We start from the raw sequence: 250,667 nt of genomic DNA on the forward strand, positions 1-250,667 counted from the left end.
GCCAATTTAGTGAGATGTGAAAACCAATATTGAAGAGAGTCGAAGCGGGGGGATGAAAATGTGCCCAATCGGTAGCCAATCAATCTGAGTCCATGTGGTCCTCGGCTAAAAGTTTAAATACATATCAAATTAATCAGACTCCATTATACGTGGGGGTATCATTTTTAAGTGGTTATTACAATGAAATAATCAAGATATCTCGTTAAAATTTATTTTGCATATTAATTGATCCTTTTGCACATAATGTTGTAAATTACAGCTTAATATTTATTTATTTTCTTTCAGAAACCCATGGATTGAGGTAACTTGGAGCATGGAGAAGATAAGAGGCTAACAGTGTGATTAAATGTTTTCCTTTGGCAAGGCACTTTCGCTTTAGTGCTGCATCCTGGGGTGCAGTTGTTTGTTGGTTTAAGGCGTATGTGTTAGCATGAGTGTTGGATGAAGGGTTTTTGCATGATTGTGTGCGTTGCTGTGGGTGTAGTTTTTCATGTCGTTGTTTTTACATGTAGTATTGTTCCTTTTTACGGGTGGTGATCAAACCCCCCCCGCCACACGCCCTTGCGGCGGCTTGCGGGGTATTATGTAGATGTAGATGACATCAGTGCTCGCATGTCCTCGGTGAAATCACGACTGATTATAGTCATGATTTTTTAAATTTATTGTATTATACTATTTTTATTTGTTTTATTATATTATTACTGTTTATAGCTCATCATATGACACAGCTGTGATGTGGAAAAGAATTTTCAAACTGGCCACATATCCCTCACAGACAATCTAATAAGTGGAAGACCAACACTCTTGGATGCTGCCGCAAGAGTGGAGAAAGTGGAAGATTTAATCCTATTGGACCGAAGGCCAACCAGCCGAATAATCATGAATGAGGCAGCTATGGCAGTGCGTGGAAAATTATTCACAAAGAACTGCACTTATCAAATATGTCAACATGCTGGGTTCCTAGACCACTGACTCCTTTTCAGAAGCAAACACGACACGACCTGCAATCACAACCATAGCATCAAAGCGGTGCGCCTTTGAAATGTTGCCATATTAACCCTATTTTCCGCATATCGCCTCAAGTGACATTTTTTCTTCCCAGAACTCAAAAAAATATCACTGGATCGAATATGACAAACACAAATGACAACATTCAAGAGATTGAACAATGTTTTTGATGCTATCAACTGAGTTCTACAATGACGGCCTTCGAAAGGTTAAGAAATGCTGGGTTCTGAATTCTGGTTATGTAGATAAGTCTTTGAAATAAAAAAAAATAAAGATAAAGTTTCAATCTCGATTATTTTTTATTAATACTTAAAAGTTCATGATATCCCCCGCACTTTAACCTCCAGACCATGGCAGGCATCCATTGAAACGTCAGTATGAGTTAACACTACTATATGGTGAGAAACCTATTAAGTGTTCCATTGTATCCCCGGATAAACCTTAGATCCTCGATTAAGTGAGCTCTTTCATAATTGAAAGGGATTAATGATTTGATGACTGGAGATGAACAATGGAAAATCAAAGAGTATACCTAAATTGGAACTATTCTCATGAAGCTATTATTATCCTGCCTGTAATTCCCCTCTTATTGAAAAAATGCACCACCAAAACAATCCTTTATTTGAGTTTCCGACAAAACACTAACTCAATCATTCATCAGTATACGAGGTCTCTTCAAAAAGTATCGCGACTTCTGTGTTTTTTCAAAAATTATTTATTTTTTCATGAATATTTATTATGTCCCCTTCAAGGTATGCCCATTGAATATTACACACTTGTGCCAACGTTTTTTCTAATCCTCGAAGCACTTCAAAAAATCATTTTTGTGATCTCGTTCAGTTGCTCCTTCGATGCAGTCTTCATCTCGTCAATCGTAGCATAGCGTAGCGTCGTCCTTTCATGGGCCTCTTCAGTTTCGGGAACAAGAAAAAGTCACTGGGGGCCAGATCTAGGGAATACGGTGGCTGCGGCATCATTAGTGTGTTGTTTTTGGCCAAAAATTCGCGCACAAGTAACGATGTGTGAGCAGGGGCGTTGTCATGGTGCAAAAGCCAATTTTTGTTCTTCCACAAATCCGGGCGTTTGTGTCGGATTGTTAGGCGTAAATTGCGCATAACTTGCCGGTAATATTCCTTATTTTTCATTCTACCCTGTGGCAAGAACTCATGATGCGCCATGCCCCGGCGATCGAAGAATGCTGTTACCAAAACTTTCACATTCGACGGAACTTGGCGCGCTTTTTTCGGTCTTGGCTCGTGCATGAGCTTCCATTGGGATGATTGAGCATTAGTTTCCACGTCATAACCATAAGCCCATGGTTTGTCACCAGTCATGACCCTCTGGAGCAAATTTGGGTCGTCGCGGACAGTCCAACGCGAGTCCATTAGCAATGTTAATGCGTTGCTGTTTTTGGTCGAAATTGAGCAATTTTGGTACGAAATTGAACAATTTTGGTACCCGTGTCATGCCTAAATCATTGGTAAAAGTCGGAAGGCGCGAGCCAATCGATATGTTTCGGTCCTCAGCAACTTCTCTAACGGTGATTCGACGATTGGCCAATACTATTTTCTTCACTTCGTCAATGGTTTTGTCTGTTGCTGTCGTGCTCGTGCGTCCGGCACGATCTTCGTCGTTCACATCTTCTCGGCCCTCTGAGAATATTTTGTATTACCGATAAACGTTGCTTCGATCCAAGGTAGCTTCTGCATATGCCACAGTCAACACTCGGAGTGTGTCCGCACACTTAATTTGGTTTTTTACTCAAAATTTGATACAAATTCTTTGATCCATTTTTTGGAACAGGCAAAATTCGAAGACAAGCCAAAACACGCCCAAGCAAAACAGCTGTCAACAATTAACTGAACGTTCAAAATGTCTGAACTTTTCGGCATAAGTTGGAGACATAGGTACTAACATGACGCCACGAAAGAATGGAAAATCAAATATACTTTACCCGCGAAAATTCAAGAATCGCGATACTTTTTGAACAGACCTCGTATTTAAAAATGACATTTTTGACAAAATGGATTCACGTGAAATTTTTGATCGAATATTTTGAACACCAGACACTCGGCTGGTGAGGAATTCCCTAGTGGCCCATTTTCTCTTACTGCTACCCACAGCACCAAAAATGTTTCGTTACGTCTAACATGAAAAATCACTGCGTGTAATTCACCGGTGCTGGTGCGTCTAATGGTCCAGGAGTAGGGTAATTTTTTGTTCTTTTCCCTGTTTCTTGTGCCAATTACTCTCAACATATGCATTGTCCCTGCCCTCATCTAGGCTCATACTGTTCTTCTCCCATCGCACGGTTGAGTATCCCATGAAATCTAGATGCTGATCATTTTAATAATATTTTAGCCTCATGTCATATCAGACTTATCATGCTGTAATCTTCGAATTTCCTGGGGCTCTTTTTCTTTTGTATAAGTATCAATACCTTTTCCTTGAAGGCTTTAGGCCATTGTCCTTTTTTGTAAGTCTCATCACTGAAATTTGTGGATCCTTTCTGAGGAGAAGGATTTGGATTTGTCGATTCTTTCTTTGAAAGGTGACGGATGGAACAGTTAAAAAGGACGGTTAGGATATCGAATGAAGAAGTGATAGGCATGGCTAGGGGGGATCAGGGAAGGGAAACATTTAAAGAAGACGGGAAAATGGTGCACTACATTTTGTTTGTCGATAGAATACTGACAGGTGAGACAGAAGGAAAAATTCAGGCAGTCAAGATACGGGTAGGTAGAGGATAGGCATATTGAATGGAGATAGAGCGTATCCTGAACGGAAGAACGGTTTATTGTTGCGTGGGGTGTCAGGTTTAGCCATATTAGGTAATTTTAAGAAATATTCAGGGTCTGTCCCAAAAATAAGTGGCCTTTTTCGACCCAAAAGAAGACTACAGATTGGGTGTGCCTCAGGGACCGACAGTGAACAGTAAGTTTTAAGTGGAAGTCCTCGAAATGCTTCGGGAATGAGTACACCGCGTCAGGAAGGAGATCTTTGCCAACTGAAGGCTGCACTACGAAAACACGCCGCCCCGCACTGTCTTCCTCGTAACCTTACACCTGGCCAAGCGCAATGTGGAGATGCAGCTCCAGCCGCTCTACAGCCCCGGTCCGGACTTCTTTTTGTTCTCATGAAAAAAGAGCTTGAAAGGAAACAATTTTGGAACGCTGAATAACACCAAAGAGGTCGTAACGAGGTACCTGAACGAGGTTCCCGTCGATGTCTTCCAGGAGGCGTACCAAAATTGGCAGAAGTGCTGAAATCGGTGTGTCGATGCAAAAGGGGTCTATTTTGAAGAATTATGGTAAATTGTACTTTGATCAGCGATATTTTTTTCCCTAGATTAATTATTCTTATTTTTGGGAAAGACAATGTAGAAGTGTACAGTCGGTGCCACCCCGAAACCTACCATGAAGGGGGAACTACCAAATATTTGATGGAACCTTGCCAATGAAATGCCCCTTGCTCATGGCTTTCTAGTGGAATGTTTTTATGCAACTTTTGTCGGGTCTGAAATTCGTAGTCGAGTCTTTGCTAAGGCGGCTGGCCACGGACCGACGGACTCGGGATCCCAATCATCCTGGACACTATCCCCTCGCGGAGATAACTTAATCACATTAGTGGACTTGAATCAACAAGAACCCTCTCCCAAAATCTACTCCGTTTCTTGTTTACTACGACTCACACCTATTAAACTCAAGTCAAAATTACTTTTAAACCCCACTCGTCCGTTGTTTTGAAGAAAAAACGCAGTGTTCTTTTAAATAAATATTCTAATGACCTGCGGGATTCTTTACTAAATGCTAAAATATTTTCAAAATGATATTATTACGAAAGAACTATTCATTAAATCTATGTTGGCAAGGCGTATTCCACCGAGTCATTTTTTCAAGTTTGGAATTAGAAAAAAATCACTGGGTTTAAGAGTTCATTTCAAAAGTGTGTACATGTTATATTTAATGGGTCTTCCGTTCATAACATGTGAAAAAAATGCGCAACGAAGAACCACTGCCACAACTGGCACGCATCGACAGGTCAAAATTAAACAAATATTACCGAGTTTTGATGTTGAAAAAACTAAGTGAAATAATTTAATGGTCTGATTATCGATGATATATATCTCTGTAAAAATTTCGAGATTGCATCAATAAAAAATCAGGTTAATCCCTTCTCCTTGATCAAAATGATCCTATCATCCCCATTATGAAAAAATTGAACCGCGAGAATACGACTGCGGCAACAGAATGAATGTATCGCAAATGTCATGGCTTCACCTCAATCAGAGAAAGGAAGTACCTCGCTTCGAAACTCCAATTGGTGTCAGCACACACAAGCGGAGCTCAATCCACGATCCCACGAAAAACGAGCGACTCCCGCCCCCAGCCCCACGGAGTGCGGCAGCTCCTCCTCCCTCGTTACCAGCTTACCTCCCTCCTGGCGAGTGAGTTCTCAATCTCGGAGAAAAGCTTGTTCTCGGTTTCATAGATCCCACAGCAAACACGTGCGTTCAAGCTACCGAGGGTTCCTTTTACACTGCTACTTCGTATGGGCTTTACCCCAAGGAACTAAGGACACGGATGTGGCAAATTATTAAGTCGCGCTCGTTGCGTCTGAGCCCACGATGTTAAAGCCAAAGTTTACCTAAATATATAAGTGGATAACTCCATTAAATCCATTGTTGCGGCATTTATCGAAGCTCTTTGAATTTGTCAAAGGAATACCCTTATGTGTTTTAACGTTCACTTTAACCTCGTATATTTAGGATGAATTATGACAACGATCACTTAGTTAAACTTTACGTAAGTTAATTCTTCAGAAAAACTAGTTCCTTAAAATACACTAGAAATTCGCAGGGCAGAAGAACGCCTCGGTAGCTTTACTAAGACGGACGTATCTCGTTTTCCGAACGTTGATTACTACCCGGCGATCATAGCCTCGGTTGCCGTGAGCGAGCAGGCTGCACTCCCGCATACCTCAAAAGGATGGGATTGAGTGCCTTTTGTTTTGATGTGGTGTATAACTGGCCGAAAAAAGAAGCCAGACCGTTTTGATTCGGCGAGAGTGACTCCTTTCTCAGACCCTTCTCTTTTGAAGGTATCGTCCAAGTTTTCCGTCTGAGGGCCGGAGTGTAGGAGGAACAGCAAATGACCCCCGACCCAGGGCCCGAGCATTTAGATGGAGTAGAGGTTTGCCCTCGACCCATCCAATTCTCTCCTTACTCCGTGGACCCTCTCCATTTATCCAGGACCCCATTGCTGGAGAAGGATGGAGATATTGATGATCTGTTGCGCAGGCGTTTCACAAGAAATGGCTACGTCGACCCAGCACCCGATTCCTCGTGGGAGTGAGACTCACCATCTTCGGATCCATTGCATAGTGTCGTCGCGTGAAGCCAAGAGCCTTCGGGGCAACGATCTCATTGGTGAAAACCACCTTAGATATGCTCGCAATTTGGCCATTCAAACATTTGGAAGGCGCCGTTCGAGAAAAATAAGAGCTGCTCCGCTGAGACGGGGGTGTTGAGTATGTGATTTGTGCTCCTCGCTGATCGGTTTTTCTTTCGGTTGGCACCGCCCTCATTCGACCCTTCGCTCAAGGTCCCGAACGTGCGAGCGCATTGGACGTTGCTGGGCCCCTCGTCCCGAGGGCCATTGGATGTTTCATCTTTGGCGGACGAAGAAAGTGAGTTTGCGGACGCACCCGCCAGATAGGAGAAGAGGTGAGAAAGGGAATTAATTAATTCTTACTGAATTTTTAACACTCTTTTTGTATTCAATCGCACGAGGGGCTAGTTAAAAAGTTAAAGTTTCATTAAATCTATAGAAAGAAGGATGTTGAATCTAACCGACATAAAATATCATATTGACCGAACTGGGTTTTAAAGAGATCTCTTCAAATGCGGAAAATTACAGGGGCGATTTTGAAACTAACAAAAAAACCCTTTGTTGGAGGCTTCCGTGGTGTGAAGCTACTGTTGACCTAAGTCTTCCGACATTTTGAGACCGACGCGGGGTAAATCCCGGAGTAATTGGATCTTCAGCAATTTACTCTCCCGGAAAGGCGATATGTTGACTTCGTTTTTGCATTCGCGAGCCCCACAGGTGAAAGGAGTGGGGGGATGGAATTTCGATCTCTCTCCGACCAATGCACAATGGCGGATTTCATTGAAAGGGTAACCGCCATCGAACAAGAAAGATAACTTGGAGAATGGATCCTAGAATCTTGAATTGTGAAGAAGCATACAGTTCTTAAGTGCCAGAGCAGTGTTTGGAAGAGGGGTAAAACCAGAATATCCATTTTCTCACGTGGTTTTTAACTTATATGTAGATTCTATGGTGGATAAACCATTTCGGGGCATGAAAGTAGGTGGGAAAAGTCAGTTAGGTTGGCAGATGTTCAAGCTTTAGTTTACCAGTCAGCTAAGGGGTTACAAGCATTGCTGAGTTGATGCGTAAATCAGCGCAACAGAAACGAGGTGAAAATAATTGTGATCGAAACAAAGGTTTTGCATTTTTCATGAAAGAATGAAAGCCAAGTTGTTCCTCCTCTTCTTTTTCGGTTTCCCACTTACTCGCCTTTTCTTTGGAGCAACAGGTTTAACGCTAAGAAAGCTGAAGTAGTAGCTCATAAAATGGAGCAGGTGGAAAAGTTTACGTATCTCGGAAGTGTTTTGGACAAAAATGGTCAAAGTAGTTGGGACATAAGAAGACGAATTGCGTTATTAGACAAAGAAGCTTTCTCAAGGAGGAGGGAATTGGTGACAGGGATGTTGAGTAAGGGTATTTAGAAAAGGCGCGTTAAAACTTTAATATGGAGCTTAGTTTGGTACGGCGTGGAAACATGGTCAATGAAGTAAGATGAAAGGCTTTTGAAATGAGGGTGTGGAGATAGATGGATAGAGGTCTTTATTTGGGCGAAATTGAGACCAAATGGTCCCTTCTTCCATTTAACCCATAGTGTGGAGAAGGATAGAAAAGGTAAAGTGGACAGAGAACAAAAGAAAAAGTGGGGGGTGGGTGACGGGATTGTTGGGAGAAATCCAAAGACATCAGGAAAGATGGATGCAGGGAATTTTGATTGGCAATGGAGTGTTGGAGACTGTGATACAGGGGAGACTGTTAGGAAAAGGAGGAAAGGACGGGAATAGAATTGGGACGCTGGACGGAATGAAGGGAGGAAAGAAGAATTTAGAGTTTAGCAACCAAGTGATTCCTAAGTAATCATAACATTATAATTCATACTTAAGAAATAAAAATACATATGAATCATGAGCATATGGAAGAAACTCTTTAAGTTAAGACGCTATTAATTTATTTTAAGATATATTGACAAGTTGAACATAATTATCACCCGTGTAAATTCAACATGTTAGATAAAATGCGTCATTAGATTTTACGTTGCAAACCAGGAGCCTGTTTCAGTAATCCTACGATCGTAAAGAAATGGGATAACTCTTTAGGGATTCTATTTCTCTACGATTGACATAATATTGTTCATTGAAACTATGCACGCTTTATATTTTGTAACCACTAAAGAAATGTCAACACCCTGTTGATGTCCGTTCCTTCTATTCAATTAATCAAAATTTACAGAAAACTTAGAATATAATCTGTATAATAAGCTTTTAATTGAATGCGCCACTGAATGGTATTGGGTTTAAGATATCCGTTTCATAATAAAATGACACCTTTATGACGATTTAATGTTTTATTTAAAAAATTATACTGCTTTGAGATATAAAGTATAATTGTGAGAAAGAATTTGTGGAAAGAGTTGCAGTTAGTTTTGACATTGTTCGCCTGTTTATCACAATAATTAACAGAATAGGCGCCAATGCACAAACAAATGTGGCACCACTTGGCTTACACGTCTTCGTGGGCACTTGTTAGCTGGACCACATCTTGAGAATCGCTGCAACGTGTTTGAAACAGTTTAGGCACTTCATATCCATCGTCGATCTCATTCTGAGTATTCTCGGCCATGAAATAGCATTGTGAGTAACACTGCAGGGACGTCTTCTCATCAGAAGCCTCTTCTTCGCTGTCACCAAGTTCTGAAAGAAGAACTCTAGCTTTGAGCACTGAATCACGGCACAAAACTAAGGGACAAAAGTGACACCCGCGCGAGTCGTCGCCGCCTCACCTCTCCAGTCGCAGTCACCGCACCCCGCAGCCACCGGTTGCCGCCCGCCGGCCGCTCCGGCCGCCGGTCCCCCGGCCACCGGGAGCTCGTCCTCCCCGCTGTCACGCTCCATTTCCCAATCAGACGGTGGCGCCGCCGTCGGGCTACCTGCGCACAGCGAAATGGAGGGACGTCACCCCTGAATCCCGTAGCGGGACCGGATCCACATTCATGGTAGCAATTATCAAAAGTTGGGTCTGGCTGTTTTATGGCGCCTAATTCGTTGGGCGGTCAGCCAGTTTGACAAAATGTAAGGAATTGTTTAATTTGAGATATTCAAACTGTGCGAAATTGCATTATCTACACTGAAGTAAATGATTAGAAGCATGCAGTTGAATCGGGGTGTAGAAAAGAATTAAATGTTTTTACATAGCCCGATTAATGTCCATTACTTTTCCTTCACCCTAATAGTATCGACCAGGTTTGTTGCTTGCTCATTTTTATTCTCAGCCATCTTTTTTTCTTTAACTTTCGAGGTTTAATATTTTTCTATTAACTTCTTTGTGACTAGATTAACGTTTATACGTTGTAAAAATTTATCTCCTGATAGCGGCTAATGCAAATGATATTACAATGCATTAAAGCTTCTCTGTGGATCTTGTCACGTCCCATTTATAAATAACTTTCTGAATATGGGATCCACCCAAAGTTTCCTGAAGGAAAATGACGAAAAAAGTACATCAAAAAGTATTTAAAACAAAATGAAGAAAATGGCTTTAACCTAATGGCGATGATTAAATAATAAATTAAGACTGTTCCATTGGCCCACAATACGTTTCTATTATGCTTAACAGAAGTCTAACAGCTACATTTCTTTCCTGTTTCGTTCGATGGTTTTTACCGTAACTAACCTAAAATAAGTTCTAAAATTTGATACCCCGATTGCCCAAACGCCCTATTTGTAGTGATCCCCTTCTTTGACCACTTTTCAGTTACTGCTGTCTCGGTTGGGTGAAGGTATGATGACTACAAAGCATTCGACTACACCTTCGCAGCTGCTCCAGGCATTCGCTCCGGCGAGCGATCCATTTTCAGTATTTCATTGGTTCCATCCATCCATCATATACTTATGGGAAAACTAGTCAAATCGGTATCCTAAGGTTTCCCTTGAGAGTTTTTCAGACGAATTTTATGACTCAAACACCCTTAAACACAAGGGTTGGAACCTCTTCACATATGGTACATATGCTGATTGGAATGTTTTTCGCCTGACTCTGAACCACCCATCGGTATAAGCTATTCTACTTAGGGAATTCATCACTGATCTCGATAGTACATGCTAGGAAATGGTCATCTGATTGCACGAGCCGAACTTCCGGTTCAATATTATTGTTATTAATACACTTATTCACCTTTGAACCTTACGCGCGAAAACTGCATTTCAGAGGTGATATTTAATTCAGTGGATATAAAAACATATTTTTAGGTGAAGAACGCTAAAATATCTTAATGTTTTATTAAAATTAGTCGTGTATTACTATTATTTTGAAAACTATGTTTAAATTATTTATGAAATATTCTTAGCCATCTGCGTGACAATGGGCTCAGCTCTAATGTGGTAATTGGCTAAATTGGGGAAGAAATTGAGTCTTTTAATAATTAATCATCAATTTGAAATGTTCTTTGTAGCGAAAATCTCGGGGGAGAGATTGCATATATTTGGTCAAAAATGGGCAGATGCCTTTGCAGCACTAGGGAAAAAGTGCAAACTATGGTTCATTCATATAAACAGTTCAATTGGATTGGATGAAGATATTCTTTAACGAAAACAGCAAAAATACTCCTCGATGTACCTAACGGAGGCTCACGTGAGTTGTCGGCTGGTGCTTGGCTGAAGTATATCGGATTGACGGCGAGTAATGGTCCAAGGTGCAAGTATTCAACTTCATCCTGCAGCATTCTTTCAAGACTTTCCATCAAATTCGGGAACGTTGGTCTTTCCCTCGGATGCAATTGCCAGCAGCACATCATCATTTGGTAGCTGTTATGAGAGAGAGTAATAGTATTATACGATTATATTTCATGCAATTATATTACGCCAATTTTATTGCCATAAATGTCATCAATGCATTGAGTAACTTTTATTTTGTAAACTAGCGAAATGGAAAAAAAAATGTTCTGCGGAATCCACATTAAAAGTTTGTGAACCAACTAAAGTAGTAGTGGTAGCTTTAGGGGAGGCGACCGAAAGCTGAGGCAATTTGCGCCATAGGGGATGGACGGGAAAGGAGGAAGGGTGGAGAGAAACCCGGCGTCGGCATCAGCCTACTCTTAACGAAAGGCACCAAGGGTTCCGCAGGTTAACCTCCCTTCCCACGGGCGGCGTAATCACTTGAAGTGCTCTCCACGAAGCACCTCAAGTAGGGATCAAGAAACCAATGAAAAAGCTCTGCCGTCTTCAGAATTAGAACCCGGGCCCTCTGGGTGGGAAGCCAGTAAGCCTGCCACCGCTGCATTCCGAACAATCAACTAGATATGGGGCCGTAGCTGCGAATAAAGATCCCTAACCGCCATGTTAAGTATATTCCAATTCTGATTCATTTACAATTCTACGGGGTAGGATTAAAAAATTCGTTGATGAAATGTATGGCTCTCGAAATGTTGAAAATGATTAACTCATCGGGACCGTTTTGTATGTGTGTTCTTAATATTGTTAAACATGGAAAGAGGTTTCCTCATCAGGATAAATTTCCTCTCGAAACGGGGCACATCAAATCGTATTGAGGAAAAATCATTCATGAGAAAGTAATTCGGTGGAGACCGACGGTCCCCGCATTAAAAGTCACTTACCAATTCATTGTTGATACCCCATAATTTCAAATTAGGCTGGTAGAATTACCCTACAGGTTTTAAGGGAGTTTCTTCAGCTAAACCAGACAATTGGCGAACAAGTTTTATTGTTTTCACAAACGTAATTCAAATTCGGACCGATTGTCAACAGGATGGGACTTCTGAATAAAAGATACGAGGGTCATCCGGAAAGTAGTACCCGTTCGTGCCGCATGAAGTGCTGACGACGCGAGTAGCCGCTGGACGAGGTCAGATAGCTTCAGTGGCTTGTCTGCCTTCTCTGAGCCAAGTTGCGTGACGCTAGCATTGCCTGTGTTGTTTCTGTGATTGTTTACAATGTTTAAAAAAATTGAGAACGCCGCCAGTTGTGAAGTGAGGGCAGTGATTAAATTCCTCAATGCAAGAAACGTTCGCCCATGTGATATTCATCGCCAATTAAAGGAGGTGTATGGAGACAATGTAATGGACGAGTCGTCTGTTCGGCGGTGGTGTCGCAACTTCAACATGGGGAGGGGGAACACACACGACGATGAGCGTTCGGGGAGACCGTCTGTCATTACAGACCAACTGGTGAGCTCAGTTGACGAATTCGTGAGGAACGATCGGCGCGTCACAATTGATGACATCTGTGAGCATTTTCCCAATGTTTCTCGAACAATTGTTCATGAAATTGTTAAACACCATCTGCATTATGCAAAAATTTGTGCAAGATGGGTCCCTCGCGTATCTCAATGAGCTGGCGGCGAAGGACTATGCAGCAGGAATACAGAAACTTGTCACACGTTATGACAAATGCCTTAATTTGCTTGGAGATTATGTTGAGAAGTAGTTTAAAGTATCCTCTTTCAAATAAAATTTTTTATGTTTGTTAATATTTACTTTTGTGTCTTTATTTCACGAACGGGTACTACTTTCCGGATGACCCTCGTATATATTTTTTTTGTATTTTTTGATTTGCTAGTTTTGACCCGCATTTTTTGAGGAAAACTTTAATTATGCTAATGAATATTGAATTTATTATATGAAATAATAAAACACATGGAGCGGAGTAAGAAAAGTATTCAGTGCAAATGATGAAGCAGAGTAACAGGAGGAGTTTTATGAAATCGAAAAAAAAAACATTTCAAATGGTTACATTAATGGGAGATCCTATTCTAAATACATGCAAATGCGAGCGTATTGCAATGGGATATTATCAATTTTAATGGAATTGCGTCTGAATATTGTTTTTGTTCCCTTTGATGATAATTTGTCGTTTTTAAATACTGTAATGAAAAATATTTTAGAAACAAAAAACCAAGTAAAGTTTGGTTTGATAACTGAGGGTAAAGTTCACCTCAGAGTGAGATCTATCCTAGAGGTACAACATTCACAGATCACGGAGGAGGGATAGACCCTATCCCTGTACCACCTGCGGTGATAAGGAAAATCTGGTGCTCAAGAGGTCAAACAGCTTTAATGTAGGCGAGTGCTTTACGGGATGGACACGGAATCGAACCCGGGCACTAAGGTCAGTAGCCCAGCCCTCTGCCGGAGCAACTACTGAGTCCTCACACAAGAAACGTATCAACAGCGATATCATTGCCTTTATCCATTTTCTCTTGAAAACCTCGATTTGCAATCTCACTGTCACCTGAAAAATGTAGTGCGGTTGTTCTATGGCAGAATCGCAGACCAATTTACTTTATTCAGGCCTTATTCCCTTTTTCTGCTTATGTCCTTTTTCCAAATCAATGCTTGTTTCACCTTTTTTACGCCATTCTCCAGCTGAATTGCTTAAAGATTTTGATGCACCATATAGCATAATGACCATCCACTTCACGAGGAAGTGTAATTTAAAGGGTGGCGTGAAATAAAATAGGTTTTTTATTTGAATTTATTGAGCCATTGTTAGTATCACTGACAGCGATTATTTTTGTGCTATGCCGGTGATGAGGTGACGAAGGCATTATTTTATAAGGAGGTACCATTTTTCCCAACACATTGAATTTACTTCGCAGAGGACACGTGCCGAGATGTGCTGTCAAACCCAACCTGTGTTGAGATGGTGAGAGCACAAGGTTGCGCAAGATATGGCTACTTCCCTAATTAATGTTAATGTGACTGTATTGATGTTTTAATATCATGCGTAACAGAATTGAGATTTATTATTAAACATATTTAGCATTATTTACATTACTATCAAGGCTATTTGCTATTTATAGTACAGTATGAGTCTGGGTCCGATCATTTGTTTGGATAAATATTAAATTATATTTTACTATTTATACAATGGGAATCACGAAGAAGCAATTAAGTCCTGAAATATAAAATTGAAATTAACACGATCTGAATCATTTGAAAAGAAATCTACGAATGCATGATGGTACAAATGTAAAATTATTGATCACATCTCTTCAATATCATACGTTGAATGTTCAACCGGTGGATGATTCATTTAAAGATTTATTTGAGGCTCAACGAGCATTGCCTAAGGTCAGTTCTCTTCTTCAGTTTCGTAGGCCTTGCCGAATATGAGAGAGTAAGGGAAGGAGAACGTTAAGATCCCGTCACCCTTGACCTTGAAAGCCTAAAGGAGTGTCTATTGCACGTTTCTAAACAAATTGCACACTCCTGAATCATGCTAGATGAAATTTCGCGGAATCGTCGCAGAATCGTGAGCATACTCTATCTATCCTCAATATCTTTCGTGAGGCGGTACAGCGCACTTAGCTATATCGAGGGACTGTAAAATCGAATAAAAACCGGGGCTAGTATTGTGAATTGTGAATAAACATCCTTTGAATGAAAGCATATTAGTATGGTGTTTTTCGGGTTTGAAATATGAAATGAATTCAGGACAGTTTTTTGTTTCCGCAGATCAAAAAGTCTTAGAAATTAGAAGACCTCAAAGCTAGATTTTAAAGGTGAAGGTTCTTTGCGATGAACTCACAGTTCTGATGAGCAGTTGGGTGGCTTCTGCATCCTGTATCCGGAATGTAGAAGTGAATAAAGGCCAGTCAGGGGTACTCCGGGATAAGGCGATGACCCCAGGGTGATCAACTCCCAGAGCAGTACTCCGAAACTCCATACATCTGACTGTGTCGTGTATAAATGGTCACTCAGTGATTCCGGCGCCATCCACTTGACGGGAACTGCAGTGGAAACCGATTATATGTTAGGGAATCCCTATACTCTTCGGAGAAATTAGATCGAAGTTTATCATTTCTCAGTAATCTTATTGTTTGCTTCGAAAATATTGTAAGTTACAAATGCACATCTACAAGAAATCAACAACACTCTTTGCGTTTCCTTTCCGAGTACATAATTCTTGTAAATGTATAAAACCAAACCATATGCTTTATCAGACATCCTAAACTTGTCATTGCCGTATTGTGTAGAGTAAGATTTTAATGGGAAAAATATTTTTATTTTTGAAATATCAATGTTGACCTCCAAAATGACTTTAAAATATTCATCAATAAGGATAAATACTCGTATAAATTCATATTCATTCTCCATTGAAACCAAACAAATTTCGTTTTAAAAATATATCCTAAAATACGATTCTCCAACATATTATTTATAAAAAATACAAATACACCGTGAGCGTGACCTCCCTGCTCTCGCGAGTCGAGGAGTCGATCGCATGGTCGTCACAGGTGGCGCCAACTACTGCACCTTGCTAGAGTATTGCTTGAATATGCGAGAGGGAGGAAGTAATGGGAACACTGTACCAGTTGGAAAACAATATAATGGGAGGACATTTATTTCTAGGCTGGTATAATGGTGATAATTATCACATTAACCAGTGTATTGCGCGTATCTACTCGAGTAATTAATTACTTTATGCTAACCGAAAAAGTGCACATACGTTTGAAAACTACTAGCTTATATATAAGTTGAGCAGAGAAATGTATCGAACCTCTTCCTTTGGACTTCTTGTAGTATGCTTCGTCCTCGTAAACATCCCTGGTCAATCCAAAGTCGGATATTTTGCAAATTCCTTTTTCTGAAAGAAGAACATTTCTGGCGGCCAGGTCACGATGGACGAGCTGAAAATCAACAAACACATCATTAACTAATCTGACATATATTACGGCAAAACCAACGACAGTAATGAAAACCTTCCTCTATTAAACTATTTTCATATATTTATTGACTTAGCTTCCTCTTTGAGAAATAATACGAGATAGATATAATCGAATATTTACGTTTAAATTGCCTACAAATATCGTTACTTATTTAACTTTACTTCAAGTAAACATTTTTGATGAGTGCATCATCAAATTTTACAGCTTTCTTTAATTGACCCAAATGGATAGTCTTAAAAAATATATTCTTCCTCCCGCAACATCTACATCCACGTAATACCCCGCTGGTCGCCGCTAGGGTGTTTGGTGGGGGGTGTAAAGTCACCGGCCATGCATGCACATTGCCCAATAATGACACATCTACACAATTATTAGCGTGATCATGCACTGGAACGAAGTACACACGAAAGAAGGAACTTACACGAAACAATATTCAATAACAGGATACGTATATTCATCAACCCCTCTATATCCTTGTATAATATCCCCACTTTTGACTCACCCTTCGGGGTTTTTCCGTTTTCTGGCATATTGTTCTTATTCTGTTCCGTGGCACCATTCTGTTACTTAATTTTTAAAATATTTATAACACCTTCAGTTCAAGTAAATATGGGTTGAGTTATATGCTAATTCAAAATAATGGTTAATTCATGGAAAGAGAGAAAGTGCTGGAGCGATTTTATGTCAACAAAGGTGTAATCGAATTTTAAATGCATAGGAAACCGTATTTTTATGCAAATAAATGCCTCGAGTCATTAGCCTAGTGATAGCGATTTAGCGCTCGAGAGATATTCACTCACTATCAGAGGAAGGACGAGCTGAAAGGAAAAGGAAACGATGCAAGGGAAAAGCAATCATACAATATGATAAAGAACACTTAAGGCGCGTATAATGGCACACTGTCAAGATGAATAAATGTTTATTAGGCCAACATTGTTCTTTTCTTTCTTCTGGCTGTGGACTTATCGTTCAAAGAGCTATCGTTTTGTGCTCAGTGGCCAAAATAAACTTGTGACGGAGAGAGGCAACATGTGCTGTTCACTACGACTTGGCAAGAAAGACATAGAAATGAGTGCCGAGGAAAGGACGTAGTCAAGAGTTAGGTATGAATATTAGTATAAAATACCTTCATTTCGCTCAGGTACGCCATTCCTTTGCTTATTTGCCACGCAAATGACATAATATGCCTTGGGGTGAGTGAGTCTGCGCTTGAGCCATCGTCATCGTCCATCCAGATGGAGTTGGTCTCTTCGGCATTTGGCTTTGCAATCGGAAGCCGCCTTAACGGCGCTCCATTGAAGCGACTTTTTCGCAAGTAATTTCTGGAAAAAAAGATTTCCAATAATTATGGGCAGTGATAAGAAAATTGGTCGTGGCTTCCCAAAATTAAATTAAGGGAATCCATGTTGAAAGATTGTGTACTTTCCCGCAGACTTTATTAATAAGATACCACGTGTCTCAATGAATCGCGGCATCCTCGGATGTCTCATCATCAAGTGGTGAAACGCGTTGTATCTTATCAATAAAGTCCGTGGGAAAGTACAAAATATGGATTCGCTCACGAACTGAATTCTGAAACCCTAGAGTATACAAAAAAGGTACATCATGAAGACGGAATTGCTATTTCCTCGAAAACCGCCAAATATTTTGAAAAATCAGCGAGGCAAAGAGATGCACCAACACACCCTCTCATTATGAGGGTAAAAAGAAACCTAACATTTCCACCGAAAGGAAAAGAATTTCCCTCTAAGTTTCTTTTTAACTTCGTAATGAAGGAATTCCACAAAGTTAAACCTGAAACTGTTATGTTTACACCCTCTCATGCTAAAACCACATTCTGGAAAAACAGGAGCACATAAAAAAAGAAGCCGCAGGCGAAACAAGAGGAACTATGCATTTGATAAGGATAAGGAAGCCAGACGAGACAATTAGAAAGAAAGAAGAAATAGGAAAAAGGAAGGACGTAAACACAGAGATAGGGAGAGTTGGGTACAAAGAGATAAAAGTAAACTGAGACGGGGAAAAGCAAGGCGTGAGAAGTGTTGTGGAAGACGCTGTGCGAAGATATGGAAAGATTACCGCAGAGATATGGTGAAATTAGTGCGCAGGGCAGAAAGGTGAAAGCACGTCCTCGCGAAATTACCAGTACTTAAAGGTTTAGGAAAATGTGGCAGGAAGAGTGTTCACAGACTACTCGGTAGAATTTACGGGGGAAGAATTTGTTCGGAAGACTTTCAGAGCAGTGTTGGCTCCTGATCCAAAAAAGGGAAAGGTTTTCACACTTGCATGTGAGGACTAAATAATAAAGAATACACAGGAAAAGTAATTTTTTCACAATCCTATTTGTTTCTCGCAATTATAAAGGAAAAAAATTAATGCATTTTGGAGGTGAAAATCTGCATAGCGAATGAAATGTTTAAAAATTGTGATAGGGTTTATCATCACACGTGAGAAAAGAGTACAGCATTTTCTACATATATTCAAACATAATGAATGGACTTTTGGAATTCATCTAAAATTACACTTGTGTTTTACTCTAAATGATGGCTGCAAACTGAGTCAGTCACGCCACTTAATTTAGGTAATTCTGGATGTAATGCCAAATGAGAGTTTGAAACATAAAGCTGGATTTGGAGATCACTTGGTTGAGGTGTTTATCTGCCTGTTGGGATTTTTTGGCACATGGCTACTTCAGCGTTGCAGCGATCAACTTCCAGAGCGAATGAATACGTTCTCTGTAGTAGGAAGAGTTGAATTTGCTGTATAATTGTGGCAGATGAACAATATTGAGAATCATGGCTTCACTTGCGTGGTGGCCTTCATTCGAAAATGTTATTGCGCTTATGTATATTTCAATAAAAGATGAGGGTGAGGCAAACATTGAGAATCAAAACAATTACATCTAATCATCCAATCATTGGGGAACATGATTGCTTATGACACTTGGAGAAGAGGTTTAAATAGCATTCCACGCAGCGTAAATATGCAGTGCATACTTACCGAAGTGACCCGAGCTCAGCGTACTCAATGACCAGCAGAAATGATTTGTTTCTGGGGACTGTGCACGCTCCAATCAAACGAACTATATTGATATGGTTAACACTTTGTAAAAGTTTAAATTCTGATTCCAATGCAGTTCTTTCCATCTCTCCAGCTCCTTCCTTCAATGTCTTCACCGCGACAGTCTGGTGAGGCGTGACGCTGTCTGGCCCTGCAGGATCAAAAGCCAAGAGTTCTTTCGTTATTATCGACTTGTCCAGAGATTTATGCCCAGAAAATTAGAGTGCCACCGCACTTTTGCCGAGACCAAAATATTATTTTGGCAGAAGTGTAGGCATTCATTGAATATGCAAATTGAATTCTGTCAAGGAAATCCGGAGATTTATTTGACATTATCGCCTTACCTTGACTAACGAAATCCCCATCCGTATGGATTTCGACATGTCGCTGAATTCTCGGGGCTGCATGGCCTCGGCATTGTTTTGTGTGTTCATTTCCGTTATTTTGTGGGTCATAAATTTTTATAAACATTTTAAGTCTTGACTTTATCATACATACTATTGATGCACACTAGTAATTTACAATAGTAAGAAATGAATAACGCAAGCGTCAACATAAGTCACATCGATATCTCGGTGGTCCCAGCCACCTTCACAGCTTGCATCAAGAATAAGTTGACGCCATAAAGGAGGTATATATATATATATATATATATATATATATATATATATATATATATATATATATATATATATATATATATATATGTATATATATATGTGTGTGTGTATTAATACATTTATATGTATATGTATGTTAATTAACATGGAAATAGATATAAGGAAAAGGGATAAGCACAAATATAAAGGACAAACGCAGGAGAGGTGGGGAAGGCGGAATCGAGCAGATCACAAGCGCAAAAATATTTCCTTTGAACGGGTCTTGAACACCGGATCTTTCGATTTGCCGGGCCGATTCTCTAACCACTATATGTAGTATAAATGTGGGTCGCGGTAGTCCAGGGGCAGAGCGTTGAACTGCTGAACGGAGGGTCCGGGTTCGATTGTATTGTGTCTATGGTTTTATATGTACAAGTATATATATATATATATGTGTATATATACGAAAAAACATAAACACAGTAATTAACCCCGAAGGTTGGTTTGATAAGTGATGGTAGAGTTCACCCAGTACTGAGCTCGACGGCGTGTGAAATTCACACATCAGGGTTGGGGGAGGGCATTAGAGAATAACTTTTAATTATATATATCCTCATTTTGTTTGCAGGAGGGACACATTTGATGAAACAGTCGTTCGGCCTTGCATGGGAGACTCCAACCGTTTCAGGTTTTTTTACTGCGCTTATCTGGACAAAGCGTGTTATCAGCCCTCTCAAGGGGTCGCTGTGCATGATAGTTTTATCATCTCTCCATCACAAGCCACCAGCAAGCCCTGCCGTTCAGTAACGTATAAACATTTGGTTTTCGGCACGCGTAGAAAAATCACTTTCATTATGGCATTCGAGCTATTGTGGTTAAAATACAGAGCTGCATTTCTGTGCACACTTTCATAGTTTTACAAATTTGATATGACATCATTTGTAAGCATATTGCATGGCGCTTATAAGATTTTAATATTTTTCCTTGCAAATTATTTTGCAGCCATTTTCCATGAACTTTTTGGGATTACCTGGTGGAGCCCTCAACTCGCTTTTGCTGAACACTCGATGATGGTTTTCAGGCGTCAAATCATTGAACTATGTGTATTGGAGCATGCGGAACTTTTTACGGTTTTGCGGCGACGATTCGTCATAAACGCTCACGGAAGTTCACCCGGTCTCGGTCACTAGGGTTTTAAGTGTGATGGGGCAAGGTGAGGGTGAGAGAAAGGTGGAATAGAGGGAGGGGACAGAGGAGGGGAAGGATCCAAAACTTCGAGTCCCTCACGAGCAGGTCGTCGAATAATTTCACACATTGGTCACATGGTCGCGTCATCGCCGATGTGTGAACGCCCCCGTTCGCGTGGGGGTGTCTGCCTCTCCTCTTCCCGATGGGGGAAGGGACTCCCATATCATAAGCAGGTGTGACTCCGTTGTGTGATAGGATCGGCGCAGCTGGGCCGATTGGAGGGAGGCGAACGTTAAAACCGTGGAAGTCAATCCGTGCAACGCGATGAGCCATCTGTTACGCACGCGTTTCAGGAGTCGCCCGTGATGTGCGGCCGGGTTTGTTAGTGATCTGTCTCCACAAAATATATTTCTCACGCAAATTACGGAACCAGCATTGAAGTATGAAAGCAGACTAAGACGAATTAAACCGCAAAAATAGATGTTTTGATAGTTTTATATAGATTATTTTAAAAATTACAAAATTATTATAGCATTAGTTTTGAAATAAATTACGAGCATTTTAAGGGAAGCATTCCCAAATTAAGACAAATTTCTAATGGCTAATTAAAAAATTCTTTATTTGAAGCAAAATCCCTCGACTTGCTTTCGAAGGGTGGCTACCCACCCTTTTTTGATTTCACGCATGAAAATGGGACTAATGATGACAACTGTTGTACGAGGTGTGTACAATAAATAACGGGATTTTGAGTTGTTCGTTCATATAAATGTTATCCCTTACGAGGTACTCCCATTTGACATTATAAACTTGGGCCAATGCTTTTTCCAATCCTCGAAACACTTTTGGAACTCAATCTTTAAATAGCTTTTAGCTCTCTGAGCGATGATTTTTAAGCATATCTAGGCTTGTAATAAACGGCCCCTTAAGTTTCTCTTTATTTATGGGGACATAAAAAAGTCGTTCAAACTATATAGGTACTTTTTGCATTTTTTCCCATTTCTCTTGAATCTTTCCTGGTTCAATTACTCGTTTTGACTCCTGATTCCTTAATAATGAGATCTTCTTTTGATTCTTACTTTCTGATAGATCGTTTAAATTTCTCTGCATTAAAATAATATCACCCTTCCTTTCTAAAACTTTTAACAACCTCACACAATATCTTCCAACCCTCCTCTTTTTCCCAATCAGTTTCCTGCTTTAGATTATTCTTTATCTCCTTGTACTTTCTATTGCTTATGAGTACCATGCCAGAGATCCATGGCTTCCTTGTTCTTTTTTTACTAACCGTTCTCATATTTTCGTTTCTGGATGTCCATACCTGTTTTAAATGCCTCATTTTATCCATCTCCTTGCCCGCACTCATTATTCTAGGATGCTCCTCCCTTATCGCTGCGGTTAATGCTTCTAAATCCCCTAGATTTATTTCACAATTTTAACTTATTGAACATGACATGTCATTAGTACTATAGCATGATCTGAAACGGTTTTCGACCCCGGGAAACTGCGAATTAATCACGCAATTCCTAAATCTGCGCGAAACCATAAAATAGTCTGGTAACTCATTAAAACCCTGGGTATATTACTCGTAAATTTGAAAATTGTGATGCTCGTAATAAGTGATTTTACATTTTTTTCCATCTAGTATTCATATTAGTAGTCCATTGCGTAATGATAATATGCTCAATTATTTTGACGAAGTTGGTTGTTAATGATTTGAGTCCCTCCCTATAGACTACAGTCTTGACGTGGTGGAGAGGTTTGCATGCTATGATGACTCGTAGAGCTTATGATAATTGTACTGTAGGAATAATATTTGCGCCCAGTAGGGCCACGCATGTGACATAGGTCAAAGCATAGGTGCTAAGCGAAAGATTGTCCGCGCGGCGTCTGTTAATCAGGTAGTCGGCTACAAATGCGTCTGGCCCCAGTAGGAAGGTCGTTGGGGGATTGTAGGACATAAAAATACTCCTGAGGAAGGCAACGGGAAACCACTTCAATTAAATGGACCACTGCTACGATAGATATATGTATAAGTTTGAGTTATGGCAGCTACGGGACTCAACCCAATTGGCCGTGTGTCGTTCCTGGCAGCTGGAGAGTCGAGGCTTCTGCGTCATCATCAAATGGAATCATTGCAAAGAGAACGTAACAGCAGCTGCACGCAGAACACGGAGGACGACAGAACTCGTTAGAATGGGGTCTTGGAATGTTAGGACGATGATGAGGACGGGAAAAATTTGATAATATAAAGCAAGAGATTAGAGAATAAATATCGATATTTTAGGGCTGCACGAGATGGCAGGGATAACTGGAATGATAGTTATGGAGTAATGAACAGCAGATGGGTAAAGAGCCGGCGAGGGGTGGCGTTAATATTGAACAAAAAGCTAGGAAGAAGCGTTATAAACATCGAACAGGCAACTGACAGAATATTATCAGCGGAGATAAAAGCTGAACCAAAGAACTTGGCCGCTGTTCAGGTCTATAAGCCTGAAGGAAGTCGATAGGGTGTAGGATCAGTAAGAGGTCATCATTGCGGGTGTTCCTCAAGGGAAAAAATTAATAGTGATGGGGGATTGGAACGTGGTGGTAGGCGAAGGAAGGGATAATAGTGAGGCAGGGACTGCGGTTTAGGAACAAGAAATGAGCGAGGCGAGAAAGCAATAGAGTTTTGGAGGATACTTTGCCAAAACATATGGAGCACCTGGCTCAGGCAACACAAAAGACGTAGTTTAAATGGAAAACGCCATTCGTTGCCGTACAATGTGATGTGAAAAATTGGAGGGAAATGGAGGGCCAGGAGAGCTATCTTCAACCTGTGTATATCTCAGACCACTCGGGTGCGTGTGCCCGTAGGAGAGTCGGGGTGGGCAGTGTTAGAGTCAGGGGTGCCCATTACCACCCGAAATTTTCAACGCATAAGAAAAGGAAATGTTTTAAGAGGTTCGAAAACAATTGGAAATAGGAATTAAAGTGTTAGGACAATTCATAAAATCAGATAAGTTAGCGGACGATCAAGCTTTAGGTAGCCATTTAGCCGAGAAGTTGAAAGCATTGCTAGGTGCATGGTAAGTCAGTGTGATACGCATGGAATGAGAATAAATGAAAAGAAATCAAAGACTATGCAGTGCTCGAGAAAGAAAGAGCTAATTTATATGTTGAAATAGGAGTTCATAAACTGGAGTAGGTGGAACAGGTTACCTCTCTCAGATATGTTTTCGAAAATATGGTCAAAGTACTGGGGACATAAGAAAAAGAATGGGTGAATGGGTCTGAAGGAGTAGGGAATTAATGAAAACAACCGATTTAGACTGCTATAAGTAATAAGAGTTTAAGACATATGCGAAAAATGGCTCGTGAAAACTTTGATTTGGAGTGATGTTTTGCACGGAGGAGAAACATGGACTTGCAACGAAGACGATGGACGTGAATTGGAGACTTTTGAGTGTGGAAAAGGATGGACTAGATGCAGTGGACAGAAAGGAAAATAAACGAGGAAGTGATGGGCATGGTCGGGTCGGAGGAGGTTGTTTTGGGAGAAATCCAAATGAGGCAAGAAACATGGATGCATAGTATTCTGATTGGTGATGGGAGGTTGAAGACTCTAATAGAAGGGAGAATGTGAGGCAAAATGGGCAGGTTTATAATAGGAACGAAATGAAGCGAGGAAGAATTTATGCGGAATCGAAGTTATTTTAATGTTACTTGCCAGGTGATACTTTATTAGGAGAGGCATGGAGAACTATCCTTATACAGTTGAATATTTGCACCCATCCAAAACGCGCCTTAAACGATAGTACCTACATAAAAAATAAATAAATGATTAGTGTATGTGGTTAGCGGCGCCTTTTTCATCTCCGCTTGTATGCTGAGGTGTTACGTTTTTCATCATTCCAGCGCTTAACCTGCCCATTAAGTCTTTTTAAATATGATATTTGAAAATGTTGCGATTTCCAAAGCTTAACCCTAAATGCTCGGGATTTTATCTTCTCTAGTCCAGGGGATTAGCTTGCTTTTTTTTAATATTCGGATAGTAATTAATTTCGAATTTCTGCGATCACATAATTTATAGGATCGAAGACGGTAGGATTATTTTGGAGATCGAGTGTTCACCATTGTTGGCGATCATGGCGTTGGATACATGTTCAACACCTCACTTTTGTCAAACTCTCAAATACGAATACGATATTTGCTTTCCCTAATGCCTTAACGGTTTAACATTAACTCTGCTGAGTGACATTCAAAGATGAATATGAATTTGGCAGTGCTTGGTTCCACAATTTGAATTATAAACTTTTTAGTGAATTCCTGATGTTAATTTCTTTGAATTCGATGAGCGATGCTCTCCTGCCAGCCACCCTATCGCTGATCCCGATCCGAAAAGGAAGATGCGATGGAAGCAGAAACGTCCCTTTCAAACAAAGGGGGTCGAGAGGGATTGGTTACCGCGGGGCGAGCCCGCGAAATTAGCAGTAATGTCATTGCCGAGGTCGGTAGTTAGTTGCAGGTCTCCGAGAACATTTTTTCAAGCAGTGGCCGTGCGCGGCCAGCTATTTGAAGAGGGAAGGAAGGGCGGAAGTGGTGCGGGTCACTCACCATCGTGTGATGTTTTCCTCATCTTCGCCTTGAGCACCAGGCCAAACTCTCCCTCGCCCAGAGAGCCTTCGAGGCGGAGTGCGTGACGCGGCAGCTCCCATCGGGGATCGCCGCCCTGCGGGTTGAAAGGAGCGTTGTAGCGGAGGGAACCACGAGGGGCGGTCGTCGCCCTGATCCCGAGAGAGGGGTCTGTGGGGATCAGCGCAAAGGGGGGAGGAGGGTGCATAGGCACCACCCGGCCCCACGGCCGCTCCCTCGGAATTTCGGCTCGGAGTTCAAATTCGTCGTATGATGAGTAGTTCTTTTGTTCTACACAAATAATTATTTGATGAGTTTTGAGATTGTTTTTTACTGTAGTGTACTACCTTGATCAAAAATTTCCCGGAATTTATTCAGAAAGTTAAAAATACAAGTTTATTCATCTAAATCTATATTGTCCCCTTCAAAGTAATCCCCATCGACTGCAACACACTTATGCCAGCGCTTGATCCAATCCTCGAAACATTTTTTATATTCGGTTTTCGGTATGTCCATCAGTGCTTCCTGCGATTTTTCCATTACTTCCTCTCGGCTGCTAAAACGCGTTCCCCGTAATGGTTTTTTAACTCGATTGAACAGAAAGAAGTCACAGGGAGCCAAATCAGGTGAATTCGGTGGCTGTTGGATGGTATTTGTTGCATTTTTCGTCAAAAAATTACGAATAATGATAGCACTGCGCGACGGTGCGTTATCATGGTGCAAAATCCACGAGTTTTCTGCCCACATTTCTGGTCTCTTTCGGCGAATTGCTTCACGCAAACGTCTCATAACGCCCAAATAATACTCTTTGTTTACTGTCTGGCCTTCTGGCAAAAATTCATGATGCACTACACCGTTGTTGTTAATCCATGAAAACCGTCAGCATTGCCTTCTTTTTTGACTGAAAACGACGTGGTTTTTTTGGTCTCGGCTCATTTGGTGAACGCCATTCACTTGCCTGATGTCTGGATTGCGTGTCGTACTCATAAACCCACGTCTCGTCTCCAGTAATGATCCTTTTGATGAATGTGGGATCGGATTCAGCCTCGCAAATCATGTCTTTTGCGACGTCAACACGGTCTCTTTTTTGCATGAAATTGAGGTCTTTTGGCACCAACTTTGCTGCTACACGACGGAAACCCAAATCATTAACCACAATGTCTTGGGCGGATCCATAGGCAATGTTCAAGTCCTCCGCTATTTCTCTGATGGTTAATTTGCGGTTATTGACCAACATTTCTTTTACTTTATCAATTTTTTCACCGACTTTCGATGTCGATGGTCTGCCACTGCGTTCATCATCTTCGATTGACTCACGACCACTTCTGAACCGCTCGTGCCACTGGTAAACGACCGTTTTTTTTAGAGAATCGTTGCCGAAACACTTTTCCAACATTTCCAACGTCCGTGCGCCACTAAATCCGTTTTTTACGCAAAATTTAATACAAGTTCGTTGTTGCAAATTTAAATCCATTTCTGCAATTGTAAAAAATCGCCAACACACACAGAGATAGATGTACTCTTGGCTACGTAACTTTTGCAAATGTCAAGTTATGACACTAAGATTTAAAGGGAATATCAACAACAGATGTACCAATTTAACAAAAAAACAGAACTCAAATCGGAACGATGGGAGCGCCACACGGTGGTTATTCCGGGAACTTTTTGATCAATGTAGTATAATGTGTATTCTTTATATTGGCTATTAATTTGGGTTTGGGAGCGGAGAGCATATTTAGGAATTCGGCCAAAACTTTAGCAAGGAAATGCCTAGTAAAGAGAGATATTATATTAATGGGATTTACTAATGTGAGACATGACAAAGCAGTAATACATGACGAGTGTTTAATGGTTAATTTGAAGGGAAAGTTTCTATCATGGCGTAAACAGGAGGTTGTTTCAGGTGAATATAAAGAAAGTGCGAACAAAAATCTCAGATTTTGTTCAAACTTTCTGTTATAATTGATTCATATTAAAAAATGAGTCAAATAAAGTGTTGTGTGTATTCATTGTTTCATTTGAAGAATGGTTAGGCATTTTTGAAAACTGTTTGCAAGGCCAAGATGCAAAAAATACGCCAAAATTTATGATGATTATTGTATAATACATGCAATAAACATAATTTAATTAAATGCGAATTAATTTATTATTACTCGAAAAATAGTTAAATGCATTAAACGTAATTTTTAAAACACATTCTCAAATTTTTTTAAATAGCTTAAATTTTTCTTAAAATAGCTTAAATGTTTCTTAAATAGCTTGAATTTTTATTTAGCAAAACACATGATGCGTAGGCCTTGATCTAAAATACATCGAAAATTTGAAGAATAGTTTTCCTTGAAAGGGAATGAAAAAAATGTATTCTGATCTGCGCGCTGAACCCTCGTCGTTGGACACCTACCGTCTAAGATATGCCGTGGGAGAACAGGAAGGAGAGTTTCGATGGTGTCATAAAACATTTGCTTGTTTTGCCTTTTCGCATGATTGCAGTAAGTTTTACATTGAGATACAGAGGAGTTGAGGATTCAAATGTGCTGTTACGAGAACATGATTACTCTAACATAAGGCTTATGTGCCAACTTCAGTCGAACTAAATTTTTCATTTCTATTTTCACCGTAAACTGAAGTTAATTGGGAATTATGAAAACGGACAGAAAACATTATAAACAACCGCAACATATACATTTCCCTACTCTTTCTCTTCCTAACAATCCCCATCCGGACTCTCCGTCCCTCACTCGTACCATGCACAGGTTGCAGATGTCCCCTATCCCACAACCTACTCCTATTTTCTGCAATATATATATACTTGCTTTTTCAAATTTACTCTATCAAACGCCTTTTCAACATTTACAAAACAGGAAAACATATCCTGATTATATTCTATGTTTCTCTCTATTGTTGACATAGTTACTGCTATGGCATCGCGCGTGACTCTCCCCTTCCTTAACCCAGCCTGATCATCCCCTAAGTAATCATTTCCCCTGCTCTCCATCCTCTTGTTGATGATCCTGAGAACCACTTGAGCTACTTGCGAAATCGAACTTATTGTTTTGTAGTCCTCACATTTGGCTGAAATAAACTTTCTTTTTAATAGGAACTAAAACTAATCTGACAGTCCTCCAACCAAATCCCTTCATCATAAATTAGTTCTTATAAAGTCTTCCTCCCACAATTTCCCAAACCTTTGAGTAGTTTCGTAGTAATATTGTCTACTCACACGGCCTTATTTGATTTCATTTCCCTTAGCGCCCTTTATATCTCATCTTCAAGTATGCCTGGACCTAAGCTGTCCTCATGGACGTAATATTCTCTCTTTATATCTAATCTAGCTGGTCTAATTTCTTCACCATATAGTTCCTTTAAATATTTCTTCTATCACTATTGAATCTTGTCTGGCTCAATTAATATTTTTTCTGACTAAGTTTTGATTGTTATACCGGATTTTTATAACTTAATTCCTGACGGTTCGCATTCCCACCTTCCTGTATAGCGCAGCAATTTCACCATGTCTCTGTTAACTTTAAAGATCCTTGTACTGCGTTTTCTACTACACTTTTTCATCGATGTTATGTCAGTTAGTTTATTATTAAACTGTTTATAGTGCTTAGGAAGAAATCTAACTATTTTCTTGCAATCTTTCATTTATTTTCTATTTCATCTTTCTAATCAACTCCTCTGTAATCCATGATTTTATTGTTAATTTTGTATTTATTATTCCTATTGTTTCTTTTGCGGCTTTCCATAACCCTTATTTATATGTTTCCATTTTTCTTCCATAGGACCAAGCTCCCTTTTCTCACCCATCATATTCTGTACAGCCTACTGACACTTCTTCCTTGCCGTTCGCGTTAATGCTTGCACATTCCATTTCCTAAACCGTCTTCCGTGCTTCATCTTTTTGAATCGGGCGGTACATATCATTATTACAAAAAAGTGATATGATTCCTCAACCAATCTCAGGAATCTGTTCGAATGAATCACTTTAATTCTAAATAAGTATGTGCCTAACCATAATATGTTCTTTATGATACTTTCCTGAATCCCCAGGCATGTTTCATAGATACCTACATCTTTTGTGCCGTGTAAACCGCGTGTTCGATATTTTTAGACCCTGTCTCCTCCAGAAATGTATTGATTTTTTCCGCAGTCATTTCTTATTCCCAAACCGTTGTCTTCCGCCTCACTACTATCTCTTCCTTTCCCCACCGTCGTGTTCAATCGCAAACGCTAACAGATGTTTCTCTCCTGGAACACCTGAAGGGATGATGGCCTCTAACTGGTCGTAAACCCTATCAACTTTCCCTCCCTATGATTGCTTGGTGGCATGTAGACCTAAACAATGACCAAGTTCGTCTTTTCCAATTTTATTCTGCTATTTTTTCTTATAGTCTCTTTCTTTATGTTAACTACGTTTTATCTTACATTTTTTCAACATTATTGCTCTCTTCCCCTCCGCTGTACATTACCATACGGCCGTCACTCCAGTAAACCCTGCTATTCTTCCATGCCACCTCGCACACCCCTAACATATCAATATCTCCCCTCTCCATCCACCAACATCCCATATCTCTAATCTAACAGGCACGGCTCCGTTCGTAGTCGCTGCCTCTTTAACTTTGCAAGGATTTCATGTAGCAAGGAAGTCGTGGGGTGACAAGCGTGGAAGCCTTGCCTCTCCCGCTGCCGAGCACGCCACACGACCCATCGGGATTCCCGCATTTGCCAGGACCCATTTTCATTAAAATATCCATACTCAACTTCTTGTGATAAATAATTCAGATCGTTTGTTGTCCTTCCCCAATAGTATTTTGGATGGGACACAGTCACTCAAAGGACAGCTCCACTGGGGCCTTAGCAGTCGCCTCACGGAGGGGCAGACGCTGCGCCGACCACCTTTCGTCTGGCTTCTACTTGTCGACGTATCTGGCAGTGAAGTGACCATACCAGGAGCCAATATCATTACTCCCGCAGGCATAGCTCCAGGGGTCATCGGAACGCACCGGCCCCTTCCACTACGTTAAGTTTGTCGTCCATGGGGAGGGATATACGATACAGGATCGATATTACACCAGCAAGCTTAGACTTAAAAGGAGAATGTACCGTAATGGCCGTGGAATAGATCACAACTCTGTAGAACTGCTAACTGGCTTAGAAATAACCGAACGTATGGAAGAGTTTTTAGGGGATAATTGGTAGCACTTACGAGGGAGAAATTTGGCCGCAAGGTTTTTAAGGTCAATGTTAACTCCAGCCCAAAAAAGGGAAAGGCAGCCGCATGTGAGTACCAACATCAAGGGTGGTATTCAGAGGTCTTCAACATGAGAATATGTGGGATGCCTAATTATCATTCGGAAGGTGAAAACTTTGGTTCAGGCTGGGGGAAGATTCGAGTGAAATAATCGTAATTTTTAAGACAAATAAAAAAACTAGTGTTTTAAAATTGAGATGGAAACAAACGAGCAATCTTACCTTTCAAATTCAAAGCTCGAAAATGGACCGTATATATAGTATGTTCCCAAAAGAAGAAGTTAGGTCCATATAAATGCAAAAAAAGCCTCGCGCGTCCAACCGGTTTACTACGCGGGTATCGCGGGGCCAACTGGTTAGTTAGCGCGCGTATTAAACCCTTATTAACTTGAATCTAGACCCACCGCTTTCATTCCTTAAACCTAAATTGTGCTCTGTGATCTTTTTCCTATATCTCCCTTTGCCTACCGTTACGCTCTCGTCCCCATCACCATGAGGTGTTCCCTTCCCTTCACATTTCTAATTAATGTATTCAATGATCATAGAACAAACCAACTTATTCATTCATGTGACTCTGAAAATGCACCTGTCCCTCAATTTCCTAATCAATACTTAGACCATTTCAAGTCAACATTACTTTCTTCCTCCATGAGTTACTCCGTAATTGTCGCTCCAATCCCCTCTGTCAATTCATCACATCTCAGAGAATCACAATATTTGTGTACTTCCATTTTCCTTTTCTCTCTTGATTACTCTTACCATCGTCCTGAGATTCATTGTCTACATATACTTATACTGCATCCGTCTTGCCCTCTTTATTTCTGCCACTGTACAAAGCCTCCGCGTGAGGATGACGATGAAACGGAGCTTCATCGGCTAAAGCAGCCGGGAAATAGAGAAATCCGGGTTCGAATTCCACTCTAGGATAATGATTTGTCCATTATGAAATGCTTCACACTTTCATGTGCCCACACGTGACTGACTCTGCTAACTTGAGTGCTATGACGTCCTCCATTTCCTTTCAATCAGCATGATACTCTCGTCCGATTGGTCATTCCGTCATTCTCATGTATAGTTTGATCTAGACTGTGTTCAAGTGATCGGAGTGGTTGATTGGTGCAGGAAGCCGCACCGTTACGCACCTCAAGGCCAGAGTGCGGGCGAACGCTGAGCAGAGGCAGTTCCTGGGCGCTCTGGCTCGCTTCGGCGTCCTCCGGTTCGAGGCCTCGGGCCGCCAGTGCCGCCACCGCGGCTGCCGGCGCTGTCTCCGGTCCCCGGGACGACCCCACGCCCAGCCGCCGCGCTGCATGCGTCCCGCTCTCGCCTCCGCGTTTCACCACCCTACGGGCGGAGGGCACCAAATTGAGTCATCAGTTCGACAGCTCTGCATCCACAGAATTTCACTCACTGACACCCTCTTTATCTTTCTCTATTCCTTTTCCATAATATGATTATGGACAAGAGCCAAAGCATCTCCTTAGAAATAAATTAAACAATCTCAGAATGAACGCGTTCACTAATATTATTATGTAATAGTCTACTGCGGCCAAAACACGTCGAGAGTGTAATATCCTGACGCTGAAATAATGTTTGGCATCGTGAAAAATGTGCAATGCTACTTGTTGTGAACGTGGAAGGTGGTATAATTACATACAAAGTATAAGTTGAATTAAAATAGTCGAAGCCGCAGGCGAAGAATCTTTTCCCACCATAAAGAAAGCCTGATTTTGGGAAAAAAATATTTAACTCTCAGTTTTTCACTGCAACAATGAAAGTCAATGGCATAGTTTCAAATTATACCTAACTTATTACCTGGTAAGTATTTACGTTATAGACGGTAACGTTATAAACTGTGTCTCAAGCTACTTAATAAGCATGTTATTTAGTTCCCCATGAGGAGTTAATGTTGAATGCATTGCCACTTCTTTTCAAATTCAAGCTACATTCACATCTAACCCACTTTGCGTTGTCAGAATAAGCACTTTCGTCGGGTCTTAATTAATAATAACTCCCGAAATAAGACAACAAAACTTTAACAGCTCTGTTCAGCTATCACATAAAGTTACAATCTACGTAAAAAAACGAGCGTTACTTTCAGATAATCATTGTTTGCACAAAAAACTTTTAATTTCGTGCCTTTGGTTAATTAAAATGCTCTTAGGGCAAGTGGTCACTTAAAATTTCCTCATTCATCTATCCACAAACGAAACCCCAGCCGGAAAATGATATTACATTTCAATGAATAAACTTATTTTCACCATTAAGTTAATTCAAACTAAAACCAAAAATAAAGGCGATCATATTCCTATGAAGAAGTGGCAATTTAGTGAACTTGGCAATCCTACTCCGACGCTTTGCCTAAGGCACAGGATGTAATGGCGCAAAAGGAAGCATATTTTCCATTACTACGTTTTTCAAAATATAAATATGATTTTATTTCGTAAGCCATACATCTTCCATGCATACAAGTATATTTCTGTGGTGAGGCAAGGGGATTTTCCTGCCAAGTTTCTCCAGGGTCCGCCATGCCTCAGCCTGGCATTTCCCTTGTTGCTTTGCATCAGCTCTACTCAAGCTGTGTGATTTCTTGGATACCAGATCTTCCAGGGAAACCATACCCAGCACAGGGAAAGGAACTGGCTCCCCTACCCTGATGTGTAAATTTCACACGCCGTCGGGCTTAGTTCTGGGTGAACCTACCAAACCGAACTTCGGGGTGATTACTGTGTTTATGGTTTATTAATGGTCTAAAAATGTATATATGTATACATATACAGTTCGTTTTTAGACCATTTATAAACCATAAACACAATAATAGTATATATATATATATTTAAATTTTTTAGAAGAGTGGAACATTCCATAAGATGCCTACCTTCTCCTGGCGAAGAATCCACCGGCCAAAACAATGAAAAACGCGGCCACGACACCGAGCACTAGAGCAACAAAGCAATTTTCTCCGCAGGAATCATGGTATCTATCAAAACTTGCTCTTTGATCAACTGTTCTTCTCTTGTCATCAGCATCGGCTCCTGCGGTAAATGTAAAACGAGTCATTCAAAAATCACAATAAAAATTAACGAGTAAAATTAATAAGGACCAATAGGTTCACCAAAGTCTTCTGAAAACCCTTTTGTGTCCGAGGCAATAGCTAAGGTGAATTGCAGTGGAAGTAGCATCGGGCCAGGTAATGCATTTCAGGTGTTGTTGGTGAAATATTTGCTTGCGATGTGAGAAGGTCCGGGCAAGGTGAGAGCACGGGGTCCGTCAGCGGTGGGTCCGCGAGAACGGGAAAGGGCCTCGGAGGGCGGCCTCGCCGTCGCGTCTCTCCAGTTGGTGGAGAGCCACGGGAGTCGCCCTGCCTCGAGGAGCACCCTGCCTCCCGTGCAGACACCTCGGCCGGCCATTTCTCGTGACCCGGTCGGGATGGCATGCAGGCCAGGCGATTTGCCTGGACGAGCAGTTGCTCGAATTGAACAAATGGAGAGTGTGCGCCAGCCGCACGCATCCCTGCCATCATACATACATAGAGCACTCCCATCTCGCGCGAAAACATCGCGAGTACAATCAGGGTGTATTGATACAACCAGGGCATCGCATATTTCGGAAAGGCGTTTGATATAATGAATTGGGAACTAATGATAAATGTAATGAAGAACATCATCAGAGAAATGGGAAAGATAAAGAGTCATATCCACAACCTGTCCATCTCTCGCCCTGCTCAGGTGCGAGTGGCGGTTGGAGAGTTGGAACGGAATATGTTCAACACTATTGCGATAGGTATGGGATGAAAATAAATGTACACTTAACAAAGTTTATGCATTTCTTGAGAAAGAGAAAGGCTAAGGTTAAGGTCATCATAGGAAGGAGAGACTAGAGGAGGTTGAACAGTTTATGTATCTCGGAACTCTGTCGCTCTCGACAAAGAAGCTTTCACGAGGAGGAAGGAATTGTTGGCGAGGATGGTAAGGATGTGAAGAAAAGGCGCGTGAAAACTTTGATATGGAGCGTGGTTTTGTACGGCACAGAAACGTGGTCACTGAAGCAGGATAATAGGCGTGGATTGGAGGCTTTTGAAATGTGGGTGTGGAGATGAATGGAGAAGGTGAAGATGACAGAAAGCAAAACAAACGAGGAAGCCCGGATGGTGGTGGGGGTCAAGAATGAATTGTGGGGAGAGATCCTTGGGAGACAGGAAAATGGAAGCCGAAAATTCTGATTTGCACAGGGACGTTGACGAACGTGATAGAGGTGAGAATGTTAGGCAAGCGAGGAAGGGGCAGGAATAGGATAGGGATGTTGGACGGAATGAAGGAAGTACGAAGAATTAAAGTCTCATTGCGGTTTTGAATATCAGGTCGTCTTCTATTGGAAGAGTCAAGGGAATTTTCTTGTACCGTTGTGAAGTGTGTGTCCAGCCAAAATCTACCTTAACAGATACATAATAATACTCGTAATAATGTCCGTATATAGTATTGGTGACTGGTAATGTGGAGTGAATTGGATGCAGAGGTGCGTGAGGGTGGAGCGTACCTCTAGGGGGCTCGGAGGTTGACTGGCGATGCTGTGGAGCGGCGGCCGCCTTGGTGCCGACGGGGCCGCACGAGCACTTGCCGAAGTTATCGCAAGAGCACACGCCCGTGGCGCTCCTGATCCCACGGCCCTCCTGCTTCCTGGCGCTGCCGTATACCTCTCCTGCCAAACAATGAAAAATCTCACGTTAGCACAAATACATTCCTAAACATAAAAACATAAATCCCTTGTGTCCTGAGAGTGACATTTTGGCGGTATTCTTCTACAATCAAAATTTCCTCAAGAACCCTTTGGCTTGAAGTAATTATCACTCCTTCCGCATCATTTGGCCAAACATACAAAAGAATAGTGAAAAAGTCGTTGCATAACCCGGAATATTTTACGTAACGAGACGAGAGCTGGAGAAAGAGAAATTGAGCCCGGAGGTCTGATGGAAGAGAGAGTGAAGGAAGGAATGTGTTGGTTTTTCCCGGGGATGGTGAGCTGGTGGAAACGCGGGAGGCCCAGTCCCCTGTTGCAAGGGCAAAGAGCGATAGGAACCTCGCAACATGAGTTTCATAACCAGAATTGCTGTTTTTCTAATGCAGACGCGGGTAGACCACCAACTGATGGGACCAAATGGCCTTTCACGACTCACCCAAAGAGAAGGCTATCTTCCACGCACTCACCCAGTAACATTCACGCAATTCGTAAATGGGAGGGTATCGAAGGTCGTGCTGCCGGCAGTCAACTCGGTGGCGATCGTAGATGATTTCACTCGGATACAAGAAAACCTAGGTGTGGAATGGCAGTCAGCCCCTTGATATCATGATCCAGATCAGTGAAGCCATATTTACGAATGTAATTGAATGAATAAGCCAAATGCTGGGAGTGTTAGCGGACGCGCGTGACTTTTCGAAGTAGGACCCTGCCAGAATACGCGTCTTCAAAATACCCAAGACCAATGTTTTTGCGATAATCCAAGGAATCTCTTCCTATCACTGAACAGGTCCTGAGAATTAAATTTTCGGTTTATATAGCAGTGAAGTGGGCGTGGAATGATTGGTAATAAAAAATTGAATGTAGTCATCAGCCTGGGGATGTTTGTATGCAACCAGCGCTATTTAAAGATAAATGCGCCAAAAATTTGTCGTGCAAGAAAGCAATCTATTCCCGTTTCGATTAAATTAAAGACGAATGAAGAGAGAATTAATCGTCGGAGTAAGGAAGACGGAGGAGAAGTCGACGTTCGAGACGCAGACGCGAAATCTGTCTTTGCAGGAAGAGGAGAGGAACGGGGGCCTTGAGCCCATGACACGAGTTCCGAGCGATATTCTCAGAAAAGACCCGACTCGTAAAAAGATACGTCAATCAGAAATATGTAGTTTTGTGATGATAGTCCGTTCATTAAGGAAAACTACCTGATGCCGTTCGCCTATCACAGCTATTTTCGGGGAACATCCGCGCGATTTGTGATGACGGGGTTAACTGGATATGCCCCAATTTCATACGTGAACCCTAGGGATGGGAAGAAAGGAGACGGGACTTAAAGAGGGGATGTGCGCGAATGCCGTAATCTCCCAAAGCGACATCCCCTTCCTCCTTCCAGCCGGTGTTTACAAAACACTCGCCCCTTCCGACTCCAGTGAACTTTTTACCCAAAAGGCATTTTGCCAAGCCGAAGGCTCTGGGAGACACCACCAGGAAGTTTGTTTGATTTTGTTTTTCTTGCTTGTGAAATACATGAGCTCTTCATTAAATTTCCATTGCTTCTGCTCAGCCTACTTAATCTGTTGGAGGATGTGTGACATGAGGAAAAAGAATTTTCTCTTGTTTGAACTTTTTTTTGACTCGGAAGCATGTGGCGTGGTAAATTTTCCCGCCGCATAATTATCGCCCAAGGTAAAGTTGAGTGGCCCGCGCCGCTACTTGCCGGGAAGGTGAAAGAGGAACAGCTGCCGGTCGGGATGGAAATAGCTTGCTCTTGGGAAGTGACAAGCAGTGACTGATGCAATCCCGTAATAGAGAACGGAATGAAAAAGGCGTGATTGAGTGTCAGGAATTCCCTGTCCGACTGCTGAAGCGGTAGGACGTGCCCCAGCGAGATCCTGCCAAAACTTGTCCAACACACTTGCTACCTGCTCTTCGCCGCATGCTCAATAGTGTTGCTGCTGTGAATAACTGCTTGCTGTTTTGTAGCTGTAGCGATAAGTCTAATATATTTTAATTATATTTTATTCCTTTTGAGTGTTTCGTGCTCAACTGTCTTCGTAACCTCGTGTGTGAAACCTTAACTGTTTGAGTGAGCAGAGAGTTTACCTCACGCGGTGCCTAATGCGTAAGTTATTAAATGTAATCATCGTTTAAAGTTCCGCTTCGCGGTTCATTATTATCAAATTATAAAAAAATATCACATTTGTTTTCCCACCAGTTTACTGCCTTAGGCATGTCTCTAATATCTCTATACAAGTATATTTGAATTAATAGAAAAGCAGCAGATGACAAATTCTTTATATTCCTGGGAGTTTTAGTTAAAAAAATTGTTCGTTAGCTTTTATTTTTTGCGCATAAGCATAATTAAGGATGCTCTTTACGTCTCCTGTAGTCAGTTTTTAAAATTCTGGCGAATGAGCGGCTCTTGGGGCGTGCGTCGCCGTGTTGGAGAGGACGGTGCAGGAGCTCCGATCCAAGATCGAGGGCATGGTGGCTTCTGCCTAGGGAATGGGGCCGGGGTGGAATTTGGAACGGGTCAATGGGGCTGCACCGGTTCGCCCGAATGCTGCACGTGTCTGGGCGATCGCAGACCCACCCCCCGTTCCCCATCTCCCAATAAAGCAGTGTCACCTCTCCGTAGATCGGACAACTGGAGAGACTTTAAACGGGGCATGGGGAAGGTTACGCTGCGGCGGGGATTGGACTCTGCGGAGGTAGTTCCCATCCCCGTCTCCAGCAGGTAACAGGTGCTGTAGTTTGAAAGTACCATCGTATCCGCAGCCCCTACCCCTACTCCCAGACCGCTGCCAAAGCAAAGACATCAGCGTCCGGGGAGGGAGAGGTTTATTATAATAGGTAGCTCTATTGTCCGCCGTATTATGTCCCCTTTACGGCGTGCGGGAGAGGTATGTTGGATCGTAAGTCCTCGTGGTGTATACCAGGGGGCGGGGTGTCTCAGGTGACGCAGGCGATGAAGGCCACTGCACGTGAAGTGAGGTGCTCCAAGCTGCAAAATGGAGCACATATAGGGACGGACAAACGACGCCACCCAACTCGGGTCCGAAAAAATCCTGAATTCTTTCAAGAAATTGAATTCAGAGTTGCGTGGGTCGGGACTCAGTTTGAAGTTTCAATCAATTTGAGAATTTTCTCAATTTTTCCGCGATTTGGCCGTGGTAGCATATTTTGGAGTCAAAACGAAGGGGTAAATGATAGATTGGGTAATTTTTGTCGGCATATTGTAGTGGACTCCATTGACTTGCGACGTGCCCTTGCATCGTGTCGGGAGCCTCTGAATCTTTCGGGAGTATATTATACGAATGAGGCATCGCGGAAGGTAGCGCTTAGGATACATGAGCACACGACGAGAGTTTGGCGTAGCTGGTCGTTCAAGCGTAGGTCTTCTTTTGGGAAAATAGATAATGAGAAAATAATCAAAGACCTTTCATCAAAGACTTTTCATCAAGAAATAGGTTTGTGAAAAAAGACTGCAATGAGTGTCACGGGAATTTTTGAACTGGCTTAATTGCAAGTCATGTGCGTAAATACAAAAATAGAGTGAAATTTAGCGATAAATCTTGACGAAATAGCTTTGTAAACATCCACACAAAAGTTGTTAGACCGAATTAAAAATTGTTACTTTAAATGGGAGTAGCTTAAAAACAAAAGATAGGATATTGAACATATTTTGGTAAGTACACAGTCAGGCATAATCGTTGGAACGGATAGATGGCTCACAGAAAATATAGCAATCAGTGAGGTTTTTCAAAAAAAGTTTCACGACCTACAGAAAGGACAGGCTTAATGGACTTGGTGAAGGGATATTCTTTGCAGTTACTTAACAACTCGGTAGCCAACGTTATCCAACGGACGAAAGTGTCATAGAAAGTGTTTGGTACAACGTAAAGTACTACAACGACAGGAGCCTATTTGTGTGCACATTACAGACCCCCAGTTTTCAATATAGATGTCATACGTAAGCTCGACGATCATCCATCCTCGGCAACAAACAAAGTGACAGTCTATTTAATATCGCTGGTGACACCAACCTTCTGTCAGTCAATTGGGAATCGCACTGAGAAGGAAAATCTGCAAAAAGTATCCTACAGGGGTCGAGTATCCTATCCGCTTTGCAGCGGATAGGATACTCGACCACTGTAGACCTTTTTTAGAAAAGAGTGTAGGCAATTTAGTGGGTCGCTAATATCTGAGGCTAGCGAAGATAAAATCATTAATTAACATATAAAAGAAACGGACAACACTGGCATAGAAATACATTTTACACGCACTTCTCCACTAACGCGTCCTAAATTACAGTCAGACAAAATACGGGCGTCATTCAAAATAAAAAATCTATCTATACTCGTACTAAATTGCAGAAGCCTCATAAATAAAACAGCGCATCTCAAGCACATAATCCAAAGTAATTCTGCCTATACAGTATTAGGCACAGAGAGTTGGATGTGTAATGATATAAACGACGAAGAGATCTTCCCAATAGATTTCACAATTTACCGACACGATAAGTGCACAAGACCCGGAGGAGGAGTTTTCGTGGGAGTGAAAAGTATTTTTGAAAGCAGACAATGTGTATTTTGAAATGATAACATAGAAAGTGTTTGGTGAATCTGAATGCAATCTCATCAATCCATAATTAACTTATGCTCTTTCTATAGACCTCTAGACTCGGATGTTAAAACACTCGATTCCCTCAGTGATCAAATACAACAATTTTTACGTAAAAATAAAAACAGCAACGGCATAATTTGTGGAGACCTCCATGGTATCGATTGGGACAGCGATAGCGTTGAATCTCGGATCCGCCATCTCGAATCTTGTAATTCCTTATCAAAATTGGTTCAAAGAAACTCCCTCCATCAAGCAGTACGCATACCCACCCGTGGAAAGATCATATTGGACCTATTTCTCACGAAGACACCGGAAAGTATTGTGAGTGTATCAATTGACGAGGCTTAAGTGACCAAAAAACCGTTAATATCAACTTCAGAATTGAAATAAAAAAGGTTGTTAAACCAAATATAAAATATCGTAATTACCGAAAAGCAGACTTTGAAACTTTTGCCAGTAGAGGGAATCGCGACCCCAAGTGGTGCAATAAAGGAGTTAGAAAAGCCCTTCGAAAGCAGGGAATGTTACACTCTAGGGTAAAGATCCTCTCACCGATTTGAGCCGCGAAGTGAAAAGTAAGATTAGGATGTTCGCGGATGACACGGTTATTTATCGGGAGATATCTGGGGATGACGATCGTTTAATTCCAGCACAGGTATTAGATTGCATTACTAAATGGTGTTCAAAATGGCGATTGCCATTTAGAATTAATAAATGTTCGATGGTTAATTTCTTTAAAAGATCAACGGGATTTGTTTACAAAATAGCTGGAGTAGACCTAGAAGTAGTTGATACGGTAAAACACCTGGGTGTTACATTCATCAAAGACTTCACTTGGGGGACCAACATACGTAAAGTCTGCGGGCAAGCTTATCAAAAATTGGGATTTATTGGACACATTGTCGGCAGAAGTGACTCCAAAGTCAGGGAACGTTGTTACCACGCCTCAGCTTGAGCTTAATGCGACAGCACAGTCACTGAAGAATAGATGGTGCGGGGAAGCACGTTTGGGAACTGGCGGGGAGAGGGGAGACGAAGTGTGGTGAAGATGGCTCATTTTTTTACATTTGGGTCGGCTGGAATGCATCGGTGTGGATTTGTGGGTGGCGGAGGATTTAGTAGATGTTGGTTGGTTGGATTTCAGTGTCAAAACAATTGGCGGGAGGCCACTCACGCGTGCAGTCCTGGGGGCAGATGCCGATGGACATCTCCTCGAGCTCGTCGCAGGCGCCGTTGGGGCAGGAGGAAGCCTCCGGGCGGCACGTGGCGTAGGTCGGCGAGAGGCGACGGGCGGCGTCCCGCGGAGATTTCCGCCAAGTGCAGGCCCCCGGCGACCCCACGCCGCACGTGGCGACGCACGATGCGGCGAATTGCTTGCTGGCGCACGAGATGTATGTATTACCGCGTCCCTTTCGACCGCAGGTCGCACCACCCAAATCTGCTACCGTGATGTTGATGATGGCGGTCAGGCCTTCGCCTCCGCCGGCCGCCTCCCAACAGATATGGACGACGTGCGAGTCGCCGGGGTGGAGGCGCGCGGCGCTGCGGACGTACACGATGCCCTCGGAAGGGGTGACGGCGAACGGGGACTCTGCTGGAAGGAGCGTGGCGCCGAGGTTGGCTGCCGTGACCTGAGGTTGCGCGATGCGGGCGTAGTTGGTTGCGGCAGCCGACACGTTGGCGTTTGATGGATAGGCCGTCGTAATGTCAGATTTGTTTCCCTTGGTATCTATCCTGCTCTCGGTAGGTGCAGTAGAATTAGCAAACCGATGATTGGAGCCCACCGTGAGGTTCAGACGTATGTTTACCTGAAAATATGGAAATAACGTGATTGAGTGTTTGATGCTCATTTTTGTTTATAGTCCAAAACAAGGTTGTAATTGAGCGATTAAGACGATGGGCATCTTTTCATCCACCTTCTTCCTATTTGGCCGATTTCATGCTTCAAAAGTTTAATCGTAAATATTTGGTGACTCGGAGATAAGCGTCCTTGCCGTGTACTCTGGAACCTTGTGGATTGGATAAGAATAATTTAACTATGTAAATCATCCGAGAATAATAAATGAAACATTTCAATTGATTTTATTAAATTCATATTTTTTCAAATTTGGAAATATGGTGATACAGAATTTAAGATACATGTAAGACGACCATAATTGCATCGATGGGGATCAGTAAGGAGATCATTGATGGAAGAAAATAATTTTCTCTCCCTAAAAGCTGACTGGTACGAGCCTGAACAAATCGTCAGCTGAGGCATATGTCATGATGCAGGATGCTTAAGGAAATTACGTTCTTTCCCACGGCACATTTGAAAATCGTTTAAAATATTTAATGAGTAGAGACAATCAATTTAAAGGATGGTCGATCCAGAGATTCAGTTATTACTATTACGGAATTAAACATTGAACGCATTACTGCTCTGGCGAGAGAAGATCCTCGACTAATTTAAGAGGTTTAAATATCATTGAGTGCCAATCGCACAAAAAAACAGAAAATTGCACACGTGACTTGTTTGTGCGCGGTGGTTTCCGTGACTGCTCTTGCCCTAAAAACAAGACGTCCGCTCTTGGAGTTGATATTACAGGAAGATGGAGAGTTTCTTTCGAAGGCTATCCCTGAAGAGGAAACTTGACTACATAATTTCAATCCAGAGGGCAAGTAATAAAGCAGCTCCCTGTGGAAATCTTCTTGAACCCCAAAGCCAAAAATTTCAATGTGGTGGCCGTAAGTGTGAAAGTAATCCTTACAAATTTTTCTGATAATTGGGGAATGGTGTATCAGCAGTTTGTACCTGTGCACGGAATTTTAAATGAGGCATACTAATGGGATAAAAGTCTCCAAGGCCATACCAATCACAGAATTTGCATCAGGTTGGATGCTTCAATACGAGAATGCACGGGTACACTTCGCTAATACCGTCCCTGAATATCAATGTGAGGTTCACTTTTCATCCTCCCTATGGTCTGGACCTAACCCCATGTGACGTTTCCCTATTCCTCAATGTGGAGAAACACCTCCTTGGGTAGTGCTTTTCACCATCAGGAGCAGCCTGAAGGTTGCTGAGGATATCTTCAAGGACACGACAGAAACTACTTCAAGCATATCTTCAAAGCATTTTGACTGACCAGTGCATTGATTCAAATGAGGGCTACTTTGAGAGGAACCATTAACATTCGGAGGATAAGTGATGGTGTGTTGATAAAAACATATGAATTTTATTTTTGAACAGCCCTCGTGCTTTTGGAAAGAATAAAACAAGCATCAATCGAGTAATTAAAAAAGAACAGAAAAATCAGCGTCTCCAATAGAAGTAAAATATTTGATGATAACGTGGTTTTATGCCCGAACAACAAATGTTTAGTAAATCACAAAGGAAAAACTCGCACTACATAATAGTGTTATCTATTTCGTAGTGTATGCCGGGTATGATAAATATTTCTATAATTGTTCTTGGAAAAAATTACAAAATTATCCATTTTGCAACATAGCTTTGTGGACTTAAATGCATGTTTTTTGTTTTCCAATACGTACTGGAGTCCTTAAAATAAACATTATATCTTCAAAAACTTGTCGTCCATAATGTGATTAAGAGATTTAGCCTATAAAATAATTTGAGATTTGGAAGTAATCCCCCATCTGAATTCTTCGATGCGGTAGTTGCCCAGCCCTGTTTGTCCTAGCTTCTTTTACCAAATTTCGCTGCACTCCGCTGCAGAAGGTCCGACTCTTTTATACATCCTACTTCATGAGAAGGGATTGATCTTTTTATGACTCAGCAAGTAGAGGGACAGGTCCTGGGTTCACACCCCGGGTTATCACTTAGGATAATCCGATTTAAATTTCAAGTGATGATAGCATTACTAACAGGAACAAGTGCGAAAGATAACCGACTCTAGGCTACTAACCTGGTTTGCTCCAAGTTTCCCTCCCTTCAGCGACACGTCCTTCAGGGTAAAACTCGTGCTATAAGATTGATTTGTTAGCTTGGTCTTCTTTGCAAATGTCACTTCTGCCAATCGAGGCACGCGGGAGAAAAACATGAAAATGAAGAAAAAAGAAAATTTTCATGTCGAAATGAGTGAATAACCGACGTGATTCGTTGAAGGATGATAAAAAGGGATGCACACAAAAGCCAAAAGAAATATTTCAATGGGACATTAGATGATTTGTCAATGAATGCAAAATGGTAACAGCTGAAGTTCTAGATACATTTTGGAATGCTGGATGATGGTGGGAACGGAGGAGCGTTGAGCGGAACGATTTAAGCGGCAGGAAGGGATGCGAAGCTCAACGGAAAGGGACAGCGTACTTAACTGTACTCCGTGTAGTTAATCCAGTACTTTTCCGAGTACTTACCGATATATATGGCAGTACTGGAAGGATACACGGAGGCTTTTCTCTCTTCGGTGGAATTGATAACCGCATTACTGCCATCATATTCTAACGGTCCTTGCCTTGGAAGATTTACCTCATATTTCTTAAGAGAAATATTGAATAATTTTCCTTGGTAGTTTTTCTCTTCAATGTCAATTTCATAATTGTTCACTCCTGAAGAATCGGCATCGAGAACCACCAGTAAGCCAGTATTTAAATTTTGACCCTAGAATTAAAATGGGAAAGACATTGAAGCTATAGGATTAAATGGACGAGAAAGAATTAGGATCATGGTCAATTTCAGGAAAAATACCTGAAAATAAATGTAGAAATTTGTAACGACCAGAAAGATAGCAAACTATTGACCCTACAGTCCGTTTAAAGGGTTTAACTTTTACGTGATCTAGGGTATGGTATACGATGATTGTGGGAGCCAGCAAATTAACGACAATGACAAATTCACATTGCCTAGCAAGCAGTGAAACTAGGAAACAGGGGGAGATGTACGATCAGTAAGAATTGCACTCCAAGCACACCTCCGATGAGAACTATTGGAAATAGAAAGGTACAACTGAATCTTTCCCAATTCACATAGCAGATGAAGTGATTGCGACTGTTTTTTCTCATTCATGAGGATTGGTCACCGATTGCTTTCTCGTGGTTGGGACGTAATAATTTCCCAAGATGGTAAACATATAGTTCTCCTAGGCGGACTCGGTGAAAGACTCATATCAAAGTGCATAAGGTTGATCATGTTTCGCGTCGTTCCCATTATGGTTGCCGGAAACAACCGCCCACTTCAGATACTCTCTTTTCATTGCGTTCACCTACGGGTACGACATGGGCATACAAAAACTGTCGCAGCGTTTACAAAAATGCATCGACGGAAATATCAACTATGTACAAAAATATATAATTGATCAATCTTTAAAATGGTGTATATTTCATAGAAAATAAATGTTTTTTTTCCATTTCTTATAAATTGGAGACCTTACTTTTGGGATTACCCTCGTATTTTGATTTGAGATACCATTCCACTCGGGTTTCAGCGCGACTCCATTGCATTGTTCAAGAGGAGAAGTCGGACATAGTTCTTTACTGTCTCTGTATAGTCAAAAATTCTTATTTTCGTGCTCCATGTATGTGTAAAATGAAAATGACTTACCTTTTTCACTTCCGGGTTTATGATGTAATCTTCATGGTCGGTAATTTTGGCACTTGGAGGGCAATCATCTTCATCGATGATGTTAACCGTTAAATTCCTTTGAACGACCCTGGCAGAGCCTTCCATTGAACTTAGGTGACATTCGAGAGTTAAATTCCATGCATTGGTTATCTCTCGATCAAATTGCATTTTTGTGCTAAGTTGCCAATTGCCATCACTGGACTGAGTGATATCGAAAATATCTGTTGGACCTGTAAAAATGATTTGAAGTAATTTTATGAGTAACACAGCGGACCTTTAATGGACGCATATCTCTCTGATTAAGCAAAACTCATTCATCCGTCTGGAATGGGACACCACTTGAGGCTCATAAGACTTGATGTATCTAATATTATCTGGATGCAAAAACATTTTTTTCCAAACAAAGGAAGCTTTTAGAATTGAATTAGAAATATTATGTAATTGTGTTTGTACCTCAATTCTATCAAATATTACTACCGTGTGATTTATTTATCAATTATTTGTGAATAACACGTGTTAATGTCCAGCGATTTTTTTCGATGCCTTCAAAAAAATTAGAACAGAGAGTGGGATGTACATTATAATGTCCACAGTTTTGGCACCTGAACTTGTTTGATTAAAAATGCTAGGAGCCACTTTCAGTGAAGAGGGTGAGTGACGGCTGGAAAGACACAAACTCACATCTACAACACTCGTCAGTTCAAACTAACGACGGTTCTCCGCGTCTATGGAGGCAAGCACAATGAAAGAATGAAATCCTGTGTGGCGCATGGCATCGGAGTTTTCTAAAGTATTTCACTAACAATGGTCAAATGTAACTCAAATGTTTTGATGCCTTATTTTGGAAACAAGTTCAAATCGGAGATAAGTTTATATGTTGAATTTTCTAAGTATAACTGAGGCAGTGTTTTTCAGAAGACTTATGGCAAATTCGGTATCACTGTTATCTTATGAAATATAATCTCAAATAAGGAGACGATTGGCAAATCCAAAACGTTTAAGGGTCATAGGATAGTATTTAGTTTTCCCGAGAGCAATTCCATTAGAGAATAACCGATTGCACATCAATTAGGGAATGACTAGCATTATGATGTTAAGTACATGAATAGGTTTTCTTTTTGTTTCTTTGTTTATTTTTGTTTATCCACATGTAGTTTCAAATGAAAATTCCAAGTAACTGCTTTATAAGAGTGTCGATATATTTGTTATTCTTAATTAACATTCCGTAAAAAGGTTAAGGAGTGGCCAGTTTGTTGCTGTTTAACTAAATACTGCTATCTTCTCCACGAAATCGACGCTTGTATTTTGTTTGAAGTTACGTAAAAAAAGCTTGTTGCAACTGCCAGTCTATAATATACGGCAGGTCACCGCAATTTTCCTCATGGTAAGCATGCCTCGTGTGAATTTACACCTTGACACCCACCGCATGGGTGGGCTACAGTGATTCATATTCGTGTAAATAGACCAAACATCGAGTCCTTCCGAAGGGACATTTGGTGAAGGTTTTCTAAACTTCATCTTCAACTCCCTTGCCCCTAAGTGAAATATCTCCTTAGTTGCTTTGAAGGGAATCAACTAATTTGGATAAACATTGAGGATTCTAAGCAAACGTATTAATATATAAATTTAAATATGACTACATAAAATTGTGACACATTTTTATTCGTTTAAAAACAAAATATATAAAGATTCCGAATTTGAAATGTCTTCTGTTGAGTGTGGTTAAGGTGTCGTTTTTGAAATGTCTTCCCCACGGTTGAGCGTGTTTAAGGTGTCGTGACCGCTTCTATGGCCCACTGACTGCTCCTTGCGATCAGGTTGGCTCACCTTGCTCGATGTCGTATGAGACGGCGTGATGCGGGCAGGTACGTTGAAGGTACGAAGGGCGAAGTTCTCCGAGGGAATCCGAGTACTCATTCTCCTTGATACTGAAGGTAAAGCTGTCCCAAAAGCAAAGTTCCTGAGGAATAAAAGTTAATGACCTGAGTATAAAAAACCATAAGCACCTTATACAACCCGAAGGTCGCTTTGGTAGGTGATGGTAAAGTTCACCCAGTACTAAGCCCGAAGCCGTGTGAAATTCATACAGCAGGATGGGAGGCCAGTGTTTTTCCCGGTACCGATTATGGTTTATTAGGAAGATCTGGTACCTAAAACATCACAAAGCAGCCGAGGGTGCCCTGAGAGGCTTGCTCGGGAATCGAACCCGGGCCCTCCGGTGAGTGGTCCAATGCTCTACCCATGGACTACCGCGGCCCATATGACATGAGGGTGATAATAAAAATTAGCAGCTCGTTCAGTTTGGCATTTTACTCAATTTGCCCGTATATCTTCTTTATGCCTTCTTGTGATGCAGAAGTAATAATCATTTAGGATTTATGACTCTTCCCTATGGTTTAATTTTGCAATGCAAATAATCAACTGTAATTTTGGAGATCAATATTTCGTTGAAGTTTGGTTACCATCTTCCAACACTTGCGACAGCTGAGTTCAAATACAAAGATTAATTTGTGAAATAGATATGGATCCAAGGGTGCAGTGCACAGTTAGGATTTTCGTTTTGCATACATTAATGAAAACTGTTACTTTGTGATACCACGGCATTTCATTTCGACGTTCAACGTTATCAGCACGTCTGGACCTGAAGATGTCAGTCAGCGGTTTAACGACGAAACCTGGGTCGTGTCTGAATCAAATGCTTTGGAATCACAAAGTAATAGTTTTTCATTATAATATGAATATATTCCATGAAATCACAACTGAAACTAGCAAATATATTCGTGTATTAGTTTTTCTCTAATAAGTAACATCTACATCTACTTGATACTCCGCAAGCCGCCGCAAGGGCGCGTGGCGGGGGGTATTAGGGTACCACCCGAAATAAGCTAACACCATAATATCCTCTGGTTCAACCTAAACTTACATACCCTTTTAATTTATATCGATTTTATATCATGCCTCTTAATGACGACCAAAAATAACGTATCCGTTTGATTTTTCTTTCCGGCCCCTTCCCAACTTTTCGAATGGACGCGTCGTTGATTGGAGTGCTAAGAGATGACACACCTCAGGACTGAAGTCTTCGCACGTCGTGTCGTTCGCCATGAGGCCGAGGGTCAGGTTCATGTCGGCAGACGTCGCTCCACCTCCCCACGACGCCCTCACCGTCACCTGCCACTCGCCGCCAGACGCGTCGAGGAAATCTGTGGAGAGAGTCAAACGGCGTCTTCAATCTGATGGGGCTAATCGGCACCTCGCGTCGCGAGTCGAGCGGCTAGGACCCGGTCGTGGGAGGTTGGAATAGCCGCAGGCGAGACCCTTCTCGCCCTGCGGGTGATTCCTAGATTCCTGAACAAAGTGTCTCGCCACAAGTGGCAATCGCCACTTGTTTTTCGAGGAGACATATTCACAACAACACTCCCAACTTGCTACGTGGCACCATAATATTCAACAATATATTAAATAGTTCTTCAACTGCATGTGATTGAATTAGGTACATGCGGCTCTAGAGAAATGCATAAAAATAAGCAGTAATAAGCGCTTTTTCATTCGCGATTTCATCAAACATGGAATATTAGTCAGAATTAATATCATCAGAATAAATTCTCCAAGCACAAAAATAATTAATGGTAAAATAACTCATCTAAAATAACGACAGCACGACCAGCATCGTTACAGGAACTACGAGTCAATTAAAAGAAGATATAGTAGTATATGGCAATGTCCGAAGGATTTCAACTTTAAGTGACTTGGCGGATGAGTATTGACTTTTCCTGAGTGAAGGCTTTAATTTGCCATTAACTAATGGGAATACCTTGGGAAAACCAGCAAAAGTCGCATATTCATGTCAAAAAATTTTCAATACACACTCTAAGTTCTTGGCACGTAACTTAACGGGTATTTATTCATGACGGTGGACACGTAGCAAATTAATTTCATTATGTGGCAAAAAAAGAGATGACATATTAATCTTGGTAAATTTACGTACGGTCCGAATATGATAAAAAATGAGAGGAACGGACGACTACTAACAGCTGCGAGTTCCGAAGTATGGATTAACAGGGTACAATAGGGACATAATTCGTATGGATTGCAGAAAAACACAGGAATTCTACAGTTAATATTTTTTATGACTATGGTTTCACCACTGTGTGGCACCATCGGTCGATAATGCTACGCAGTGGCAAAACAATGGTCATCAATATATATACACATAAATTGTGGAATTGCTAAACTTTTCTGTTATCTATGCAGTGGAGAAATTCCAAGTAACGGCTAAGATGGTGTCACAGGGACGTGGTTGATTGTATTTTCCATAAACAATGCATGAATTTCCACTAAGAAGAATGATAAGGCAGTTTTAAACTCGTGAAAACTTCGAAAACCATTGCTTCACATTTATTTTAATCGTTTTCACGGCCTTTAGTGAATTTACTCCTTTCCATTGCAGTGTTTCACATTTATTCCACCATAAAAAGAGGGAAAATACTCGTGTTCAAATATTCAGGCTTTCATGAGCTACGCCATGTTTCCTTCAAGCGATATGAGATGGCCGCAAAGGACGGTGCACGGGGAAAATATTCAAAGGAGTCTTGTGCTATATTAATCTATGTCATCTGACATTAAATGTATGGCCGCCTTCAAGCAGCTCTTTCCCTTCCGAAAGCGTGTGGAAGTATTTTACACTGAAATACTCGAGTGAATGCAGCTTATATAAAAGACATTTCCAATATTTGAATTATTTACCATAGCTATCCATAAAAAAGTTAATTATAGCCGGCGTAACATTTTGGAAATCTTACATATTTGAAAGAAGAAACCACTTCCTCCAAGTATATGAACACCCGGCCACGTTCTGTAAACCACACTTGGTGATGTACACAGTCTGCAATATCTAAGTTTTCTGGTGCGAAATAAATTTGCGTGGAAAACAAATTTACGGTATTTCTTTTGAAAAGTCTTTGGTAACTAATATTGAGAGACTTTGGATGCTGCATGCTTAGTGTAGCTTAGTCGTCCCGATCCACACTCAAGCAGTAGCTTGCAGGGTACCATAACCTCCGATTGGTCAGTTCCTTAATTAATACCTTAATATGTTAGTTCTGTGCATCGCATTTAAAATTCAGTTTTTCTTTTAAGTTTATGGCTATTATTAGTTATCTTTTTTAACATATAACAGGAAACAGGCATATGACAGATTTTTTGTAAAAAGTCAGTAGAATATTTTAGTTTTCTGGCCAACTTTGACGGATTCTATCTACGAAATTGAAGAATAAAACTTAAAAAGAAAATCGCTTTGCTGTAGTGGCTTGTCAAGTGTGAGAAAGTTCTCCTTCGAAAGTAATTGTAAGAAGTTTGGTTTTCGGCCACATATGCGTATTTGAATCCAGCATCCCGTCCCCGATGAGACACGTCACCCGATCCAGGTGAGTGCGATATCGTGGTGGCGACACGGGGCGCTATCGGAGGGGGAGTAACCGGCCTCACCTCCGACTTCGGCGGCGGCCGCGTCGAGGACGACCTGCCCGCTGGTCGGGTGCACTCTCAGCCAGGGCGTGGGTGAGGTCGGCTGCAAGGCATACGTGGCGCCGGCGCTTGGGGACGCGCGGGCCGTCATCAGCGCTACTCCATCGGGCACCAATCTTCTGGGGAGAACCAGACGCACCGCCGGCATCCGGAAGTAGCCGCCGCCATCGCCGACCGCGTCACCTGCGGGGCGAGGAATATTGGGAATATTTGCGCTTACAGTATTGGCCAAGGGCCTAGAACCATGACGATTTCTCGCTCCCCCACAAGTTTCAAGCTTATTTTCGCACGAGTTAAATTTCTATTAAAGCCACCAAGATACATTTAGCATGCTAATTCCTTTCGTTTACAATTACCATAGTTGCTTAGTTTATTAAGCAGAACGTGCTCTTAAATGGCCATTGATTCGATAAAATTCTATTGGCCCCCATTCTAAGTAAGGGTGGGCATCGGGAAGCGAGAGTCTAGGGCTCGGTCCCTCGTGGAATCAAATTGCCTTTCCTCAGGACGGATTACATGATGGGCGTTTCTCGGATTAAGGACAGATGACGCTACGGCGGGGATAGGTATGCTCGGAGGCATTTTCGTCTCCAAAAGGTACCACGTGCTGTCGGATGAGAGCATCACCGTGCCTGCAGGCCCTCCCCCGCTCCGAGGCATCTACGAAGCCGTCAGTGCGCGGGGAGGGATGAAATTTTCGTTGCACTTAGTCCGAAATGTCCGGTGTATAATGAACGCGCTGGTGCGCGGGATTCAATGAGTGGGATAATTTGGATCGCGGTCCACGTGGTGGCGGGGTTATGTGGTTCCCAAGGTGACTTGGCGGGTGAAGCCGCTGCACGGTTCAACGGGTTGCTCCAAGTCATGCAACGCGGATCCGAAAAACGTCAACGTTCATTCGAAGGTATTGATTCGATGGTAAGGGTGGTAGTTACGCCATCAAGTCAACAATGTGTAGTATCGTCTCGCGGATGGACCGAGGGGATATGGTTTGGAGCCGTACAGAATGATTAAATAATACATTTCATTCGGCGTATTCGTGTTGAATTCATTTATCTTTGTTCTGTGAGGGGCCGATACTAAATGATACCATTACATTCCCGAAGAAATATAAATATGGGATGTAGAACTTGTATATGAAAATACAATGGCAGACATGGTCATAGTAACGAAAAGTTGGAACTCAGAGAATATTGTAGAGAGCGGTTTTTTTTCTGCCGCAGTTACCGACGGGATGTGCTCATTCGCGCGCACCGTGTCTTTGTTTACGGTGCCATTTTTTTAAGTTCGTCTGATTTTGCTATCGCTAAATATGACGGAAGAGATATGTCGAACGAATTCGCATTGTGTTTTACTTAAAACTCGAAAAGAGTTGTGCGGAAACTATTGAAATGATACAGGAGACCTTTGTGAACGAGTGTATAAGATATATGTATATTTAAACACAGATAAGAGGGTGGTACAAACGGTTTAAAGATAGCCGCACGTCTATGACAGTGACCCACATTCTGGCCGACATTCGAGAAAAATAACACCGGAAAACATTGAGCAAGTGCAGCTAGCGACTGAGGAAGATCGCCGTTTGACTGACTGCGGACTATGCAGAAAATGATCGTGAATTTTTAAAAACTTTTGTTTCGATAATTCTAACTGAGAATTTGGGAATGATTAACGGGCGAGCGGCTACTGGATTTTTCACCACGATAATGCGCACGCGTATTCATCGAACCATGTGCAACAGGTTTTGGCAAAACACAAGATTACACAACTTCGCAGGACTCCGTTCGATTCCGACTTAGCCCCATGCCACTTTTACCCGTACCCAGGATTAGCAATTCCACTCAAAGGGCTCGGTTTCCACGGCATTAAGACAATTCAAACGAATGCAACGAGTGCACTAAAGGCCATTCCTAAAACTGGCCTCATGAACTGCTTCATGACGCGGAATTATCGATGAGGGCGCATTGTGCAGCCGACCTACCTCAACCCATTAACCGGTAGAATACCAGTAATGATAGCACATGTATATTATTATCAGTATACATACGTGTATATATATATATATATATATATATATTCATTTTTGAAAGTCTCCCGGATATGAATAATAAAGGAGCGAGATGGTGTTGGCCAGCACAAATATAGATACAAACATACGTAAATATCAGTTCTTCCTATTCGCAGAAGATGGATGTGCCCCCGGATTTTTCGAAATATTTTTTTATGATTATATGAAGGTCCGATGTGTACCAATACAAAAAATCCAATTGAGGGAGCAACAGATATAGGGAGTAACACAAAGAAGGGCACACACGGGCATTCGGAAATATTCAATGGCAAAACCACCTTCTTGGGTGGACATACTATAAGGATCTGCTGTTCCTTCTCTCTACCAAAGTAGGTGGCAAGTTATGTTTTTATCTATATTTATGTCGGCCAACAACATCTCTCTTCTTCAATTGACTAATTATTCACTTTCATGCAAATTTCGTTATATGTATGCATGTATATATATATATATATATATATATATATATATATATATATATATATATCTATAAATATATATATATATCTATAAATATATATATAATATATAACTATATATATATATATATATATATATATATATATATATATATATATATATGGGGGGCGGGGAAAGCATGTCTGCCTGCCTGTGGAAGGTCCCTGCCCTCCTTATATGTATGTATGTGTATATATATATATATATATATATATATATACATTCAAACGCGACACATCCATACACGAAATCCCGCCAAACGGCGAATAAATACTCATATATACAGAAACATATATAAGGAAAAGGGATAGGAACACATATAAAGGACGAACACAATAGAGGTGGGGAAGGCGGAATCGAACGGATCACAAGAGTAAAAATATCTCCTCAACCGGGACTCGAACACCGGATCTTTCCACTTGCCGGGCGGATGCTCTTAACCACTTGAGCTATCGAGGATATGTAATTTACCCTGAGATCCGTGGGTCTTATATGTCGCCAAGCGCCCCGATTCTTTAGCCAAGAGATGGCGTCAGGGGGCTGTTTCACCCACCAAAGGAGAAATAGACAATACACAAGAGGAAAGGAGGGTGGTTAGAATTCATACAACATCATACAGGAAAAGAACAGTGCGTTTCGTGGCACGCATAGCCAGAAGAAAGAGATGAGCCACATTGGCCAAGTACACATTCAAACACGAAATCCCGCCAAACGGCGAATAAATACTCATATATACAGAAACATATATAAGGAAAAGGGATAGGAACACATATAAAGGACGAACACAATAGAGGTGGGGAAGGCGGAATCGAACGGATCACAAGAGTAAAAATATCTCCTCAACCGGGACTTGAACACCGGATCTTTCCACTTGCCGGGCGGATGCTCTTAACCGGATATTTTTACTCTTGTGATCCGTTCGATTCCGCCTTCCCCACCTCTATTGTGTTCGTCCTTTATATGTGTTCCTATCCCTTTTCCTTATATATGTTTCTGTATATATGAGTATATATATATATATATATATATATATATATATATATATATATATATATATATATGCATGCATGCATGCATACACATGTGTATAAGGGGTGCGGGGGTAGAGGAGGTAGCGTGTCTGGCTGTAAACAGAAGGTCGCTGATTCGCGTGACCGGAGAAAATTTTTCAGCTTAGCAAAGTTTTTTAATGGTTTTTCGGAACGAGACAACCGAACAAAAAGATAAAAAAGCACAGTAATGGCATTTTGAAACGAGACACTTAGAAAAACAGACTCCTACTAAAAAAACTACCCTGAAACCCATGGTGAAAGGCAAGCGTCGCTGACCGCGTGGGTCGGCCCGGCATCAGCTGCCATAGCTGCGGGCGAGAGCTAAGTTCATGGTAACGGCCGCAGTACTGCGATGTGGAAGGCATCTTGCTCTATTATATATTTCATATGCAGCCTTGCTTTGCATTCAAATATAGTAGAATGGAGGAATAGGGGTTATATTAAACCTATCCTAGGATTGAAACACTAATGATACGTGTATATATATACATATATATATAATCTCCCGATGAAGACGGAGTAGCATTCCGTCGAAATTATCAAGAAATAACGTGTTAGTGTTCCTTTTTTGTGTTTCCATATTGTTTGTTACTGTGTAATGAAGTATTCGGCACTTTCGTGTTACGTCTACGAAAGCATATATATATAATAATTCCCCTAATTCATGTTCTCTTTCAATGTATATATATATATATATATATATATATATATACTACCTTGATCAAAAATTTCCTGGAATTTATTCAGAAAATTAAAAATACAAGTTTATTCATCTAAATCTATATTGTCCCCTTCAAAGTAATCCCCATCGACTGCAACACACTTATGCCAGCGCTTGATCCAATCCTCGAAACATTTTTTATATTCGGTTTTCGGTATGTCCATCAGTGCTTCCTGCGATTTTTCCATTACTTCCTCTCGGCTGCTAAAACGCGTTCCCCGTAATGGTTTTTTAACTCGATTGAACAGAAAGAAGTCACAGGGAGCCAAATCAGGTGAATTCGGTGGCTGTTGGATGGTATTTGTTGCATTTTTCGTCAAAAAATTACGAATAATGATAGCACTGTGCGACGGTGCGTTATCATGGTGCAAAATCCACGAGTTTTCTGCCCACATTTCTGGTCTCTTTCGGCGAATTGCTTCACGCAAACGTCTCATAACGCCCAAATAATACTCTTTGTTTACTGTCTGGCCTTCTGGCAAAAATTCATGATGCACTACACCGTTGTTGTTAATCCATGAAAACCGTCAGCATTGCCTTCTTTTTTGACTGAAAACGACGTGGTTTTTTTGGTCTCGGCTCATTTGGTGAACGCCATTCACTTGCCTGATGTCTGGATTGCGTGTCGTACTCATAAACCCACGTCTCGTCTCCAGTAATGATCCTTTTGATGAATGTGGGATCGGATTCAGCCTCGCAAATCATGTCTTTTGCGACGTCAACACGGTCTCTTTTTTGCATGAAATTGAGGTCTTTTGGCACCAACTTTGCTGCTACACGACGGAAACCCAAATCATTAACCACAATGTCTTGGGCGGATCCATAGGCAATGTTCAAGTCCTCCGCTATTTCTCTGATGGTTAATTTGCGGTTATTGACCAACATTTCTTTTACTTTATCAATTTTTTCACCGACTTTCGATGTCGATGGTCTGCCACTGCGTTCATCATCTTCGATTGACTCACGACCACTTCTGAACCGCTCGTGCCACTGGTAAACGACCGTTTTTTTTAGAGAATCGTTGCCGAAACACTTTTCCAACATTTCCAACGTCCGTGCGCCACTAAATCCGTTTTTTACGCAAAATTTAATACAAGTTCGTTGTTGCAAATTTAAATCCATTTCTGCAATTGTAAAAAATCGCCAACACACACAGAGATAGATGTACTCTTGGCTACGTAACTTTTGCAAATGTCAAGTTATGACACTAAGATTTAAAGGGAATATCAACAACAGATGTACCAATTTAACAAAAAAAACAGAACTCAAATCGGAACGATGGGAGCGCCACACGGTGGTTATTCCGGGAACTTTTTGATCAAGGTGGTATATATATATATTTATATATATACATAGAAAGAGAACATGAATTAGGGGAAGATAGCTTAGGTCCAGACATACTCGGCGATGAGATAGAAAGGGCATTAAAGGGAGATAAATCAAATAAGGCCATAGGGGTGGACGACATAACTGCGTAACTACTAAAATATTTAGGAAAATGTGGCAGGGAGACTACGGGAATCGTATATGAACTGAATCGTAGCATCTATGGGACAGGAATCTGAGCGAGAGACTTGGTGAGATCAGTGTTATATCCTATTGCGAAAAACTACAGAACGATAAGTTTTATTTCACATGCAGCTAATATGGTTCTTAGGATCATCAATAAAAGGATGGAGAGCAAGGCAAATGATTTCTTAGGGGATGATCAGTTTGAGCTTAGGAAGGGAAGAGATACATGGGATGCCTTTGAAGTAATGAGATTACCAATTGAGAGGGAAATAGAATAAAATCAGGACTTATTTGCCTGTTTCGTAGATTTCGAAAAGGCGTTGGATAGAGTGAATTGGGAAATACTCTTGAGTATATTGAAGAAAATAGGAATAGATTCGTGGGACAGGAGGCTAATTCCAAACCTGTACACGTCTCAGACTGCTGAGGTGCGAGTGGGGAACGGAGAGCCTGGATGGACAATGTTAGACAGGCAGGGTGGCCCATTATGACCGTTACCGTTCAACGTATATGTGGAGGAAATGATTGAGGCATGGGAAGAACTGGAGGTAGAAATGAAAGTCGGAGGGGAATTCGTAAAATCCGTTAGGTTTGCTGATGAACAAGCTCTAGTTTGTCAGTCAGCTTAGGGGTAGCTGGGTGAACTGGAAATTCGGTGTATTAGATAAGGGATGAGGATCAATATCAATATAACAAAGGTTATGCGATATTCCAGAAAGAAAAATGCTAACCTGAACATTGAAATTGGAGGGCAAGATCTAGAGCTGGTAGAACAGTTTACGTATCTCGGAAGTGTTTTGGATCAACTTTGGTTTTGCTGAAAGTAGTAGGGACTTAAGGAGAAGAATTTCGCTAGGCAAAGAAGCTTTCACAAGAAAAAGGGAGTTGATGACAGGGACGCTGAGTAAGGATATTAAGAAAAGCCTCGTCAAAACTTTGACATGTTTCTGTTTTTTTTCGCCAGTGCTATCTTAGTGTGCACATATGTGTATATAAGTATGTATATATATATAAATTACATATATATACACACATACACACATATATATATTTATACATACATGGTCTATTATAAAATTATTACGCATGATTTTCTTATCATTCGGTGACGCGAATATCAATGGCAGCGTGGTGTAACTGGTCAGAAAATGTGTTGTGGGGTCTGCTGTTTTTATCTAGCAATTTTAGGGTGCCTTCCAGGCGAGGCAGACACGTTTCCGATAGTGTATTGATATAGGGTGAGAGTATTTTGAAGAAATTTAAGCATTTGTACAAGTACGATCAATAAATCTATTTTTCCCAGAGAATGCGCATTAGTATATATTCATCCATGTGTGTGTGTATATATACGAGTATATATACATATGTATGTATGTATATAGTATATATATATATGCGTCAATTAAAATATTTGAAGAAAAGATAAAATTGAAGAATGGAGGAATAAACTCGGTGCCTCCAATATTGAGGGATTTTTAGGTAAAAAATATATTTGAGCATTTATATTCATTTTTATGCATACTGAAACCGTGTAATATAGTTAAATTTTGTGTTGCGGTTCTCCATCGTTCTGGAACGACGTTTATTTGGCTGGATTCTTAAGTTTTATTCGTCGTTTTGACAGCTGATGTGTACCTCACGAAAACCTTTTCCGTGAATTTTCTATTCTTTCCATTCTCCACTGGGACATTAGCTTTATCCATCCCTGTTCTTTTAGACTTTTTCTTATCTATTGAACCATCCAAACTCTCCAATTTATGCTCCTCTATTTCTAAATTTATTTTCGAATACGTTGGTTCCAATACTCCCCACTGTCTCTCTCATCTTGCCCACTGCCCGTCGGTATCATACCAAACGGTCTCAATATAAAAATCCCCCTTTCTGATTTACCATTTGGTCTCCATCCACACACATACAACTTTATTTATCAGCAATCACATTGAGTCACAGGTAAAATCTTATCCCATTACCTTTTACCGCTATCTCATCACAAATCTAACCTCCTTTCGCGTGTCAAAATTATCTAGCTCTTCTCCTCAGTCCCCCCTACACTCTGGAAAACCATTTAATCAACATTCAAACATCTAATAAACAGACACGAAGCCATTTGCGAGAACATCGCACTTCATTTCATCTCGCAGAACACTCTTAACTCCTCCAAGGTCCTACCTTAGCAGCTCCACAATATTAGGGGCACGGTGGAAAAAGGCCACTCTCTAGTCTCAATCTCGGACCAATAAAGACGTATTACTATCCCAGCCGGAAACCTCTCCATTGTTTCTCTCATAACCCGACCCTGCCACTAATATCCACTTGCCTCTCCAATATGTGGGCCTCCGGTTTTTCCAATTCGTAAACCCCGGGAAACAATACCCCACCATTATGAGGGTAAAAATAAACTTTCTTTTTCCACAATAAAGATTTAATATTTCACGAGCATGGTTTCGATGCTGCGCATCATTATCAAATAACGTACATCAACATTTTTCAACTTATACAGTCTGGGTCCAAGATGGGAGTAAGGGAGAGGAGAGGGAGTAAGGCAGGGGGAGTAAGGGAGAGGAGAGGGGCTGAGTTGAGTTTAGGAGCAGCAGCCTATTAATGGTCTAGGGGAGGTGCAGGGTGTGCATTGGAAGGTTACCAGCTCAAATTTGTGAAAGTTTATATTAAACATTGTGATTAATTAAATGAAAAACACAATGTAGCACTCCACCGTTCTCAGAAATAGCAGCGGAAAAAAACAAACACATAACTTCACGGCAGAAATTTTTCACACGTAAATGAAAGGATGCAGGTTGAATGCTTTGGAGGAGTTGGAAATTTGGCAATGCCTTCAGTCTGGCAGATTTGAGGTGGTCAATGAAACATTATACCTCTCCCGTCCCCCCCTCCTAAAATTCTTAAAAGACTCCGATATCTTTCCACCCCAACCCTACCCACACCACGGCAGTGATGATCATCGAACATCCCTCAATATTAGATCAAACTATTGTAGACAAACATCCCCCTGATTAAATGAAGGACAGAATGTGTTTGTTTGTTTTCCACTGCTATTTCTAAGAATGGTGGAGTGTTACATTGTGTTCTTCATTTAATGGTCATCTAATTAATTTAAACGTTCACAGATTTGAGCCAGTAACCTTCGAATACATGCCCTCCGCCTCCCTTGGACCACTAATAGGCTGCTGCTCCTAAACTCAACTTACTCCTTCTCCCTTACTCCCCCTACCTTAACCCCTCTCCTCTCCCTTACCTCTTGGAGCCAGGTACACGGGAAAAAAACGCTGGAAAAATATTGATGTATGTTACCTGATGGTTATGCGCAGCATCAAAACCATGGTCGTGAAATATTTAATCATGATGGTGGAAATGAAAAGTTTCTTTTTGCCTTCATAATAAAGGAATTCCATAAAGTTAAACCTGAAAATGTCAGGTTATGAATACCCCACCACTTATCCACAGACCGACCAGAACACTGTGAGCATCCCTTTGGTTGCGTGAGAAGAAAACAACCTCACTGAAAACACTCTACCTTTTTTGCTACATAATCAACCTTGTAAAAATCATCCTCAATGCCTTTTACATTTGTTCAAATCTAAGATGTGGTGCGCATTGGCATTTCCCGTCAAAATTCCCAAAACCTTTCACCATTAACGCTTCCTTCTACAATTTTTATGCTCTTTTAGTCTGGATCAAAAGCACTCCACAATCCGTTGAATCATTCCATAGTATTGCAATATTTAATTATTAGCATTCATTCAATATTTCCACATCAAAACCTCAGGTAAAGTTATTCTACAGCCCCTAATTCCACCAAAAACATCTCGCTACGAATCTCAAACTCTCAAAAAATATCATTAAACAGCACCAGTAGGATTATATAGCAGGTAAAGGGTCGTCCGTTGACGTGTTGAGATAATTAGGCTATGTGGATGAAGCGTTTAACTAACTTAACGATCCGCAGGATCCTAAACCACTGAATTTCGAGAAATATTTTCTACTTCCTAACAAGTCACGGACCAAAGGAAGGACGATCCCCCACCGAAATTATCTCTACCATCCATATTCTGAAACACCCCACTTTTTCCTATAGATGAAAATTAAAAAAAACAGGTTGCTTTATTGTTTCGAGCATAAAGTCCCTAACGGAAATAATATCCGCAATGCCTATCAATTACGGGTAGTTAGAAAGGTTCACGGAATCATCCCCGGGTGTCAACGCTGGCACAATAAGTTTCCCGCGTAGTAATAGGTAACCCTTAATGAGTAAACACGTAAAGCGTCAGTGCCCTGGGAAGAGATCAATGGCGCGGACGCCTCTCTGTTGTTGTTCCTGGGTAGTGATTTGTGAAGATGGAAAAAAATTGAGATTCGAGCGGAGATTAAATACTTCGTAAAAAGGGTACAAAAACAAAGAAAATTCATGCCGACTTCCAAAACATTCAAGGGGACTCCGCTCCTTCGTGTTCAACTGTTGTTAAGTGGAGAAATCAGTTTAACTTTGATCGGGACAGCTTAGATGATGATCCGGGCGGTGGTCGGCCAAAATGTGCCACTACCCCATAAAATATTGCAAAATTGGATTAAATGGTCATGGAGGATCTCCGAATGAAAGTGCGAGAAATCGCTGAAGCTGACGGGATGTCATGTGGACGGGCATATCACACTTAAACAGTGAAATTGGATATGAGAACATCCTCCTTATGGGTGCCGGGACTCTTGTCGTAGGGCGCATCAGAATGGAAATTTCCGAACAATGTTTGACCCGTTTTAAGAGCAACCAACAAGATTTTCCGCGCCAGGCTGTGATCACAGTTGAAACTTGGATCCATCACCATACCCAAGAGACAAAACAGCTGATAAAGCAGTGGAAACATATTGATTCACCACCACCAAAGAAAGCAAAAGCCGTACGGTCGGCCGGAAAGGTAATGACTTCAGTTTTCCGGAATGCGAAAGGAATTCTGCCGATAGATTATCTTCCCACGGGTCAAACAATCACTGGAAAAACACTACGTTAAATTCCTGGACCAACTACAGCAAAAGATATACAAAAAAATGCCAGGTTTGGCAAAGAAGAAAGTCATCTTTCATCAAGACAATTCACGCCCACACACAAGTGTCGTTTTTATGGTGTAAATACGTGAAAAAAATATAGAAATTGTTGCCAAACTCGCCCTATTCGCCTAGTTTCGCTTCATAAGATTTTCATCTCCTTTCTAAGCTTAAAATTTTTCTCGGTGGACGGAGGTGGTGTTAAAACAAAGAACCAATAGCCGAAGTAGAGGGGTAATTTTCAAGCCCTAAGGAATTTAATTTTCGAGATGGGATGAACACATTGGAATATCGCAACCAGGATCAAGTGCATTAGTGTACAGGGAGACTGAATTGAAAATTTAGAAATTTCACTGAGGTCAGTCGTTCATTTCTATTCCATTCCAAGAACTTGTCTAATTACCCTCGTGCATAGTCACTCTTTAATCAAATATCTGTACATTCGGCTTCTAGTCCAAAAAAAAACATCCCGTCGCTTAAATCAGAATTCACCTCTCTGTATACATCCATGCCAAACGGTGGAAGAATAGAATCCCTCAGATGCCGCCTTATCCAACGCCTCCAAACACCGTCCACCTTCCAAATGCAAACCAAAAGAACTCCAGTGAACACGGAAATAGCACTGGTGCACGCCAATATACATGCGGGCCATGAAAAAATGTTCTCTTACGGCAAATTGTAAATACTCTCCTCTTGGTCCGTTATGTGCTACATCTGCCACCGACGGCCAAGAAAACTAAACGCCCTTTACCACTCCATTAAATTATTTCCCCCTTTTGTCTTTAATCTCATCTTATCCGGTATGAATCCTCACTTTTCAGGATATCGACATAAAATTCAAGAATGTAATAATTTAAGTATACAAGAATCCTGGTCGAATTTCTTTCACCATCCGTATAAACCGTCGAGGCGAGAACTCGCAAGATGGCCACTCCGCGCATTTGAACGGTCCGCCATGACACAGCAACGGTCATCTCTCGCGTAACACCGTGCTTATCTCACCCTGTCTCGTTCTAATGTTCATATAAGGTAATACAATCGTCACCATATAACGGAGGATAATTAAGATCCATGAATTGAAGATTTCGGCATGCATTTGACCCCGTTGCACCGATCGGGAGGAAAAATCATAGGAATTAATGCAGGGACTAATTTTGATTAAGAATAAGAGAAATAATAAGTAATGCTAATCTTGACTTTTCGTCTATTACTACGCAATACTCCGCAAGCAACCGCAAGGGCGTGCGGCGGGGTGTGCTGGGTCATCATCCGTACATGCACAATCGCAATAATGCTACCTCTACACACAATTAAACTATCGTAGAGAAATATATAAAAATAAACTAAACGGAATCTTTATTGCTGAGTTTGCGACTCTTGGAGCTGGCTTTCGACACGATAGAATGGTACATGTTTGCACACATCTTAAAAGAAAATGGATTGTCCCGCAGTGATGCCTGCTTCACACATTTAGGGAAATCCATCCGGTGATTACATTTCTTGAAAATTTTAGATTGAGACATCACGAAGAAAGAGGTGAGGTGAATTGTACACATTAAGGGCAATATCACGCTACTGCTATTGACGGGAACAAAGTTTTTTCTTCGCCTCTGTTTTTAGGAACTACTCACTGATCTTCGCTCGGAACAGGTTTTCTGTTTCATCATCAATAGTATCGTGATGAGTAAGGCCTCCGTCCACTGAGGGTAGAGTTGATAGTTTGAAGAATAGACGCGGAAAATTACATTAGAACAAGGGGAAAACACTATATGTAAGCGGAATGACCACCATAAGATGAGTAAAGGAATGATAAAAAATTACATTCAAGATTTAGATTAACTGCAGATGCAAAGAATTTTTTCTTTTGGAGGAAACTGCTACTTCTGGCTAGTGGTAGTCGTAAAATCATTGGCAATCAGTTAATAGTACTTAGACATAACGAAGAAGGGGGAAAGTTAGATTATACTGCTTGGTTATTGAGTTAAATTTTCTAAGGATGACAGACAGGTATGGATGTTGAGAAGTAGCCATAAGAAGGAAATTGGATACGATAGATGAGAGCGCTTTGGGAGAATGATAAAAAGGGAGTGGGTTGGTAAAGCGAGGAACGAAGAAAGGCTTAGAAGGATGGGCAAAGAGGACACGAATGGCATACAAGGAAGAAGCTATTTTAAATGAATTAAGACACAAAGGCATTCACAGAATTCAGGGTAACTTGGAGAGTTGATAAAACCCAAGACTGGGAACAATAACACACGATGATGAAGAGTACACGTATCCAAATGCAATATGCTGCAGGTCTTTATATAGGTAGTATTCAGATGATGATAGTAGCGGTGCCTCTACCTGTCCAATCAGTTTATCTCCGCTAACACTAGTTGCTGCTTGAAATAGCCTTTATATTCGCCTCATGTAATACTTTGTCACATATACTAAGACATGTCTCTCAGGCACAAATGCTCACGAGTACACACTTGTAGAGATTTGGTAAAGAGGCAGAAATTAACATGTGTCATGAATCCATTACGAGAATCGCCTCGAATGTAGACGAAACCTAGCTCTTTGAAATTGTTGCGCATCGTGGCTAGCCGGGAACACGTGGGTGGGCGTAGAAGTGGAGGAGGGAGGGAGGAGGAGGTAGGTCGATTATTTGGGGAAAGACAGAGGCAAATAATGGGACTGATCACTTCTAGCTGTGGCCGTTCAGCCTCGGCTGGTTCATTTGGTATAGACACCGTCAAAAGGCTCTCCACTGCAGCGTGATCGTTTTAATCGTGATATTCCGTTCAGCAAATTAAATAATTTCAAAACAATTACCCTCACACTTCTTCTCACAATAGCCGAGATCTCACTGTCACCTTGTTCGACTTCTAAATACGGTCGAAATTAATTTTTTCGTCGAAGAACGTCTATCCCTCGCGTCCGTATTAAGTTAATACACACGCCATAACCATTTTATACAATATTTATCCATCTTATGAAAACACTTATATCAACTTCTCCATCATAAATTGCACCGGGTTTTAATAATTTCATTGCTAATAAAAATTCGTTCTCGTATTTTTCCGAAATGCTGGTGGGGGTTTTTCGTTGCCATCCCAAAAGTTCGAATGCGATCCGAAGCGCGGACGGTATCCCCACCTGTTTTAACGACCCAAAATAATGGCAACGTGACGATAGGTGACACTCATCGCGACAGCTGTAAGATATAACGAAATCAAAAGCAAACGTCCTCGTTTGTAAAACCTCCATGGTAACTTTGAATGGTAAAATCTATCCCACACATGCAACACTGGCTGAAGGCACTGCGGGAAAAAACAGAACACGGGGTGGAGGAATCACCGGATGAAGTTGATTCCAATCGAATGTTCAAAGACACTGCCACACACGTAGATGACGGGGGCTAGGCGGGGGACGGCGACCGCTCACCCGGCCCACCGGGGCGGGGGGGAGGGCCCCGACCGGCCGTGGCGAACGCGGCAAGGCGGCGAGGCGCACGCGTCGCCGTTCGTCCCCGCCTTGCAGGGAATCCAGCCGTGCCCGAATGGGCCGCGTCCGAAACCGCCGCCCATCGATCGCCCCCGATGACTCACCGCCCACCGACTACCGGCGGTCGATGCGGCGCCCTCACCTGACGACGGCGGCACCCGGAGCGCCAGCAGAACCAGCCCCAGTAGCACCGGCAGCAATGGGCGTCGAAGGATGCGCTGCACGGTGTCGCGGCCCGCCGACATGTCACCGAGGAGTGAGGTGCCAGCGGAGGAGTCGGCGGGAGGGACCGGGGGCGGCGCAGGCGCCGAGGGTGGCGGCGGCGACGGAGTCCTCTCTGGGCGTGCCCCGCTCCGCACACGAATCCGCAGGGGGGGAAAGGGGGTCGGAGAGCGTCGGTCCGCAGCCGCTGGCAGGTATCCTTCTCCGGCGGGAATGAGGGGGGTCGTGGTGGTCCCGTGAGGAAAGGAAGGGGCGCCGTATGATTGGACGACGCGCGGCTCCAGAATCGACTGGACTGCCGGTCGGTGGCAATGGGGAGTAATGAGCAGAGCAGTATCGCCGCTCTTCCCCTCTTCCTCCTGGCAGTCGGCGGGGGTGCCGTGCACACAGAGCCGGTGCGTGTTCCAAGGTGCACGCCGTGCGCAGGGCAAAAAGTTTATGACCACTGGCGAGTCGTCTGCGATGCTTCGCGGAGGTTACACTCTTTGACGACGCGAGTCTTCACGGACGAGTTTTACAAAACCTTCTATTCCCAGTGGACAATAGGGAATATAAGGTCTAACTTCCCCCTTCTTCCTTACAGCCAACCAGTGCTCGTCCACAAACGTGACGTGTCCACATCCCCTTGCAAAGATAAAAACGGAGCGAGTTCCGGAGGGAAATTTGAATTCTGCCACCCTTTGATGCTACGGTTTCCTTGCATTATGCAGGACCGATTCTCTTTCCTCAATTAAAATACCTGGTCCACGCATCAGACATTATAAAAATTAATGAATCCTTCAAGTTATTTCAACTAATAAAGAAATGTCTCGGATGACTATTGACTTTTACGTATCGTGAAACCTTCCTCTAGTTTACATATCATTTCCTTGTTCCATAACTCGTATATACTGTTTGCCTTCATATTCCCCAAAAAGCCTGCTCCCTCTCTCTACTCCATTTACCGAATGTATTCCCTCTATCATTTCACTTCCTGTCAATATTTCCTCTATTACAATATTACATTTTCTTCTCTTTTGAAGGATCTCATTGACTTTAAATGAAGGACTTCTTAACTAATCAAATTAAGCAATTAATCGATTATATGAAATGTGCTAGGGAGAAGAAATACCTATGGCGTTAAGAAGAATGTATTTGTCCCAACTTCAAAAAGACAAACATTAAAAAACATGTTATAACTACAGATCGCTCTGTGTGAGGGCACAAGCGTCGAGGTTTACGGCAGGGATAACCTTCCAAGGGACGGAGAAGAGAGCGGAAGGGTATTTATTGGGAATAATTTGGGTTAAGTTGAATAAGAGGCAGTTGAAACGCTATTTCGGGCTTAAAATTCATCGTAAAGAAGAAGATTCAGAAAAATCAACGGATACGTTGCAGTTCTGTACAAAATTTGGAAATCATAAAACGTGACGCTGCATAGCGATTTGGGAATTGAAATGAAATACAGCGTTGGGATATGACTACATCCTCTGTTTAAATGTAGATAGCAGAAGTGTAGACATGTACACATACTTGTAGATAGCTGACGGCAGGGATTAGACCGGCTGAAAACAAGGAGGAAGAGTGTAGTTCCGAGACAGTGGTACTCATTATCGTCTCATTAATTTATTTAATAAACAGTTTACGAGAAAAAGGAAACAATTAGCCGTGACGTACACATGCACAGAGAAAGAATATGTGTAGCGGTTTGCAGGCGACAATGCTGTACTTGAGTGACTAAAGGACATCACAAGGATACGAGGCACTTTGCGGTAGGGAATAAAGATTAATTATCTGCCTTCAAGCTAGAATACTCATATGTAATTTTGATTCCGGAGTAAGAAAATGTTCTCAGAGTAAGATAAGGAAGGAGCTCCTTAGTTTCTTCCTCCTCTTCCTCGATCAAAGTCGCTGGACAACGAAAATTCGTAAACGTGTATGTTTCTTTTCTTTTTTTAGGTTTTTCTGTGTTTTTCTTTCTGTTCGCTAGTTTTAACTTGATATACATTATTATTATTGTTCATGTCCGTGATAGTTTCACAAATATCATTTATGCACATATATTTATGGATTAATTCTGATATACATATATATGGAATACCCCTCAACTACCGCGACCGATATATATATATATATATATATATATATATATATATATATATATATATATATATATATATATATATATATATATATATATCACTTTTTGAAAGTCTCACGGACGTGAATAATAATGTATAACACTTAGCACTAGTGGACACAGACAAAAACAAAGAAACACACAAAAAAAAGAGACTCACTATTTTTCGAATTTTCGGTGGTCGTGACCACCTTTATCAAGGAAGAGAGGGACAGAACTGGAGGGAATACGAGGGCTGGAACAATGGATGGAAGGGGAAGGTGGGGAGAGAATTCCGAAGGGACGGGTTTGGAGGGGCAGCGTTAGAAGGAAGGGGAAAATCTAGAAGGTGATGGGGGTGGAAGGGGGATGAAAATATAATTGAAGCAGGGTAATTAATGCCTAATATTGATTCCTGGCCAGTTCCAGGACTCCAAGAGCCAGATGAAGGATTGCTCTAATGTTTTCAGTTTCAGAGGAGGATCAGAGGGTGGGAGGGATGCTATGATGGACACACTATAGCATTTATCAAAGGGAGTGTTGTGTTCGGAGGCGTGTTTGGGGATAGGGAGCATATCAATTAAGGAAGAGTTTTTGCATGAGGCTCGGTGGTTGTTGATTCTGATATTGAGGGGTGTGGTGCACTGCCCAATATAATAGGCAGGGCAAAGTTGGTACTTCAGAAGGTACACTACATTGCTAGATGTGCAAGTAGAGGAGGGAATTGGTGGGAGAGAGTTAAAAAGCGGGTGGGAGAGGGATGGGATTTTGGTTTTGAAAATAGGGCATGTTTTGCATCTGGGTTTATTGCATGGCGTTGGAGTGGTTTTAGCACGGGTTGGGGATTTAAGGAGTGGATTGGTTGATTTCAAAAGATCTGATAAGTTGGTGGGGCATTTGAAAGTAAGAAAGGGACATTTGGGAAAAAGGTTCGCGGTTGAATTATGGTTTTTGAGGATAGGGTAGAGGTGTTTTAGGATTTATCGCCGAGATTCTAGGCCAGGGAAGTATGTGGTGCAAATTGAAAGAGGGTGGGCTTCTATATATATGTGAAATAAAAAGCTACAGATAAATACGTTTTCACGCAAAAATATGAAACATAGGTGTTCTGAATACTGGACCATAAAAACTATTCACAAAATCCGTAAACTTTATTCGAAAGTAGTAAAAGTTGTCCTCCATCGACTGCCTCACTAATCTGTAGTCCGAGGGGGTAAGCCAGAACGAGCAATCACCCTTCACTCTAGCGAATATAAAGCATCCGCTCAAATCCTTCGAGAATATTTCCTTCAATGCAGTCATTCGGTCTAAATGCTTGCAAATAAAAGTGGAATATGCGACTTAAAAAACGGAATTCTTTGAAAGAAAATAACGGATAAAAATCTTCCGCGCGTGCTTCTCGCGTCTATTGCTATGACACCCGGCTCTTAATTTCCGGGATACCAAGAACGTCGCGTCAAACAAGTGAACATATTGACGCAAAACATGTTTGCAGAAAGACTTGTTGTGATGTAAATAATTCATTTTATTCTTTAGTTTTGTATTTTTCACCGGAAGAAGTTAAATTAAGGCAACATTATCAAATACGAAACGCTCCTATTTATTTTTCCTTATTATTTGCAGAGGCTCTGAGAATACGGCTTTAAGAAAATTAAATTATCACTTTCTATTGATTATTAAGTGCATTTCATTGGCGTATAACTCACGGAAAACAGATTGGTAAATATTAAAAATTAGATACCGACCCGTGTTCCTTTTAGCTTTGGTACGTGCAAATTTCTTTTCTCAACATGAAAAAAGGAATGTGACTATGCCAGGGAAGAACATCAGATATAAAAATGACATTCAATAATTATTTTGGGAAAAATTCTTATCTTGCGGAAACGAAAGATGCATTTAAATGAAAATAATCATTTATGGAAACGATATTTATTGAAATTCTCGTCATTTCATTTGTAACAAATTACTTGTATTTGATAATGAAGAATTTATGGGAAAATCATTTTAAATGAAGAGTCAGTCTTCTTAAATTCGAAACATGCGACTCCTAAAATAGATTAAAACTCTATTAAATATAATACCGATGAAAACTAATTCAAATTAAGCTCGCCTGAGAAATGCTCGTCGCCTGGAAAGTCATTACACAGGGGCACGTGATTAATCAACAACTACATAATACCCCGCAATCCGCTGCAAAGGCAACTGGCGGGGGGCGTTGGGTCACCGGCCATGCATGCACCACCATTACACTGCTACGCAGATATCAGTGTGCTTATGAACTCGAACAAAAAATATGTAAGAATATTAAAAAACAGAATATATTAAAGTGTCGCGGGAACAATGCTATAAAGAAGGGTCTATTTAAATGCATGCAGGATTTCGACAAATGATAAACATTACCATTACTAATTATCCTCTTAGTGCCCGCGGTCATGTCTCTTTCTATTTCTATTTGTGCGAAGAAAAAAAGACATTTTAAATCCATCCGTTCTACTATCTATCTCCCTGATTCTACGGACGTGATCTGATCTACCACAGTTAGTCGGGGCCTTAGATGTCTTTCACATCCTCAGACCTACCACAATTTACGTAGTATATTTAACCTACGGTTAATTAGCGGCTCCTATCCTATTTTTTCCAATAGTATCGTGACACTACTGCGTTATTGATGCCAACCTTTCACTTAACCACCTGCTCTACGTAGCCCTCGATCTAGTTCTAAAACTAATCCTACCTCGTGAGGATCCCATGCACTCCCAGCGTACTCTACGTGAGACCATACTAACCTAAAATAATAGAACTCTTTAGCCTTCTCATTACATTTCCAAAGTGTCCGTTACATGAATCCTAACTTTTTATTTGCTATTTCGCGAATTTTACCAATGTTTTTTCTCCAGGATGTATCCGATATCATCGTAACACCCAAATATTTCACCGATTCTATGGTTTCCTGTATGCTGTACATGTTTCCGCATTCCGCAGGCTGCAACACTCTTCCTCGAAAACTCAGCGAAACGGATTTCTTCAAATTTAATTTTAGCCCCCACTTCTCTCCACTTTTGTGTCGAATTTGGGTCGTTAGATAATGATTCCCTCTCTTCATGACTTTAAATGCCCCTATATGCTACGGCATCGTCAGCAAAGAGACGAATTTTACTCGGAACCTGAAAATTTATGTCATTAATGCATGAAAGGAACAATAGCGCCCGATTAACGGTTCCTTGTGAACCTCCCGATGAGATGCTTCCTTTGTCGGAGTATACGCCATCAATTGCGACCTTTTGCTCGCTCGCGGCCTGTTAAAAATTGGTGAATCCTGACTATGATACATTTATTTATCCCGTAGCTTCCTAACCATTTTGGATCGTATTCCAATGAGGTAAGGGGCGAGTGACGCCAAACTCCGGAGGAGGAGAGGCCCTCGACTCTATCCGTTATCCTCAAGCCGCAAACGGTGAAGCTGTTGAGGGGCAGTGGGGTGGAGAATGACGTATACCTGCCAGGAGCGAATAAGATCTGCGGAAGGTGGTCTGTCGTAGGCGTTGGCAACCCACGAGGTGTGTTCAGAAAATAACGGGAATTTTTAAATTTCGCGGATTTGGAGAGTCCGGTTGCCAATTTTTTTCATTATTTTGGTATACATGCCCTTAAAATATGATAAAATTTTCAGCTGTATTCATTGTTTACTTTTTCTGTGGCTGCCGATAAGGTCAAACGTGTTTTTATGAGCACGGCGATTTTCATTTGTTAAAAAAATGGATCAAAGAATTTGTATCAAATTTTGCGTAAAAAAGAAATAAGGTTTAACTAAGTGTGTGTAATGTTAACAAAGGCCTATGAACGCCCTGGACGCCCCAGCACATCAACAACCGATGAAAACGCGGAAAAAGTGAAAGAAATGATTATGAATGCTCGCCGAATCACAGCCAGACAAGTCACTGATATCAAGCCGGCGTATCGATTGGCTCATGCCATAAAATATTTTAGAATGTTTTGGGTATGAAACGCGTGACAGCAAAATTTGTTCAAAAATTGTTAAATTTTGAAAAAAAAAAAACAGCGGCGAATGGAAGTTGCTCAGGAGCCACTAAATGAAGTCAATGACGATGCAGAATTCCTGAAACGTGTTATAACAGGTGAAGAAACATGAGTCTACGGATATGACGTCGAAACTAAGGCTTGATACATATTCTTTGTTCCATTTGTTTTAACCAACGAAAATCGCCGAGCTCATAAGAACACCGCTAACCTTAGCGTTTACCACAGACAAAGTAAGCAATAAAAGCAGCTGAAAATTTTATCATACTTCAGCGACATGTATGCCAATACTATAAAAAAAATTTGACAATCGGACTCTCCAAACCCGCGAAATTTAAAAGATCCCGTTATTTTCTGAACACGCCTCGTACATATAAAATTCGGTATAAAGCCTTTCGCTGACATAATAATAGATGGCAACTCCATCGCACGCAGATGACATTTGGGGGGCGCGACACCCATTTAAAACTTTAAAATTATTTTATAAATTATTCAATTTCATTTTATTTATTACATACATTTATTATATCATTTATTGCATAAATTTTAACTTTATTTCATCTGGGAACGCTTGATTTGGTGATATCCTCCCTCCAACTTCCCTCGGTGGCGGCGGCTAGGAACATCTACTCATCTGACCTCGAGTGCACCCTTACCCTACCCCTTTCCACGCCCCCTCGACCTTCACCTCCCCCCAGGATCGCTAGAGCCTGGAAACACGCTGACTGAGCCGCAATAAACCTTGTCTTCTCCCTCATCCCCTGGGAGCTCCAGGGGTGCGGCAGACCCGAGGAAGGCCTGGACGTCTTTTACGATCTCCTGAACGGCGCCATGGTGTCCCGTCGCGACGTGTCTCGAAGAACAGTGCTCTTTGCCATTCACCGGAAACGACTCCCGCTCTAAAAAACAAACTCAAGGCTTGGAAATTATGGAAGCGTCACCACTATCCTCACGCCCGTGCTTCGTTCGTGACCCTTCGACGCCATACGTGTTTTCTCCGTGGTCCTCACCACAAAAACTATATTTAAGGAATAACAGAGGGATTTCTGGACAACTCCGAAAGATTTTGGTCACTAATCAACACCAGACGGAGGTCACGTCGAATCCCAATTTTAGTTTTTTCATGAAGGATGAGTACTTTCTGGGTAGTGACCGTCCCTCAACTTTAAACGACTACTTATGCTTTGACTTCGACCTCACCATTCCCACCTCCCCTCCCCCGCAGCTTCAATCCGTTTGTTCACAATCCCTCTCCTCTATCTCAACCAATCCTCAAGAAGTTCTGAACTATTTAACCGCGATGCCCTCCTCAGAATCTACTGGATTCGACCATATCGGTTCTCTTTTTCTCGACCACACTGCTTCATCACTCTATATTCCGATCTCTATTATTTTCAACAAATCATTCTCCAGTGACACCTTCTATTCTCAATGGAAGACTCCTAATGTAACCGTAATACTAAAATCTGGCCGTCAGTGTTCCGTTCAAAACTGCCGTCCGATCTCCATATTGTCCGTACTTTCAATAGTCTTCGAACGTATCATTCATGATCGTCTTCTTCACTTTACCTTCCCTTACATCTCTTTCCCTATCAGCACGGCTTTTTCTCCGGTAGATCATGCCTCACTAATATCGCCGTTCTACACCGACATATCATATACTCTTTTGAGTTTTACTCTCAATTTGATGCTTGCAATATTGACTTCTCGAAAGCATTTGACTCCCTTAACCACTCCCTGCAGGGCCATAAACTCAAACATTGGTACAACATTCATGGCATTTTCCTTTCTTTAATCCGCAGCTTCCTCAGCTCCCGCAGACAGCGTGTTCTTAATGAAGGCATTTCCTCCTCTTTCTGTACCGAACGGGGTACCACAGGGCAGTGTCCTTGGCCATCTCTTATTTTCATTTTACTTAGACGACATTATTGACTATGTCGTCCGCCTTGGATGCAATATTTTGCTTTACGCAGACGATTTCAAAATTTTCAAACATTGATTGCCAATCTGATGCCGTTTCCCTACAATCTGCTCTTGATTCCGTTTCAAACTCTCGACAGTATTTAAATGCAGGAAAGAATCAAGTTATAAATAATTTTTTTTGCAAAAAGTATTGATTCGAATTTCATGACTGAGAAGAATAAGCGCCCGGAACACAACAGTCAGCAATAACGCTATCTATACATATATAAAAATATATATTTGAGTTGTCAACACGCCCTGTAATTATGTGAGGCAACTATTTTATTCGAAATACAAACCGGTGTTGCCAACGCCTCGTCCGTTGCATGGGGGTGTTTAGTGGCCTGTCTGAGTCGTTGAATATTCACTTCACATTTAGAGATGGCTTCGAGTGGCATTCACCTAGGACAAGTTTGACTATTCGAGCTGGAGCGAACTAATGATTCGGAAATGTTATATCCTCTTCTCTCCCCCAAGACATAAAGCTGTACACATCTCTTTAGGAAAATACATCTTAATGCCCATCGCTGCTACAAAATCTTTGGCTGCAAGAAACTTGGAAACCGAAAAATATGGTAGCCCACTTGGTCATAACCAAATATTTAAAATTTTAAACCATGAAAGATGCATCAAAATGACGTCGGAGGAAAGAAAGTGTTGTTCTTCTTATTCACGCCTGCTAAACAACATGTCGCCGGATTCCATTTCTCAATGATCTAGAACCTACCACGCCAACACCTCCTCATTGCGGTTTTTAAGTTATTCAAAAAAAGTATCCTCATTCAAACATGCATTACAATGGCAAAAGGTCTCCTCGGTACCAGAAAGAATCAATGCTGAAATCAAATAATTATCCATTTCACCAATGGCTATCCAAGACACATCCTGGTGGTGAAATGTAATGAGAAAGTTTAATAAAGGTGTTATTTCCCTCTAGTTAGACCTCATTTGGAATATGCCACAAATATTTGGGATCCTTGGGAGGAAATTTGGCAAAAATAATTAATGAAGTCCAGAGAAAATACGCCAGATTCTTTCAAAGTTGTTATTATAGGAACACAAGGGTGACAGGTCTCTCAGGGGAATTAGGCTGGGGACCACTTGAAGTGCGGAGAGAACAAGCGAGGCTTGGACTTTTAGAAAGGTTCAGAACAAACGAGTTTAACTATGACACTGAAGGAATTCTAATGGCCCCACACTACTTACGTAGATCAGACCACAAAGATAAAATAAGGGAGATAGATTCCAGTACAGATAGTAACAAATACTTATTCTTTCCCCGAACAATCAGAAATCATAATAGTAAGAAACCGAAGTCACTTGAGAAACATTACAAACATTGAATTTACAAGTCGAAACAAAATTAAACATTGCCAAGACATCGGGTGTATTTGTAGGTGCATGTGTATGTTAGTTGGTAGTTTTTGTGATTGCATATGTCGGTTGTAAGGGTTTTATCATGAATGCATACCATTTTTTGTTTGTGGATGGAATAAACTTGCGGCTTTTGCATGCGGTTTATTTTCTTAATAAGTGTGGCGCCTTAACACCCCCCGCCATATGCCCTTGCGGCGGCTTGTGGAGTATTATGCAGATGTAGATACGATGACACGCTTTACTGACTTTGAGCACATACGAGGTCTGTCCATTAAATACGCGAACTGAGGCAATGAAAACTTTATGTTGCAAAATTTAGCTTATGTCGATTTTGTCCCCATTCAAAGTACTCTCCATTCGTTGCTATTCACTTATTACATCATCTTATCCACTGTTTAAAGAACCCTTGGAACTCCTCGGCAGGTAGGCTTTTTAGTTTTCTCGACGTTCTTTGCTTTATTGTGTCCACATCTTCTCAGTGATGGCCATTCCAAAATCTGCGTTTGAGGACTCCTTTAAGATGTGGAAGCACCGCTGGGAGCGTGTGGTTCAATCAAATGGGGACTACTGCGAAGGATGCCACGACCCGGATGACGAACACCACACGCGTGCATGAACGCAGGTAAGATAGTTTTCGGATACTCCTCGTGTATAATACAATCTACCGGTTAAGGTAGATTTTGGATGGAGACAAGGTACCATACAATCTCTTGTCTCTCCCAACAACACACAACCCAGCATCGTAGCCTGCAAGCCCGTCTTCAACTCCACATACTTCCTTTCTATCTTTATTCCGTCCAACATCCCTATCCTATTCCTGCCCCTTCCTCCGTTGCCTAACATTCTCCCCTCTATTACAGTCTTCAACACCCCACTGCCAATTGAATATATATTTGATTTCAAGAAAGAGGAGCTTAGGATAAAATCAAGATAAAATTTCCTGATTCGTAGATTTAGAAAAGGCGTTTGATAGAGTGAATTGGGCAAAACTAATGAGTATATTGCAGAAAATAGGAATCGAATGGAGGGACAGGAGGCTAATCCGCAACCTGGACATGCCTCAGCCTGCTCAGGTGCGGGTGGGGGACGGAGAGTCCGGATGGCGGGTGTTAGGAAGAGGAGTAAGGCAGAGGTGTTCATTATTACCGGTGTTGTTCAACGTATATGTAGTGGAAATAATTTAAGAGACATGGGAAGAACTTGGAGGTAGGAATGATATTCGGTCGGGAATACATAACATAAGTTAGATTTGGGGATGATCAAAATTAAGCGTTTCAGTCAGGCGACCAGTGCGACACATTTGGGACACAAATGTAAATAAATTTTTTTCTGGGAATGTAAAAGCCATCGCAAATGTTGAATGAGGAGGGCACACACCAGAGCAGGTGACCAAGTTCCCCTGTCTTGGAAGTGTGTTGGTCCAAAATAGTCAAAGCAGTGGGGACAAAGTTAATAGTCGCGAAACAACTTCTTTCGAGGAATCTTCAGTAATTGGAAGATTGGAGTACCGTCACCGAAAAATTTACAATAATGTGTCTTCCCTCGCACGATACGCAATCATAACGAAATCAACGCTAATCACTTGCTTTTGTCTTGGAAACATTAATGATTTTAGTCTAATATAACTTTTCCCCATAGTTAAGTCAAAAGCAATCCTCTCTTGATTGATTCACGTAGACATTTTCGTATGCATATTTATGAGTACGCGTGTTTGTGTTTATAAACAAATGAATGTTCATATGGTGCGAGACACTGCGAGAGATGCCGCAACAGTAACTTTTGACGGAGTCATCCGCTAATATGCATGACAATGCAAAAATTTCAGAGTGTAAAAATCATTCGCCTTGACCGGGATTCGAATCCGGATCCCTCGATGTCCGGCCGAGAAAACATTTTCAAAGTTTAAGAGGACGCCTCGATAGATTGACTGACGAAAGCACTCGGCTGGGCATCGAGGGATCCAGGTTTGAATCCCGGTAAAAGCGAATGATTTTCACACTCTGAAATCGTTACATTGAAGTTGATATGGGTGTTAAAACGGGGACTTGACCATATATGAATGGCTAGTAACCTTATAACCTCGACACAAACCATCGTGGCATCTTCTGAGGCTTTGTGTAGCTATATATTTAAGTGTACTTCATACTTTCAATTTGAGGAGCCATTGTAAATAATAGGGAATATAAGGTGCAATAATTAAACGGTGCACACAGGTAGATTATGCGTTAAGATTTCAAAAAAGTGTTCGACAAGGTCCCTCGCGAGAAATTGTTGAACACACTCAAGTTATGTGACTTCAATATGAAAGTGATCAAGCAAATAAAATCCTTCTTAACCATGGAGAAAAAGCAATCGTCGATGGGTTGAAGCTCATTAGAGAAATGCAATTAAGGTGGGAAGGAATATAGGTGACTTACTCTTCTCCAATGGAATGAGAATCAATATTAATAAAACAAAGGTTATGCGATTTCACAGAAAGAAAAAGGCTAAGCTAAACATTAAATAGGACGGAAAAATAGAACAGATAGAACAGTTTACGTAACTCGGAAGTGTTTTGGACCAACACGGTCAAAGTGGTAGGGACGTAAGGAGAAGAATTGACAGGGAGGAGGAAGTTGATGACAGGGGCGTTGAGTAGGGATATTAAGAAAAGAATCGTAAACGCTTTCATATGGAGCGTAGCTACGTACGGTGCGGAAACGTGGTCATTGAAGCAGGAGGATAGATATAGATTGGAGGCTTTTGAGATGTGGGCGTGGAGAAGAATGGAGAAGGTGAAATGGACCGAAAGGAAAACAAATGAGGAAGTACTTGGTATGGTGGGCGAAGAGAGGGGTTTGTTGGGAGAAATCCTATGGAGGCGGGAAAAATGGATGAAGGGCTTATGGACAGTCAGCGGAATGCTGAAAACTGTCACAGAGGGGATAATGTTAGGCGAACGAGGAAAGGGTAGGAACAGGATAGGGATGTTGGACGGGATGTAGGGAGGAAGGAAGTACTCAGAGGTGAAGACGGGCCTGATGTAGAGTAGGTTGCTGGATTGAGTGTTTTGTTGGAAGTAACAAAATATTCATTCGGTAGTTGCGTCAGACCAAAATCCTACCTTAACTGGCAGATTACCTTATAATAAAATAAATCTTTTTGATTTAAACTAGCTACATGTTCTCACTTTAGCATTCTTTAGATTATATGCAGACCAAATGAACGGTTTTACGTAGTTTAAACATTTTGACATAGAAATAATTACGCTATTCCATTTGTTTGCGGCTACTTACTAAGGATATCAACCAGATATTCTGGACTGATGCCAAAAAATGGGGGTCTAGAGTTAAACATAGAAATGCACAGTTATGAAATTTTATAATTAAAGATTGAAAATGGACAGTGCGTCAATTACAAAATAGATGTAATAAAATTAGGCCGCGTTGGTCAGCCAATTACCTGGGGGGGGTAAATCTGGTGCCATACCTTTCATGGCCACACACTGAGCAGAACAACGGTCGCATTAACGGCTACCTCGTCGCGTTACTGCTTTGACCGCTTGCATAGATATAAAAATGGTCCGTTAAATACGTATATAGAAGCTGAGTACATCTTTCGAGGCAATGTATTTAATTAATATCAACACTCGCACGCAAAACGCGAGAGGGTATAAAAGGCATCAAGAAACAGAGGGGCGAGGTCAGCGGAGAAATGACGAAGGCGCTCGAGAGAAGCGACAAGTTGGCCAGTTTGAAATAACCAAAGGCAGCCGAGAAAGCGTTAATTAACCAGGAGGGCTTTGAGGAGAGTGCAATGGTGGCAAAGGTGACGAAATCAAGGAGCGAGAGATGTTAGAAACCCCAAATGTTTAGTCTAGTTACACCAGCGTCCGAAGCACAAAAGGATTGAGAGAAAATGTATATATATATATATATATATATATATATATATATATATATATATATATATATATATATATATATCAAGTATAATATTAGAAAAACAAGAAAAGTGAAGACAAATGGTATGCATTTTATTTACGTCATTTTCTAATGGAACAGATGCTAAGTCGCTAGACATACTTTTAATGGATTTAAACTGCATGAAACTGATTATGCAAAAACCAATAACTTTCAAATTAAAATGAATAATGGAAGACAAAAAGAAGCGAAAAAAATAGACAAGGATCCTATTCCTCAACGGACGTATTCAACTCGACTGTGGCAATTAAGAAAGAACGGAACAACCGGAATGGATTTCAGGAGGACCAGCTCCGTGTTGCGGGCGACATTGCTCTTGGAGAATTCAGAAGACATGGTAGGCAGCATTGAAGCAAAATGGAATGGTTGAATCAAATTTTTTGCAGGGAAGCAATCATTATAAAAAATAAAAGTGTAATATGTGGAAGAGAGGAGATGCAGGCAGGTGGTAGATTAGGAGAGTCAAAAGGAGCACGAAACATTCGTTTTCCTCCACCATTTGATGTAAGGAGAAAGGAAAGATGGAGTTTTACGGAGAGTGCCTCAAGCTAAGAAGTGCCTGATAACGAAGTGATTTATTCTCCAGACGAGTTAGAGTTAGACGTAGAGACATAGGTTCACATGAAGGCATTTGTTCACCCAAAGAAAGTGGGTAGGAAACGAGACCGGGGAAGAGACAGCATTTCGAAACCTTGACTTCGGAGATGGAAAACAAAGAGAGAATGGAGGGATTAAATGAAAAAGGAAAAACGATGCTGAGGAGTAGAGGACGGATCTTTTTCTGTGGTATCCCGATTCCTACTTGAGGCGCTTTGTGGAGAGAACTTTAAGTGAGTTCGACGTCCGTGGGATGGGACATTAAACCGCGGATCCCTTTCCGCCTTTCGTTAGGAGTAGGCTAATGCCCACGCCGGGTTTCTCTCCATCCTTCATCCTTTCCCATGCATCCCTTATGGCGCAAATGGCCTCGGCTGTCCTACGCTTCCCCTGATCACTATAGCTACTAGGAAGAGGATTGGGCATGCACCTTCAGAGACGGCCCGGACTAGAATCGGAGGCTGCACGAGGAAGGCGGGAGAGCAGCTGTGACGGTCATGCAGTCGGCAACTGTCGACGGACTGAAACACTCATTGGATCCCCGTGGTCCGGATGGGAGGACGAAGGTTTCGACTTCGTTGGGATGGCACGTCTTTGCTGACTGATGTCGATCCAAGGGGTTGCGGGGGAAAACTCGGGCGGGCGGTGGGGTGCGGCCGCGCCCCCTTATTACCCCCCCCCCCACTGGTACAACCACTTTACCGCTCGTTGGCTGAGGGAATGGGTACAAATAAATGAGTTGACAAATGCGGGGATTTTTGTGACTAGAATTTTTCCTTTTTATATTCAAATATTATCTTACATTTTACTTACAAAAGTACATAAACTTTCGAAGGTCTTTCTCTTAGTCCTATGTGTGCGCCCGTTCGTTGGCGTGGTGCGGCACAGCGACGGCGGCGGTGGAAGGGCAGCCCCGTCCGCCAATGGCACGGGTCCCACGGGGCCACCGCCGCCCGCGGGGGGACTCGCGCCACCAAGCCGCGGGTCGCGTGCTCCCCGACGACCCGGGAGCCGTCGAACTGTTCCTCCTCATGTCTTTAGGCGCCGTACAATGTCCTAGATGACACCGTCCACCGCACGGCGGGGATCCGATGTCGCAGGCAGTCGAGGCGCGGTGTGCGATTCCGGAGGCGCGCGGCGATCAGTCCGTGGCGTTGGGGTTGGTGTACGAGAAGCCATCGAACTGCAACTGGTCCTCGGCGCAGATGCCCTCATGCTTCTTCGTCGGCGTCAATTTGGCCGGCTCACGGGTGAACGCGGCGTCGAAGTACTGGAGGTCCAGGGGGTGCGCCTGCATAGAATATTTGGGGGGGGGTCAGTTTGGTCTGTTGCGTCACCCCGTGGCGGCTACGGACGAGGGTGTGTGGCGGGGGGTGTTAGGACACCATCCGTAATTAAGAAAGAAAAATAAACAACATTTATTTAAGGCAAGCAATGGATTATGTCTATGCGACGAAAATATTTAGATAGTACTGTCGACATCAAAGAGAAAGTTGAGTGGGTCCAATTCCGTAGTCCAAGAACCCGTAAATGTCTAAATTGTTGTTTTTCATATTACTAAACTCTCAATGAGACACCTTTTTGAATATATAGGAGGATGGGCAACAGGTCCTTGTAGAATAAAATGCCCCATTGAGAAAATTTTGTTGCGCGGGGATCATCCGACAGTCTACTACAATGACTTATATTCTGCTCTCACCTGCGAACCGCTGTAAGTTACTCACAGAAACCAATCAGATCAGATATGTCACATTCCGCAACTTCGTCGATTTCCATGAGGGTGATTATCACCCACTGAATGGCCAAAACAGGAAATCGTTTGCTAGGAGATTGACAATTTAGGAGAGAACCACTCCTCCGACATTATTTACTTGGCCAAGTTCATCATGGAAACATATTTACGAGAATGATTTCGAACTAAATTGGCAGCAAATTACACCGAATGGGAAAGAATAAGTAAGGCACATTTTAGGGCGTGAATATGCAAGACTCTATGTGCCTCTACTTTCAGAAAAATTGTATAAAAGTGGCGGTCACAGTCATTACAGGAAATATTTATTTGTATGAACCCAAGAACTAATTGCTATCATCATTTAATGGCGATCTAAAGGCATGTATTTGAGTAAAAATCCGTGGCGAATGAAATAATCTAGAATCCTCTTGAATAGAATGGTTTGAGGCGTCACATTGTGGAAGTGATTATTACCGGAAGAGAAATACTTAGTTATTCTACATATTCCACCTAGTCATCATCAGGTTTGTAAGTCGAAACCTTGGTCGTGTTTAATAAAATATATGTGGAATAACTAAGTATTTCTTTTCCGATATGAATCCTCTTTCCCGACTATTTGCGAAAATTTGCTCTTCCTAGAATAAACTCGACGCACTGAATCCGTAAATGATCACTTTTCCAACATTAAACGACCAAATAGAGGATCATTTAGTATTCTTATGAGTTAAAAAAATAACTGCTTTACAAACATTTCTTACATATATTGGTAAAATTTGAAATGTTCAGTGTGAATCGTTCGAGGAGCAAGAAAATATAAACTTGCTTTTAAAAGTTCATCAGTCATTAGGACAGTGGTCGGTTACGAACTGAGCACTCAGGTTAGTTATAGAGTGAGAAACTGCTTACTTCGCGGCATCATTGCGCTCACCTATTACCAATGCTTATTTAAACGTGTAGAGTGCCGTAGGAATACGTATTAATCAATATGTTTATGATAACAAGGACGAAGACTACTTCAATTTTCCACCAAATAAAAATGTCTTCACATCCAGTTTCGATGCACTTAATCAGTGAAGCTCTCAATGTACAAGTCCAATATATAAATATACATATACATATATATATATATACATATATATATATACATATATATATATAAACACAGATGTAGATTTTTAAACCATAGAGACACAAAGAAAGGACACTCACAATATGCTGTTTTGACGTTTCGACGGCTCGGCCGTCGTATATATATACATATATATATATATATATATATATATATATATATATATATATATATATATATATATATATATATATATGATTTCGTCGAAGTAACGAGGAAGTGCTGAATAAAAAAACTTGGACTGTGGCAATATAAGAACACATAAAAAGAACACTTACACGTTATTTCTTAAAAATTTCGACGGAATTTAGCTCCGTATTCCTCGGAAGAAACTGAAGTACGAGTTAACAGTAGACGGAGCTAAATTCCGTCGAAATTATTAACAAATAACGTGCGAGTGTTGTTTTATTTATATTAAATGTAGGAGGTGGGGAAACCAAGGTCTCTCCACGTGCTGAGAGGGGTTAGGCAAGTGGGAAAAAGCGAAGCTCTAGGGATGGGAGGAAAAAGCGGGTAAAAGTGGGGGTGGAGGGTTTCTGGAGGAAGAGGGAAAGACGAAGGAATAGGAAGACCAAAGTCGGTTGCGATGAAATGGTCTTTTCTCCTTATTCCCGTATTCCATCGTCCCTTCTCCCCACGGTGTGCGGGGGAGAAGTGGTGGCGGTGTCCTGTGGTGTCGCGCGTGGGGTCCGTTGGCCGATCGGCCTCTTGCAGTTGCAGTTAGTGGGAGGCCTGTGTCTTCCTGCTTCGGGTCGGGACTAGGGCGAATGGCCGGCCCCGAGGTAGGGTCAGTCCGTGTGAGGGGGGGATGGAAGGGGGAAGAAAGGTTCGTCCTCCATTGGGGTAAATCGCGGTCGTTCAACACTTAGTTTTGTTATGCTATGCTTTGGTTTACGATGGGGTGAGGTAGGAATATGGATGGGGTGGATCTAGGTTCCTCGTGGCGACGGGTGAGAGAGAGCTTAATTGAATGTTGTTACAAGTAAAGGGGAGTGAGACTGAAATGAATTTTCATTTAACAACAGGTCGTTTTGGATCTTCTGTTGAAATATTTCTAATTGTTCTAGGGCGTCTATCGGTTTCAATGATGTGTTTCGCGACCATTTAAGATTCCTCTCCTTTCTGTAGGCTATTTCGGTGCTCGTTTTCTCTTGTTTTGTAGTCTCTGCATGTTTGGCCTATGTATTTAGCGGGGCAGGAGTTACACGTCACTTCATGTACTCCACTTTTCCCGATTCTATCCACTTTGTGTTTTGGATTGCTCGATAGTTTGGATGGGTTTAAAGGGGTCTAAAAGGAAACTCTGTTTTTCGTTGGGGAACCTATTGTGGTTTTTTATTCAACAGGTGGCCGATGGACAGGGATCCTGAACCAGCGTTGTGAGTTTCGGGTGGAGGGAGATATTTCCTGGGTTAAAGAAGTTATCCTCTGTAATCCTTTGGTTTTCCTCTTCTTGTGTAATGGGGTGTCTAATAGGTTTATACTGTATCCATTGTTAGTGGCTGTGGTTTTAATGGTTTTTAGGTCTTTTTCGCCGTGGGATTTTTTAAGTTGGATGTTGAGGAGTCCGTGCGGTATCGAGCGGAAGCTGGCTAGTTTGCGTGCGATAGGGTGCGGGGAGCCATGTGGTATGATTTGGTCCGTGGATGTCAATTGAGAATTGCTGTGTTGAGCCCTCACTTCTGATGATTAGATCTAGGGAGTCAATCGAGTTATTCTTTTCTGGTTCCATAGTAAATATTGTGATTTTGTATGCCGAGCTTAAGGAACCAATGGGCATCTAGACATATTCGTTTAATTTTGAGTTCCTGTTTCCATTATTAAAAAAGTTATCACTCACGCCATTACTGGAATATTGGGGGAAGATCTTAAACGAATGTTCTTTAGTTGTAGGATTATGAGATGTATGAAACATTTCACTGGGTACCTCCCCCCCCCCGCCCCTCACGCAGGTTAAAGGAACTGCACGTAGGACGCATGTGCCTTTGTGCGTGGATGGGTCTGTGACTTCTCATGCCCGTAAAACGAGTACAGGTTTGCTTACGGTTGCATTTGATTTTACATGAGGATGGCCGGTTTTTTTTTTATTTCAAGGTTCTCTCTGCAGATGAAACTTGGTAACATTATCTTGATCCTTATATTAGTATACCATGCATCGTATGTTACATATCATAGCATATTATGTTATCCATATTATTATATACGTAGTACGAGCGTAGTTTATTTAATTGCATGTGTGTGGGTTATAAGGGTTTTTTCATGAATGCATACCATGTTTTGTTTATGGATTGTGTAAACTTGTGGCTTTTGTATGTGTTTTTTTCTTTTTCTTATTATGGGTGTTGACCTAGCACCCCCCGCCACACGCCCTTCGGCAGCTTGCGGGGTATTAAGTCGATTTAGATTGAAGAGCCCTCGTGATTATCTATTCACGTGTACATGAATAGTATCTTCTATAATTGATTAAAATTGAACGTCCATTATAGTTCTCCACGCCGTCGTCGCCCCGTCATTTTCATTGGACATGGGTGGACACCAACGCTGTTATCTCAAACTTCACCCAGCATAACTTAATTTAGAAAGTCTTGGATGGCCACGGTGTGGAGCATTGATTTATTTAGTCGACCCCGTGCATCAAAGGCGCATTATTTCCGTAATCACGCCCAGCGTCGTCACTCCCCTCCCTCCCGCTACTTCCCACCAACGCGACCCCCTCTCAGAAAATGGGGCTCGCACCTGCCCCACCCCCCCACATCCCCTCCTCCGCCGCCCCCTCCCCCTCCGCCGCCCGCCTACCTTTTCTGCCCCCCTGCACCTCTTCTCCGCCCCACCCCACGCTGCCCACCCATACCACTCGATTACTCACGCTCAATATCCCTCCCGGCCTGGTTTCATATTTCCACCACCGCTGTCACACAAATGCTTCTATATTATTTTTTTCCCCAAACATTGGAGCATGTCCGTTTCTTGCTACTGATCGGAGGCTCACGAGGAACGATGCGGGTGAACTTTCAGATCGGACATAATTGTGTCCTTGCTCACCAAGAGCGTGGTCCTCGGTCGCACGGAAATGGACATGTCGCCGCAGTGGCGTCGCACCCTGCTTCTCACGACCTCTCCCTCGAGGACGGCAACGTCTGACCGGCTGTTAAAGGGTGCGTGACGCTCATGCTGTGAAAAGGAATCGCCGCCCTAATGCGGTGTTTCTTTGCGAGAAAGTGTTTACACCTGTGTATCCCTTCGGCAGTTCAAATGTTTGAAATCCTGAGCACATGCTTTCGTCGGTTAGACTCCATTTTACGGGCGGAAACGCGGTTTGCGGTGACAGATGCACATCACGAATGGTATCTGTGGATGATGCCGTGCCAATGGAAAATGCCGTTCCCTGAAACACTCCGTTTTGCTCGTCTGGATTGCTGCAACAGTTACTATTGTTGCCACGGATGCGACTGGGAGAAACTGCGGGTTGCCGCTTCAATGAAGGTTTAATCGAATGTCAAAGCAGATCTAATTCCATCGCGGAAACGAAAGAAAAGAATTAATGGAAGATATTATAGATTGTCATCAATTTTATTTTATTTTTTAACATTCTGGCCAAATTAAATATATTTTTAACACTCGCTATACTGTATTTCCTGAAAAATGCCATCTTGCTAATCTAGAATGCTATAGAAGTGGGCATTGTTACCGTTGTTACAAATGAGAGGTTCCGTGACCAAATCAACATACGAGGGCTTGCCAGGAAAGAACTAACGTTTCGACCTAGCATGGCGGTGGCTGGGGCCAGAGCCATCATCTTGGCGTCCAAGCGTCCCTACACTCAGTCCACGCATTCTCCTGTGGTGATGTGCAATATGTGTTTCTTCTACTTGGCTCACTGCGAACTGTTAAATCGTGCGCTGGAATCAAAAACCGCGCGAGTTGCGAAGTGCAATCTGTGATTAGGTTTTTACCAGCAAAGAACCACATACCAATTTAAGTTCAGCGGCAACTTTGTTAAGTGTACGGAGATGGAATAATGAGTGGAGGCGGAGTGAGGCAGTCGTGAATTCAGTTTCAAAATAGCCACAACACCAATGTTCACGCCGAGGACCGCAGTGACAGATGAACTGGCGGTGAAAATCAACGAAAGAATTCGTAAAAATTGACGATTAACGATTACGAATCTCTCGCTGGACGTGGCTTGCAACACGGCGCTTCGACAGTAATCACATGCTGGTGTAAAAAATTGGTTACAAGGCGGCAAATTTCTTCGGAGACGGAATTGAAAAGCTTGTATATCGTTATGATTAACGTCTCAATTTGAATAGCGACTATATAGAAAAATAGTTTAATAATGTTAATTTCAAATGTTTATAATAAAACTTTGCTTTATCTCTTGGTTCATATTTTATTTCAAAACGAAAATTACTTTCTGGACGGCCATCGCTGAAAACTCGTGGAATATTCTATTTAATCGCACATTTTAACAGTTCGCAGTGAGCAAAGTTGAAGAACCATATTCTGCACACCACCACAGGTAGGGTGCGTGGACTGAGTGCAGGGACGTTTAGACACCATGACGGTGGCTCTAGCCGTATTCACCGCGACGCTAGGCCGAAACGTAGGTTACTTTCTTGACGGCCCCCGTAGGTTTTATTTAAGGGAAACGGCCCTAGTGTCATGACGGAAACGAAGAAAACAAGTTTCATGACAAATTTCCACATCCTCTGCTATATTAAGGTGAGGGTCAGAAATACCGTCAGTTCATCTGCTTCGTGATCGTGACTCCAGAGTGAGAGGGCCGGGTTCGCAATTTTTAGGCTCTGCTCGTAGTGCACCTATAATTTACCATATCGCGTTTTTTTCTGCGGTGGTTTATGTCATGTACCGCCAAGAGAAACCATTATATTGTATCTCAATGAAACACTCGAATTTTATACCCCACATCTCCGCAGAAGAATTAGTTTTCTTGAAGGATACCGACCAACCTCTGGGATGACCTTGACCGTTTGCTGCTCCCGCGTGGAATTTGTTTAGGGGGAGCGGGAGACAGGCAGCTGAGGCGATTTGCGCCATCACGGGGGTAGGTGGGGTCATTTGGGTGAGATAGGGCTATCGTGGAATGGTGGGAATGTGCTGAATTGAAACCTGACGTCAACATTATCCTGCTCTGAATAGCGAAAGACGCCAAGTTAGGGTTTTCAGGAAATGGGCGAAGAATGGCGTCGAGAAACCAGGCGCCGGCTTTGCCAGCATTTGATAGCGTATGAATTGTTAAGGTCTAACATGTATCGTCCCAACGTGATTTCCACGTAGCACCCCGAAGTAGGGATCAGGATACCACAGCAAAATTCATCCACCCCCGGGAATCGAACCCAGGCTCTCGGGGTGGTAAGCCAATGTAGTAGCCACCGTATCAACGCGATCCCCTCGCGATCCATAGTATCCTGCACCTCATAATTAAAAGAGTGGTCTTGTTTGCCAAGTTTCGTAAATTTATCAGGTTTATCAACAGTGAATTGATTCACGCCTCTTGTGTGAATGAGTAAATGTATTTGATGAATTGAGTACTTGATTGCGATTGACGACTGAGTGCTTCCGTATTAATTGGACTCAGGTCTTCAGCTGTTCTGGAAAAGCGATTTCAGTTGTGCAATTACTGTCACGTGCACTGCGGAACAGTGCCATTGAACTCAACCACACCAACTGTCTGACATTATCAGGAGCATGAAATGCGCGTGGAACAATACTGTATTGTGACCAATGCTATTGTCCGAGAGAACTACTCGGAAACTGAACAAGATAGAAAAGCTTACTTTTATGGGTTCGGCGAAGGAGGAAGTCCTCGGCGGTGCTGCTGAAAACCTCCACCGGCACGCACCAAGACCAGTTGGTGGCAAATGCGTGCAGGGAATGGTGCGTGCGCACGTGTGCGGGCAGGCAGGTTCTGCGCGAGATTTTGTGCCGTGGTGTCCAAAGAAAATGAAATCCAACGATTTCCACCAAGAGATTAAAACTTCAGATATAATAATTAAAGTTTTAATTTTGTACATTCTATGTTATAATGTTTTTATTTTTTTTGACAAAGTCTATTGTTTTACTATTAAATTGTGTATTAACAAAATGTTTTTCATGTCCCCAATCCATAACTGCGGGTTCTCCTTGGCGTTCTCACCCTCCCCCCCTTCCATCGGGTGGTCATTAGCTCCTCGTGAGAAGGGCCCTCGGATTCGACTCGTGGGGTCAGCCGTTCTCACGGCACGCCAACCGCATTTGGACACCCATCCCCTCTCCCGCCCAATCCACTAGCTGCGGAAACATCCCCCCAGAATGCGGCGCGCGACATCATCATCGAAGTCGATTATGGCGTCAACGTGAAAATCATCAACAGCTGCGTAGAGTGCAGATCGAGGGAAATAGCGGTATAACTCTCTGGGGATTTCTTTTGAGCCGGGGTTCCCCGAGGGTCCGCCTTAAATCGCTGGTGCAAGAGGTTGCGGTCAATCTTTTACGAAGGCAATTCTATCGATTTCTTCGTTGGGGCGCACGGAGGCGTGGGTGTCCGCGGCGAAGAGGAGGCGCGCGCGGGTCGGGGGAGGGCGTGTTTGCCCGCAACAAGCGCGGGGTCAGTCAAAAGGTGTGGCCCAGGGGGTCGGGGGGCGGGTGCTTTGGGTGCGAGAGCGGGGAAGCGAGCGAATGCACCGACGACGCCGGCGACTTGATCGATCCCGAGAGATTTGAGCGCTGTACGTTTTAACCTTCACGTGTGCCTCAATTCAATCTTAACCTTCTATAACGCACTGATTACGGTTATCTAATGAACGCAAAAACTACAGGCAGCCTTAGAGTCACAGCCGATGAATTAAATAACGGGTTTTACCCGTAAAAACTCGTGCTAAGAGATATGAAATGTATGATACAGTCGGCACGAGTAGGATAAACATTTGATCGGACGAGCACAGCCCACTCTTTCCTCACCATTTGTTTCAATTTTGATTAATGTTCAGTGAATTGCTTTGAATATTTCTAAACTCGCAAACAATTGACTTACGTATTCATGTTTCCTGGATTTTTTTCTTTTAATCTGCTTCATGTTGGGTGAAAGCGCTGAGCGTTATCCTCGCCGAATTCATTACGGTTGGCGTGCATGAACGTATCGCACATTGTAAAGTGGAATAAATGCTCTCCAAGAGATTTTCAAAGCATATGAACTTGGAACTGGATGGCAAAATGATTAGTTATGAAGGAATATCATTCATAAATAGGGAAACTACTGAGATCATTCCGAAGGAAATTCGAGTAAGGAAACTTTGAGAAAAATACATGGATTGTGTGCGCTCCCAAGGATATAAGCCGAGTTATTGAGATTAAAATTACAGTCGGAATTAGAATTTAGAAGTAACAATCCAGTCTTCAACCGTCATGAATGAATTTTCATTGAGTTTCAAAAACTTCTCGGACACCGAAAGCAATAGTTTCTTTGATTCTGAGACGGAAACGCGTAGAATTTCGGGGAGACACTTTGTTAATCTGCCGACGTCCTCTGGTTGACCATAACATTTGTGAATGGTCATTGGCGAGTGAAATTTCGGGTCTAGAATTCCATTGGTATAACTTCCGCCAGAAACCAAAGCATAGACTGAGTTCAAATGTCATTTCAGTTACCTCTTTTCTTCCGGGATCTTTAACGGTGAGCAAAAGCTGGCACAATCGGCAAACAGAACTTTTGTTTTAAAAGTAAGGTAGGTGTTTCAAGATATCCATTTATTGAAGTCAATTTCCCTCACAAAAATTGACTTAAGGTTTGAACGCATGAGTATGCGGCGTTCCCGTTACGAACGCGTAACGAGATGAAAGGCTTTACGCTGGTAACTTCCTCACTTGCAACATCTTATCATGGTAATCCAACGGTTTTTGTGGCATGGAATTCATCATCAAAATTCCATGAATTCCTGTCGCTTGAAAATATCTACGAATGATATTCTTGGTGTGTTATTAATTCCTCCATGAACAATTAAAATTTTGAGCGATATGATTCATGCATTCATACGAAGAGAACGACCGCGTCTCTGGTCAAATGGTGACTGGTTACTTCACCACGATAACGCGCCAGCGCATTCATCGAACCTTACGCCGCAACTTTTGGCGAAACACAAGATTGTACAGCTTCGTCAGCCTCCAACAAAGCTCCCTGCGACTTTTGTATACTCCCGAAATTGAAAATGGCGCTCAAAGGAAATCGGTTCTCCGACATTGAGCGACGCGACGCGCGAGCTGAAGGCCATTCCAAAATCTGTGTTCGAAGACTGATATATAGTAAGATGAGGAAGCACCTCTGGAAGCGTGAGTTTCAATCAAATGGGGACTACTTCGAAGGATGCCACGGCCCGGATGACGAAGATTAGCACCAATGCGGAGATATGAACGCAGGTCGGATATTTTTCGGACAGACCTCGTATGTTCATTGCTAAATATAAATAAAATAATTTTGATAACAGTGATATTCAACTCGAAAATATTAAATGAATATGTGCGTTCGAAGTGGATGCAGTGCAAACAAGAGGAAGCCAAAAATAATAAAAGGTTTCCCTTTTGTGTCCGATCAATTGGCGTCAAGCAGGCCCTCTGCGCCCTCGCGGGACTCTAGAAACGAAGGCCGACTCCGAGCACTTTCCCACATTGCATGTCCCCCTCCCTCCCCCTGGCTGCGCCTCACCCATCCACCCACCCACCCCCATCGCTTCCCCCGATTTCACTTTCCGCGAGGTACAACTGTTGTTTCCAACTGTGATTGTGCGCGGGAAAATCAATTCCTTGTTTCGGCGTATTCGGCCCCCCATTTCCCCAGCATTCTCCTTTGGGTGTGCCCCGTTTATGGCAAGCGTGGCTGGAATCATTCCCTCGGGGCCCACCTCAATGATTTCTCTCCATCGAATAATTCGAGTGTTGCTTGTAATCTTAATTCTACTTTTGGCTATTTTTGAACAATGTGACGTTTTCGGTGCTTTCTGAACAACCAATATATTCAACAGATTCAGGCGAGATGTAGTGGAAGTTCGTCATTATGTGGAAACCAAAACGAACACTTTTCCACAGTTCTATTTGTTACGTGCAACGCGTTTCAGTTCATCGAACCGTCTTCAGGTACAAGAAGGTCACCAAAAAGATCATCTTCAGGTCTTGCACCTGAAGATGGTTCGATGAACTGAAACGCATTGTACGTTACAAATGAATCTGTGGAAAAGTGCAAATTTTGTTTTTCTCTTAATTCTGTGCAGAATGGACGGCTCTCTTCTGTATCTACATATATTTTAATTTCGAGAGTCCGCCCTCTGTTCCTTCTTTGCTCAGGGTCATGAAATATCCAACGTGTGTTCGCCGCGAGTGTTGGCCAACGTGATATATGACTTGTCACCGACACGTTCAATAGTACGAGCCCCCAAGGTTTGTTCGGTGAATCACAGTTTCTTTAACGAATTGCAACTAAAATATATTAAAGATGAAATTTTTTTACGTGCACATGAGTTCAACTAATTTGGAAAATTTTTATTTCAATTTGCTCAAATTTAATATTGGGTTGTGGGATCGCATGCTTAATCATATACTAGGCAATCAAGGTAAAAGAAGAAATTATTTACGGAGAAATTGAGGTTTGTCAGTCAGTTACTCAACCGTTCTCATTGATGGTGACAAGCAGAATCGTTAAAAACATCTAAATTCTCAAAAGAGGAATCTGAATTATGTGGTGGTTCACACAAGCTCGCCGCAATTACATACTCAATGTGCAAGTTAACCGTATTAGTGCTGCAATGATTCGTCGCGTGAATTTGATACAACGTACATGCATGTATTTCCTTGAAACCTTGTTTGCATATACTTAATAAGGGGTTTATAGCATCTGACGTGAGAGCCCAGAGCAGTTTTTTCAAGTGGAGAAAACTGCGTTGACTCAAATACCCTTTGACGGAGGAAAGGTCCGAAGATAGGCGTGGTCGGTCGGTGAGTTTCAAAGTCGCCACTCGCGCCGGTCCGAGTATGTCTGGTGGCCGAAACAAGAAAGTATCAATTTACCAAGATAATTTATGGTGTCGTCAGTACAGCGTAGCATTCGTCATCAGCAGAAATCACCCGGAAAAACTAAATAAATATTGGAAAAAATTGTCATTCCATTTAAGTCTGTTAACTTACAATTATATCATTATTACTGTATTCACTAATTGATTGAGTGAATTGAGTGAGGTGTGTGTCAATCTATGGAAACTTAATAGTGGGCTTACGAGGGAGATTAATACAGATTTGTAATACTTGCCTCACCAACGCACCTTCACTAATCCTCCGAATTTTAGTAGCGTTCAAAATAATCCCCACTGAATACAATGCTCTTTTGACAACTTTTTTCTGTCTTCTAGATGTGCTGCAAACTACGCAAATTTTTTGAGAGGTCCTTCAAAATTGCCTCAGAAGCTTCACCATCCCTTCCGACGATTGGAAATACTTTCCGTGGAAATGTTTTCTCACATTATGGATCAAGAAAAAGTAAATTGTAGCTTGGTTTTGGCCATAGAGAGAATGAGGAAAGGTATTTACTTGAATTTTTGCAATATAATTAGCAAAAGGAATTGCGATGTGCAGCCATGCATTATGGCGGTGCAGCATCAAGCCTGTTTCTTTGAAATGCGGGCTTTTCGTAAAGAGACTATAAGGTACGTGACCTTGAAGAATTTTCAATATACGAGGGTGGGCTGAAAAACTAATGCACACATGCTTGTAGACCACAAACAAAATGACCTATAGAAGCATTCCTGGTGGCATGTGGAAGTAACATTCCCCCTGAACACGCATACGCAGGCATGAGGTCGTTACAATAATCCGGTGTATTTTGAGAAGCGGAAGTATGGAGACGTGTTCTAGTGCTATGTCAACGCTATTTAAACAGCGTTCTGTTATTAAATTTTTGCCTTCACCTCATCGTCCGAGGTGTAATGAGTACACCTGAGGCATTTTTGAGTTGAAGAAAAAATAAATATCGCAAGGCGCAAGATCGGAGGAATAAGGAGGGTTTTGTTTGTTTTCGTCTGTGAGACGGTGTGGTGCTCATCGTACATAGATTTTATGGTATCCCAATTGTTCAATAATGAAGCCAACACGTTCCTTGGATATTCCAATATGGTTTGCGATACGCTTTTGAGTGATTCGCTGGTCATTTTGAATCAAATCTTCGACGAGTTTGCGATGTTTATCGTCTGTGGCAGTGATCGAACGTCCGCTGCGTGTTTCATCAACAATTATGGTTTTCCAGGCTCGCAACCACGAAATTTTACCACCCATCGATTTACAGTAAACTTATCAACAGCATCTTCACCATAAAAAGTCTTGAAACGACGATGAACCTCAGTAAGAATCAATTTTCAGCAGTTAAAAATTCGATATTAGCACGCTGTTTAACTCGCGTTGACATAGCACTAGAACACGTCTCCTTAATTCCGCTTCTCGAAATACACTGGATGAATGTAACGACCTCACGTCTGCGCATGCGTGTTCAGGGGGAATGTTACTTCCACACGCCACCAGGAGTGCTTCTATAGGTCATTTTGTTTGCGGTCTACAAGCATGTGTGCATTCGTTTTCAGCCTACCCTCGCATCTCCATGACATGTGTAGGGTCCATTTACGGTTACGTGTGCCGGTATGACATGACGGCACAACCATTCCATGAATATGGATAAGTTATGTGACAATAAATTACCGAGCAGGAGTCACTACTCACCACTTTGATATTTTTTTGGCGAGAGTGATCCTGGGGATATTCAGGCACAGTTCTGTTTGCTCCAAGGATCAATGTGATGTAATTATGTATCATCGTCAGTCGCAACTTTGTGAGGGAATTCCTCATCCACTGCGAATACGCCTGCACCCCAACGTACTGTTGCTCGGCCATGAGCAGTCTCGGAAGCAATCATGCGGCTATCCGTCGTGTGTGCAAATATTCTGCTACAGTCGAGTGGGGGTGACTCCCAATAAATTTTGAAATATATCTCATGGTGCCCATTTTACGATCCTCTCACGCATACGGAAGCAGTAGTGTTAATATTTAACTTCCACACGAGCACTGACTGGACTTCACCTTCTTGAAATGGACTTCCCTTCCACTACATTTTAAAACGTTTTCTAGCTGTGCTACATCTTTCCACAAACCTTTTCATATGCCTCGTCTGGCGATTCGTTTAGGCGTAAGCAATATTAAAATTTTAAAAATGTAACAAAAAGCATTTTTTTCGTCGCGTCTTCCTTTTATTGCATCTGCATTGGACCTAAATCTGGCAAAAGAACATGAAGTAAACCGTGCCACACTCGTACACTAATGCGAGTAACACACACGTTATCCATCTCTCTTGAACAGTATTTACATTTCGACGCATGCGGCCTGGTTTGACTGAATAAATATATAATAAGATCTCCTCATACACTGTCTATGAAATTTCACTAGCCAATGATTCAAGTCCATACAGAAATTTAATTGCCTTGCATCATTTTAGAATTGTTTTATTTGTATCATGCTTGGTGTACGATAAAGCATACGCTGGATATAAATGCAGTCCTTCGGGTGCTCCTATCATGCTTTTCATATATTTGGTCCGCTCATGGCATGCCTCTATGGTATCCTGCTTGCTCCGCTATTCTTATTTCCCTACGAGGCTATAGAAATATGGTTGTCTGGATATCCTATCCCAAAAATTCACTACCGTCGATGTTTTCACAGTTAATTGGAGATCCCACTCCTGAGACTCCATGAAATAAAATCGCCGAGATTGCTCGAAAGAGCCACACATTATATCCCGGACTGAATGGCCGTACAATTGGCGAATAGTCTGACTTGTGTGGTTGCTCTGGACTGAATGCCATTGATGATGGATCAGGTTAAAAAGGAGGTGATCGATTACAGTTACCATTACGATCAACAGTGGGAGGTGCGTGGGGCGCTTATCGCGCCATGGCCTCCGCCCACCCACAACTCCCCGACCCCACTAACCCTCGTCGAGATCGGGTTCCGTCCCAGGCAGAGAGCCCATCGCCGCGGATCCCCATGTGCGTCATGGACGCCCTATCCCCGCTTCGTGCGCGCCGCACATCGATTGCGGGGCTTCCTCATCAGTGACTCGACTCTCCTCCTCCCCCTGGCTCCGCTCGCACGCACCCCCTTGCGAGGCATTTGCGACGACGCGGCGTCGCCCCTGGCCCTCCAACTCACCAGTGCGGGCTTGAAAGGAGGTTCGAGCTCCCTCCGCTCGAGGCGCCACCAGTCAATAGGCCGGAAGAACGGCTGGTGGCAAACGTCACCGTGGACGGAGAGGGGTGCACCCAGCCGACGGTCAGAATCCCTTTGCAGCAGCTGCAAGAAGCAGCGGAATTGAGTCAAAACAATATACCTTTGATTATATTCGTGCGGAAGCCATCGGCTTAGTCCAAGTAAATGCTGGAATTGAAAATTAGCAACAGTATTATTTTCTAAATATTCCAACTTCATTAGTGCATAATTTAAAATACGACAATACTCCAACAAAATTGTACAAAACATTAAAATTAAGCAGAAAAATAATACAAAAATGCCATTAATACCTTTACAGGTATTACCTGGGTGAATTCCATTGAAAAAATATTAAATTTATTATCCAGTGAATTAATTGAAACTAGACTGCATACCATAGCCGAAGACCTAAATTAATTTTGATAAAAATTATATATATATATATATATATATATATATATATATATATATATATATATATATATATATATATTCACTTATTTATTTTTACATGTTTATATTAATGGTTGAATGTCAAACAAAATCTCACGACTTCTATTTTTAGAAAAATCGTTTAAATATATAAATATTTGAGAAAACTCGTTTGTCTGGCAAGGCAATAAAAATATGTAGTCCATCCTGCCGAAATGTTTAACTTTCCCGGTGCAGCATTGCACATAAAAATATAATTTACTTCAACCCTTATGACCCCAAAATATTGATGTAAAATGTCACTAGTATTCTTTAAAGAATTTGTATTAAATTTTATCCTAATCGCTATGTTTCCGGTCATTCTCAGGAAATCATTCTACTTTACCTTATTCTTGACACATTTTTATTTGCAAAGATCCTTGCAAATCCTGAGCAAGCGAGCGAGTGAGTGCGATTCACGAAGGTCTAAAACACCCGAGTGATTGGGAGAACGTGAACATGGGTCTTTCTTTTTGATTTTTTAATTTTGTTTTCAATTAATTTTCTTTCCTGTGTAAGATCAACGGGTCCCTGGCATAGGAGATATCCTTGCAAACCCTGAGTGTGTGCACCAATGTGGTTCACGAGAGTGGCTGTAATTCCTTTACACACCCTAGTGATCGAGTGGTTGTAAATCTGTTTCCTTTATTTGCAATTTTTGTAGCATTGTTTGCGCGTGATTGAGGTACACGAGGGTCACTCTTTCCCAAACACACCCAAGTGACTGAGTGTGTGTTTTCCATTTTCCTCTGACTTGCCACATTGTTTTTACCTACAACCTTGAACAAACCCGGTGCCAATTAAGTTTTAAAAAAATATATTTTTTCGAGAGAAAGGGTAGATAATTTAAACGTGAAAATTAGACGGCAAATATAAGAGCGGGTGTTAAGCGTTTACCTATTCTCTGAGATGTTTTGGGCCAATACGTTCGTAGTAGCAGGGATATTAGAAGGAAAATCAAGTAAGGGGGTTAAAAACGGGCAGTGAAAGCTTTTTTATGGAGTATGGCTTTTTACGGCGCGGAAAGTTGGTCAGTGAAGCACGGCGGTAGTATAGTTTGGAGGTTTTCTAGATGCTGACGTGAAAATGAAATGAAACGGTGAAATGGATGGATGGACTAACAAACGAGGAGTTATCGAGCATGGTTGTGTAGTGAAGGTGGTGCTGGTAGAAACCCAAACAACGCAGGAAAGATAGGTGGAGAACATTTCCACTGGAAGTGGGTTGTTGGAGTCTGTGATGGAAGGCAGGGGCAGCTGTGGGCAGGAAAGGGTCTGGCAATTTAGAGGGAAGGAAGGTATTAAGGTGTTTTCGGAATTGACAAACTCCTATTTATATTTTTAAGGTGTTGGCCGTTGTCTTGATTGTGAGGCTAATAATTCTATAAGTGTTCTGTTTGGGTTTAAGCGGTAGTCGACCAAATAGTGATGTTTGTTTGTTGGTTTAAGACATATGTGTTTGCATGAGTATTGGATGAAGGGATATTTGCATGACTGTGTGCACCGCTGTGGTTGGAGTTTTCCATGTTGTTGTTTTTGCATGTGGTATTGTCCCTTTTCACCGGTGATGACCTAACATCCCCCGCCACACGCCCTTGCGGCGGCTTACGGGGTATTATGTAGATGTAGATGATTATATCATAGGGATACGCCATAAATATAAAAAAATCGGAAAAAAATCCTCCCTTTAACTTTCTTAACCAGTATTAGAGTAGAAATTTGGCAAAAATAATTGGATAAAGTCAAGAGAAAATCCGCCAGATTCGTTAAAAATTGTTATGATAAGAACACAAGTGTGACAGGTCTCTTAGGGGAATTAGGCTGGGAACCACTTGAAGTACGAAGAGATCAAGCAAGACTCAGACTTTTAGAAAGGCTCAGAACAAACGAGTTTAACTATGACACTGACGGAATTATAATGGCCCCACACTACTTAAAGGTTGATCAGACCACAAAGATAAAATAAGGGAGATTGATTCTAACACAGTTAGATACAAATACTCGTTCTTTCTCCGAACAATCAGAAACCATCATAGTAAGAAACCGAAGTCACTTTAGGAATATTAAAAACATTTAATTTACAAGTCTGAACAAAATTAGACATTTCAAGGATATTATGTGTATTTCTAGGTGTCTGTGTATGTTAGTTTGTGGTCTGAGTGTTTGCATGTGTGTGGGTCGTATGTGTTCTTGCATGAGTGTATGCCATATTTTGTTTGCGGATGGTAAAAATTTGTAGCTTTGCATGCGGTTTTTTTTCTTTCTTAATTAAGGGATGGTGTCCTAACACTCCCGCCACACGCCCTTGCGGCGGCTTGCGGGGTATGAAGTAAATGTAGAAATACTTATTGGGTCCATCAGTTGGTTGAACATGCCGCAAATGACCTCGGCTGTCGGTCACCTCCCCAAAGAAACTACAAACACTTGAGCAGACGGCAGAGAGTTAGGTCCTGATGTGGCGACCAGCTGCGACTCACCTTGGAGAGGATATCGCGAGCCTCGGGGGTCAAGAATCGTGGGTAGGAAGGTGTTTGGTTGCAGATGCACCAGAAGAGCTCCTCGTCGTCACAGCCTTGGAAGGGTGATTGCCCCACCAGCATCTCGTAGAGAAGCACGCCGAAAGACCACCAATCAACCGTTTGGTTGTAGCGGTAGCCTTTGATAATCTGTAGGATGGGGCAAGAAATTTCGATAAATGATAAAATATTTTTGTGAAGTTCGGGAAAAATTATCTATACTAACTATCACAGACGTTTTTTCCAGTTTTCTGTTAACGATAAAGTTACATGAATAATTAAAAATTAGGAAATCGCTGGACTATGATAAAATTTGGGAAGTGTTTGAATCGTGGTTTCAAATGGATTGAATTGAGTTTGATTTCTAATTGAGTTTATTATTTAGTGGTATTCTATTGTCGATAATGATTCTTGCGTTTTGAATATCAAAGCGTTAGGTTTATGTACTTTTTTGTTGGTTTGTATAGGTTTTGGCTGGATTTATAGTTTGGAACGGTCATGCACGGGTTTGAACATAAAAAGTATTTAGGACGCGACTGGGATGTTTGCAAATTGGTTTTAGGGGTGGGGTGTGGTCTGCATTAAGTTTTTTTGTATGTCGGTTTGGTTTTTGATCGATTGAGGACGGGTTATTTAAGGGAGTTTTAATGTATGGACTATTTATTTTAAAATGTTTTGAGCATTTTTTTCTTAAGGGCTTGTGAAGAGTTATGTATAGGATTAGTTGTGAGCTGTGCAAAGGTTAGGCAAGAGTATGGTTTGTGTCCAGTTGTCAAGATGTATCTCGATGCATGAGAAATATAATGGCCACATCGTGAAGAAAGGAATATGATTACTTCCATAACTAAGTCGCAGCAATACGCACAAAACAACAATTATAAAATATTTTAATGTGCATCAGGGTCTTTATTTAGTCTTTGCTTTATTTATTATGTTTTTTTGTAAATTGTAGGTTGGACTGATTCTCATAAATATATATAGGTATATGAAATAAAGTGAGCAAAGCGTGACTGAAATAAAAATTGTTATAAATAGAACGTGGGTCGCGGTAGTCCAGGGGGACCCGGGTTCGAGTCCCGGGCAAGCCTCTCCGCGGACGTGCAGCTTCACTCAATCTACATGATTTTTCGGGTACCAGATATTCCAGAAACCATAACCGGCACAGGGAAAGGAACTGGCCCCCCTACCCTGACGTGTGAATTTCACACGCAGTCGGGCTTAGCACTGGGTGAACTCTACCATCACCTACCAAACCGACCTTCGGGTTGATTACTGTCTTCATGGTTTTTTATGCATATAAATGATATCTGTTTCGGTTTCTAACAAATTGAGTCAATAAATAGCCTTTGAATGAAATTTTTAAAATTTTATGGTTTTAAGTGAGGAAAAAAGTAGAATATAATGAATAAATAATGTTGAACATGTCTTTAAATGAGTGAGTGATTTTATTTCATTGAAAACAAAATCTTCCATGATAAACTTCATTGATTAGTGATTATTATACCATTGTAGTTATTAAAATATTGTTTTGCAGGTGATGTGGAGGGCGTGGGAAGTTTGATTGCAAAAGTGAATGGTGAGAGAACGGTGCGTGATTTTGAACGGAATATGAAATTGAAGAGTGCGTGATTACGGACGGAGAGCGGCAATGGACGGAGCGTCGTAGGTGTGGTGCGAACCTAGCCCTTGTGTGATGGGAAAGGTGCGGCTGGCAATCACTGTGTCATTTTATATAAGAGCATTTTGTCTCATATCTGTTCTTCTTGTGTATGCATCGTATGTATGAGCATTGCAAGAGTGACCGTTGACCAGACTTGACCGTTGCCACCAGGACAATTGCCTAATTGCAACGATGAAAATTCTTAATTAGATAAAAGTTGTCAATACAATGCCATTTCTCAATAGTAGTTATATATTTTATTATAAACAAACACAGCTAATAATAACACAGCTTTTGAGGCACAATGAAGTCTTATTATTCATAATATTTTGATAACAGCGGGAAGGGAACATACTCGTAGATTGAGACAATTTATTTTTAGATTTCAAGGTGGTCTTAGACAAGGTCCCTCTCAATCAATTTACACACGAACTGCAATATCCCTCCATAAATGAGAAAGTGACCAACTTATTTAAAGACTTTCCATACACTGCCGTAAATAAAAGGAAGTCAGCGACGGATTAAGAGGAAACGGTAAATTCTACAAGTAAATGTGCTAGGCTACTACTCCCACTCTTCATGGCTCAATTGAATTTTTCAACTCCCACGGCAGCCGAGTTGCTTTACCGAAGTGATGTGGAGAAAGGGTGTTAGCTATCAACACAGAAAGACTCACATCCGACATTATGGTTTCAAAGAAAAATGAATAAGATGTATACAATACCAAAGATATGCTATTGAATATAATAACTCAGAGCACGTCAAATACTCGTGTTTTAGTTTGTATCAAATCTTCCATAGGGCGTGCTCATCCGAAGAATATACGGGTGTCTCGTAGAAAAACATTTCGGCACACTGGTTTCAGGAAACACTCAGGAAAATCTAAGAGAGAGGGGTTACTCTGATTTAGTTAGGCTGCGTTTGGAATTGTCGATAACTACGAGGTCCGTCTTGAAGGTATCCAGCCATGCAATATTCTAACAAAATAACCTACCTAGAACAATGAAGTCTTAGTCCCCTTTGAAGTAATCCCCTTGGGACCTCACAAACTTATTCATACACATCTGCATCTATTTAATACCCCGCAAGCCGCCGCAAGAGCGTGTGGCGGGGGGTGTTAGGACAACACCCGTAATTAACAAAGAAAAAACCGCATGCAAAAGCCACAAATTTATACCATCCGCAAACAAAACATGGCATACACTCATGCAAGAACACATACACCCCACACACATGCAAACACTCAGACAACGAACTAACATACACAGGCACCTAGAAATACACATAATATCCTTGAAATGTCTAATTTTGTTCAGACTTGTAAATTCAATGTTTTCAATATTCATAAAGTGACTTCGGTTTCTTAATATTATGGTTTCTGATTGTTCGGAATCAGAAACCGGTTCGGGTATTCGGTTCTGGAATCTATCTCCCTTATTTTATCTTTGTGCTCTGATCTACCCCTAAGTAGTGTGATTTCTTTAGTGTCATAGTTAAACTCGTTTGTTCTGAACCTTCTAAAAGTCTAAGCCTCGCTTGTTCTCTTCGTACTTCAAGTGGCTCCCAGCCTAAATCCCCTGAGAGACCTGTCACACTTGTGTTCTTATCATAACAATTTTTAACGAATCTGGCGGATTTTCTCTGCACTTTAGTTCTTTTTCCCAAATATTCTCCCAAGGATCCCAAATACTTGCGGCATATTCCAAATGAAGCCTAACTAGAGCAAAATAACACCTCTCTTCAACTTTTCACTACATTTCCCCACCTTATTCCAGCTTCTCCTTCACCGCGAAAAAACAGTCGGCAAAGTCCTTTTCGGTATTGTCATCAGCTAGCTGCCTCGTCGCGTTCTCTTTTATCTCGTCAACCGACTGTTGGGTAGGTTGGGATTTTGTTTCAGGGTCCAGTCGAAGACCCGTAACTCAACCCCAGTGATGACCTTTTTTTGAAAACATGAGTCATCGTTTGCGGCTTGGGGCAATTCCCTTGCAACTGCAGCACGAAATTCTTGGCGTTAAAGAGATCTACTACATCTACTTAATACCCCGCAAGCCGCCGCAAGGGCGTGTGGCGGGGGGTGCTAGGACACCACCCGTAATTTAGAAAAGAAAAAGAAAAAAAAAGAGATAAAAGAGAATGCGACGAGGTAGCTGATGACCATTGCGAAAAACGACTTTGCCTATTGTTTTGAAAAGGGGAGGACACGCTGAGATAAGTGTACGAAGCTCCAAGGGGAGTACTTTGAAGGGATAAATAGGCCCTCTCATTGTTCTAGGTAGGCTATTTTTCTCAAAATATTGCATGGCTGGGTCCTTTCCGAACTGACTTCATATTTGGGATTCTATGAAGAAAACGCTGGAATTGAGGAATAGAATATGGTTAGGAGAATATCCGCAGGATTTTTTTGTGGTTGCTGCAAGAGTAGAGCAACCGTGACGGGTATGCGGAAGAAATCAGGTCGGTAGCCCTTGTATTCACACAGAGAGGAAGCAAGAATTAAGATATGCGGTGCTTAAATAATTCCTCGGTCTCCCCATAAAAACCGGGGTTTCAGTAATCGTGTTCTTTAGCTAGAAAACGCCCGAGATTTCGAGTGAGACTGAATGAATTATGTAGGTGCGAAAATATATCGGCATATTCGACCGCGGGGGTAAACTTAGGGAGCTGGACTCATCAATGATATGTTCAGTTATTCGTTCTTTCCTCATGCAAAACAGAGTCGAACCAAATTATCCGAGGGCGAGAAAAGTTTTCAAATGAGGGTAAAATCGGTGGGCTGTATAAGACGATGAAGGGGGGAAATTCGTTCTCAACATCAACGAAAAGACAGGAAAAGTATGAAACGACCCAGAAAAGATTAAGGAGATGTAACATAAACACGTGTAAGAGTAATTTGGAAAAGAAATCTGGACAGAAAATGTAAGCGCCCACAGAAAATAGAATAGAGAATAGACAGCTTAGGGTCAGACAAACTTGATCACAAGATGGAGAGGGCATTAACGCTGAACTTGAGTTACCTCTATTCCACTTTTCTAATGACAACGGCATATTTAAGCATTGACACGTTTCGTTTAATTTGAAATTTAGTACTTAATTTCAGCTAGCGTTCGATTGGCACAAATTTCAAATTATTTGTTTAGTTAAATGTTAGTTAAATTGTCTAGTTAAATGGTAATGAACAAATGTATACGAATATCGATCACCAGGAATTGATAACATTTACCTTTAAATCCACGACCGTAAACTCTTTTATACTTCATTAAATTAAAGATTTGATGAAGGGGAAATAAGAGTGGGACTCATGCGGCTTTTGCCTAGAAGCATTTTGTGCTCGCGGCGTGTGGGTGCGACTGCGGCGGAAGGGGAGAACCTTTGGTGAAAGAGGGGAAAAGGGAGGGTCAGTTCCGTCCTTCCGGCGACACTGGGTTGGGGAGGTGAGAGGCAATTCGCCGCCCCTCGGAGTTGGCCTGGACGTATATGTCTGCCTCTCTCACCCACACAACTCATGTCGTCTCTTCAAATTTCCTTCGCGTAGGCCTCACTTGTCAGCATGTTCGTCGCTTCGATCTCCCGCGTGCAGCAGTGGAAACAAACCAAAAATGTCCCTAGGCAGGGCGGTTTGCCTCAAAATGTGGCGTAATGAAGTAAATACAATTAAATAAGTAATAAAGTTAAAATAAATAATAAAAAGTAACACAAAACTCACCATCAATTTCACTATTCTACCATATAATAATCTCAATGCACACTTGAAACGAAGAGGGTGTGAACTGATCGCTGTGAATTTGTAAAGTATTATAATTAAAGTAATGGGGTTATTTAAAGTAAATAATTCCAGTACCGTTTGATTCAAATACTCATTCTTTCCCAGACCGATCAGAAATCATAATCGTAAAAAACCAAAGTCACTATAGAAATATAAAAAACAATTAATGTTCAAGTCGAAACGAAATTACACGTTGCAAAGATATCAGGTACATTTGTAGGTGCATGTGTATGTAAGTTGGAAGTTTGTGTGTTTGCGCGTGTGTGGGGTGTAAGTGTTCTTGCGTTAATGCATACCATGTTTTATTGGTGGACTGCATAAATTTGTGGCTTTTGCATGCGTTTTTTTTTCTTTTCTTAATTATGGGTGGCACTCTAACACCCCCCGCCACACGCCCTTGCGGCGGATTGCGGGGTATTAAGTAGATGCAGATGTAGAAATTATCAATCCTCTGCCCAATATTGGTTTTTATAAACTCTTTACCGATATTTTGGTCAACTAGGTGACCATGAACTGGTGTGAGAATTTGACAACGGGGAAGAAAGCAGTCGCGGACGGTTTGTTTGGGTGTGGGGTGGATGGTTCCCGATTCCAAGCGCGGCACGTGCCACACCGCATTCGTCGGGCAGACAGCACGCAATGCCAATATCAGGTTCAACGAACTCTTCACAAACGGCCGTTCAGAAAAAAACAGCCTTTGCAAAACACAATATTGAAACTTCCCATCCACCTCATTACACTCAAAGATTAATCCCTAACTAAGCACACCCCAAATTTTAAACTCGGCGCCACCGAGAGCTTGCACATATGAGGTCTATCCAATAAATCCGCGAAATGTTGCAATCTGGCGGCGCAAGTTGTCTGAGACCCAATGAGCCGTCTGTGCTTGGCGGATCGTGGAGCTGTGCGCATGGTGCCCGTTATGTTAGTTTCTGTTGTCTTTGTTTTTACTGCTTGTCGAAAATGGAAATTGACGAAATCACGGAGCAACGAATCAACATCAAGTTTTTTGGTGAATTGCGGTGGTAAAAGTTATCAAGAAATTACTGAAATGTTGACTGCTGTTTACGGTGATAATGCCCTGAAGAAAACATCCGTTTTCAAGTGGATTAAGCGTTTTATAGATGGCAGGCAAGACGCCACGGATGACGCAAGGCCGGGATGGCATTCAACCACCTGTGTTGTCGACAAAATTGATCGTGTGCGGTCCCATGCCGTTCCCGATCGTCAAAAAACTGTCCGAACGATATCTCATGAACTGAATTTAGGAAAATCAACAGTGCACGCTATTTCAACCGAACATGATGGATTGATCTTCCACCTACCGACAATGCACCTACACATTGGACATTGATTGTTCGTCAATTTATGGCAAAAAATTTAATCACCTAGATCCTTGATCATCCTTCTCATTCGCCAGATCTCGCCCCCTGCCACTTTTTTCTATTCCCAAAATGCAAAAATGTGATGAGGGGACATAACCGGGAAGATAGGGACACAATAACGCAAGGAGCGACGAGACAACTAAAAAGGCTAACGGACTTCCGAGGGTGCTTTAAACAGTGGCGAAGAAGATTGAATGAGTGCATAGCAACGAATGGAGAGTAATTTGAAGGGGGCAAACTCGATGTAGACTAAATTTTGCAAGATAAAGTTTTTATGGCCACAGTCCGCGTATCTATTGGACAGACCTCGTGCATGTGCAAAGAGGCAAAATCATGAACAACGGGAACCGGGAATCATGAGCAGTCCCTTATTTAACTCGGTACCCAAGTTTAAAAGTACACAGGCAACGCAATGCAATAGAATACACATCTCCCCCACTTCCCCTCCCCTCTCCCCCCCCCCCAAGAAACCGATCCCCCGCCACCTCCCCTACCTCCTCTCGCTTGAGCACGTTCACTTGACCATTGGAGTGCTTCGCTTCTCGTGCCTTCCCCCTTCTCAAATTCCCACCCCCATTGATGGTCGCCTAGTCGCCCGAAATTTCGGTGTGTGGGTCTCAAAATTCATTATTGGCTGGGGGATCGGTACTTTTACCAATCTATGCCCACTTCTCTTCACAGTAATAACTTTAATGAAAGTTAAGAACGAAATAAATTAAATCGTAATGCGGTCCCATCAAAAATAATACATTTAATCAAATATTAGGTATAGTTTCATCGTTTCTCGATGAGATATAGTCTTCTAGTGATGACCACTGGAACTCCGCATTGCTAACATAACAATTGATATATTCAAAAAGTATATATGGATAGCGACAGGGTTTATTAATCTAGACGCCCAATGATGTGGCGTAAAATTTTTATGTGACAGCGAAATCCCAATGCTGAGTCTATTTTACTTCCGCTGGTAAAATTGATTCTTCCGTCAAAGTGTCCAGTTACTTTGATTAAAGTGAGAAGAAGAAGAGATTTAAGTTCCCAGTGTTCTTGGGAATACTCGTTAGCACTCCCACATTGGAAATATCGGTAATTGATTTTTTACTTAAAATTAATATTTCTAATAACCATCAGCTGTAATGAGTGTGATCCACTGTCCTCAAACATTTTATTGAGGTCATCACTTTTTACATCGCTGTGCTGTTTTCATTCATTTTTATCATTTATGGATGTATATTCAGCATAAGTTGATCTGGTGTGCCAACTGAAATCATCTCGCATGCGTGCAAAAACTGGAACGCATCGTTTTGAATTAATACATAAAATGTATTCCCTGAAAATATTAGCATCCGAAACACATGCAATATATGTTCCTGCGAATTTGGGGGTGAGATGATACCGGTACTCAAAAGAAACGGGCATACTAAATGCCTTCATGTGAATTGAACTTGTATAAAATATTTTTATAAAGAGTAGCGATATAATGGACGTTTTTTCTCTTGCGCCTTCCCTCTTGGCGGCTCGGCTAATAATTCGGGCGGTCGACTCCTACGTTGTTATTATTATGGCGTACATGTTTTCACGCGTGGAGATAATAATGCCTTACACTGTTATCTTTCTCCGTAAGCAGTAAAACGCTTCTCAACACATACACCGCAGATGTTTTTCCTCTAAAAGTTTGTTGGAATCTGAACCATTTTCTAACGAAAAGGCGAATGGTGCTCTTGAAATTTTCAAACAATTCCTAAAGCCCTTGATAAGAAAATCATATACGTTATCTGGTGGTACAAATAATAGCTTTTCTTTAAATTGTTTCCTTGGTTGCGAAATTTGTGGGTGGCAAACAATCTAACCTCGGAGAATAAGGTTTCTGCCCATATTGACTGCAAGTATCGAGCTTGTTTTTCAGCAGGGGTCGATGTGGCATTATTCTGCATGGAAAATAATCTCGGGAAGAAGTCCACGGGAAAAAATTACATTATAGATGTGTGAGGCAAGATTAAAACGTGTGTAGCCCACTATGCAGATGCCTGGTAAAATATCCCAACGGGAGAGATTGTTAGGGAAAGATTGAAAAGGAAGGATGGGATAAGAGGGGTCCAAAGACTGGCGAATGATGCGAGAAACTGGATATGGGCACAGAGGAGCTGGATAGGGAAGCCGCAGCAGTGCTCGAAAAACTGAAAGCGGACATGGGAGCTATGGTGGTACCGGAGAGTGACATGCAAGGCTGGATGACGTGCGAGAAATGGCACGGCGAAACGAGAAATCGACTCTTCTCCTCCAATTGCGATGTGGTGCGCGAAAGAAGGATGCATTACAAATATAGTTTACTTTTACTCACTCATCAAAATACATGGCAGCCTTAATGAACGCATGTGCATTAAAAATACAAAGAATAAAGCGGGATAATAGCATTCCAGGATTGCCTTCTCGGCGATTTCTTAAACTTATTTAGCAGCCTGGCCAATGAATAACTGACGAAATAATAATTATTGAAATAATGAGTGTGCCAAATTATTGGGGCATATAGCTTTGAAGTATCTGTTAAATTGATTTTGAGTGAAAACCGTAACATTTAGAATAACACAGTTATAACTCTGAAATACAAGGCAATTTTATGGACCACGACTTCCATTTTTTGGATTGGAATGTGTGGAAACCTCTCGGTTGCAAAATCGGAATAGCTCTAAGGGACGATGATTTCTGCGAGTGGCACGCCAACAGTTGTAATTTGATCTGGACGTCATTCTTCTAAGAAATTTACAGGTAGATCCAAGATTTTGCCGACAATACAAATCATACGAACAAAAACGTTTCACGAAACTAAATTTAATGAATTGCAAATGTATGACATAAATATATTGTTATTAAATACTTTTTTATACTCCACTCGTAGGTTTTTTTTGTTATAGATTTGGCTTCCACGCGTTCGAGAACAATACATCTAGCTGTGGAGTACCTGTTAGCTCTGTGCCTTCGAGGGCTTAATTTGCCGGCTTAGAACTACTTTTATAAATAAGGAATCATTTCCACGCCAAATGATTGTTTTCTACCCAAGAAAACATGATTGTCCATAACCATAGTAGTTTCTCGATGACTCCAAGGCTATCTTGATTGCTAGTAGATGACCACGAGTGGCCCAATGTGGGGAATGTCAATGTAATTTTCCAACCAGTTTCACGTAATGAATGTGTAAACTGCCTAGCGTTTCTTGGAAACGATTTTAGTCCATTATATTATTTCAGCAGTGTCCTTCCACTGACAAATGTTCCATATATTTTTCACTGAACGGTAAGGTATTACTTCAATGGAATACTGCGCCATGGCATTACCCCGTGACCTTAAACAAATGCTTGTTTACAAAAAATTATTTACATCATTGGAGCTTGGGTTAGTGAGTGGTGCGGACGAATCGTAATTCCCACGTTGTGCCCTACAGAATCCTGCGCCCCTGTGACAGAATCCTGCGTGCGCTCTTCTATAGCTAAGAGTGGGTGGGGGCAGCTAGACATTCCTCTACCTCGCGATCCGCTCTATCGTGGCTGCATGACAATAAATATGCATTGCTTGCTTAGCTTTCATATGCAAATTATCTCAAACTTCTTTTTTCTCATGATAAGGTAGATTTGGTTCGGATAATAATTTAATATACTAAGATTATTAAAGAGATTGAACGGTAGATTGATGGACGTTTTGGAATTTCATATTCTAACACAAAGTGTGACAGTTTTGACGCGATTGCTACCGAAATTTCACGTAAAGCGTTGATGCCACTCGTACGTCGCTAACTCTACAGCAAATGCGTTCGAATCCAAGGTACTGTGCAAAAATTAAGCTTACTGTCTTCGAACTATTCCGCTTTGCGCATTACGTATGTCAACGCTTAAATTTAGGTGCTGCACTAAGGTGTTACTTGCCATTAAACGTAGTGCCATTCCAGTGAAGAAGAATACATAAATATAATAATATATAAATAAAGCAAAGGTTATGCGATTTTCTAGAAAGAAAAAGGCTAAGCTTAACATTAAAATAGGAGGGCAAAAATCAGAGCAGGTAGAACATTTTACGTATCTCGGTAGTGTTTTGGACCAACACGGTCAAAGTAGTAGGGACGTAAGTAGGAGAAGAGTTGCACTAGGCAAAGAGGCTTTCACAAGGAGGAGGGAGTTGATGACAGGGACGTCCAGTAAGGATGTTAAGAAAAGACTCGTAAAAACTTTGATATGGAGCGTAGCTACGTACGGCGCGGAAACGTGGTCATTGAAGCAGGAGGATAGACGTAGACTGGAGGATTTTGAAATGTGGGTGTGGAGAAGAATGGAGAAGGTGAAAATATATTTCTCTCCAAAAAATATATTTTTTTATCGGTTTTATTTTTTTTAAGGTAATCTACCGGTTAAGGTAGGTTTTTGGATGGACACAACTACGAAGGAAGCACTAATTAAGTAGCTCCAGGGGTGATGTGGTGGAAGTTGAACATAATGAATAACTAATCTTAGCACCTTACCACTTGATATCAAATGGAAAAGTGCTACGATCCGTTATTGATTATGAGGAAATACTAGGTGTGATGGGCGAGGAGAGGGGATCGTTGGGAGAAATCTTATGGAGGCAGGAAATAACGATGAAGGGCGTATTGATCGGCTGTGGGATGTTGAAGACTATGATAGAGGGGAGAATGTTAGGCAAACAAGGCATAGGCAGGAATGGGATAGGGTTGTTTTACGGGGTGAAGGGAGGAAGGAAGCACACAGAGATGAACAGGGACTTGTTGTAGAGTAGGTTGTTGGGTTGTGTTTTATCGGGAGTAACAAAATATTTATTTGGTAGTTGTGTCCATCCAATGCCTAACTAAACCTGTAGATTACCAATAATAATAACGCGAGGGCAATGATAAAGGAAACATTGACAGAGCTGGGGGGCATTGGAAGTCGGTGGGAAATCATTCATTCGATTATATTCATAGGTGATCAAGTTTTAGTTGGCCAGTCAGAAGGAGTGAGAGGCTTGGGAAGAGAATCGAAGTAAACAAAACCTGAGGATTATCTTGTAGTCTTTCTACATTGGAATTTTTCAGGAATATATTTCTCTTTGCATAGTGCTCGTTCTTTCAATTTAAACTGTGCCACTATCGTGAGTTTTGCACATAAGTAATTGCATTCAATTTTTCACAAAGACCACGAAAAAAATTATTTAGTGAATTAATCATCCTGAAGAACTCGGAATGGAAATTAGAGCGAAACTCCGGACGAGGTATGAAGAACTGCAAAGTACATGAATAAAGTTGTTGGAGAATTATGATTGGAGATTATATAATACTTTATGATTTCCTTCATCATTCCTTAATCCCTAATAGTTTCCTTAATCTAGAACCTTTGAACTCAAAATGAAAAGTTGGTTAGAAATTGAAATTGAAACATTTTTATCAATCAAACTTGTGGTTGTCGATGAAAACAATAAACCATTCGCGGTTTTCGCACTACTCTTATTAACCAATTTACTTTAACTAACGCCATACATTCGATTTTGCTCTAACTACTGAGGGTACTTTAGTCCAGTGTGTAGAACGTTGAGCAAGTGATCGGAGGGCCCAGATTCGATTCCCAGGCACGCCTTTGGGCCTCGCCTCCACCGGAGCTGTGTAATTGTTTGGGTATTAGAACTTCCTCGGAAACCATAGACGGCACAAAAAATAAGGAACCGGGCCCCATGTCCTGTTGTGTGTTAATTCAACCCTCTTACAGGGTTCGTCCGGAAAATAAGTGTACTGAGCTCAGGAAAAAAAATTTATTACACTTTTACATATCTTAAGCTAATATTCCTCAAAATAGGACCCTTGTGAGTCGATACACTTGTTCCAGCGGCGTTCCCATTCCTGGAACGCTCCCGCGAAGGCATCATCGGGAACCTCTCGAAGACTCGTCGTCGACCTCTTCTCTGCCCTCCACGAACATCTTGTGCCACCGAAAGATCATGTTTCTGGACATGGCTGACTCCCCGTAAGCCTGGTTAATCATACCGACAGTTTCGGTAGACGATTTCCCAAGCTTTACCGCAAATTTGATGGAATAACGCTGCTCCAAAAACTTCGGCATCGCGTTCCGTGACGTGGGTCGAGCGTGGAGGTTCGCGTTAACAGAGCTCCTCACTACACCACAGCTCAGAGCCGACTACCTTTTTCAGCGTCGCTTGCCAACATACCCCCCTCCAATCGCAGCCCGTCTGAGCGGTGCTGGGCGCGCCTGGAGCGGCGGGAAAAAATCAGTAGTCAGTACACTTATTTTCCGGACGAACCCTGTAGTTGGACTTATTGGAGTACTGTGTGAGTTCTACCCTCACTTATCAAATCATACCTTTGGGTTTATAGCTGTGGCTTTCCAACTATTATAGGGAAATATTCTATTTTCAGTAATCAGTGTTAGACCTATCGTCAAAAAGCTATACTGCCCGGGATTGTAATCCTGAATAATGTATTTTATTACAGTGCCTATATTGATTGTTGTCATAGAGTAGGAATGATTCACAGGGCAAAGGTTAATGCACGGGTCAATTGTTTTGGATGAATTGGAAGCAGGTTCCTTTAGCGACGACGCCAAAAACGGACGGAGTGTCATCGTAGAAACGTTTGAAAGACCGTGAAAATAAAATTTAGAGAGATCAATTGAGATGTCATATTCCTTGCGAAACAAATACACATGTATTAAGAACAAATGCAGACGACAAGCCTAGGAACAATTGTTCTAAGGGGACTATTACTTAATCATTTTTTATCCAACCCTTTCTTAATCGCTCTTCTTATTACGAGCAACTTGTGTGTACCTCATAAAAAGGTCGATGTCACTGAGACACCCAAAAATTTGATTTGCCCTGATGGGTAAAATCCGGATCCATTAATGTGATTATTTATTTTTTATTCCCAAAATTTAGCGATGAATATTTTCTCTCAGCATATTTGATTTTTATCTACAGCAGAAATTATCGTATGCCACCGACCTTTGTCTTTATTTCTTGAAAATCAATCAGTCTATGACACTGTTTTAGCCGTCACCCGGTGGAATTTCTCCACTGCACAGATAACAGAAACAGAGCAATTGCACAATTAATATTTATTGACGACCATGGTTTCATCACTGTGTGGCATCATCTGGTAGGCAACAAAATTATAAAATTAATGGGTTCCAATTGAACGTATCACTTGAAGATGCCACACAGCTTTAAATCCATAGTCGTCAATAAATATCAATCGTGGTATTGCTGTGTTTTGTGTCATCTGTGAAATCACTTGGTCGTTTGCAAATAATCTATGGCTGTCGCTCACGTGGGAACACGGGTCGTGAAAGTACATCAAGGTGAGTAGATGGGGGTAGCTAGGGTAGAGCTCACGCCGTACTAAGCCATGTGTAGGCACAGAGTGTGAATTCACTCATCAGGGTAATAGTGGAGGACAAGAGCCTTATTGTTTGCGGGCCACTTGCTGTTCCCCACGAAGAATCGGTGCCTGGAATAAATCACACGAGCCGAATGAAGTCGGATCCGTGGGAGGTAACTCGGAATATAACCCGGGCCCTCCAGTCAGGCAATGCAGCGCTCTACCCACGTGACCACCACACCTCTAATTTTATATAATACACTGCTTCAAAAATCATCGATCAAAATGCGAAACAATGCACCAAAACAGCCACCTTTCACCCACGAAATTTGATTGCTATATTATTTAGCAATAGTCAATACATTTGTTTCAAGGAATAAAATAAACTTAAAACGTTGCAGCAAGACACATTTCTCCCACGTATTTAACAAGTCTACGACCATTATAGTGATTACACTGTAAGTAAGTTAGAAACAAATAATGTCAGACGCGGAATTTTCCTCCCCATCAGCAGAGTATACTTTTACCTCTGGAGCGATGTAATCCGGCGTTCCGCAGAATGTATCAGCTGTTCTATCCAGGAATATTTGCAGTTTGCACATTCCAAAATCGGCAAGCCGTACATGGCCATGGTAGTCAAGGAGAAGGTTGTCCAACTTAAGGTCCCTGTGTGGCGTGCCCATGGAGTCGAGGGAAAGGAAAAGAAAATTTATTTGTTTTTTGAAAGAAAGAACAAGTGTAGAAGAGAGGTTAGATTTCACAAGGCATCCATTCATGTTTAAAAATAGTAAAGCCACTCAATGAGTAATATTTGGCCGATAGCATTGATTTACTTGATGGCTGTGCACCACAGGCATTAAAAAGGGAAGATCACGGCGCACGGAAGTGCGCCGTGGAGAGCAATGTTTCAGATTGAGAAATGTGCAAGAGCACAATGCTCAATGCAATGTGCACAAGAGCTCAAACAGCGTTGTTTCATTTATAATCCTCTCGTCGATAGGTACAGGTCGGAAATGGTTAACTTTTCTTTCTCGGTGTCCTTCTATCATCGTTTCATTCTTCTAGCTTCTTTGGAGTAGAAAGGAGAAATGCACGCGGAGGAATAAAAAGGGAAGAGAGAGCTTACAGTCATAATGTATTCTACACTGCCATGCGGAAGTGGAGGAAAGTAAAATTTGAAATAACTTCGAGTTGTCCCACTGCTGCTGTTGTTGCTGCGGAAATGTGCGCCTTTTTTCATTCAAAATTATTTCAAATGAAACATATTTTCAGAAAATTAATTAGTCTAGCTACATAATTAGTTGCGCGTTCCAGTTAAAGATTTCATCATTTAGTCGGACGTGTTTTATTATCTATTATCTAACATTATAAAAAATAATGCGTGTGTCGCATTGCATCGGAGAAAATTGTGAATTTTCTCAGCCCCTCAAATGTTCCCCGACCTATATGCTTTACTACTCATTTCATAGAGTACGATTAAACTGGAAAAATCAGGTACGTTAAAAAATTTTGCATGCAAATGCCCAATATGCCCAGAGCAGTAGTAGTATTTAGGGAAGGCGACCGACAGCTGAGGTCATTTGCGCCATTAGAGATGGGCAGGAAAGGAGGAAGGGTGGAGAGAAACCCGGCGTCGGCATTAGCCTACTCTTTACGAAAGGCGCCAAGGGGTCCGCAGCTTAACGTCCGCAGCATAACGCAGGTTATGGGGGGTCAAGGAAACAAGCTGAGGCCGGGCGGATTCTAATAGGGGCAAAAATTAATGGTGTATTGTGGAAGAGAACCGAGGAGTATGTTCTACGTTGACGCCTTTATGCAAGCTACTGAGATGTTGGAAGCCCGGGAGAATTTGATGGAGGCCAAGGATTTGGGTGAATTCATTATGTGTAATTATTTACACTAAATATTTGTCTTTGAGAGTAATCATAAACTTGTATGGGCTTAACCCAATAATGACTGACAGCAGTGGCGGCTAGGGAAGCCGCGATGGTGCGACCAAGAATGTCTGGGAGCTGAAAACTTGGGTGAGATCCCTCATTAAAGCTATTTTGTTTTGTATGGAACAGCAGAGTCCGAAAGCGCCATTTCACTCATTATTTGCCGACGATTACGGACATTTCGGTGATTCTAGTAAAAAAATAATTAAAAATACAGGTTTGGAGTAAATGCATGTATCATGCAAAATCTTCATGCTAAAATTACACCGCAATATAACCTACAATATGAGTTTATATTTAAATAACCGTAGACACTTTTAAATTTTACGGAGGTTCATAGGATTTCAATAGGCACTTCAAGAAAGGGTACCGTAGGTTTCTTGATAAATCGCTGTCTCCCAAAAATTGTTTGCTATCCTATTTTGGAGAATGAAAAAAACGGAATAAGAATATAGCGTCAAATAAATTACAGTATCATTGGCAGTAAATAGAGAGACATTTAGTTTAATCAATAGTTTGTTCACACTTCTTGGTTAAGGCTCTCAACTCTGTCTACGAATATACAGAATAGTGTTCGAGTCAGACAGCACAGGTTTCGGTGGCATCAATGGTTAGTACTACCGCACTCAAATATAAAGGAGATATTTTTTATAGTCTAACCCCTCAGCGAAAGCAAAACTTTGGTATGATAGTTCAATTGTTTGTTTGCGGCACAAAAAAGCATATCTTTGTGAAGGTTTGGAGAGTGACCCCAATGCGAGTGATATATTAAATGTTACGTATTTCCGGGGGCGGAGATGCTCTGAAGAGGGAGAGTGCCGTATTTATTAGGATGTCTCGGCGGCTATCTTAATATTCGCGGTCACTCACATTGCTCCGCACGCGCTTCTTTATAGCAAATGTAAAATACTATAATACATTGATTGACAATTAAAAACATTTTTTTCAGTGGCATCTCGTGCCCTTGCTTTAAGTGATTTGTGGAGAGCAGTTTAAGTGAGTATGACGTCCGTCGGAATGGAATTACCGGTCCCCTTGGCCTCTTTTGTTAAGGCCAGGCCAATGCCGACGCCGGGTTTCTCTCCGCCCATCCTCCTTTCCCATTCATTCCCAAAAGGCGCAAATTACCTCTGCTCTCCTTCCCCTCCCCTAACTCTACTATTCTCTAGACTCCTGTCAAAGTTTTAACATATTTTGTCCATCACAATGCTTATTTCTCACAGTCGATTGAAGCAAAAACGTTTTATTTATTCAGAAAATAAAAAAAAACAAGTTTCGTCTGGTGATGAAACACTTCTATTTAAAATACTTGACACCGAAAGTGATCGAAGCCGAGTTGAATGAAGTTCATGGCATCTCTGCTCCTGTGTTGGCGACTGTTTTAAATTGACCAAATGAGTTTCAACGTTGCCGTACATTCACAAATGAAAGCCGCTCGGGACACCCGGTGGAAGCGACTTCCTCCAGAATGATTAAAAATATCCAAGATATGGTTTTGAGTGATCGACGTATCGAAGTTCGCGAAATAATGGAAGCCACAGGCTGTATCGTAAGGTACGGTGTTTAGATTTGGTGTTACGGTGTGGTTTAGATTTGTACGAAAAATTGATTTTGCAAAAAATATCGGCAAGATGGGTTTGGTGTCAGAGGAGAATGAACGAGGACGAGTCGGAGGCTGGCGAGTTGTGGACGACTAAACATGGATACCTTCCTGATTTTATTAATCACCCCGATTATCGTCCCCTTCTCCAGTTCTTGCCACAGCAATTGTCACTTCCTCCACATAGACGAAGAAAAATACAAGAAGCAATGGGCTCAATCTTTTTTCAAACACTGGCCACCCCGACTCTCCTTCTGCCACTCGCATCTGATCAACATTTATTGAAAACCTTGAATTTACAAGTCGGAAAAAGTTAGACATTGCAAGGATATTACGTGTATTTGTAGATGCGTGTGTATGTTAGTTGGTGGTTTGAGTGTTTGCATGTGTGTGGGGTGTAAGTGTTCTTGCATGAGTGTATGCCATGTTTTGTTTGCGGATTGTATAAATTTGTGGCTGTTGCGTGCGGTTTTTTTTCTTCCTTAATTACAGGTGGTGTCCTAACACCACCTTTGTGGTGTTAGGACACCACCATCTAGGTGTTAGGTGTCCCAACGCCACACGCCCTTGCGGCGATTTTCGGGGTATTAAATAGATGTAGATGCACATCAACCTGATGCATACTATATACAGGTTGCGGCTAAATAACTATCCCTCCTTTTTTCTGAATATATTCTAAAACATTCCCAATTCACTCTATCAAACGGCTTTTTAAGTTCCACAAAGCAAACAAATACATACTGATTGTATCTATTGTTATCCTTTGTTAGCAACCTCATTGCTGCTATGGCATCACGCGTGCCTCTACCCTTTCTGAACCCAACCTGATTATCCCCTAAGTAACCGCGACCTTCTCTCTTTTATGTTTACCCTGATCTCAGTCCTCTTTTTGATGATTCAGAGAACCACTTAAGCTGGGTGCATCATCAAACTTATGGTTCCGTAGTCTTCACGTGATGTAGCTTTTTAATTTTTTGGAATGGGAACCAACACTGTTCTGACAAAGTCTTCCAGTCAGATTCCTCCCTTATAAATGCTGCCAATTAGTCCATAAAAGCTCTTTTCCCCACATTTTCCTAAACCTTTAAATGGTTCCGCAGGAATGTTGTCTACCCCCACGACCTTATTTCATTTCAGTTCCCTTGATGCCTTTTCTATCTCATCGTCGAGTATGCCTGGACCTAAGCTATATTTATCTACGTCATATTATATTTCTCTATCTAACCTTGCTGGTTTTAAGTGCTTCGCGATACAGCTCTTCTATACATTCCTTCCAATTCTTTTGTAGCTTAGCTGATTTTACCCGACTTAACTTTGATTGTTAACGCACATTTTTCCTTTTTACTTCCCAGCAGTGTTTTAACCTTTCTATAGAGCGCACCAATTTCACCCTTTCTTTTTGAACTCTCCATGTCTTCGCACTGTGTATCCCAGCCTCCAATTTATATGTTTCGCACTTAAGTAAGGTAATTATCGACTCTTTACACTTCCGTGCACCCATCTCTGTATTTATATTCTTTCATTTCCTTCTCTCGTTCATGTTTCTAATCTCGCCCTTAACCCGTGGTTTCCTGCCTGCTGCTGTCGCGTACGCATAGCAGGGCTGTCGTGAGAGGACGACCGCGAGAACCTTACCTCTCCCGTTGCTAGGAGCGGCACAAGGTCGATTGGGCCGAGTCCCGTAGTTACAAGAACTCATTTTCTCTGTACTATCCATCATAAACGCCCTTAGGATTAGTAATTGAGGTGGGTTCCGTTGCCTACGTCCATACTGTTTTTAACGTGACACCATCACTCAATGGCCGCCCCACTTGGACCAGGCGCGTTTGCAGCCGCCTCACTGAGGAACAGGTGTTGAACCATAGGCAAATATAGATGACCCAACCCAGAGCAACTATCATTGCGTCGGCCGGCACAGCTCTAGGGGTCATCAGAACGCACAAACCCTTAGACCACTTGAAGAATGTAGTATATAATGACGTATGTGTGAGTGTATATATATATATAATATATATATATATATAAATATATATATATATATAACACTTTTTGAAAGTCTCACGGACGTGAATAATAATGTATAACACTTAGCACTAGTGGACACAGACAAAACTGTCCCTCTCTTCCTTGATAAAGGTGGTCACGACCACCGAAAATTCGAAAAATAGTGAGTCTCTTTTTTGTGTGTTTCTGCGTTTTTGTCTGTGTCCACTAGTGCTAAGTGTTATACATTATATATATATATATATATATATATATATATATATATATATAGGAATATCTACATTATAATAAAAATTGTAAAATTAATTTGTTTGATCTGGAACACATTACGCTTTGACGGTGCGGAGTAAGTGCTTCTATTTTTCCCATTACGGGCAAATTCCACTTGGATATCGTCGGTTAGGCCCTATTGCAAAATAATACTTTTCAGGAAATGTTTGAGATTCAACATCGAATTAATCATTTAAATGGATTTATCGTTTTCAAGAGATGGTAAGTATTCTGTAAAATAATAATTATTGAACATCTTTTTTTATCTTTCATTCTTATGCTGCATGGGTTGTAATAATTCACACTGAGAAAAATTACTTCATTTAGTCTAATAATTAATAACACTAGTGGACATCTAAATATTTTAAATGCTTCTAGTATGTTTCTTGCAACATATACGTCAAAGAGAATATCACCATAGGAAAATAATTATTAACATTAATCAAAAGAACAAACGCATTAATTTATTTTTCTCACATTTCCAAGTGTAAGTGATTAACGGTAGGTAATAACATTCTATGTGAAATAACTTTTACCCCATCGCGAAGACGCACTATCAAACAGACGGAGTCGATTCATTTCCGTAGAAAAGCTTTTTCCACTGTTTTTCAACCTGAAAAGAATCATCGAGAATTTCCTTCCGGCGGAGAGAATGTTTTCGGCATTAAGACTTATTCAAATTCCGAGGAAGGAAACGTTTTTTTCACTTGCGATCCGCATCATTTCACTTTTCTCAGAAATCATGGGTTTGCATTTTATCCCCTTTTCCCATCTTACCCCTTTTCCTTATACACATGTGATTATGTGTTCACCATAAGGCGGATTATCATATTTTAATGGCAGGGTGTATATATACACGCACATAATCTGAACAAAAATTGAAAGCAGCCACACGTAGCCGAGAACACGTAGGATATACGAGATCAGGATTCGTAATCACAATTAAAGTGGATTACATTTGGCCCTTGGAAAATTACAGACGGAGAAATGAGAGACCATTGATTTAAAACCGCAAAGTATTAACTTCGTCTTTTCTGAGGTAATGCAATGAGAACGAAACTCAAAAGTAGCGCTATTCCTTTATTTGTGTTGTGAGTGCTATAAATCTAATTTTTTCGTGTATGGCTAGTGCAAAACAATTGTTGGTGATCAAATTGCTTACAACAAAAACAATTCGTAAGGCAATGAAAACAATAATATTCATTTGCAAAATAAATGCTTTATTATATTTTTAATCAGTGATAAATCGCTAATTAAAGTTCCTATCGATATTCATAGCATTAATTTAATAAGCTGATATATGAAAAATGAATTCACCTTTCACAAAGCGTAAAACTATCGTTTCAGACTCAGCAAAGCGCCGTCTGTGATGGGAAATGTAGAATGCCATGTCAAATATCATTGATACTTTATTGTCATTCCTATTTTTTTGCCATTTATAATCTTCATTCCTGAAAATATGACCATATTTTTTATAAACAATATTGCAGATATCGTCCCTACCATTGATGTAGTTCCACGACCAGATAGTGTTGAAAACGAGATACCTAGACAAATACCAATAATGGCTGGGCTACTTCTATGAAATATATCTAACGCATACATGAGGAAAACCATTTCTAATAAATAGGATATTGGCGGAATTTTTATATCTTAGAAAACCGGGAAAAAGAGGTCCAACCATAAACGACTGTTAACATATATCACTTTTATATGGATTAAGCAAGTTCTATAAGAAGCTTCTCTTATTAAAACTGCAAGCTTTTGCATTTGAAAAAGACATATTACCAAACGTTCAGAGACGGACACTCTACAGCATCTCAAATATTAAGAGTCGCATACTGCATAACTGCAGCTTCAACTTTTCTTGGGTTGTTGCTGTGCTATATTAGATCCCTCCAAAGTATTTGGCATGAGACACTAATACATGAAATGACATCATTTAAACTCTCAACGTGGCTGACGCTAGTAATAATCACCAACCAATCAACGATCGTCTTCCTGCTTTTCAAATTCTAGCTTGCACGTTATTAGACAAATTTCTTACTGCATCCTAAGTGCAATTATTTGTAACGTGATAGTATATGTATTTGCATGCGTGTAGAATTAAAGGATTTTTGCATGAATGTAAATGACAAATTGGGTATATTTTTGCCTGTATGTGTTGATTTTGCAAGTGGTTTTGTTCCTTTTTACGGGTGGTGACCTAACACCCCCCGCCACACGCAATTGCAGCGGCTTGCGGGATATTATGTAGATGTAGATTAAAACATTAATTGGTTAACAGGGAATTCTATGTTGACTTCAAAAGAGGTCAATCTGAAAAAGGACAACGGGGTTCCAAAAGGTTCTTAATCTTAGGACCGACACTCCTCAATATCTATACAGCCGACATAACAGGGAATTATGGAACCAATTCTATGATAGCAATCTATGCTGAAAAAGTGGCCGTCATGACCCGCTCGCGATCATCATAATTAGCAGAAAAATATCTTTAGTGTGAAATTGAAGGCCTACTAAAGTAGTATATGTAAAAGGTTATCCTAAAAGTAGCGGGACTTATTTTTTCCCGAATAGACGGACGGACGGAGGGGCGGCGGTTTCTCCGGCTGGGTTTGAGGGAGGGATCTCAAGAAAGGCCGGAGGCCGGTGGCAGTTGGCTGCCAGTCTTTACAGAGTGAGGATCATTCGTTTTCGAAACATCTGTAACGTGACCTCGTTACGCTCCGTCATGAACTGGTTGTTGGATCAGAGCAACGCCATTAAATTTTGCGTGAAACTGAACAAAACCGGGACGGAGACCCATGAACTGCCCAAGGCAGCTTATGGTGACATGGGCAGATCGGGTGTTTTTGAGTTGCACGCGTTTTTTTGGGAGGGTAGAGAAGATGTTGAAGACGCCGAACGTTCAGGACACCCTTCAACCTCAAAAAGTGATAAAAATCTTGCAATAGTGAAGGTTTTGTTAGTCAGGGATCGCGGATCAAGCATTGTTTATGATGAAATTGGCCTCCCTAAAAGTGATGTACATCGGCTTTTGGCCGAAAAAATGAGCACGAGAAAGGTGTGTGCGGAGTTGGTGCAGCGAGTGCTCTCGGACTAACGAAAGGAAATTTGCACGCAGATTTGCCAAGAGTTTCTCGACCATGGGAGTGAGGTTTCAAATTTTCCAGACAAAGCCCCAACAGACTCCTTGTTCTTACCCCGCCTCGAATCGGTGATGACATCAGACCACGGCTCGGTGGAAATGTTACAGCAGGCCGTGATGAAGGGGCCTAGCAGCTTTCCGGGCGCTGCCTTTCAGAAGGGGATTGTGAGGCGTGGAAAACCCGCTGGCAGCGGTGTAAGGACGCCCAGGGGTGCTAATTCGATGACTTTTGTGTGAATGAATCAATTCTGGCAATACATTCTTTTTAATCGACTCATTCCTACTACTTATGGACATACTCGTGCCTTGTAGACGATGGCGTATTGACGTTAATCCTAGCAAAAGGAAGGCCACTGTACTCCGACGGCAAAGAATATCGATCACAGAACCCCAAATCAAAATGGAGGGTAAAAGCGTTACTTGGAGGAAAAAGTGAGATACATGGAAGTGGCCCCTGACCAGAAATTTAATTTTGACCAGCAAGTGACCACTTAGTTAAAAAAAAGCCGAGGATACGCGTGTGAGTCTGGTGCCGTTTGTGAAAACCCCAAACTGTGACACATGTACCAAGATCCATTTGAAAAAGGCATTTATCTCACAGCTATACAACGCTTCCTTTGCTTGGTCAGGTTTAGAAGTAACATGTCAATTGAACGGGCTAAATTAAAAGGTCAGATCCTTCAATCACATATCATTGAGAATGCCAAGAAATACTAGTGAATACATTAATGACACCCTCTGCAGATGTGAAAACACAATAATTGCACCAGAGTAAATTGTAATTGACTTCTTCACCAAATAAAGTGACAGCTCACTTGCAACAATTAAATATCAAATAAGGATTTCCCCACAAATTTGGGATAAATGGCGATTTCCTCAAGTCTTTTATGTTTTAAAGAAGGCAAATTATATGTTATTTTATTTCAGAGAAATAATGGAATTATTCCTCTCTAAAGGGTAGATGCAGTTCACTCTGTAGTATTTTAATTATGAATAACATTCCATTTGGTACTTAGAGTACACCGACGTTGCGTCATTTGGTACTTAGAATACAAACGTTGGGTCACATTCCCTACCTGTTTCCTTCAGGAGGAGACCGTTGTATGTTGCTTGTTTATTTGGTACTGGAATTTCCCTTTTTGTTTTTCAAATTCCATTTTGCACGTCATTGGATAAATTCTTACTGCATCCTAAGGTGCAATTACTTGTTGGATGATAGTATATGTATTTGCATGCGTGTAAAATGGAAGGATTTTTGCATGAATGATTGCGCCACTATGGGTATGGGTTTGCATGTATGTGTTGGTTTTGAATCACTATCCTAAGAAGTACATGATGGAATTAACATATCTTATGAAGATTCTCTGACAGTCGTTTCTCTCGCGTCTCCCAGGAGCAGTAATTTTAGTGACGTCAACACGCCCCACATGAACGAAAGCTTCAGTAGTGAACCACATTCTTTCCACTAATATACGTGTACACGTACATCACTGCTCCCCACCAAATATCAGCAAAATATAGAATTTTTTGTACTTATCTTACATATTTTGTACTTATCTTACGCCGAGAGTACGTGCAATTAGTGTCTGACCCCCAATTTAACATCGCCCTGATTCCACGAAAGGATGAATGACATATAGAGAGCCGTCGGCTGTTGTCTAAAGCCACGTACTGGACATCCCTCCTGCTCCGTCACCACTGCCCGTTTAATGGCTCGTGACCCTCAGCTCTGCTACACCCACTCCAGAGCGGTGGCAAAAGGCCTGGCTGACAAAAGGCTACATTTGAGCCCTTGTAAGAGCTTAACTTTGACCTCATGTACTCTTTGGATGACATTAAGTGCTCTTCTGTGAACAAATATGAGATGAATATTGTCCTCACCTTAAATTATACCTTCTGTTAATTAGAGTGCACATGCCTCCCGAGTTGCAAACTGACATATGGCGAGGCCGTGATAACATCTATTGTGAAACTTACCTGTAGACAATACCCTTTTTGTGAAGGAACTTCAATCCGGAAACAATTTCAGCCGCATAAAATCTTGATCTGTCTTGCTCAAAGCGCCCAGTTCGCTGTATGTGAAACATGAGGTCCCCACCGTTTAAATATTCCATGACGAAGAATAAGTGTGACTGTATGAAGGAAAGGAAAGGAATTTAAATTCCAATCACTGAAATCCAAACTATATATCCCTAATATTCAGTATTTTCCCTCAACTAATGATCTCACCGTTAAATTAGTGCAGGTGAAGAAATTTCACTCCGCACGCTCTAGGAATATTATATTTTAAATCCAAAGTCCAACCACAAATGAGATCGCAAGTTATTTAATTGAAAAAAATGGACGGAGAATAAATACAACTCCATATTAAGTTTAAAACTGGTGAAATGAAGGTTTTATCAAATCGATAAGAAGTTAATTCAATGATATATGAAATAACGGTCATATTTATGCTATCGAGTGGGATACCAATTGCTGGGATTCCAGGTTTGAATTGCTTATTCTTAGTTTAGAAAAATAAGTTAGAGACAAACACACTGCTTGATAAATAAAGCCTTGAAATGTTTATGTTGTGGCCTCGCGCTGTGCTTTCACCTGTGTAAATCAAAGTCATTATTCGAGGTTAGTGTACGGAAGCGAGGTTGCGTCACAAATTGGAGGAAGCATACACACTCTTTACTATTAATTATAATCCCGACCCAAAAATTAAGCAAATTATATGAGAGCACGGTAGAGTCTTCCCGGGATTCCCACGGAATGATCAAGGTGTCAGCTGCGGACGTTTCGATCACTAATTCCGTCCACGTCTTCCGGGCGTTTACACAGAGCCATCATTTTTTCCGTCCCCGTATGCCTTCTCTACTTGCACTCAGGCCACTCCTGATTGGTTCTCGCTCTCCCATCTTCTTTGTCTATTTATAATCTGGAGAACCGGCTTCCGCGCTTGCCTGAGAACTTATCCATCTCGGTTTATGCCGTTCTGCAACGTAAGTTCCTCCACAATCACAGGGGATGCGGTAAACTCCCGGAGTCTTGAGTCCCAGATGGTCCTTCTGGAGAAGGGGAGAGAGCGTGAGCAAAAGCCAGGAGTCCAAGCCAAGGAGGCCAAGTAAGGGCGGCAAAAGTGATGGCCCACATCGATACCATGAGGAGGATGACGAAGGAGTAAGTCGTCGAAGAGTCGCTAGCTGACTCCCTCACCATCCGGTGGGAAACATCCCGCGAGTACTTCACCGCTTTCATCCACAAGGAAATCACCAAAATAAACAAAATGAGATTTCATTAAATATGAAGCCTATCTCAATATCCTTACTTCATGATACATGCACATGAAATCTGGGAGTCAACTGTGAGACATGTTGTATATGAAGCCATTTTTATTTTTAAAATTATAATGAAAATATGACAACACAAATCTTCAGAGAATTACCATATATCATTGGTTTCTTTCTGCTATATTTGGGAAAAATGGTTTTCAATGGGTAATTATGAATTTACAGGTCATATAAATAAATAAATAAATATATATATATATATATATATATATATATATATATATATATATAGTATATATATATATATATATATATATATATATATGTATAAATTATTATAGGTAATTTACCATTTAATGTAGGTGTTGGATGGAAACGACTACCAAATAAATATTTTGTTTCTCCTAACAAAACAAAACCCATCATCCTACTCCACAACAGGCCTCTCTTCATCTCTGTGTACTTCCTTCCTCCCTTCATCCCGTCCAACGGGATATCATGTTCCTGCCTTTCCTCGTTTTTCTGACATTCTCCCCTCCATTACAGCCTTCAACATCCCACTGCTGATCAATACGCCCTTCATCCATTTTTCCTGCCTCTTTAAATTCCTCCTAGCAATCCCCTCTCCTCGTCCACCTTACCCAACAGCTCCCCGTTTGTTTCCCTTTCTATCCACGTCACCTTCTCCATCTTTCCCCACACCCACATTTCAAATCCTCCAATCCTCGTCTATCGTCTTGCTTCATTGACCACGTTTCCGCGCCATACATAACTACGCTCCATATCAAAAATTTGACGAGCCTTTTCCCATCATCCTTAATCAATTTCCCTGTCATCAATGCCTTCCTCCTTGTGAAAGCCTCTTTGCCTGGTGCAATTCTTCTCTCTGCTACTACCCCTACTACTTTCACCATTTTGGTCCGAAACACTTCCGAGACAGGTAAACGGTTCCACTTGCTCTGGTGTGTGCCCTCCTGTTTTTGCATCTAGCTTATATTTTCTATTCTTAGACAACCCTTATTTTGCTTACATTTATTCTCATCCCACATGTTTTGCACTGGTCGCCCTATGTACCCAGCAGAGTTTACAACCCTTGGCTGATTGACAAACTGCTTGGCCATCAGCAAACCTAACTGATTTACAAATTTCCTGCCGACTTTAATTGCTACCTACAGTTCATGCCATGGCTATTTAATCATATCCTCCATGTAAACATTAAACAGCACCAGTGATAGATCCAGCTGGTCTAGTTTTTGCCCTCCTATTTTAATATAAACATTGACCTTTTTCTTTCTGGAAAATTGCATAACCATTGTTTTATTCATATTAAAACTCATTTCATATCAATCAAACTGAATTTCCACTTCACTCAGCAATACTTGCAACCCCACAGCCGGCTGGCAAGCTTAAGCTTGAGCATCCCCAAACCTAAATGATTTTACGAAACCCCTGTCGATTCATTCCTATCTCCAATCCTTCCCATGCCTCTTTAATCATTTCCACAACATATACGTTGAAACGTACAGATGATAAGACACCCTTGTCTTACTCCTCTTCCTAACACTTCCCATCTGGACTCTCCATCTGACACTCACACCTGGGCAGTCTGTGACTTGTATATGTTGAAGATGAGTCTCCTATCCTGTCAGCTCTGTCCTACTTTCTGCAATGAAAGTACATTTATCTTTGCCATTATTTCCTCTACGGCATGCTGATGCTCCTACCTTTTCAATCAAGTTAATACTTGTTTATTCTATTCCCTAGACCGGCTTTCCTGCTTTGTCTTTTTGAATGGAGCATATACAATATGTTCTTTCAATTAATCCGTTTCCGCCATGGTGGCCGGTGGCGACGGGGTAACTTCCTCGCCGGCCAATCCAGTGGTGGCAGTTCGGAGTCCCTCCTGGACGGATTTTCCTCCGCCTAGGGCTTGGGTGTTTGTCATTGTCTTAGCTGCAATGGGTACAAGTTCGATGGAAGAAGGGATTATGGAGTTTCAATTTCACCCCAAAACAAGGTCGTTAAATAAATAAATAAAACATAGCGCATGACCCACGACACGCCACGACACTCTCCAATAAAATTCTCCCACCCTTTTCCCCTCTAGAAATCCGCCCGAAGAGGGTGGGTGCAGTGAATTGGTGGTTGGATAGTGGCTTCGATGATGCGATCGCGTCGATGATAGTATTTTGGGTGCGGCAATCAATGTATTTAATGCACTGACATGTGTAGGGTGATTTTCGCCACCCTTCCCTACACGTCCCCTGAGCGATTTTCCGACCCTTTCCGAGTGCATTAGCAGCAGTGAATGTTTAGAGAAGATCAAATGCAATATTCCACGGATCCTCGAATAGTACGATTGCTTCCCTTTTTGTTTCTTTCAATGTAGCTCATTGTGTTTACTCACGCTAAACACGCTTTGAATTTTTTTTACATGTTATAATATAGGAAATATCCATGAAGTCACCCGGGAAATCAAATCAAGTCGTAGTGCTACCATGAGAGTTAAAAAATACCAACACAGTCGATGCGGTTGGCGACTCTTTCGGTTGATCGGCTCTCGATCGAATGATTCGATTTGTTTGCCTAAAGTAACGTAGTTACTCTCCTCTGGTCAGGAGAAAGGCCAAGTCTGACATGCTGATTACCGTCAGAAAACAATGATCCGATAAACTTGCTGTAATTACAGAACAATGAACCATCCACAGACGTAATCTAGGCTGATTCATAGCAAGATAACATAAGAGCTTAGTGTTTCCTTTAGTCAACATTCGGGAGCGCTCTTCACGACCGCCGCCGCGTGTTTTCGGCACGAGGGCGTTTCCCGCCTCATCTTAGCGCTGCAGGTAACTCAATCAAATGCAAGGCTATGGAACGTGATTTTCTTATGACCAAAAGGAAAGGCTATGGCACTCAAAAGGGGAAAGTTTGGCTTGAGTTGGAGTTAATTGGCAAATATTTTGTGTATTTATTTTGGAAAATTTTGTGACTTAAAACAGTGTTACTTATTAGCAGTTAATGGGCTGAGTATTTATGTCTTTAATGAATTGGAGGTTTTCAAGAGAATGTTTATTCCCTTTTCACTTCATCTCCACCATCACCCCTTATCCAACCCACCTGTTGCTTGCAACGTCTGCCACCCACCTTTTTGATGGATCGTGGAGTATTTATGCAGATGTAGATTTAAAATTTTGCTCTAACCTGCCGAACTTTACTGAAAATGCTGGCCTCATACTAGGGGTGTTTCTATTTAAGGTGGAGTGAATTTTATTCACGGGTTTATATTAAGGATTACGGACATATTATGGATAATATGAAATTAAGGTGAAGTTCAGATTTATTTTCGTCATGACTTATGTTAATCCTGGGCACTAAATATTAGAATGTGACGAAAAATACTACTTAGTATTTAGTTGAGTTGGTATAAGATGAAAATTAACTCATCAAGTTAGGTAGTTCCAATTCTTTGCTCGTAGAGACTTGAGGGAACCGAAAAACTGAAACTTATTGCAAGATCAACAAATGCCATTACGGCATAGACTGATCCTTAGAATCGTCAAGAATAATTAACTTTGATGCTATTAAACGGACAAAACGGACCTTATCTACCATTTTCGTAACCAATCAGGCCCACGTACCAATGCTTAGCCTTTTTACCAAAGAGCAGCAGAGGCAATCAGAAAATATGAGGAAAGAAAACCATAACGACATCATGTGAAGTATGATCTATATTACCAAAAATCTACAATTCTCATCCAAAATAATCAAAAAGGTAAGACCATCATTTAGAAACTGTCCCGGGAAAATTAGTATTTCTTTGAATGAATTCAATTTCAGAGAGAGGAAATGCAATTTAACTTTCACATCAACTTTCGTACAAATATTGTGTTCTTTTGGAATCAATGGGAAGTAATTAGCTGTAGAATGTTTCGTAAGCCGATATTAAGACCTTGTTTAAAATGTTCATTTGCATGAATCAGTATTGTTAGCTGGCATTAGAATTGATTGTGGAACAAACGCTTTTGTGGTTGGAGAGAGGAATTGATAAAACAATGCGTTTCCTGATTTAATAGTTCACAAAAATATCTGTTCGCCTACAAAAACGGAAACATAAGTCAAGGAAGGAAAGTAAGAGTTCCATGTGAGAGAGTGTTTTGACTTAACTTTTAGTAGCCTAATGATTAAAATGAAGTTATCAGTTTAGAAATAGGAAGAGAAGGTAGTTCATGTCCAGGCGTACTTAATGCGAGAAATAAAGGGCATTGAAATCTAATTATGCCTTGGAGATTAATGACATGCCGCCGGAACTACTAATGGGTTAAGGATAACACGATATGAGGATTTTTGTACACTAATTCCTAGTGAATGCAAAGAAGGACTTTGACCGGCTGATTTCGTTGGCTCAGCGTTAGTTTATATTCCATAAAAGGGAAAGGCAGCCGTTTGTGAAGACAAGAGAAAAAAAGTTCGATTTCACACGCGGTAAAGTGGTTCTCAAGATCAAAAAATGGGGGGAGCCGGGAGGGAAAATAATTACTTAATAGATAATCAGTATTTGTTCAGAAATCGGAGATACACGCATGATGCCATAGCTCTAATGATTCCACTAATACAAAGCAGAATAAAATACAATCAGCCTATTTTTGGTTTTTATTTGTGGATTTCGAGGAGGCACACGATAAAAGACATTGGGTGAAACCTTGGAATGCATTAATGCAATGCATTGCAGTACATAGAGTGGAGGGATAGACGAATGTTCGGGAACAGCTAAATGTCTCAGGCTGTTCGAATACGTGTAGTACTTGACAAGTCGTGAATAGGCAGATGAGTGAAACGAAAATGCCCCCTATTCCTTATTGCTTCCAAGGTGCATGCGGAGGTGATGGAAAGGGAGGCGGTAGCTGTAGGCGGGAGTTATAGTGTGTGAGGACACACGAAATCAGTTAGATGTGCGGATGATTGAGCTTTAGTTTGTCAGTCAGCCGAGGGGATGCAATCATTGATGAGCGAATAAGGAAAACAGTGCGATAGGAATGAAATTAGATTCAAAGTAAACAAAAGAAAGGTTATGAGGTTTTCAGAATGTGAAAAAGCGTTAAACGATACGTTAAACTTAAACGTTAAAGTTTAAATATGGAGTGCAAAACTGGAGCAGGTGGAAGAATTTACATATTTTGGATGTATTTAGCATAATGATGTTAAAACTTGTGGTAATAAGAGCACCTTACGAGAGATAGAGGCGTGTGTGAAACTTCCTCGAAAACTTTCACTCAACGTGGAACATATGTTTCAAACTATTTTGAGGTTATTTTTCTACTCGCTTGGAAGAACACGCACAAGAGAAAGGTTTTCCTCCCATCGAATTCCTCCGGTAGTCCTGTGATGCACCTCCCGGCACATGTAAAAGCGATGACGCCTTCTTGCGTGCGCCTCTCCCTTGTTAAGTGCTTTCTCTCTGTTCCTCAGCCTCAACCTCTCTCGCTACTTATTTACGTCGCGGCAGAATAAAATGCTTCTCTCTTGAAACTGGTGTGCATTTTCTTAGACAAATCCCATTTAATACTGACGTCCACATTTTGACAGCCAAGGGAAAGAATCCGAAAATCGTGTCGTACACTTCACCAAGGGTGGGAATTGGACACCCAGGTTGTATCCGAAATCTCTCACCGGATATGAGCCGATGCGAGTCAAAGGATTCATACCCAGTTTGGAGAAGTCCCCTCCAAAACTGTCAGATTAACCGGAAGTGGCTTCCCTTGCTAAGGATATGATTCATGAATTTCTGGGGAGAATGGTATTAGGATCGAGGACTTTGTCAAGTCATTGGGAAAACCCGAAGTTGGTAATGTAGGCGAAGCATCAGGAGGTACTAATAGTAAAAGTACAGATATGATGCCCTTGGTAGTTTGTTTATTGTCTGCCGAACTTACGACTCCATACGACCCAGACTCTGGTTGAATGGTATGCCCCTCTGTCATCCCCTGCGACTAGTTCAAGAAAATTATTAAAGTTTGAAACAGGGTTCGAGGAAATAGTTCGGGAATACTTGGGTCGATTGAAATGTTTGGCAGGTGAGACGCGAACGATAGATGCGGACCCAAGAAAAAGGTTAAGTGAAGGGATTTGTTCCTAAATAACCTCCACTCGGTAATCCGCCGATTTGTTCAGGCGAGGGGGCCAAAAACAACGAGGAGTGCGGAAAGGATACGGAACCCGAGTTTGAGTGAGAACTAACCCTTTGCCTTCCGATTTCCTTCATTTTTCGATGTACCCTCTGCCAAGTAAGAGTCTGCCGCCGTGTCTGGGAGGCAATGGAATTTTATTCTGTTCTTTCTCGGTACTATGTTGTCTATTCAGGGCATATAATTTTTTTCCCTCTCTTTAACGCAAAGCGCTCTGACTGACTCTAAATGGGATGTTGTTTCCAAGGCTATTTAGTTTAATTTCTGCGTTCTTCAATATCAGTATCAGTTAGTTCTCTGTGAGTAACTGCAATTTTTTGCTGACATTTGACTTGACAGTTATTTGCAATTTTAAGTGATGCTGTTGAAGACATTTTACGAGGAAAATGTTCTTGCACGTAACGAGCACTTAGAAAAGGAAGTGAGATTACATCTCCATGTGATTTAATTGTTCAGGGTCTTGGTGAGCGTGATGTCAGAAAGGATTTATAATGGAGCCACAAAGGATTTCGGCAAGTTGGCAATGTCACGATCAGGTCAGTCTAGGGAAATGTGGATTCACCAATTCCCGTTGAACATGTCAGTTTTTCGGAATAGGAATTAAACCTCGAACATGATATATAGAACATTGACAGGTACATTCTCGATGCCTTCTCTCCCTTATGGTGAGAGACCTTCATTAGTGAGCAATCTCTCCCCGGATGATCCGGGTGAAATGCTGAAAGAAGCCTCTCCTCCTACCTTAGGAAGAAGATGCCCCTCCTCATGAAGTTGCACTTGCAGTAATCTTTCTCATGGAATGAGAACCCATGAGAAAAACAGAACCGTTTACAATAAGATCAGAACTCAAAGTGCCGGCCTCTCTGCCGAGCTCGCGTGCAGCGAACTAACCTGCAGGAGTATATTAGGGGATGTCTGATCATGGAATAATCAAGGAATCAACTTCTCTTTGGTAATTCGTTGTTGAATGAGTGGCTGAGGAGAAGGAAGGAGGCAAGAGTGAACTAAGGTTTTGCCGTGATCCGAGTGTTTTGAATTATATGACTATTAGAGGTTTTTACCAGTCACTTAACATTCATGAGAAGGAACAAGGAGGATTCTATTAGTTTTCCACCTACGATGTAGCGAGAGGATTTTTACCAAACCCGGTTGACCCTGAGAATATTGAAAATATGCTTCACCAACTCCTGACGGTCATCGCGAGTACTTGGGCTTACCAATGTATATGGTAAATAGTCCCAGTGCAATCCAACGCCTGATGGGGGCGGTGTTATCTGAGTTTAAGTGACCAAATTATCAAGTTAATCTACGTGAAGTCTTGGATCGTGATTGAAATGACCATTTTCAAAATTTACGTAAAGCCGTTTAGAGGCTGGAAAGTTAAGCCTCAAAATTAAATCTGCGTGCCATGTTTTCAGCAAAGAAATTAATAACTTGGGGCCATATTATTTCGGCAAACAAGTTCGCTGAAAGTAGAAACGATCCAAACACTTCTTTTCTCTCAAAATTCAAAAGCTCACCGATCCTTTTTAGGAGTCGGCTCGTTGGCTTTCGCCGATGCTTTATTCCAATCTTTTTTATGGTTTCCAAACCTATGGCCGAAATTACGCTCTGAGTTGCGAAAATAGTACGGGGAGTTAAACAAAAATCCACTTTCATTGAATCAAAGGACGCCCTACGGTATGTTATGATCCGGTCCTTCATGCTATGATTTTCGTCTACTCATTTTCATACACCGACGCCTCAGGCAAAGGGATAGAGGAAACCGGAGCGCAGAAAAGCACAGCACGAGCAGCGTATGTTAAAGCCTACGCAAGTTGGAAATTAAATCCAGCCCAAAGTCTGTATAGTACCACAAACACGAAATGTCTAAGCATAGTCTGTGCTATTTAATATTATCGACGCTTTTTATTAAGAAGGAATGACACAATCATTATCATCGCTCCCTTAAATGGCCGTTCTCCATTTCAGAGCTCTCATCATGATTGACTTAGTTATCCTTATTATTCCACCGATCCGGTATTGCCCATCAAAGCCTAATAACCATTTCCCGTGCAATCATTCCAAAAACGGCATCTGAATGCGATCTTTCCTTGGATAGGGATCTAATCAAGGAAGATCATGGGAAGGGCGAGGAATGTATGCGAATGAAAGAGAGCGTTGAATGGGAGGAAGGCGTACTGTCAAGCGTACTGTCAAGCGAAGGAGGCTCTCAATGTATAGCTCCTAAGGTTACAAGGACTTAAATCATGCATTCATTTCATGACGCACCGTATGCAGGACATTTTTGTGTTAAAAGGGTCCTAGATTGCATTAAAAGTCGGTTTTGGTGGCCTCAAATAGATAGGCCCATTGAAGGTCATTGAAGGCGGTGCCGAAAAGGTCAGGAAAGGAAGAATCCCAGAAACCTAATCCAAGCTCCAATACAGAGTTTCCCCGCGGTTGCCGCCCCACTAGAGCGTGCTTCGATCGATATTTTGGGACTCCTCCCGAGAATGAACAATGGAAATTCAAATTTCCAAGATGCGCTCAGTAGGCATCCGGCTGCCATCGTCTTCCCTGACTCGAAAGCGGAGACGGTTACTTACATCATTCGTACAAAACATAATTTCCAAGCATAGGGTTCCGAGGTAATTACCCACCGATAAGGAAAACAATTTTACCTCACGAGTAATGAAGGTGGTACGGAAGTTTACCGCACCTCCTTGGTTACTTGTTAGGCACCGGCCAGAAGTGCGGAAGACACGGACTACGTTTCTGCGTGTAACGGAATTTCGACCGAAGTCACCGAACATTAACGAAACATTCTCTATTATTTTGTGGGGGCTAAGAAATTAGAGATCGCGATGTGTGCATCATTTTGCATTATTTGCATCCCGCGGCGCCATTTAACCAGCCGCTCACTCGGGGTATGCTGAAAGCCCCTTTTTCTTGATGCATTCTACATGCTACATTGAGCTGCCCTTTGACGATATATTGAGCTCCATCACCAACACCTCAACCAAAAACGAGTTGGAGTTTGTGGAGAGTCGACCCCAGGGGGGGGGGGTCAGCTTTCCCTAGGCTGGGACAAAAGGGATCCAGAGAGACAAAACACAGACGACGATGTAGGATGCCAACACCATCGCCACTGATTTCCGGCCTCACCCAGATTTAATTATCACCTCAGCCCAGGCCTTGGGAACAGCAGCGGCAACCTCGCCTCTTCTGATGGGAACAGAACAGTGGCTGCACAGTCTAAAGCATTTACGAGTCCCTCGACATATGAAGCGATCGACACCGACGGCTCCGGTAGTGGAATCGTAAAAAATCGGATATAAGATCTGCGAGATCAACACGGGTCCCACTCACTCGACATCAGTTCTCCCTCTCCCTGACATCGTGTGCACGCTGTATGTATGCCGCCAAGCAAAGGTCCCACTTGACACCGTAGATCAGCAGCCACCAGAAATGCAGATCACCATAAAGGTCCTACTGACCTAGGTGAGCGGGACGGCCCCGTGGACACAAGGTCAGATTCGCCAGAGACTCCAGCCACCGGGGACTTGGAGGGCCGCACCCTGCGAAGAGGACCGGCGGTCAGTTCTTTTCCCTTGGGCCAGAAAATAAATAACCGATTCCCGCTTGCTGCGACCGCCCTTCTGTTCCAAGACGCAGTGTTGTCCGAGATAACAGCCCATGAGCAGGAACACACCGACCCCTCTCCCCTCCCAAACGCCGACGACCCAATGAAACTTTGTTTCATATTTTAAACTACTTTTTGTGAACTCTTTCATTTCTTTGGACTTTGGATTTTCGAATGTCATTATTTTTAGCTATTTGTTAATGAGTAGGTGCTCTTCGGGTTTCTTTTACCATGTACGCCATCTCGTGGGGAATTGGCATGATTTTTTTCGGAGGTGGTAGTAACGTATGTTTATGGGCGCACCACGAAATGGCGAGAAAGAGACAAGGGAAACTTCCACTTCCAAAGCGAGGCCTGTTTTTCTAAACTCTTTCGGGATTATTTCTCCACTCGCTGTGAGTAATGAGCCGGAGGGAAACTCGGTACGCTGCTCCTTCTGAGCTGTCCCGACGGGAGTAGTATAAGTAATGGGTTGCGAGAACGTTCAGGGAATTTGCAAAAAAGTCCTAAAAGCCCTGCCACATAATCATCAAAGCGTAATTAGAGAAGTCAAGCCCCTACACACACGCACACGAAAACGGGCACGTAGTCCGCTCTTGTGTGTTTCCCTCTCCGTCAGTTCTCTCCGCGTCAAGCGCTCGCCAGCTTCTGCCAGTTTCCGCTCTCGAAGACTAAAATCGTTCTCCTTTGCGTTAAACAAATTCCCGTTCCCTACTGACGACGCATTTCCAAAAGAGGGGAAACATGAGAAGATATATTTTGTTTGGTGAAGAACACCAGGGAGTTGACGGCACGCAAGCCGAGTGAAGGTTTTTGACAGAAATTAGTGCAAACTTTGGTATGGAGCGTGGGTGAAGAAACTGTTATTGAAGCAAGATGAAGACGTTTTAGATATTTATATGTACACACTCTCGGAAAAGTTAAATGGACGACAGAAAGCAAAGCAAGCGAAGAGGTACTAAGCGTCATGAGGGAAGAGAAAGGACTGTTGGCGGAAATCCAAAAAAGACAGAAATATTGGATGCTGTACACTTAAATCGGCGATTGGATTTTGAAAACTTTGTACGAAGAGTGAAGAATGTTTTGGAGAAGAGGCAAAGGAAGGAAAGGGATAGGCATGTTAAGGCACTATGATAGGAGGTTCAATACCTTCCGAATTGAGGGTCAACTTACTTGTGTAGGATACCAGGTTATGTCTAGTTAAATTATATTTAAGAAATTAAGCGATGTTAACTCTGTTCATTTAGATCTAAAACTGGACGGTTATATGTCGAATTCGGACATTTTACTGAAAGGTTCAATCACATGAACAATGAAAGATGCTTCGATTAATAGCGAACGGAAGTCGGAATCCATCACGTGAAAGAGGATGTATAAAATTAATTCTAATATTAAAATGGATGCATAAAAAGTTTCGGATGAATTTTCACTCCGTGTTAGGATAAGTGAGTAATACGCCATTGTTTATAAATGACAAATTATTTTAACCTTTTTCTCCACGTAGTTCCTGAAAGACACAATATTGGATTTCTGAAAGATTATGCAACCACCTTGTCGGTGACTGAGTACCACACCACGGGGTTTATAAAACTTGAAAAGAATAATCAACAGTCATTCATCACAGGTTGATTAAGCTGTGAAAACGTCAAAGACGTTTTCTCTCGTAGAAAAACCGCTAAGCGCAATTCGGGAAAAATGATCTAATTGTCCTCTAGTAGAGTAATGATCTAATTCCTCATTCGTAGTGTCCACTGCGAAACGCTGACAATTGGAGAGGGATGATAGACTGGAAGAGGCGATACGATAGGATTTGAGGATTGTGCGTTCGTTTTGAGATCGTAGATCCAGTTCCTCCCGCAATCTACGGAAACGTTGCATCAACAGACAGCGACGAGGAGGCTTCCTCGTGATGGCGATCAAAGTGTCCAAGGCTTCCATTTCTCCTGACACTTTCACCACGAGAATAAGCTTAATACCTAACTACTTCACCACAAATGAAAATTAAAATTTGTTCCAACAATTGCATAAATTTATACGCAATGCTGTGCTGTTTGGTATTATTTATTTAGAATGCAGGAATTAAATAAACTCAAATTTTCCAAGGATCTAATTCTAACTCTAATCCGGTAAGGGTAACCATTGAAAAAAAACGAATATAAAATTAAGGATAACACATTTATTACATAAATAAAATATACAATATTGATTCATTGATAAAACAACCTTTATTATTCATACACCAATTGGTCAGTTCGTGACTTATTCGCTGGTGGAATGAAAATGTTCTTCACATGTCGTTCTGTTTTAAAATCCCTCTTTTGCTAACAATTTCTTAAGGAACAGCCGTAAATTTCCATATTTGCTTCGCATATCTCTACGGGTAAAAGTTCAAGAAGAACCTTGGCTTTTACCACGACCTTGGTAAACGGATGGGTGCTTCATGCATTGTCTCAGAATGTTCTCCGAATTCTACGAGTTCTATTCTCGTAGTACTTCACGTAACCACATTGCGCAATATACTGAAACAGTTGACATTTAACAACGAGACATTTATCGCGTACATTAACCACGTGCTTTAAACAGCCACTAATTTAAAAAAAACTTCCTTTTAACATCGTTAATGGCCGATTTTTTGACGAGATGCATTGCAACTTCGCTGAAACCTTGACATTTGAATGACGTTTAAAATCGTCTCCCCATTTGTAGAATAGAAGATAAAAATACTGTTTCTTTTTTACCGAAAGGGCAAAAGTCTGCAGGATTCATTCTGAATGAAAAAGATAGTACAAGAAAAGGCGATTAAAGTATGTGTGGATTACTCCTACTCTCGTTGGTGCCGTGGGAGTTATTTTACGTTTACCTCATTGATTTACAATCAAGACGGCTGAGCATATCAAGAGACTTATATACTCAATGGACTTCTGTTCGCTAAAATTTTCAAACAGCTCCCTCTAACAATTGTTACAGCTCTAGCGAATGTAAAGCATTGGGAATTTAGTTTATTCCGATAGAACAGAAGAAATACCGTAAATATTTTTCGGCGGTACCTCCTTCAATAATGCAAACTTATTTAACTTACCGAGATGTTGAACTGTTTAGGTGTGTCAAGTGGTCCGATTTATTGCTTAGCTGTTGAATATTCGGAAGCTGTAAATTGAAAAAGACGTTTGTTTGAGATTTACAGACATCTTATATGGTTCAACGGAATACGTATTGATACTCACAGACACATTCACTAATATATAGCAAATGTTTATCACTTAAGTTTGCTCTAAATAACGGAAAAACTCACCATTTGGCCCGTTTGACCGTTGAGCAGAGAGGCACTCGTCGACGGGCTTCGAGTTCTTTGGTGTGACTCTCTCCTTGGGCGTCTCATTCCAGGCTTCGAAGGCTTAAGGGGTTTAGACTGCATTTCTTCCAAAAGTTGTTTGCTCCAATGGCTCTTAGAGACTCCTCGAGTCACGTTTATGAAATTTTCTCTCAGAACAAAATAACATTTCGTTTTTTTGAAACATGAATATGAAATATCTATATTTTATCAAAAGATAAGTGTACAAGGTGCATAGAAAATAATTTTTCAAGGGTTTTTTTCTAGATTTTGATTAGGTTTTTATCTAAAAAAATAAATTAAATATCTATTTATTTAGAATTATATTTTTTTAATACATGGAGAATTATTATATTTATTTAATATTTGAAGAATTAATATAAACATGAATCATATTTAATGCATGGAGAATATATGGAGACGATAAAATTACTGCGGAGCTACAAAGAGGTTAAGGAAAATATGGTATGGAAGGACTAGATGGACTAATTCGTACCATCTGCGAGGCAGGAATCCAGCCGGAAGACTTTGTGGGATCAGTGTTAGTTTCTTTTCCAAAAAAGATAAAGCCTACATCATGCGAGGACTAAGGGACAATAATTTTGATTTCCCATGCAGCAAACGTGGTCCTCAAGATTATCAAAAAAAGATGGAGAGCAAGTCAAATGAATACTTAGGGGATGATCAGTTTGGGTTTAGGAAGGGGAGAAGCACACGCGATGCCATTGCAGTAATGAGATCACTAATCGAGAGAGGAATATACGAGAAGACAATCAGGACGCATTTGCATGTTTCGCATATTTCGAAAAGGCGTTTGATGGACTGAATTGGGAAAAACTAACGAGTTCATTGCAGACAATAGGAATAGATTGGAGGGACAGGAGGCTTATCTGCACATGTCTCAGACTGCCCAGGTGCAGGTGGGGATGGAAAGTCCGGATGGGCAGTCTTAAGAAGAGGTGTAAGGCAGGGTTGTCCATTGTTACCGGCTCTGTTCAATGTATATGTGGAGAAGACGATTAAAGGGGCATGGGAGGAACTGGAGGTAGGAATGAAAGTAGGCGGGGAATTCGTAAAATCCGTTGGGTTTGCTGATGACCAAGCTCTACTTTGTCAGTCAGGCAAGGGAATGTAAGCATTACTCAGTGAATTAGAAATTCAGGGCGATATATACCGTACTAGTAGGGTAGAAAGGGAAAGGAATGCACTAGGCAGAGGATTTCACATGGAGGTGAGAGTTGATGATAAGGACATTGAGTAAGGATAATAAGAAAAGTCTCGACAAAACTTTGATATGGAGCGTAGTTGTGGAGTTAGAGGAGCGGAGTTATGGACAGCGCGGAAACGTGGTCACAGAAGCAGGCTGATAAAAGTAGATTAGAGGCTTTTGAAATGTGGGTATCGAGAAGGTGAAATGGACCGAAAGGAAAACAAATGAGGAAATGCTAGGAATGGTGGGCGAGGAGAAGGGATTGTAGAAAGAACTCATAAGGAGGCAAGAAAAATGGATGGAGGGCATATTGATCGGCAGTGGAATGTTGAATACTGTAATAGAGGGGAGAAAGCAAACGAGAAAAGGGCAGGACCAGGATAGGGATAGGTTGGTCGGGATGAAGGGAGGAAGGAAGTTCACAGAGATGAAGAGGGACCTTATGTAGAGTAGGTTGGTGGATTGTGTTTTTTTAGGAGTTACTAAATATTTATTTGGCAGTTGTGTCCATCCAAAACCTACCTTAACCGGTAGTTTACTTAATGATAAAATGTAGAATTATACCAAAACGTACTGATTGTAACTTTATGCCCACGAATCCGCTGAAAAAAGTTCCAATCTGTCTCTAGATATTTTTCTTATGTCACGCAAATATATGACTAATTTTGACTTGGTACATTTTGTAACCACACAGCTTGCTTATTTGAAGAAATGTAGGAAAAGAATATGGAGAATTTTTTTGGTTTAATTTTGGCATAGTTATCAGATGACGTCGATACTCTTTCAATATGAAGTAAAATAATTTGTCAATTTATAAACAATATCTTTTTACTCATCTTAGTTCCGAGCAAAAAACATTTACGCAACTGTGTCAGTTGAAGTTTACTTCCACGCAATGTTATCCGATTTTATTTCCGTTTTAATAGCAATATGGTTTATGAGTATCGACCTTGCTGGAAACATCCAATTTCTCCCCACGAGAGGAGGATCACGATATGAAATGGATGGATCAGTTCTTAGTCTCGGCCATAAGGATGAAAATAAAACTTAAAATAAGAGCTGATTATTTCCTCTTTGTAATTCATGTATGTACATTGAAGAATTACAACACATCCAAGAATTTGTTTCATATTAGGTGCATGATGCGGCTAGAGCAAAGCATTTGTTTTAAGCCCACCTTTTCGATGTGAAAGCCAGCCAACGCCACCAGCGAGTTAATTCTTGACCGTGGCAATTCATAAAAACACATGCCCAACACCGAGTGATTCATAGCACAAATTTACGCGCGGGATACACCAGGAGTAGAAGAAATGCGAATTCCTTCACAATTCAACGAGGAAAGTACAAAATGTCATCTGCCATTAAATATAAAAAGAATCTAAGAAATGATACGTGCGATATATATGCTGCATTTCAAATCTTTCATGAATTCACACCTTATAACACCAGGTACTGGATTCAAAGTAATTTTCCCGCTCCTACTCCAAACTTTCGCGTACCAGTGAATTACAGTGAAAATGTGATTTCCTAATATAGAAATAATTTTGATTAAAGAAAAAATTGAGAAAGACTGTGCAAAATAATTTAAAAAAGGATTCATGAACATAAAATACTTGGTTTTGAAAACTGTACCATCCTCTAGGGTAAGGATGCGCTGGAAGCAGGGCGGGCGGTCACTTTGCTTCTGCGGCGCGAGTGTGGGGCCTCCCGGGGCGCGCACCCTTCCCGGGTGTGACATTTGACGGGAAGGGTTCTAGCGGCTCCTCCCCGCCAGCAGCGCCAGCCACTCCCAGGGACGGGGTGGGGGAAGACCTACCTCTGTCTGGAAGGTGCAGAAGAGGTGGCAGAGGTAGGGGTGCGGCGTGGCGAGCGACAACACCTTCCGCTCGATGAGTGTGCATTCGACGTCCTCCTCGTCGATCACCGACTGCTTCTTCAAGCACTTGACGGCGTAGTGGCGATCCGTGCCCCTCAGCGCCGCCAGGAATACCTGCAATCAAGGCTGCACTTGAAACTCAGTCCGGGAGTTCCGTGTCTCTGCGACGACTGAAACATTCCCACGCATTCATTCGGCCTTATTTTCAGTTCACCTTGAAAGGGGCCCAAGGGATTGACTGATTCGCCAACTGTAGTAACAAAGAACGTTCGCACAACTGCATATACTTTGGGAAAAACAACTTCCGAATTCCATATATAAATATAAATAAATAAATAAATATATATATATGATTTTTCGGGTACCAGGTCTTCCTGGGAAACCATAACCGGCACAGGGAAAGGAACTGGCCCCCCTACCCTGATGCGTGAATTTCACACACCGTCGGGCTTAGTACTGGGTGAACTCTACCATCACCTACCAAACCGATCTTCGGGTTGATTACTGTGTTTTATGGTTTATATATATATATATATATATATATATATATATATATATATATATATATACATATATATATATTCTCATTTATATAGAAACAGATATAAGGAAAAGGGATAGGGAAAAGGAACACACCCAAAGGACGAACACAGGAGAGGTGGGGAAGGCGGAATCCAGCAGATCACGAATGTAAAAATATCTCCTAGACCTTTCGACTTGCCGGGCGGAGGCTCTTAACCACTTGAGCTATCCAGGAAACGTAATTTACACTGAGATCTGCGATGCTTGCTCCCTTTAGTTTTGCTTTAATACCTTTACTTTTGGTCTCAATAAACTGTCGTGCCTCGGGGTATGCGTATTCAATTGAACTCTTCAATCCACAATTGTTCTCCTTGGGGCTTCGATCTTCGTCCACCCTTTGAAGTGAACCTTTGCATGTTATCTTGATTATTCATTTATGTTCACCAGTCTTTCGGATGCTAATTCTCATGACCTTCATCCTTCTTCCTCGATCATCCAACTCTAACATTCGTGGAGAAGGTCATCCATCAAGCTTTAACGAGTCGATTCCTTGTCCGTAGTTGTATGGTAGGAAGTTTTCTTCGCCATTCTAACCTGCTTACTCTATCCCGTTCGTTTTTTCCGTTATTTCGATCTGTCGAAAATAACAAATTTTATCAATTCGATACAGTTAACATCTTTCTCGTTATGTTTGCTGACTTGTGTAAATATTGAATTATCATCTCATTATTATTAACTACACAATTATTCAAAATGAAATACACTATGTTATCCCACAGAAGAGCTTTATTGTACGACCCGGGTTTCGTCGAAGATCGACATCATCAGGTACAGAATATTCCCAGTCTAGGTTTAAATACATTTTTCAAACTGTGAGAGGGGGGGGCTGGAGGGGGTGAGGGAGGTTTGAAAAAATCGTTAGGAGGTGATTGGGATGAGAGGGAGAAAGGGTTAGGGTGTGGAGATGAGTGTCCAACTTGGGAAGGTACGGCGGTTGACGGAGAGGGGAGGGGAGGCACCACAGGTGGTAAAGCACCTAGGTACTTACCTAAGTTAAGGAGGGGGGAATGGGAAGAGTCTATAACATCGTTAAGGAGAATATTTGACCCGGACACATTTCTTAATATTTCAAATTTCTCTAAACAGTCGAGCTTGAGTCCCTTATTTTCCAAGTGTAAAATTTTAGGTCTAAAATCACTCTGATGTTCCTGTTCAAGGAGGTGTTTCGCGAACAAGGAGGCGGGGTTCTTTTTGCGTAAACACGCTTCATGTTCCTTGATCCTTTCCTTGAATTTACGCCCTGTTTGGCCAATGTATATGGCAGAGCACTCGTCACAGTGTAACCTGTAGACCCCACTTTTTTCCATGATATCCACCCTATCTTTGGTATGGCAAATCATGTTTTTCAGATTGGACCGGTTGTAGAAGGCGAATTTATATCCGGGCATGAGTTTCATGACTTGGTGGCTAATGTCTCCTAAATAGTTAAGTTTTTGCCATTTATTATCCCTCTCCCTTGTCTCCCCATAGATATTATTGATGGCTTGCCTACGTAACTTTTTCTTGTGAAGGTTGTCTATAAGACTAGAAGAGTACCCATTGCTAATGGCTATTTGTTTAATTATCCCAAGTTCTTTATTCTTGTTTTTTTCGGATAGGGGGATAGTTATTAGTCTATGTAGAAGAGAATGGAAGGCTGCATGTTTTTGTGTATGGTGATGTCTGGAGGTTGCGTGGATGACTTGATCTGTGGATGTGTGTTTTCTGAAGATATCGAATTCTAATTTTTTGCCTGAACGCGTGATTTTTAAATCAAGGAAATTAAGGGACCCATTTTGCTCTAATTCTGTAGTGAACTGAATAGATTGGTTGACTAGATTCAAGGCCTGATTGAATATACTCAGCTGTCTTAGGGAACCACTCCATATACAAAAAATATCATCCACATAGCGGAACCAGCGAAACACATTTTTTGCCAGTTTGTCATTAGACAACAGTTCCCTCTCAAAATTGTCCATGTATAACTCTGCGAGAAGCGGCGAGAGAGGGGATCCCATGGCCAGCCCCTCGTTTTGCACGTAAATGTTGTTATTAAACGAGAAATAGTTTTGCGAAACACACGCGTCCATCATGGAGCACAATTCACTAATCACTGGGGCCGCCACGCCCTTTTTCACTAGGGTGGCTTCAGCTAACATGACTGCTTCTTTACACGGGACATTGGTGAACAAATTGTTGACGTCGAAAGAAACAAGCATACACTTAGTTGGGATGGTTAATTTCGCTAGTCTTTCAGCTAACACCTTTGAGTTTATCACTCCTAGCTGTGTGCTAGTTTATCACGGCCTAGACTGGGAATATTCTGTACCTGATGATGTCGATCTTCGACGAAACCCGGGTCGTACAATAAAGCTCTTCTGTGGGATAACATAGTGTATTTCATTTTGATATGAAGCAATTCCACAAAGTTACTATGGATACAATTAACCAGATACACAATTATTATCATTGAGTTATCCAACGGCTCTCCTCCTACAACTTCTCAATTTATATTCCTCAACTTTAGTTTTAAACTTGCTAAAATTTAGGTTTTAATTTTTCATCACGCTCTTCTCCACAATGGTAATCTCCTGGCTCTGCCTTCTGGTCTCTCTTGCTTCCACTTAGAACCTCTGCAAGTGGTTCGCAAATGGCAGTTCACAGACTCATCCTTCACCCTTGAATGAGTGCACCATCTCTTTTTTACCCTTTATATTGTTATTTGAATTCCACAAATACAGATTTATATTGATATAATGCCAAATATTGCGCATCTTCATGTTAATCCTTCCTTTGTTTCACTTCTTACATAATATCACCTCGTATAATCACTTCTACCTTATCTCTCTATACAGAACGTGTATCCTCCTTACCTGCCCCATGTGCCACGTAAATAATTATCATTTCCTAAGGCGCGTAGTTTCAAATTCCAGCCCACGATATCATAGGATTACGTCAGTTCAGGGAATGTGATAGAGGTAGATCTGTTCATATTTCAGAATCCACTCTCATACGATGACTTCGATGGATTCAAAACCCATTCTATTTCTTTTCTTCTTCCAAATCCTAATTGCTTTTCGATTAAATGAATTTCTGCATTTTTTATCCATTCTGCTAGATGCTTTTCTTACCAGACTCTAAGGCCTGTAAATTAAAGGTAGAATTGATTGCTCTGAAATGTCCACATCGTTCTGCTTTTTTTAATTTTGTCATAGGGACGTTTATATAGAGGGCGCGGCGCTTAAATCCGGACAAGCACGCGTTTCCTCGAATGAGATTCCCTCGCCATGTTAGCAAAACCTTCCCCAGGCTTCTCCGAAGCATTATCCTTTGCCACAATATCGTAAACAGTTGATCTGGGGTAGCAGAAGAATCCAACTATTTCGAAATTCAACGCCCAGCGCGAACACTTTCGATAATAGCGGCTCTTCGATTGTACTCCACAATTGTACGTAACATCTCGGCCATTTTGAAGTTATGACTGTTTACTAGATGCCCTTAATTTTCAAGAACACCACTCGCGACGGCCAGTGGAACTACAATACGGCGGGAAATTCAAATTGAAATTTTCCGGATTCAAGCGATGGACCGTGTGCGTCCTAAATTGTAATCAATATCTCTCCATTCATATATCATAATATAACGGTGAAATTTGTATTTCTAAAATTTTTATTAGTGCCGAGCGTTTATCGTCCACTCTTGGCGCCTATCCCCTCAATCACTGCAGCTTCAACTGCAGTCCTTGGGATGTAGTGCCCAGTTTCACGATCGACATCCGTATCACTTTCTTCCAACCTTATAGCTTTACCACTTTCTTCAGCCACTAAGATTCTACAAATACCTTTCCCATCTTTTTATTGTCTTCATCTTCTGTCATAATGCCACCATCGTCTTCCCGGATTGCATTAATAATTGCTCTATTCTCTTTGAAATGGTGTCACGTGGTACTCTAAATTAATTCGATTTTTCTAACCAATACAATGCTGCCTTTCTTCACGTAGGGTAAACTTTAGTTCTTCTCTTGCTCTTTCCACTTTTCATTCATTAACCTTCGAAAGCATATCTCTACTTTCATTTCTCTATCCGTGAGCTTATGCACTTTCTTTTCTCCTCTCCTAGCACCTGTGATACACTTGCTGGCTTGCTTCCAACAGGTTTCTATCTGCCGATTGTTTTTCTTCCTGCTATTTAAATCCCTAGTTTTCTATTTACAGCCATATTTCTTCCATCGATCCGGTGTTGTACCATTCTTCCCTTTTTATTCATGTCATTAACTCCCGTCGAGTATTTTACACATTCAGGAGTGATGTGGTGGAACTGTTCCATAATGACAGATACGAAAACTCTTGTAAATGATGCAGTGCATCGAAAATAATTCTTTATTAAGTGGAAAATTGCAAGTGTTTTCGTCTCTGCTATCCCGTCGAGTCTTATTGTCGTACACTTCGACCACTGGGTCATCTTCTGGGAATATCGTTTGCATGTAAACCTTATGGAATCCGTGAGTTTCTTTACCATATTCTCCACAACGAAATTTCACTGCATTTTAGGAAGCTCTAGACTCATATCGAACTGTTTACCCGTATCATTACACCCACTCCAGCAGTTCTCAACTCTACGTCTCTCTACGGAACCTATCCAAATAATCCTGTATCTGCCGCTTCGCAAGTCTCCTTTGGGCCACTTCATTTTAATTGCACCATAAATATTTGACCACATTTTATGCATCTCTAATTTGATTTTAATGTTATACCGCCCATACGCTCTGAAAGGCCGAACAATTCACGTGTCAATCCTAAGTGAAGGGACTCGTTTTACTTGGCGTTGCTACTCTGATGGGACCCGAGTGAAAAAGGCTTCATTCGGGAAATTAAGACGGTTCAACGCCCGGCAGCCCGTTTTGTTAAAAATTATTGCGATAAAACGAAAAGGGTCACTGTAATGCTTATAGAGTTGGGGTGAAAATCATCAGAAAAGAGACGAATCAATGCAAAAATATAAATCACCAATTAAATTCAGATCCGCATATTTCAGCGCCGAGGTCTCGCAAATTATTCGCACTCCAACATACGTTGGTCGCTTGGATCATGTAAATAAAATTCGGGAAATAGATGCCAGAACTAGCAGACTCAAGGACTCCTTCTTCCCACGGGCAATACGGGATAGCAGCTGCAGGGTTATAGATGGCAAAAATTCCACTTGCCACCCTCAGCGTCTAGGGAATAATTAGGTCTACTCAATTGCATGCTCAATCACTAACCTCGCGTGTTTTGTTGTCAGAACCCATTCTTTCCGAATGACCTTATTAGTGTTCCGTCCATCTGGTTTTACGTCTCCCCATCAATCCCTCGTCCCTCTCTGCGGAAGGACCCGGCCACTACCTGCAACATTGGGTCGCATTCCCTGACTTTCACAGTCTCCTTGGGGGGGAGAGGCTTTTGTGCCGCATGTTCATGTGGTGGTGGAGTTCCGCCTTCTTGCTTGCTGTGTCCTGGCTTGCGCGTTGTTGGATGGCTTTCTTGCTGCATCCTGGGGTTCAGTTGCTTGTTCGTTTATGGTGCATGTGTTTGAAATGGTGTTGGATGAAGGGATTTTTGCATGGGTGTGGGCTCTGCTGTGGGTGTAGTTTTGCAAGTTGTTGATTTTGCATCTGGTAATGTGCCTCATTACGGGTGGTGACCTAAAACCCCGCCACACGCCCTTGCGGCAGCTTGCGAGGTATCATGTAGATACCTCGCTATTATGTAGTACTCTCTAGGGTGGTCCCCGCCCGGAGATTGGAATGGGGGACTCCGGAGTACTCCACTCAAGAGGCTTCCATCACATCCGCTATTTTATTCGATGAAAGCCGAGAGATAGCAGACGAGCGGTCCGCGCTCGCGTTGGCTCCCTGATCCCTTCCACATCGCAGGGCTGAAACCATTAGAGTATTTTCAGCATGCTTACTGAGAGAATACTATCTTTGTATCACACACAGTGGTCTCCGCCGTAATTCATACAAAGGTTCTTTCTGTTTGCTTCTCTTTTGGGTGAACTGCCGCCCATGATTTGTCGGTTCCCACCCTCCAAGCTATGGCACCTTCATTGAGCCTAACGCTTCACGCATCGATGATACTTACTCGGGGAATGGAAGGAAAGGTAGAAGGAAGCTGGTGGAAAACCAAATGCTATCGTCCACGAGAACACACAGAAAAAATGTTGCATCTAAATCTTCTTTTCTTTAATCCTTATCTCCGGTTCGGCCCTTAATTAACTGTCGACAAGTTTTCAATTTGACATAAATGTTGGTTATGAGTTGAAAGTAAATTGTGAAGCGAAAACTGAAAGTACTCAAACCAAAATCAAAATGATTCAAAATTTCAAAAAATATTCATAATATATTACAGATTATCGAGCCACAGGTATAATCCGTGTGATAAGAAATATAACTACAATGCAAAGATAAATAAAGACGGAGTAGGGATTGCTTGAATGAAATGATATCCACACACTACCCCGCAAGCCGTCACAAGGACGTGAGGCAGGGGGTGTTAGGCCACCAGCCATTCTACTTCTACAAGAATACATCTACTTAAACATGCCACCCTGTGATTCACGGATAGGCCACGTGGAAGGGGGCGACTAAATAAAACAGAACAAGAGTCCACTGACCACTCGGAGACAAATAAGGAAACCCATTAAAAAAGGGCGGGATAACATGCAACGCAGTCATGAATTACTTAGTAGAATGCTACTCATGCAGGGCAATGCACAAATAAACTCGTCCATACACACGGCACGAAATAACTACTCTGCAAAATTAAAACCTTCTTAATCATTGTTTGATCCTTAATAAGACGAGTATACTTGATAAAGTGTCAGGAAAAGGCCAGATGCAGAAAATAGTTCGTGTTGCATGCATGAAAAACAAAGTTTAATTTTTAAATATATTTAATTAGAGTACCGTCTAGCAAATCACTGGCTTGAGTAATTCTCTCAAAAGTCTTGGTTTTTTATTTCTAAGTCCACACATTTCTATGTAGTAGGATACTACGGTAACACAAAAGGAATAAAATTCATGAAACGCCCTTGCTCTACACGATAGAACATTCGAATATGTGTAGAATATGTTATGATTAAGTTGCACGATCCTTTAATTATTGTCGGCTACAACTCAATATGAAACAGATAGCAATATTAATTATATACTCTTGGCAAAAAAATAAAAGTAAGGCACATCAATTATGGGAACTGGGAATCAAATCTATTGATAAATACACGCGGAGGTGATAAAGGTGAAATACTTTAAATACTAAATCCTAAACCATGATGGGATCAATATATTGCGGTGGGTATCGTACTGGCTTCTCACCCAGAGTGACCGGGTCCGAATCCCGGTGGCGTCGAATATTTTTCATTGGTGTCTCGATCCCTACTTGAGGTGCTTTGTGGAGGGCACTGTGAGTGAGTACGCCGTCCGTCGGAGGGGACGTTAACCTGCGGACCCCTTGGCGCTTTTCATTAGGAGTAGGCTTATGCCTCTCAACCCTTCATCCTTTCCTGTTCATTCCTAATGGCGCAAATTACCTCAGCTGTCGGTCGCCTCCCCTAAACACTAAATCATGATTACGCGCTGGGAGTAGAGAGACAACGGAAAACAGAGAGTAGACGAAGGGAAACAAATAAATTCGCTCGAGTGATAAGTTAAATCCAGCATAGTGGTGAGAGCTCTTCAAATAGGGAGGAAACCTATTAATGCTCATTTACGCAACACCACCACATGTATATATATACTGCAGAATAGCTAATATACGCCAACTGATTACTAGAATTTGATGAAGTTGCAAACTGCGACGTTACTCTGGATCTAGAAAATAGCCAGCCTTAGGATTTATAAAGTTACAATATGTCGTAATATCGAGAAGGAAATACTCATATGTTTCTCTCGGGCCCTCCTGCTACTTTCTGCCAACAAAATGGCGTCTAGATCAAACTTAAATATTAAATTTAACTTCACAGGAGAAATCTAGGAAACTTAAGCTCTACGGCCCCGTAAAAAACGTTTAACAAATCAAACATGGCCGTAATTAATTAGCACCGCTTGTCCAAAAGAAAACCTAAAATTTTTAGTTTCCATTTTACATATTTTAGTTTTCCTTTTGGATGAGCAATGTTAATTTATTGCGAAAATTTTTCTTTAAACTTGTTGATTTCCTCAAGGAATATTAATCAAATGGTATTCCTTCAATGTGGAGAGATGAACCAACTAACTAAACGGTGATAACGTTGTTCGCGTGAGGAAGGAATGGAAGAGGCTAGACTTCTTTTGGGATTCCTTATTGTGCATAAACTGTACTCAAATTAGAGGTGGCACTATCTATTACAACTATTTGTATGCCATTAATAAAATATCTTTGATTCAGCTTGTAGAATTTTTATCGATGCCATAGGCTTCTTAAGTTTGTGACTGCCGTGCAATGAGATACTATGTAGCCATATTTTCTAAATCTAGGTAAAACGTGGCAACTGGACGTAGTATTTCCTCCCAAACATTATCAGAGAAGATTAAAATATAATAAATGATGAGCGCAAGGTGACTCGTGTAGGATATAGACGCAATGACAATCGATCCGATCCCATCCTTGCGGGTGTATCCTGCGAGACCCAAAATCACGACTATTGAGACTTCTCACTTGTGCAAGGGAAGCGAGGGAGAGGCCGGAAGAGGATGTGGATGTTGGGCGGAATGGAGGGAGGAAGGGAGCATATGGAGTTGAAGAGTGGCTCAATCTACTGTGGCTTGTCAGGTCGTGTTTCAAAGGAAAGGCAAGGGAATGACCGTTTACCGTTGTGCCACCTGTACCCATCAAAAACTTACCTTACCCACTTACTACCAATAATAATAATGTTTTATTTTAATCATGGACCCCCATAAAGTTGTTACTTATTATACTTCACCATAGAAATTTACTTAAGAGAGTATTGGGTCTTTGTTCCAGTTGGTCACCTTCTCGTTACGCCATTATTTCTTAGTTTTTCAGTCAATTTTTCATGAAGTGTGTGCCTTGTCGGAGCCTTTCTTGAAATCAAAAATAGAGCATCCATTTAAATATTACCTTTCCCCCGTTTTTTGATGCCACGACTAAAAAGACTCGTTACGAATGTTGGGGATGCTCTTGTAAAATCTACTTTTCCTAAACCCGTGCTGATTACGGCGGGGTAGGTATGCTCTTACTGTGGAGAAAAAAAACGATTGTTTTGCTAACAGTGATATGTTCTAATATTTTTAATGATATCGATGTTGATTACATCTCTCAGTAATTACTAGGAAATCCTCCCCTCTTTCACCGCCTTTGTAGAGGGATTTATATGAGGTAGCATATATGGCGAAGTATTAAACCTTATCCATGTATCGAATTGTAAAAAAAATGGTTTGTAAGTAAGGTTCAATATTTTCAAAATTTTCTTCAATATTCTCATAGGGCTTTCTTCTGGCCATGGGACTTTGCTTATTTATATTTCAGATCTGTTTTTCCATTCCTTCATGGTAACATGCCACTTTTACATTCTAGGGATTTCAATTCTAGTCCTTGACACATCTGAAGCGCTCATTACTCTTGAGGTTTCATTTGATGCACCATTATTTTTTATACAGAATTTCTGAATGAAATTATTTTGTTTATCGTCCTTTTCATCTTGTATGTAATAATTTCGCCAGTTTATGTATTTGAATAATGTGCATTAGTACGCTCACATTTTGTTTCCCTATGTTTTATATTTCCTCGAATGCGTAAACAGGTAGTGGGGAAATGTAATGAGAAAATTAAAGAGGGGTGCTATTTCGCTTAAGTTAGACCACATTTTGAGTACACCGCAAGTATTTGGGATCCTTGAACAGAATCGCTTATTAAAAAAATTATAAACGTTCAGCTAAAATTCATTAGATCCTTCGAAAATTGTTACGATGACAGAAGGAGAGTGAGAGGGTAAATAGAGGAACTAGGTTGCGAGCCGCTTGGGATGCGGAGAGAGCAAGCGAGACTTAGACTTGTAGCAAGGTTCAGAGCACACGAGTTTGGGTTAACCGCCCCACACTATTCGGGTAGGTCAGACCTCAAAGATAAGATAAGGGAGAGAGACTCCACCATAGATGCATATACAAGGACGGATGTCCTTTCCTCCGACCATCAGGAATCATTATAGTAAATAATTGACGTCATTGTAAAAGTATAAAAAAATCGAATTACAGGAAACAAGAAGATTAAACGCTGCATAGAGGCGTTTGTAGAGGCAAGCGCTTGCTTTTTATAGTTTTTGGTGCATTTAATTTCATGCTGGTAAGTTCAATGAGTTTTGTTTGAGCGTATATCCGTTTTGTCACTTTTTCTGTAAGCTGTAAATATTCGTGTATCGTTTGGATTTTAACCGTAGGTTAGACTATTCAATTGTTCCCGGCTTAACTTTGTGGAAGTTCACGTTCATTAAATGAAGGATACAATGTATCTTTCTACTGTTCCAAAGGAACAGTGGAAAGATGTATTGTGTTCTTCATTTAATGTACGTTAGCCTGTTAATTTTACTGTACATCATTCGGTTTACCCCTTGATGTCTTTATGAGAATTTTTTCTTTACTTTTAAACTCGTTTTCAATTTGAAAGAATACTTATTTGTGTCCTTAGGACCACTCGTATCTCTGTGTTCCACCAATTTGGTTTCTTATTAAGGTGTGATATAGACTGTGATATTATCTGTGTGGTTTAAACCTCTCTATCCCGTCATGTATAATATTTAATTCCAATTTACTCCAACTATGATTTGTGTCAGCAATGTGGGTTTATAACCTAAATGACTGCAGTTGGTCAATATATGTCTTTCTAAGCCCTTTAAAGTTCTTGTAGTTGAATAGATATATTTTACGCTTTTCTTAAACTTTCGCGAACTTGCGTTTTATTTTCAAGCGGAATATTGGGTAATTGGCCCAAGCTTCCCCCTTCATCTAATAATGCATGAATTTATGGGGAATGTACGTTAGATCTTCGACGCCCACCTGTCTGTTGACATTGGAGTTGATCATATGAAAAGAACCTGCGCGAAGAGAATTAGTTGATCCTAGCTCTTCGGTCAAATTTAAACGAAAAGTTATAGCCCAAATATTTTGCAGAACTTGGTATAGGAAATGATTAGAGGGTCCAAGGCATCTTACGTAAGTGCCGCTTTCGGGATTCCAATGAAAGAGGGTGAATTAGTAGTTAATTTCCGGCTAGAGAATAAGATATTCTTCATCGCCTTTCCCCTGCCAACAGTGAAAAATGTTGGTAAAGTGGGGCATTTGGTTACTACTTAGAACATGAAGTTCTCTTATCATCAGACGTCATTAAATTAGAAATAAACAAACCGGTTTCCCAGGTCACCGAAGTTTGGCTGAACCTGAGGATGCTCAGAATCGTCAATGGGACTCGAACCAGGGCCCCTTAGTAATCTTTGAACTCGAAAGCCCAGAACTCTACCCATTGAAATAACGCGCATATTTCTGGGCTCCACTAGTGCTAAAAAGTACACTTTGGCATTTGCACTGGGGGGCAGCTCCCACAACTCGCGACTGCTCGGACGCGTTTTTGTCGAGCATTATTATTTAAGTGAATGTTTTAAGTTCAATACTTTTGTAAGGTGATCTAAATGGCCCATTCCCGTAAGGCATGATAATTGAACGCAAAAATTGGTATCATTTCATGCAACAGCAAATATTGCTGTTTAACAAAGGCCAGTGGAAATAGTCCCTCCATTGGAACTCCAGGGGGGATTTATATGGCGTTAGGTTATGTTGCATAAAGGGCATTAATCAGGCAAATTGCGCGGGAGGCATTGCGAGCTGTTTCAGTTGCAGAATGAGTTTGAGTAATATGTTAATAGTGTAATGATTAACCATGCGATCTTATGAATGTTTCTATTGAATTGTAGTAAAAATGTGATGACATATACTTAATTCTTGAAAGTTGGGTCCAAACAAAATTTTGTTTCTACGCGAATTGCTAAATTAGAATTTCAATGAGAAATGAATGTAAAAATAACGTGGCAGCGGAAATTAGCTTCTTTTGCTCAAGCGCATTAGTGAGCAGGTATTCGAAAGTAATTTTGCACTCCATTAGTTTTGCTTTGGAGTTTATGAACATTTAAACTTCCCTAGACAGGCATCAAGTGGTCTGATGTGGAAATAATTTAATTTTTGACGGATTGCATAATTTTGGTTTGAAATAATATTTTTTTAATAAATGTTAACAATTCCAAAAATTTTATCAATATCCAATTTTTTCGGGCAATAAAATCCGATACGAAGAGTTTGATTTTATCTCCTTCGCTCCCAAACCTCCGCTGATTGTTACCTCTGCTCCATCACTACTCTGCCCCAACACTAAAATGCCTCGCTTCTAAGCAGCAGCTTTCACTTCTCGGGGATCGACGCCACCCTCGATGGTCATCGCCAGCTCCGCCCAAATCTCCCTGGTTTCAGCCCGCCCCGCTTCCGGCGCTGGCTCCAGTAGTTGTGTCGACCGCTGGTCGAAACCCGATCTACAGTGAGCCCATTGAGGGTCCGACCGCCGACAACAATCCTATCTACTCCCAAGTGTACCCGATGCACTCTCCGCATTTTAAATTAAAACTGAGGAGTCAAGCAAGTGCCCCTCTGTTCTCTCTTCCGCTCCGGATAACCCCAACCGGATAACAGAACTATTGCTAAAAACATTTCTCCTCGCCAAACAGTTTCTTTCTAAGATTTTTTCTTTTTATTCTCTCTTCATATAATTTAATGAGTTCAGAAATGGTCCACTAATCAATTTACCTATATTGAATGTTCGATAGTGAATGTTCTCCACACACAGTAGGAGAAGCATTTTTTCTGTCGTGTGCGGAATATGACGGCAATCCGTCAGTGGTTGTACATTTGTGAAAGAATACTCCAACAAATAATTGTACCTCAAAAATGTAGCCTCTTAATACGAAATTCGTGATTAAGTGTACATGCATGCAAGCATCGCTTGAAAACGCAGCTTCATCCACTTTTTCATTATTTCAATGAAGCTTTGGCTTATAAATCATGGAAGTTACTTTCGTGCGACCTTAAAAAAATCAAAAATTTGCAGCACCTGGGAAATATTTCCATTAAAGTAATCTTTTATTTTATAAATAAAAACGTAAACATTTTCTATTCCATCCCGATATTTCGAAGGTTGTAGCGAGGTCCAGAAGTGGATTCGAGAAATTTTCCGTGCTATTGGCAAGTAGAAATTTTTCATCTATAAGTATCAATAACTCATTTTGACATTGTAAGCTTATTAACTGAGTCTTATTGTTCGATGTCGACCGTGTTTTGTACTCGGAGCGTGTGCTTCCCTGAAAAATACCTCTGAAGGAGAAAACGAAGTCCGTGCCGCGCCCATTCGCAGGCTACACCGTGTGGCAATCGTGCTGGGCAGAAACGCCTGACTGCACGGGGCGCGAGAACCGCCACCTCAGCCGCCCAGTCGCACGTATTAACAGTGGCGGAACTCGAATGAGGCACGAAAGGACTCGCTGTTTCTCGAGGGACGCTCAATCTTCGCCAAGAAATCCCATTCATAGGCAGGCCTGGGATTGGCGAGTCCCTGTGACCTTGACGAGAAATGCGTCATGGCTTGATGACCCGATACCGACCCGCGAACTGCATCTTCCTGTCTCTCAACCACTCCCTTTTTTGTCTCTTTCTCTTTCAAACATGTACACACACACACTCATATATATATATATATATATATATATATATATATATATATATATATATATATATATATATATATATATATATACCTATACTCATTTATATAGAAACAGATATAAGGGAAAGGGATAGGAACACACATAAAGGACGAACACAGGAGAGGTGGGGAAGGCGGAATCAAGCAGATCAAGAATGTAAAATTATTTCCTAGACCGGGATATGAACTGGGAATCCCGGTCTAGGAAATATTTTTACATTCGTGATCTGCTTGATTCCGCCTTCCCCACCTCTCCTGTGTTCGTCCTTTATGTGTGTTCCTATCCCTTTTCCTTATATCTGTTTCTATATAAATGAGTATTTGTTCGCCGTTTGGCGGGATTTCGTGTTTGAATGCATATATATGCATATAATATTTAGAGAGATATAATATTTATAGAAATAGATCCGCCCCGCTTCATCTTTTGAACCAATATCCCTTCCAAGTAATCGTGCTGTTGAAATTTTCATGCATCTACTTCTCCACAAAGTTTCCAATAAAACCTTAAAAAATCTCTAAAACCTAAAAATAACCTCCCCACCAACGATCTTCATCCCCTAAAATCCCTACAGTCCAATCCCAACATCGCAGTCACCATTACCGACAAAGGTTCCTCGGTAAAAATTTTAAATACCAATGATTAAATTTCCGAAGCCGTCGGTCACCTCAATCATTCATCTACCTATACCACTCTCAGCCACGACCCAACACCCACTTTCCAAACAGAAATTCGGTCTTTCCTCCTCCACTTGGAACAAAAAAAGGCTTCACCTGCCAGGACACCCCTACTTTCACCCCCAAACCCCAGAACACCCCAGTTTTATCTCCTCCCAAATATACACAAACTTAACAACCCCTGTCATCCTATAGTTTCCCATTTCAACTATCCCACCGAAAGAATCTCCGCATTTCTTGACCACTACCCAAAATCTTTTGCGCTCTCCTTGCCCTCATTCATGAGAGACATACTACTTCCTCGACCGTTCAAATTCCGTCTCAATTCCTCAACCTACAACCTACTTATGACCACCAACGACGTTACTTCGCTCTCTACCTCTATTCCCCATTCAGAAAGCTTCCAACAAAACGACTCTGGAAAGGACATATAAACATGTGCCATTGATTTTGATTTCCAGTTTAGAACATTTGACACGCAAACGCCAACGAGAGTCTCAAGTAAGACTTTTATTGGTTTCCGATTAGGAATATAAATAGTTCATTCAGGGCAATACACTATCCTTTACAAGCAGCGCCCATTATTCAGTATATGTTATACGGGCGAAACCCAGATTTTGCAGTGGTTTAGCCGACTGGTAAAAATGTCGATAGGTAATTACTCACCACTTCCCAATAATCAAGGTTCAATTCAAAAGCCAATACACTTGGGTCAAATGGCAGAGGATTTTGTCTATGGCGTAAGGGTGGACCAAGCAATTCCTGGAAAACCATGAAGATCCCCTGGCAATTTTGAACTTCCTCTCAAAATACTTGACCAGATTAAGAAGAGGAATAGAATTGGTTGGTGGTGTAGAAGACTCGGCCCAGCATATCTCAAACGATTAGTTGCCAAGTTAATAAAGCCAATTATAGAAATAATCAATAGAGCGGAGAAATGGAGCGACAGTTTACGAAATCTCAGCCTGAAGGATGGTTCAGTTGGGAAGCTATCAAAGATCCTAAGACTGGGGGAAAACTGGATCCTCCAGTAATATCGGAAGAAGGGTAGATTGACTTGACGCTAAACCCGGAACATCTCGATGAGCATTACGAAAACATCTTCAAAACCATCCCGACAAAGTGAGTGGAACTCTCTCGTCAACAGACAAGAGAACACAAAAAATTCACCTAAGATGAATTCACAAACGTTTCAAAGAAGGTTGCCTATAGAAAAAAAACTGGACACGACAAAATACCAAACATACCTTCGGAGATTACATACATGTATTCCACCCGGAGAATCCCCCCTCGAATTTGCGAGACCAGCAAATCTTGGCCATTTCCCCTGGAAACATGCCCACATTGTTCGCATTCCTAAAAGTGGAGGCAGCAGACTCAGAGCAGAAAAATGTTAACCAATAGTCCTACTTTCGGATCTAGAGAAACTTAGAAGAGGCTGGTTTTCTTCACAATTGGAGAGGCATATTTATACGCGCGCTATTGTACTCCCGGATCGATTTGGATTTTTCACCGAGTACTCCACGACCCAACGGTGTCAACGTGTTGCTGACTTGATATCAGACGTGTTGAAGAAAAACAAGACAAGAAGGAATAATTCCGGACATTTCGAAAGTGTTTAACATTGTATGGCATCACGATGTTGCACAAAATTGGGAAATAAATGACCGTCATGGTCACTTAAATGGACCAAATCATGCCTGGGAGATCGAACGCTTAAGATGAGATGACACAGGAAATATTTCTTGTGTCCATCTCATCTTTAAAGCATTCGAATCTGCAGGAATCTCTTAAGAATCAGTCCTCGGCCCCTTCGTCGCGATCTTTTCCAGGTTTCTTAGCATAAAAAAGCCAAAGAATACCTCCAGAGGGCCCTTGCGGAAATCATAAAATTGCATCCCAAATTACAAATAACCACTAACACATCCAAAACGTAGGCAATATTGAGAAAATATTGCAAAAATGTTTGCTTGCCGGTGGAATCTACGAAAATTATAATTAATGATGCTGCTCTGAAATGGAAAAGCATGGTGACATGCTTGGGTTTCATATTGAACCAGAATTTTTTCGTTCACGCAACAGGGTTGAAATGTAACCCCGAAGGTCGCCGGGACTAGACTACGCACATTACTCACAAATGTGCCCAAAAAGGGAAAAATTCTCATGCATCGCCTCGATAGCCAGGTACACAACCCAAAGAATGGATAGGACTAACAAGCTAAACACAGTGGAAAAAATTGAGGGCATGGGAAAAAGGACGCAAAGTATATGCTCACACTAAGAGAGGAGGTACTCGGATATATGGCATAATGGACATTAAACCCATCACGTAGGACGCACGGAAGTGGGTGGTTATATATTACCAGTAATATGCCAAGAGCTCACTCAAAATAATACCTGACTTAGAAATACCTCAGATGTGCACAGGATTGATAAAAATGCCGTAGAAATATCACGGACGATTTAAAAAGTCCCACTTCTACAAAAAATAGGTCATCTGCGTTAGATAATAGTATGAGTGCGTACAAAAGGAGGGTAGCTATATGTTAAATGGTAAGTTATATGACAAAAGCTATAATTCAAAATATATTATTTTTTCCCTTATCCTCGCTTTTCCAGCACTTTCCCCTCTTTCACCGTCACCAATATTCTATTGCTCTTTGCGTCATCGCTGCTCCCAATTGACCTGCTTACTTCTCTCTTCCCATATCTTTATGGCTTGTACAGTGTTTGTGTTTTTTTTTTAATTATTCTACGAGGGTGGTATTCAAATTTGCCGACCTAACAAAGGTACAAGTTTTTATTTTAATTTTCTTAGTCTGAAACCTTTCAAACCACGCATGTATATTCCCTCAGCTGATTTCACACGCAGGTAATAATTAATGTATCATAGAATTCATAAGCGCGTAAGATTCTCAATGGAAAATGCACATACTGTAGTGAGGAAAATCATTTCTTATTAAATATGCAAGGCTCCTGAAAAATGTGGGTCGGGACGCAGTTCCCCGCTAATGAGCCACCATGAGCAATGCACACTGATGGAACTCCAAAACACCCGCGGATGATGTTCGTGGGTGACCTTCAGAGTCACTTTCAGCGGATGCCTGCTTACACGATTCACCTCATTGCAATTCAAACAGACAAGATTTTTCCTCAAAATAAAGCAAAGAGCGTATGGGTCGAAAGTATTACGGTGACGCTGCAACAGTAGGAAGTAAGATAATTGAAGAGGAATGCGAAGGAACGGGAAAGATATAAACTTCATCGGGAGTGTGATTCATGAGGTAAGCTCTCATTAAGGAGCTATGGATAAATTTCTTTTTTCATTTCACAGGAGCAATATGATAATGCAAGCACACTCGAGAAAGGCATTGCTCATCAAGACCTTTTGACAGCGCACAGGGTCCGTACAATAAGTATCGTGACTGGTTCGCTGTAGCCTCAACGGAGCGGTGGATGGGAGTCCGACCGATCGGCTCGGTAGAGAGGTCCCCCACCACTCAGGCGCACTTTAGTTCAGTCACCTCCGGGCGTGCGTTGAGACAGGAGGTGGATTTTTGTGACGAGTGATTGTTTGTGGTGTCGTCGCGCCAGCATGGAGCAACGCTACGCTGTGGGGTTTTGCGGTTAACTCGGGAAATCCGCGTCGGAGTCCCTTGAACTCTGTAAACGGGCTTATGGGGATGTGATGCCTTAAGCCCCACCAGAGTTTTTGAGTGGACAAAATGTTTCAGGAAGGCCGGGAGGTCGTCTAAGACGAGCACCGCGTCGGACGCCCGACGATCGCTCGAACCGATGCTCAGGTGGCCAAAGTGAAAAACGCTTTCGACTCTGACAGGTGTTTAACTATCGCCTTTATAAGTGATGAGACCGGCCTTTCAGTCGGAACCGTCCACACCATTGTAACAGAGAATCTTGCGATGAGGAAAGTGTGCGCGAAGCTGTCACCGAAAGTCGGAAGCGAGGAACAAAAACTGTCGCGGGTGGAAATTTCGCAAGAAAGTTTGGACTGCGTCCAGGAAGACGAAGATTTTCTCGACAAAGTTATTGCCTCAAAGGATATCGATTCGACTCCATTGAGGCGGTTCAAGCGGCGACGACAAAGGCCGTCGTCGCTTGACCAGTATTCCGGAAACCGACTTCCAGTGGGTTTTTGACGAGTGGTAGACGCGCCGAACTAAATGTATCGATGCAGGAGGAATGTATTTTGAAGTTTATTAAGTAATTGTAATGATAACTGCATTATATTTTGAGTTTTGGGATCAGTCCCGATACCTATTGTACGGACCCTGTATCATAGTCAACCGGTAGCTTTCTTACGTGCCAAATTGTTTACATTTTTCATTAGATACACAACGTTCTCGTGGATAAACTTTCTTCAGTTATACTTTTCGGTATGTTATATCCTTTTGGTTCAATGTGTTTCAGTTTCTCTTTTAAATAGCCAATGGTTTTTCAGTTGTCCTTTTTCAAATATTCATTAGCAGTAATGAAATTCAAATATGATTTCATCGTTTGAGAGAGGGGAGCACAATGGTGCAAATGAAACAATTACCAGATACCAAACCTGGGAAAGGGTTCAGTTGAATATAAGTACACGCATTCGAGAATAGATGAGAATCGCAATTGTAGGCATTCACATTTATATTACGATACATTAAGAAGTTTGCTGTGATAACAATTACTTTATATAAGGAAGAATCCGATACGACGTCAATAATTTGGAATTGGAGCTTAGAACCTAACTGCGAGGTATCATTAAAAGAAATATGGGGACATTAAATAAAATACGATATTTCTGAGTTTTGGGGCAGCGTATGTACAATTCATTGATGAGGAATGAAAAACACTGGAGGACCATGAGACCTCGCGAGGAGCAGTCGAAATCTTCTGCTTTTATACCAGATGATCCTGCAACGCATTCTAATATCTGTTGCGTGAGTCAGGATGTTTGGAATGACGCTCCTCCAAAACCAAAATCTATCAGGGGAAGTAGCTTGGTGAACTTTCTCAACAATCGGAGGCTATTCGAGGGACGAATATTTCACCACAAGTCCTTCCCCAGTCTGTCGCATTGCGCAGGCCTTGTACAATGTCATTCAACCTCACCCATAGAAATCTGCGTTATCGCCTATAGTTTGAAATATTTCGTCCGCTAAATGTCCGAATTTTCAACCACATAAATGTAAAATGTTGAATGCTGCCTTTGAACTAATTTCCTAATTATTCAGTACTCGCTAATGTTTTCAATCGAACTTGGAATCGTATGTGGTTCATTCACCATTTTTTTTGTCCAGAAGGTTGTGAAACATTTTACACCAAGCCACAAGTGCAGAACAGCAAATAAAGTACCGTGACGACGCCTGCGATAAGTCTCTAAATGTCTAATGCCGAAACTACTTAGTTGGACAGGGAGTCATTTGCTCAAAAACCAATGGAGTAATTCTATACCGTACCCCCCAGTCTAACATCGGTAGTTAACTGACTAGGAACTCAGATGCCGGTACCCTCTTTTTAACACTAAGAGTGCAGGAATTATCCGCAGTGATTTTAACTTTCCATTGATTAATTAGTTTACCTAGAGTATTCATATAGGTTTCAGAAACCATGATTTATATGATACGTTAACTAGATTTTTCTGGAACCACTCACTGCACATATTTAACAACAAAACAAAAAGAGAAAATATAATTTATAGATATTTTAGCTATTAGCCACACATTGATTACACATATCTACACGGAAGTTAATGATAAGGAGGGCACATTTTTCATTCCAAAAAGTAGAGGATGCTTGCGACGATATCAAAGAAATGAACATTTACGGAACTACTTCTAGTGAATAGAATAGTTTATAGCGGGCCAATTACTATCTAGGGCACTGAAGAGTTGACTGAGCTCTAGATAGGAAATAGTTTATCTCTAACTGTTCGCTAACTGCAAAACTAGCCATCTCTAGGATGTCATGTGAGAGAGGCGTTAGACGATCAAATAAATTCTAGAGATAAGTATTAGAAGCCTGAATAAAAATTAAGTGCTATATTCAAGACCTCAAATCGTCGCACCTCAAGCCTGTTGTTTTCCTCCTAACGTTGGTAGTCTTGTATTCCAGTTCGGGTAAAGTAGGGAGAAGCAAGAGAGAATTTTACAAACAACCGGAAAATCTTTAAAAAAAACCATATATGTATCAGGAAGCATGCAAAAATAGTTCTGAGAAGCGTGTTGCCCCAAAAATTGACAGCGTCCGCGATGATATTTGCTGGGAAACACTACCTGAAAATATTATACGCCAAATAATTTCTCATGGTTATTCCTATGCAAGATACGAATTGTAGAACCAGGGAATGGAAAGCAATAGTAAAGGAATACAGTTGCAATGAGGATTCGTTCCATCCTGCCCTAGCACCCACCTCTCGTTCCATCCGGATTCCCCTTTTTTAACCGGAGAGAGGTGCATGCAAGATGTGAAACTCGTTGGAAGGCACCCTTTGAAAATCCATGCAAACCCAGAAATATGGCCTCCTGACCCCAGAATTTTTATAAATAATTGCCTTATCCCATATTATAAAAATTAGTTCCAATATTGAAAAAGTATTGTCAATTTTTCATAAATATATGTTAGGAATTCTTAGAAAAATTACAGGGGGATTCACCTTTACCTGACATAAGCCATCAGAAAGCGCTTCAAGACACCATCAGGAAACGCTGATTCACCCTTTATTATTACTCTCTGTACTACAATAAAGCCTCAGTAATCAGCCGAAATTCCCGGTCACATCGAAACATTTAAATGCTTTTAAATATTTTAGTTATTTTCACCTGGAAATAACTAAAGTCATTGATGTCGATCACAAGATTAAGAATACCGTTAAGATAGGAAAGTAACACAGGAAAGAATTATACAAGAGGAAACGTCCGCATTACAATTTAAACATAACAAAATTTTGAGAATTCCGAGTTGAACTGAAAAAGGAAACATTTGGGCAGAGAATGCATGACGGCTTTGAAATAGCATTCAAGTTTTTTCTAGGAATAGTACTCATGGAAAAAAATTATTGCTCGTATATATATATATATATGTCATTGACGAGAATGTTAGATTATAATTGCACTTTCCTGTGAAATGTGTAACCCATTTTTTGTTTATGCACAGAAATCGCTTTTCCGAATAGTGTTCACTATCATTGAATATACAAACATGAAGGGGTTTTCACGATTCCCGAAGATTCCACGGCTTACCGTAATGTTAAACAGAGCTCACAAAAATCAATTTAGACTCACTGACTTGACATGACCACTCTTTCGCTGGGTATCAAAAAGGGAAGGCCGTTATTGGATCGCCGATGGAACACTCCTTCACTTCAAAGTCTGCGGTCAAGTATATAGAAAATTGGGATTTATGAGACGCGTTATCGGCAGAAGTGACTCCAAGGTCAAAGAACGTTGTTACCATTATCTTGTAAGGCCTTATTTAGAATACGCATGTAGCGTATAGGATCCAAGTGAAAAAGGCCTCATTCGGAAAATTGAGAAGTTTCAACGCCTGGCAGGCGGTTTTGTTAGAAATTCTTACGATAAAATGAAAAGCGTCACTGAAATGCTTATGGAGATGGGGTGGGAATCGTTAGAAGAGAGACGATTCAATGCAAGATTGACATTACTAAATAAATTCAGATCCGCATGTTTCAGCACCGAGGTCTCGTAAATTATTCGCGCTCCAACATGCATTGGTCGCTTGGATCATGTGTATAAAATTCGGGAAATATAGTAGATGCTAGAACTAGCAGACTCAAGGACTCCTTCTTCCCACGGACAATACGGGATAGCAACTGCAGCGTTGTAGATAGGAAAAATTCCACATGCCACCCTCCGCATCTAGGGAATACTCAGTTCTATTCAATTGCATGCTCTTTCACTAACCTAGAGTGTTTTGTTGTCAAAAGGCATACTTTCCAAATGACCTCATTAGTCCATCTGTTTTTAAGTCTCCCCTTCAATCCCTCGTCCCTCTCCGAGGGGGACTCGCCTGCTACCGGCAACGTAGGGTCGTATTCTCTGCCTTTTACAGTCTCCTTGGGGAGAGCGTTTTGTGTTTTCATGCTCATGTGGTGGTGGAATTTCGCCTTCTAACTTTTCATATTCTGGCTTGCGAGTTGTTGGATGGATTTCGTGCTGCATCTTGGGACGCAGTTGTTTCTTGGTTTAAGGTATGTGTTTGCATGAGTGTTGGATCAAGGAATTTTTTTGCATGAGTGTGTACGCCGCTGTGGGTGTAGTTTTGCAAGTTGTTGATTTTGCGTGTGGTATCGTTTCTATTTACGAGTGCTGACCTAACACCCCCCACCACACGCCCTTGCGGCGGCTTGCGGGGTATTCTGTAGATGTCGAAAGTTTTTGCGCTTACTGAAATTTGAAAGGCATTTGCGGGGAATCAACTAAAACGATTGCCGGATTTCATTGAAAAATGACCAAATCATCACTTATTCATTTGCAGATGGGAAGAGTCATTTCCGGCACGCATTGGCAATGTGAACCCAGGACCACAGGACAATAATAGTCAACCTCTTGAGACATTTATGGAAACAGCTTCTCCCGGAGCGGTACATGTCGTCGTTTACCAACCTTTCCAAAACTGCCTTTTCCCAGCACTTTCAAGAAAAGGAAGTCTTGTACGTTGTAGTCTCGGAAACGGGGCAGGGAGGTGGCGGGGGCGGCCGAAGTCCCCGGGATCGATGCCCTCGAGATAGCCTCCTGCACGGCCAGAGCCTCGGGGTCGTCGCTGTCGTCCCCTTCGCTCTCCGAAGATGATGAGTCCGACGGCTGAGCGCTGCACCCCGAGGAAGTGGAGCGCGGGGAGCCGTCGGCCTGCAACCCGTCCACCGCATCCCCTCCGGTCCGCGGCCGGCCTCCATCCGGAGAGGACACCGCCTTGGTTTCTTCCGCCTCTCCAGGAGATCCTGTTAATACTGACTTAGGCTTTTTCTTACTCGTCAATTCACCCGACTTGATCCTCAATTTTGTGTCGACGGACACCTTGCTCTTGGTTTTCATTCCCACTTCTCCAGTTTTCTTCCTCACACCAGCTTTTGGCTTGTCCCTAGGAGTCTTCAGCTTAACAGCCTCCGGCCCATGTGTCTGCCCATCACTTTCCGGAGAGGTCGTTGCCAAGGATATCTCAAAATGTTTATATTCTCGTTTAGTCACGACTTTAACTGAATTCCTTCGGAGAGGGTCCGAGTAAGAATACACTGACTCAACATTGTCCCATTTTTTTAACTCTGATTCGTTAACTGACTTATCAACAGAGGATTCAGATATTTCCGAAAATGTTGATTTGGTTAAAGCATTCTTCCCTAATATTTGTTTTAATGAATCGGGTATGCACGACACCTCGAGAACCTTCTTCTCCAACAACTGGCCAGCCGCAGTACTTTGGGTGGCTGAAGTAATTGGTCCCTGCTGTTCTTTCCGCGAATCCTCGGGTTTCGATGCTGCACACGATAAGTCCAGCAATGTATCCTTGGACGCTGAACGAGTAATGGAAGTTTTTGACGTACTTTTTCCCGGTATTCGTTTCGGTGAATCTGGCGCAGACGACTTTCCCGTCACTACCCCTACCAAAGACTCTTCAGCCGCAGTACTCTGTTGTGCTATAGTCGGGTGCTTCTCCTGCTTCTTCCGTGACTCCTCGGGAACTGATGCTGCACCCGGTGAGTCTGCCACCCGATCTTTGGCCGCCGAATTAGGCGTGGGAGTAGTTGATGCATTCTTTCCTGATATTTGCTTCGGCGAATCTGGAGTGGACGGCTGCTCTGACACTTTCCCCGCCAAACCCGTCGCGGTAATCTGGGGTGCTAATTTCAGGTGCTTTTCTTGTTTACCCTGTGACTCCTCCGCAGTTGATGCGAACGAAGACTCCGTGTTTTTCCACGCTGAACTAGAAGTGGGAGTTGTTGATGAAGTCTTTCCTAGGATTTGTTTCGGGGAATCTGGGGTGGACGGCTTCACCGGAATCTTCACCTCCGAGGAACTCTCAGTCATAATACTCTGGGGTACTAAACTCAGTGGCTTAGGCTTTTCTTTCCGCGAGATCTCAGGAGTGGATGCTGCACACGAAGAGTCTGCCGCTCCGTCCTTAGACGTTGATATGAAAGTGAAAGCCGTTGAGGTACTCTTTTCTAATATTTGCTTTGGTGAATACGGCGTGGACAGCTTCCCCGGCATCTTCTTCGCCAATGAACTCTCAATCATAATACCCTCGGGTGCAACACTCAGTGGCTTAGGTTTTTCTTTCTGCGTCTCCCCAGGAGTTGATACTTCACACGAAGAGTCTGCCACTTCCGTTTTCAACACTGAATTAGGTTTGGGAGTTGAAGATGTACCCTTTCCTAGTATTTGTTTCGGGGAATCGGGAGGGGACGGTTTCCCCGGTGATACTACATACGAAGAGTCTACCACTTCCTTTCCCAACGCTGAATTAGGTTTTGGAGTTGCTGTAATCTTTCCTAGTATTTGTTTTGGGGAATCTGGAGGGGACGGCTTCCCCGGTCCCTTCACCACCATCAAAGTCTCCGCCATAGTACCTTGGAGTGCTAAACTCAATGGCTTAACCTTTTCTTTCTGCGTATCCCCGGGAGTGGATACTTCACACGAAGAATCTATCTCCTTCGTTTTCAACGCTGAATTAGGTTTGGGAGTTGTAGGTGCAATCTTTCCAAGTATTTGTTTCGGGGAATCGGGAGGGGACTGCTTCTCCGTTGATACTTCACACGAAGAGTCTGCCACTTCCTTTTTCAACGCTGAATTAGGTTTGGGAGTTGTAGATGCAATCTTTCCAAGTATTTGTTTCGGGGAATCGGGAGGGGACTGCTTTTCCGTTGTTACTTCACACAAAGAGACTACCTCTTTAGGTTTCAACGCTGAGTGAGGTTTGGGAGTTGTAGATGCAATCTTTCCAAGTATTTGTTTTGGGGAATCGGGAGGTGACTGCTTCTCCGTTGATACTTCAATCAAAGAGACTACCTCTTTAGGTTTCAACGCTGAATTAGGTTTGGGAGTTGTAGATGTACTCTTTACAAGTATTTGTTTCGGGGAATCGGGAGGGGATAGCTTCCCCGTTGATACTTCACACGAAGAGACTACCTCTTTAGGTTTCAACGCTGAATTAGGTTTGGGAGTGGAAGATGCACTCTGTTTGGGGGAATCGGGATGAGACGGCTCCCCCAGCACCTTTTCATCCAACGAGCTCATAGACGAAATGCTTTCGAGTGTTAAATTTTTTGGTTTCTTCAATTTTTTATTTGCCATAACGCTTTTTTCCTCATCTGAGGAAGGTTCGTTGGCATTCTTAAATAGCATCGAAGGAGCTGATTTATTTACATCTAATTTTTCCTCTGCCCCTTTGCTCGTTGATATCATTCTGTTGGTTTTTTCGGATAACTCATCTTCTACCATGGCTTTTTGTAACGAGTGCATGCAATTATCTTTTTTTTCTTCTTTTTTGGTGAGTATAATTTGATTGTTTGCTTTTTGTATCATGTTACTTTCTTTTCTTCTACCTTCTATGTCTTGAGACACAACGGTTACACCTAAATTTCCAATTTTAATTGCTTCGTGGGAATTATCTTTCTCTGATAAATTAGGCGTCAACGTAGTACTGCTGTATTCATAACTAGAATGACACGTTTCTAAATGTACCGATTTTTGGAACGTGGCCTGTCGCTCCTCTCCTAATGAAGGCTCTTCGGGGAGCATCGCGACCTTACCTCTCGAGGAGGATGGTGCTTCAATGCGTACTGGGGATTCACTCGTTTCCGATCCCTGTGAATATTGCTTAGAGACATTGTCCTTTGGTTTTGTCACGAATATGCCGGCGGATCGCAATTGAGGTTCCAGTGTCGCTGGACATCTCTCGGATTCTCCAATCTGCGGCGATGAGCCCTCTCCTTCGGCGAAGGGAATTCCGTTTCTCGCGAGTGCCACGGCTGCCGAGGGGCGCTCCTCGTCCGAGTGGTCCCGCCGCTCCACGCCCGCTGCACGGCCGATAGCCTCCCGGGCATGCGTCGTCGACGCCTCTCCCGCGCTCTCGCTCCCCAGCGCATGCCGCGCTTCCGCGCTCGATTCCCGTTCCGCCGCACTCCACGCAGCCGTCTCCTTAGCTCCGCACCCCCCGGAGCCCAGCGGTACCTCCTCCAGCGGCACCTCTTCCAGCGGCGCTGCAACGAGAGAGGGCGAGAGAGAGAGAGAGAGGGAGGGAACACGCGCAGTGATGAGTAATGGAACACGCGGCGTATCCATCCGCAAGCATGAAAACATGTGCCTAGGCGTCTCTGATCATTACTGGAGGGGGGATCCCACATTTCCCTGAATAAATGGGAAATGTTCGACATCAGCATTTATTCTGTGTCCTGTCGGCATTGACTTCTGCGGCAAAAAGATTTACATTTAATAAGACAAAATTTCACAAAATTTTCTTTGTCATTGCGTTCATTTTTTTCGAATAATTTCAAGGGGCGTAGGAAGTTATAAAGGGAATATTTTTTTAAACCTTAATGTTAAAACAGTAATTAAATTGAAAATCATTCCATTATATATACATATATACCCTCCGGTCAGTAGCCCAACGCTCTACCCCCTGAACTACCGCGACCCATATATATATTAACCATAAACAAAGTAATCAACCCGAAGGTCGGTGGGGTAGATGATGTTAGAGTTCCCCCAGAACTAAGCCCGACGGCGTGTGGAATTCACACATCAGGGTAGGCGGGCCAGTTCCTTTCCGTGGGCCTGTTATGGTTGCCCAGGAAGATCTGGTACCCGAAAAATCTGCAGGTGCCCAGTGGAGCTGCAGGTGCCCAGAGACTTGCCTGGGAATATAACCCGGGACCATACGGTCACTAGTCCAACGCTTTACCCCCTGGACTACTGCGACTATATATATATATATATATATATATATATATATACACATATACTTGCAAACACGAAACCCCACCATATGACGAATAAATATTCATTGCCATGGTCATTGAATAAGTAAATTTTGTATCTTTTTACACTTAACTTTATTACACTAGTACCGGTTTATACGCATATGCGGCATAATCAGATATGGTGTAGTAGTGCAATAAAGTTTAACCTAAAAAAAATGTGTATTTATTCAGTGTAAAAATGATGGGCCAACCGGACAATTCAAAATATATTTAAAGTAAAAAGGGTAATGAAGATCAAATTTTTCGAGTATTTAGAAATAATGTTTAATTCTCATTATAAACTTATTTTTATATTAGTTGTCCTGCTTTCGCGTCTAGCCTGTCGATCTGGAGAATGAGGAATGAAAATTTCTTTATAGATTTTGACACGCTGGCGAAAACTCTACCACTCTCTTCAGTTTCTAAAGTTCCGTCATGTAACTATAAATATTCTTATTCAAATATTCAACTATGATGGGAGCGAAAATTGAATAAAATTATTCAATGTGCCTTTTTTCAGATTAAGTTGTTTAGGATCTTTCGCAGCACGCGTCAAATTCGGAATCCTCATAGTGAGGCCAGCAAAGCTGGATGCACGTAGACAAAGAGGAGGTTTTACTCATGAACACTGCTTTCTCTTTCATATTTTATAATTGTTTAAAATGATTAAATTGCAAAGCGAATATTTAAGAACGGTGGGCATTGATATTAGTTTTCCAAACACACCAGACAATCTGTGATTAAGCCTACACTTTTCTTTTTCGCGAATACATTTTCGTGTTCTTTAGCATCAAAGATTTCCATTTATTTCCATTTCCATAAAGCCGCAACAGTACATAAGGATCCCATGCAATCAATTTACTTAGACATTTACTCAGAAAATTTACTTCTAAACATAGTTCTAATTTTGAAAATCAAGCCATTGTTATTTCCTGGAGTAATTTTGAAATGACATAATTTTTTCCCACACAAAAAATGGAGTTTGGTAAAAATGACAAGCCAAAATTATGTTGAAATAATATGATGGGAAATGTTTAATGAACTGCGGTGATTACATCTTGAAATAAATATGAGGCTAAAAAAATCTGCGTAACTGTCAAAATGAAGTAATTTAATTTTCCATCAAATTTCCTTCTGTTCCATTGCCTATCGAATGTTTCATCAAAGCTACAAGGCCAAGTCGGTCGTAAAATGGATAACTTCGTAGATGTGAGCCAAAGATAAGATGGAAAAATCACTTGGCTGACGGAGTGATTGAGTGTTTGTGAAAAAATAGGGGAGGTAAGTGGAAGAGGTTTCACTGCGCGTAAGTTTTAATCTGGATATTTTGGTGAAAGTTAAATGAACACGAATACATAATACGTAGCCACAACTTTGAGTGTAACAAAATTTGATTCAACAGCAAGGAAAAATTGGTATTTATACATGGTGCGTAGGTGTAAAACAATCTTAGATATCAGTACAATCACTTCTTTCTACTACAAAGTATATAAATGTAATTCAACTGTGACTATACCTATTGCATCATAATTGCCCTAAAACGAATAATTTAAGTGATTGATTAGTTTGACAAAAGTAAGACAAAATATGACCTGCAAATCAATTTTTCAACTGCAGGCTATGGTTAACTTTTTACTTCAATACTCATTTCAGCATCTACTTTGCCCCAATAATTTTAAGTTCCGAAATAGTCATCTCGTAAACCCTCTAAAAATTTTAATTTCTAGGCAAAACATTGATATTTTTACCAGACCCTTTTAATAAATTATCTTGACTCATATTTTTCCTCCGAAATCAGTCTAAAATTTTGGAATCTCTCTGCGATTAATCGCTTAAAATCTCCTCTAATGCATGTTTTTGCTAACTATTCAATTCCAAAATAAACGTATCATATCAAGACGCGAAACTTATACCGTTACGTTATTTTGAGAATGCTGGAGGTCAATTTTTGGTATCATGCTTTTTACATAGAGTTGTCTTCATGTCTTCAACCTAAATGTCACCACTTTTAACGCCTTGGTTCATTTGCTACATTTACATCTGCTCAATGCCCCACAAGGGTGTGTGGCAGAGGGTGTTTGGTTACTAGCCAAGTATGTACATATACTCTCAATCATTGCTCCTCTACACAAATATCAGTGTGATCACGCACTGGATGAAAGTTATTCACCCTAAAGAGCTATACGATACAGAAAATATTTCACGACATTTCTCTGTTTTGGTGGGAAAACATTTCGCGTGATATTTGTTAATGTTGAATAGGGATCAATTAGAGCTTTTAAAAAACAATAAGCTCATTTTTTTGCCCATTCACATTTCCATTGAGAAGTAACAATGCGAACTTAATCCTATTTTTATCATCGAGGATTTTCCATCATTTAGAATTAAGAGGAAGCATCTCTTGAGCATTATTTCTCTAAGTAAAAAGCTCAAATCTATAAAAGTTCTAATTTTTAATTAAAAGTTGAGGGCTACATCATCAAAGCTCAGCGAAAGCAAAGCCATCACCAATAGCCTCCGATTTGTAATAGTGGCTCGTTCAATACCTTCTTTGAAAATCCAAGAGATGGTGCTCGTGGTATGGTGAAAGGTTTGCTTTTTGTAAGCCTCATTTCTCATTAGACTGCTATTAAAGTTTCATTGATATCCATCGCGTGGTTTCATTTTCATTGTCGGTATTGAGGCAAGAAGTTTTTGTTTTTTTGGAAAAATGGTAAAAAAGGCTTCGTGTGGGTATTTAAAACTTCTATTTTAAAGGTTTATCTCCGATTAAAATCAAACTCGAATTGTGTGAAGTTCATAGTACATCTTTTCATGCATTTATGAATGTTTACAATCGGATAAATGAGTTTAAACTAAGCCGTACATCCACAAATGGTGAACATCGTTCAGAATGTCCAGGAGTGACTTCCTCCGAAATGGTTGACAAAATCCATGACATGGTTTTGAGTGATCGACGAATCAAAGTTCGTATCAAATAGACGAATCAAATACTTAAAGCCACAGGTTTACCACAAGGTACAGTGCTTTTAATTTTACAGGAAAAATTGGGTGTGAAAAAAACTCGGTAAGATAAGTACTATATTTCCTCTCAGGGGATAATAAACGCGATTTTGAGGTCGGAATGGAGTCTGGTTTGATGCTTTTCCATTGCAGCCCTGACAAAGTTTCTGCCTCAATACCTAACTGCGGACAAAACATGGATGCACTACTACTCCTCAGAGGCAAAGGAACAGTCAAAACAGTGGTCTTCTAAAGACGATCCGGCTCCGTAAATGGCGAACACGGTCGACAAAGTGATAGCCACGGATTCTTGAGATGCACGTAAAATAATCTACATCTATAGGAACTCTCTTCAGTGACGACAAAAATATATAAATATTGATTAAAACATTCATACGCAAAAACACAGAGAAAGGATACTCAAATATCTAGTTGACGTTTTGGCGGCACGGCCGTCATTATCAGAATGCCGTTGTCGGGGGGAGAGCGGAGAGGATGTGTGTGAGAGGGTGAGGGGGAGAGGTAAGGAACACATAGGAAATTGACAAGGGGGTTAGAGGGGCGGTTTATGTAGGCGGCTATTTGATTGGTTCTGTGAGTTTAGCTCGGGAGGTTTAAATTACTGAAGCACCCAGATATGCGCAATCTCGCGGGTTCTCACCTCTTTACTCCTTGCGGATTCAGGAAGGGTTTTGATCACCGGAACAGAGAAGCGGTCATCGAAAGATTGGTCGTGGGAAACAGTGTTTTTACGTTTGGGATAATCAAGGAAGCTGGGGGATTTAATGGAGCAGTGGTGGCTGTTCATGCGGAGGGAAAGGTCGCACTCACCTTAGTAGAAGATAGGACAGAAGTCAGAGAAGAGGCGGTATATAATGTTTTTGAAGTGAAGGTGGCGAAGGAATAAGTCTTAGGTAGGAATTTCGTAGTCAGGGACGTGGCGGGTCGAAGGAGATGGCAGCATTTGCAGCGTGGGCGGTTGAATGGTTCGGAGTAGGGCGGAGAAGAGGCCCGAAGGTGGTCTTGTGGACTTGACGATGTCTTGCGAATATAAATAGCATTTAAACGAAACGGAGGGACCATATGGGAATAAAGGTGATGTGGACTGAGTATTATGAATAAATAGGAAGAGTTCAAGGGTACGTTTGATTTTGAGGGTTCCGGAGAAGAATGTGGTGATTAGGCCGAGGCATCTGGGGCGGTTTGGTTTTGGAAGAGGAATGTTTGGTTGAAGGTTTGAGGATTTAATACTCAATAGTTTTCCCGTGTACCCGCGTTTCCTGAGAGAGCCGTGTAGATGCCCTATTTATTTCTCTGGGGCGGGAGTGATATTTAGGAGACGTAGCTCCTGGACTGAGAGGGAAAAAGGGATGGAGCGTTTTTTATTTGGTGGGTGGCAGCTCTTCAAGTGAAGGCAAAGTTGGTTGTTGGTCGGTTTAATGTGTTGGTGTTAAATTTATTGTTCTAGAGGTGGATATTGATATCGAGGAGAGTAATATTCGAATTAGATGTAAATGAAGTGAATTTTACCGAGATGGAGGAGTATATAGAAGCAATTTTCGCGTCCGCAAGACCGAAGGAGGAAAATGCCGCCAATGTAGCGGGCTCAGAAGAGCGGTTTAAGGGTTTGTTGGTGGAGATATATGTGTTAGTGTTCGCCCATGAATAGAGTGGCATATGCAGGAGCCATACGCGAATCCTTTGCCGTAATTTTTTACTTTAAGTCCATTTTATGCTTGAAAGTAAATTTATTTTTCGTGAGGACGAGTTGAGTCAGTTCGATGAGGAAATCTGTCGTCGGGGTGAGTGGTGTGGCTCATAGAGAAAGGTAATATTTGAAGGATTCTAGGCCTTCTTTTGGGGAATCGAGGTGTAGAGATAGAGGTCACGTCTGTCGTGGTCATGAGAATGCTCGTGTTTTGATGAATTTTGATGGAGTGTAAGCATTCTAGAAAGTGGTACAAATCTTAGATACACAAGAGTTACTTACAATACTTGCAAGAAGGGAGGTAAGTGACTATGGATTGAAGGTAATGGTGTATTAATGCGGAGGTTTGTTCAGTTGATGAATTGATGCTGGAGACAATCCAGGGTTGATTTTGTGAATTTTAGGTAGCAAATAGAAGTGGGGATTCTTGGGATTAGGTGGAGAAAGAATGGCTAAATATTTGGGTGAAAGACTTTGATGGATCAGTAGATATTTTACGCGGTAAAGACGCTACCTCATCTCTACTGCCCCAATACTCCTCTCTCGCATACAGACGACCCGCCATTCTCAAAAATATTCTGAGATCCGCCAACCCTTTGGCGCCCCCTCAGACAAATTTCCTCATATTTCCCATACTTGCAACCGCCCTCGATGTAAAACATGTCTGCTTATCAGATCTGCTTCCCCCTCCCCACTTTCCCTCATTGTCCCCCACCTCTTCTCCCCCACCTCCACCCCACCCCACTTCTGACCTGCTATCAATGCTTTCCATTTGACAGGAGAATGCATGCCCTTGTCCATCAGCATAAACGATCACCATTACTACTGTAATTCTGCTTCACTCTTTTCTCTTCATGTCCCTCCACACGCAAATTCCCACAACCTTTCATTCGACCAGTGTTCTCGGTGACCATCCTGGAGTCCCTACCCGATTCAGCCACCAATGGGTGGGAACTCGCTAATCCACGTGCATACGTTAATACGATCTTTTACTGATCTTTCAGAATTCCCGGGATAAACCGTCACCATTAGACCATTACCGCTTTCCTGCCCCTTTCCAGAACCCCCAGCGCTCCCCCCACCCTAGCCCTAGCCCTAGTATTCCCTCCCGCCCAGTCTGATCTGAAGAATGCCTCTGAGAAGGCCGGAAACTTGAACTCTCTGAAATTTGAGTGTCCTTTTTCTGTGTTTGACGTGTTTTCTATTTATATTTTTGTGTTCTATTGCGCCGTCCAATTGTTACATTGTTTTCGTGAGTGTGTCTGCATCAACGATATATATAATTTCAATAAAATAATCAAATATTTAAAAATATATACACACAAATCAGGGTACAAGGAGTCAGTGGCTCCTCGTGCCCTGATGGGTCCATGCCCAGTTTCTTCGGCCTAATCTTTCCGTACAGCTCTTACCGGCTTCAATTCGTACGGTGGGCCTTTTTATGTACGTTTATAAAGTGGTAGTATTGTGTACTAAAATATATAAATATGTCTTGATAAAATAATTGATTTCAATAATTTATGACGTAGTCCTAAAATACTGCTATGGCAAAAAAATAAAATGTTGGCTATTCGGTCATTATTGCAACACTTACATTTGATTTTGCCAGGCGCAACGAACACCTAATTTAGAAAAATGAAAGTTTGCACTTTGAAAATTAACTCTTCAAGAAAGAAATCGAGATTAATAAATTTCGCTGCAGTAGTTTTCCGAGAAAAGTATATCTTTTCATATTTGACTTATGAAAAAATAATCCGATATTATCAGATTTTGCAGCAGCTGTAAACAATGTACGAAACGTCCGCTCAGTTTTCGTCATCTGTTATAATATATGTACTAGTGCGCTGTAAACAATAAAATAGCTAGAGAAGGAATGGGAATGTTTAACTGCCCCAACTCACTGAAGTGAATTAATTGAAATATTAATTCCGAGTTAAACATGCACTATCAACTGTATGTGAAATTCATTCTCAAAAAAATTGATTTTATGTTTTCAACAATTTACAGAAAGGAATATTCAAATCGGGCATAGCCTATTTTCCTTTGTGAGTTTTTAGTTTGAGCAAAAAAGTAATTTCCTTTCCAAGTACCGTCTTGGTGTGTAGTTTCCCCAAATAAATTAACAAATAAATTAATTTTCATGTTTATCTTGAAGTAAGCTATTAGTATTGAATTATTTATATGCAAAGTCTATCCCAAAAATAAGTAGAATAAATTGGTTAATAGGTCAAAAATTTATTGCAGATCAACGCGCAAATTGCTAAAATTCTTGCTTAAGAGCACCTTCATGTATAGACTCACTAATGCCAGTGCCTCCGCCAGTTGTGGCGTGCTTCCTGCAAGGCATCAACGGGTCCCACGTCATGGCCTCTTTGGCGTTATCCAGTGGTCTAAAACTGCACTCAAAGGGGTTATACTTGGGTCGTACTCAAAGACGCATGTCTTGTCACCAGTAACCAACTAATTTTTAAAACAATTGGTCGCTTTTACCATGGTCCAAGAGGTTCAAGGCAAGTTTGCCACACCAGCAGTCTTCTGACAGTCCTTTGGGGACCATCTTGGCACACCATTCTCATGGAGAAATCTCCCGCATGAATGTAATGGACTGTTGTTTCCAGAATATTGCACTCTTCTGCTAACATCCTGACACTTGGAGGTCAATCAAAATTGAGTATGTCTCATTTTTTACACATTTCCATCACACCTTGCTCTTGGTGGATCTCCCGGGCATTCCTCATTGTCAACCCCCTCTCTACCCTCCATGGATATCTTGCACCAGTGGAATTCCTCATTCCTCAGTACATTGCTCTATCTCCCGAACCGGATTTTTTTTAGCTTAACACGAAATTTTATCGCGTATCGTCGCTCCATGAATCGTGGCATCATGAATTGGGGACGCGACCTTCGAATATGGGTCCAGTTTTGCAGTTATCAGCACACTGTAACGACAGCCTACGCGGATCGCGTTGCTTTCCAAACACCTCCCACCACCTATCCCGCCACAAATCTACCCACTTCAGCCGCCAACGTCGGCGGAAAAAATCATTCCACTTTTATTTGGACAAACTATGTAAATAGGCCTCGTATATGATTATTATGTTTGAGGATTTTATCGAAATAGAGGCAGGAGAGGCAGGTTTTAAATCTCAAATAATTGTAAGAGAACCGGAAAAGTTACTCGGTAATAGTATGTGAATTTTCTGGAAATTTCAGGAATTTATATAATGCAAAAGGAAGAAGAAAACGTTTGTTTCGTCAAAAAATATTCCTTTTCATAAAAGAAATCATGGTTTGAATGCGATTGTTTTTATGCGTAAATGTAATTCTTATTAGTTGCTAAAGAGGTGAGAGTTAAATCTTATTAGAAGCTAAGTGACATGAGTATTAATGAAAATAACCAAGTTATTTTGCATCAATTAATCTTCATCCGCTCTTACATTAACCTGAGTCTTGCAATTCATTATTTTTTGAGCTTTCCTTAAGATCGTCAATTTTAATACCATTTTTTCTTTGCGCTATCCGCTAAAACCTTTTTTAACCTTATTTCAAACTTATATTCTTTCTAGGAAATATCTCTGACAGTCCCACTCTCATTTCTCAACTCTAATGTCCGAGTAACATTGCCACTAAGGATCTAAAAAGACCTGTGAATCACCACGTTGCTTCAGCCTGGTGTTTATTGCGCCAGTTTCCTCGGTTATTGGTACGAAGGCTGCGAATTGAAGCGTGACTTTGTCACCTAATGATGATTTCTTGATTTACAAAAACAGTTTTAATTCACTTTTGAATGTTATCAATGGAAGCTAATTGGCTGTGGCATTGTTATATGGAGGTATTTAAACGTGTGAGGCAATGAAATTGCAACATTTAGGCAAAACTATACTTTGTCTCGGAGTCTTTTGAAACCAAAACGATAGACAATAATGTTCGAATCCCGGGTCGAACCGGGTTCCCAGGTTCGAAATCCGGTCAAGGCGAATGATTTTTACACTCTGAAATTGTTGCATTGAAATGCATATTAGCGGATGACTCCGTTAAAAGTTACTGTTGCGGCATCTCCCGCAGTTTCTTTGGAATTTGATATTAAAAAACCTCTACCGTTCACAATGCATTTATTTTATGACCATTCACTTGGTCATCTGAGTAAAGAGAAACATCATAAACTGTGTATTTGCCTTACATGCATAAACATTTTTTACCCAAGCTATGAACAAATGAATCAAACCTCTTTAAGTGAAGAATCATTTTCGAGTGTGCCGTGGAGATATTTTATTGCTAAATACAACAAGCATTTTAAAATATTCAATACTGACTCATTAGGTTAATTAACTGAAAATATACGTATTAAAGTTCTCTTTCGTATAAACTTATTAAGAAAATTGAAAGAAGTATGACTACGATATTAGTTTATTAATAGAGGCAAATTAAAAATATGTTTTAATGCAGGAATCAGAGCTCGACTTCAGAGCCATCTTGGTGGTTACTCCGGACCGCGACCCCCCGGCTCACGGCGCGGGTTCCTGTAGAAATGCACACGGCAATCACACCGGTATGATTCACCACGGCGTAGCTTAAGGCACAATAATTTCTCAATTATCCAAAAAGACTCGGGTTCGGACTCTTCGTTAATTTCGCGGCGTAGTCACTACCTTTCCTCCCGCAGAAACCAGTTTTTAGAGAATAAACCCTTCCGGTTTCAAAATTGTCAGCAGCGCATTGCATTAGACTTTCGCGAGAGCTTTAAATAATTCCACGAGTTTTCAGCCGACGAGTGAAGACTGTCTTTTCTAAAAGTGTGCTAAGAACTGTCATCTTCCGCAGCGCGATGTCCATGTTCAATTTCAAATAAAATAACTGCTAACTGAATTGCTCCCGAATAAAGGATTGAGCTGAGGACCAAAAATGGTTGCCTTTGCAATAGAACTGAAGAATATTTCCAAAACAAGCCTCAAAATATGACACTATCACATCGCTATAAATGGCAGAACATTTTCCTTGCGTATCTTATCCTGGAATCATCGGTTTGACGACATGTTAAAATGAGGCAAGAGTCACCCTAGCGATTTTTAAATGTGAATGAAATTTCTAGCAAAGAGAAAAATGGCGCAATCTAATTCGATTTTAAATTACAAAAACAATTTCATTATTTTTCTTAAATGGACTACGACCTTGACGTGGTGGACCGTGACGCGTTCCTCAGTGAGGCGGCTGCGAAGGCGTCTGACCTAGTAGGATGGCCGTTTGAGTTATGCTGTCTAAGTAAAAACGCTGTGGAGGAAGGCCTAAAGAAATCACATTAAAATAACATCCATGGGTGTACATACGCAACGATTGCCCATTTATTAGTTGCGTACGCTATCACGCAATTTAATCATGTTGCAAAAACCCAATGTAGTAAGATTCTCAGGATTAGTTAAAGTCATGACGCTTTCATGGTGAATATCATCCCATATCAAAACGCGCCTAATAATATATTGAAGAAACATATTAGGAAACATGGTAAGTTGCAGGAAATATACGGAAAAATTACTTGAAATCATGGCCTATGTCCTTATTTTCATTCGTTTAATGCATGCAAACATACATGAGTGGAAAATATTCTTCTTGAAATACTCTTTTAGCACGATATTCCCTCCACATTTTTTAGAACACACCGAAACTCAACATTTGATTTACTTCAAACAAACTTAAACGCTAACAAAGTCCGCATCGTGGGTTGTATGGCAGTGCTGTGATCGGTGACGGCGTTAGCGATGCAAAACCTAGGAAACGGGAGGCGACAGGTGACGAAACCTGCCCGAAGGACAATGTGAATCCCAAAATGCTCTCTTACCGCCGGGACTGAGGTTATTAACCATGGGACGATAGGTTATTACCCATGAATTCACGCTAAAAATCCTGATATAAAAGTTAGCCTGATCCTGATATGCTTCACGTATAATTATGCAGCGATCAATTGGCGAATTCCTGTGGGAACCATACAGTTTGATAGAACGAGGAGAATGTCCGAAGGGACGAGTGCGTGTGGGCCCAGACTCCTCTCGCCCCCGCCCCTCCATCCTCTCAACCTATACCTTCCCACTCCTCTCATTCCCCTCTCCCACCCCCACCCTTGACCTCACCTAGTGAACTGTGATCTTGATCTTGATCGCCGACACGTTCAAGATATTCATGCAAATATCTAGACGAGACGACGCTACGGAATTACGATTTGCGTGAAACTGGGCGAATCCGGGAAAGAGATTCGTGACATGCTCTGAACAGCTTATTGTGATAACGCTATGAGTAGATCGGGTATTTTTGAGTGTCAAAAGTTGTTTCGGGAGGTAGAAAAGATGTTGAAGATGCCGAATGTTCAGAACGCCCTTCGATCCCAAAAAGTGATGAAAATCTTGCGAGAGCGAAGGCTTTGTTGGCCATGATTCGCAGATTTAGTGTTCTCATGGTTTCGGATGAATTTTGCATCCATAAAAGTGATGTGCATCGACTAACGACCGAAAGCATGGGTATGAGAAAGGCTTGTGCGAAGTTAGTGTCGCGAGTGCTCTCGGATGAGCAAAAGGAAACTCGCACGCGGATATCTGCCAAGAGCTAGCTTTTCGACAATGTGACTGAGGATGCAAATTTTTTAGACAATGCCCCACCAGAGTTACCATGACTCTTCGGAAGCGTTAAAACGGGCCGTGACACAGGCAGTGCAAATCACGACCCCGATAAGGCACCGCTGGACATTTGTTTGTTCTCAAGAATAAAAAGGAGCTTGAAAGGCAACCGTTTTTGAACGCTAGATAACGTCAAAAAGGCTGTGGTACCTGACCGAGGTTCCTGTTGACGCCTCCCAGGAAGCGTACCGCGACTGACAGAGGCACTGGCATCGGTGTGTCGATACACAAGGAGGATAACTTGAACATTTTTAGTAATGTATATATACTTTGATCTGCAATGTATTTTTTTCTGAAATTTTTCCATTTATTTTTTTGGGACAGCGTATATAGCTTATTGAGCTTGATCCGACGCGGAGCGTGCAGTAGATCAACTCGGGGAGGAAAAATCATCCGAGAACGGCGCTCTCTTATCAATACTGTTTCGGCTCCTTCAGATCAGCCTTATTGTAATATGGAAAATTTTGGAAGAAAGGCTCGGGAGAATCGAAAAATTTACAAAAATCTCTAATCAAACTGTGCTTAAATCAGGCGAATTCCATCATACTTACTACATATTAATATTAGTCATCAACAAGTTATGAGAAACCCATTAAATTCGTAAACTGATAAAACTTTACTAATAAAATCCTGGATTTAATTTTTTATCATGGGATATCACCTGAGAGTGCCAATACGATGCAAACTTGATAAGAGTAAAAGGAATGCGTTTGAATCAATGCATATTTTAGAATTTGGCAGGTTGACTATTGCCTCTTAAAACGAAATGAAACTAATTCTTCGTTACCTCTCATTCAGGTAACGTAATAGAGGTAGAAAAATAAATTCAAATACCTGGTTTGAGAATGGAATTCAAGGAGAATTTGCCGTGAAATGGCCACCTTGAAATATAGTATGTAATTATTTTGTTTCGAACCTAATTACTTTTATTGATGCCAGTACATTTCAACAGAAATATTTGCTGATCGACGCGGAAGTGACTGCTTATAGCAGAGGAATTTTTATATATTATTTTAGGTAACAATATGCAACGATGAAAAGCGGAAAGACGGGTAGGCGACGCATGACGCGTGCTTGTAGATGCATTTGCAGAGGAAATGGTAAAAGAGACATGGAAAATCTGAAAGGAGGAAAATTTTGGTAGATATTTCAATAAATCAGTTCGGTTTGCGAGTGATCAAGCTAAGGTTACCAATCAGCCACAAGGGGTTGCGAGCATTGCTGAGTGCAATGGGAAGTAAATGCGATAGATGTGGGATGAGATTAAAGGAAAGAAAGGTTATGCGGTTTTCCAGAAAGAGAAAGGCTAAGTTGAATGCTAAAATGAAAGTTCATAAACTACGAGGTACCCACTCAAAAGTAAGTAGCGCCCACTCAGAAGTCTCTCCGCTCTTCAAATACTACCTCTCCTAACGCCCTAACCTGGACTGCTCGGGTGCGAGAGGGGACGGAGAGTCCGGATGGGCACCGTTGGGAAGAGGAATAAGGCCCATTATCGTCGTGACTCTTCCGCGTATTTCCAGAGGAAATGATTAAAGAGGCATGGGAAGAACTGTAGGTAGGAATGAACGTCGGAGGGAAATTCGTAAGATCAGTTAGGTTTGTCTCTAGCTCTGGATTTTTAGCCAGCCAAAGGGTTGCAGGCATTGCTGAGTTAATTGGAAATCCAGGGCGATAGGAATGGGATGAGAATCAATATAAATAAAACAAAGGTTATGCGATTTTATAGAAAGAGAAAGCCTAAGCTCAATATTAAAATCGGAGGACAAAAACTGGATTAGGTGAAACACTACACATCTCGGAAGTGTTTTGGACCAAAATGGTCAGAGTAGTAAGAAGAAAAAATGTCCAGGCAAAGAGGCTTTCACAAACGAAGGGAATCGATGACAAAGACGTTAAGTAAGGATGTCAAGAAAAGACTCGTCAAAAATTTGATGTGGAGCGTCATTTTGTACGGCACGGAAAATTGGTAGTTGAAGCAATACGATTGGTGCGGATTGGAGGTTTTTGAGATGTGATGACGGAGAAGGATGAAAAGGTGAAATGGATAGGAAGGCAAAAAAACAAGGAAGAGCTTGGAGGGAGGAGAGGAATTTGTTGGAATAGATCCAAATGAGGTAGGAATGACGGATGCAGAGCATTTTGATTGGCGATGGGATGTTGAAGTCTGTGATAGAGTGGAGAATGATAGGCGAGCGAGGGTATGGGTAGGAATAGGATGGGCAATTTGGACGGAATGAAGGGAGGGAGGATGTATGCGGAATTAAAGAAGGGTTTATTTTAGTGCCGGATGTGAGGAAGTGATTTCTTAGGGAACGTAAAATTTGTATTGTCGTTTAGTCTGTATCACTCCATAACATTTATAAAACGGTAGAGTGCCAATGGTAGAGCCAATAATAATGACCAACAAAAATTAATTCTTATGGGGAATAAAAATTATCACGCTCGGATGATGAAGTCAGTGCGTCACTAAAATACAGATCTCATATTCACATTTATGGTTTATAGAAAGAGCTTTAAGGTTTTACCTACGTTGGGAAATGTATTCAATATTCCTAGTATCTGCGGAGGTATCGTGCCGACAAAAAGATTAAAAATAGTTATTAACTTGCCCAGCCATTTTAATCGTGTGATATTAATACCTGTACTCTCATACATAATTACTTAAACTCAGCCCATAAGTAATTATCATGAGAAAAACATCAAGGCGACATGAAAATGCCAATATACCTATTCACAGAAAAGAATGTCGGAATTCAGTTCAATCCCGCCGGACAAGTCGAGCGTAGGAACAACACAGCTTGACCCAATAGATTTGCGCGCCTTCGGCTTGCAGATCGGATCAATTAGACCGTTTGTTTCGCATCCCGGTCCAAATTGGATCCGAAGTTGCCATGGCCTTGCATCGCCGCGCACATGGAGTCGAATGCTAATCCCCTATGTTTGTGTGCGTCTGCCTCTCCCCCTGGTCCAAGAGTTGGAGGGGAGGGCTTCGCAGGGCGAAGGGAGAGATTGGGGCCACCGGAGACGCAACCGAAGCCTCCCGTCCCTCTCGTCCGCCTCCATCCGCAATTTTCACCTGGCGCGCAGTAGTCAGATTAAAAAAAATACTGTCCCCTCGCCTCATATCTCAGCCTTCTCTCCTTACTACCATACTCATTATATATACATGCGAATGACGTGATTCCCTTTCGGGGAAGTTAAATTCAAAGTTGACCTCATTTTAAGACATGCCAGAGTATCTGCTCTCCTTTCCATAATAGCCTGCACTGTACTCGTACTCTCTCCTGTCCTTGTGTACATCTTCCGTCGCACGCATGCATCGTTTCCCCGCGATCGCCCGCCCCGGAGTCTTCTCCGACTGCACCTCAAATCGCCCTTCAGGCGCTCTCCCCTCGCCCACGCGCGCCACTCAGCCCGGCCGCCGCCGCTGTCTCCGCCGCCGCCTCCGTCGTTGCCGTCACTGCCAGCTCTGACTCTCCGCGCGCGTTCACCCTTAGTTTCCCGCTTGAAAAGAGGTCGGAGAAAGGGTTCTATTTTCAGAGCATAGCCAGAAGGTAATAATTATATCCAAAATAATCTATTTGGAGCAAGGGTGTTCGCAGAAGAATAGCCGCGGGAGGCAGCGGGCTGTTCTAAATAAAATCGAGACGAGTCCAAAGTTTCGAGGACGCCGGTGGCGGGCCGCTCTGGCCACGCGGGCCGCAAGAGTCGCGAGAATGGCGAGGCCGTCGGTCACTGGCTCACCCCATTCCGGCAATTATGTCCTTCCCCGCCTCGGAGCTTCCCCTCTGCTCGCCCCCTCCCGACTTCCGTGTGCGGAGCGCTCTTTGCTAGAGAGATGTGATGGCGGGCCCTCGGACAAAAGAACTCGTCGGCGTTGTGACCGCGATGCCACGGCATGCGACGTCAACGTTAGCAACCTCATCGCAGAGGTCACTTAAATGTCAAAAGTTGATTAGGGTAATGAAAGAAGAAGATGATTTAACGATGTTTAGAGTAACAAACGAGTTTAAGGATGACTTGAGAGGAATTATAATGGCCCCACACTAAGTATATCAGACCACAAAGATAAAATGGGGGAGATAGATTCCAGTACAGATAGATACAAATACTCATTCTTTCCCCAATAATCAGAAATCATGATAGTAAAAAATCAAAGTCACTTTAGAAATATTGAAATATTGAATTTACAAGTCGAAACGAAATTAAACATTCCAAAGATATCAGGTACATTTGTTGGTGCATGTGTATGTTAGTTGGTAGTTTGTGTGTTTGCATATGTGTGGGGTGTAAGTGTTCTTGCGTGAATGTATACCATGTTTTGTTTGCGGATGGTATAAATTTATGGCTTTTGTATGCGGGTTTTTTTTCTTTCTTAATTACAGGTGGTGTTCTAACACCCCTCGCCACACGCCCTTGCGGTGGCTTGCGGGATATTAAGTGGATGTAGATGATTACGAGAGTGTCATTGAATTGGCGCTCGAGAGATTTTATCATCTTTGAAACATTGGATGAAGAGGAATAAGTGGAACATTTGAATCTAAAATGCGTTGCCCATCTACAATTTCGTGAAATCGTGTCCGAGGAGTTGGAGACGAGTCTTGCTGCTTCAACATTAGGTAACACTACCGATGCGTCACAAGAACAGATCGCTGGACTAAATATCACAGAGATAAACATATGCCACGTGCTGCATATAGTATGAATTTCCGTTTGCGATTACTATGCGCAAAAAAAATCACTCGTCATACGTTCTACCCGACAGCTTTAAGCTTGTTTAAGCTTTTTTTTGTTTAACCTTACTTTACACATCCATTTTTGGGGGCTTAGTGTATCTTTCTTAAAATTAAATGTATCCCGATTTTCCATAAAAACCAAATAATAACCATTTATTAAAATAACATGAAAAACTTTTTATTTTTATTTCTCTTCTTCTACAATATCATACGCGATGATAATCATGCCGGAAGAATTCAGTTACGAGTAGGCTAGAGACTGCATCAGGCCAGCATGGCCAGCATAGGCTAGAGACTGCATCAAGTCTCCATGTAAAGTATTTCCATATTCCAAGGAATGACAGAAAAACTCCGCAATTACACAGATCATAATTGTATTGATCACACGACCGTGGTTTTGCGGCCGCACAGCGTCATCAGTGACACCTGACGATAAACGGTGGCGTGATTAATAAATCGTGAACTGTGCAATTGCAGAGGTTTATCATTCCTTAGAAGTTAGTTACGAGATTAATGAATCAATGGCAATGAGTCTTGAGTTCTCGTGATGAAAACTACGTTTATATTTCAAAAATCCTTCTTTCCTTCACCTACAATGGTAATGCTATTGTTTAACAGCAATGAAACAAGTACGGAAATAACAATAAACGTTTTCCGTGCGAAAATCAATGTGAAATGCGTTTCTAAATCTCACTCTAGTTCTGAGCTATCCTCACGTCACTATTCCCTGTTCCTCAATGTGAAGAAACGCCTTCGTGGAAAGCGTTTGCCAGGGCCATAGTCGGCGTAGGCGAAGTGAACGTACTTCAAATTGGAGTGGCGGCCTCCGTCGCTGTACTGACCCAATCCAATGGATCTTATAGCACTTCTAAATTATACGTTAAATTAACAATTTAACATGAAATTAAATTATTGCACACAATGTTTTGTGAATAAATATGTATGAATAATCTCTTAGTTGAACAATTTCTTCACTCTGCATCCATATTTCCGTATTTGTTTACGTGAATAATTATACATAACTTGCCGGTGTCCTTACACATCGAATATACATCACCTTATCACATATAATATCATGTCATCGTTTATATCCCAAAGTTGATTTTTAATGCAGAAATTACTTTCTTGTATACAAGTACGACAAAATTCAAAAATATCTACATGTGGGCTTACGAGTGTAAGGTGCGTGGCAACTAATGCCGGAACTTGATTTTAGAAAAGGAATTAAACTGCTCATCATTACCTTACATCTTAAATATTTCAAACTGAAAATAAATTGACTGTTCACGCTTCCTGTCACCCTTAAATCAATTCACCATGCCTCATCTTTTCGTCCATTTGCCTCACTTACCCTACATCCTACCTTCTATCACTGTCCTCAAAATTTCGTTGCCACTGAGTGGGTCTTTCGTTTCCTTATAATTCTCATTCAAGAATTATTACCTTGAATCAGCAATGCGCTCCACAATATTTCCAATCCCTTCTCACACGCTAAGAAGATCTTGGTCAGATCTTGGAAGAAGGTCTTGGACATCCGTAAATCAAATGTATTCATCAAGTCTCACCCACTTCCCTGTCTCGCCTGAGTCATCCCCATCCCTCCGCATAGCACATTGAGAAGCACGAGTGATTATGGACAGCCTTCCGTCTACTTCCGCCCTGCCCATTCAGACTCTCCATCCGCCACGAGTGCCTGAGCTGCCCGACCCGAGTGCGGGTTCTGAACAAAGTAACTATTCCTTCAGATTACTCAAATGTTAATACCTTCATCATGGAGACTCAAATCATTTTCTCGAAATCTTTGAGGCCAAGAATTGCATGCACATACATCGCGTTGTAGTTCATAGACGAAGACAAATTCCCGTGACGCTGAAATCCACGAGAGGGCGGGGAAATCAGGAGAAGTCGGGAGAAGTGGAAGGAGAATAGGAAAGGAGATGAGGAGGTGGAGTGAGGGCAAGGGACACCAAAGAGAGGAACGAACCCCTGCTGGGTCATGGGGTATTCATTCACAAGTCCTCTCGTCTGGGGTTCTCGTCCCTGTCCTACGTTATTCGAGACCGACGGATGTTCGCGTTAACCGACCGACGGACGCATGCGTTGCATTTAAGCAGCAACACTGGCAAGATGGCCTCCTTGTTCAGGCTAAGACCACACACAAAATTCAACCACCCTTTCACCCGTTTTAGTGACTTAAGGCAACCCTTCCAGAAAAAGTCGACTGCGCAATTGCCACGTGCTTTGTTTTAACCTTTATACATATTTGCTTCATTCACAAGTTTCTAAATTTCAAATTGATTTTAACTAATTCTTTTGCATCATCAACTCATGGATTTCAGATACAAATAGTTATGATTTCCTGTCCTAAAAAATTGAACGAATCACCTGCATGCTTTGTCACGCAACTGTGTATGGTAGGGGGTGAGAGAATTCAAGATTAATATTATTATTTTGATTATATTAATAGATTATTTTTATTTTATTACAGTTTTAGTTATTTTGGAAATTATGTAGGATATGCCATCATGATTTTAACTTCAGTAGGTAAAAGTTCCCAATATTTGTGAAAAATGAGTATTTATCTGTCAGACTATATCTATTTTCGAGGAAACGAGTGCTTGAATTTGGTGAGCCGAGTTAAATGAAATGAATTGAAAATACAGGAGGATATGATGATCTATCTTAAAATTTAATGAATGCATTGGAGAAAAAAATCAAAATAATGTGGGGTGTAAATATTGTCCATCACTTAATCCCGATATGAAATATTGCTCTCAGCGCCTGCCAGAGAACGTTGCGCAATTTCAATGTGGCTGTAGCAGATAGCGCAGTCGTTCAATGGTTCTCATTTCCGAATGGGGTAAATTGAGTGAGGAATACAAACAGCCTAATTAATGATGAATAACTAAACAAAAATTACAAATTTCTCCTTAAAAAGTCTAATTTAGTCATCAACTGGAAAGAGATGCTGGTCATAATTCACTCCGCTAATTTCGATTTATATTGCCATTCATAGTCTTTGTTATTAATTGAATAAGTTTATATTTTTATAGAGTTAGTAACTACTCCACTGACTACTCAGGAGATAAAAAGGAATCAATCCCATTGAAAAGGGCAGGCTAACATGCAACACAGTTTCACGAATATCACGTCAACCCAATTAGAAGGGCAAATTCACGAATGCGTCAGATCTTCAAATTTATCTCCTCTTTAATTTGCTTCTTTTATTAACCCTTTTAAAATGGGCGGTGAAAAATCCTAAACGCAGTTTGCGAACCGCTAAGCAAGGAACGGAGAACGCAAGTGCACGGAATGACTCCTCGGCATCATTGAAGGGAAGAAGTTATGACTCTCGGGCCAAAAGGAAATTAAATGCAGGAGACTATATATAGTATCAAAGAATGTGTTAAAAATTCAGACTATTTTGTCGAACAGTTGTCGATGATCCCACAAAAACCAACTTTGATCCAAATCCATCGAAACAATCTGTAAGATTCGATATCGTATGATATCATCGATGTCTCTCGTAATATGTGATGAACGAAATGTGTTATATCTGGTTTCGAATGCCTCATGTCGGTGGAAAGTTTTTGGGAAAGCAGCGCACCTCTGAGCTGAGCGACAGCGGCACAATAGGAGCGAAAATATACTTCTAAGGAAAGAAGGCTTAAAAACCTGAACATTTTTTTAAAAATCCTAGGAATATCACCAGTATCACTAAGAAAGTTTACACACACAAAATTTATTGCTTAAAAAATGTGGAGAACCTAATTAGGAACCTATTTTCACACAGTTGAGTAACGATCGAATATTATAGGGCAGATACTAGTGGAATGCAGCACCCATTTATGCAATGAGGGAATTGCAGCAGGAAATTAAACTATTGAGTAGTTGAAATAGCCCTTTTCTGTACTCCTCCGATGAGGAGGTGGGAGGGTACTGCCCCATTAATTGGTGGAGAAAGCTATTGTCTTTAATTTAGAACCGTATTTAGGTCAGAAAATATTTTAAATCCAAGGTATCATAATTGTGCAAGGAGTGACTGGAATACTGCGGACTCGGTTGGGTCTCGAGGAGACATCCGCATCATTCAGGCAAATAGGTGTCAAAGATGCCATGTTTCGCGGGTCGGGAGAGATTCTGCATTCCCACAGGGAATCGAATTCCGAAGTGAAACGGGTAAGAGGCGTCGAGTTGGTTGAAGTGATGCTCGCGATCTGGAGCCTTCTGATATGGGGCGAAGTGGAAGGCAAAAAATCAGAGGTCGCCTCATTTCTGCGGGGATATCGGGGCGTCCTTTGTCGACCTTCATCCGGCGATCCAACCGTATTGGAACCGTCCGAACCACTCTGGTGTTCATTACTAGTCTGAGGCCGCTAGATGTGAAAGGCTTAAGATATAAGATTCCTTTAAAAATGCAACAGATCGACATAGGGAAATCTGGGTTATCTCCTAGCGTAGAAACCAGGTCTCCTTCGATAATCACTCGCGTGCCCACAGCCCGGTATTTCTCGCAACTCGTCGGCAGATGTCTGACAGTAATAGGTGGCTGCAATCCTCACAGAAAGGTGAAATAATCTCTTCATTGAAGAGGTAGGAGTGAGTCAGTGCCCTATTATCACTCGCGGTAGAATGGCGACCTCCTCAATCCGTGTACTTCTGGCCGAAAATGGCCACGCTTAAGCCATAAGTTTCACGAAGCGAAGATTATTCTCGCTTCCAGCAAGCGTCGTCATCCACTGCTTTTATCATTCACTCATCAACGCCACTCTCAGGTCCTCAGTGGTTAAAATCGAAGGTTTAAGATCAGTGGCAATCATGAAATCCATAACCTCAGGTTCGACTATCTCTTTCACGACGATTTTCATGCACCTCCGGGCCCAAAGAATACGACACTCACAGCCAAATGGTGGGATGGAATGGGTTGATACCGGAAATGCAGTGCTGATTTCAGTCAGTGCAACCAACCCTTCAAACCTGTTTTAAATCAGCTGGACTTGCCTGGCTGTAGTGCTGATTTTAGAAAGATCGAGAAAAAATTGCCCGGTCGTCAACAAGCAAGGCCCCCTTAAACGACGATCGGATATACTGTACTCCATTAATTTTTGATTGCTATTCAAAGCAAAGATACACTTAAAATGGAGCCCTGAGGAACTCCGTTTTCTCGAGTACACATACAGGTACGAGATGTGGATCTAACGCTTTCCTTTTCTGACCCTTAAAAAGCGGTCTGTTACAATATCCTGAAAAAAATAAATAAAATTTCTCTATGGTACCACTCGAGTAACGAGCTAAAAAGTTTGTATCACCAAACTATCGCATGCCTTTTTTATATTGAGAATATGAAGGCTACGAGATTTTGGCGCATTAAAATGACTTCCCGGGAGTTTTTATGCGTCGATCTACTGCGCCGAAAACCATTTAAAACGCGAGGGAGAAGGTTTTACCTCTCAACACCAAATAGGCCGGTGATTTGGACATTTCAAAGCGTGAAAATCGTTCCTCTTGACCGGGGGGCGAAAACCAGATCCCCTTGATTTCTGCTCGAGTGCTTTGGCCAATTATACTACCAAGGCGTCCTCTTACAATGTGTTGCAATTTCATAATGCGCATGTAATTGCTGCTAATTCATAAATTAGAGCATTTGGCCGGAAATCGAGGAGATTCGGGTTCGAGTCCCAGGACAAAATGAATAATTTTTACGCTGTGAAATGTCCGAATTCCATATAAATATCAATTACTATTGTGGCTAGTTGGTATGATAGCATTAAATTAAGATACAAAATTCCCAGCCCGGCGCTCTAGATTCTTCAACTACGTCCTCGCATTTCAATGGTTTACGTATATTGATAATCACGCAATTGAGTAAAATTCGTTGTGATCACAACTGCGACTGCCAGACCTTCCCAACCAGTCCTTGAATGACACCTCATGGAAGGATATACTACTCTTCTCTATTCTACCACTACCCTACCCTACAACTAATACTCATATTTTTTAATTCCCTTCAAACAAACAGAACCAATCCAAAATTTTGATACATATCAAAGATGAAGGCTTGGTGAGATTTATTCTGAAGCAAATATTTAAGAAAGCTTATTCGATTTCATTTATTTAAAACGCGTTGCAATAAAAAAAAATTGATATAAAATTAAATGATATTCAAAGTATTAATGCTGTTTACAAAACGCCCATGTCTAAGTTCTCATGAGGGGGGCTCCCTTGTGTGTGTGTTGGGGGGGGGGGGGGTGAGGGAGCTCCCTCTGTCTCCGTCGGCAGTCGGCGGCAGGCATTTGAGATGGATGTTGGGTCGGGTCTCAAATTCCAGCACATCAACTAGTATCCGAGCCCATCTCACGGTAAATCTGTTGGCGAGTGATAACTGTATCATTAAATTGTTAATAAATAAACGCAGGGTAATTAAATTGAGGGTTCCATATGGATGGGAGAAGATTCAGTTGGCCATTTTGGAGGAGGGTATGATAGGTCAGAATGGGATAGGATCCCGCCCTCTCTCCCTCTCACGCCGAGGGAGGTGCTCGTCCTTACCAGCACCAACATTCAAACACCAAAATTCGAATATCATTTCTTGCATTATGCCCGACCGTCGGGAAAATGGCCGTGCGATTGTCTCTGTGGGCGCGTGTCTTTGTGCATGCTACAGGAAGAACACCGCACACACAATATGTAAGATCAGGGCAAATGGAGCACTGAACACACCGTAGAAGGACACACATAGAAGTATTCAAGCATTTTCGTGGCCTGTGCGACCTAGTCAGTGAGCATAAAATGATCTGTTCTCTTTGCAATGGTTTCGATGGGCGAAGGAGGAATGTGGGGAAAGGGTTGATTGCATCGTGGGGAACAGGGGAAGAAGGACGGGCTGTTATGGTCTAGGAGGATGAGTGCGACGTGCATTAGTATATGGCCCCTACTGGGATGGAGAGGCCTGATATGGCAGGGGCGGGCGAGGGGAAGGAGAGCGAGAGAAAGGTTTTCGGGCGATGAGGATATGGTATCGATGAATGGCATGAACACACGGATCAATGGATGTATGCGATGATAAAGTTGAAGAGAGGTGTTACTTTGCTCTAGTTAGACCTAATTTGGAATATACCGCAAGTATTTGGGGTCCTTGAGAAAAAATTTGGCAAAAAGAATTAGATGAAGTCCAGAGAAAATCCAACAGATTCGTTAAAAATGATGTTATAAAAACAACACAAGTGTGACAGGTCTCTTAGGGGATTTAGGCTGGGAGCCACTTGAAGTACGAAGAGAAAAAGCGAGAATTAGACTTTTAGAAAGGTTCAGAACTAACGAGTTGAATGATGGCTCTGAATAAATTATAATGGCCCCACACTACTTAGTGGTAGATTAGACCACAGAGATAAAATAAGGGGGATAGACTCCAGTACAGATAGATACAAATACTTATTCTTTCCCCGGACAATCAGGAATCATAATAATAAGAAACCGATATCATTTTAGAAACATGAAAAACATTGAATTCACAAGTCGGAACAAAATTAATGTAGGTATATTTGTAGGTGCATGTGTATGTTAGTTGGTAGTTTGAGTGTTTGCATGTGGGTGGGTTATAACGGTTTTCGCATGAATATATACCATGCTTTGTTTATGGACTATAAAAATTTGTGGTTTTTGCATGCGGTTTTTCTTTCTTAATTACGGGTGGTGCCTTAACACCTCCCGCCACACGCCCTTACGATAGCTTACGGGGTATTAAGTAGATGTAGGTGTAAACCACCTCATGAGTTTCCGCCTTACTGCTAATGGAAGCTTTGGGAAGGATTTTAAGTACTGTATAGTGAACACAAACACCAACTGGTTCGGTGTGGCAGGCATTGTGTTTGGAGCGAGTTGATACTGTATGAGATACTTGTAGGGGTGGTTAATTAGGTGGAATGACGGTGATTATTCAATCGAGGTATTTTAAATTATTCAGTTCCGGGTCGTTCTTGTACGTTCGTCGGTGTGTGGAAGAAGACAAACTACATGGCAATCTTTATATGTAATTTTTTGAATGGCTAGTGGCGAGGAAAGTGTGCGGTGTGGAGGCTTCGGGGAGGAGAAGAGGGCGTGCTATTGCACAGCGTGGGTGGAGGAGAGGAGTGGCGTGGGAACGGAGCGAGTGGCTGCCATGGGCAGTCTCAATGTTCACTCCTCTGTGCCTATGTATCTTTTTTACGCATTTAATATGTTTCAACAGTTGTATCATGATGTCATACATTTATTGTATGAGTAGTGTCGAAAAGTTCATCGTAAAACAATAATCATTTTCATCCATTCAAATTTTTTGCCAGCACACGATTTGCGTCATTATTTACAAATATTTTTCAAATATAAAAACTAAGAACTCCAATTAAATCGAAAATGAACTCTATTTAATCTTTCTAGAAGCATATTAAACACCTCTCCGCAGTCTAAAGTCAATCGAACTTAACATTAATTTTAATGCATCTAACAGTAACGTATGCTTCTCCGGTTAAAGAGCCTAATTTACATTTAAGTAGTTTTATATTATTCGCATTCCTCTCAATTTCTTAATGTTTACTTTAAAACCATAAGCCATTTATGTTGCCCCATTAAATTCCTCATAAGAATTTTGACTTCCACTCTCTAAAATAGCGTACTTACACGTCGTTGGAGTTAGTTGCACTTCGTTATGCAGTGACAATCTTAGCACATTTTTCTAAATTACCAACGTTATGAATAAAAAATATGAATACTAAAAATGTGGCAACATAGACCATAAATTTGCAGTCACTCTTTGTTAATTTGTCTTGTAAACCCCGAAAGTGAGAGTTCGTATGACTCGCAAAGGTCCCTGTTTCCGAACACACCCGAGCTATTGAGTGAATCAGAGAAACCTCATGTCCAACTGCTCATTTGTCTTTGTGTGATTGACGGGTCACTGGCATAGGAGGAATCCTTGTAAAACCTGAACGAGTGAGTACTTGTGATTCACAAAGGTTCCTGTTTCCGAACACATCCGAGTGATTGAGTGAATGAGCGAAAACGTGTGGACTTCCGGTTTATAATTGTGTGTTTATCTGTTTGATTGACGGGTCACTGGCATATAGGAATCCTTGTAAACCCTGAGCGTGTGGGCGAGTGCGATTCCCAAATGTCTAACACATCCGAGTGACTGAGTGAACGCGAACGTGAACTTGGGCCTTTTCTTTTTTTATTTCAATTTGTTTTTCATTCCTGTGAGAGCACAACAGGTCCCTGGTACAGGAGATATCCTTGCAAACCCCGATAGTGTGTGTGTGCGTGAATTTAATTCACGAAAGTAACAGTTATTCCTTAGCACAACCCAGAGATCGAGTGGTTGTAAGTTATGTGCTTATTTATTGATTTTCCATTGTTTGTGTGTGATTGAATTACACGCGGGTCACTTACCCAAGCCCACCCATATGACCTAGTGTGTGTTCTCTATCTTCCCCTTCCTTGTAACTTTGTTTTTACCTTCCTTCCCTTTGAAAACACCTTGTGCCAATGAAGTTTACGGTTTCAACTATTTTGTTTTCCAATTATTTGTTGCCTCAATGGAGACTTCATGACGGTAAATGATAACAAATAGCTCACTTTGATAAATCGTTATCAGCAATGTCAGAAGATCTTTCAAGAAAATTACAAATATATTAAAATGCTTGCATAACAGCGATTAACTCATCGGCGAGTTGATTGTTATTGATGAAACATTAGATATTGAGAAGGCGACTGTAAAGTGCTTTCAAAAGGAGAGAAAATAATTTTCTCGATTTTTCAACTGCGGCGAGGTTTTTTTTACACATTAAGCATTATTATTTACAAAACTACATTCCCCTCGTCTCATAGAAAATCACTTTCAGTTCACAGCGTCCAGCTAGATTTGCGATAACCTTTTTCTCATTGAGAGCCTCGGAGGGTTTTTAGAGATGATTTGACCGGTCGCTTTACAACCAGAAAGGTTGTAAGGCGGCAGCTGAGGTCATTTGCGTCGTTAGTGATGGACAGGAAAGTACGGAAGGTGGGGAGAAACTCGGCGTCGTCCTCGGTGTGGGAAGCAAGCACGTTGGCCACCCCACTATCCCGATCCCCGCGATCCTTAGAAAGTTGAATAGACAAAATTTGAAAAACCGAAGTGAGCACTTTGCAGTGTAGCGCATTAACGTATTTTTTCTTGTCTGTGATAAACGATACTAACTGCTCTATTGAAGAAGCGATAAGGATTAGGATGGCTGAGGGAGCGTTTAAAGCAAATCAAAATAACAAAGGAGTGAAAGAAAAATGTGCTCAAAGATAAGAAAACTCCCGGTCACCCTCTGGATAACCTCTCGGCAGTGTAGTAGTAGTTTTGAGGGGAGGCGACCGACAGCTAAGGTCATTTGCGCCATAGGGGATGGATAGGAAAGGATGAAGGGTGGAGAGAAACCCGGCGTCGGCATTAGCCTACTCTTTACGAAAGGCGCCAAGAGGTCCGCAGTTTAACGTCCCATCCGACGGACGGCGTACTCACTCAAAGTGCCCTCCACAAAGCACCTCAAGTAGGGATCGAGATACCTCTGAAAAATATTCAACACCGCCGGGATTTGAACCCGATCCCTCTGGGTGGGAAGACAGTACGATAGCCACCGCACCAATCTCGATCCCCCTCGGCAGTGTAATTGAGGTGGCGAAACCGAGGTAGGAATTAGCGGGAAAGGGCCATTAATATAAATTTTGGTTTCATTTCACGATGGAATAAATCCCACATAGTTAGACATGAAAGCTTCCAAACAATTACTAATCACGTGCAAATTTGTAACTTGCACAATACGAAAAATCTTTCAGCAACCGAAAACTGTGATGCCATCAATCGAGAATCAACCACGGATAACCTTTTACTGAAATTGGAATCTGTGGAAAAAATTTTAGATGGATGGATGAGGAGTCTCAAAGTTGCATTTAACATTTCAATCACAAAGCACAGAAGTATGCGTGGAAGTGATAAATTGCAGGACTTTTCATAGCCGGCAGCTCAAAGGAAAAAAAAATGATCACTCGATCGCCATACATAAGAAAACAATGAGGAGAGATCAAGTGATCCCGGCTGACTCAGTGAGGGGCGGGCCAATTGGCACCTGAAGCTGCTTGGCAACCGGCCAATCTCCCGTGCGTGCCCCCCATGCGCGAAAACAATGGAATACACGTCGCTCAAATATGTCCGAAGTGTGTGTTGGCGAAGGGGGTAACGAGAGAGGATATCCAAATCAGTCCATCAAAATAGTACCACGGTCTTTACATCGCAGCGATCACCCTTTGTCTTTTTGTTCCCCAGGGAAATAACACTGCTGAAATTGAGGCAACCCACACGGTCAGGGAGAATTGACTTTCGGTTGAAATATATTATGATTATTTGCAACTAGTGCGTGTCAAGATAAAGGAGTTACAAGGAGGAAGACCAGAAATAGCACCCATCTTAGAGCGACCCTGTGACGTCTCTCGGAAATAAAACTAAACAAAACGAACCGCGCTAATTCCACTAGTACAACAGAAATGCGAAGTAGTAAAAATAGTTTCCTTGGCAAGCACTAGGACGCTTTGGCCAAGGATGAACTTCTCGTGCTAAAACTAGAAAATAACGAGGATAAAATAAATGCCGATAGCTTACATTTCATCCAAGGAACCAACGTGGGGGGAGTAACCGAATAATACGTAGTATAAACATCTCCTGACCCCCAAAGCTCACTAACGAATGACATAAGTTGAGCGCCAGCTTTTTTGATACTGCGCTTATTTGTAGATGTCGGAGTCCCAAATAGGAAATATTGTGATAAAGTTCATAATCGGTATTTATCCGAGATTTGGGGCAAAATCTTTCAAACAATTCCCTAATGTGTGCCATGAATAAATCGAGCTCCGTATTCATGTGGGACTGTGCATGTTTGCGAGTTATATACGTAAGCATTTACATACGCTAATAAATACTGAGATTAAGGGACTTGAGTTTATTCATGGTAAAATTAAGGGATATATATATATATATATATATATATATATATATATATATATATATATATCCCTTTAACCATAAAAACCATAAACACAGTAATCAACCCGAAGGTCGGTTTAGTAGGTGATGGTAGAGATCACCCAGTACTAAGCCCTATACGGCGTGTGAAAATTCACACATCAGGGTAGGGGGGCCAGTTCCTTTCCCTGTGCCGGTTATGGTTTCCCAGGAAGACCTGGTACCCGAAAAATCACTTTAGCTTGGGTGGAGCTGCAGGTGCCCAGAGTGCCTTGCCCGGGAATCGAACCCGGGACCCTCCGGTCAGCAGTCCAACGCTCTACCCACTGGACTACCGCGACCCATATATATATATATATATATATATATATATATATATATATATGTATATATACAGCATATTTATATGTGTGTGCGTAGGTGTATTCACATATATATATATATATATATATATATATATATATATATATATAGTGAGGGGAGAATCGAATTCGACAGTTTCATTCCCCATCACTATGTATTACCATACATACACACATAACAAACTAAACACCTAACACTTCCTCGTTTGTTTCCCTTTATTTATACCCACTTCACGTTTTCCATCCTTCTGTACAACTGCATTTCAAAAGTTCGCAATCTACGCATATCATCATGGCTCAATAACCATGTATTCGTGCCGTACATAACTACGCTGCATAGAAAAATTTCAGTGATGTTACTTAACGTCTTTGCTCAACTTATCTATAAACAACTGCCCTCTCCTTATGGAAGCGTCTTTGCCTAACGCAATTGTCCTCCTTATGCCCCTACTATGTGCTTGGGCCATTTTGGTCCTAACACTTCCGAGATAGGTAAAATCTTCCACTTACTCTAGTTTTTGCCCTTCTATTTAAAGGTTATCTTTGTATTTCTATTTCTGCAAAACCCCATAACCTTTGTTTTATTTACATTTATTTTTATTCTATGTCCATCAATCTGACTTTCCAATGCACTCAGCAATTCTTGCTTCGTCTTGGCTTGCTGACTGAACACCTAAAGCTTGTTCACAAGCATACCTAACTGATTTTACGAATTCCCCGCCGACTTTCATACCTATCTCCAGTTCTTCTCATGCTTCCTTAATCCTTTCCTCCACGTATACGTTAATGAGCACAGGTGATAATGGACAACCCTGCCTTACTCCTCTTCCTTACACTGCTCATCCGGACTCCCCGGCCCCCACTCGCACCTAAGCAGTCTGAGACTTCTAAAGATTGCGGATTAACCTTCTAAACGTCCAATCTATTCCTATTTTCTGCAATACACTCATTAATTCTTCCTAATTTACTTCATGAAACAGCTTTGCGAAATCTACTATCCAGGCGAATACGCCCTGATTGTATTCTATATTCCTCTCCATTAGTGATTCCTTCACTGCTTTGGCATCACTAGTACCTCTCCCATTCCTCAACCAAAATTGATCAGCCCGTAAGTAATTGTTTGCCCTGCACTCCATTCTTTTATCGATGATTTTGAGAACCACAATAACAGCAGCCTGAAAACTTTCCATTCCGTATTCCTCATATATGGCTGTCTTTCACTTATTTGGGATAGGAACTAAGGCTGATCTAAGGTAGTCTTCTGCCCAAGTTCCTCCCTCATCATTTTTAAGAATTGGCAAATAAAAACTTTTCCTCTTACCTTTTTCTAAAGAAAAGGAAAAAGGTTAGAGGAAGACTTCCTTTAGACTCAAGGTAGTTCCGCTAAATATGTTGCCCACCTCTACTGCCATATTTGATTTCAATTTCCTAGATGCTCTTTCTATCTCGCCATCGAGTCAGCCCGGACCTGAGCTCTAATTATATGCGTCATATTTTCCCTTAATGTCTGACCTTGCTGTCCTAATTCTTTCCCGTGAAGTTCTACTATATATACCTTCTCTTAGATCTTTTCTCGTTCGACTAATATTTTTCATGACATATCTTAGGTTTTCCCCTTTTGCTTCCTGTGTAATGCACCAATTTCACCCTTCCTTTGTCAATTTCCCATATCCTCGCACTGCATCTTTCACAATGCTACTTTTACTCTATGTGCTACCAACCTCAGATCAATGTTTTACTCTTCACACTTTCTTCTGCCTAATTCTGTATGCACATTTTTTCATTTCCTTCTCTCGTCTATTTTTATAATCATCTCGACCGCAACCCATGGTTTCCTTACCCTTTTCCTATTTAAAGCTCCTATAGTCTCCTTTGAGACTTTTTATTATCCTATTTTTATTTGTTCCCGTTCTCCCTCTATGGTACCCAGCTCCTTGTCCTCAATCAGAAAACTCTCTACAGCCTGCTGACACTCCTCCATTGTCGTTCCTATTAATTCTCCTAAATTTAATTTTATATAAGTAAAGTTCTATGCACGTTAAGCGTGTGCTGGATGACATACCTATATTCTGTTTTCTAATCTATTTGTCACTTCAGCGACTGAATCATAAACACAATTTCACCGAAATTATGCCCTTTTAACTCTTACGAGAATTCTCTTCCGCTGAACGATTTGGTTTTTAATACATTTGGTTTGGCGTTAAATATCAATTAGCAAAATAAATTATAAAACCTAAATGGTAAAAATGTATCCTAATCAAAGTTCAGGGTTACTCGAAATTTAATTTTTTTAATGGAACGGATTAACAATTAACGCAAGGTTGCGCCTCCTTGTAAGATAATTGAGGCGCTCATACACTTCTGTGCCCATGGAAATTAAAATTAGCCTAGGCTAGCATTCCTCTAACTTTTGGATGGGCAGCTATTGGCTAGTAAGTCTGCTGGCATCGTGCCTCTTTTAATTTTCAAAACAAGTCGACGTCTAGTTTTGCTGAAATTTTGCTTTTTCAGTATTTGTAAATCAAAAAATTTTTTAACTCAAAAAATAGGGAAAAACATTCTGGAAATCCCAAGAGTCATTCTCAAGGATGTTGTAAATGATCGTGTTGCAAGATGACGACACTATGCTTGACGAGGATTGGAAGTAACCCCGAGAGCTCGGAAATTCGCACCAAGAACTATCCCTTCTTCTCTCGACCTCAAGATAATCTACGTGGCTCAGTATTTTCGCATGGTCTGTGAGAGCAGTCAAAAAGTGGGCATTAAATTACAAACCTCTACCTTTTGCGAGAAGTGGGCGAGGAGGGAAATCTATGACGTGTTTACGGTTGCTGCGGAGAAAACTGAATACTTAAATGTGGAATAAATGTGTCGGTTCGTCGCCGATTAATCACACGATTTTGGCGCAGAAGCATTTCCAGTTCCGAATATAACTTATATCACAAGACTCTTAGAAGTAACATGAATCCCTCCAGCAATGAAACTAATCTCCATAACACTCCGAAAATATGGGAAGAAATTGCAGTGCATAATTCACTCGTGCCAACATTGCCTTCGAGCACCGACACTAGAGAGGATATTAGTCGAATTAGAATATTAATTGAACCGGAAAAGATCTAAGAGAGATGGAAGGTATATATATAGAAGAACTTCACGGAAAAGTTATTGACACGTTTTCTGGGATGCAAGGGCGCGTCGCTGGGCGGTTCTCGCGAACGGAAATGTAAATTTGTATTACAAGTTTCAACGGATAAACACATCGTGTCTGCATCAATATACAATCAAACATGAATTTTTACGTTTTTTTCAGTCATTTAATCTTTCCCAGATATTTCTAAGAGAGAAACTATTTTAAGCAATGTGAATAATTCACTACCTCATCGAGAACCTAGCAGCTCTTTTCTGTTATCAAAGCCCATTATAGAAAATTGGCAATATTATGACATAATTTTTTAGGTTATTTGGCAAAATACCTTATAGAGGTTGATTATAACAAATTAAATAATTAACCTTTCCGTTTTAAAATTTTTGCTGCATCTTAAAGCTTAAAAGATGTCCTTAATTGCATTGATTGTAAAACGATTGTTGTAGTGTGGATGAATATAATTTGCGTATCAGATGGAAAATCCATAGTTACATCGAATGGAACAAAAATAATGTCATGAAGCCAAATGGCTAACCCCAGCAGGATGGATGTGGATACCCATGGACTGTCGCCACTGTCGGACGAAGTTCATCTTTCCTCACACCCCTCCCCAACATCCTTTCCTTCTTATTACCTCCCCTCTTCATAATAACTAGGCTATACTAGAATACTAGTAAATACCTACGAAATATATAACTATAATAACAATGAGAAAGTCCCACGTTAAAGATCGGTTCCCGAGGTTTAAAAGCCCAACGCTCCGGAGGCTGGTTTCAGAAAATATACGAAACCCATCGGTGTGACGTCAACCCTACCAATAAATTACGCTCACCTCGAGCTGTTGATATTCCTCCCTACAGCCGTCGAATAGAATTGAAATCTCGTCAAACCGTACGAAAATTGATGCAACCTTTTGAAAGGTAAGGGTATACAAACAATATTCACTATAAAAACGCTTCTTTGCAAGAAAAATATTGTTGCACTTAATCGGTTCTCCTACAATACAGGTTTTAGGCAAATGAGATAATGCATTCCAGTTATCTAATGGACGAACATTTCTTGGCAAAATCTCAAACTATTAAACGTTGTTTAGACCCTTTTTGCAGCTAATAGTAAACATCAGTCAAGTTTACCATTTCAATTTTTTATCCTAAGCTAATAGTAAAAACTTGAAAGGAATTACAATTATAAGAACAAGTAAAATTAGCTGGCATAAAATATCGCAAATACTTCGTATTGAAAAATGCAGATAGAAAAAAAATAAACGATACTTTCCAATTATCTATATACGCTCAAGAGCCCCAATCTCTTAAGCGCAAAGTGTGTTCCAATTGCGTCCGCCACGTCATCTGGGCTAGACACGTTGAAACAGATGTTCACCGTGCTTTATCTGCGCCATCAGACGTCATCCTTTAACGGCAGAAATATTTGTAGGAAGTGATGGAAAAATGGCAGACTTTCTGCGTATATTATTAAAGCATCTTACAACTCAATAACATGATCAGGAATTACCTGAATCAAGGTATTGTTACGACTCCATTTGAATACTTTTCACTAGGACCAAATCTTAGTAATCCTTAATGAATACTTTATTTTGGTCTTCGTGAAGGGCCAATTATGTAGGAATTCTTATAAGATTGCGCCTCGTCAAAACAACTCCAAAATCACAATCTATTATACTTCCGCAAACGTGAAGTGACCAAAATCCAGAACTAAAGGGTGCGTACAATAGGTATCGGGACTGGTTCCAAAAATCAAAATGTATTGCAGTAATCATTACAATTACCTAATAACCTTCAAAATGCATTCCTCCTGCATCGATACACTTAGTTCGGCGCGTCTGCCACTCGTCAAAAGCCCGGTGGAAGTCGGTTTCCGGAATACTGTTGAGAGCCTTTGTCGTTGCCGCTTGAACAGCCTCGATGGACTCAAACCGATATCCTTTGAGCTCATGTTGAGCTATTTTTTGAGAGAATAACATTGTAGAGAAAATCTTCATCTTCCTGGACGCAGTCCAAAATTTCTTGCGAAATTTTCACCCGCGACAGTTAGTGTTCCTCGCTCCCGACTTTCGGTGACAGCTCCGCGCACACTTTCCTCATCGCAAGATCCTCTGTTACGATGGTGTGGACGGTTCCGACTGAAAGGCCGGTCTCCTCACTGATAAGGGCAATGGTTAAACGCCTGTCAGAGTCCAAAACTTTTTTTCACTTTTGCTACCTGAGCATCGATTTGAGCGGTCGTCGGGCGTCCGACGCGGTGCTCATCTTCGACGAGCTCTCGGCCTTCCTCCAACATGTTGTGCCACCCAAAAACTCTTGTGTTGCTTAAGGCATCATCCCCATAAGCCTGTTGAATGAGTTCAAGGGTTTCCGACGCGGGTTTCCCGAGTTAAATGCAAAACGCCACAGCGTAGCGTTGTTCGACGGCGCGCTCCATGCTGGACACCACAAACAATCACTCTTCATAAAAATCCACCTTTTGTCTCAACGCTTGTCCGGAGGTGACTGAACTAAAGTGCGCTTGAGTGGTGGGGGACCCCTCTACTGAGCCGACCGGTCTGAACCCCATCCACCGCTCCGTCGAGGCTACAGCGAACCAGTCACGATACTTATTGTACGGACGCTGTCTTATCTTAATGGCCACCCTACTCGAAGACGAATTTCCGTGACGGAGGAGGAAAATGCTATTTTTTAATATTTAACTTGCTGAAAATGCTTTTTAATTGATTTTTAGAATTGTCAATTTTTGAAAATGCCGTAATCAAGCCAGTTCAAGCATTTAAATAATCACTCTGGAGAATATTTGGCAAGGAGACATACTTTCCCTCAATTAATTAACACAATTATTTGAAAACTTGTAATGGTGTTAATTTTTAAGGTGAAATCGAATAAGAGGAACGGATTGTCAAAGCTATAGCAAGTAACATTCCCGTGTAATCATTTGCTAAACAATCGGGAAACTCCAACTGCAAGTTACTATTCAAATTAAGATAATAGATAAGTGTTGTAGACTGTTAATAATTACCAGTCATGCTTTAGATTTTCTGGCAGGTTAAAAAATATGTATTCTTTAGCTCTAGCACCAATGTGATCATTATAAATGTCACTTATTCATCCTCTCTTGATCTTTCCTCACGAAATGACGGGATATTTAAAAAATTCAGCGTAGATGCGTTCCAATCGTAACCATGAGTTCATTGTCTTCCATCAGCGGCGATCTACCGAGGTTGATTGCAAAACACCCAAACATATCATCTTCTTCCAAGCGTCATAAATATCAGCCAGATATCAATGAAAGTGCTTTGGAATTATAAATTTCTTTCAGAACCACAAGGTTAGCTTGTCAGAAATTTTACTTAAACATTGAATGAATGCATGGGTGCATGCAAATTTGAATTTCAATTAGCATATCCTTCATTGAAAGTCTTGAGTGCATTATGGGTTTTTCATATTTTTGAAATATCTGCGGTTAAAAAGCATCCAGCATCTTTAAACGGCGTAAATAGGGTAAAGGGAGAGGAAGATGAGGCGTATTACTTGTCGGCCGCTGCGATTTGAATTGGCTCGGGAGGATTGTGGGCGGAGGATTATCCTCATGACTCCACTCCCGGCGGGGCTTGAGCGAAAAGGGGCTGGCACGCAATGGCGAACACGTGCGGCTTTACGGCCATCGTGAACGAGCCAGCTCTTGAAAAACGTCATGGCTGCAAGGAAGCCACCGAAATCAAGGGAGCCGAGCTAAGATAGTTTCCAGATCAAATGTTTATACACAGAAATATATCACAACAAGGTTGAATTCCATAAGTATATAAGATAAAATACTTGCATCTGACATGATGATACATAAATAATAAGTGCCGGTAATTAGTCGGTAGTATTCGACGACAAAACATTCACAAATGACGAAGTTGAAATAGACTCAGTTTTTAAAAAAAAATTGCCAAAACTTGAAAAGGAATTTTAATTGCGAGTGGAGAATATGTTAAAGAGTCATTAAGGATAACAGTAGCAAACTCTATAAGTTAAACATCGGCATTACATTGGGAAAAAAATGTTTACAATGGAATAAATAAATTTAGAGAAAATACTTTTCAGGTCAGTTCTCAGACGGTTTAGCATAAAATTATCACCCCAGCCCCATCAACACCTCAAAATATTCGAACTCAATTTTAGCTCATTCAAGTTTATCTGCTGTATGTGGAAAAATGATCACTGAATTTTTCTTAAACATGACGTGTGTTTAATAAAAGAAAACTAGCCCAATTTCCAGTTTTTATAAAGAGGAGGACGATTTAAATGACATTTAAAAGGCTTCTCATCCATTTTCAAGTTCGCAAAACTTCAGAAACGGGAAATGGAAGCCACGGGATCATCCCATTAGCAGTCAAGAGCGGTCTGAGAATGGCGAGGCACTTCAATTGAGGTAAGCCTTACTCTCATCCAGGGAGCGTTCGTGATCTTACCGGCGATGATGAATCTTCAAGCCTGGCGTAAGAAATTAGCCTGACCCGGGACAGAAGACCCGAATCTGCCTTCATCCCCGCGCCTTGTCTTTCCTCCCTTTTCGCTACGTCGACAAGAGGAAAGAATTTTCTAATGCTCCCAAGCCTCGGGCTGCACTGTCACGGACGAGATAGTAACAGAAAAATGTGGCAGTGGACGATTGAAATGATCATTCTTTGCTTGGTTAATCAAATTCCTCATTCTTTACTGACTAACATTATATGTGCTGAAAGTCTTAGTGTGAGTTTAACATTTTTCGTACATAAATTCTCATGGTGACTATCAAGGTTCGGAAAATAAACTGCTTATTTCTCAGTAAGTTACCCAAAGGGTGTGATAACGGATGCTGGGGGATGAGCCGAAAATAGCTGCGGAAACAGTTTCACGAGAAGAGCATTAAAATATTACTGTTCCGTGAGGGGAGAGGAGTGAACAAAATGGATGTATGATAAAATGGGCAGGTTTTGTGATCAGAGCAAACTAGTCGTAAAATCTAATGAATAAGTTGCCTATTGTCTCTGGAAAAGTGTTTTATTCTTTTGAAGCACGATCAGTTCGTCGTAATTCGTTTTAACGTCATAAAGCGTTGTAAAAGGAAATCTATTTATAAGTAAAGACCTCAAAGGTTCTAAATGACCCTTTTTTATTTTCCAATAATCTATTTAAATTGCCTACCTACCCCGGACGTACACTGTAGGTTACATAAATAGCAATGATTAATAACTCCTAGACAATAAAGGCTAACGGTGAGCGCATTAAATATTTGGCCATAGAACAGTTAACTTTAAATTTTAAGGCTTCCATGATTTAAACTTGTCCCATCTAAATTTTTATCGAGTCACTTAAAATGTTTATGGAAACTGAAATCTGCCAATGCAGGCATCTGCCATTACGAGAATATTACAACAGGAGCCTTAAGCAATTTTCCACAGGGTAACTTCTGCTAGGACAATGTTGAAGGTGTCTTCCTCCAAGAGCAAGAAGGAAACTGCATAGTCAGCAATCTTGGGATGAGCATTCCCCACAAAACCATTTAAAGGCGTGAAAGTGAAGAATTATCGAAGAGGAATGTCATAAAGGTACGAAATTTGCCACTTAATTGTATAAAATGAAACTAATTTTCGGGGGTTATATAAAATTTAGGCCTAATTTACAAATAAGATTAGCTTTAGAAAACAAAGGAGTCGTGAAATAGCTTGAAAAAATTGACACCCTTGTTAATTATGTGTCACCTATTCTATGACTTGGAAAGTTCAACACAGAATTCTCAAAAGATCATGAAAAGGAACTTACGTATGTCTCATTGAACAAAAATTGCTATGCTTTCCTCTTTGTGTTCCTTGTGCTCAAGCTATCGGACTTGCGGAGCGTACCAAGTTGAATCAGGGATTTTTAGCTGAATCATGCAATCAGCGGTCAACGTTTCGACTGCTAACTCTGCCATCATCCTCAGGGGTTCGAGTCACTGGTGTAATCTAATTATTTGGAACCTTATTAAGCCAGTTACTTATCTGTCTTCTAGTAGAAATTGAAAGATTTCAAAAATTGTTTTAAAAGTCAAAATGTATCCCTCTCCTTGAAATTATTAGTCCAATATTATTTTTAATGGAAACTACATGTTTACAAGTATTTTCATGCCTTCATAAATGTTAATGACTAAATGAAACTCTATTGAAATCATTTTTCTTCGCATAACTATTGAATCCCTGTTTTACCACGCCAGCTAGAGAAAAGGAAGATGACATATGTCCTATCCATCTATAAAGTGGATTTTTTAGAATAAAAATGAAAATTAAAAGTTTAAATCCACAAGAAAATGCAAATTGGTGTAAAAAACATTTTAAAAAACTTGCTTTAAGGCTTTGAGTTTCTTGTTGTTCCACTATCATCCCCATTTTGCTCAAATTTACGTTACCCTAATTACTTTGTGGAATATAAACTCGGTACTTATTTGCTCAGCATCCAGTTTCTCCCCTATTTCTATCAGTATTCTCTAAAAGTAGAGGTGTGGAACTGGATTTTCCTTTATGCTAGCATCAACCTCATAGGTTTTATCGCTTTACTCCATATATAAATTAAAAATAAAAATCCACGAAAAGCTGTGTGAAAGGTTTTAATGCGATCTCATTCTAAATTAAATTTATTAGTAATAAAGGGTACGCGTCTTCACTGACCATATTAGCTCTACAAAAGCCAACAACACAATGCATTCACCTGTTCTTTTTGGCAACACTAAAATCGGAGACGAACAAGAATTGGACAGGTATCTCTGTCCGCTAACATATCCTCCACCGGAGCATTTATGATTTTCTGTCGCTTGACACGGTACAGTACAGTGCTCTACTGACGTATCGTCCTCTAATACATTTCGCTGTCTTAACACCACACTGATCCTCCCAGAACTCACTCAAAACCCTTAAATTTTGAGTCCTTACCGGAAGAGCATCTCCTCTGTATTTTCCGCCAACCCCTCCCCCAACAGAACACAACGACAAACAACCTGCTCCCTCACACTCTCCTCCAATTACCCATGAAAGGTGACTGAATGTCTCTTCTTTTGGGAAAATGCTACTTCCCGTCTTTCCGCTATTCGAGCAGAAAAATAGCATGTTTTAAACTTGCCCTGTGTCCTCGCAGGATACCAGTACCTAGCACCACACCTTTAGGATGCTCGAGCACAAATGGAGCATCTAACGGAGATAAGTTTCCAACCCAATATTGATCAAAGATTGAGTGGCGTCTGAGGCTGGTCACTCCCTACCTTAAACCTGTGTTCGTGTATCTACAAACATCTTGGAAGATGCACGTGAAGTACTTCAAAACGCATGCTTTGGCTCGACCGTCATTTAGCTCTTCACGGTTTGTAAACTCTCATCCAAACCGTTATCCAGGTCTTAAATCCTGTTCCGTAATTAAACGGACAATGTGACCCTCGGAGCAATTCTCTCAACTGGGTTGAGCTCTCGAACCGACTCTCCAATTACGCAATGCCCGAGTGCTGCCTTCCCCTGCAATAAGTCTGGGAATATCCTCCGCATACCTTCGTCAGAAACCGCATTTGTGACCCCCCCCCCTGGACAATACTCAAATCGTTCCCAAAAGGATACGCAACTCTAACTCTCTTCCCGCAATATTATCAGCGCCCTCTCACCCGCAGGTTTCAACAAATCCCATGTATTACGCACGAGACTTCCCCACGTCCTCCGTAACAGAGTGAACTAACCTCTTCAAACGTCTTTCAAAGACGAAGAATCGAGTCCTTGATGATATTTTTACCGCTTCCTTTAGCATAATTACGCATTATTAAAGTAAAATTCGTCAAAATTATCTCCTGTAGTAAAGTAAGTTAAGAAACGGTTCAAATCTTATCTCGGATGCTATCTTATCTTATTAATCCGAGATCCATCGAATAATAATACGTTCATATACTAGGTTTGTGTAAAAAGTATTGGAAACAAATTTTTTCCTGACGTGACGGTACGTCGCACCGCGCTTGCATCACACAGACACAGTGGTGGAGGGAATGACCTTCAATACACGCCAAGCGTTAATCGTCTGCAAGGGTTAGTTGGGGCTAGATCGTGTTTTAATGGCCCCCTGTCGAGTGACTCGATGCCAGCGCAAAATGCAGCGAACGATTGAACAGCGGTGTGCCATCAATTTTGTGTTAGACTGGGGTAATCGAGTACGGAGACGTTGGGCATGATTTTCCAAGTGTTCAAGGGTGAAAGCATGTCTCTATCTGGAGTTTTCAGTGGCTCAAGCTCTTCAAAAATGGTCGAGAGAGTGTGAAGGACGAGCCCCAAGCCGAATAGCCATCGACGTCAAAAACTAACGACATCGTGCAACGTGCACGTGAAGTACTGAATTCGGACCGTCGGTTCAGTGTGTGAATGATCGCAGATTGCATTGGCATTGGTAAGGTGATGGTGCTCACACAATTATCACTGAAAGTTTGGTGATGAGAAAGATTGGTCCTTAGCTCGTTCCGAAGATCTTGACGGGCGACCAAAAGCATAGTCGAGTGTCTGATTACGAAAACCTTATGCAATGGCATCGCGACGATTCCCCAACCCCAATACAGTCCTGACTTGACGCCAGTATATTTTTTTCTATTCCTAAAAGTGAAATCCTCCCTCAAAGGACACAACCATGGGACCCTAAGTGTCATCAAAGAAGCTTGCACGTCTACCCTTAAGGACCTCCGTAATCCGCCTGCCAGGGAGCCTTCGAGTCGTGGAACAAGCCGCTGGCAAAAGTGTGTCGACGTTCATGGGATGTACTTTGAAGAATTTTGAGGCATTGTAGCAAAATCTGAAATAAATCTATTTTTCCGAAATTTTTCCCGATAATTTTTATACAAACCTTGTACTTATTGGGCTGGTCATTTATGAGACCTAGGTAAGGTTGGTGAGAGGTTTATAGAAAATAACGAATAAAATACGGAGCGTACCAGCTTTATTAGCCGTATCGAAAAAACAGATTCACTCTGAGTCTCCCCTGTCGTTTCGACTCCTTTTCTGGGTGCCGGATGGTATGCAGGTGTTGGCCCCGTGTTGGCTCGATGGGAGGGCCAAGGTCCGAATGCCGGAGGAGAGCGCGTTGGCTGCCAGCGGAGGTATAAGAGTAGGAAGGGGAAATCTTCCGCATGCACTCTCAATTGCATGGGAGGCGACGCACAGACACCAAGATGGTTCCCACCATCTTGGTACTTTTTGGAACCATCTTAGGGTCTGTGCGTCGCCTCGCTCAGTACGCACCCTACTGTGGTGGTGCGCAGGATGTGCTTCTTCTACTTTGCTCACTGTGAACTATTAAAATGTGCGTTGCAATAGAAAACCCCGCGAGTTTTGAAGTGCGATCTGTGATTAGGTTTTTACCGGCAAAAAGAGCCACTTGAAAGCCAATTGAAATTCATGGGCAACTTTTTGAATTGTGCGGAGGCGGAAATATTGGTGAAGGCGGAGTGATGCATCCAGTTGAAATGGCCAAATGTTGACGACGAGGACCGCAGTGGTCGGCCGAGTTTTGTGACAGATGACGGTCGAAATCAACGAAAAAATTCGTGAAAATTGATCCGATTTACCTCTTGCGTGGCTTGGAACAGAGTGCCTTGACAGTGACGCAGAATTGCACGCTGGTGTAAACAAGTGGCTAAAATTTAAGGCGGCAGATTTCTTCAGGGACGGAATTGTAAAGCTTGCGCATCGTAATAATAAATTCCTCAATTTGAATGGTGAGTATACAGAAAAATAGTTTAAAAATATGCCTTTCAAATTTATATGATAAAAATTTGTTTTGTCACTAATTTCATGCATATTTTTCAAAACGTAAGTTACTTTCTGCACCGGTCTCGTGCAATGCAGATAATTTTAATTTAAGTTCAAACTCTTTTTATTTGTTTGAATTGTTTAAACTTCATGTCTTGGGACACTCTTTAATTCATCTACAGCATATCATAACGATAGAACAGTATTTTATTCGACGTGTTGATATTTTTGTTTCAGGGAAAACAATGTTTAAACTTTAACCTGCACGATCAATTCGCAATGCTGCTTGGATTACTTACCAAAGAAAAGACAGATCCGGCTGTCCTTGAAGCAATTAAATTCACGTATAAACTTTTTTTATGTTATCATTTTTTTGAGAGCAATGTTTTTCCATGTTGTTGATAATGAATCCTGGCTCTTTTTGAGCATCACAACGCGGGAGTACATGTACTTTTGTGAATCCTCAACTTCTTCCGTTTTTTCATACTAAGAAAAATTCGCCAGCTGTAAGGCACTTCATTATTAATGGTCGCTTAAACCTTTATGTTCTATATTGATAGAATAATTAGAAATGTCCATGTTTAACCTTTAAAAATTATTTTTCAAGAAAAAACTTAAAGAAAATTTTTGAAGCATCGTTTGCGACGCTAAAATGTGTCCTTGAATGTTGATATTTTATCTCTTCGTATACCAGTGGTTTGTGAAAGAGCTATGAAAATTTGCCCTTCTTATTCAGTGTTTCATACATGAATCGTTTCAGGCACCAACTAGTGCAATTCTTTCATGATGATAGAAAGTACTTGATAAAACCCTGATTTATTTAAATGCAAAATACTTCTTTTAATTTACGAAATAGATTCTGTCACCAAGTTATCTCGCAACATCAGAGTAATACAGGTAGTCTGTAAAATGGATGGCTTAAATATGTTTTCTCTGAGAGCGAAATAAAGGAAGTAACAGCTGCGGTCCATGTTAGTTAGAAATAATTATCATCCATAATATTTATAAGCATAATAGTATCCATGCCAGTTTTCCTTATTTGTTCAGTTTTAGAAATGGGAAAATATGTGGCATATTTTCGAAGTTGTCGTTATTTTTCACTTTTCATAATTTCCCAAATGTAGTTGTCATTAGTGTTATGCTTGCGAAATACACTAAAAATTATCTTAAGAATGGAATTCTTTTGCATATTCTCAGTGCTCGTAACAATGGCGAAGGAGCTTTCTTCACGAGTTACTAACAAGAACTACCACATTTCCTAATATGGGCAGATGTTCTCTCATAAGTACAAGTCATTCTTTCGCGTTACGCAAACGCAACTCTTCGGCTATCGTGCATGCCTGACGTGGCTGCACCCCCCCCCGTCATATGCCGGAGGCCTGAGGGGAACCATAAAGTCAAATGATTTAGATGGAGCTATCATTAACATCCCACTCACGGTAAATTATTGAGGATATAATTTTAACCTCATGTGCCGCCTAGGTAAGACTCGCGTTTCTTCTTACCAAACATTTAAACGGCGGCGCTATGGGGCAAAAAGTCACTCATATAACGACCCGGCTAACCGACGAATCCCATCTGAATGGCTGTTTGGCTTTGAGTCAAAATATCACCCCCGCCCGCCTCCCTCTCCGGTGGCACAATGACTCTGAGTTCTTGCCAATTCGAGCCGTGCAGGGATTCCGAAAGGTGGGCTCGAAAGCGACTGAGTCTTTTCCACTCCTTCGCAGTCGAGGGGAAGGGCGCGGCGCGCGATAGGCGAAGGAATCCATTTTGGGACGGGGATTTAGCCGTGCGTGCCCGTCCCAGGAGGTAAAGCGAGCGGACGGGAAAGCGTCCGTCGGTGGCGATGGAGAGGGGAAAATGGACGAGGGGGAGAGTGTTATTAAATGACGCGCGGGAGCTCTTGGGAAGTACAAGTGCGTGCGGAATTGCCCGCGGCACATTTGGAAAGTCCGTTGGGGCAGAGAGGTGCGCTCGAGTGACCGAAAGGAGTTGAGTGGAGTCGGCGTCAATGACTCAGAATTAAGATTTCAACACATTCACTTCAATGAGGAGGGAATATTAAACAGTCGGATTCTTTTTCTACCTATTATGTAATTTAAAAACGTTTTTAATGATTTATGCCGACAGCTTCGTACATTGTAAACGGCAGCCGCATAATGCGATTGTCTCGGATTAGTTCTCGAAAAGTAAACTTTTATAGTCCATATTATTTTCCGCAAATTCCTTAAGCGAAATTTGACGGTTTTGAATTATTTCTTTCGGGTTTCACTTTCAAAGAAATGTGGCAAAACTGCGAATTCTTTATACAAAACTGCACTGCAGTCCCTTATCTCCTTCCCCACTTATTCTCTTCACGTCATATGTATGTATTTATTTATTTACATTGTATATATTTGTGTCCACCATCGAAGTGATTGAGAGAGCTGTGGCCACTATTGACGTGATCTCCCTAAATATATCATCCCCCATGATGGTCTCTCCCCTCTTCAACGGTTCATTTTCAGTTTTTTCGGTTTTGACGATAGCCACAGCATTCAAATCAAAGGTCCAGCCATGGGAAGTTGGTTGATTTCTTTGTATGCCAGTCCTACCTTTCCTCCTCAAAACAAACTTCCTCTGTCGCCCAACCCTGAGATTCTTACTTTGGGTAAGGCACAATGATGGTATTGTCCTCGTTTGGCAATGTGGAATGGACGCCCCTAAAGCTTTTCTCTCTTCCCTAGATAAAAATCCTCTGTTTCCTTCACATCCACCATTTCTTCCACTCAAATCACATTTTTAGATGCCCGAATCTCCCTCCTCTAAATTAAATTCCACACTTCGGTCCTCATCAAACCCAAAAACTAACAGCTAAATCTTTACTTTTATAGCTGTCATCCTCTCCACACTGAACAGTCAAATTAGTTGTTATTTTGTTATTATTAATAGTTAAAACTGTGGAAAAGTACACATTTAGTTTTTCTCATAAACAGTCAAATCCGTACTATCTTTCTATCAGACGCCTTCACATCCACGGCAACGCTGGTTCTCTAAATGAATTCGTTTTAAGGTTTCGTACTCCACTCATCCGACGTGGTTATCCGGACTCTCTCCTGCGCAAAATATCCTAACACACATTCGTACATACACCCCGAAAATATCCCATTAGGAGAAAAGTGACAATCTACCCATTTGCAGAACCTACTTCCCTGGCAGTGCAGCTCCTAAAGATTAACCTTAGAGCCCTTAGCCCCACCCTCCCTAACAACATAACCTTTAAATTAGGAATCAGCTCGTTGAGACTTATATATGCAGTCCACCTTTCTATGGGCATGAGGCGTGCTTGATAGGCATAGAAATGGAAAGATCGGATTCAATGGAAATGTAATACTACCGTAGAATCATGACAATGTAATTGAACAGAAGACCCATAATAATGATGAAGTACTTTGAAGAACCAGGCGAAGAGAGAATTTAGTGAGTTACACTGACAAGAAGAAGAATGTAAATCGGACATATCCTGAAGTACGAGAGCTTATCGAGGACCATGACTGAAGGAGGCAATTAGGAAGAATTGTTGAAATTATGATGAAGGCCGAGCATGAACTTCAAGGAGCAAATTATGGGCATTGTTGGTGCAAAGAGGCATGAAGGAGTGAAGAGGGAACGCTGGGAACAGCTGGGAACACAATAATTCAGTGGTTCTACGAAACCACTAGGATACCGCGACATGGGGAGTATCGTAGGGAAATTGTAAATACTAAGCTAGGTTCCCTGGGATATGAAAACTTATTTTTCAAAAATGACAGAAAAACCTGAATAACATGAATCAACAACCAGAGATATTAAGAATACATTACGAACATAGAAAAGAGCTCTCGTTGGTAGCGGCAGGAGGAGGAGAGAGAACGCGAAGCGATCACCACCAAATTGCTCATCTTATATTAGAGATCATATCAATCACATCATATCATGGCATATCATATCGTCTCATATACTCATCACACGTTACATATCGCCACATATCACAATACATCGCATCACATCACATCTTTTCACGTAGTATCATTATATATTATTTAAGTTGGGTGACACACACGTGACAAACACAAGAAAAGAAAAAAATATAAGCATAGAAAAAAAGATAAAATTGAAACGAGAATCACTCATTGAATTGTCAGTAGCACGGCCATACCCTCTGGGAGTGAAAGGGATGGGGCGACGGAGAAGTTGGGAGAGAAGAAAGTAGGGAGGGTGGAGAGGTGAGGAAGAGGAGAATTGGACTGGGCCGTCGTGAAGAAAGAGAAACGGGTAAATAACATTCCGAATGAACAATTTTGAGTAAATGTTGTATTTATCGGTTTTTCATCTCATCCTCATGCACAATTACTTCTTCATTAGCTATTCCTACCTCCAAGTAAAAGGCTGTGCCACGGAAAACAGCTTTAGTTTATCCTACGATGTTCTCCACATTTTTTATCTTGAAGAAAATTTCCTCTCCAATCCACACACTGAAATGAGGTCACATGGTTCGGAATTCGTTAACTTATGCATTTACGCCCTCAAAACTCTTTAATATCATTTACCTTCTCTCTTTCTAGTGGTAGTAGTAGTATTTGGGGGAGGCGACCGACAGCTGAGGTCATTTGCGTCATTAGGGATGGACAGGAAAGGATGAAGGATGGAGAGAAACCCGGCGTCGGCAATAGCCTACCCTTTACGAAAGGCGCCAAGGGGTCCGCAGTTTAACGTCCCATCCAACGGACGGCGTATTCACTCAAAATGCCCTCGACAAAGCACCTCAAGTAGGGATCGAGATACCACTGAAAAATATTCAAAACCTCCGGGATTTGAATCCAGGCCCTCGGGGTGGGGAGCCAGTACGATAGCTACCGCACCATTCCTCTCTTTCTCCCGCTAAAAGAACTTTTATTACGGCTACGCCTACATGAGTGGTCTGTAATGTTGCCGACCTCAAAAATTTCAGAAAAAATTCAGAAAATTTCAGAAAAAATGTTTTATATCTTTGTTAGGTCGGGAACTTTTCAGACCACCCTCTTACTTCAACAATGATGAATATCACACCGTTGCCCATATCAAACCTATGGGCAAACCTTCATTGAATTATGAATGAAATCAATCAATCTATATATATAAAGGAGAGTGTTTGTTTGTATGTATGTAATTTGTTTACTTTTTTGCTGTCATAGAAACAGCATTTTTCCAACTATGCCAGCAGGATACTTTTGCAAGAACACTATTGTATTCAGAATTGCCGAGATATTATACGTGGAATACATCAAGGAAAGTCTTTTGTTGAAGAAAAATGGGCAACTTTGATCCTGAGAATAATATTTATTCATGTGACGCATTGGGCCGAGTCTACACAGTCCATCCTAACAACGCCGAATATTATTTTTTAAGAATGCTTCTACATACCATTAGAGGACCTCGCTCATTTGCAGAATTAAGAACGGTAAACGGAGAAATATGTGAGACATTCAGAGAAGCTTGCCAGAATTTAGGGTTGCTAGAAGGAGATCAACACTGGGATGACTCATTGCGAGAGGCCAGTTTGATTTCTCTTCCAGGACAAATCTGAATTTTGTTTGCCATCATAATAACCTCCTGTAATCCATCTAACCCAAAAAAATTATGGGAAAAATATAAATAATCAATGAGTGAGGATATACTGGCTAAAGTTCGAAGTGAAAATCCTACATTGGATATTACGTTTAACTCCGACATTTTTAATAAAACTTTGATTATTTTGGAGGAAAAGTGTATCACCATGGTTGACAAGACTTTAGTGGAACTCGGTCTTTTTGCACCTGTGCAAGATCAACAGGGTGTATTTTATCCAGATTATATACGTGAAACTAGCTACAATGTCTTAGACTTAGAAACATACATCGCGGATAAAAAGCCACTTCTTAATGAAGATCAGAAATTCGCGTACGAAACAATAATGGATCAAGTAGATAAACAAGAAGGAGTTATCATTTTTCTCGATGCTGCTGGTGGCACGGGAAAAACATTTTTAATTAATTTAGTTCTCGCTAAAATCAGGGTTCATGGAGAAATTGCTCTAGCCGTTGCATCTTCAGGTATTTCAGCGACATTAATGGAAGGAGGAAGAACAGCCCACTCTGCCCTTAAGTTGCCACTTAATTTTTCCCGACAAGAAAATCCCACATGTCATATAAATAAAACAAGCGGCCAGGCACAAGTTCTTATAGAATGTAAATTGATAGTATGAGATGAGTGTACGATGGCTCATAAAACATCTCTTGAGGCCCTCAACGCAACACTTCAAGATCTTAGAGGAAACTGCAGTTTAATGGGAGGAGCTCTGGTACTCCTGTGTGGAGACTTCCGTCAAACTCTGCCTGTCATTCCAAAATCGACTCCAGCCGATAAAATTTATGCCCGTTTAAAACATTCTGTTCTATGGAATCATGTCCCAGAAATTAGCCTTAAACAAAACATGCGAATCCTCTTAAGAGATGGGAATGCTCAAAATTTTGCAAATAAACTTTTGGAGATTGGAGAAGATAGATTAGCTATTGAAGCATCTGGAATGATAAAATTGTCATCAGATTTATGTGTATCGGTGAAAACTGTCCGCGATATGATACAAGCAGTCTATCCTAACGTTAATCAAAATTATAAAAATTTAGAATGGTTGCGAGAAAGAGCCATTCTTGCTCCTAAGAACGATGATGTTAATGAAATTAACAAGGAGATACTAGCCATGCTGCCAGGAGACGTGATTGAATATAAATCGGTTGATACCGTAGTGGATGCTGACGAAGCCGTCAATTATCCAACGGAATTCCTAAATTCACTTGATCCAGCTGGATTGCCACAACATCGCCTTATACTTAAAGTAGGATCTCCAATCATTTTATTGCGAAATTTAGATCCACCAAAACACTGCAATGGGACACGATTGTGTGTGACAAAATTAATGAAAAATATAATCCAAGCAGTCATTTTAACTGGAAAAGGAAAAGGTGAAATAATTTTTATTCCACGGATACCTCTAATCCCAACTGATCTTCCCTTCAACTTTAAAAGATTACAGTTTCCAGTCCGGCTAGCTTTTTCAATTACCATTAATAAATCGCAGGGACAGTCTTTAAAGTTTTGTGGTGTTGATCTAAGTTCACCATGTTTTAGCCACGGGCAACTTTATGTTGCTTGCTCCAGAGTAGGTTCGCCTAAAAATTTATATATTCTTTCTCCTGGATATGAAACAAAAAATGTAGTTTATAAACAGGTGTTAAATAAAAAAGATTCTTAAATTTGTATGAAGTAGTGTATTATTGTACTTTATAATTTGTTGTTATTATTTATGTAGTATATTTATATTATTGTTTCTCCCTAACCCGTGCAAAGCCGGGTATTCAGCTAGTTATGAATAAAACTGGATGGTGACTCCCTTGAAATTGTGAGAACTTAACACGCTGTCTTCAATCTGTGCCTAGCCATAATATAGCCTAGCTAATATATTTCTTTGTCTCCAGGCCTGTTTCATGTAAACTTACGTCTATTGTGGTGTTAAACCCTTTGTTCTTTATTTCTGAGCCTTGTTTCTTGCGGAACTCTCCAGTCATCGTCCTAAAGTATGCACTATGAGACAAATAAAGATTCCAGATGTCGTCTGCCCCTCCGTCTAATCCTATCTTTGGCAAAACTTTCATCAAATGTTCCCAGTTTTCTCTAAAATGCCTTCCAAACCAATTCATAGTGTACAAAAACACATCCAGGCTTATACTTTAATATACCAAATCAATAGTCACCTCATAATTGCCATGGTAATACGCTTAACCTTCCACTTTCTAAACTGAAACTCCTTTGTTTTCCACACTTTTGTCCATGCACTGTGACCAACACCTAATTTTTACCTTTGCCTGGTGTGAAATCAAATGTATAGTCCTGGAGTCCTCTCATGTTGCTAGTTTTTCTTTTTTTGATCGGGTATCAATACTGGTCCATCAAAATTTTCCGGCCAAATTACTCTCTCAAAAATGCTATTAGTGATATTAGACAAAACTTCCATCTATCTGTATTTCTAAATCAATGAAAACTTCTGAAGAGATATTATTACCTGGAAGTCAACTGTATCTTCCCCATAGGTATCGTATTGATATTATATTTTTTCTGTTTCCAAATTTATAATCCGAACATTAAACTTTTCTATACATTCTTTCTATTTTATCAAAAACTCTCTTGCTTTCATCGATCTTTTAGCCATTGTTATTTACCCGCATTTCAGAGATGCAGAGCGAGGATATGCTATGTTTACAAAGGAAAGGCGGAATTGATGCATTGTACAGAAAGGGCCAATCTCTTCCTGGAAGTAAGAGAGTAAAATCCGAGAACACTCTCTTAAATATCAAGCAGGAAAATAATGAAATGATCCGGGAAAGATTCAGCAGAAATAGAAAAAATGAATCGAGGATCTATGCATATGGTTTATGTGGTAATTTATTTGGCCAGAAAGCATAGGTATACGCATAAATTTAATATGATTCGTATCTTAGGTCCAGGCTTACTTGATGATGTGAAAGAAAAGGTATTAGGAGAATTAGAATCATATAAGACTGTAGGGATACATAACATTCACGCGGAATCACTCAAGGGCTTAACAATGTTAATAATAGAGAATATTTATGGACAAATTCAAAGGAATATAGCATTTTTGTGGAAGGAATTACACACACACATATACACACGTGTATATACCTGTATATATATATATACACACACACACGTGTATATATATACACACACACGTATATATATACATAAAATAAGAAAATTTCACTGATGTGAATAATAATTCTAACGGAGAAGCGAAATGTTGTCAGCCAACAAAATTATATAAAAAACACGGGGAAAAGGGTACTCACACAAACGTATTCCGAAATTTTCGGTGGAATGACCACCTTCTTCTGCGGACAGAAGAAATTGTTATTTTTTATGTATGTTTATATATTTTTGTTGGTCAACACCCTCACGCTCATTTCTTTGAATTTTATATACAGATATCTGTGGGGAATTTGTAAAATCAGCTGCTCAGGTGCGAATGGGGAACGGGGAGTCCGGATGGGCAGTGTTAGGATGAGGTGTAAGGGAGGGTTGCCAATTATAACCGTTGCTGTTCAACCTGTATGCAGAGGAAATGATCAAAGAGGCATGAGGAGAACTGGAGGTAGGAATGAAAGTGGGCGGGGAATTCGTAAAATCAGTTAGATTTGCTGATGACCAAGCTTTAGTTTGACAGTCAGCCAAGGGGTTGCAAGCATTGCTGATTGAATTGGAAATTCAGTGCGACAGGTATGGGATGAGAATCAATATTAATAAAACAAAGGTTATGCGATTTTCTAGAAAGAAAAAGGCTAAGCTAAACATTAAAATAGGAGGGCAAAAACTAGAGCAGGTAGAACAGTTTACCTATCTCGGTAGTGTTTTGGACCAACACCTTCAAAGTAGTAGGGACGTAAGGCGAAGAATTGCGCTAGGCAAAGAGGCTTTCACAAGGAGGAGGGAGTTGATAACAGGGACGTTGAGTAAGGTTATTAAGAAAAGACTCGTAAAAACTTTGATATGGAGCGTAGCTATGTACGGTGCGGAAACGTGGTCATAGAAGCAGGAGGATAGACGTAGACTGGAGGCTTTTGAAATGTGGGTGTGGAGAAGAATAGAGAAGGTGAAATGGACAGAGAAGAAAACAAATGAGGAAATACTTGGTATGGTGGTCGAAGAAAGGGGTTTGTTGGGAGAAATCATAAGGAGGCAGGAAAAATGGATTAAGGCAGTGGGATGCTGAAAACTGTAACAGAGGGGAGACCGTTAGGCAAACGTGGAAAGGGCAGGAACAAGATAGGATGCTGGATGGGATGAAGGGAGGAAGGGAGTACACAGAGCTAAAGAGGGACTTGATGTAGAGTTGGATGTTGGGTTGTATTTTGTTCGGAGACACAAAAAATGTATATGATAGTTGTGTCCATTCAAAACTTACCTTAACCGGTGGATTACCTTTTATAAATATATATATAAACACACGTACACGTAGTGGTATTCCATGAGGCGTTCTACTAATGACTATAGGCTCCGGGTTCGATACTCGGAAACCCCTCTGTGCACCCTCACCTTCACCCGAGCCAGTATGTGTTTTTTCGGGTACTGGTTGATTCTGGGAAACCATAGGTGGTGCAGGGGAAGGAACTGGCACCTCCATCCTGAAGTCTGCATTTCACTTGGGCGAGATGTGAGCCCTATCCTCGTCTATCAAACATATAAGTTATCCGTACGTATGTATGCCTATATATACATTCGATATAAGATAAACGAAAAGCAGGCATCGGAAATATACGGATAAATACCAGAGAGAAATAAATTTCACGGAAAAATATAACACATTCAGGATCTGAACTTGGCCGTCTCACTTTGTGGGCGAGTGCTCTGCCATCTCTCCAACTAAGGGAAAGTTTCCGTCGGTTAACTCAATATATGCGTCAGAAGTTTGCAGTGGTACTTCATTGTCTATTAAAATGGAACGCATTCCTTGGGTTATCATCGCTAAACATCTGATTAATTGAGCTTAGCTATGCTACAAGATACATTAATAACCCTTTGCTCATTCCTAAATGAAGAAGTTATATGTTTTATACTACCTACTTCGTATTGTACTGTAATTGCTTATCAAACTCAAACAAGTTATAAGTTTGTGAAGGAAATATGGTCATGTGAAACTTGTAAGGTTTTACGCAGCCGGTGGATTTTTACTATAGCTGTTTCAGCTACATTGATTGTTACTATAGCATATTTTCAAGGTAAGGTCGCTCCTATTTCAGACGATTGATCATTTGTAGCCAACGAAAATATTTATTGTGATAGTACCAAGTGCGTTAGCTATAATGGTACACATGAATTTGAATGGATGTTGCAATGTATCCAACATGGGTAACTCATTGTAAACGGAAAAACATGCTTATTAAGAGGACTGAATCATTTTTTTGTAGCCTCGCGCAACCATTTTACTCCCATTGTATTAGCATACTTATAGCTATCATTAAACATTAAAAGTAAAGGTATGATTTGAAGGAAGACTATTGACATATACTGTAGCTCTTTGGTCAACTGAAGCCATTTTCGCCCCGTAGCAGCCTAATAACTGCAAGAAAAAATTGGGTTTTTGGCCTTTAACAGAGAGCGCAAATGAGGAAATTGTATAAATCAAAGCAAGAGAGACTTTCCGCGGGTTGTGGTAGCATAGCAAAAGTGGCCGATTTGACCAGCCAGCGTCTGGGGCGGGAATGTGCTCTTCTGCGAAGCTCTCCCTGTTCGCGGTGTGCCTATCGTCACGTGGAATAATCGCTGAGATCAAGTATGTGGTCACGTCACGGATCGGGAAATATGAATGCTGTCCTTGAGGGAAATACTTAATATAAATGGGGAGTGTAGGGAAAAAAATTAAAAATATTATGAACATAACGCTTCGAAATGATTAGGCACAGATTTAATAACACCTCTACAAATCCCGCAGTTTACAGAGAGAGGATGCGATTTCAGATCATAATTTAGTACTAATGAGGTGTGGTATTAGACCGAAGTGGGTAAAATAGAGATAGTAGATAAGGGAACGGAATATAGCAGCAATGACCGGGATGAAAGTAAGGAAAATCGAGAGGCAGTGGAAAGCATTATGAAGACAGAGAGGGTAGAGCAGAAAATAAAATTGGAAACGTATCAAAAAAGGGATATCAAAAGTCTCAAAGGAAACTGCTATAGGAACAGTAAATAAAAATGTAAAGAAACCATGCTGGCGGGGTAATTTAAAAGATAGATGAGAGAAGGAAATGAAAGACTCTAAACACAGAATTAGGCAAACAGTAGAACATGTTGATAAAAAATAAACTGAGGCGAGTGACATCTAGGGCAGAAGAACAGTAGTGGAGGAGGCAGTGCGAGGCCGTGGGGAGTCTAAAAGAAAGGATGAAATAGGTGCTCTGTCCTCCTGGAAGGTGACAGACCTCTCTGGAAGCAAAGGAAAAGCCGTGCACATTATTATTATACGGCTGGAGATTTTCAGCGTGAACCAGAAAAAAACAACAGAATTGGAAAGAATGCATGGAAGACCATTATAAATGGTAAATGTTTTAGGTCAGTAAATTTAGACCAAGGAAGAGAATATGACGTGAATGAATAACGCGTAGAACCAGGAATGCTTGAATGCGGGGTAAAAAGCGTATTACGGGGATTGAAATCAATCAAGGCTGATGGAATGGAAAATAATTTCACGGTATTACTTAGTGGCTTAGGAGAACGTGAGAGATAGAAAGCTAAACAGAGAAACATAGAAAAAAATAGGACGAATTTGCCTGTTTCCTAGATTTCAATAAAGCATTTGAAGAATGAATTAGGTGGAATTCGTGGATGTGCAGCCGAGTACATTGAACAGATAGGAGAGATGTTTATAACCTGTACATATCTCAGGCTGCTGAGGTGCGAATGGCGGTTGGAGAATCGTTAGGCACAGGGGTAAGGGGTGCCCGTTATGACCTGCTCTTCAAACGTTTGCGTGGAGGAAATGGTGAAAGAGGAATGGTAAAAAGTTGTGGTCAAAGTGAAATTTGGCGGGGAATTTATAAAGTCAGTTATACTCAATTATCACCCTTGCTGCTCAACTTATGCATGGGAAATGAGGTAAAATAGGCTTGGGAAGAATGGAGATAGGAATGGAAGTCGATTAGGAATTCATGCAATCAGTTAGGATCATGCTTAAAATGGAAATGATCAAGCTTAGTTTGTCAGTCAGCCAAGGGTCAGTTGCAAGTATTGATGATTGCGTTGGAAACTCAGTGTGATAAGTGAGGGATGAGAATAAGTGTAAAGAAAACAAAGGTTTTGCGGTTTTCGAGAAAGAAAGAGGCTTAATTAGTCAGACAAAGAAGCTATCCGAAGGAGTTGGGAATTGGTGAGAGAGAATGAAAGGAAGGAAGTTAATAAACGATTAGTGAGAACTTTGGTATGGAGCGTGGTGCTAAGCGACACAGAAACTTGATTCTTGGCCAGATGTTTGACGTAGATTGGAGACTTTTGAGATTTGATTGTAGAGGAGGACTGAAAAGGTACAATGGACCGGAAGAAAATCAAAAGGAGAAACACTACGCATGATAGGGAAGGAGATGGCGTTGCCGTGAGAAATCTAAAGGATGCGGAAAAGACGGATGCAGAGCATTTCGGTTGACGATGGAATGTTGAAGACTGTAATAGAGGGCATGAGACGCTAGGCAAGCGACGAGCTAACGGTATCAAACTGATTTGGATGTTGGACAGAATGTAAGGGGATGTAATGAATGCGAAACTGTGAAAAATTTGATTGTAGTGTTTTCTTGTCAGGTTAAGCTAGTAAATGTACGAGTGTACCATCGGTATCAATCCAAAACCATACATTATAGTGTGGAATCCTAGATAAGGCAGGCAACGAGTAATTTACTAACTCTGGATATGTTCACATGGATTGCGATGTAATTGTAAACTTCAATGTACGCTTGTCACTTCTTCAATTATTGTCACAAACAAACCAGCGCGGAAAAATATTCCTATTTGTGTTATTTTTTTCCAGTCGAAATAAGTTTTGAAACGTCAAAATATAATCTACGAGCACCGTTTAAACAATGTTTTCCCAACAAGTTTCTCTCTTCTCTCCACAACACGTCACACATTGGGTTCGGACGGATGACCGGCATGCACATTGGCCTGCCATGCGTGTGTTTTATTACCAAGGCGGTCCCATTCCCTCGGTCGAGTAAAATGGCACCTGGGCATCCCCTCGGAGAGCTCAGTGCACCCACCACTTGCACTCGAACCAAAGACAGCATGAACGATGGCTGAAAGGGATTATCACTAAAAAATCAGGCGGTTGCAAATGGCCGCAAGGGATTACGAATGAATTAGAGTAAATCAAGACTGATATCGTTGAACGGAACCGCGATGCAAGTGGGAGTATGGACACATTTCCAGATGGGAAGAACATTTATCGACACTTCCACTCACACTAAAGCTCTGCGAACGGATGTTCCCCGAGTTGGACAATCGCAAAAACTCCATCCTTTGGCATGAAACGTTTTTCGAAGCACGCCGCCGCCGTGCACCACGATTCTTTCCTCCCCCCTCCCCCCCCCTCGCTCACCTGCGCCTTCGCTGCCGTCATCCACCGTCACTTGCACCATCGCGCGGCGTCGCCGTCCGCCGCGCACCGCGAGCCGCACCTCGCTCACCTCCACGTGCACCTTGCCCAGCACCAACCCCTTCCCCCCCACCACCACGCCCCCCTCGTCTTTTGGCTCCCCCCTTTCTTCCACCCCCCTTCCTCCTTTAGCATCCCCCTGGGGGTCCGGCACGTAGAACTTCTCGGCCAGGCGTTCCCCGGGCGTCCTGGGCGCGGGGGGGCGCTCCTTGAGCACCCGTGTGTGCAGCCTCACGACGGCGCGGCCCCTCCGCAACGGCGGCGCGGCCGGCGGGCCGCCGCTGACGAGGGATGAGGAGAGGAGGGCGGGCCGCCGAGGGCTGCTCACGTCGATGTCGGCGGTGTCGATTCGGCGGGGGGGCAGGGCGATGCGCGGGACGACGAGCGGGGTCGGGGGCAGGGGCGAGTAGCGGGGGGAGCGGTGGGGCAGGGGTCGCGGACATGACCGGCCCGAGAGGCCCCCCAGGTACAGGAGGGCGGAGTAGCGGGCCGCCGAGAAACCCGGCGGGCCGTACGGATCGTGTGAGTAGTAGGGCATCGCTGCTCTTCTCACTCGGGGCGCATGGTTCGGCAGACGGCGTCAGACTGCGGACGGAGATGGGCGCAGAGACAGAGGCAGGCATACCCCTTCCCCCGCCCCCCTGGGTGCGGGCTGCTATTCCTGGCGAGGCGGCAGGCGGCCGAGCTCCGGGTGCCACCGACGGGGAAGAATGGCGAGGTGGGAGGCGGTGTTTGAGTCGGGAGTGGGGTGCGGGGAGAGGGGATGACCGATGAGAAAGGTGGACCGATGACTTCGGTGAAAACATGTGACAGTGAAAACCGCGAAAACTTGAGTAGTCAAATTACCTCAGCTGCCGGTCGCCATCCCTAATCGCTACTGCGTCTGAAGTCCAAAGATTGCGGAAGAGACGGGATGCAGTCAGTCGGAATATTAAGTGGAGATGGATTAGGCCGAGATGAATCATTCGCCCGCCTCGGAAGTGACGTGACGTGAGAGTTGCGCGACGTATATCCGGCCGAAATCAGCGCCCGAGACGAGCACGCGTGCACCTCAAAGGGGCAACTACAATGCTCGCGAAAATATTTCGATTCGAGGAAGAATTACGAGAGGCCATTCGTCAGGACTGAGTGCTCGAAGGAGACTCGATGCACGGAAGAGAAACGGGCGATTGGAAAAGCAGCCCGGAGAAAAATGGAGGCCATCGACGCTCGTTCCTGGAGGCTGCGAATCGAGCTGGATGCAAAATTAGGGATGATATAGCTTTTAAATGAGAAGAATATTTTTTAGTGCTTTATTAAGGCGAAATTGAGATCAATTGGTCCTTTCTTCCGTTTAACCCATCTTCATAAAAAATATAATAATAGCCATTAAATTTATTATCACATGTGTACACAATACGTGCATACACTTAAATATGCACATATAGTCAAACATACATTTGTTACGCACAGATATGCACATAAAAAAATTTATATACATCCATGTATACATACATATACATACATTAATAAATATGTACCCAAATATACACACATACACAGAGTATATTACAGTGAAGAGAGAAAACAATGAAATAGGGAAAATCTAAGCAAAGAATGAGGTTAATGGAAAATCTAGGGAGATATTGGCGTTACTTACCTCGTAAAAACGCACGTAGGAAAACGCCCGCGGAGAGAAGGGTGGTGTGAAAAACCTGCGAAAACCTTACGAAGTAGAAAGAAGACACATAAACATTGTAATAATTATTTTTCACGATGCATTCGTACATAATATTACGTTGCTGATATTGAAATGAAGAAATTAATGAAATTAATAACACATGAGGAGTAATGAGAAAATTAAATAAAAATAATGCTGAAAAATTCTACTGCTTGAAATGACAGAAGAAGAAATAGAGAAGGTGACCTGTGTGGCAGCTAGGTGAAAGGAGGGAAGGTGGACTGGTTACATTTGATACCTGAGGAAAACGAACTTGTGAGGTGCTCTCTCAAATATAGATGTGAATGGAGTTTTTTATGTCATCTGAGAGAGAGTTCCACAGACGTGTAACATGAAAAGATTTGTTATAGGTTTCGATGTTGTGGGACGAGAGTTAATTGCTACCCCTAGTGTTCCCTTTGTGGATTGAGCTGATGTGGAGGAAATTTTTGCATGAACACTCAGGTGTGTGGTTTGAAAGTATTCCCTAGAAAATTGAAAGAATGTGCAAACGTGTGCGACCTTCTAGCTCTAACCAGGATATTCTTGTAAATGAGTCAGAAATATGATCGTATTTTTTAAGATCAAATATGAACCGTAAACAGGAACAATATAGATCCTCTGGAGTTTGGTTTTCAGCTCGCCTGAATGGTCTTGGTATACAACATCACAGGAATCAAAATAGGGTATGAGAAGAGAGGATACAAGGTGCATCTTCAGGGAGGTTGGGGCAATGTGCTTCAACTTTTTCAGAGAATGCGGGGATGAGTTTATTTTTCTGTGGATAGCAATTGCATGACCATTCCAAGATAACGTTTTCTTTATGGTTACGCCTAAATTAATTACTCTCCTTAGGTATGATATGATAGATCCCTGCAGTGTTAGTGGGGGGAGTTCCTCAATAATTATTTTAGATTGTAGCTTATAGTATCCGATTATAATGGATAAACTTTTGGTGGGATTTATTTTCAGTAAATTTCGGATGCCCCATAGCGACAAAGCAGTATGATCTGAATTAATGTCATTGATTAATCCTTCTAGAAGGAGATAAGCAAAGACTCGTTAAGAGCACAAGCGGATGGAATGGGTTAGTGCGGAGATGCATCATGGGAAATAGCTGACCCTTGGGTTAACGGCAATCTCAATGAAAGGTAGCGGTGACAAACGGTTTGCCGCGGTCGGTCAACGACGGAGAAGCGGTGAAGTTTTCCAGAATTTCAAAGCGCGTGAGCTTTCGGAGGTGAACCACATAATTATTTTCATGATTACCGCGAAACATATTTACTATGCCTTTTCCATGGAACATGGCAATCAACATTTTTCACATAAGTAGTAGCCTCATTCCGCAATGTTTAATGTTATTATTTCTATCATTGCTATTGGTAATAACTTTTACGGCACTAGAGTAACTGGAGAGGATAACTACTTACAAATGTTGGTCCAATGTTGTGAGTAGTGACCTCCGAATGAATAATTATCAATGTTACCCAATCTCAAATCAAAATATTGGTCTTTATTCGAATGCAACTTGAATCATCATTCTCTCTTGAGTGAGTTTTCATTCATTAGATAAAGTACACCACATTTATCATATTTTTACCATTCAAATAAGGTCCTTAGTTAACCTAGTGCAATTTATTTCAAGTTTAAAATTATTTCATTCATGGGATAGAAAATAACTTCAATAAATGAAGAGAACTTTAAGAAAGAAGCTATAGAGTTTACTCAACTCAAAACTATAATTTTAATACTCATTTATTTATGTTTATTTCTACACAAGGTGAATGCATTTTTATACTTTATTTTGACTCGTACTTAATCCTATAAGCACGTGTAGAATAACCAATGTTTGAGCATTATTTGTGGACATTTTAAACGCAGGGTCTTTCCCAAGAATACAATGAAATATTTTTTTTCGCCGACACGGACGACTGGAGTGGGGCGATTTTTGGCGCGGAGGGTGGGGGAGGTCTTGAGATACTAACGCGACCCGGGTAAATTGTCTGCAGGCCGCTATACTGAGCGAATCGATACTAGATTGGACCCCCGCTCGAGGGTCATGTCACGATTCCATGATGCCGAATTCCATTGGAGCAGCGATGCGCGCTAGCATTTTTGGTCAACCAGAAAATCGACTTTGAAGACGTGCGTACTTGTAAAGAATGTCCGGGTGTTTTGCTGATACAAGACTTTACGGGAGGCTAAGGAGAAGGCCAACGACGAGGAAGTCCCTGGACATCCGTCAACGACAGACTGCATTGCATTAATATAGAAGATTTAACTATGAAAGGGTCTATGCCAGGGTGGTCCCGAAGGTTCTGTCGGAAAATCAATCCCACGTCACCTCTTGGACCGTTCCGAAAGTTACCTGCAGCCCAGACGCGGCACCGTCGGACATATTTTTGGTCTCCAGAATAAAGGAGCTAGAAAGGCAACCATCTTGGAAAGTTGGATGCCGTCGAACGTGACGAGGTATCTACATCTACATCTACTTAACACCCCGCAAGCCGCCGCAAGGGCGTGTGGCAGGGGATGTTAGGACACCACCTGTAATCAAGAAAAAAAAACCGCATGCAAAAGCCATCCGTAAACAAAACATGGTGTACACTCCTGAGAGAACACATGCAAACACTCAAAACACCAACTAACATACGCATGCACCTACAAATACACCGAATATCCTAGCAATGTCTAATTCTTTTCCGACTTGTTAATTCATCTACATCTACATAATACCCCGTAGGCCGCCGCAAGGGCGTGTGGCGGGGGGTGTTAGGTCACCAACCGTAAAAAGGAACAATACCACGTGCAAAACAACAACGTGGAAAATTACACCCACAGCAGCACGCACACTCATGCAAAAATCCCTTCATCCCACACTCATGCAAACACATATACCGCAAACCAACAAAAAACTGCACCCCAGGATGCAGCACGAAAGCCATCCTACAACACGCAAGCTAGGACACAACAAGCAAGAATGTGAAAAACCTCTACCAACATGCACCACATAACACTCTACCCCCCGAGGAGACTTTAAAAGACAGGGAATACGACCCAACGCTTGCAGGTAGCAGGAATTTGCCCCCGCGGAGAGGGACGAGGGATTGAAAGGGAGACTTAAAAACAGATGAACAGAACACGAATGAGGTCATTCGGAAAGAATGGCTTATTATAACAAAACACAGCAGGTTAGTGGAAGAGCATGCATTTAAGCAGAACTAATTATTCCCTAGACGCTGAGGGTGGTAAGTGGAATTTTTGCTATCTATAACCCTACAGTTGCTATCCCGTATTGTCCGTGGGAAGAAGGAGTCCTTGAGTCGGCAAATTCAATGTTTTCGATATTTCTAACGGGACTTCGGTTTCTTAATAATAAAAACAAACCCTAAAGACAGTAATCAACCCGAAGGTCGGTTTAGTAGGTGATGGTAGAGTTCACCCAGTACTAAGCCCTATTCGGCGCGATTTGCTCTGAACTTTATCTAATTCATTTTGACCAATTTTCTCAAGATACCAAATACTTGTGGCATATTTCAAATGAGTTCTAACTAGAAAATATGAACACCTCTCTCTAATTTTCTCATTACATTTCCTCACCACCCGTTTAATAAAGCCGAGTTTCTTTAAAGCGGATCGGCATATTGCCCTGATATGTGCTCCCCATTTACGGCGTGGTGTTAGAACTACCCCCAAATATTTAACTTGATTTGCCGTAGTCAGTCCTGTTCCCTCAATTTCGCAGTTTATGTCCTCTTCACCACTACCTTTCTTCCAAAATTTCAAAACTGCGCATTGGTCTATATTAGGCATTAATCCCCATTTCTTGCACCATTCCGAGATTCCGACGGTGTCCATCCGTGGCCCCCGTCGACGCCTCCCAGGAAACGTACCGCGACTGGCACAAGCATGCCGATGCACAAGGGTGCTATTTTGAAAAATTTTAGTCATCTGTTCTTTGATCTGCAATACATTTTTTCCTAGATTGAGTCTAATTATCTATTAGAGTCTGTAAGTGTTTTCCCCTACTGAGATTACAGTTTAAGGGGAAACAGCTTGATCCGATGAAGTGTGTGTGTGTGTATGCAAATATATTAATGTGCATGTATGAACTGCGTATGTAATGAAGCAACTGGTACCATCTAGTTAAAATTATGGAGGTAGATTGCAGTATGTAGTTTTCATTTGATTGAGATCAAAATTAAATTGTTGAAATGGAATATTATATTTTTTGTACTTTGATGGGCTTATGAGAAAATTATCTCATTAACTTACCTTCTTTGCAAAATTATAATTAAATACAAGAAGGGTACCGTTAGTATTTACGTTCGCGTATGTACACATGCATGCATGTATATATACGTGAACGTAAATACTAACGTCATTGGTAATTTCCATTTTGCTAATGGTCGCGGCTGACATTTGTATTCAATGAATCGATCTATTGAACCGATTCGTAAATCGAGTCAATTCCCGGGGAGGTTTGCAGATCATTATGAGTGACTGAGAGCAAAGAGGAGTCATTACACATGTAATAACGGACTGATCTACAAATGACGTATACAGTACATACAGGGTTCGTCCGAAAAATAAGTGTACTGAGCTCAGGAAAAAAAATTTATTACACTTTTACATATCTTAAGCTAATATTCCTCAAAATAGGACCCTTGTGAGTCGATACACTTGTTCCAGCGGCGTTCCCATTCCTGGAACGCTCCCGCGAAGGCATCATCGGGAACCTCTCGAAGACTCGTCGTCGACCTCTTCTCTGCCCTCCACGAACATCTTGTGCCACCGAAAGATCATGTTTCTGGACATGGCTGACTCCGCGTAAGCCTGGTTAATCATACCGACAATTTCGGTAGACGATTTCCCAAGCTTTACCGCAAATTTGATGGAATAACGCTGCTCCAAAAACTTCGGTATCGCGTTCCATGACGTGGGTCGAGCGTGGAGGTTCGCGTTAACAGAGCTCCTCACTACACCACAGCTCAGAGCCGACTGCCTTTTTCAGCGTCGCTTGCCAACATACCCCCCTCCAATCGCAGCCTGGCAGAGCGGTGCTGGGCGCGCCTGGAGCGGCGCGCCCAGCCCAGGAGTCAGTACAGTTATTTTCCGGACGAACCCTGTATATATACACACGCACGCACACACACACACACATATTAATATATATATATATATATATATATATATATATATATATACATATATATATGCACACACATATATATTATTTATTATCATTAGGTAATCTACCGGTTAAGGTAGGATTTGGATGGACACAGCTCCTAAATAAATATTTTGCGACTCCTAGCAAAACACACCATCATACTCTACAACAGGTCCCTCTTCATCTCTGAGTACCTTCATCCTCCCTTCATCCCGTCCAGCATCCCTATCATGTTCCTTCCCTTTCCTCCTCTGCCCAACATTCTCCCCTCTATTACAGTCTTCAACATCCCACTGCCGGTGAGTACCCCCTTCATCTAATTTTCCTGCATCCATAGGATTTCTCCCAACAAACCCCTCTCTTCGCCCACCATACCAAGCACTTCGTCATTTGTTTTCTTCTCTGTCCATTTCACCTTCTCAATTCTTCTGCACACCCACATTTCAAAAGCCTCCAGTCTACGTTTAGCCTCCTGCTTCACTGACCACGTTTCCACACCGTACATAGCTACGCTCCTTATCAAAGTTTTTACGAGTCTTTTCCTCATATCCTTACACAACGTTCCTATCATCAACTCCCTCCTCCTTGTGAAAGCCTCTTTGCCTAGCGCAATTCTTCTCCTTACGTCCCTACTACTTTGACCGTGTTGGTTCAATACACTACCGAGATACGTAAACTGTTCTACCTGCTCTAGTGTTTGCCCTCCTATTTTAATGTTTAGCTTAGCCTTTTTCTTTCTAGAAAATCGAATAGCCTTTGTTTTATTAATATTGATTCTCATCCCATACCTGTCGCACTGAATTTCCAATTCACTCAGCAATGCTTTCAACCCGTTGGCTGACTGATAAACTAAAGCTTGGTCATCAGCAAACCTAACTGATTTTATGAATTCCCCGCCCACTTTCATTCCTACCTCCAGTTCTTCCCTGCACCTTAATTATTTCCTCTGCATACAGGTTGAACAGCATCGGTGATAATGGGAAACCCTGCCTTACACCTCTTCCTAACCCTTCCCATCCGGACTCCCCGTTTCCCACTCGCACCTGAGCAGTCTGAGACATGTAAAGGTTACGGATTAGCCTCATTTCCCTCCAATCTATTCCTATTTTCTGCAGAATACTCATTAGTTTTCCCCAATTCACTCTATCAAACGCTTTTTCTAAATCTACGAAACAGGCAAATACCTCCTGGTCGTGTTCTATATTCCTCTCGATTAATAATCTAATTACCGGAATGGCATCACGCGTACCTCTCCCCTTCCTAAACCCAAACTGATCATCCCCTAAGTAATCATTTGCCCTACTAAAACACAGTAAGCAACACGAAGGGCGGTTTGGTAGGTGATGGTGGAGATCACCCAGTACTAAGCCCTATACGGCGTGTAAAAATTCACACAACAGGGTATGGGGGCCAGTTGCTTTCCCTGTGCCAGTTATGGTTTCCCACGAAGACCTGGTACCCGAAAAATGACTTTAGCTTGGGTAGAGCTACAAGTGCCTTGCCCGGGAATCGAACCCGGGACCCTTCAGTCAGCAGTCCAACGCTCTACCCACTGGACTACTGCGACCCACATTTGCCCAACTATCTATACTTTTTTTATGATCCTGAGAACAAATTTAGCCACTTGGTATATCAAACTTATTGTCCTGTAGTCCTCACATGATGTAGCCTTTACCATTTTTGGAATAGGAACTAAAACTGATCCCACATCACTAAAACGGATCTCCTCGCTCTACGTCTTCCACCATGTTTCTTTTGCTTTATTTGTTGCCCGCCTCAATTTATTGATTAAGTCTTTGTGCTTCATTTTGAATAATTCTGTATTTACATGCTTCCATTTTCGCCGCTCATCCATCTTTGTAATAATCTCATCCGTGATCCATGGTTTCCTGGTCCTTTTAGTATTAACGGTTCCAATAGTGTCTTTTGCGGCTTTAGACAACCCTTTTTGATACTTTCCCATTTTTCTTCGATAGCTTACCATCCTCCATGAATTCCTCTACCGCCTGTTTGCATTCCTTCCTTTTCAAACCATTTAATGCTTCAACATTCCATTTTTTAACTCGCCGTCCCGGCCTTATCTTTTTGAAACGGACGCTACATTTCGTAGCAACTAAATTGTGGTCAGAGTCCGCATCCGCTCCCGGGAAGCTGTGCGAATTCATCACACTGTTCCTAAACCTGTGTCTAACCAGAATATAATCTAGCTGATGCCTTTCTGAGTTACCTGGCATTTTCCATGTATACCTGCGTCTTTTGTGTTGTGTAAACCAAATGTTGGTGATGAGTAACCCCTGTCTCCTGCACAACTCAAAGGCTTTCTCCACAAGGTCACTCCTTGTGCCTAAACCGTAGTCCCCGACCTCGTCACCATCTCTTCCTTCGCCTACCGTCGCATACCAATCCCCCATCATTATCAAATGTTTCCCTGCGGGAAAACACGCGATTATGTCCTCTAACTGATCGTATATCCTATCGACGTTTTCTTCCTTATGGTTGCTCGGGGGCATGTATACCTGAATAATACCCAAGTTCGTCGGTTCTGCTTTTATCTCTACTAGTAATAATCTATCCGTTGCCTGCTCTATGTTGATTGCGCTTCTTCCTACCTCTTTATTTAATACTATGGCAACCCCTCGTAGGCTCTCGTCCCCGCCGCTGTATATTATTCGATAATCATCACTTCAGTAATCCCCACTATCCTTCCATCTAACCTCGCATAGACCTGATATACGAGGGTCATCCGGAAAGTAGTACCCGTTCGTGAAATAAAGACACAAAAGTAAATATTAACAAACATAAAAAATTTTATTTGAAAGAGGATACTTTAAACTACTTCTCAACATAATCTCCAAGCAAATTAAGGCATTTGTCATAACGTGTGACAAGTTTCTGTATTCCTGCTGCATAGTCCTTCGCCGCCAGCTCATTGAGATACGCGAGGGACCCATCTTGCACAAATTTTTGCATAATGCAGATGGTGTTTAACAATTTCATGAACAATTGTTCGAGAAACATTGGGAAAATGCTCACAGATGTCATCAATTGTGACGCGCCGATCGTTCCTCACGAATTCGTCAACTGAGCTCACCAGTTGGTCTGTAATGACAGACGGTCTCTCCGAACGCTCATCGTCGTGTGTGTTCCCCCTCCCCATGTTGAAGTTGCGACACCACCGCCGAACAGACGACTCGTCCATTACATTGTCTCCATACACCTCCTTTAATTGGCGATGAATATCACATGGGCGAACGTTTCTTGCATTGAGGAATTTAATCACTGCCCTCACTTCACAACTGGCGGCGTTCTCAATTTTTTTAAACATTGTAAACAATCACAGAAACAACACAGGCAATGCTAGCGTCACGCAACTTGGCTCAGAGAAGGCAGACAAGCCACTGAAGCTATCTGACCTCGTCCAGCGGCTACTCGCGTCGTCAGCACTTCATGCGGCACGAACGGGTACTACTTTCCGGATGACCCTCGTATCTAAATTTCCCTTTTCCATCTCTCGCTTAATATTCTCCAAATTCCCTTTCCTCATCATTGTCCTAACACTCCATGTTCCTATTCTAACTAATGTGGTCTTCTTCTCCTGCGTCTTCTGTCCTGCTGCTGCTGGTTTTCCCTTGCAAGGGTTTCGTGCGGTGACGACCGCGGAAGCCTTGTATCCCCCGCTGCCGGGCACGACACACGGCCGATTGGTCCGAGCCCCGTTGTTGCCAGGACTCAAAATCTTTGTATTTCTCATCATTTAAATCTTGGGAATTATAATTGAGGTGGTTTCCCGCTGCCATTTTCAATAGTGTTTTTAACGTGACACCATCACTTATTGGCCGCCCCAGTGGAGTCAGACGCCATTGCAGCCGCCTTACTGAGGAACAGACGCTGCGTGGACTACCTTTAGTCTGGCTCCTAACCTACGACCTATCTGGCATGGGTGACCCTACCAGGAGCAATTATTATTACTCCCGCCAGCACAGCCGGTTTCATAATCCTTTCCTACCCGCAAATTGTCTCTTTCCCTCCCACACCAACCACCTCATTGTAACAACCCACGCGCCCCCTTCCCCGTACCCCGCGGCCGCCACCTAACCGATACTTGCTGTCCCTTCGCGCCCCAAATTTCCTTCCACAGCCCACCTTCATGTCCTTCCTTCCTGCTCCCACCTCCTATATCTACCGATGAAGACGGCACCGTCGTTATCAGAGATTCTGATAACGACGGTCGTGCCATCGAAGCGTCAAAACTACATATGTGAGTATCCTTTCCTTTTGTTTCCTTGATTTATGGCAAGGGATAGAAAAGCCTAACTTTAAGGGAAAAAACGACCATAGCCACAAAATAAAAATAAGGACTCAAAAAACCAATAAGAAAAAATACTCTTTTTTAAATAGAACCATTATTGATTGGAACCAGCTGCCTGGAGGTTTGTTTGAGCCCTTTCCATCCAATTTTAGAAGTTTTAAGTTGAAATGTAAAGTTGCCACTGGGTAATAAACTTCACTGCAGTTTTGAAAATATTGTTTGTATGTGATGTGGATGGCATTTTGTATGCGGTGTGGAAGTTTGTTTGTATGTGATGTGGAAGTGTCATTATGTAAAACTATTTTGTCTCTTATCTGTTTTTATGTGTTCGTATGTAATTTTCGTTGTTAGTAGTTATCTTTGACCTAACCTGACCGTTGCCACCAGGAAATTTGCCTAATTGCAACGTAATTGTGTAAATAAATAAATAGATGATGACGCCAGGGCGTACCTAATTACAGCAAGGCGTATAACTAAATGGAATACCCCAAAAAAAGATGACTCATCGAAATTGAAGAGCACGAAATCGTCCCATTTTTCAAATAACATTGAGTAAAAATTCATCTTCTGTGGCAAAAAACTTTCGGTAAACGTACATGGTTTGTAAGAAAAGTATCAGGAAAAGTTTCAGAAAAATAGATTTATTCAAGATATTTCCATGATGTCTCAAAATTCATCATAGTACATCCCTTGAGCGTCGACACACTTTTGTCAGCTGCTTTTCCATGACTTGAAGGCTCCCTGGTAGGCGGATTCCGGAAGGCCCTTAAGGGTAGACGTGCCAGCTTCTTTGATGGCACTCAGTGTCCCATGGTACCTGAAACTATCATCGAGTACGTCTATACTATCTGCGATCATGCGCAAACTTAACCGACGGTCTGAATTCAGCACTTCACGGACACTTCAGGAAAAAATGGTTACCGATACATGTTATACAAACCTTGTAGTTATACTCATAAATGTGCATTCTAGGGTCATTTATTATGAATACTACCCTTGACTATTATTGTATTTAAATCATCAGCTTCATTTGCAAAATATAGCTTCTGAAACTCTAGTGGTATGACAGAATGTACATATATATGGACATACTTTCTTACAATTAGACCTTTGAGGAAAGCTCTTTACTTTTTGCAAAAGGTTGCAGATACAATAGTAATAGTATTCACAATGCCATATGCAAATTACTGTGGTTTAATTCGAAAACAGATTTTCAAAAGTGGTGGGAAACCAAAAATTGTGAGTTGGGTCTTAACTTAAAAGTGACTCAGTTTATTTCATTCGAAATTAAAAGATCAATGTGAGTCTCTTTGAGTCTTTCTCTCCGTGAGTCTTTGAGTTTGTGAGGTTCTGTGAGTCTCTTTTGTTTTTGATATGCTGGACTGTAAGATATTGCCATTTAGTAGCCCTGCTACAGCTCCTACTACCTTCTTTATAAATTTCTTAATTTTGTTGCCCATCCTCTCCTAATATTCCTGCAATAACAGTAAGATAACACAACTCCCATTCGAGATTTGGATCGTGAATCGGTTAGAATGATTCTATTCAATTCCAAGCTCCAAATTTCTCTTCGTTAAATACGAAGATTTTCCACGTCCGTGTTTCGACTTGCAGGGTCTTGATTACGACTTGGTAAGTCGAAACCTGGGTCTTGGAAGTTGCATTATGTGTGGGTGAGCCAATTGTTTTCTTTTCTGATTATGCATTAATTCCACGTCCTTCCTCGCACTCCATCCCTATCTCCGCTCCCCTCTAGCCTCTCCTCTCGCTTTCCTCTCCCCCAACCCTTTCTCTCACCCTCCCCCGCCTCTCGTTCTCCCCTTCTCCGGCCCTCTCTTCTTTCTCTCGCATTCCTCACTTCCCCAATACCAGCAGGCAGTACTACTGTTTCTTCTAAGGAAGACGGGGTTAAATTCCGTCGAAATTATTAAAAAAATAACATGTGAGTGTTCTTTTAATGTGTTATTATATTTTGTGTTGCTTTTTAAGTTTTATGTATGGATACATATAGTGTGTGTGTGTGTAAAAATACGTCTATATCCTTGCACTAATAGATGGTAACAACCAATGAATACATGGAATCATAATTTGCCTGTGGCTATATCTACCGTAAGTAGACAGAGGATTATAGCCAGGCGATTGAAATTAATTCCAAACAACAGAAGGATAAAAAAAAACAATATTTACAAGCCAACATATTATGCCACCTTACTGCTTTTTCGCTATGATTCGTAAGTCGAAATGAGACATAAATTTGTGTGCCCTTATATTTGCTATATAAATTAACTTTCAGCTAATCAAATATAAAAAAATAAGAGAATGAATGAAATATAATTTTCTTGTTTTGTTAGTATTGGTGCTCAGTTGCTCTATACACCCTCCATATGAAAGTGCCGCCCTACATGGTGATTATTTCAAACTTGAATCGAGTTAAGCTTTTAAAATTAAGAATTTTCTCAAGAAATTACCCATGGAGAAGAAAATCGTACTCGGTGGTGTTTAAGCTAGAAGTCATTAATTACGCGAAAGAAAAAGGAAATCGCAAGGCTATCAGGATTTATCCATTAATAAATCTTTTACATCAAAGTTACGTTCTAGTTGGGAAAAGTGGATGGTGTCTGGTATAAAATACGACAAAATTGGGAAGCATTAAAAGAGTGTCTTGTGAAGAAATAAGCCAGTGGATCCTAGAAAGTTGGCCGGTGTCAGAGTGAATTGTGTAGAAAATGGATTTGAAAAAGCTTTAGGCAATATTTCAACGCCAGTGCTGGAAGATATGCAAGGGTTAATTTCGGAACTGGGTGATGTGCCTAAAAAGTTAATAAATGCACTTAATTCATTTGATTGTGATTCAGATGACAATTTTTTTTGATTCGAGTGATCCACCTATCCTATCATATATTCATGCGTGTTTATAATACGACGTACTCTATGTATACATGAAATATATAAATTATATATTCCTTCTTTTTCTCATGGATTTATGAGATGAAATAACTGTAACAGTAGCAGATCTGTATAAAATAGAATGCTATTAGAAAGGCATGCTTACAGACTAATTTATTTTTGCGAAACTCATCTATAAATTATTGTGAACATAGGTATGTAAATGTTTGGACTTTTTCAGTTATCATTACATAACGCGCATCGTCATTTTTTTGATCATCTGGACATTTTTTTACATATAACGCGCGCGTTATCGATGAGAAAATACGGTACTTACTGTTTATTATGGTCTCCATTTTTCAACTTTCCCGCTTGATTACCGTGAAACTGCGGTGTTGGTAGATTTAGCAGCGGGAAACGCCATGGTGATACCCCATATTCCGAAATCGGAACGCAGTAATCTGTGAATTTTGGAAGTGACCTTAAATTTGGCAACGAGGCTCGATTTTCGTCTGCCATTGGAGGCGGGCGAATAAGTCATGCTGAGAATTCATGATATCACACCAAACTATGAGAAAAGAAGGCTACCAAGGGAAATGGGGAGATGTTTATGACATGTGTTCCAATTTCATGCAATTTAGAATTCCCATTTTTTAAGATTAAAGAAGGGGTATCTCCTACTTATCTCGGACAAATTTCAGAATATAACAATAGAAGACCGATTTTCCGTAACCTCATTGGCGGTGAAAATGGACGGCTCAATTGACGAGTCCAGCATGGTGTTGTTTTGATTTGGCATTTAAGTAATTTTGCTGTCATATAACATAAAAATGTAATCATTGAACTTTTAACAATCATAAAGTAGAAGAAGTGAAGTAAGCTGTACGTGGCACTACGATTATGAGTTACAATAGTCGGATATTGCATTTGACACGGTTCTCATAGAATCGTTACAAATCCTCAAAAATAATGGAGTGGAGGCGATGTATGAATACTCTAGTATCTTCTACGTCCACGGATAGAATTGTACGTGCATAGTTTAGTTGCTTTTGCAATCAATGTTGTTTGGAAATAAAACGAATGTTGATGTACAATCATATCTTTCAGCGTGGGCTGAAGACCTTATTTACTTTGCTTGACTCACACGAGTCCTTAGAAGAGCTAGAGAATGCAGAGGAGCGGGTTGTTATATCATTAAATGAAGTGTTTGAGGTCTTCCATCAGGTACTAGTGAAGGCAAGTGATGTCTGTATTACAATAGCATTCACTTGAAATATAGAGATGCAATTTTGCGCAGTTGTAGTTATTACAATAAGTCTTAGAAAGTGATTGATATTGCGTGAATTCCTATTTTGTTAATAGCTGATTAACGAGTAATTATTTTAATATTTTTAAATTATGAGCAGGCTGCCTGGGGAGTGCATGCTAAGAAGGGCCGTGGCGCTGACCATTCTACATTATCGCCTATTGTTAATTCCGAATTGAAGAAAGTTTTTATCAAGCTATTGGCGAAATCTGGGGAATGTAAGAATTACAAGCATAAATTTTGTTACGGAAAAAATTAAACATAGCTGTTATATTTAAGTTCTTATAAATGCATCGCAGAGGAGTATATGCATTATGCATATACTCCTCTGCGATGCATTTATCTTGCATATTTTTTCGCGATATTAAAGAATATATATGAATACTTATAACAATGAATGCTTTCATATAAAACATCAAGTATGTCCTTAGCCATTTCAAATAAGTGTTATGTTGTGATTTTTGTACTGGCCGATTCACTCTTTGACTTTCACGAGATGTACTCATGTATTTTTTGCAGTTAATTAATTCTTGTGCTAGTTCATTTGCTCTTCGTTACAAATTTTTGTTTTGATATTTTGATAAATGTTGATTTTGGGAAATGTTAAATCCATATTAAATATTTTGTATACTTATAAATTAGTTTCAACAATTGATTGGTGTCATACTGTTAATTGGGCTTATTTAGTTCAAATTGAGCTCAGATTAGGCTTTTGCCAAATAGCTGCTTTCAGCAGTAAAACATGGTGATATCAGTATTTTATTGAAAGAATTTACATGGTTGGTTTGTTTATCCACAAGTAATTTGACCAGCATCGCGCGTAATGCAAGATCAAGTAAATATTGCAATAATGTGAATGGTAAGAAAATTTCGACTACTTGGCAAGAATATTAAAATATATCCCAGGTTGTAGTATTTGCATTTGAAGTATGTGTTGTCAACAATCAATCCAGCCTACTTATTTCAATACCTCATTGTTCAACTGTAAAGACTTATCTGGTACATGGTTGCAGAATGGTTTTTTTTAATGAAGACATTCTTTTCTAGGAAAGTGATGACTAAAATTTGGTTAAAAGAGGATTGATTTGGGGAATTCCAAATATTCTTTAATTCATCTTTCACTAATTCTTTTTTAAACTTGTCATTAATTATATATATTATTTACCCAGAGTAATGTAGGACAAAATTAATGAATACATTCATATTTTTTAGGACAATGACAATTGAAATTGCCCATTTTGTTTGTTATTCATCCGTGTATTTTCTTTATTAGATGTTCATAGAATATCTGCAGATAATCTATTGACATCTCTGAACCAAATATTTAGTTCTGTGCATCTGAGGCTACATTTTGGTGGGACTTATTACAACTACATAGTTACTACATTGTTGAAAAAGAGGACTTATTGGGGTGAGATAACTGGGAAAGGATGGAGAGGTGAGCTGCCTGTGTCATTTAAATCTGTCAGTAGTCAGTGTGTGATTGTGTTGAAACAGCAGTATGCGGTATTAATGTCTTTTTTGATTTTCTTGTTCTATAGATCTGATTAGGGTATCAATCATTGCGTATAATGATGATATTGTGGGATTAGATAAATCAAAGGTGGTTAAGAGTATTGGACATATTATATCCCTGGGAAGTTTCAACTCGGAGTTATCTCTATGGATCGCCGGCAAGTAAGTGTTCACTTTTATGATGCATAGTATCTGGTTTATTATGGGAGCATTACAGTCAAATTTAGATACAACACCAATACTTTTTAGAATTTAATTTTTATTTCAGTCCTAGAGTTTCAATTGCATGCTCAAAATGAATGGACATGATAATTATATTAATCTGTGTATGCCCATGGGAGAGCGGTGTCATTTGTCTTGTAATGATCATCCTTCTTTGGCCATGCATTCTGAGGTAGCAAGCTCTTATTGCCTCTTATACTGCGTACAATCTGGTGTTTGTATAAAAATCAATTTGCTATTTTTCAGGGAAGCCTTTATTATGGATGTAGTATTGAGTACCAATATGGGAGTGACCCATGCTGCAGAATGCTCTCTAATGTTGGCTCTGAGTTATGCAACTAAGGTAATAAATGCTTGGTATGTTAATGTATACTACATAGTAGGGATTAATTCTATTACCATTTATAGTGGCATAAATTATATTTTTCAATAATTATTTATCTTCAATGCTAGGCTAAAGCAGAGTTAACTGTTTAACAAACTAGCTAGTTCCATGGACAATGGATTTGCTCTAAATTTGGTAGTTATGTTCCCTTTAATTTTCTGATCGTAATGCCCTCTTTTGACTCTAGTCAACCTTGGAGTGTCATTGTCGTGACATTCCAAGTTCCTATTCTAACTAAATTGGTCTTCTTCTTCTGCATTTTCTGTCTTGCTACTCTCGGGTTTTTTTTGCAAGGGTTTCATTAGATGACAACCACAGAAGCCTTGCCTCTCCCACTGCTGGGCATGACATATGGCCGATTGGGCCAAGTCCAGTAGTTGCCAGGACTCATATTCTCTGTATTGTCCATCATAATAATCTTGGGAATAATTATTAAGGTGGTTTCCCATTGCCTACCTCAATGGTGTTTTTAACATGACACCATCACTTATTGGCCGCCCCAATGGGGTCAGCCGCCTCACTAAGGAACAAACGCTGAGCTGACTACCTTTCGTCTGGCAGCTAACTTTTGACCTATCTTGCATGGGTGACCCTACCAGGAGCAACTATTATTACTCCTGCCACCACAGCTCTAAGGGTCATTGGAATGCGCAAGCCCTTCCACCACGTCAAGGTTGATGCATAGGAGGGACTTATGTATATATACGCATATATATATATATATATAAAAGTATATATATGTATATACATATGTATATATATGTATATACATATATATATACACACATAATTATATATATATATATATATATATATATATATATATATACACACACACATATATACACACATATATATACACACATATATGTGTGTGTGTATATATATGTATTTGTATATATATATATATATATTTGTATTCCCGGGCAAGGCACTCTGGGCACCTGCAGCTCCACCCAAGCTAATGTGATTTTTCGGGTACCAGGTCTGCCTGGGAAACCATAACCGGCACAGGGAAAGGAACTGGCCCCCCTACCCTGATGTGTGAATTTCTTCACGCCGTATAGGGCTTAGTACTGGGTGAACTCTACCATCAGCTACTAAACCGACCTTCGGGTTGATTACTGTGTTTATGGTTTTTTTAATATATATATATATATATATATATATATATATATATATATATATATATATATATATATATATATATATATGTATATATATATATATATGTATATATATCTGGTACCCAAAAAATCACATAGCTTGTGTGGAGCTGCAGGTGCCCAGAGTGCCTTGCCCAGGAATCAACCCCGGGCCCCTCCGGACAGCAGTCCAGTCCTCTGGTCAGTAGAGTAAAAGTTGTGAAAGAATACGCATGTGAAGGGATAGGAGGAGAAGGAGTGAGGCTGAATTACAGGAATATCGGTGATTGTTCCAGGAAATTGACTAGGGGGCAATGCATTTTCCTAAGCAGAAAGATGAGCAGTGATTGCTTGTCTGAAGATAGATTACTTTTTTGGGGATGCAATTAGCATGGGAATGTGGTTAGGTGGCAATGAGGGAAGCTGGGAGCAGATCTTATGTGTTGGGAAATGCGGTATGTGGTTATTAAATAATTTTAGTTGCAGCCACCAATTAATTTTCATAATTACTTGAAGCACTATGAATTTGGCCGGGTCAAAATGTTTATTAGTAATTTGCTTTTACTGTGTAATTATTAAAAAAATAACATAGCTAGGAAAAATTTGTTGGAGCAATAATTGCTATATCAAAAATAATTAATCTAGAAATAAATTTATTTAAGTTTGATACACATTTTGGCATTGAATGATGTTGCAAATTTGAGGAGGTATTGCATTAATAACCAATTAATTACTGTATTTTCCCATCAATAACGCACACCCAGAACTTTGTAGTTCTTATGAATTTGTATAGATACCGTGCGCCCAGGGCTTCATAGTTATTTTGTATGTGTAAAGATGTCGCGCATCTGTATGTACATTCAGGTATGCGTGTGACAATTATATAATGTGTGTGTAAAAATTCGTGTGTACCGGGTGAATGTGTGTAAAAATACGTCTATGTTTGGATTTTTTCAATTTTCATAACATAACGCGCATCATCAATTTATCGATCATCTGAACATTTTTGTGTAGATACCGCGTGCATTATTAACGGGAAAGTACAGTAATTGAAGAAACGTATTTTAATGGACCATTATGCACAAGTTGAACAAGTTTCCTTTGAAGTTAACAGAACATCTCGGAAAAAGTATGATAAAAGTTGACACAATTTATTTATGGTTTTGGGAGTATGGAATTGAAGTTTTGTAATTTGGAAATGATTTATTGGGTTTTTAAAGCCTCATAAGCTTGGTAATTGATTATTTCTTTTTCCATGTGAATCGCCTGTGGTGTTGGTTTGAGAAGATAGCAAAAGAAAACAGGGAACTGTCGTGCAAGTTTGGAGAGAGTGTGCTGGACATTGTGTTGAAATGCTATGATCCCACAGCCTCAGAAGTTATTATGCTTAAAGTAAGTCTTGTCATCTGCTGCTCTTATTCATTTGTTGAAATTGGTGGACAATGAACTTTTCAGTTCACCTGAAATTCATGGATGTCAGTCACTTGAGGTATAGAACATTGATGTTTATTGTAATAACTCATGGTGCTTTGCCACATGCAACTATTCTAACCACTGGCCTACGCTATGATCAATATACTTTCAAATCTGTATTTCCTTTATTGGCAAACATGTTTTCCTGCAATATACATCATTTGAATCATGTCCCCTACCTTTTCATATCTTTCCAAACTATGTGGAACCCTATATTTACGCAATTTCATTTACAGTTTTCCTGCTATCTGCATCTCTAGGTGCTGGATTATGGAAAATTTCACATTCGAGAACAGGTTATCATATAAATCAGCCTTTGAAAGAAACTTTTTTGACTTCATTTCAAGCAAAGTTTAACGCCTATTACAGACGATAGAGAGCAGTAATGTGAACCGTGTCAGCATAGAAGTTGGAAGATGGCAGGGCAGTACAGAGTGAACGAAATGTGAACTACTTAAACTAGTTATCTCATTCTGCCAGGAAAACATTTGTGCAATGAAATGAATAAATGGTATGATTAGGTGTTTATTAGGTAATTCTTATGTTGTAAGAAATGAGGGAGATTATTCAAATCGCACATATGTTGAAACCCTGAGGAATGAAAATGATTTGAACCAAAATATATGTTGAAGCATGAAAATTGCAAGAACTAGTGAGTTGTTTGCTTGGATCAATCGTGCCCCCTCAATGGAACAGATAAAACACCTATGGGTACCTTAATAATAAAAAGTATTGAAACTTGCTATATTGCGTCGAAATTAATTTTCTTCGAATATTTGTAAGTTGGGGAACTTAGTTCTAGTCGAATGACGAGGTAACTTATATGCTTAGGTGCTAGCTTTCCTCAATTACTCTGGAATATAAATATTATCTAGCTCACAAATGGAAAGATGAGTTCTTCAGCAGTGAAAATTCTCTTATATTCTACTGTTTGTATTTTCTTGCATTTTCAATTTTAACCGTGGTCCTATGGGAAGAGCAAATAAGGGGTTTTACTGTATTTGACAAGTGGTGGACCAATCAGAGCTGTTACTCAATCAATATTTAGGGACGTGGACCATTTTTCAGGTTTTCCCTTTTCCCCTAAAAATATCCTACTTCTAGAGAAGTCCCTAAAATGATAAGAATCATTGCAAGGAGAGAGGCAAAGTGAAATGTAGGAGCATGCCTTAATTCAAAACTTCCTGCTCCTTGCTCTCTCTGCTTTCCTCTGTGGTGGCCGCAATTGAGTGTACTCACAGGAAGGAAAATGTACGAGTGTCCATTAGGCTACTGACCAGAGGGACTGAGTTTGAAATTAGCTCCTGCCTCTGTTCACCATTCCTCCAGCTCAATCATTGTCTGAGTAACAGATTGATTCCCATGGGAAAAGGAACTGCCCACCAAACTTGACTTGTGATTTTCACATGCTCTATAGGGCTTTGTGGGAGGTGAGCTGTTCCTGCAACTATCAAAACCAACCTTTAGGTTGATAGCAATTATTCAAGTACCATACTTTTTTGTTCATAATACAGTTTATCTGTGGAAATATTGAAAATTTTATTAGGAGTTCGATGCCTAAATAAATATGGTAAATATTTGCTGTGTTTTCTGAGGACTGGGATTATATACATACTCTTGTGTATTTTTCGTAATTTATGTGTGTAGTGTTACTTTTCAATGATCTTAACTAATAATCTGTACAATGAATATAACTATGACAAATAAATCTTTATTTCAGTAATGCAATGTGAGAAAAAATAGAATTGTATTCTTTGAAAATTCTGTCAATAGTGAATAGGATGTGTATTTCTTTAGCATTGATTAGTTGAATTATATCTACGATGAAAATCTAAGCTATGGCATATGGCCAGCAGCAAATATATAGTTTACCTTCAATTTTAAGGTCCTGAGTATTGAAAATGTTTTGTCCACCGCATACTTTCCTGAAGAACTCGTGGCTGTGGGCTCTGTCCATGGTGGTAACCTGCGGAGGAGGTAGAAATGGAAAGCTCTCAGGCGTCAGCATTTTTTTAACCGCAAGCATAACTTTCTGATTTGTAGTTTTGATAGCTATTTTCACTGCTCTTTCATGCCTGATGCTAGATTTGGACTAGGTGTCCAATCAACTGATTTTTGTAGTCATATAATGCTGATGAACACAGTGAATGGTGTTTACAATGTCATATTCTTGCATTCATCTTAAACCATTATACCATGCATAGGCCCCGCATTGTAATGAAAGAATACCATCGGAGAGAATTTTTTAAAGGATTTCAATGTGGGTATTTCTCTAGCCAGCAAAGAGAGGTGAAGGGACATGGAAAGCTGAAGTGCAGAAGACATGAGAATAAGGGACATATCTTCTGGCCGACCTATTTTTTTAGCAAAAACATTTTGTGTTAGTTGGGCCATTTCAGCTAAATCAGAGGATTAAAAAGATAAAATGCTTACAATCAGTATCTGTCCTCATGACCTGCACATGGGTACTTCATAGGCAGCAGAATGAAGACATGTCTAAGGCTTTGCTAGCCTATCTGGTCCACTTCTGTGACAGCCAGTTAAATTCTACTGCACCCAGTATAGATAGGGCTATTTGCTGGGTTCAGTAGAGAAATGACAATCAAACCTGGGTCCTTTGGTTAGTAGCCCCGTGGACCTGCTGGACCACTGCGTCCCATTTCTTTTGCATGATTCTTATTATCTTTTCCTATTCAACTACCTGTTATTTTGGAGAAAAGAGGTAATTGTCAGCGGTACTAATTTTAATGCAATTTTTCATTATGTAGAGTCTAGTATTGGAGTTTTTGATCTTCCTACTGAAAATTCATCATCCAAATGGTGCAATCATGGGAAGTGTCGGTGCTTATACCCATGATCGTCAAAAATGGGAGAATGGACTGAAGCAAATGTATTTCCTGATGCGGGAAGAAATAAAATGGGTGAGGAAGAGACTTTCCACAGAAGAGCCTCTTCTTGGGCGTTTCCTAGACTTCTCTGTTGAGGTTTCATATCAGGTATTTGCCTTTCATTTTTGTGAATGTTGTAATGCAAATGCCAAAAAGAATGATGTAATTTAAAAGAGGTGATCGATTTTAGTTAACATTAGGGACTGAATGCTTAATAATGCTTCACCTATATTCCCGCAATATTTTGCTCCTTGTACAGTAATATCACTCTGTCGGATTTTCATTACTGACTAACTCCCTGCCACAAATTTCATATGCTGCCTGTATGGGATTTGTGACCATTTATTTCCTGATTCATACATGCATCTCCTGTTGAGTGCAAGTTGTACTTTCATCCTGTTCTTATCTGCGAGTGTCTTTTGAAGATTGATTGAGGGGTATTACATGTGTGCAAAATCTATGAAGCGGAGGAAAACAGATTATTATTTTTGAAAAATTGAACAAATATATTTGCCCAGCTGCAAATGGTTTGGAGAGAGGATTGGGAGGCAATATATTATGCTAGATATTACCTCCAAATATGACTCCAACCCAGAAATGTCTTCTTCTCTCTTAGAAAATTCTTTTGTGGTGCCCAGTATGGAAAATCTTCATTCTGAGTGACAGTTGAGGTAAGAATTTATTTATTACATCCAGTGTAGACTCTTGTTGTTATTTTGCCCCTGCATGTTTAGTGTAAATCACCATTATTTATACACATCATTCTTCAATATATATCTTATCTCATACCATGCATCTGCATCTCCTGTCACAATTTTATCTTAGAATAATATTGGTTGCTTTTCATGCCAATAATAATTGTAAACGCACCCAAAGTATTGATACATGGAACAGGTTCCTGAGCCTCACAGTGAAGATGACACAAACAAATAATAATAAGAGATTAGCTCAAAATTTACCTCAAAAGCCCAGTGATGAAATACTTGCAATACGGCATTTGTCCTTGTGATATTTTTAGCGTGGGTATTCGAAAACTTGAACCTGAAACTGACTTACAACATAAATCAGTCCGTTAACATCACACCAAGTTTCTTACACAGGTCATTAACGGGTTTGAAAATAAAAGAGATGGCACTCATTATTAGAAAATGTTTCCTCTTAGTAAGTTTTATGTCTCTCTACACATTACTGTTTACATCTCACCATATCCATCTCATAGTTCATTGTTTTTTGAAAGATTAACGAAAATGAAAATAACTCAAATATTTCGGTCCCAGCCACCTTCATCAGAACAGTCACTGACCTTTGGTTAATCATTAAAACAAAACAAATATATGATGACGACGGTCGAGCCGTCAAAACTTCAGAACTACATATGTGAGTGTCTTTTCTCTATGTTTTAAAAATCTATATGTATATATATATATATTTACGAGGGTCATCCGGAAAGTAGTACCCGTTCGTGAAATAAAGACACAAAAGTAAATATTAACAAACATAAAAAATTTTATTTGAAAGAGGATACTTTAAACTACTTCTCAACATAATCTCCAAGCAAATTAAGGCATTTGTCATAACGTGTGACAAGTTTCTGTATTCCTGCTGCATAGTCCTTCGCCGCCAGCTCATTGAGATACGCGAGGGACCCATCTTGCACAAATTTTTGCATAATGCAGATGGTGTTTAACAATTTCATGAACAATTGTTCGAGAAACATTGGGAAAATGCTCACAGATGTCATCAATTGTGACGCGCCGATCGTTCCTCACGAATTCGTCAACTGAGCTCACCAGTTGGTCTGTAATGACAGACGGTCTCTCCGAACGCTCATCGTCGTGTGTGTTCCCCCTCCCCATGTTGAAGTTGCGACACCACCGCCGAACAGACGACTCGTCCATTACATTGTCTCCATACACCTCCTTTAATTGGCGATGAATATCACATGGGCGAACGTTTCTTGCATTGAGGAATTTAATCACTGCCCTCACTTCACAACTGGCGGCGTTCTCAATTTTTTTAAACATTGTAAACAATCACAGAAACAACACAGGCAATGCTAGCGTCACGCAACTTGGCTCAGAGAAGGCAGACAAGCCACTGAAGCTATCTGACCTCGTCCAGCGGCTACTCGCGTCGTCAGCACTTCATGCGGCACGAACGGGTACTACTTTCCGGATGACCCTCGTATATTTATATATATATATATACATGTACATATATATGTGCATATATATATGTATATATACACATGTACATATGTATATGCCTGTAAATTTATATATATGTAAACCCCCTCCCCTGGGCTACAAATTTCGTGGTGGAAGACCAAGACGTGGTGGAAGAGCTTGTGCGTTCCGATGACCCCTAGAGCTGTGCTGGCGGGAGAATTAATAATTGCTCCTGGTATGGCCACCCATGCCAGATAGATCGAAGG

General features: G+C 41.1%; 3 protein-coding genes and 1 long non-coding RNA gene across 6 annotated transcripts in view; 2 read left to right on the forward strand and 2 right to left on the reverse strand.

The window, feature by feature from the left end:
• Window positions 1-8,876: 8,876 nt before the first annotated feature.
• On the reverse strand, window positions 8,877-41,424 carry LOC139685619 (proto-oncogene tyrosine-protein kinase receptor Ret-like; the record flags this gene model as incomplete). The annotated part of the gene is made up of 13 exons (XM_071582558.1): window positions 8,877-9,067; window positions 9,157-9,303; window positions 11,004-11,176; window positions 14,918-15,119; window positions 15,890-16,019; window positions 17,185-17,380; window positions 19,059-19,243; window positions 22,191-22,194; window positions 25,498-25,616; window positions 31,912-32,110; window positions 33,645-33,801; window positions 35,303-35,464; window positions 41,298-41,424. Coding segments are annotated over 13 exons (1,992 nt in total), but the record flags the coding sequence as incomplete, so codon positions are not given.
• Window positions 41,425-80,598: 39,174 nt separating this feature from the next.
• LOC139685618 (uncharacterized) lies at window positions 80,599-225,255 on the reverse strand. 3 transcript variants are annotated; one of them, XM_071582555.1, is made up of 8 exons: window positions 225,176-225,255; window positions 165,223-168,815; window positions 141,537-141,710; window positions 124,075-124,229; window positions 113,666-113,804; window positions 98,920-99,108; window positions 95,916-96,056; window positions 80,599-81,115 (listed from the first exon to the last, which is right to left on the reverse strand). In XM_071582555.1, the coding sequence occupies exons 1-8, from the start codon at window positions 225,213-225,215 to the stop codon at window positions 80,966-80,968; spliced, it is 4,581 nt and encodes a 1,526-aa protein (XP_071438656.1). In that variant the 5' UTR covers window positions 225,216-225,255; the 3' UTR covers window positions 80,599-80,965. The 3 variants fall into 3 exon arrangements, with proteins under 3 accessions (XP_071438656.1, XP_071438657.1, XP_071438658.1); XM_071582556.1 differs by lacking the exons at window positions 80,599-81,115; window positions 95,916-96,056; window positions 98,920-99,108; window positions 124,075-124,229 and having other exon boundaries at window positions 113,706-113,804; XM_071582557.1 differs by lacking the exons at window positions 80,599-81,115; window positions 95,916-96,056; window positions 98,920-99,108; window positions 113,666-113,804; window positions 124,075-124,229 and adding an exon at window positions 125,256-125,333.
• A 15,496-nt stretch (window positions 225,256-240,751) lies between these two features.
• Window positions 240,752-242,225, forward strand: LOC139685610 (uncharacterized). Its single transcript, XR_011700198.1, has 3 exons — window positions 240,752-240,823; window positions 241,879-242,043; window positions 242,147-242,225. It is a non-coding gene; the product is annotated as an uncharacterized lncRNA (long non-coding RNA).
• Window positions 242,226-242,264: 39 nt separating this feature from the next.
• Window positions 242,265-250,667, forward strand: part of LOC139685620 (uncharacterized) — a 38,295-nt gene continuing 29,892 nt past the window's right edge. Inside the window, exons 1-4 of the mRNA XM_071582559.1 lie at window positions 242,265-242,282; window positions 242,589-242,685; window positions 245,160-245,264; window positions 248,114-248,341. Coding sequence (XP_071438660.1) covers window positions 242,602-242,685; window positions 245,160-245,264; window positions 248,114-248,341 — 417 coding nt within the window. The 5' untranslated portion in view covers window positions 242,265-242,282; window positions 242,589-242,601. The remainder of the gene's footprint in view (window positions 242,283-242,588; window positions 242,686-245,159; window positions 245,265-248,113; window positions 248,342-250,667) is intronic.

This window comes from Hetaerina americana, unplaced genomic scaffold, assembly GCF_022747635.1.
Source record: "Hetaerina americana unplaced genomic scaffold, ioHetAmer1.1.p SCAF_119, whole genome shotgun sequence".
NCBI lineage: Eukaryota > Metazoa > Arthropoda > Insecta > Odonata > Calopterygidae > Hetaerina > Hetaerina americana.

Excerpts from the sequence above, each read along its gene's own strand:
- LOC139685618 (XM_071582555.1), bottom strand. The coding sequence starts at position 225,215 with ATGGTGCAAGTGACGGTGGATGACGGCAGCGAAGGCGCAG. Across the intron at positions 99,109-113,665 it reads CGGATTACATCGCTCCAGAG|ATTATCAAAGGCTACCGCTA; the intron begins GTAAAAGTATAC and ends CCCATCCTACAG. Across the intron at positions 81,116-95,915 it reads CTCCTTTCAAGCCCGCACTG|GCGCACCCCCTGGACCTCCA; the intron begins GTGAGTTGGAGG and ends TATTCTATGCAG.